Source organism: Amphiura filiformis, chromosome 3 (assembly GCF_039555335.1).
Source record: "Amphiura filiformis chromosome 3, Afil_fr2py, whole genome shotgun sequence".
Taxonomy (NCBI): Eukaryota; Metazoa; Echinodermata; class Ophiuroidea; order Amphilepidida; family Amphiuridae; genus Amphiura; species Amphiura filiformis.
In genome coordinates, this window is record NC_092630.1 from 68,683,055 (window position 1) to 68,971,412 (window position 288,358).

Below are 288,358 nucleotides of genomic sequence, written 5' to 3' on the forward strand. Positions count from 1 at the left end.
TTAACAATTTGTTTTCGCTTATTTCAATTTTTTTGTCTTTTCAACGTCTCTACTGATATCCAGATGTAATATTTCAAAACAGTTCCCAAGCTAATAAAATGCACTTTGGAAATACTTCCTGTTATGTTTATTTATAGAATACAAATAATTTGTAACCATCTGAAAGAAACGAGCGTGATGGAACTCCGATCAGAACACTCACATAAATATAGGTCACAATTTAAGAGTATATAATTGTAATGCATTGATATCTAAAATCGATGTGAAAATTGATTAGAAATCTAACAACTCGCCGCTACCATGCTACCATTGAAGTAATTCATCTTGTAAGTCTTCACGCACAATTTCCCCGCGTTTATTTTGCGTCAATAACTCACAATTATTGTTTCTTGGGTCATTTTTATCGTCAAAGTCACGTTCACGTTTATTTCTTGGCCTTTCTTCTAATTTCAAATACGGACCACGTCATTCTTGACGTTGTTAAAAATAGTTTTGGAATCAGTTTTATGATAATGTTGTCATACGTTTGCAAACACCGATAAAATTAGACCCAGGAGCGCTATTATATGATCTGATGAATGTCTAGGTAATGTTAACTTCGTAGACGAAGAATCACGATGTTAGCGATTAATTCAAAACTGATGATAATACTACAAGTCTTGGCTATCACACGTAAGTAGTTTATAATTTAAATAAAACTGACGTAGGAAGATGTGCTGGTCTGTAAAATGTTGAATCAATGTGATGCATCTGTGCATCTGATAAAGATGAAGCATAATTTGTTCCCATCTACAAAAGGTAATTTGTGTGTTGATGGGCCGGGGGTAGGTGGGGGTGTGTGTATGGGGGTGTGGGTGTGGGTGGTGACAATGGGGTGGTTTGGTGGGATATGTATGTGTAAGGAAGGGTGATGGTGTGTTTGTAATATTTCGAGTATGTGTATGTGTTTTCAAGAATATAAAATTGTAGTTTTGCGGTAAAAATCATGGTACTCCGGGATGTGGTAAAACTATATCGTTTTGGTTCTTGTCATAAGTGAACTACATTACACATGTGCACACCACCAATATAAATATTTCTTGCTTGTGATGGTGTCATAACGAGTTGCTTGAAAGTCGGGGTTTTTTTACCCAAATACCGTGCAAATGAATGGGCAAGTGGAAGCGTACATTTGAATTTAAATGACGTCATACATCAAACCGAACTGAATCTTGGGGCTTCCTTAAATCATCCTCGGGTGGGTGGGTGTCTGTATGTGGGTATTGATGAAAGTGTATGTATGTGAGCGCTATTCTAGGGGTGCGTAGGTGTGTGTTTTCAAAGATGCAACGGTATTCTTGCAGAATCGTTGCGACCTAAAATGGATTTGGACAATAGCATTAGCTTGTTGAAAGGTGTTTTCGAGTGGGGTGTGGAGTGGAGGGGTGTATGGTGACGTTTTACCACAAATGGGGACAACCCCCCTCCCCCCAAGTCGTTTACGGTGCAATTCACTGTTTAAGCCGATGTCCACGTTTGTTAGGGTAGGGAAGTAACTCCTTGGTATCGTGGTAAGTGTGTACTGTGGGTGCCCTCGGTTGAGAGGTCAATTTCGGTCCGTGGTGGTCCACGGTTGGTTGGGAATTTACTGGTTCAAAAAGAGGTAAACTGTTGCAGGTCATCACAGATAGTAGGGAGTGTACGTATGCGATGCATTAAATAATGAGTCTTCTCTGTTTCGCTATCACATTTTTCACAGCGTCAAGCAACGTTTTTGTTCTTGCACAACCAAAGTGTAGTTCAAATCATCAGGACCGTTATCTTTTTAACCAAACTGCCGCGACATGGACTGATGCTCGAGCATTTTGCCAAAGTTTACATCGTACAGATTTGGCTGTTGTTAACAGTGACGATGAGCTGATTTATTTGAAGACAATAACCACTGGTGCGTACTGGATTGGTTTGAATGACGAAGTGAAAGAAGGTAAGGCTCGGATAGCGACGTTTGCACAGTAATTTTGTGGGATCTGAGAGCACATCAGACACACCAAATTACATTCTGAATACGAGGAATATCCTTCTGATATCAAATAATTTGGATTTTTTAAAATTCGCGATATAATATCAATTTTATGCCAAATTATGATAAAATTATATTTTGACATTTAACAGTCTTCGAAGTCAACTTAACAAATCTAATGATATGTACTTAAAGTATATGTAGCTGGGATGTAAAGCCGTCCATCATATGCAAATTTTGACTTTGCGTATTGAAGATATGTATTTTGTTTCCAAAAAGACCTAATATTTCTAGGACAAGACTGAAACTTAAAAAGAATAAGAGGATAATAATAATACAAAAAGATAATAATGATTAAATATTATAATTCTCATCATTCTTTCAGGTTCATATATTTGGACAAACTCCCTCCATAGCGAGGAATATTCCCCGCAGTGGTTGTGGCACCGTGATGAACCTGATAATGCTAATTTATTTGGCGAGCATTGCGTCCGATTGGACAAGAAAACAACACATGTACATGGGTTATCCGATGCCAACTGTGATGTTAACTTTCATTACTTCATATGCGAAGAACATAATCATGCTTGTAAGGGCATATGGTAGTCTGTCTACTAATATTATGTATTATGTAACGGCTTCATCATATTAACTGAAATACAGGGTGTCCCATTAAAAATTACCGGGCGAATGAATTTGGACGTAAGTCGAGAAATAGACATCAGAATCCAAAAATCTAAACATCAGCGTGTAGCTCATTTTATTCTACATCTTATACGCCAATTTTATTGGAATCGGTTGACTAATCGCGAAGAAATGAGCGATTGCACAAGGCATGCGTCAATCCACTTCATTCCAAGTTTGAAAGAAAGATCATTCACAACACAATGCACACTAGTGTTTTAAACTGTCAATGTGCTTCATATTTTGTTCTGTGAAACCCTTTTTGTTCTTTTTAAACAATCTGTTTCTTGCAAAACATTTAATTAGGTTTTGTTCAAATTTGAAAACCGCACGATATTGAAAATGAAAGCTTGCATGTAAGATAATGGTCTGTACTTGTAAATATATTTTTTGGTTAATGTTGATATAATTGTTGCATAAAGAATTATTGCATAAAGAATTCCAGCTGGCTTAAAAAAATTTCTCACATACATTAATGTTTTTGGAATATTTCCATGAAATTGTAATGCAAAGTTTAAATCTTTTAAAACTAGATAAAATAGATAATATGGACTAAATTTAATGATATACACAAACTTTAGGAAGCGGTGAGTGATATGAAAAAAGTGCCTGTTGATCAAACTTGGAATGAACTGAATTGATGCATGCCTTATGTAATCGTTCATTTCTTCAGTCAACCGAATCAAATAAAATTTTCGTATGTAGTGGACAACAAACTAAGCTATGCCCTACATTTTAAATTTTGTAATTCTGATGTCTGTATCTCGAGTTACGTTCAATTATATTCGCTCGGTAATTTTTTCTGGGACACCCTGTAGAGCAAAGTGTATAAGCATATTGTACACCAGTATTCCATTTAATGTAAACATTGACACTGATTTAATGTAAAAAACAAGAAACATAATTATCAACATCTATGTCACGGGTGGTAGAACAATAGAAACAATATCTTCAGTTGCACTTGCAACAGAACAATAATTAAAAGCAATACCAATTAGGAACAAAATAACAAGACCAGGTAACACTGAGAAAGATTTCTTTGATACCAACAACAATGCCAATAGAATGCAAAAAACCCGCAACATTAACAAGAACAACGACAACTATGAGCATAAAGATGAAGTTTACAAAACAAACTAATGTTTGGATTATTTCAAAGGTACCCCAGAGATGTATTTTTCATCTACTCCCTGTGATATAAGTGGCCGATTCACACTCCATTTCACATCAAAAACCTGGTGGTCTGCCAGAGATTACTGCCAGCAACAATCGGGACGTCAGTTGGTCAGTCTTGAGACGGAATATGATGTGAGATATGTGCGACAAAAACTTATGGAACGGACGGACGGCTCACAGAATTATGTCTACTGGGTGGGACTCAATGATAACTCAGATACTGGTAAGACAAACACATTATACATTATAAGCAAATATCTTGCAGCAATGTTATTGACTTGTTGATTTTACAACTCAAGCTCTTTGAGCAGAATCCTACGAACACTAAATGTTAGCAAAGTTCTTGGGCGTATACAGTATATACAGTATCCACGCAAAGTATTGAACGTCCAATTTGTCGAGGATCACGCAAAGAAAAACAAATTTAGCAATCCCAATTTAAACCTAAGACCTCTACATCTATACTTATAGGTTTTATTTATTGTTCTGATTTGAGCTCCATTTTAAGAACAAGGGCAAAAATTTACGATAAGCCACCAAACCAGCTCAAACGACCAAGAATTTAGAGCTAAGGATTATAGAGACTCACTTTGGAAATACTTGAGATCCATTTGAGTAGATACCCGTGATAACACCTTGGTTTCCTTCATCGAGAGAATGTACAAGCAAACCAAATAATCCATAATGGTGAATGGCACACTCACTGAATAGTTTGACGTTGTAGTCGATGTAAGACAGGGATGCTTTCAATCTCCATGCATGTTCAACATGTTCCTGCAATTTTTATGAAAGATGTCCAGAATCAAAATGATGGGTGACAAATGCTTCAAAAGTACACGGTATGCTGATACAAACCTCATGGAGCGTCTGCTAAAAAACAACAACTCTCCACAAATGATCTAGAGAAAGCTTACGGTAGATGGGAAATGACAATCAACCAAGTAAAATGTAAGATCATGTCAGAGGACCCGCTTGACATCACACTCAATCAATAGATTGGAAGATTTTGTTTTCCTTGGTAACAGTAGAGATGTTTAGTAGCGCGCCAGATGGGCTCTTTAGTCTAAAAGAGCGCCATCTGGTCCAATCTTATCAAGGCCACTAAAAAATCTACAAAGCAATCATTCTTCCTATTGCCACCTATGGAACAGAATCATGGACACTACGAAAATCAGACTATCGAAAGCTTAATGTGGTTGAAATGAGATGCCTCCGGTCAATCTTTGGGGTAAGCCTAACAGATAAGGTAAGAAGTGAAGATATAAGACAAAGGCTGAACATAGCAAAGACAATCACTGAAGAAGTTTCCCAACAGAGAATGAAATAGTTTAGGCATGCCTTCAGAATACTACAGCATACTCCCACTCCAGCCTACCAGAATGACTTTAATGTCCCAAGACAACATCCAACAAGAAGGAAAGACCAAGTGAGGCAAGACGCCAGAATGCCCCTACAGGACACAGGAAGTCTACTACAACTTGTGCAATGCAGACAAGATTTGGATGGAGAAAAGTGAACAAATCGTCCTGTGCAGCTAAGTCAAGTATGTCTCCATTACTAGGATTAAGATTAAGAGATTAAGGGTAGGGTCAGGTATATGAGTGGGGTTCTAAAATTGCGGAAACGGCAACTGGTCAATGCTTCTATAACTTTGCAGGGTTGTGAATAGATGAAACTTTGTCAATGATTTTATCATGCCCTAATTGATGTTACAGTCAAAATGATCTGTGTCCTTTTCCCATCAGGAGTTTGGCGTTGGGTTGGTCATGATGAATATGGGGATGTCCCAACAGTTATGGATGGCGGGCGTTGGAATCGCGCTGAACCAAATGGTGGATTCAATGAAAATTGCATTCAAATAGAGAATGATCTATTCGGAAACCGTGGATTCAATGACATGGATTGCAACGGATTGTTTCCTTTCATATGCGAGGTCGTTAATTGTAAGTTTGTTTGTTTAAGATCTAACACCTCTTATATACATTATATGTCTAAAGTACATGTACATCAAATTGTACTTAAAGTACAACAATATAATAATTCAGCTATATTCCTGCAAGGACTATTTTCACGGCTGTTAATGGTGGACCTGTATCAGAGTTTCATTCTCCAACCATTGAAAGTTGTGTGTTCTATAGTGCCTTAGCGACTTTATGATCATTTTGTGGGAGCAGGTGATTGTGAGTTGAGGCTTTCTCCTCAACCCTATGTATTTAATGGTATCTTTCCATCAGACTAGAGGCATCTTTCAATACCAATGAATCGATAGCCTGACAGGGAGAAGATAGTAGAGAAATAAATAAATAAATGTGAGCAAGATTGTATCTGAAACTAATTGGTTTGTATGATCATCAATTGTTTGGAACTGATTGAATGCTTTTCATTTTTGTTACTATTACTAGGTCGTTCCAGACAGTTTATAATGAACCGTGGATACAGGTTGTTAAACTACGTACTGTATAGTGTACAAGTATCGCGCTTGTCAAAGTGCATCGCTGTGTGTTTGGATGACCATGCCTGTATGTCAACAAATTTCATTCAAAATAGCAATGGATATGGACTGTGTGAAATCAATCAGATAGCAGGATACAATCAAAGTGTGAATTATGTAGAAATGGCTGAATCCATTCATGCTCTGCCACAGGAATAATATGATGCAAGGATACAAGTTTGAACTTTATTAGATAATAGGTTATGCTGAAGAATTCCGATGACCAAACAAAATGCATAATTTACTCGGGTAGTGTTTGTTGGACATTGCATTGACAATGTAATTAGCAGGTTTTTTGAAAGGCTCTGAAGATAACCAAACAAAACGCATAATTTACTCGGGTAGTGTTTGTTGGTCATTGCACTGACAATGTATTCATTAGCAGGTTTTGTGAAGGGCTCTGAATATAACCGAACAATGCATAATTTACTTGGGTAGGGTTTGTTGGTCATTGCACTGATAACGTATTCATTAGCAGGTTTACAAGGTAGCAAATGTAGTTTGAACTTGATTAAATAATAGGGTTTGCTGAAGAATTCTGAAGATAACCAAACAGAATGTATAATTTACTCGGGTAATGTTTGTTGGTCATTGCACTGACAATGTATACATTAGCAGGTTTGGTGAAGGGCTCGGAAGATAACTAAACAAAATGCACAATTTTCTTAGGTAGCGTTTGTTGGACATTGCACTGGCAATGTATCCATTAGCAGGTTTGCTGAAAGACTCTGAATATAATCAAACAAATTGCATAATTTGCTCCATACTGCAGTTACTGTCCGTTTTCCTATACACAATACACAGTGCTCTCACCATTGACGCGTGACCTCCACAAATGATGTACGTTGGAAGAATGGGCACTTGCCTAGTTAACATCACTGTGTGAAAAATAACCAGCAAATATTTTAGTTATTCTCCAAACTTCTAGCAAATATATTTCTCTAACATGACCTAAAATTACAGCTAGGTTAGATGTTCAGAAATAGTCGCACTTTTGTAAAATATGAGTGAGAGCAAGGCATAGCTAGCTAGTGTTAATTGAATGGAGATTTGACCGAAAATATTGGTATCGGACCGCTCACTTCTGAAGGATGCCACAAAAAACGGTACAAGCTACATTTTAACTATTCTAAATAGGTTCTAGAAAATATAGTTTTGTAACATGTCCTAAATTTTTAGCTAATTTAGATGTTTGGAGAGGGTCGCACTTTTGTGTTTTAGGAAGGATATGTAAACGACAGATAACACCAAAAATATGAAGAAATTATTTCCAAACCGTGTTAAGTCAACAATCATTATGTTGCTCAATTTGAAGAATGCTGGTTAACAAAAAGCAGGTCTTTGTCTCATTTCGTTAACAAAGGTACACATACCATTGTTTCCTTTCGTTTCCTTTATAATCGGTTATCCAACTGAAGCTATAATACCAGCTTTATTGCGATGTCGCATATTGAAAACAGACACTTGTGCACAACCAGAGAAGATCTGATTTAATCAGTTGAGCTGCTTCAATGAGTGTTATCTTGGTAATAATAGCTTTTAATGGGGTTTAAGTCCTGCAAAGGTCGAGATGAATTCTACTGTAGACATGAATGCATCATGCGGCTATCGTTTGTTGGACAATGTATTCATGGGCAGGTTTGCTGAAAGGCTCTGAAAATAACCAAACAATGCATAATTTACTTGGGTAGGGTTTGTTGGTCATTACACTGATAACGTATTCATTAGCAGGTTTCCTGAAGGGCTAAAATTGACATCACTACTAGGCTAGTCAGTATAAAATAAGGTGATCCCGGTCTCCCCTATTAGGCAGTTTTGCTGAAGGGCTCTGAATATAACCAAACAAATTGCACATACAGCGTGTGTTGGTCATTGCACTGAAAATATATTCATAGTCAGTTCTGCTGAAGAGCTCTGAAGATGACCAAACATAATGCATAATTTATACTTAAGTAGCGTTTGTTGGTGATTGAACTGACAATGTATTCATAAGCAGATTCAATGACATGGATTGCAACGGATTGTTTCCTTTCATATGCGAGGTCGTTAATTGTAAGTTTGTTTGTTTAAGATCTAACACCTCTTATATACATTATATGTCTAAAGTACCTGTACATCAAATTGTACTTAAAGTACAACAATATAATAATTCAGCTATATTCCTGCAAGGACTATTTTCATGGCTGTTAATGGTGGACCTGTATCAGAGTTTCATTCTCCAACCATTGAAAGTTGTGTGTTCTATAGTGCCTTAGCGACTTTATGATCATTTTGTGGGAGCAGGTGATTGTGAGTTGAGGCTTTCTCCTCAACCCTATGTATTTTATCTTATGCAAAACTATTCTTAATTGTATACAGTCTTTCAATCATGTGTACCTCACCATTATTTTGTTCACTAATTTCATTAATTTACTTTCAATAATTAGCTTTTGATATGTGCATTTTGTTTTTTCTTTGTTTTTCCTTAAATGTTAACATAGGATATGTCATTGATAGACATGACAGCTGGTTGGTTCGACTCAGCATTTTTGTTGTCTACCAACCTGCTGCCATGTCAAATAAATGCCATATACCTGTATCAAGGGGTTACAGAGCTACAGGCCTTTGGGTCTCTACTGTAATTCCTTCACTCATCGTTGTATAATGCCTTTCCATAGTTATTATATATGTATTATTATTTATATCTTTATAATGTAATATTATTGTAATATTCTTGTATCATGTATTGAGTGAAAAGATAATAATAAATCTAATAATCTAATAATAATATTTAATGGTACCTTTCCATCAGACTAGATGCATCATTCAATACCAATGAATCGATAGCCTGACAGGGAGAAGATAGTAGAGAAATAAATAAATAAATGTGAGCAAGATTGTATCTGAAACTAATTGGTTTGTATGATCATCAATTGTTTGGAACTGATTGAATGCTTTTCATTTTTGTTACTATTACTAGGTCGTTCCAGACAGTTTATAATGAACCGTGGATACAGGTTGTTAAACTACGTACTGTATAGTGTACAAGTATCGCGCTTGTCAAAGTGCATCGCTGTGTGTTTGGATGACCATGCCTGTATGTCAACAAATTTCATTCAAAATAGCAATGGATATGGACTGTGTGAAATCAATCAGATAGCAGGATACAATCAAAGTGTGAATTATGTAGAAATGGCTGAATCCATTCATGCCCTGCCACAGGAATAATATGATGCAAGGATACAAGGCAGCAAATGTAGTTTGAACTTTATTAGATAATAGGTTATGCTGAAGAATTCCGATGACCAAACAAAATGCATAATTTACTCGGGTAGTGTTTGTTGGTCATTGCACAGACAATGTATTCATTAGCAAATTGTCTTAAGGGCTATGAAGATAAACCAACAAAATACATAATTTTCTTGGGTAGCGTTTGTCGGTCATTGCACTGACAATGTATTCATTAGCAGGTTTGGTGAAGGGCTCTGAATATAACCAAAATGCATATAAAATGCATAATTTAATTTGTTGATCATTGCATTGACAATGTATTTAGCAGCTTTGAAGATAACCAAACATAATGCATAGTTTATCCTTAGGTAGCGATTGTTGGTGATTGAACTGACAATGTATTCATTAGCAGATTTTGTGAAGGGCACAGATTTTGTGCACAGAAGCGAGATCATGCCACACCTTACCTTCAAGCTACCGATTCGTGAACGCATCACCTTCAAGATCATGGTTTACATCGTTAAGTGTTACACATACTCGTTCCTGGCTATTTGCATTTGTACCATCCTGCATAAGCAAGTCTCCGTTCAGCATCAGATGCAACTCAACTTAGTGTACCAAATACTAGACTATGCCATAGTCGAATTTTATTAAAAATGTATTATTATTAGTCATGATGAACCCATTTTGTTGAACTCAAAATTATACTGATGTTTATTAAAATTAAAGTATTCAATAGTAAAATAGTTAAAAATATCAGATAATTAGTGACAATAAAAGTAACTGAATGCAACATTATCTTGCATAATTATAATGGCTCACTTTAATACTGAATAATTCTGATTTTGGAATCTACCAGTTTATTGATAGCGAACCCCGAAAATCCGACTATGGACTTTGAATTTTAAGCAGAACTTAACCCCGGGACTTTGCTCTCTAAAAACACACAGTCAAGCATACTTGTTTATCAGTCCATTAACCACAAGTACTAAGCATGGTATGGTACAAGACGCGCTAGATGTTTGATGAGAGATTAACTTTCGCGTCAACACAAAAGCGCCGCAAATACCACAGATAGTTGTGTACGGTGTAGTTAATGGTAATGGCGCGGGCCCGGAAGATTTAAACAATAGCGAGACATGGGCGACCAATCACAAGGCAGATCCATTTAAAGATGCATTACATCATGCCAATTTTAGTTAGGCCAGAAATTGGCCTAACTCTCCATAGAGTCCCGTGTTAAAAATCTTAACCGCAAGGCAAAGTCAGTAGTCCACTTGGAAAGCTAACAAACAGAGGGAGTGTGGTGACTGAATAGATACAGATACAGATGTGAAAATCTATCAGTTGCACACAAATCAATATAAATCAGAGTTTTATGCTTAAATGTAATGGCCAGAGTATGCAAAATGGGCAAGCGGACTACGGAGAAGTCTAACCAAATACCAGACGCCACCTTCATACCTCTTCAAAACGCACGTTCTCATATACTGCTCCAAAAACATGGAATGCTCTCCCAAATCTCTGATTCCATATCCACTTTTAAGATTTTCAGAAGTCTCTCAAGACTCAGTTATTTATGCATGGATTGTCTTTTTATTACATTGTTGATGCGCTATATAAATGCTTGTAATGTATGTATGTATGAAAAGGCTATGAAGATAACCCAACAAAATGCCTAACTTATTTGGGTAGCGTTTGTTGGTCATTGCACTGACAATGTATATTCATTACCAAATTTTCTGAAGGGCTCTGAAGATGACTAAACAAAATGCATAATTTACTTGGGTAGTGTTTGTTGGTGATTGCACTGACAATGTATTCATTGGCAGGTTTGCTGAAGAGCTCTAAAGATAACCAAACATAATGCACAATTTATTCCGGTAATGTTTGTTGGTCATTGCACTGACAATGTATTCATTAGCAGGTTTGCTGAAGGGCTCTGAATATAACCAAACAAAATACATAATTTACTCGGGTAATATTTGTTGGTCGTTGCACTGACAATGTATTTATTAGCAATTTTTCTTAGGGGCTATGAAGATAACCAAACAAACTGCATAAGTTACTTGGGTAGCGTTTGTTGGTCATTGCACTGAAAATGTATTCATTAGCAGGTTTGCTGAAGGGCTCTGAAGATGACCAAACAAAAAGCATAATTTACTTGGGTCATTTCACTGACAATGTATTCATTAGCAGGTTTGCTGAAGGTCTCTAAAGAAAACCAAACAAAATGCATAATTTACTCGGGTAGCGTTTGTTGGTCATTGTACTGAAAACGTTTTCATTAGCAGGTTTCCTGAAGGGCTAAAATTGACATCACTAGGCTAGTCAGTATAAACTTTGGGAACTAAGAACTGATTTTCGGGCAAAATAGGGGCTTGAAGAACTGAAATTAGGGCCAAATGATAGGCTGTTGAGCTAAAAATTTCTAAATTATTTCCAAATTTGAGCTTAAAGAGCTACAATTGTCAGAGTTTGAGGCTCAAAGAACTGGAGCAGATCCAAATGTGGGGCTGCCGGAAAGCCTGAAAAAGGGACCCTTGAGCGCCGCACATACCCGTACCACTTTAACATGTGAGTGCCCCCCCCCCGGGACAGTCCCCAGTCTCCCCTATCAGGCAATTCTGCTGAAGGGCTCTGAATATAACCAAACAAATTTCACAAATAGCGTGTGTTGGAAATATGTTCATAGTCAATTTTGCTGAAGGGCTCTGATGCATAATTTACTTGGGTAGTGTTTGTTGGTCATTGCACCGACAATGTACTCATTAGCAGGTTTGCTGAAGGTCTCTAAAGACAACCGAACATAATGCATAATTTATTTGGGTAGCGTTTGTTGGTCATTGCAATGACAATGTATTCATTATTTGCAAGTTTGATGAAGGGCTCTAAATGATAACCAATCAAAATGCATAATTTATTTGGGTAGCGTTTGTTGTTCGTTGTACAAACAATGTATTTACAGGCAGTTTTGATGAAGGGCTATGAAGATAACCCAACAAAATGCATAACTTATTTGGGTAGCGTTTGTTGGTCATTGCATTGAAAATGTATTCATTAGCAGGTTTGCTGAAGGGCTCTGAAGATGACCAAACAAAAAGCATTATTGAATTGCGTAGCGTTTGTTGGTCATTGCACTGAAAATGTATATTCATTAGCAAATTTTCTGAAGTGCTATGAAGATGACTAAATAAAATGCATAATTTACTTGGGTAGCGTTTGTTAGTGATTGCACTGACAATGTATTCATTACTTAGGTAGCGTTTATTGGTCATTGCACTGACAATGTATGACAGCGTTCAAGCTTTGACTATATTAAGGGGCGAAAACAGTCAAAATTCTTGATTACTTAAACGTTTTTAGGGGTAAAATGTCAATATACTTTCAGATTTTGGCACTTAAAACCCCTTTTAATAAGTAAGCTATATTTACAGAAAAGAAAATAACTTGCAATATGCTACCCCCACCCCTAAGAATTTTGAGGGCGTGAAAAAGTAATGGATTTTGTTTAAAAAAGTAAGTCCTTCAAAACTGGGAGGTGTAAGGCTAAACAAAGAACATGTTACTCTTACCAATACCTTTCTCTAGAGCAACATGTTTTTTGTTTAGCTCTAAGTATCTCCATTTTGAAGGACTTATTTTTAACAGCAAATTTTGGCTCAAATTTGAGGATTTTGGGCAGAAATATGCCTGTACAGTGCTATGGGGAAAATTTTCAAGTTGATAATAATGCATTTTTATAATGTCAGATTCAGTTTCTACACAAAATTTCACCCTAGACATCTTTCACCATTTTGTCCGCCAAACGTAAGTCAAAGCTTGAACGGTGTCGTATATTCATTAGCAAATTTTTTGAAGAGCTATGATGATAAACAAACATAATGCATAATTTACTCGGGTAATGTGTGTTGGTTATTGCACTAACAATGTATTCATTAGCAGGTTTGATGAAGGTCTCTAAAGATCACAGCTGATAACCAAACGTAAAGCATAATTTACTCGGGTAAAGTTTGTTGGTCATTGCACTGACAATGCATTCATTATTAGCAGGTTTGATGAAGGGCTCTAATGATAACCAATCAAAATGCATAATTTATTTGGGTAGCGTTTTTTGGTCATTAAACAAACAATGTATTTAAAGGCAGTTTTGACGAAGGGCTCTGAATATAGCCAAACAAAATGCATAAATTACTCTGGTAGATTTGTTGGTCATTGCACTGACAATGTATTTCATTGGCAGTTTTGCTGAAGAGCTCTAATAAAGATAACCAAACATAATGCATAATTTACCAGGTAGCATTTGTTGGTCATTGCACTGACCATGCTGACAATGTATTAATTTGGTTTGTTAAAGGGCTCTGAATATAACCAAACAAAATACATAATTTAATCAGGTAATGCTTGTTAGTCATTGCACTGACAAAGTAAACTCATGTTGGGAGTGCATCGTCACTAGTTACAGGAAACACAACACAAACAAACTAAGCCAAATACATGAATGTTGCCCAATATTACTGATATGTAATAAAGATAAAAACAAAACAAAACAAAATATATCTTAAAAGGCTTTGTCATTTATTATTGTCATCAAATATAATTGGAACATACAAATACATATCCCATGGATATGATCAATAGGTACTCATTATGTTACAAATAGTATTATAATTAAAGAAACGGAGCTCAGACAAATTATATTACAATTATATACAAATACATAGATACATAATAGCATACAACTAAATAAATAATGAAACGAGGGCGTGTATAATGTAATTATGTACTAAGTGTATATATATTAGTAAATATGAGAGGACATTTTATAGTATGGTACCAAAATTGAGGGCAAAATTTGTATAAAAGTTTTGTGTTTTCATAAACTTTGTAGAACATTGCTAATACTTACATTGAGGGGTATTGGGGGTATAGGTCTTAGCTATAAAGTGGGGACACAGAATTTGTCCTAATATATATATTAACAAATACTCTCTAAAATTGACTTATTGAAGTATATCAATTTTTTAACGGTTATGTATCAATCTAAATCGAAACATATATTGAAATGGATTTTGGATAACTGTTGCTCTTTTTGTAGACTGACTTCACCATCAATCAAGTGTTACTCTTAATGTACTGCCAAGTGGTATACATTGATACATTGCACATGGTTGGAATGGCATTTGAAACTTTTTAAGTTTCAATCTTTTTTCAATTAGGATAGATCTGTCCCTAACTTAAGTCGCAAAAGATTATAAATCAATGAAAATCAATCCATTTGAATGAATATTCAATTGGGAAAGAGTTGTCGCTAACTTCAATTGCTAAAGATTGAGAATTACTCCTTTTGATTGAGTGAAAAGATTGTAAATTTATATAATTTGACTTAAAATTCTGTGCAAAACAATTTGTCCACAACTGCAAATGGAAAAATTCTATTTTTTTATTGAATATTCCTCATTTGGAAAATTGAACAAAGTTGTTGACATCTGTGTCTTCATTTTGATGAGTATTTATGTACCGCCTACATATGCCCATACTTACATTTCCAGAGTGAATAAATAGACACTGCTTGGAAGTGGACAAAATGGAGACATTGCAATATGATATTCTACTTAAATCATGAAACCTTTTTATTACAATTTGCTGTAGAAGTGATGATGTAACAGGATTAACTACCATAGCAATAGATGAATACAATTTTTGAATACTGTAAAAGTAGAAATTTTCGCGAGGTTTTTATTTTCGCGAATTGACATAAAATCGCGAAAATAAAAACTCGCGAAAATAACCTTTTGTATTAGGTTTCTATTGTATCAATATCAAAACCGCGAAAATTAATTCTCGCACAATTGACAAAATCGCAAAAATATCTTCTCGCGAAAATATTGACGTTTACAGTATATCGCCCTGGTCTCTGTGGTGCATATTTGATAAATATACAAAATATAAAGCTTGAAAGACCAAATATTTTTTTCGTTCTTTGTGCATATAATACATTTGAAGAATCAAATATAATTTTTAAAAATACAGTATGTCTTGCATATCTTACAGTTTGTGGATTGCAGACAAACAATTTCAGGGTACCTGCTAAGTCATCAGTTTAGTCAAATCATTTGCATGTGGTTTGTGTGAAAATAGCATACTCTAATGGCCAGGATGTGTTGTGTTGATATAATTATTTAGAACAACACAGAAACAAAGCATCCTTATTTAAACAAGGTTTACACTTCCCAAGTTTTGAATCAAATTATAATTGAGGTGCTTCAGGCCCAGTACTTAGAATATGCAAAACAAAGAAGTCTATATAAGACAAAGTGTATAAAAAAATTGCATTCTTTTTAGATTCCTTTAACCATTATCAACTAAATAATTCAGTTTTTATTTCAGTTCTTAGATCAAATTATGTTCAAAAGTAGACATTTAAAACAATAGTTTGCATCTTACATCCCTGTCAATCAAACCCTACATGGTCAGTGATTGGTTAAGCCTAGTGTAATTAAGGAAGGCGTCACCCTATTTACGCTAACCTGACTAATCACAAGCCACAGGGCCTAGGGAGTTAGTTTTCACAATGACGTCAGATAAGTTTAGAGAAAATATTACTTCAGACCAAAGGCTAAGTTCTACATTGGCAGAAATATTGTTATACTAAGACCATCTAGGGAGGGATATTGAATTATCATGGATACAATTTTACAATGATTTTATGTAGACAAATGTCATCAATAATAGACAGAATTTTGTGTGCTTACAAGTTTCATCAGAATCAATGAAGGGAGATATTTGGGATCTTCACACATAGTTTTACACAGATCTCAACCATCTTTGAGAATTTTGGAAATAATGTTCAATCTACTTTAATCTACTACAAATACATGTCTATGACATAAAAAAGCTTCATTAAAGATTGAATATTTGAGTGTATAAACTTAAGTTGTTTAGTTATGTACAGCAATCACATGGGATAGTAATAAAAGCACACACAATTTCGCTTGTATGACACCCAGAAATTTGACACACTTTTGATACGTATCAAAAATGTATCAAATGAAAGGATAAGAAATGGAATGCTCATTTGACACACTATCAAAAGTGTACCATATGGCATGTATCAAAAATGTGTGGGGGTGAACTGGGAGGACGATGTGTTTAAGGAGTATTGCAACAAACAATACAGAGAAATAAGTTCCTCAGATGTGTGGTAGTGAATTGGGAGGACAATGCGTTTAATGAGTATTGCAACAAACAATACAGAGAAATAAGTTCCTCAGATATGTGGTGGTAAATTGGGAGGACAATGCGTTTAATGAGTATTGCAACAAACAATACAGAGAAATAAGTTCCTCAGATATGTGGTGGTAAATTGGGAGGACAATGCGTTTAATGAGTATTGCAACAAACAATACAGAGAAATAAGTTCCTCAGATATGTGGTGGTAAATTGGGAGGACAATGCGTTTAATGAGTATTGCAACAAACAATACAGAGAAATAAGTTCCTCAGATATGTGGTGGTAAATTGGGAGGACAATGCGTTTAATGAGTATTGCAACAAACAATACAGAGAAATAAGTTCCTCAGATATGTGGTGGTAAATTGGGAGGACAATGCGTTTAATGAGTATTGCAACAAACAATACAGAGAAATAAGTTCCTCAGATATGTGGTGGTAAATTGGGAGGACAATGCGTTTAATGAGTATTGCAACAAACAATACAGAGAAATAAGTTCCTCAGATATGTGGTGGTAAATTGGGAGGACAATGCGTTTAATGAGTATTGCAACAAACAATACAGAGAAATAAGTTCCTCAGATATGTGGTGGTAAATTGGGAGGACAATGCGTTTAATGAGTATTGCAACAAACAATACAGAGAAATAAGTTCCTCAGATGTGTGGTAGTGAATTGGGAGGACAATGCGTTTAATGAGTATTGCAACAAACAATACAGAGAAATAGGTTTCTCAGATGTGTGGTGGTGAATTGGTAGGACAATGCGTTTAATGAGTATTGCAACAAACAATACAGAGAAATAAGTTCCTCCAAATCCATATTGTGTAAAGAATGAGCATTTGGAAAGAAATGGAAGGAAAGCTAGTACTGTGACCAGAATATGAGCAAGTTTTGAAAGAGTTTCATGATGATCAATGCCATCAAAGTGTTCATAAAGTTAGACCAATGGTGAGTAGTATACAGTTACATTCACATGTTCTTTACATTTTTGTTTATGTTATCTCCATCTTTGTTACTGTTGCCTGTAAGAGACCAAAGTTTGACAGGAAGAAGCTACAAGACACTAAGATAAGAGAATAGTTCCAAATTGATCCCCATGTTGATCAAAGACAATTTGGTAACCAGAAGGGATTGTCTACCATCCTGTGCCTTACTGATGTCAATCACCATTTGAAGTCAGGGGCCAAGAAATCAAGAAATGGTGGTGAATTGGGAGGACAATGTGTTTAAAGAGTATTACAATAAACAATACGAAGAATTCTGTTTCTCTGATGTTCCTATCAAAAACAAGGTTTTTTATAAGAGAAGGTGAAACTTTAATGTATTTCTCAATATGTTTCTCAGATGTGTGGGGGTGAACTGGGAGGACGATGTGTTTAAAAAGTATTCCAACAAACAATACAGAGAATTCTGTTTCTCTGATGTTCTTTATCAAAAGCAACAAGGTTTTTTTTTTTTTTAATTTGAAACTTGTATAATCATTTGGAAAAAATGGAAAGCAGGTTCTGAGGCCATCTGAATACGAAGAGGTTTTGAAAGCGTTTCATGATGATCAATGCCATCAGGGCGTACATAAAGTGAGGCCAATGGTGAGAATACAGTTACATTTACATGTTTTTTACATTTTTGTTAATGTTGTCTCCATTTTTGTTACTGTTGCCTGCAAGAGACCAAAGTTTGATGGAAGAAGCTACATCACACTTATATAAGAGAATAGTTCCAAATTGACTTGGCAAACAAATTTGAAACCCGCCAGTGTAACAATACAATAATAAAATACAACAATAGTTTGAACACACTATCACAGGTAGCTGAGAGGAGCTAGACCAGCTGGATGACTGGCAAAACTATCCAGCTAAAGACAGAAAGGGATGATGCTAAAAGAAGATACCTGTTCTTCAAATAAAAGTAAAAAAATAGCGGAAGGCTGAATTCCAATCTGAATGAGTCAGATGAAGCTGCTATGCTAAATAAGCAAATGGAGGAACTCGGACTAGCTGACTCAAAGGATGACTATTATACCACCACATGGAAAATTATCCATGATCTTTCTGACAAGGACAAGAAATCCAGTCAAGAAATAAGATGGTATACCACCACAAGTGACATGGACCTACTTGCAGAATGGAGAGAGTACTTCAGCACCTTTTTTAACAAAAGCAATGGTCAACCACCAACTGAACTATCCTCACTGGCTGCTCAGGACCTGCTATTCAAGGTCAACCCACACTGCCGCCATATAAAAAAACATTCGAGGGGTTCTATAGTCACTGCAAAGGAGAAGCAGATAATTATGAATGTTTACAGCTTTTTTCAGCGATACAATGAAGTCAGCACTGTGGAGAAAATTGTGCAAGTGACGGCGAATGCCTGTGGCGTAACGAAATTCTTGGTGTATCAGAGCAAGAAAGAGACGAAAGCGGTAAAAGACGGAAAATTTTGCAGATCTTGTAGTAATTATACTTGTTCACATATGTTTAACAAAGTTTATAAGAAATACTTTCTTAGGGACCATCTTCAGAACATAATAAACAATATTCGGAATGGGTAAAATTGTGCAGATAGTTTAATCTTGTAGTAATTATACTGGTTCCCATATGTTTAACAAAATTGATAAGAAATACTTTCTTGGGGACCATCTTCAGACACCTATTACTTATAGAAGTATTTATAATGTAGATTATAAAAAGATAATCATAGCAATTAAAAAAACCAAAAACAAAGCAAAATAGGTTCAAATTCTGCACCATTTTGATACATAAAAATGCGTATGCCTTTCAGAAGACCACACAAAATACTAAGTGCAAATGACATCTTTACATAGATAGTGATAATAGGTCTGTCACACTACACCGAATAGGTCTTCCGTACAAGAAACGGATGGCATTTTAGTAAATCCGTCGTTGTTCGTCAATGATCGCTTGATGTTCTTTTTTATGTCCTGCTATCATCCGCCAAATGCGTTTCGTGTTAGGTGATGTTCGTTAAGTCCGTCGGCAAGTTTGTGCATGCACAAAACTTGAAACGGAGTGTACCGAATACACATGTTCGGTATTTATCCGATGTGTGTTCGTATGGTGCTGCATATTGCCAGAGTTTGTTCGCTCTCCTTTCGTTCATGTTCGCTGCACTCGCCCGTGTTCGTTTGTAAATACGTTCCTGTGAGGCCTTCACCACCGGATAGCATATTTTTGCACGGTGATGTACGTTGACCCAGACCGGGTTAGTGTCACACTACACCGGATCGGTCTTCCGTATAAGAAACGGATGGTATTTTAGCAAATCCGTTAGTGTTCGTCAATGTTTGTTTTATGTTCTTCATATGTCCTGTTATTATCCGCCAAATGCGTTTCGTGTTAGGTGATGTTTGTTTAGTCCGTCGACAATACGTTTCAAGTTTTGTGCATGCACAAAACTTGAAACGGAGTGTGCCGAATACACATGTTCGGAAGTTGTCCAATGTGTGTTCGTACTGTTCTGAATATATACCCTGGGTTTGTTCGTTATTCTTTCGTTTATATACCGCTGGTGTTTGCAAGGTTTCGCAGGCGCTTGTGCCGGATGTAGGCCTATGGCGGACATGTGCATCGATCATGGGGGGGGGACTTTCTGAAGGGTGTGTGACGCAATATCATATTTCCCCCAGTACTTTAGTGACTGACAAGTAGAAAAAAGGAGGAAAGGAGAGAAAAAAAGAAAAGAAAGTGAGACAAATTGAAGAGAGAAGAGAAGAGAAAAAGTTAAATTGCACGTAATTTAGTAGTAGGCCTATGCATGTAAGTAGTATTGAGGGAGGGGCACTTTCTGAAGGGTAGAGGACGCAATATCAAATTCTTACCAGTTTTAGTGATTGACAAGAAAAAAAAAAGAGAAAACATGTAAAAGGTTAAATTGTATACGTTAGTGAGTAGGCCCAGGATAGTAGTACTAGTAAGCCTAAGTATAGGCCTGTGATTATTAATATTATAGACAGTGCTTAAATGTGGTTCCTTGGCCCAAAAGCCTGTGAAAATTACTGCCGGCCAGTCCATATGCAGGCAGGGGCGTAGCAAAAGCCTCGGGGGCCCATGGACAAGAAACAGAGCGGGCCCTTTTATCTTAGCAGTGCCGGATTTAGGCCTACCATTGGACCAGAGGGCCCCAAAATTGCCCTGTGCGAGTTCCTTTTAGCCCAACAACACCATGTTTTGGACCAAAATATGGAAAAATCGCACAATATTGCGCACTTCGTGCATATCATACATAGCAAAATTCACCTTCATTTTGGGCTAAAATTGTCTGAAATTGAAAATTATTTCGCGCGCAAATTAATATTCTTGTATAAGATCGGAACAAAATATGCTTATCTCGCTCTAAGCCTGCTCTAATTTGCCATGCTTCTGCCACCAGTGTCGATCTTATAGTAGGCTCCACATGCCTTCCTCACGTTGAGTTTGGGGCCTCCAAATTTTGGCCTTGCCCAGGTAAATTCGGCCCTGCCTTTTAGCATCTCTTTAATCAATGCTTATTTCATTTTCTCTTTTGCTTGGGGCCCCTGAACCCTCGGGGCCCATGGACTTCGTCCACCCCGTCCCCCCGCTTGCTACGCGCCTGTATGCAGGGCCCGTGATATTTTGTCACCAAAGTCAGTATTTAAGATGGACTTATAGGTCTATTCCTGACTTTAACATATCAATCCATGCATGCTTTACCTGAAATTACGAGTCTGAAGTCTTATATCTAAGTGTCAATGGATCAGTGTAACATCGGGCCTTCTTTGTTTTTTGTTTAAGGCAATAATAGTGTAAAAATGATGCACTAAAAACAATTTTCCAAATTTTCCATTTTTAAAACTAAATGTATACACAATAGGCATAGGCCTAATAATGTAAATAGGCCCTACAGTCCTCATGCAAATGGCTTCAATTGGACCTTCATTTTCAAAAAAATGGACAAGTCTTCCTTTTTGCTTCTGCTATGGACATCCACGTGTTATTTTTAAAACAATTGTTTATATTATACAATAATGGTGAAAACTTTTAATGGCTTCAATTAGGCTTTCGCTTCACCAATTTGTGGCTGTTTCAAACTAAAATAGTACCCAATAATAGTGCTAAAATTGATCCAAAAATGACAAATGGCTTCAATATGGCCTTCATTGTCCAAAGGTTTTCTAACCTCTATTGCCCCCGGACGCCCGATTTGTAGATTTGTAGCCCTTTTGTTCTTATTAGCCAATATTTGACCATTTTCGTCAAAATTTACCCCCTTAAAAGTTGTCTTTCCCCACTTTGTTCACCCTCTGAAAAAGTGCTTGCTACGTCTCTGCCTCTAAGTGGGCAAAAACCCTCTCAAACACCCTCTCCTCTCCCACTTTTCTGATAGGGTGGACGCCCCTGTTGGTGCCACATGCGCCGGAATCGCCGGTCATTTGTCGGACGTTGAACGATTGAATATAAAACGCCTGCAGGATTATTAGCGCCACAACGCATAGAGAGACGAACGGAATCGGACCCCAAATCCAGACATTTGTCGGACGTTGACCCCAAACTCCGGTAATTTGTCGGACGTTGAACGATCGAAAATAAGACGCCTGCAGGATTATTAGCGCCACAACGCATAGAGAAACGAACGGAATCGGACCCCAAATCCGGTCATTTGTCGGACGTTGAACGATCGGATATAAGACGCCTGCAGGATTATTAGCGCCACAACGCATAGAGCGACGAACGGGAATCGGACCCAAAATCCCACCCAATCTTCTGCCGGACTGGTGATTTTTCCACCGAATAAAATATTGTTGTATTCGGTGATGTACGTTGATCCAGTCCGTCGTAGTGTGACAGACCTATAAGCCTGTGTATTAATTCTGTCAAGTTCTTCTGGCAACTGGCAAATGATCCAGCATTGACATATACTTTAGTCAATTTTATAGCCGCCTTCTACCACACTTCTGGCAGAACTCATTTTGCTTGCCAATGGCATACAGAGTTTGAAATAAACAAATTCTCTAGTTATATTTGTATTGTTATTTAGCTCTAAGACCTTCTGCCTTAGGTTTGCTTATGCACACAGTGCAAAGAATGAGAAAAGGAACAGACAACAGAATGGCTACATGCCAACCAAGAAGCCACCTACGAGAAACACACCAAATAAGGAACAAGTTACACAATGTAATTTTGTTGGAGAATGAGCATGTTCTTTTCCCGGCAGCAGAAATTGGGTACGGGTATGTGAAGGCACAAAGGGATTGTCTTTGGTACATAGATGGACACCACAAAACGCAGTGTTTCATCTGCCAACTGCAAGATCCCAGAAGTCTTTGAAAAATTAAAAAGTTAAAACATGTCTGCTGCACCTTCCCAATAGCCTTTTTATTTTGATGTTAATCTTGAACTATTTATTTATACATTTTTTTTATACATTTAATTACATTTCAGTTGGATAAACATTTTCATATTGTGATAATTTTAGAGAGAGATATTACTTGACAGATTACAGAATAAGTTGGTATAATATCTGAATTATTATCATAATGGATAACCTGTTTTTGTACATGTGCAAACTCTGCCAAAAATCCTACGAGAAGCGTAAGAGTTTGCAAAGACACATCGCAGATAAGCACAAACCAAAGAAGAGGCTAAGGTGCTCTATGTGTAATTATACTACACCCAGGTACAGTGACCTCAATAGGCACAAAAAAAGCTGCCAGGCAAAGCATGCCACTTGTACGCCCAAATCATCTGCTGTCGTTTGTCAGCAGGGCCCTTTTCAGGGCCAGGGCAAGGCCTGGACTCAAGGCTATGTGACACCAAAGGTCCAGCAGTACAATACTGTCAAGCCATGCAAGCTGGAGTACGAAAACATTTCAGAGGATGACAAACAGACCAGTGGCAGTACCTGAGAAAAGAGCTCTGAGAATTATCCTTGGGTCCAATTATGTATCTTATGACAATGCTCTGGTTGTGTGTAATCTTGATAAGCTGTCTGATAGGAGGGAGCAACATTGCCTTAAACTTGCTCGTACATTGTCCAAGTGTGGTCGGACCACCAAGTTGCTTCCTCCCCGCATAGGTCAGGCTCATGGTAGACAATTAAGAAACAATGCCAATCTCTCCCAACTCTGTGCCCATACTGACAGGTTTGCTAGGAGTCCAGTTCCTTACTTTGTTAGGCTGCTAAACAGCAACCCATCCTAATCCTGGTTCATCCCTTGCATTGCTTTGCTGTGGATCCTGTTTCTTTTTGGCTGCCCTCATTTGTTGTTTATATTTATTTATTATGTTGTTATATATATATTGCTTTTCTCATTGTTGTTTTTTGCTTTTACTTTGTGTACAATGTAATTCGGCCTCCGGGCCACGATTTTGTGCTAATAAAATCATATCATATCATATCATATAAAGCGCTTTGTATATGAAAAGGCGCTTAATAAATGATGCTTATTATGATTATTTATTATTATTATTAATTTACGAAACAATGAAAATATAACTTGCTTGAAATTGAACAAATTTTTTATTTTTTTATTTTTATATATTGAAGATCATAATGTATTTTTTAAATGACAATATTATTTTCGGTCCACAGAAATGAGGGCAGCTATGGAAAGGAAGGATGAAATGTTGAAACAAATCATAACAAACCAACGCCAAATCATGGGTGCATTGGTCTCAATTCAAACGGAAATGCGCACCCAAGGACGGAAGATCGATGACATGTGTCACCAGAAGTTTGAGTTGAAAAAATCAAACATTTATGTAAGCATTATATGGTACTCTCTACAGAATTAAACCATCTAATTTAACTGCCCAATTATTAAGGTAGCTGCCTCGGATAAAACAACCTTGCTGGAAATAGATCCTGTGTCAACATGGTCAAATCAATCAGGTCTATTCATTTAAATCTTTAATCGTAACATATTTTCTCCACCTTTTTAAGAGTCTTAATTCTTATAATAACGGTAACAATTCTTTTTTTTTTAAATTCCTAACTATAAATAACTCTGGTTTTTTAATAATTTGTTCTTTGATAGGACGAGATCAAGCCCATTGCAGAACAGTGCACAGACAATATTGATAAAGGGGCACTGGAGACAATAATAATGAAGCACATTGAACAATGCTGATTTTTTTTTTCAGGATCACTCTTTTTTAGGATCCATCATGTTTCATGACAGTCCACCAAACCATCAATGATGAGAACATGCACACAGAAACAGCAAACCAAACATTTTAAACCTCCTATAACTTCCTGTCAAATCTTTAATTCATTACTTCAAATTGTTCTGTATTTTTGTCTTTTCTGCCTTTTAGGCTACCCTTAGCTCATTGTTAATATTAAGAAATACACTGCAGTTTCAGTTTGAGTCCATGGAATAGATTTTTGGAATATTATAGAGTGTACAATTTCCCCAGTGATGCCAAAGTCACACATCATTATATTCCTCAAGTTGCTGTCTACAAGTACATGAGATACATGAGACAAATTGTGATAACAGTAAGCCTTTGTTGGTGTTTCATATTGAAACAGGTGCAGATTTTTACAAGCATAATACATTTTAGGCTAATTCTTTACTGTGTATCAACCTTGCAGATTTGGTTTGATAATGTTATGATGGAATTTTAAATCCTTCAGGTTATTGCTGTCTAATTATGTTTATTTATAAATTAAGAAAGTTACATTATATTAATACAAAGTAAAACTCATCAATGTTTTTGTGATAATATATTCCCTTTGCTTAAACATGATACGTGCAGAATTAAGTAACTTAATTAACATCCACAAGTCAAGATGTCCCCAGTACATTCTCGACAATATTGCGAGTGATCATGGACATAATTAATGTAGTCAGATTACCACCATACCACTGTGAATTCAACCCCAAGGAATTAATCTGGACTCAAGTGAAAGGCAGTGTGGCGAAGAAAAACAACACATTTAGAATCAGTGACATTAAATCTCTCCTAAAGCAGGAACTAGAAGGAGTAACTGAAAATAACTGGAGAACTCAAAATAGACGGAACATTAAGAGAAGAAGAGCTGTCGTCTTTCTGTTTTTGCCCATATGACACTGATGATGATGATGATGAATCATGCACAAGTGACACTTGGCCATTTGATGTCAGCGATGAGGAACTCTTTTGGATACCTAGAAGTTTGCAAATCAGCATGGTCACAACCTCCACCGTAATTCCCTCAGTTCGCTTTTAATGTGGAGCAGTAAACATTTTCCATGCAAAGCTTGTGATATGAAGAACTTAACAGTTGAACATGTTGAATGGTAAGTAGCTTCATTTACATTATATTTTCTTGCTCTTAATTGTGTTGTGTTGAATTACATACAGCCCCGTATATGATGCATAATATTTCTTAAAAAGCAGATGTAAAAATACGGAGAAAATCAAGCCAAAGTAGCACCGAATCTGATATTGTTTTACTTCATACCACAAAATTCATGTGTTTGCTTGACTGATTGTATATGCATTGCATTGTGTATGTGTGATGTACACTTGACATGTACGGCTGCCAGAGGTCACTGACTCTTGTTGCCATGGCAGGAAATCGGCCAATCAGACACCGATCAAGTTCTGATCAGTCGTAGCCAATTATAATTAACCAATCAGAACCTCACTTCCGTGTTTACGCTCGAAGCGATGTTAGAAAGAGCCACCGCTGAAGTTCTCTGCTGAAAACTATTAGTATAAAGTGAAATTATAGATTAAGTTGTTGCAAAGCTGTCTGAAAGTGAACCATTTTCTACACTATAACAACTATGATATCACAAGTACTGGATACCAGGCTTCAAGAAGCTAAATTATAATTGGACAAGAAAATTGCCACTCTAAACACAGACTATGAGAAGATAAGAGGAGAAATACATGACATTGAGGTAAAGAATCAGGATTGAGTGGTATACAAGTTTGCCAAGGGAATCTTGGGATTTGATGAACTTATTTCTAAGAGGATTCATGATTGTTGTAGAAAATCACTGATGGCAAAATGTAAACTGACAGCGAAAGGGGGTATGTATCTGTGAGGTATGCAGCTGTATAAGTCACATCTGCACATTTTGGAAAGTAGAGCTGAAAAGGAGAAACAGGGCTCCTTTTTGTGCTCAGCCCATGTAAGAAATGACTATTTAAGTGATGAACTGATATTAGAAAAGATCGCAGAAGCCTGCAGAGAGGAGACAGAGTCTCCTGGCCAAAACTGAAGCCCTAAGGAATAAAGTATTGGCCATGATGAATTAAGAGGCAATCAAGCTACGCCCTAAGAGATTGATGAGGACTTGTTCAAAAGAACCTCTGAAGATATGATGAAGAGGATTCTTGGGGCAGAAGAGACACCATATAACTTTTGTTGGACAAGGAGTTTTGATTTTGTTTTCTTTGCATCAGAATACAACGTATCCCTTTATCATTTAAATGCCTACACAGACACACCAAAATGCCCACACACCCCTATTTACAACACACACACCCCCCACATTGGGTGGGTTGGGTAGTAGTATCGATAGTAGCGTCGGGGAGATGAGCATAGGTTTTACCTGGATATTTGTGCATGAAGCGTGAGAAAAATATTAAATTCAGACTAGTTTAGCCCTAAATGAAGGTGAATTTTGGTACGCAATGGGCCAGCAAAGGGTCAAAAACAAGGTGTTTTGGGGCTAAAAAGGAATATGCACAGGGTCATTTTGAGGTCCCTAAAATTTGAGGACCCTGGGCCTGGGCCCATCTGGCCCAATTGTAAATCCGGCCCTGCTGACTGACCTCATTCACTATCGCCGTAAAGATAGTCCAGTTCTTATTCTGTGCACTGCAGTTATCTAAGTACATTATAAATGTGTCTTTGTCCTTATTACGTGGATGCTGAATACAAAGGCACTAGCAACATCTTCAGCATTCCTGCCAGATTGACTCTCATTCATTGACTCTTCAGATAGAATTCCTGTGGGAGTGTGCACTTGGAGAAGGCCCATGTTGCTAGAGAGAATTATCGGATTAACTTAGTCACAAGCAGTATTGGGTAGCTGGCTACAAAAGTTATCGGTTGTTTAACGTCAGAGGTCATCCAGGGGTCACAGGGGTCAAAAAAGGGCATTTTTACCGAAAATGCTCCAATTGAGCTGATATTCAAATGCAATGATCCTTATGACATTCTAAACATGTTAAAAATATTTTAAAATTCACGTAAGGTCATTAAGGGGTCATAAAGGGGTCAAAGGTCAAGTTTTTGAAAATGCTCCAATTGACCTGAAATTGAAATGCAATGATCCTTATGACATTCTAAACATGTTTAAAATATTTTGAAATTCATTTAAGGTCATTAAGGGGTCATAAAGGGCCAAAGGTCAAGGTTTTAAAATGATCCAATTGAGCTGAAATTTAAATGCAATGATCCTTATCACATTCTAAACATGTTTAAAAGATTTTAAAATTTATTCAAGGTCATTAAGAGGTCATAAAGGGGTCAAGGTCAATTTTATCAAAATGCTCCAATTGAGCTGAAATTTAAACGCAAGTCGCAATTGATCCTTATGACATTCTAAACATGTTTAAACTATTTTAAAATTCATTTAAGGTCATTAAGGGGTCATATTGGGGCCAAAGGTCAATTTTATCAAAATGCTCCAATTGAGCTGAAATGATGATTTAAACGCAATGATCTATTTCATTATTTTGAATAAAATGTTGATTTCTAACAAACTTTAACATAGGCCTACCAATAAATAATTGTGTTTTAAATATATCATAAATCTCTTTCTGTTGATTTTCAGGGATTTTCTTTGAGCAGTAGGAGCATGGTAAATTCTTTTGAAATCAAATTATTTAATGTAGGCCTATTGGTAGTATTTCTAATGCATATATAATGTACAATATTGTAATAGTCCTATTGTCCGCACAAAGATTTGTATGCTCAGAGTAGAGCCATTACTTTAGTAACATGCATGGTCTTCAAAAAGACCATGCATGATATTTTAAGATTTTGTAATGGTCGTAACGTAGGCATACAAATCTTGATGCTTGAGAAGGACTTGTATGCCCAGGCTAGGACAATTTTGATGTCTTAAACTATACTGCCTTCTCTAAAGAAGGCAAATGTTTAAGACTTTCCTCAAAATTGTCCTAGTCAGAAACAAGTCTAACTCTTTACTGAGGCCGAGTATTTTTTATGGTCCTGGGCACTGATGACGAACTCGCAAATAGTTCAAACTGCTAGCTTTTCACGATCAAGGTATGTTACAACGGCAATCAATCCAGCACAGTATTGCTGGGTGACCAGGTCATCAAAGTCATCCGCCTAACTTACCTCGTGCCCTTTGCAAGGGCACAATTGTCCTAGTTATTATTATTATCATGGGAAGACCTTCATTGGCAACCAAGTTAAAAAATGTCTAAATGTTATCTAAAAGAACAAGATTCAACCAATGAGATGTAGTTTATAATGGCCCCATCAAGTTTCATGCCTTTACGACAGGTTTTACTAAATTAACATCAGATGACCCATGGTGACCCTGAAATGACCTTTCCAAATCTTAAATTTCAATGGCGAATCTTACTATTCAGTGTCCCCCTTCCAAGGAAGCTGAACAATACTACACTAAATTTATGCCCCTATATCAGAAATATATTTATTCCAATAAACGATTATTATCAAATACATGCATGACAGGTCCAATTAGACAGATGTGGGAGGCATGGTAATGGTCCCAAAATCCTATCTTCAAGACTTCTATGGTGACTGTAAATGGAAACAACATATACCTACATGACATCATCAAAATATGGCTTCCCATGCGCTAATTCATGGATTTCTTTATGAAGTGTAAGGACAAACAGTTTTCATTTCTCTTTTCATGCTCTTTGGTCCTAGACATATTCACTGAAAGTCACAACGTCTAAGTGAGAAATGTGATGTGTAAATATATATGTTTAATAACTATGTATATTGTACCTTTTGTTTCTGTTTTATAGGAAAACAAACTCTTCCAGGGTGAAAATGTCAGCTGCCTGAAGACATGGAGCTGTTCTTCAAGACTCCTCTAGAATGCACCATCAAAGAGCATGCCCAGCTACAAACTGAAAGAGAACTTCATAAAGACCAACCTTGAGGCTATATAGTATAATTTTATTCTTTATTTAATTATTAAACATATTTATTTTTCCTGTGTTTACTTCTACATTAACTACTTGTAATTATTTGAATACATTTTGATTTTAATTTTGTTTTGTTTAATTTTCAAAATGAAATTAATTAGCTTGTAACTTTCTGTTTATAGTAAAATCTTAAAAATCCAGAAGTCTGTAAAAGACCGACAAGCTTCTACATGCTCCCCTGGAAGTATTAGAGAAGGAGGCAGACGAAATATCTCTCATAGAGAGGAGTCAGGTGCTCGAGGAGGGGCAAGTGGATAAGCGAGTATACACAAAGTTAATGAACCAATATTGTGTCATTAACGACATTGTAAATACTTCGAAACCAATCAAGAAAGAAGTTGCGTCCAGATAGAGCTGGCAAGTATTTTGTCTCTTGTGCAGTACAAGGATATCATATGGTAAAATAATTGCAAGGTTAGGATCCGTTGGTCACAAGGAGGCTGATGAAATATAGGCCTAAAATCAACTAAAATATTAATAGAGAAGCAGATGTGATTGTAATTCTACAAAATCATTTTCATCAAGATTGCTTTGGAGAATTATTATTGGATGCATTAAGACCAGTGAAATTAGCTAATATGGATCAAATTGAATTGATGAAACATTTCAAACAATCAGTAGAGCTTGAAATCACAAGTCACAGTCAAGAGAATCAGATGTGATTGTAATTCTACAAAATCATTTTCATCAAGATTGCTTTGGAGAATTATTATTGGATGCATTAAGACCAGTGAAATTAGCTAATATGGATCAAATTGAATTGATGAAACATTTCAAACAATCAGTAGAGCTTGAAATCACAAGTCACAGTCAAGAGAATCAGATGTGATTGTAATTCTACATAATCATTTTCATCAAGATTGCTTTGGAGAATTATTATTGGATGCATTAAGACCAGTGAAATTAGCTAATATGGATCAAATTGAATTGATGAAACATTTCAAACAATCAGTAGAGCTTGAAATCACAAGTCACAGTCAAGAGAAGCAGATGTGATTGTAATTCTATAAAATCATTTTCATGCATCCAATAATAATTCTACAAAATCAGTTTCATCAAGATTGCTTTGGAGAATTATTATTGGATGCATTAAGACCAGTGAAATTAGCCAATATGGATCAAATTGAATTGATGAAACATTTCAAACAATCAGTAGAGCTTGAAATCACAAGTCACAGTCAAGAGAAGCAGATGTGGTTGTAATTCTATAAAATCATTTTCATCAAGATTGCTTTGGAGAATTATTATTGGATGCATTAAGACCAGTGAAATTAGCCAATATGGATCAAATTGAATTGATGAAACATTTCAAACAATCAGTAGAGCTTGAAATCACAAGTCACAGTCAAGAGAAGCAGATGTGATTGTAATTCTACAAAATCATTTTCATCAAGATTGCTTTGGAGAATTATTATTGGATGCATTAAGACCAGTGAAATTAGCCATTATGGATCAAATTGAATTGATGAAACATTTCAAACAATCAGTAGAGCTTGAAATCACAAAAGTCAGTCAAGAGAAGCAGATGTGATTGTAATTCTACAAAATCATTTTCATCAAGATTGCTTTGGAGAATTATTATTGGATGCATTAAGACCAGTGAAATTAGCCAATATGGATCAAATTGAATTGATGAAACATTTCAAACAATCAGTAGAGCTTGAAATCACAAGTCACAGTCAAGAGAAGCAGATGTGATTGTAATTCTACAAAATCATTTTCATCAAGATTGCTTTGGAGAATTATTATTGGATGCATTAAGACCAGTGAAATTAGCCAATATGGATCCAATTGAATTGATGAAACATTTCAAACAATCAGTCGAGCTTGAAATCACAAAAGTCACAGTCAAGAGAAGCAGATGTGATTGTAATTCTACAAAATCATTTTCATCAAGATTGCTTTGGAGAATTATTATTGGATGCATTAAGACCAGTGAAATTAGCCAATATGGATCAAATTGAATTGATGAAACATTTCAAACAATCAGTAGAGCTTGAAATCACAAGTCACAGTCAAGAGAAGCAGATGTGATTGTAATTCTACAAAATCATTTTCATCAAGATTGCTTTGGAGAATTATTATTGGATGCATTACGACCAGTGAAATTAGCCAATATGGATCAAATTGAATTGATGAAACATTTCAAACAATCAGTAGAGCTTGAAATCACAAAAGTCAGTCAAGAGAAGCAGATGTGATTGTAATTCTACAAAATCATTTTCATCAAGATTGCTTTGGAGAATTATTATTGGATGCATTAAGACCAGAGAAATTAGCCAATATGGATCAAATTTAATTGATGAAACATTTCAAACAATCAGTAGAGCTTGAAATCACAAAAGTCAGTCAAGAGAAGCAGATGTGATTGTAATTCTACAAAATCATTTTCATCAAGATTGCTTTGGAGAATTATTATTGGATGCATTAAGACCAGTGACATTAGCCAATATGGATCAAATTGAATTGATGAAGCATTTCAAACAATCAGTAGAGCTTGAAATCACAAGTCACAGTCAAGAGAAGCAGATGTGATTGTAATTCTACAAAATCATTTTCATCAAGATTGCTTTGGAGAATTATTATTGGATGCATTAAGACCAGTGAAATTAGCCAATATGGATCAAATTGAATTGATGAAACATTTCAAACAATCAGTAGAGCTTGAAATCACAAGTCACAGTCAAAGGAAGCAGATGTGATTGTAATTCTACAAAATCATTTTCATTAAGATTGCTTTGGAGAATTATTATTGGATGCATTAAGACCAGTGAAATTAGCCAATATGGATCAAATTGAATTGATGAAACATTTCAAACAATCAGTAGAGCTTGAAATCACAAGTCACAGTCAAGAGAATCAGATGTGATTGTAATTCTACAAAATCATTTTCATCAAGATTGCTTTGGAGAATTATTATTGGATGCATTAAGACCAGTGAAATTAGCTAATATGGATCAAATTGAATTGATGAAACATTTCAAACAATCAGTAGAGCTTGAAATCACAAGTCACAGTCAAGAGAATCAGATGTGATTGTAATTCTACAAAATCATTTTCATCAAGATTGCTTTGGAGAATTATTATTGGATGCATTAAGACCAGTGAAATTAGCTAATATGGATCAAATTGAATTGATGAAACATTTCAAACAATCAGTAGAGCTTGAAATCACAAGTCACAGTCAAGAGAAGCAGATGTGATTGTAATTCTATAAAATCATTTTATTTTATTTTTATTTTATTTTACAAATTCGGCTAAAATACATCAAAAAGCAAAGTAAAATTACGCAATACATACAAAAGGAAACAAAAGTAAAATAGACCCAATGGGCTAGCCAGGAAGAGTCAGAAGCATCAAGACACTGTCACCAAAAGGTGTGACTCCTCCAACCCATTGGGCCAGTTACATAAAAAGATATACTATTGCACTGTTTAAACACATTGTGTGTACATCCACATCACAAGGATGCACCCGCCAGCCATCACACGTGCCTCCCCCACCTACCAGCCAGGAACAAAAACCAGACCCATGCCACGTGGAGGCCACTCCAAATCATCCCCAAGCCACAATGCCTACATGAAGGAATACAGAAAACATTCCCAAACCAGGCAACCCGGGGACGACCCCAAGCGACCGGGACCCGGGACGAGTCCGGCATCCACCCAAGGCCAACAAATGAAAAGAGACACATGCAGCAGCCGACAAGCCCACCCTCCCGATATGGATGTACACATTATTACATTATTACAAGATGTAAATCTGCTCAGTGACCCCTACCTATCAGACACATGGATTTCCCCCCCCCCCCCCCTCCTCCCTGGCCACCTGAACCCAACCAACCCACCCAGCAACACCCCACTCCCACCCACCAGACCAACACAGGCCATGAAGACGGATAAAGTAGGTCACTGAGCAGAAAACCGAGACAACAAAATTTAAGAGTCCTGCTCTTCAGTACTATTATTTACTAAATAAGTTTTCAAATGTTTTTTAAAAGACTTTGTGCCCATGTACAAGATAAAATGATCCTTTACAGAATTTGGCAAACCAGCCCACAGGCGAGGGAAATTTACAGCAATGGTAAATTTGAAACTGTCAGTTTTGGGTGTGATATTATGATTAAAAACTAAGTTTTCTGAGTGACGTGTGTTTACAGACCAATTGCTGAAACCAAAAGAGTTACAATTTAATATACAAGTACAGGCAAAACAGATAGACAAATATTTCCTTCTGTTGTTAAGATCCATGATGTTGAGTTGTTTGAGACGTTCCCCATATGATTGATCCCCCCGCCGTTGGCCCAATATGAACCTGGTGGCACGACGTTGAATAGTTTCCAGGGTGCTAATGTGATTTTTGCGATAAACAAACCAAACTGGGGAACAGAAATCAATAATAGGTAAAACAAGGGAACGATACAGCGTAAGGAGGATATTTTGATTTTGATTTCCAACCACAGTTCTAAGAAAACCTAACAATCTATTGCACTTTTTGGTTACATAAGATACATGTACATTCCATGTGAGGTCAGAAGAAATCTGAACCCCAAGAAGACGAAGACTGTTAGCTTGAGAAAGCTTAGTATTTGACACAAGATAAATTGGAGAAGGCTTATTTTTACGACGGGTAATACACATAACCTGACACTTTTGGGGATTTAGTTGGAGAGCATTATTCTCTGACCACCAGTGAAGTGTAGTAAGATCATTCTGAAGAATTTTAATATCAGAATCATTGGTAATTGTGCGAAATAAAAAGGTATCATCAGCATATTGAAAAATCTTGGAGCAGAGGTGAAGATGGAGGTCATTGACATAAATATTAAAAGCAGTGGCCCCAACACCGACCCTTGGGGCACACCTGAGAGGACAGAAACAAAATTGGACATTTGACCACGGAAAACAACCCTCTGCTTGCGGTTGGTAATGAAGGAGGAGATCCAGCTTAGGAGTGGACCCCTAAAACCATAAGTGCGATGCAGCTTTGCCAAAAGAACTGTATGCGAAATAGAGTCAAAAGCGCGACTGTAATCAACTGAAACTAAGTCAATACGCGGTGTCGGGGATGTACGACGATCCAAAATTTTTCATCAAGATTGCTTTGGAGAATTATTATTGGATGCATTAAGACCAGTGAAATTAGCCAATATGGATCAAATTGAATTGATGAAACATTTCAAACAATCAGTAGAGCTTGAAATCACAAGTCACAGTCAAGAGAAGCAGATGTGGTTGTAATTCTATAAAATCATTTTCATCAAGATTGCTTTGGAGAATTATTATTGGATGCATTAAGACCAGTGAAATTAGCCAATATGGATCAAATTGAATTGATGAAACATTTCAAACAATCAGTAGAGCTTGAAATCACAAGTCACAGTCAAGAGAAGCAGATGTGATTGTAATTCTACAAAATCATTTTCATCAAGATTGCTTTGGAGAATTATTATTGGATGCATTAAGACCAGTGAAATTAGCCATTATGGATCAAATTGAATTGATGAAACATTTCAAACAATCAGTAGAGCTTGAAATCACAAAAGTCAGTCAAGAGAAGCAGATGTGATTGTAATTCTACAAAATCATTTTCATCAAGATTGCTTTGGAGAATTATTATTGGATGCATTAAGACCAGTGAAATTAGCCAATATGGATCAAATTGAATTGATGAAACATTTCAAACAATCAGTAGAGCTTGAAATCACAAGTCACAGTCAAGAGAAGCAGATGTGATTGTAATTCTACAAAATCATTTTCATCAAGATTGCTTTGGAGAATTATTATTGGATGCATTAAGACCAGTGAAATTTAGCCAATATGGATCCAATTGAATTGATGAAACATTTCAAACAATCAGTAGCCAATATGGCTTGAAATCACTTGAAAAAAGTCACAGTCAAGAGAAGCAGATGTGATTGTAATTCTACAAAATCATTTTCATCAAGATTGCTTTGGAGAATTATTATTGGATGCATTAAGACCAGTGAAATTAGCCAATATGGATCAAATTGAATTGATGAAACATTTCAAACAATCAGTAGAGCTTGAAATCACAAAAGTCAGTCAAGAGAAGCAGATGTGATTGTAATTCTACAAAATCATTTTCATCAAGATTGCTTTGGAGAATTATTATTGGATGCATTAAGACCAGAGAAATTAGCCAATATGGATCAAATTTAATTGATGAAACATTTCAAACAATCAGTAGAGCTTGAAATCACAAAAGTCAGTCAAGAGAAGCAGATGTGATTGTAATTCTACAAAATCATTTTCATCAAGATTGCTTTGGAGAATTATTATTGGATGCATTAAGACCAGTGACATTAGCCAATATGGATCAAATTGAATAGACGAAAGCATTTCAAACAATCAGTAGAGCTTGAAATCACAAGTCACAGTCAAGAGAAGCAGATGTGATTGTAATTCTACAAAATCATTTTCATCAAGATTGCTTTGGAGAATTATTATTGGATGCATTAAGACCAGTGAAATTAGCCAATATGGATCAAATTGAATTGATGAAACATTTCAAACAATCAGTAGAGCTTGAAATCACAAGTCACAGTCAAAGGAAGCAGATGTGATTGTAATTCTACAAAATCATTTTCATTAAGATTGCTTTGGAGAATTATTATTGGATGCATTAAGACCAGTGAAATTAGCCAATATGGATCAAATTGAATTGATGAAACATTTCAAACAATCAGTAGAGCTTGAAATCACAAGTCACAGTCAAGAGAAGCAGATGTGATTGTAATTCTACAAAATCATTTTCATTAAGATTGCTTTGGAGAATTATTATTGGATGCATTAAGACCAGTGAAATTAGCCAATATGGATCAAATTGAATTGATGAAACATTTCAAACAATCAGTAGAGCTTGAAATCACAAGTCACAGTCAAGAGAAGCAGATGTGATTGTAATTCTACAAAATCATTTTCATCAAGATTGCTTTGGAGAATTATTATTGGATGCATTAAGACCAGTGAAATTAGCCATTATGGATCAAATTGAATTGATGAAACATTTCAAACAATCAGTAGAGCTTGAAATCACAAAAGTCAGTCAAGAGAAGCAGATGTGATTGTAATTCTACAAAATCATTTTCATCAAGATTGCTTTGGAGAATTATTATTGGATGCATTAAGACCAGTGAAATTAGCCAATATGGATCAAATTGAATTGATGAAACATTTCAAACAATCAGTAGAGCTTGAAATCACAAGTCACAGTCAAGAGAAGCAGATGTGATTGTAATTCTACAAAATCATTTTCATCAAGATTGCTTTGGAGAATTATTATTGGATGCATTAAGACCAGTGAAATTAGCCAATATGGATCCAATTGAATTGATGAAACATTTCAAACAATCAGTCGAGCTTGAAATCACAAAAGTCACAGTCAAGAGAAGCAGATGTGATTGTAATTCTACAAAATCATTTTCATCAAGATTGCTTTGGAGAATTATTATTGGATGCATTAAGACCAGTGAAATTAGCCAATATGGATCAAATTGAATTGATGAAACATTTCAAACAATCAGTAGAGCTTGAAATCACAAGTCACAGTCAAGAGAAGCAGATGTGATTGTAATTCTACAAAATCATTTTCATCAAGATTGCTTTGGAGAATTATTATTGGATGCATTACGACCAGTGAAATTAGCCAATATGGATCAAATTGAATTGATGAAACATTTCAAACAATCAGTAGAGCTTGAAATCACAAAAGTCAGTCAAGAGAAGCAGATGTGATTGTAATTCTACAAAATCATTTTCATCAAGATTGCTTTGGAGAATTATTATTGGATGCATTAAGACCAGAGAAATTAGCCAATATGGATCAAATTTAATTGATGAAACATTTCAAACAATCAGTAGAGCTTGAAATCACAAAAGTCAGTCAAGAGAAGCAGATGTGATTGTAATTCTACAAAATCATTTTCATCAAGATTGCTTTGGAGAATTATTATTGGATGCATTAAGACCAGTGACATTAGCCAATATGGATCAAATTGAATTGATGAAACATTTCAAACAATCAGTAGAGCTTGAAATCACAAGTCACAGTCAAGAGAAGCAGATGTGATTGTAATTCTACAAAATCATTTTCATCAAGATTGCTTTGGAGAATTATTATTGGATGCATTAAGACCAGTGAAATTAGCCAATATGGATCAAATTGAATTGATGAAACATTTCAAACAATCAGTAGAGCTTGAAATCACAAGTCACAGTCAAAGGAAGCAGATGTGATTGTAATTCTACAAAATCATTTTCATTAAGATTGCTTTGGAGAATTATTATTGGATGCATTAAGACCAGTGAAATTAGCCAATATGGATCAAATTGAATTGATGAAACATTTCAAACAATCAGTAGAGCTTGAAATCACAAGTCACAGTCAAGAGAAGCAGATGTGATTGTAATTCTACAAAATCATTTTCATTAAGATTGCTTTGGAGAATTATTATTGGATGCATTAAGACCAGTGAAATTAGCCAATATGGATCAAATTGAATTGATGAAACATTTCAAACAATCAGTAGAGCTTGAAATCACAAGTCACAGTCAAGAGAAGCAGATGTGATTGTAATTCTACAAAATCATTTTCATCAAGATTGCTTTGGAGAATTATTATTGGATGCATTAAGACCAGTGAAATTAGCCATTATGGATCAAATTGAATTGATGAAACATTTCAAACAATCAGTAGAGCTTGAAATCACAAAAGTCAGTCAAGAGAAGCAGATGTGATTGTAATTCTACAAAATCATTTTCATCAAGATTGCTTTGGAGAATTATTATTGGATGCATTAAGACCAGTGAAATTAGCCAATATGGATCAAATTGAATTGATGAAACATTTCAAACAATCAGTAGAGCTTGAAATCACAAGTCACAGTCAAGAGAAGCAGATGTGATTGTAATTCTACAAAATCATTTTCATCAAGATTGCTTTGGAGAATTATTATTGGATGCATTAAGACCAGTGAAATTAGCCAATATGGATCCAATTGAATTGATGAAACATTTCAAACAATCAGTCGAGCTTGAAATCACAAAAGTCACAGTCAAGAGAAGCAGATGTGATTGTAATTCTACAAAATCATTTTCATCAAGATTGCTTTGGAGAATTATTATTGGATGCATTAAGACCAGTGAAATTAGCCAATATGGATCAAATTGAATTGATGAAACATTTCAAACAATCAGTAGAGCTTGAAATCACAAGTCACAGTCAAAGGAAGCAGATGTGATTGTAATTCTACAAAATCATTTTCATTAAGATTGCTTTGGAGAATTATTATTGGATGCATTAAGACCAGTGAAATTAGCCAATATGGATCAAATTGAATTGATGAAACATTTCAAACAATCAGTAGAGCTTGAAATCACAAGTCACAGTCAAGAGAAGCAGATGTGATTGTAATTCTACAAAATCATTTTCATTAAGATTGCTTTGGAGAATTATTATTGGATGCATTAAGACCAGTGAAATTAGCCAATATGGATCAAATTGAATTGATGAAACATTTCAAACAATCAGTAGAGCTTGAAATCACAAGTCACAGTCAAGAGAAGCAGATGTGATTGTAATTCTACAAAATCATTTTCATCAAGATTGCTTTGGAGAATTATTATTGGATGCATTAAGACCAGTGAAATTAGCCATTATGGATCAAATTGAATTGATGAAACATTTCAAACAATCAGTAGAGCTTGAAATCACAAAAGTCAGTCAAGAGAAGCAGATGTGATTGTAATTCTACAAAATCATTTTCATCAAGATTGCTTTGGAGAATTATTATTGGATGCATTAAGACCAGTGAAATTAGCCAATATGGATCAAATTGAATTGATGAAACATTTCAAACAATCAGTAGAGCTTGAAATCACAAGTCACAGTCAAGAGAAGCAGATGTGATTGTAATTCTACAAAATCATTTTCATCAAGATTGCTTTGGAGAATTATTATTGGATGCATTAAGACCAGTGAAATTAGCCAATATGGATCCAATTGAATTGATGAAACATTTCAAACAATCAGTCGAGCTTGAAATCACAAAAGTCACAGTCAAGAGAAGCAGATGTGATTGTAATTCTACAAAATCATTTTCATCAAGATTGCTTTGGAGAATTATTATTGGATGCATTAAGACCAGTGAAATTAGCCAATATGGATCAAATTGAATTGATGAAACATTTCAAACAATCAGTAGAGCTTGAAATCACAAGTCACAGTCAAGAGAAGCAGATGTGATTGTAATTCTACAAAATCATTTTCATCAAGATTGCTTTGGAGAATTATTATTGGATGCATTAAGACCAGTGAAATTAGCCAATATGGATCCAATTGAATTGATGAAACATTTCAAACAATCAGTCGAGCTTGAAATCACAAAAGTCACAGTCAAGAGAAGCAGATGTGATTGTAATTCTACAAAATCATTTTCATCAAGATTGCTTTGGAGAATTATTATTGGATGCATTAAGACCAGTGAAATTAGCCAATATGGATCAAATTGAATTGATGAAACATTTCAAACAATCAGTAGAGCTTGAAATCACAAGTCACAGTCAAGAGAAGCAGATGTGATTGTAATTCTACAAAATCATTTTCATCAAGATTGCTTTGGACAATTATTATTGGATGCATTACGACCAGTGAAATTAGCCAATATGTATCAAATTGAATTGATGAAACATTTCAAACAATCAGTAGAGCTTGAAATCACAAAAGTCAGTCAAGAGAAGCAGATGTGATTGTAATTCTACAAAATCATTTTCATCAAGATTGCTTTGGAGAATTATTATTGGATGCATTAAGACCAGAGAAATTAGCCAATATGGATCAAATTGAATTGATGAAACATTTCAAACAATCAGTAGAGCTTGAAATCACAAAAGTCAGTCAAGAGAAGCAGATGTGATTGTAATTCTACAAAATCATTTTCATCAAGATTGCTTTGGAGAATTATTATTGGATGCATTAAGACCAGTGAAATTAGCCAATATGGATCAAATTGAATTGATGAAACATTTCAAACAATCAGTAGAGCTTGAAATCACAAGTCACAGTCAAGAGAAGCAGATGTGATTGTAATTCTACAAAATCATTTTCATCAAGATTGCTTTGGACAATTATTATTGGATGCATTAGACCAGTGAAATTAGCCAATATGGATCAAATTGAATTGATGAAACATTTCAAACAGTCAGTCGAGCTTGAAATCACAAGTCACAGTCAAGAGAAGCAGATGTGATTGTAATTCTACAAAATCATTTTCATCAAGATTGCTTTGGAGAATTATTATTGGATGCATTAAGACCAGTGAAATTAGCCAATATGGATCAAATTAATGAGTTTTTTCCGATTGATATTTTTCAGACTCGCACTGTATAAAGATGCCTCGTGGACAGAGCCTTCTTTGACGTTGACCCATCGGACATCTGCAAAGCAGTTTGCAAAATGTGCCGAACAAAGGTGTCGCGAGGAGGAACACAGAAAAAGAACTTTTCTCCAAGCAATATGAAGAGTCACTTGGAACGTGCCCATAAAGCGACATATGCAGAGTTTATGGAAAAGCAGAAAGAATCTGAGGAGGAAAGAAAGAGGAAAGCTGAACAGAACCCATTCTCATCAAGTGCAGCTAAACGTGCGTATCAGCAAACGCCCCAAGAAACTGTTGAGAAAACACGGAAGTGGGAAAACAACGACCCACGCAAACTGGAGTATATGATCAGCTTCTTGGTGAGATGATCGCCTTAGATATGCAACCATTAAGTATCACTGACAAAGTTGGTTTGAAATGCTTTGTGACTCAGTTACAACCCCGGTACGAATTGCCCTCAGGTCAGCATATCAGCCGTCGTACTGTGATACTGTGTGCGACTACTCTAACATAAGACTATCAAAACTATTTAAACACATGAGGGATATGCATCCAGCACCGGATGCGTCACTATACCAAGCCCCTGCTGTAGACGCGGCCATCCATTGGGGGAGTATAAGGAGGGCTTTGTACCGGCAGCGGGGGCTGACCCAATGTGGGTCCCCGCTGGTGCAGAAGCGGAGTCTGAGGAGAGATTTGCGCTCTATCCGGAGCTATCAGGGGAGACGCCGTCCTGCCCGTCCATGCCGCAGAATTCATATTGTAGCCCAGCCGACCCCTTTGGGTTGGAAGCCTTCGGTCTGACACCGGTACTGCCCCCTACAGGTAGAGTTACAGAAATCGCAAAGTCGGTGGCTTCTACTCGTAATTCTGTCACGCTTTCTTCTTCTGTCGCACCAACCACAGAGTTGACTCCAGCTAGTAAGCGGCCAATGCCACCTGCGAGTACACCCTCTGGACAGCTTGTAGAAAGTGTTCGCCAGAGGGTGTACCTCAGTGAAAAGCAGATGGAGAGAGTGTGGTCGGAGCCGTCGAGTCTGATTCGGGGTATCGTATACACTAAAGTCACAGAAAAAGTGACCCTGCCAAGTGGTGAAGTGTATGAATCGGTGGTGGAGGTCTGGAGGAGATCATCAAGCTGGAGAAGACATCTGGAAGAGGAAGCAGGAAATCAAAAAAAAAAAAAAAATTCAAATTCTAGACCAATTTAAATTTAAAAAATAAAAAGGCTAGGAACAAAATAGAGTACAAAATGAGGAAAATCATTAGCTGGCAAAATAGGAAATAAACATGTTTTATTCACGACAACTATTTAAACCACATTATGTTCAATGCATGCCTCCGGCATGTAAGAAACCTGTATGACACATGAAAAGATACAATATAATATATAATGAACCAACGGTGCAGAATCTACAAAAATGTTTGCTGTGTGTTTCTTATTTAGGTCGTTTTAATACCAGGAAAGAACCAGTGGACAATGGACTAATAAGTCATCAGCAATTAAAAGAAAGGTAAACAAGCTAAATGCAATGAAAATAATTTACTCGTAACTTTCTGCCTTGGGCGCATCCTCACAGACAGGTATTTCAATAGGTATGATATATACAGACCATATAGAAAGACTAAGATAACAATGTTAATGGTTTTCAACCATATTGATGTAACCCTAACATCACCAGAGGAAACCTTCATTTGCAAGGCATGCAGTAGCCTCTTAGAAGCAGTGGACAGTCGACTAATAAGTCATCGGCAATTAAAAGAAAGGTAAGCTAAATGCAATGAAAATAATTTACTCGTAACTTTCTGCTTTGGGCGCATTCATATACAGACCATATAGAAAGATGGGGTATTCAACCATATTGACTTCCATACTCACATCCCCAGAGCTGCTTCATATATATTATTGCATAATCCTGTTTATTAACCATAATTACTTGTTTTTTAAAGTCTGAACTTTAGTTTGTGTAATTTTAGTTCAACATAACATAATGTGCTTATTTTTTCTTTATTTTATTTGTTTATACTGTGTTTGCTAAAGCCTGCAATTAGCAGCCAGCAAAGCAATTAGACTTTTTTTTTAGAGAGGCTGATTTGCTGCACCTAGAGGTACAAGTGGAGCATTATGATAATGCTATTCAACCTATATTTGAATCCAAACCAAAGGTTCACTATTTGCTGCACTTGGCTACTAATATCCTGCAGTAGGATCTGCTACTGAGAATGGACTCCGAATGGGTGAAAAAGTTGTGAATTAGAACACGATTTGTGTCCATCTACATTATTTTAATCATATTATGCATGGCAGTTATGAATATTTTCATAGGCCTAAAGTCATCTACAACATTAATAGAGAAGCAGATGTGATTGTAATTCTGCAAAATCATTTTCATCAAGATTGCTTAGGAGAATTGTTATTGGATGCATTAAGACCAGTGAAATTAAAAAATACAGACATAACACTCAAATCCCCAGAGGAAACATTGTAAGCCATGCAATGGGCTCTTAGAAACAGTGGACAATGGACTAAGAAGTCAACAGCATGCACGGCAGTTATAATTAGGCAAGACAATGGCAGTCATGTCACAATGTTGGGGATTTTAAACCCACTTGTTCGATGTTGAATTAATTTTTCCAACCGTCTTTAACATTATTTGATGCCATATTTTGCATAACATTTTATGAAGACATTTTGCATGCAGGATTTTAATTCTTTTAAGGGATCTAGAATGAGCGTTTATGGCGTTTCGACAGTATTTTTGTGGGACATGAGAGCACCTCAGACGTATCGAATTGCACTCTGAATACGAAGCATGTCTTTCTGATATCAAATAATTTTCATTTTTTGAAAATCACGATATAATACAAATTTTATGACAAATTATAAAAATTTTATATTTTTTAAATTTCTGATATATAACAGTCCTCGAGTAAATTATATAAATCTAATGTATTCTTAAAGTGTATGTAGCTTGAAAAGCCGACGATCAATTGAAAATTTTGACCTTTCATATTGAAGATATGGATTTTTTCCCCAAAAAGACCTAATTTTTTTTGGTGTTTTGGAAAAAAAAATCCACATCTTCAATACGAAAGGTCAAAATTTTCAATTGATCGTCGGCATTTCATCCCACCTACATACACGGTAAGTATAAATCATCAGATTTATAAAGTTTACTTCGAGTACTGTTAAATATCAAAAATATCAATTTTTAATGATTTGCCATAAAATGTGTATTACATTGCAAATTTCAAAAAATCAAAATTATTTGATATCAGAAGCACATTCTTCGTATTCAGAATGCAATTCGATATGTCTGATGTGCTCTAATGTCCCACAATAAATACTGTCCAAACGTTCATACCCCTTCCCTTAAGAATTAAAATATTATTAAATATGATTCTAAAAAATCATATTTGATGAACTAGGCCTACTTGGCCCCAGAGGAAAAGGAGAGCTTATACTAGCCCTGGCTTTAATGAACCCCACCCACAAGCTCCCCAGCAGAACCAGCATGAGCCCACCCAGCGCGTTGATGAAGTTGACTCCGATGAAGATGATGGAGCTGCAAGTCATAGTCACCCTCCCGGGGGTCGTCATACTCCTAGTCCAAGTCCGAGAAAGAGAGTGAGTCCAGGAGATGATGGGTCTGCGCCATCAACATCGGGAGAAAACAACCAAAGGAATGCATCTGGAAAATACAGTAAAAATAACTGTGGCATATGCGGAATTCAATACCAATCAGCAGCAGATTTAAAGTTGCCTGACCAAACCTACAACCATGGCCAAAATGTGTTGGGACACTTATGGAAAACGTACACTATAGTATGACCTTATTTCCGTTATTATTAACGTGATAAAGTGGAGGTTTCTTTGGTGTCAAGCCTAAACACTTTCCTAACACCCCAACCTCCCCTTCCCCACCAATCAATGTTGGGTGCCACAAGGCTCGTGTGACCAAAAAGTCGAATTCAACATTGATCGGGGAGTGGGGGCTTATTTACATTACCCTATCAAACCGTCCCAACACTTATGGCCAGCATTGTCTCTAAGGTACAAAAATCTAATTTTAAAATGTGTGTTTTGGCCCATATCTCCTCAACCATAGCTTGGATTTTCATCAAATTTTACATGAAAACGGAGAAACTATTTATCTTTTCACTTATATAAAAATTATTGCATTTTCCTCATGTGATTTAGGGATACGGTCACGCTTTTATACGCAATATCATGTATTTTACAGTGCGTTCTGAACATTATTAGCCTATGCCAACTACGTATTTTATGTAAAATGACGTTTTATTTTGAAAGAGTAGTGATTTAATCACCAGAAATACATGATATTTGTTGACAGGAATTGATTGAAGTCTTTTAAAAGAGTGATTTTGGGAAAAAAATACTTAAAATTAAAAAAAAGCTAATTTTTAGAAAAAAAACAAAACTTTAATCATTTTCATCGCTTGCATCAAAAACATATGTGGTATTTGCAACGAGTATATCGTGTAAATATAATCATAGTCGGCAGGAGTAGGCTTAAATTACATTTTATGACTGAAATTTATTAAAGCGCTTTCAAAGAAACTTATAGTAAGTATAGAAAGTAAAATAGAGGTAGACATAAAAAAAAAAAGAAGGACGGACATTGGCAAAAATTAATAGAGACGACGAATATAATATGATGAAGGATATTGTAAAATAATAACAAAAGAAAAGAAAAAGAAATCTAAATAAATTCAGGGCTCGAACCCGTGTCCACTCGCCTGTGGCAGATACGTATCCATTAGCGCGCCACAGAGCTGTGTAACTTCAACAGGCTTAAACTATAATAATGCTATTCAACATGCATGTATATAAATATCGCTCTACACACGATATACAGTCAAAAAAAATACATTTTTACGGCATTTGTTTCATTAACTGAATATTTATCATATAGCAGGTGTTGGCTGACATTGTGCTCCACATTTAGTTCAGTTTTTGTCCGGGATAATGACTACGGACAAAATCGACGGTATACACGCCTTTAAAGAGTAAAGAATTTTAATATAATATTACTTTCTTTTCTTTTTACAAACGTATATCGCTCGCTTTTTGTCCCAAAATCATTTTACCCCGCCCAAAACTGAAATATATGTGGAGCACAAATGTCAGCCAACACCTGCTATATGATAAATATTCAGTTAATGAAACAAATGCCGTAAAAGTGTGATTTGTTTGACTGTTTATCGTCCGTAGAGCGTATATTTATATACATGCATCTTGAATAGCATTATATTACAGTTTAAGCCTGTTAATGTAATACAGCTCTGTGGTGCAATGGATACTGCATCTGCCACAGGCACAGTGGACACGGGTTCGAGCCCTGAATTTATTTATATATCTTTTCTTTTCTTTTTTGTTATTATTTTACAATATCCTTCATCATATCATATTCGCTGCTCTATTAATTTTTGCCAATGTCCGTCCTTCTTTTTTTCTGTATTTTGTTGCTTCATTTGTGGTAGACTGCGGTAAATTGGGAAAACAAGTGTGCATGGGTTTGATTCCTTTATTTGTTTTTTGATCACGAGATGTTGTGATAACTTTTATTTTCTTCTATAGCTGTAATGTAACATTTTAATTGGTGGAAACAATAATTTTCCATTTTAAAACCCAAGTTTTTGACAGTTAAAGTGACGAATAGTGAACTTAGACAGGGCCAAAATATCGTTTTAAGACATTTTAAGTGACCAGTCCCTAAATTTCAAATGTAGCCATCCAAAATTTTTGGTAAAGCCACATGATAAGATCTCTAACTGCTCCAAATTTGGTGTCAATATCATATTTACTTTTTGAGTTATAAGCAAAAACTGAAATTAGATGATTTTTTTTCAACTTTTCAAATACAACCATGGCCAAAATGTGTTGGGACACTTATGGAAAACGTACACTATAGTATGACCTTATTTCGTTATTATTAACGTGATAAAGTGGAGGTTTCTTTGGTGTCAAGCCTAAACACTTTCCTAACACCCCAACCCTCCCCCTTCCCCCCCAATCAATGTTGGGTGCCACAAGGCTCGTGTGACCAAAAAAGTCAAATTCAACATTGATCGGGGAGCTTATTTACATTACCCTATCAAACCGTCCCAACACTTATGGCCAGCATTGTAGATTAAGTGTACAAAGACATGCAGCTTCTGGATACATTCGCGGTGCGCAGGGATTTACTACCCGTGCAACCAATCAGGAAACACCGCTCTGGTGAAGCAAGGATGAAGGGTGAAAAAGTTGTGAATTAGAACAGATTTGTGTCCATTTCATCTACATTATTTTAATCATGTTATGCATGGCAATTATGAATACTTTTCATAGGCCTGAAGTCATCTATCTATAACATACAGAGAAGCAGATGTGATTGTAATTCTGCAAAATCATTTCCATCACAAGATTGCTTAGAAAAATTGTTATTGGATGCATTAAGATCAGTGAAATTAGCCAATATGGATCAAATTGAATTGATGAAACATTTCAAACAATCAGTAGAGCTTGAAATCACTAAAGTCACAGTTAAGTCAACAAAGTCAACCATAGCAGAGTTCATAATTCAAAGTGATTTACATAAAACAATGTTTGAGTTATTGCTCAATCAAATGGGCATGGACGTGGGCGTAGATGAGGAGGGCGCCGACCCAGTGCAGGTACATGTATGCCCATAGTAGGAAAGAGGCGAGTGCACAAGGATTATTGGGGCATGGCCGGGGCTGGCCCAAACATTAGAACTCCTGATAGTGTCCAGCAACGTGAGTAGGGTGGAAAGCACGTGAATGGAGAGGGAGATGCAGGTGACAGTGAGGGCAGTGGCGGAGGTGAGGGAGGAAGTAAAGATGAAGATGGATCGGTGGACGGAGAAGGAGATGAGATTTGAGCAAGAAGCAGAAAGTGTGTGGGAGGAAGTATCAAGATGGCAGTTAAGCAAGGTAAGAGAGGAGATGCGCAATAGAGAGAAGGTTTGGTTGGCAGACCATTGTTGGATGCCACTGAAAAGGTTGGAACTGAAGTAGTTGAAGGGAGTAGATGGGAATAGATGAGACTCTCAGATGAGAGTTGTAACAAAAAAAATATTTTGTGTCATTCATGTATTATATTTTGTTTATCTATTTGGTTATCCAATTCTAGGATGTTTTTATTTTTTGAGATGGTGCATGTCCTGAAGAGTTGCCCATCCCTGGGGCGTTGGAGTGAGCTAGACAGAATGAAAGCAGTAATTAGAGAAAGAGATTAGGAACTAGAAAAAACAGTAAAGGGTGAGTCAGATAAGGGCGAGTTTGGAATGGCAGATGGCAGAGGGACATGGAGGGCACTGAAGGTGAAGGTTTGTTAAAACTTCTCACTTGTTAGTGTAGCAGCCATTATCAAGAATTTGTCACATCACACATCTGACAATATTGTAATCCATCATGGCTATTGTTACATAATATTTTAACTTTCAAACATGTTTGTTAATCTTTTATTAAATCATCCATATTTACTGAATCACTGAAGAGTATACATGGCTGCTTCACTAACAAATTGTTGATAATCAGTGAAGAGTACATGGCTGCTACACTAACAAGTTGCTGAGCTGTATGCTTTTTAGCAACGGTTTTTAGCTTATCCTAAATTGGAAAGAATTAATCAAGCTAATTATCGATACGATTGGGAATTTTGCAACAGCTCTAGAGGCGAGAGATTGCATTAGGGCTTAAACGCTGTAAAGCGTTTTACCGATCTTTCTAATAAAATAAACTCACTTGGAGTGTTTAGTCATCGTATGGGAGTCGCCGGCGTCGGGCCTGGCGGCCCTGCGGCCTTGTTGTTTTTAGTGTTAATGTATACCTTTTAGTCTGCTGACGCAGACATCTTTAAAAAGAGAAGTGTTCAATTGGTTGAGTAGAAGATATATTTGGAAATTTGGAAAGTTTTGAAAGATTTCGAAACAAAATCATGGTTTTGAACCTGAAATATTCGATGGTTTATTTAAATAAAGACAATGATGTTTTGATGGGTCTCCACAACTTGACCAGAGAAAGGAAATTTAAAAAGACAATCAACAAAGGTAAAAATAAAGGATGCTGGAAGCACTTACTATAACTACAAAAAAACTCACTCAATTGTACTTATGGTTTTCTGTGATGCTAACTATTGCTTCACATTTGTAGGCAAGTCGTAAAGGCCTAGCTAGTAAGACATTTGCTCATCAGGAGGATCGTAAAAATCAAAATTTTGGCACATTTGTTAATACATAGGCCTCTAGATGTGTCAACATAACTGGGGGGAGGTCAACATGGCATCACACATGAAAGTCATGATGCTATCAACAGTGCTCATAAATTTGTGTGAAAATTAGCAAATTCAATACATTATTCTACATATTTTGGTGAATAAGTCACCAAGAAAAGAAAGAAACCCACCTTTGTATGGTGTACCATCTCTGCCAATTCCCTTTTTAATTCCCCTTTTTTAATCCCCTTTTTTTTTTTATCTAATTCCCGATTTTTTTTTTAATTCTCCATTTTTTATTTGATTCCCGATTTTTTTATAGAATTCTCCTTTTTAATTCCCCTGATTTTTTTTAATTCCCTTATTATTTTTTTTAATTCCCCCATTTTTTTTAACTCCCTTATTTTTTTTTAATTTCCCATTTTTTTTTGATCCCCATTTTTCCCCCAATAGTATAGTACTTGGTAACATGCTAAAAGAAAACACGGAACCAACGTTCATAGCCTTTATTGCAGTCCAATATGGTGTGCGTACACAGGGAAAATATGCCACATAGTGCCAGGTTGGCACTTGCCAACTGATGCCAATGTGGCATTTGCCAGGTTCGGCCAAGAAGAATGTGCAAGGGGTACGCACAACCAGGCATTTGCAGCCACGGGCCAAATTGGCATTTGCCATCAATATCCAGAGTGTCAGAAATCATTGGCATCTGCCAATTGTACCAGGTTGGCAAGTGTCCATCTGGCAGGGGTTGGCATTATCATTTTTTGGTGATTTATAGATTTGTATTATTTTTGAACAAAAATGAGATTTTTAGATGGTTTCCAGCGGTGGTTCCCAGTGTTTTAGGCTCCATATTGTTTTGAACATACAAAACATTGCATGATCTTTGTTTTCATTGGTTTTTGTAATTTGAATAAATCAAAACAATGATTTTGTATAAAAATGAGCTATTTCTGATGATTGAATTTCTTTTTCATTTAATTTTATTATCCTAATTTATTTTGGAACAAAAATGCAATTTTGGATGGTTTCCTGTGGTGGTTCCCGGGTTAGGCTCCAGGTCGCTTTTGATAATAATTATGAATTTGCAGGTTTGTACTTTGATGTGTTTTTGTTATTTTTCAAGATTTAAATTATAATGGAACAAAAACAAAAATGCATTTTTGGATGGTTTCCTATGGTGGTTCCCGATGTTTTCGGTTCCGTGTTGTTTTGATAGTAATTGTGCATTGGTTGATTTGTGCTTTCATATGTTTTTGTTACTTTGCAAGATTTAAATTATTTTGGAACATTGAATGCATTTTTGGAGGGTTTCCTGTGGTTGTTCCCGGTTTTTCGGCTCCGTGTTGTTTTGATAGTAGGCCTACTGGTGCATTGGTAGTTTGGGCTCTCTCATTTGCAAGAATTAGGCCTAAATTATTTTGGAACAACAATGTATTGTTAGATGATTTCCTGTCCTGGTTCACGTGTTTTCGGCTCCATTTATGCATATGTGTTCAGTCGTGAGCTCCCTCAAATGCTGTTGTATGTGAAAGAGCTCTAATGACAAATTATCATACCAAACCAGTAAATGTGCACGCCGCAAAAAAAAGTAGATTTAAGATTATTCAGATGAAAATTAATTGTGTGTGTTTCAGTCAAAAGTAAGAAGAAACGCCATTATTAAACTTAATTTTGTGTGTGCAATTTAAATAAGACAATCTTAAAAATCACAATGAAAGATAAAACGGTTTTGTACACAATACCACGAGGTGTACATATTGGCGTAAATCAACCGGGAGGTTGACAAGTATTGGCGAAGATTAAATTAAATGAGTCTTTTTTAAATTTTGTTTACTTTTTATGGCTTGAAGAACTGAATCGCGTACACGCAGCCACCACTCGCATGGCGCAGAGCGCCACGCATAAAGTTCATTGCGCGTGCATAGCGTAATTTTATCGCAATCGCGGATAAGCCAAGTTGATTGATCGGTGACGCAAAATCACGCACGAGAAATGCATTATTTACGATCTCCATCATTTTCTAGCTCGGAAGTCGCGCGCGCAAATGGCTATCTTCTGAAGATAGCATTGCGGGCCTAATAAAGCAACAGAAAACATTTCACACATTTGAAAAGCATCTGTTGTTAGGAAAGTTTGTTTTTGATGTGTTTTGTTTGTTTGTTTTTCCACTATCTACTCAAGATAGCGGTTTTTTTTATAATAAAATAGGCCTAAGAAAGTAAGAAAGGTTGACAATATTTTGTTATCTACCATTTGAAACCGTATGAACTAATTTTTAATAAAAATCAAAGAAGTCGGAAATTTCATTTGGTATATTTTTTGTACTACATGTTTGTTGTTTGTTTGCTTGTTTGTTTGTTATCTACTCAAGGTAGAATTTACGGTGTGATTTGCAAATCATTATAGGCACTTTGCGACATCACGAATCATGCATATGCTGTCAAAAAAACGCGCTCAAATCCTACTTACGGCCTGCATCATTTTGTCGGCACTCGCAAAGCGGCTTTACGGGCTTAATAAAACAACGCAGAAAATATTTCACAAATTTAGAAAACGTCTGTTAGGAAAGTTTGTTTTGATGTTTTTGTTTGTTTATTATTATTTGCCTGCTTGTTAGTTTTTCCGCTATCTACTCAAGTAAAATACAAAGAAATTGAGAAAGGTTGAATATATTTTGTCAGGCCTATCTACTGATGATAGCATTATAAAACCTAATGAAATAATACAAAAAGAAGGAAATTATAAGACTTAGCATGAGACGAGTCAAAAAGATAAGTTGATATGTTTTTGTATATTTCATGTTTGTTTGTCTGTTTGTTTGTGTTTTTGTTTGTTTTTTATCTACTCAAGATACCATTTACAGTGCGATTTGCAAATCACCCGTTGCGACATGCATCTGTGAACACGCACGAGCCCACTTACGGCCTGCATCATTTACGATCTGCATCATTTTCTCGAACGCAGCAAACGGCTATCTTCTGAAGATAACATTGCGGGCCTAATAAAGCAACAGAAAATATTTCACACATTTAGAAAACATCTGTTAGGAAAGGTTGTTTTTGAGGGTTTTTGTTTGTTTGTTTGTTTGTTTGTTTGTTTATTCCGCTATCTACAAAGATATATATTTTTTTGATAAATTACAAAGAAAGTAAGTAAGAAAGGTTGACAATATTTTGCTATCTACTGATGATACCATTTTGAACCGTATGAACCAATTTCTTGTTTGTTTGGAGTCTACTCAATGTTGAAGGTAGAATTTACGGTGTGATTTGCAAATCATTATAGGCCCTTTGCGACACCAAGCATCATCTGCTGTCCAAAAAGCGCGCTCAAAGCCTATTTACGGCCAGAAAATATTTCACAAATTTGAAAAACATCTGTTGTTAGGAAAGTTTGTTTTTGATGTGTTTTGTTTGTTTGTTTTTCCGCTATCTACTCAAGATAGTAGTTTTTTTAATAAAATAGGCCTAAGGTCTAAGAAAGTAAGAAAGGTTGACAATATTTTGTTATCTACTGATGATACCATTTGAAACCGTATGAACTAATATATTAAAAAAATCATAGAAGAAAATATTTCACAAATTTAGAAAACGATATAGCCCCAGACAAGCAACGTGTATAAGTAGGCGTAAAACTAATTTTGGTGGGTTTAATTAAATACTTTCCAGAAAAATCATGAAACGTTTCATAATATTTTAAAAGGCCTACTAACGGTGCCTTAAATTAAATATTGTTGTATACGTTTTTCTAACATTTTCACAAATCATATCGGCTTACTGTCAATATCAATACGGCGTATTTTTATTCATAAACAAAACATTGATTATAATAAAAGTATTTTGTCAAAATCGGTAATAAATTAATTTAGGTTTTCTATTAAATATGTAAAACAAATGTTAAAAAAATGTTTTTTAATAATTTGTGTTTGCTGGGTTCGTGCAAGATCACGATAGAAAAAATACGTTGTATTTTATTAAGTGGCATTATTTATTATAAGGGCATTATTTATTATAAGGGCATTAAGGGTGTGTATAGGCTATAATCTTAAAATACAGGGTGATATAAAATGAACTGTACCCAACATCAAAAATTAAAATAAAATACTTACCGACATTTAAATAATTTGTGTTTGTAGGCTGTAACAGGATAGTATGTTTTCTATTATTGGTGAAAAAATCATGTCTTTACCTCTAATGGTTTGGACGAAAAATACATTCTTAGAAAACACACTAAAAACGATGTTGCACACATGAGTATTTTAATCAAATATTCTGTTCTACAACGGTTTGATCACTCAACTGCCCTCAGACGCTTTTAGTTCAAAATAAATAGCGCATGTTTATTTAAAAATGAAAATAAGATGAATTGATAAATGAATAAAATTAAAATTAAATACTTACCGACATTTAAATAATTTTATGTAGCAAGCTGTAATAGGGTAGTAGTAGGCATATCACCTCAAAAATAATCGCAGCAGAAACACGTTATTTAATGTTCCTACATTATTGAGCTTTATTAAAGCATCAAAAAAAAAAAACAGAATTGAAATCGGTCAATGCATTGTGATGTAGCGTCAATTTAAAGATGCTCGTAGATGGAATGAAATCCTGCCACAAATGGCTGTAATGACAAAATTGGCACATTTCGAGATTTTGAAGGTATATTTAGACGCTTGCTTGAAAAAGCAGCATTAATTTAAATATCACATGTTAAATTCCTATCTTTCCTGACTTCGTTACAGAAAACAAAATTAAAAAATCTATCATTGAATAATCATAATAAATTAACCAAATATACTATTTTAGCAATTTCGCCCAATCTGCAAACAAAATAAAAATATGCAAAATTGATGCCAATAGAAAACCGTACATGATATAAAGGTGCGGTTTTTTTTGCACACATATGTATACAACGTTCTTTCAATTGATAACAAAAAATACACAAAAAGTAATTAATTATGCAAATTAGGTAATTACAGCTAATTAAGTATTTATGCTATTATTATGCAAATTAGGCATGAGTAATTTTAGGTTTTTTTCAATATTTAATGAACGTCTGTTCATTCATCATAATTTTTTAAAGTATGATCCTGTTATGAGGTTGAATAAATGAACTGCAGTTAATTATTTAAAAACAATACAAAAAAAATAAAAAGTTTGACATTTTGACGGTGTCTAGAATATAATTTGAATTTTTACTGTAAACATGGTATGTGTCACCATTACTCAAAGCCAAGTCCGAAAAGTAAAAATTAAAATTCAGTTGCAATGAGACTTTAAATTAACATTTTGTCATCTGGATTAACATGGGAGGACAATCGGAAAAGTGAACAGCAATTTTACAGTACGCGTATACAAAAATAGTATGGCCTTGGACACACACAATGGCTTAGAGCTATTGCGGTTTGGAAAATTACTCCCTAAAAAACATTGATTAATGTTTTGCTTCAACTGGTTTTAGGAAGTGTTTCATTTGTTGTCGACGGAATTAATTTACATGCTAAGAAAGATTAGTATTTCAGCTAAATGGTGGTAGTTCCTTTACTTCAATAGGCCTATATTTACTGATTTATGAGCGATTTTCAAAAATCCATAAAAACAGGCAGTAGCTCTTAAACAAAACAATTTTAATTTTGGAGGACCCGATGTTAGCCTCGGAAAGGCTTCACACATCATATATTAAAAATTTAAACAATTTGGATAAATGAAGCATATGAAGAAATTCATTTATCGACATGGATGTTTTCTAAAATTGGCCAAATTTGAAGCGCGCCCTTTTCAATTCACTGTTATGCTTGCATGCACAGTGTAGCAGAATAACGATTCGGAATGTGCCCATCATGAAGAATCCGATTTATCCCTGCAGAGAAATGCTAGCGTCCAAAGTTGACCTCGTGTTAAAGGTCACGGCTCGTAGAGGTCATCAATTTTGTTTTGATGGCTGGCCTGTAGCAACCTTTGTTTGGATCGCGTTTTTTCGGCCAATCAGAGCGGGCCATTTTGTTTGTTTCGTTGCTCAGGTCGCAAAAGGGGAATCACATCACTATCAGCCTTCATTGGCTTCGGTCAGAAGATTTTTAATACGTTCACGATTTAATTTTCGCGGGGTTTTTTCCCCGAGAAAAAGCAGCTATCTTTGATTGATATACATGCAGATTTCATCTTTTGATTTCATCATTTGATTTCATCGCTAATTTCCAAGTCGTCGTGATAAATAGACGAGTTATTCTAGACCTGAAAAATTGTGGTCGTGAATTTTATTATCAACAATTGGAAATTGATAATTCGCGGGGTTTTTCTCTGCGATTCATGTGAGTAGAAAGTAACTTTTCTTTCATCCGAACTACAACAGGATTAAAATCTTTGACTGATATATATGCAGATTTCTTCAATTGACTTCATCCTGACATTTCGGGGTCTTTCTGCGATTCGTGTGTGAGTAGGAAGTAACTTTCTTTCATCCGATCTACAACGGGACTAAAATATTCAAATATTTATTGTCAGCGGCCTGCGGAAAATTGGACTTTACAATTATAATATTTCGTCGTGATTTTGCTAGAACAGAGCAAGATGGGGAAACGTAGTAATAATAAAAAGAACCAGAAACAAACTCCAAAGTCAGTGCAAGTTGGACGAGCGTCAGACAATTTATCTGCGGATCGACAGACTAGAGCTCAATCAAGAGCGATTAATCAGTTGCTGAATGTCAATAATAACAGTGCGCTGAATGTCAATAATGGAGCTAGTACCAGTAGTGGCAGTGCAGAGGTCACACATGCACAGAGCAGTGTACGGCAAGTGAGCCAACTTGACCAAGGACAGCTTCAGGTACATGTACCACAACAAAGTGATCAGCGTGATCGTGTGATTCATGAGAGACAGGATAATGTTCAACAGTTACAACCGCCAGTGGCGCAAGCGGATGCACAAGAACAGTTACCAGTATTGCATCAACAACAACAACATGATGACGGAGTGCTTTGGGTACAACAAGACCATGTACAACCACAACGGGTACAAGTTTACGAGCAGCAAGGCCAAGGTCAACAGATACCGTGATACAGCCCGCTAGACAACAACAGGGTGTAGCAGATCAATTGCTTACAGGTAATTTTCGGGGTACCCGTGTTGTAAATCAATTAAATGGGTCAATGATTGAGATTAGTCGTGCAAATCCTATTGATTCGATCAATAGTTCTCATGCTCATCAAGGCCCTCGTGGAAGTGATGGTAGTGCTAATCAGGCAATGGCAGTAGCCTCTAATCCTAGCAATACGTTCGCCAATAATTTGGTTACTGCTAGTGCTAGTACATGTAGTAATGGAAATGCAAATAATTTTGTTTATGATGCAAATGTCATTAGACCTATTGTAGCAAATAGTACTTTGGCTAGTAATATTTCAACTGGAGCTAGCAGTGCTAATGGTATTTCAAATAGTAATAGTAGTAATAATATCATTCAAAATTTAAGTTCTAGTAATGTAGATATGAACATGACATTAAATGATCAGATGCAATACGGGTTCAACCCATTGGTGTCAGTTTGCAGTCCCTTAGGCACCGGCATTCCCCAATCAATGCGGTCAAAAATAATTAATGGGGAATATGTGAATTTGGCACTGCTTTTGGAAAAAAGCGACCCCAACAGACAAGTTGAAGAAGATCACGCACTATCCTTGTCTATTAAGGACGGGGGGAAAATAGTTTGGAAGAATGATAAACCAAAGAAATTTATCACGTCAATTCATGGATGGACAAACGCCTTCCTCATTTTTAGTGCTATTTATTTGGAGGCCCATCCGAACGTGTGCAAGAAATTCTGAAATATACACACTTAATTAGGACAGCTGCTTCTCGGTTTGGGGGTGGGGTGGCGAAGCTATGACCAGCAATTCAGAATGAGACAACAAGGTCAGCCTCAAAGGTCATGGGCGGCCATAGACGCAGAGTTATGGGCAATCTATGTCGCTGTACCTGCAGGTAATACCTATGATAGCTTTCATTCTGGCTCTTATTCTGGGTCATACACCAGCCCCAGAGGCTTCAATAATCGTCCTTTTCGTGGGAGGGGGACATTTCGAGGTATTACCCGACAACAATTTCAAGGCAGAAATTTATCCGGTACAAGTCCAACACAAAGTTCAGGTCAAAGGGGCGGGAGAGGAACAAATCGGGCAGTGTGTTTTGACTTCAATGGGCGAGGATGTTTTCGACAGTTCTGCTCCTATCCCCACAAATGCTCAAGAATGTGGAAACCAAGGCCATATACGGCACTCAGTTGTAGAAAGGGGGGAAAACAAAGTGTTGAACACAAATAAAGTCAGTAACAGAGTTTCAAAATGTGTAGCAGGTGCTGCTAGTTGCATTTGTTGTAAATACCCATCCCCAATTAAAGTGGAAAATCTTATTCCGCTGCTAAGCGTTTAATATCCAGATTCAGGGTCAGCAAAAATCCTTAAAGAAGGGTTTTTAGTTGGGTTTAAATTGCATTATGTAGGCAAACGGGTAGCAAGGGAAGCGCAAAACTTACCGTCAGTTAGACAGTTTCAAGTAGGGCGGTTGAAAAATTAAATAAAGAAATTAGCGCTAGCCGAATTGCAGGCCCATTTGCTGTTAAACCCATTAAAGATTTGATAGTTTCACCGATTGGGCTAGTGCCCAAGTCAGAACCCGGAAGTTTTAGACTTATCCAGCATTTATCATTTCCAGAAGGTGGGTCTATTAACGATGGAATTGAACCTGAATTCTGTAAAGTGAAATACGCATCTTGCGATGATGCAGTCCGGTTAGTTGTTAGTGTAGGGAAAGGCGCTCTCATGGCAAAAGCAGATATCAAGTCAGCCTTCAGGCTTTTGCCAATACACCCAGATGATTTCCAATTATTAGGCATGAAGGTTTTAGGCAAATATTACGTAGATAAAGCTTTGCCAATGGGGGCGTCGTGTTCACCGTCCCTCTTTGAAAGATTTTCAACCTTCATCGAATGGGTTGTAAAAAGGGCGGCCGGGACAGACAGAGTAACGCACTACATGGACGATTTCTTTTTTTACGGGGGTCAAGGTCAAAGGTCATATGTCATGTAGTCGCCTCGTTAAGTGTTTTGAGGATATTTGTGAAAATCTGGGTGTGCCTTTGGCCCCAGAAAAATCTGTAGGCCCGGAAACAAGAATGACTTATTTGGGTCTAGAAATTAATTCAGTGAAGCAAGTCATTTCAATTCCTCAGGACAAATTAGAGAGTATCTTAGTTAAAGTGCGCAAGACATTGAATTCATCAACAGTTTCCTTGAAAGATTTGCAATCCGTAATCGGATCACTTTCATTTGTGTGTAAGGCGGTAGCCCCGGGAAGGGCCTTTTTGCGCAGATTAATAGACCTTACTTGTGGGAAGAAAAAGTCTCAAAAAATTCTGTTATCTGAAGGAGCGAAAAAAGACCTACAAATGTGGATTCTATTTTAGAACACTTCAATGGAACCACTATAATCCCTGATCAGATGTGGTCAAGTGAAGAAGCATTGCAGCTTTTTACAGATGCAAGCGCACAATTAGGATTTGGAGGATTTTTAAAGGCCAGTGGTTTCAAGGCAAGTGGCCTGTGCAAGTTCAGAATCATTCTATTGCTTGGTTTGAGTTCTTCCCGATTGTGGTAGCGATAGTTTTATGGGGTGACCAGTTAATAGGGAGAGAATTTTGCTCAGGTGTGATAATCAATCAGTCGTTGCAATTATCAACAAACAAACTTCGAAAAGCTCGAAAATAATGAATCTAATGCGTTTTTTCATTCTGCAGTGTCTTAAGTTGAATATTGCATTTTCAGCTAATCATATACCAGGTAGTGAAAATGAAATTGCTGATGCCCTTCCCCGATTCCAGGTCGATCGGGTCCGGAAATTGGCACCGGAAGCAGAAACAGAAGGCAGAGTAGTGCCCCAATTTCTCTGGAAGATCTAGCTAACGAAAGCCAGAGATTGTTGAAAGCTTCATTGGCAGCAGCAACGTGGTCATCATATAGCGCAAGTGTAGAGATGTTTTTAAAATTTAGGGATCAGTATGGGTTGTGTCAAAATTGGCCAGCTCCCCAAAATCACATAGTCAAATTCATTGCATTTTTATCTTTAGAAGGAAAAGCTCCGTCATCAATTAATGCACAAATTTCGGCCTTGGCTTTTGTCCACAAAATTAATGGTTGGCCAGACCCAACAAATAGCTTCATTATAAAAAAGTTGAAAGAGGGGTGTAGGAGATTGGATCCTCGGTGCGATTCAAGGCTTCCAATTACTCCAGTTTTACTGGAAGATTTGATCAGAAAGTTACCGTGCATTTGCAATTCGCAATATGAAGTTCTTTTGTTCAGGTCGGCATTTCTTGTAGCCTTCTTTGGGCTCTTAAGAATTGGGGAATTTACAGCCATAAAGAAAACTGGCGACACATCAAGAATTTTAGCTGCAGAGGATGTTTCTATTTCAAAGTCACAGGAAATTCTAGAATTAAGAATTAGAGTGTCAAAGACAGACCAAAGGGAGTGTCATCAAGAGTGAAAATTGAAAGTTCATCCTTAAGTCAAATGTGCCCAGTAAAAGCGGTGAAAGAATTTTTAAGGATAAGGCCTAACCGCCAAGGCCCCCTTTTTATGCATTGGGCAGGTGATCCCTTGACGTCATATCAGTTTGTGAGTATACTAAAAAAGGCCATTAAACTCGTAGGACTGTCACCTAGTCATTTTACTGCCCATAGCTTTAGAATTGGGGCAGCTACGGCAGCATCATTGGGCGGGGCTTCAGATGAACAGATAAAAGAAATGGGTAGATGGAAATCAGGAGCTTTTCAATCATATATTAGACCACAAGCCTTAGTGAATGCAACTAGGATCTTCCTTTGAAAATCAATAACAATTGCAAATTAAGTACTTCACCTGATCGTGATGAGAAAAATTTCTCAAGCTTTTGTTTTAATTTTATCAATTTCATTTCAGGTATATACATGTATCACTTGTTTTGAACGAGAAAATCTCTCAATAGAAAGGAGCAGCATATGTCGTCAATCATCTAAGATTCAATTGAAATTATACATGTAGAGTAAATGTATTAAGGACCTAATTTTGAAACAAAATTGTTTATTTCAGGTAATTCACTTGCGGATAATGGAAGAGAAGCTCTCTCAACAATTGGAAGCAGTAATAATGTATTTTAACTTTAAGGAGTAGGGGCGCTAGCCTCATTGCCAGTTCAATTTACTAAAAATTTTTGTTCTCTCCCATTACAGACCGACATGCATGTACTTGGATAGTCGGGGATAGCATTGTGAACAGGGCGGGAGAACAAAAGCTCAGTTGCATGGTGGAGGCTTGTGTATTTGGCGTGGTAAACCTGGTTGAAAGTTTTTTGATCTCAAAGACAGAATTTGTGTTCTTATTAACAAGCTAGCCTTTCCATCTACAATCATTATACACATAGGAACTAATGATATTTTTTTCGCTTCCATTGGGGAAATCAGGGCCATGATTGAAGAAAATTTGGTGGCCATTAGGGAGCTCCTTCCTTACACTAGGATTATATGGTCCGATATTTTGTTTCGTTTGGGATACTCAATGGAAAGATCGAAAGGGGCAGGGGTTCGTTACTCGAAAAACTTGAATAAATGGGCACACAAGATGTGCAAGGAGAAGTTAGGCGGCAATGCAAATATCATTCGTTACAACAACGTTCTCCACCCAGGTTTGAACATGGCCGACGAGCACGGGCCCATTTTCGAGTTTGACTGCACCCACCCCAACCCGAGGGGACTGTTGATCATGCGACAGCAGATGGCTAATGCCTTAGGTTATTTCAACAGTCACCCACAGAAGTTTGCATATCCACCAGGTTCAGATGAATGGGAATAATTAAAAAGAATAATGTGGAAAAAAAAGGGGGGGGGGGGTTAGCATGTTCCCGGTATGTTCATACCAAGAACATGTTGGGAGTGCTAATTTTGTCTTATATATTAAGTTATGTCAAAATAATTATATATGTACATGTAATATTATGTTATTTACAGTACGAAAATGAAAGAATAATATAATAATTAAAATATCCTTTCAATTTTAAACTATTTTTCTAGGAACTTCTCCTGCAAGCTCGGGAATCTCTCACGGGCTCCAGCCAATTGCATCAAATATTAAATCTTATAATTAATAATGCTGAAGGCTTCAGCTAATAAATTTTGCTTTGCTTCCAAAGTATCTCACTTTCAGCTATTTGAGGTAATTTCACAATCAGCTTTTTGCTTATGCTTATATAGTTTCCGCTTTCAGCGATTGGCGTAATTCACACCAGCTTGTTTACATTGGCTACAAAGTACTTCACTTCCAGCTTTTTGGGGTAATTCACAATCCAGCTTTTCTGCTTTTGCTTTTAAAGTTTCTTGCTTTCAGTATTGGGCGTAAATCACACCAGCTTTTTGGGGTAATTCACAATCCAGCTTTTCTGCTTTTGCATAAATATTATGATTGCTTTGCTGAAGCCTTTAGTTTCCTATAATTGATAATACATTACATTTTATAAAAATCAATTGTGTATTTCATCATAGATGATCAAAATTATGATTATCTATGATTTCATTAATGCTTGCAAATAAATCTCGACCGTATCCAATGGCTGAGAGTGTGGCAAAAAATTGGTTGGTTGATGTGCTTCCTTGTGTTTCTCTGTCTTGGGGTAATAACGATTCGGAATGTGCCCATCATGAAGAATCCGATTTATCCCTGCAGAGAAATGCTAGCGTCCAAAGTTGACCTCGTGTTAAAGGTCACGGCTCGTAGAGGTCATCAATTTTGTTTTGATGGCTGGCCTGTAGCAACCTTTGTTTGGATCGCGTTTTTCGCCAATCAGAGCGGGCCATTTTGTTTGTTTGCGTTGCTCAGGTCGCAAAGGGGAATCACATCACTATCAGCCTTCATTGGCTTCGGTCAGAAGATTTTAACCCACCCACCATCCCCAATAAATGGGTGCATGTTAGCATGTTTGCTCAATACTCATCGTTGCACATGCATTGAAAATCTGTGGTTCAGATGGTGGAGTGCTAATTTTGTCTTATATATTAAGTTATGTCAAAATAATTATATATGTACATGTAATATTATGTTATTTACAGTACGAAAATGAAAGAATAATATAATAATTAAAATATCCTTTCAATTTTAAACTATTTTTCTAGGAACTTCTCCTGCAAGCTCGGGAATCTCTCACGGGCTCCAGCCAATTGCATCAAATATTAAATCTTATAATTAATAATGCTGAAGGCTTCAGCTAATAAATTTTGCTTTGCTTCCAAAGTATCTCACTTTCAGCTATTTGAGGTAATTTCACAATCAGCTTTTTGCTTATGCTTATATAGTTTCCGCTTTCAGCGATTGGCGTAATTCACACCAGCTTGTTTACATTGGCTACAAAGTACTTCACTTCCAGCTTTTTGGGGTAATTCACAATCCAGCTTTTCTGCTTTTGCTTTTAAAGTTTCTTGCTTTCAGTATTGGGCGTAAATCACACCAGCTTTTTGGGGTAATTCACAATCCAGCTTTTCTGCTTTTGCATAAATATTATGATTGCTTTGCTGAAGCCTTTAGTTTCCTATAATTGATAATACATTACATTTTATAAAAATCAATTGTGTATTTCATCATAGATGATCAAAATTATGATTATCTATGATTTCATTAATGCTTGCAAATAAATCTCGACCGTATCCAATGGCTGAGAGTGTGGCAAAAAATTGGTTGGTTGATGTGCTTCCTTGTGTTTCTCTGTCTTGGGGTAATTATTGTGCAGCCACTGTGACATACCTAGTAGTAGGTTATGTTTCCTATTATTTGTGAAAAATTCTGTTCTCAATTACGAGTGATATTGCACCAGCACCATTTCTATTTGCATTTAAATTTCCCTCTACAATTTCAAGTCAACGAGTCCTTTGTTCTACATGTATTATTTACATGTAATCTTTGGAAACCTGACATTGTCATAACCGTCATAATATATTCAATTTAGTGATACAAAAGTTCAACAGTTTAAAAATTGTAAAATGTATACGACATCTTTTTGTGTCAATTTTTATTTATTTCGTTTGTACATAAATTAACACGGAATAAAGCTAAATTAACTTTGAAATCTGATTTTCTCAAAATCAACTGATTTTACAAAAATAATGTACGACAAACGAAAAAATGATTATGTCGAATAACACCAATAATGAAACTGCTGTTGAAATATTAACCATCAAACGGTAGGTCTACTCGACTCATCTTACTCATGGTTGTAAAAGAAATAGGCCTATGTAGCCCCCCCCTCAACACAAAGGTTGACAACCGGTTAACTTAACCATGCACGAGAGTAACCAAATCTTTCAAAGATCCCCTTTGCAATGATTTTTCATCAAATTTACCCCCCTTTTTCATGCAAATTCGAGGTCAACAAATTAAATAGACCCGACACCATTTTTTGCCAATTTCACGAGCCTTGCTTAGACTGGATCCTTCAGTCTTTCAACAACTACATACGGTCATCAGGTTAAGGCAATGTGAAAGATTGTGGGTAAATAAAAGGCGCCGCCATTAGAGGCCAGAAGGATTCAGGCTAGTCCTTGCTGCTGGTAAAAAAATAACCCCTTTTCCGCGCAATTTCAATTTGGTAACTCTCATGGTTGTCAACTTTTGTGTTGACTAGGGTGCGGGTAGGCCTAAGGCCTATATAGTCATTTTCAAATAACCGCAATCTACAGCTGCTAGTATAAGTTCTGAAGAAAGTTTTATATTTTTTGCTGACATTTACCCGAACATTTATTTTAACCTACGTCATGTATATTCCTGAAAACAGTCACCAGCATGTACTTTTCAAATAATTTAGCTATTCTATTTTGATAATTTCATAATAGTTGAAATTGTAACAAACTGACATAAGAACACCCCAATTATGTTTTACCTTTTCATTCCTATCGTGCTTTTAAGGTTATACAGGATTTTGAACTCTTGTGTAGGCAAATTGGCTGCACGTAGCCACCTAAAATATTTTGTTTTTCAAAAAATAAACATGGCAGGCCTAAAAATCATACTTCATCTTAAAGTTGACACTCTAATGATTATTATTGTAATACTTTTAACGTCATAGCTCATACACAAATGTACTTTGTAAGTGTTTCAATTTGTGTTCAATTTCAGGAGCATGAGGTTTTTGGGAAAGAGGCCAGGAAAATATGGGGAGAGGGTCCGATTTCATTGCGATTTCAAGATATGTGTTACAAACAAACCAATGAAATAATGTACCTATTTATTCTTTCGATAGGTCCTCCTGATTTAAAACAGTAAGCTTACATGTTCACAGAATGTCAATGAAAATGATGGGGTAAATGTCGTCTTTTTGCAACAACAATATTAATTTAGTGTGCCAATATATTGACACAATTATTCCCTACATTATTTCTTTGAAGTATCAGCTAACACATGCATATCAAAATTTTATGAATCAGCTACGGAAACATTAAAAATAATTTATTTCATCTCAGCATATCAGGCCAAATGGTCCAAAATGGAGTTCTGAGATATCCACACATTTAGTTTCAAGTACTCACATTTTCTGCTATTTCACAGTATCAATTCACAATCCCATAATATTCCAGGTGCAGTGCTCCTGTATTACTACTGATAATCCTTACTGCATGGGAAGTATCAATTGATTTTCACAAAACTTGCAGAAATTGACAAATTTCTGCCAAAACTTCCACACTATCTATTATCATGTTCAAACCATGTGCTAACTTGTTTACAATGCTAGTTAGTGTTGCCAGGGCCAAGGTGATAGTACTTATTTTATTGATTTTGTCTAGTATAGTGCTGGTTGAATACTCATGCTCCACTGTGCATATGCTTCAGTGATTTTAGCAATCAAATGAAAATGATAGGGTTGCCAGTTCATGCACTGGAATAATAATCACTATAAGGGGGCACATCACTAAATAAATGTCCCATTGAAATACATGTGAAAATACAATAAAGTAACTAGGTGCATAATAATTATGAGTCCTGGGGGAGGGTAGAATGGGGGAGGGGGGAGCAGTTTTTGGCAAACATTTACAGTGCATCTTTATAAGGCTTAGGAAACACTACAGAAACATTCAAATCTGCATCATAATATCTTGGCCATTTAAAGTTTCCACATTGGCAAAGTTAGGCTGGCCGAGAGCAGGGCCAGGGGAGGATGACAGGAAATGTTGGCATACCTTTTAAAATCTAACCCACGGGCCCCCCATGTATATTTGGGATTCCCCTTCCAAAGAAAATGATAGCCCCTCACACCTTCTCTTTCTTCCATGAGTTACACCAAATGCGGAAGGATTTAGTGTAGTGTCCCCTTAAAACAAGAACTGTCTTTAAAAAAGAATTAGTGCTGTGGGATATCTAGAGCAAATATTGATACACAAAAATAATTTAAAAAATACTTTGTTGATACAATTTTTCAATCTACATCTCTGAGATGTTTAATATATACATATACTTCATAAATAAAAATTAAAAAACAAAAGACAAGTTGAGTGGAATTTTCACCCTCCGTAACCTTAAACCTTTAGATCATTGAGCTGCTGAAATATGCTTATCATACGAGTACGAGTTTAACGTGGCTGTGTACTCTACTCCCCATTCCAGAAAAATACAGAACTAATTTTTTTGAATAAAAGTCAAATTTTGATATCTAGCCACTTTTTGAAAATAAGGGCCAAAAACATGCGTTTTAGGGTGTTTTCCGTATGTTGTGATAATCAAGCCCAAAGACTTGGACTAAGAATAATAACATTTTATGCCTTCTAATTTTTGGAAAAGACATGTTTCATTCTTATATAAAGCAACCATTTATTAAAGTAACACAAAAAAAGTGAAAATTAGATCAAAATTTCGGCATATACTGAAGATTTTAAATGCTTAGATTTGTTCCAAGTTTGTGATTTTCGTGACTCGGTTGTCAGAAAACATGCCGAAAATGCATGGTTTTTGGCTCTTTTTCAAGATATTAGTGAAATAGTGAACTTTTTCTTTTATCTCCAGTTAGGACTAACTAAAGGATTAGGATTTAGCTATGTTTCATTTGCCAAAACAGGATAATATTTTTTAATCGCAAAAAATTAGTTCTGTATTTTTCTGGAATGGGGCGTAGACACTGTTTCTTTCATGAAATTGAGTTTTTTGAAATGTATTTACTTTGTTATGTTTTTCATAAATACAAGAAAAATAATCCAGATTTGTTAACTCTAACTGTTCTATTTTATGGATTTTATTTCACTATTTCACTTGTTTCCGCAATTTAGAAGGAAAGGAAATCTTTGTTGTACCATCGGGTACACGCGAGGAACAAAACATCGCGTTTTGTAGTCGCGCAATTTGTTAACGCACGGATACGCTACGCATACGCAACGATTATCTGCATGCGCGGCGCATCTTATGGAAGCACCACGGAAGCACTGATTTCAAAAAAACCTTGCCGTCAAAGGGCTCCGTTTTAGCTACTGTGATTTTTTTTCACGTTCTCTCCCCCGATTTTAACATCAAGATATGAAAAGATTTCGCCCAAACTTCTCAAGGGGCTGTGGATTTACTCGATGTTCACGTAATGTAAGGAAGAAAGGAGAAATGCCGATTCTCCTGTGATCTTTGATCAAAGTGCAAAATGTGACCACTTTAAACTTCAACTGCCTTTATTTCAATGTTCATTTTCTCGGTAAAATGACGATTTAGGTACACGATAACTCAATGAATACAGCATTTATTAAGCAATTGTGCTCATCATAAAACGCATGATCGACTTAAGAAACGTTTTTCTCATTTTCTTATATTTTAGTCTATTTCCAATTTTAGGCATCATTTTGTGCAAATAGGCGTTTGTGAATTTTAAAAACTACATTTTGATGCTTTATAGGCCTATGGTCAATATCTCAAAAAATAAGGCTAATATCAAAAAACTAAAAAAATTTTGGAAAGAGTGGTTTTTTTGTTATGATGTACAGAACAAAAATTGTCAAAAAATCATTTTTGTAGGTAAAAATCAAACAAATAAAAAACAGACAAACAAACATGGAAAATACAATAATATACCAAATTATCTTTCCGACTTGTCTCATGCTAAGTCTTATGATACCCTTCTTTTTTGTATTATTTCATTAGGTTTAAAAATGCTATCACCAGTAGATAGGCCTAACTAACAACCTTTCTCAATTTTTTTGTATTTTACTTAAGGAAAAACTAACAAGCAAACAAAAAAATAAATAAACAAACAAAAAACATCAAAACAAACTTTCCTGATAGACGTTTTCTAAATTTGTGAAATATTTTCTGGCAGTAAATAGACTTTGAGCGTTTTTTTTTGAGCAGATGATGCTTGGTGCCGCAAATCACACCGTAAATTCTACCTTGAGTAGATAACAAACAAACAAGAAATTGTTGGTTCATACAATTCCAAATGGTATCATCAGTAGATAACAAAATATTGTCAACCTTTCTTACTTAGGCCTACTTTCTTTGTAATTTATCAAAAAAAAAAATCTTTAGTAGATAGCGGAATAAACAAACAAACAAACAAACAAAAACTCTCAAAAACAACCTTTCCTAACAGATGTTTTCTAACTGTGTGAAATATTTTCTGTTGCTTTATTAGGCCCGCAATGTTATCTTCAGAAGATAGCCGTTTATGCTGGCGCCTTCCGAGAAAAAATGATGCAGATCGTAAATGATGCAGGCCGTAAGAGTGGGCTCATGGCGTGTTCACAGATGCATGTCATAACGGGTGATTTGCAAATCGCACTGTAAATGGTATCTTGAGTAGATAAAAACAAAAAACAGACAAACAAACATGAAATATACAAAAACATATCAAATTATCTTTCTGACTCGTCTCATGCTAAGTCTTATAATTTCCTTCTTTTTGTATTATTTCATTAGGTTTTATAATGCTATCATCAGTAGATAGGCCTGACAAAATATATTCAACCTTTCTCAATTTCTTTGTATTTTACTTGAGTAGATAGCGGAAAAACTAACAAGCAGACAAATAATAATAAAAAAACAAAAACATCAAACAAACTTTCCTAACAGACGTTTTCTAAATTTGTGAAATATTTTCTGCGTTGTTTTATTAAGCCCGTAAAGCCGCTTTGCAGTGCCGACAAAATGATGCAGGCCGTAAGTAGGATTTGAGCGCGTTTTTTTTGACAGCATATGCATGATTCGTGATGTCGCAAAGGGCCTATAATGATTTGCAAATCACACCGTAAATTCTATATTTTTTTTAAAAATTAGTTCATACGGTTTCAAATGGTAGATAACAAAATATTGTCAACCTTTCTTACTTTCTTAGGCCTATTTTATTATTAAAAAAACCGCTATCTTGAGTAGATAGTGGAAAAACAAACAAACAAAACACATCAAAAACAAACTTTCCTAACAAGAGATGTTTTTCAAATGCGTGAAATGTTTTCTGTTGCTTTATTAGGCCCGCAATGCTATCTTCAGAAGATAGCCGTTTGCTGCGCCTTCCGAGCTAGAAAATGATGCAGATCGTAAATACAGGGCCTTGACACTCGTATTCAATTAGCCTGAATCCTTCTGGCCTCTAATGGCGGCGCCTTTTTTACCCACAATCCTTCACGTTGCCTTAATACAGCACAGTGGAGCGGCCGTGCGTGAGTATTAGAGGACTGGAGGATCGAGTCTAGTATTCAATCCCTGTATAAAAAGTGAAGTCACTTCGCCGGCAGTTTGATTGACATTGATTGACGGTTGCTATGCCGGTTGCTATGCAATCCAGTGCGCAGCCTAAAACTTACGCACTTGTGTACGTATTCAATTTGCGTATGGCCAAAGGAACTTATCCTGTATTGCATTGACAGCTTTCGTCAATGATTGACAGTTCTTGAACATTTCAGCGCGCAAATTAGTCTTAGTTCCAGACGTGCAAGTACACATACGATTGTAACGCAATTTGAAAGTACGTTTATTTGTTTTAGGAAAGAAATATCCTTTTCATTACATTTTGTGTTAGTAGAGAGAAAATTAGACGCATTCGTTACTTGTTTTATTGATTTTAGAGCTTATTTTATGTACGAAATATGCACATTTAGACCGCTACAGTACAAACGACAGTCCGTCTTGATCAAGTCTAACATCGTCAGGTTAAAATCTCCTCAATCTTGAACGACTGTCGAGGAAGTCTATTTCGAGCTATTTTTTCAAGATGGCGCCCATCGACTGCCAATTATTCGGACCCTTTCCAGCAAAAATACAGCTTATTTAGCCAGTCTCGTCATGGGGTCCTCGGTTATAATATTTTCTTACCATATTGAGCTAACTCCACAGCTATTTGGTTTTTCACGATATGATAGTAATGGAAAGATTCGACCAAATGTTCGCCGTTTTTCGCCATTTATTTTTTTTTGAAACGATGACGTAAACATGCAGCAACTCTTCCACAGATAATACACTCCTACACAGCCATGGACCATGCCATCACATGCATGAAGGCGCATCGGCTGAATGACTGACTTCGTTTGCGCAAACGAGTGGCTTATCCTATAGTATATTAGTACTCGAGAATCCTTGGTAAATAATGCATTTCTCGTGCGTGATTTTGCGTCACCGATCAATCAACTTGGCTTATCCGCGATTGCGATAAAATTACGCTACCGTACGCCGCAATGAACTTTTTGCGTGGCGCTCTGCGCCATGCGAGTGGTGGGCTGCGAATACGCGATTCAGTTCTTCAAGCCATAAAAAAGTAAACAAAATTTAAAAAAGACTGAAAATTTCAAAACTCATTTAATTTAATCTTCGCTAATACTTGTCAACCTCCCGGTTGATTTACGCCAATATGTACACCATTTCCGTGGTATTGTGTACAAAACCGTTTTATCTTTCATTGTGATTTTTAAGATTGTCTTATTTAAATTGCACACAAAAAATTAAGTTTAATAATGGCGTTTCTTCTTACTTTTGACTGAAACACACACTAATTTTTTATCTGAATAATCTTAAATCTACTTTTTTTGCGACGTGCACATTTACTGGTTTGGTATGATAATTTGTCATTAGAGCTCTTTCACATACAACAGCATTTGAGGGAGCTCACGACTGAACACAAATGCATAAATGGAGCCGAAAACACCGTGAACCCGGACAGGAAATCATCTAACAATACATTGTTGTTCCAAAATAATTTAGGCCTAATTCTTGCAAATGAGAGAGCCCAAACTACCAATGCACCAGTAGGCCTACTATCAAAACAACACGAACCCGACACACCGGCAACCACCACAGGAAACCATCCAAAAATGCATTCAATGTTCCAAAATAATTTAAATCTTGCAAAGTAACAAAAACATATGAAAGCACAAATCAACCAATGCACAATTACTATCAAAACAACACGGAACCGAAAACATCGGGAACCACCATAGGAAACCATCCAAAAATGCATTTTTGTTTTTGTTCCATTATAATTTAAATCTTGAAAAATAACAAAAACACATCAAAGTACAAACCTGCAAATTCATAATTATTATAAAAACGACCTGGAGCCTAACCCGGGAACCACCACAGGAAACCATCCAAAATTGCATTTTGTTCCAAAATAAATTAGGATAATAAAATTAAAAACACATGAAAAAGAAATTCAATCATCAGAAATAGCTCATTTTTATACAAAATCATTGTTTTGATTTATTCAATTTACAAAAACCAATGAAAACAAAGATCATGCAATGTTTTGTATGTTCAAAACAATATGGAGCCTAAAACACTGGGAACCACCGCTGGAAACCATCTAAAAATCTCATTTTTGTTCAAAAATAATACAAATCTATAAATCACCAAAAATGATAATGTTAACCCCTGCCAGATTGACACTTGCCAACCTGGTACAATTGGCAGATGCCAATGATTTCTGACACTCTGGATATTGATGGCAAATGCCAATTTGGCCCGTGACTGCAAATGCCTGGTTGTGCGTACCTTGCACATTCTTCTTGGCGAACCTGGCAAATGCCACATTGGCATGCAGTTGGCAAGTGCCAACCTGGCACTATGTGGCATATTTTCCCTGTGTAATCTGTACATTGTATATCGGATATGTATCGACTGTAATAGAATCAGAATCAGAATCAGGTAATAAGACCAGCGTGGCAAATATTGACCCATTACCCCACATGCATGACATGTAAATATTATGAATGCTGCATGCGCTGGCTGTGACTGACAAGATGAACACATGGATGACAATGGCGACCAACATTGAGTTCGAGAGTATTGCACGCGGAATTTGCTTGAAACACCCCAAATGTACGGCAGGATACTGCCCCTGCTTTCGCAAATGCGATGCGAACAATGCATGCTACAATTGTATGTATTGCAAGTTTTCCGGTTTCTGTGTGTTCTTGGGAATTATGATATTGCTCTTTCGAGTGAAAAGGGACTCAACAATAGCGAATTCGATCTGTAAAATTCAAATGTTCTTGATTTTAAATATAAGCTTACTAAAGCCTACCATGCTACACGGCGCCACGCACACAGCTCGAACGCTCCAGCTCCAGCTGATCAGCTTTCAAGCCGCTGCCAGGACTGACCGCTGCGGTAAGCAGTACGAAGTATCAGCCAATCATTAGCCTAAATTATATCCATTTGGCTGCAATGCGCATGCGTTATGGCGGTCAGCAGCAAGCGGCATGATAGTATGAAGCCAACATAAAGGCGTCTTAGTCGTAGTCTACACGGCCTGTTTCTAGACGCAGTGCAGGTACATGTATGCCCATAGTAGGAAAAGAGCGAGTTCGCCAATACTCCCGTAATTCCAGTGATTAATGTAGGTTTTATCACCTTTAGCCACATATAGATCAAACTTGCCTCAGTCCTCATTCAAAGTGTATAGAAGGCGTGGACCTGAATATGTCAATAGGTATCAAATTTGTACATTAAGATTCTGGGACCCCATCTAGAAGACACCCTGGAATACCCAATGTAAATGGATTAATGTTGAAAACACATTCAACAGAGTTATCATATTTTGTGGCTATCTCATCTTTCTTTTTTGGCTCTTTATCCATTATCAATGCCACTATACCAGCACGTATATCGTTAGTGGTGCCGTCAGCAAGTCTTTTGGACCTTGGATGATCTTCAAGGATGCTCATTCCATTCTTGAACTCTAAGAACCATTTCGTTGCTGTTGAGAATCAAGGACTTCATTACCATTTACAGCAACTGTACATTGTTAAATTTCATTTGAGTTTTCACCGCCATTCGGAGAAATTTCCATAATGACCCTGTATTCACTTCTGGTAGTACCTTTGAAGTCATGGAGGTAGGCTTCCTCTGAAGAGTGTCCTGTCCACATACAGTGATGCAAAAATCTAATATCTTTGCAGTAATGTTTTGAAGGAACAAGCTTTCAAATGAGACCAAATTCAATACCGTGCGACAAAGTAGCATACCGAGTTCTACGAACTTTTTGACCGCCCCTCGTAGCACTAGTTCAAGAAGTGAGTGCATGGATATTTTTTTGCACCCACACATAACCCTGTAATTAATCAAGATGGAGGCGACTACCCGGACGCTCAGCAGTGAATCAAAGATTTCAATTTCGAGCCACACCAGAATGCTCGCTTTGCCGCAGTTATGACAGAATGCTGCAAGGTACATGAGGGATTGCATTTGAAAATGCAAAAAATGAAGGACTTTATTGACAAGCTTATAAAGGAACTTGATAAATCTAACTAGAAGATGAACGATCTAGAAGACAGGAACAGACATAATAACTTTTAATTTACCAGAGGGGCTTGAGGGCCCAAACTGCGCAGCATATATGCAACAACTCCTGCATGGATGCGCGTGTCAAAGGGGTTTCAAATTACATACCACAGAGCCTCCGCTGATCAGTCTCTCCCAACTATGTTGGGTTTTCATTCTGCCCAGGTGGAATGAAGCTCTATGACTTCTCATAAAAACTCAACGTGATAAACTACCTGAACTCTGCAGACTGAAAGAGCAAGATTTGCAGACTTTCACAGTGTACCCAGCAGCTATCAAGATATGTGACAGTACTACTAGACAAGTTTGGGATGTGTACTCATTTTGCCAGAATTGAACTTGATGACTTTCAAGGATGCCTAAAAACAGAACTGAACTTAAATGGTGTCTCAACTGAGTACTTTCAAAGATGCATAAGCCGAGTACTCTTCGTTAGAGTGATTGAACTTTATGTTCTTCATCAGAGTGAACAAAATCTAAATTCAACCTGGTTCAACATTCTTCTATTTGGATTTTTGATTTTTCTTAGAATAGACCATTTCATATGTTTTCAAATTAGGCTTTGCATGTAATCTTTTGTTATGTGTGGTTTTTTTTCCTAGCTTCTTGAGATTCTTAATTAATCATCCAATGCTCTTTTTCCCCTTTTTACCATGTTAATTTTGAGGCCATAGAAGGCCTATAGTGCCTTGCACAGGGTCATGTGTACTGCAGCCTCTTGCATCCCCTAACCCTACCCATGCCCATATTTGGATTGCATTGTAATTTAAATAGCTCTTTGTCTCAAAAGACTTCTCACAAAAACTCCAGGAGCTTTGACAATTAATTTCATACATGATTGAGAGCACTTTGTCGGATCATTGGTTGGAACTGCTTTTTATCTTAAAAAATTAACCCTACCAATTGGTTTTCAAGATAATTTTAAGCGTAAGAAAATATTTCATTATTTCTATAAACATAACAATGGTATTATTTGCCAGAGGTAGATATATTACAAGATAAATTAAAGAAATAATCAATTTTGTTATGAGAATTTTCCAAACATGTGGAGCACCAGCTGTCCAGCTGAAAAACCCTATCCCCATGAGTAGTATTCAGATTTGTGTTTGCAGAACAAAATGTGTTACTGGAATGAATTAGGCAAGGTGTATGTAACTTGCATTATAGAGGAGCAAGATTATATTGTCTCTTTAAAACCATCAACAGTAATGTACATACAAAATATTTGACTAAACTGAAACTCTTGAGTCAGACCCTTGGCATATACTTTATCTGGTTTCAATAAAAAACAACCATAGAAATGTAAACAAGAACAATAATTTACATTATATGTGAAATTATCTTGTCAAAACCAAACAATGATTGTATTAGCCTGTCATATGCCTTTGGTGATAAACAAAACTGCATGTACTCTACTATTTGACTGGGCAGCAACAGAAGGTGCAATAACATGGATCTAGCAACCCGAACATACAAATGACAATCACCATCATTTCTATAATAAGGCAGTGAAATTCCTTGCTTGGTTTTATGAAGATAATTTCCCAAATTCATTTAAAAATGCATAAATTCTTTTAGAAAAAGAACATTATTTCAATATAAAAATATATATTTACATGTATATCTTATTCCTTAACAAAGTTCTACTTTTAAACAAACATTAGAAATAGTTGAAGTTGCTTCAAGTTGATCGTGGCCCCTGAGCCCAGGCCCACTGGGCCCTGTGGTAAATCCGGCCCACAGAGTATACATCTGAAGAGTTTAGATGGAAAACCTGATATATCTATTTTGTCAAATATAGTGAAAATAAGAATTATGAGCTATTTTTGATCATAGTTTACCTTGGAATGTTTACCTTGGACATCAATTTAAAGCCAAGGCTAAGGCAGATGTTGACAGCCTTAACTGAGAAGTTTGAATTTAGCATTGATCAGGTCTCGCATCTGAACTCTTCATATATTTTAAAATGTACCTATTCATATTTCATTGCATTCACAGTGCATTCACAGTGCATTGTAATAAATTTGGAGGTCAAACCATTCCAAAGAGTAAGTTGAAGAAACTTGTGGTAAACTATTGTAAAATCAATGCACTGCGCTTCAACACAACCTGTTACAACACCAGTTAAATTTGATTTAACTGTGAGCCTGCATTACTGCAATGTATATTGTGCATAAAGACAGTTTTTCATGCACAATGCCATCAAAGAAGTACACGACAAAATGCAGTGGCTATTTTTCCATCTACATTGCAGCACACCACTGCAGTTGTAGGAAAGTATGAATAAGACTTTAACCTTTATATTTCAGCAATGAGGATCTGACCATCCACGACAAACCCAGTGTTAAGTCGCCCGTGCTTATTCCGAGATATGGACCATAAGAATTACAAAAATCAATAGAAAACACAGAAATTTCAAGAGCAAAATTGATTTTTGAGCACCTATTTCCCAAGTAGTTATGACAGTGATATATCATTTTAAAGCTTGTTTAATGGAGATTTCAACAGTTTAGTAACCTAAGATGACTCAAAAAGTGCAACTTTACAATGGATTCATCGTGGATGGTCACATATGTTGGGTCATGTGCTTGATTTCATACACATCTGGATACTTGCTGGAGACATCACTTGCTATTCTATAGTGTAGCAGAGCAATATTAGAATATGAAACACCACCATTCCCAAACATTATACCAAAATATACATAATCCTAATATATAAACCCAATTCTTCTACTAATCCCAACCCTAACCACCTACTTGTATTACACCTGCATTCTATATAGAGTTTTAACTGTTTAGAGTGGCATCCCTTATTCCAATTATGTCTGCACATTACTCACAGCAAGTTCAATACAGATGCATATCAATGCTACTGATACATGTAGAAAGACCTCTATAGCATTTACCAACACCCATAATGGTTTAGGATACATAGGAATGTCTTTGCAGGTGGGTAGATCATTGAGATGTTGTGTGTCTGAGAGATACTTGAAGGCCAAGATGATCTGATGGTGCTGTATGCTGTCTTCCACCATTGTCTAAGGTGGATACATCAGTCAATTTGATGTCATCAGGAAGCCTCACAAAGATGAAGTCAATCTGATGAAACAAATAGAATTAGAGGGGAAATGAATCAGCGACTATGTGTACTGTTGGATAAAAAATTTGGCTCATCTCAAGTTTGGCAATGATGTAGGTGCATACTTTTCTGGTTGCAGTATCATGTCGTGTGCGCAAAGTTAATCGAGCAGAACTTACACACACAAGTACAACAACGTTTTGTCGGCACCCATGCGGCGCAACCGCGAAAAGGCATTGATGTCACTACCGAACTGGAGGAGATATATAAGTATAAGCAATTCATGTTTGTTCATTACACTTGTTATCATCATCTTTGTTCTCATCAATTATCATCCAACACAAAAATGCATGAGTATCCTCATCAAATTCTTTACATTGCACATCATAATGCATAATAAAGACAACTTAAACAATCTAAAATAACTTCAAAATAAAATTATAACAGTGAGCCTAACATGATCTCATAATAAAAATGCAATAAACATTGAAAGACATTGTGTAGTTCTTCTTTTTTGCTCACACATGGTATATAACTTTTCCTTTCTAAAAAATCCCAACAATTTCTTTTGTTGAAAGTTCAATTCAATTTACTGATCTTGATTCCTTGCATGATAAGTGACATATTGATAACAAGACATACATACCCTACTCCTCAGGTGTTCTTCTAAAGTGCTAAATGTCAGACCATAATCACGCTCATCATCTCCCTCATAGGTACCTGGAGCATCAGGTCTGAAACAACAACATACATGTAAACATCCACAAGTCATTATCAAAATGTGATGTCGTGTTATATGCCAAGTTGAGAATGCAAATGTTTGTTTAGTGAGTTGAGACATTTAAAGTTGGAGCATAGTCAATATTAAGCCAAAGCAAGGCTGAGAAGCACAACTAAAGAGCAAAACAGTTATCACTACTAGTAGCAATCCGCAAGTTGTATTTTTCCTATGCTTGATTAATATATAATATGATTTAATATATAATATTTCTTCTCAATGGCTTAACTAGAGAGGGAGGCAGGGATAGACTGCCCAGTTGTATAAATATTTTTAGGAAAAATCAGGACAGAAAAAAAAAATGAAAATTACTTTAAATCAGCACCTGTTGGATCCTCTTTCAGATCTGGACCAAATCTCAGTCACCAGGCTTTTACCCCCTCTGATCACTTTAGCTGGTACACACCTGTTTCTACTCACAGTTAAACCATATACACAAGCCTTGTCTATAAGTAGTAGGTATATATATCAGGTAACTAAATTAAATTGTAGTTTAGAACAGTTGAATGACTGTAATTGCTCCTCAATGGATGTCGAAGTCTCAATTATACACTGACAGGTAGCAGTTTTTAATACTTCCCAGCCTGTGTGGTAGCTGATGATTACATGTGTTTTATCTTGTGCATCTTAATGTTAAATACACATATTAGATGATTGTACCTTGGTTCAGGGTGATATACCATCCAAGCATCCATCAAGCCACTTGTTTTCATACCTTGTAACTCTTCAGCACCTTGTAAAAACCTGAAGAAATATACAGAGTAATAGAAAATATTCATATTAAACAATGACTAAATCTGCCTACATATGCATTCGTTTTGATGGTATTATATACTGTCTTTCTGTAAATAGGTACAATTAGTGCTGCCACTGCTATCACACAATGACTAAGCTCTACTGAACTTTGTGCTGATGTAATTAGTAGCATTTTGTGTCATCAGAAAGACTTGGGTTCAAATACCTTTTCTCCATTTTTGTACATTAGAACCCATTTCATGTGATCCATTCAAAAACAATATTAATATGTTCATCGCCATCCAAATAATTTCTACACTGGCAAGTGTGAAGGGAAAATTTTGGTTTGATTCAAGAAAGATTGATTCAAGAAATTATGCAGCAAGTGACCTAAATAAAATGTTTGTAAGCTTGCTTTAATCTTTCCAACAATGAGAACTTTTAATGTTAAAACTTATGCACTATAACCAAAACTATTTTACATGTGAACTGTTTAGTCACCTACTTGTATTCTAGGCTATCTGGCTGTGCATTCAAATCTCCCATGAGAACAGCAGGACCAGGATGTTGACTCATATACTTCCAGATTTCTACCACACTCTTCTTTCTTGCTTCCTCACTTAGGGACAGGTGGGTTACATACACATGGAGCTGGAAACGACAACAATGTACAAAACATATGGGAACCAATTATTAATTCAAAATTTCACCCTAGTCATGAAATATTTTCAGGTAAAATCAAAAGAATTCTAAAAACTAGTCATTTTAGCAGAGTGATTATAATGGAGTGCATCTTGAAGAGAGAAATGAGGCTCTGCAGATGATTGATTATCTATAGTCTGTCTCGTATCAAGTTGAGAGTAACGCCATATTGGATTTTGCAGAGGCAGGTTTGAATCGTGTGCGATAACCTAATCCCGTGGGACGTATACACACGCGTCAAAGGGTGATTTGTCGGTACGTTGGTGACACAATTGCGTAAACGCACTGATCCGAATCTGCCATTGCAAAATCCAAAATGGCATTACTCTCACCTTGAGATGACACAAACTAACCAAACTCTGCATAGGGGTAAAAACACAATGCATTTGTAGACTTACTATTCCAAGCTGTGGTGTTTCTATTTCAGCATGTAAACAGACTCTCTGATGATTGTCTTCTTTATCACTTTCATTTCTGTTCAAGAAAAATGTGTGAAATCAAAACTCAAATACTGAATAATATTAAACTATCAACTATATCAATCACAAAACTATAGCAAAATGTAAATTGGAGTCGATTTGAAAATGGATGTATATATATGTCAAAGTAATTTGAAACGCTGTGTTTAGAGCGCTTAATAAATGTTTGTATAGATAGATTTAGATGAAGACATCAGATTCCCTCAGAAAAACCTATTATTCACTAAGAAACGACAGAATCCCATGCTATACAGGCGCAAGTGGTTACATTTGGATCCTGTCTAGATCTTGTAAAGAAGTATTTGTTCCATCATGTGATATTTGGCTGGTGGTGACTTCTTTACCATCTCTGGTAGCAGATGATGTTGGGTGGTATCTGACGAAAAATCTCTCACATTTGGGAGCTTAGTAGTTATTTATTTTTATGTGATCTTGAAGTTTCTTCCATTTTCCACCTTATTTCAACTTTGACATACATGTGTCATGAGCATATGTGCACAAATTTAAATTACTTTACATATTGCAAATTGTTGGCAAATTACCTTGAGAGTAAGATGAAATCATGTGAGATAATGGGATATTTAGAAAAGAGAGCCAATCCTTCTTGTCCCATACTTCTGAATGTCATGGCTGGTTGATAGACAAACTAAAGTAACAAATCAAAAAAAAAAAAAAGAAAAAAGAGAATCAATTAAAGTGGAAGTATAAAGGGTTATTAAATTGAATCAGTTTCCAATAATCAGTTCTCAACATATTAGTTACTTTCAACTATTGTAATGAATATAGGTGATAAATACCTGACAGCCAATTCAAAATTCTAAATATTTATTATCTTAGCTTGCGCCACAAAAGTGTCAACTTGTTCTTTATTTGCCTTATTTTGGTACCACTTTCTTTCAACAATATTGATCTTTCAACAAAATTCACTTCACCATCAGTTTGAAGAAACAAACTGATGTCAGATGCATAAGAAAGCCAACCTCTGTGGGTAAACCCCCAAAACGAAACAAAATAGTCTTGTATGGCACTTTTTGGTTGTGTCAAAATCATCATGTTCGTTGGTCCACTCCATCTGACCCACTTTTCTAAAGTGCACCACAAGGAAACTTAACAAGCGGCCATCTGGAGCACTTACTTGATATTTTGGCAGGTGCTTTGCTAAATGTGTCACCTGACTTGGTCCAAATTCTGTGTTTTCTGCTGCGTCAAAGCGAACTTCTTGGTACCCAATAATATCGGCTTCAGCTGAGCTTGACACCTGTCCTAAACGATCAATTCTTTTCTCATAGAATTTCTTTGTTGAATGTTTCAGCACCGAGTTGAAATTCCAAATATTGTAAGTTACTAACTTAACAGATGCATTCAGTGGTAGATCCTCTTTCCCAGTCAATGTTGCAGAGTGCTCTCCATGTTGTGCACTTTCCTTCCAAATATTTTCCTGAGCTCCTTTGCACTCTTCTAAGTTCATGCCACCTTCTTGAGCACAAGATGCTTGGCTGCCAAGTTGCATAGGTAATACAGGCACAAATACAGGCATTGCATGGCTGATTCCACTAAGTTTATCAGTCTGTGATGATGATGATACAGTTTTGAATACATTTTTAGTTGGTCTATAAAAAGTATGTCCGTGTAAGTGAAGCTGATGCTTACGGTCCTTCCTGATGATAAAATTGTGTTGGTAAGCTGCTGGAATCTCATTCCATGTTAATGTAAGAAAGTAACTGATACCAACAATAGCTCTTTTGCGCTGTATCTTTCTCTGTCCACTGGCAAAGCTTTCTTCATGAATAACAAGAGGTGTTGTGCCGTCCTGTGTGTACTGCAATTTCTGTGTTCATGATAAACAAGACCAACAGGTTACTTTTAATGAAACTTAAAATTTAACACAAATCTTCAAGAACCTTTGAGCTGAAGCTAAGAAGCTATTTTCATTTGATTAAGGTGGCCCCCTGCACTTTGTTAAAAAATCATGTAAAATCAGACATTTTTTGGTGATTTTAGCCATGAAGCCCCCCGCATACTCTGAAAGATGAGCCCCCGCAGGAAAAGATCCTGGACACGGTGGTGTATGTAGTGGGTATAAAGGAGAGAAAATCACATTTAAACAAATCATCTATTTTCATAAATTAAGCTGATTTGATGGAACTTTGTCTATGGGGGTTTCCATAAAATTATGTAAGATAGCATCATGCAGCCATGCTCTTGCTCTTTTGGAAAAAAATGGCAAGTGAGTTTTTCTCACCCATCTACACATCCTGTATCATTTTCAAGCAAATCTGTGCCAGAAAACATAGCTGTTAAATCCCTGAAAATTCTGTTTGTATCTAATTGAACACATGCAAGAATATTTTAAATCAATATTTCAGCGGGGTAAAACTACTGCTCTTACCAGTTTTCTTGGATGAAATACGTCTGGATGCATAGGGACATCCTTCTCATCTCTTGGAACTGTTTTGGGATGACGTTCAGCAGCATAATTCAAGGCAAACTATGAGACATAAAAAGGCAGAAAATTTCATTCTTATTTATGGGCGCAAAAACATGCAAGAGGCCAGAAACTGTGATAATTCATATTGTAATGTTAAATGTTTGCCTTTTTTAAAAAGAGAAAACTTTCTACATAGACAATGACATGATTGACATCAACTGTGAATATAATGTTCTATCAACCTTTCCGTCCATTAATGGTAAAAATTTCAACAAATTACTATCATAAAGACAATTTAAATAGACAACTACTTTTTTAGTAGGTCATCTTTGTATATCTTACCTGTACTACACTTTGTAAATCTGTGTCATTTGATTTCACATCAGGACTAAAGTCACTTAGTATTCCACCATAAATTATATTTTGTTCTACTCCACGCTTTTGGGAACCAGTCTCTAGATAAGATAGAAAAATGCTGGATTAATTTACATTCCAATATGCAGGTTAGAAATTAATATGACTGTATAAAATTAATTGTTTGGTTCTTGTCCCTCAGGTGTCAATTTCTGGGATTAGTCTGATCCGCAGCCAACTGATGATGATGTTGTCAAAAGTGAACTCTGAGAAATTGATGTTTTAGGAAAAAAATGTCAAAATTGTATTTTAAAATGATAAGAAGACTTTCCCGCTTGGTACATGGTCTTAATTTGCATCCTTTCGCAACAATGAATCCAAAATGCCTGCCTTTAGTGTGCCAAAATTCAAAATAATTAAAAATCTGAGTGGCATTGTGACTGCAAATTTTTGTTTTGTTGACTTACGTTTGTTGGGATAACAACATACCCAATGTGACTTTACTGCGTTGGACATACATGTAGGTTTGCCCCGCATCACATACAGCATCACGCAATCTGAATTGCACGTGTAATCACAATATATTGCATTTCTGACTGATATTTCCCACCAATTTACTTATGTCATGAGCCATGTGACTTTTTTGAGTTGGAACAAGTGAAATAATGATTTTTAAATCAAGAGCAAATTTGAGAAAATATTAAAAAGTTGTATTATCAGTGTCAAGTCAAAGAATACGTATATCTTAGTGTTCATAAATATTAAGAAATCTCAAATTCAGGTGTGTGGACGAATATGTCTTCCCTTATGCTGCCCTTTTTCATGTGCCAGAAAACAATCGCCCCTAGTAGTGACATGTCATGGTGAACCCTCATTACATATAAACCATGATGGCTTTTGGATGGAATTGGTGCTTCACAGATTATTGAAGGAATTATTCTTCCAAAATAAATTGACACTGCACATGGAAAACAATTCGCATCAATGTACATATTTAATACTAATTTCAAATAACTGAATGAAAAACTTAATTTTTTGAACATCATCACAAAAAATCATCAATTTTTCTACATAAAAGTAAAGTCACCTTTCACCACTATACCTTTAGAGCTGGATGCTGCCGACTTTTCTTCTAATTCTGGTTCAGTGCTTGAGCTTGTCATTCCCCAATTACAACAGAATATTGCACAGGTGATGAAAATTAATGTTAAGAACTTGCAAACCATATTACTATCTTCCAACACCTATGGACAAAGACATAAGAAGTTTAAACAGTTTAATCACAATCAAGTTCAAGATTTCTATTACCATACATGTATATACATGTAGCCAGGGTCTTAGCTACAGTGGCGTAGCCAGGATTTTGGAACCGAGGGGGCACAACTTGTAAATGTACCGACGGAAATATTTTTTACCGACGGAAGTTGTGATTTGGCGCTACTAACATAAAAACACATACTTTTTATGTGCAATTGTCAATTTTTCATCATTTTCGTTACAATTCTCCAAATTTTTCTGTCCCCCTGGATGGAAAATAGTATATTGTTAACCCAATTTTTTTTTCAACAACGCCTTCCGCCTACCGACGGCCTTACATGAACCGACGCCCATGACGAGCGGGGGGCACCGGCCCTCCTGGCCCCCCCACTACGCCACTGCTTAGCTAGCCACCCGTCTGGCCGTCATCCTGGGACGGGCAAAATTAATGCCTTTGACAGATGCTATATTATAAATTGTTTGTTTTGAGAAGCTAATTGACTTTTTTAGTAGACCCAATTTGTAGAACAAGGCCATATCAGCACATATTTGAACTCTTTGAACCCCCAATGGGCTATAGATGTCTGGTCAAATTAGGACAGGCAATTTTATTCAAATGATGGGCAAACCCTCAATTTCTAGCTAAGACCCTGCATGTAGCAGGCCTGTGTCCATGAGGCTCGAGGGATGCTGGTGTCCATGAGTAAGTTTAATTATGGTGCTGCCTACTTGAAAATTGATCTGGATATATTAACATTTGTTTCAACTTTTACATGTGCCCTGTGACTCAATTAAAAACATCTAAAAGATTGAGATGCAAAGAATTAGGCCCTGCCTAATTACCATATCTTAATGTTGCTATCTTCAGTAGATAGCATGTGGTTAGCAATGCACATGCTGTATGATTTGAGTCAGCATCATACTTAACTTGAATGGTCAAGATATGTTGAGATAGGCTGAAGATGATGTAAAATAATCCTTTTGAAAAATATTTGCTCCTTTCAGATTTCACACCACCAAATAGTATTATACGGTCATGCATTTCTCCGAAAAAGCCATGGATGGCCTAAAGTAAGCATTAAAATGAGCAGAAATTTGCATAACTTTGGCTAAATTTGAATTGGTCATGATTAGTAATATCAAATCCTGCAACTGTACCACAGATGGCAGAGATCAAGTATTTTTTAATGATTTTAAGCAGTCTTCTGTGCAGAAACATTGGAATGATTTTGCAGGTAAATTAGGTAATTCCCAGACATCATAGACTTTGAGGGGCAGTCGTAAAAAATAATGACGGTCAACCAGGGATACAAAGGGATAAGCATCCTAGGTTACATAACCAAACCGGAAGATGTAGCCTAGGTCTAGACAATAGGCGAATTAGCGGCCATTTTGTCTTCAACATGATTTTATTTACGTGTCAATATACTTTAGTACACAAATTATATAAGTTAACAGGTTTACAATTTTAAAATTATATTTTGAGTATACAATATATTTTGTAGTAAATCGATGAAATGACGGCGATTGTTCAGGTATTATATGCTTGATAGAATTAAACTCTCTGACCAGCTAGTATTCTCCTCCGCCGTCATTATGATTCCAGTCACTCCACGTACCGTGTTGCGAAGGTGGAGGAGACTAAAGCTGTATTGAAGAACACGCATGCGTTCTTATTTTGAATTTTGACCCAATTTGTAGAACAAGGCCATATCAGCACATATTTGAACTCTTTGAACCCCCAATGGGCTATAGATGTCTGGTCAAATTAGGACAGGCAATTTTATTCAAATGATGGGCAACCCTCAATTTCTGGCTAAGACCCTGCATGTAGCAGGCCTGTGTCCATGAGGCTCGAGGGATGCTGGTGTCCATGAGTAAGTTTAATTATGGTGCTGCCTACTTGAAAATTGATCTGGATATATTAACATTTGTTTCAACTTTTACATGTGCCCTGTGACTCAATTAAAAACATCTAAAAGATTGAGATGCAAAGAATTAGGCCCTGCCTAATTACCATATCTTAATGTTGCTATCTTCAGTAGATAGCATGTGGTTAGCAATGCACATGCTGTATTGATTTGAGTCAGCATCATACTTAACTTGAATTATTTAACTTTTAATGGTCAGGATATGTTGAGATAGGCTGAAGATGATGTAAAATAATCCTTTTGAAAAATCTTTGCTCCTTTCAGATTTCACACCACCAAATAGTATTATACGGTCATGCATTTCTCCGAAAAAGCCATGGATGGCCTAAAGTAAGTATTAAATGAGCAGAAATTTGCATAACTTTGGCTAAATTTGAATTGGTCATGATTAGTAATATCAAATCCTGCAACTGTACCACAGATGGCAGAGATCAAGTATTTTTTAATGATTTTAAGCAGTCTTCTGTGCAGAAACATTGGTATGATTTTGCAGGTAAATTAGGTAATTCCCAGACATCATAGACTTCGAGGGGCAGTCGTAAAAAATAATGACGGTCAACCAGGGATACAAAGGGATAAGCACCCTAGGTTACATAACCAAACCGGAAGATGTAGCCTAGGTCTAGACAATAGGCGAATTAGCGGCCATTTTGTCTTCAACATGATTTTATTTACGTGTCAATATACTTTAGTACACAAATTAGGCCTATATAAGTTAACAGGTTTACAATTTTAAAATTATATTTTGAGTATACAATATATTTTGTAGTAAATCGTTATGATTCCAGTCACTCCACGTACCGTGTTGCGAAGGTGAAGGAGACTAAAGCTGTATTGAAGAACACGCATGCGTTAAAAATGATGTACATGTAGCCAAGGTCGAACAATAGCGTGACGTAGTTTCCGGCATTGTTCCTATGCACTTTCACCCTCCTGGGTCAACCTATATTTTTTCCCAGTCAGAGGGATCAGACTTGGGCTAAATTTCAACCATCATAGCCGTCGCTAAGAACTGAGTCGCTCTTGTGAAGAAAAAATGATGTTTTCTTGAGGCGAATTTTCAATTTAGTACATAATCTCTATGGGGATTTATTTGGTGGTGCATATGAATTATGATATCTGCACTGCAGTCAACATGTCAAAATATTGAAGAAATGTGCTCCCCAAACAGGTGGAAAGTAGGCAAAATAACATGCCTGAAAAAAGTGGGGAACTTGGGAACCATGTTCCCAGGAAATTTTGCTATTTGGAGGGAAATTTTTGTCTTCTAAACAAAGAAATACAAAAGAAATATTGGGAACATTTTCAATAGGCCTACTGGAGGGAAATTTTGCAAACTTGGAGGAAATTTTGATGATGTTCCCGGGAAATATTGCATTTTTTCCAGCCCTGCAAAATAATTCCCATTCAAACCTGTGGGAAATTGAAATTGCATAATCCCGGCTATAACATGCCCCGATTTGTTGGAGAAGCATGCATACATGGGGGATTATTTTAATATGACAGCCAATGTGTGACATGCACATTTTAGGCCTTACATTTCATAAATCATATTTTCTGTTTTAAAGGTTATAGCACAGGTGAATATTTAGTAAGTTCCTAGAATGTGGTGATGTGAAGGGGTTTTTTTCAAAGGAGTAATAACCATTTATACTTAATTCACATATGCAATCATTGAAAATGACTGGTTTCAGGCATAAAATGAACACCAAATAAAGTTTTAATACTTTTTTAACCTTTAGGCTTTAAACCTGTCATGTGTTAAAGCTTTAACTTCAGATAAGTTGGTCATTGATTAATTTAACTAAAAACTGAAACATTATTCAAACAATTGTTTCTTTCTCATTTTTTCAGCTGGAAATAGATTTTCACACTGTAACAGTGTTACAATGACACCAAACCATAATTTACCTCATATTCATATTCTAAGAGGAAACTAAAGTACAAACTCAATTTGATCTGTTTTTCTAACCAACACCCAAGCTTAATTTTTAGTTAAATTTATTGGCAAATAAAGTTGGACAAATATTCAGAATGCAGCTGTAAAATGTCACACTGTAACAGTTTTGTGCAACACCAAATTGATCTGCCAAATTTTAGAATGGTCACATTTCATGCACTTCTTTAAATTTAACTCTTATTACCCGGTACCGGTACTCTTACATATGTTCACATAATGAAAATGCTTAAACAATCACTTACCGGTACATTTAAAAGAAGGTGGCAATTACTATGGTTGCTACATTCATTTCAAAAGTTCACACTGCAACACGTTTTTGAGATACCGGTACCAAATGTTACAGTGTGATTGTTGTTTTTTTTAATGCACGGCATTAAAGATAGTGTCAGTTACTAATTAGTTCATGAATGTTTTCCATCATATTCAATTAAAAATACCTAGTAAGTTTATTTTAACAAAGAATGCCAAGTATGCAATAAGCAAGTTCGATAATTCAGAACAGAGTGCATTGTGGGTGAAAGTCTGTTGGGATATCACAGCCAGGCCTCACACAGTATTTCAATGGTGACGAACTTTGCACTTTTCAAAAAACCTTTTTGATTTTTTTTGGCAAGTTGTTGGGTCTGATTGTCCCCATAGAACTTTTATATACCGGTAACATACAAAGATAGTTTGAACCTACCTTGGAAGTACCAACATTGTAAATGACAAATAAAATCACAAGAATTCCCGACCCGGGGGGGTCACTCCCATTGTGGCGGGAATGTGGCCTGTACACCATCCGCGATAATCAACTTTTGAAAAGCACACTAAACAAGGATTTAACCCTGGGCTAAAACGACACCTTAAACAGGGATTTCATTCCTAACATCAAATTTCATACCCTAAATTTCATTTCCGCGTATTTAGCAATTGCAATTTTGCTACCCTTTTTCCCATTTTTTACATGTTTTTGACACCCTAAACGCGGTACGCGCGTATCGTGCCTTCCCACGAAAAAACGACCCTTTTTACGCGTTTTCATTATCGTGGATGGTGTACAGGCCACAATGGGAGTGACCCCCCCCGGATTCCCGATCAGTCAAAGTCCATTCCCACAGCCGTCTATGGGAGGATTGTGTTATTATATCCCCAATACTGGCCAAGAATATTACCCACAATGCACTCTGTTCTGAATGATCGAATTAGCTTATTGTATAACATGTTGTATAAATGTCGCAACATTTTACCCAAATCAGCTCTTATTTGTGCTATTTTTTGATAAAAAAATAGCGACAATGCATTTAATATCAAGATTCATACAACATTGTACGGTAAGGTATAATTATTTGGGCTTCAGTCAGTACATAGTAACATGATGTGGGTATGGAGATTGAGAATAAATTAAAAATGCTAAAATGTAGGTATCCCAGTTAACACTAGTCAGCGAAATTCGCCGAGACCGGGGCCCAAACACAATGCATATTTACATAGAAATTTGAATTTTTTTCGAGAACAGGTCAGTGAAGGAAACCTACATAAATATGTTTTCTATACCGTACTTCACTTGACCCAAATATATGATTTTTTATGGTGATAATCAAGTTGCACATGGAATTTTAGAGGGATTTTGATAGCAGTTCCATTAAAAAAAGCTGCTATCGCCATGAGACTAAGATCTAGAAACACCCCTAAATGCCGTTGGGGAATTTTGCTAGCAGAATCTTTTTGATGAAAGTCAATCTTTGACAAGATGTAACTTTGTTACAGAAAGTGCTATGACAAAAATGTTTTCAGTTTTGGCTTTCTTTACTCAAGGGCTTTAATTTGATATGTAAAATAAAAATGATGCAGTTTGAATTTTGATGGCAAATTTGAATTTCGCATACCCGGTACCTAGACTGCCTAACTTGCCTGTATCTCGTTTCGGCCAAAGAACGTCTGTAATACATACCTGTTTTTAATGACTTTGCAACAATGTTTCTATTGTCAGCAATAACAGCTTGCATTCATACTTTTGAGTTTATATGGTGAATTTTCGTACACATCATAAATAAGTGAAATCAGAATATCCTGAAAGGAAATTAGGTAACTAATTCAACGACACTGACCTCGCAGCAGCTAATGTTTTCATGTAAACATGGCGTCATTAGACATTTTTAGCCTTTTTTCGTATCCTACTATCGGATCGTTGAAACAACAAAACCTCAATCCCCGGCCTCATTCACGAATTCACTCACCTTCCTACACCACCAGTTGAAATAAAACTCGAAACATCCCGTGTTATTCCTCAAAACTACATGCACCTTCATTAATAAAAAATTGAAATCCTAGTAGAAATCCGTTATCGAAAATTGTTTGATATAAAACGTCAACAAAAGTAATTTTTCTGAAGAGTAGATACCACGTGTCAAAATGGCGGCCGCAGTCGCATCCCCCAGCTTTGTACGTGTACCCAGGTCACGGTATGTCTACGTGACGAACAGTCAAGGTCAGAGGACAGCGCAACCTGTCTGCTGTCATGCCGAATATAATGGCTCCGCCCAATGAAGCGGCGCTGTCAATCATCCTTATTCACAATCGCCTTTGTCGAACAGACTTTTACGCAGGTAAGAGCTCACGCTGTCCTCACTTTAGCGATTAGGATCGACGAGCGCCAGGCCGACACAATCTGGTTGTGTAGGAGACTATCATGCCACGTTGGAACCATTGGATTACGGAAGAAATATTCATACCAGGACTGAAGCAAATGTGGCCATTTCTATGTTTGTACCGGGCAAGTACCGGACATTTTTCAACACGGAGCTAGCGGAAATTACTACAAATTCGTCCAAGGTAAGCAAAGGGTTGGGGATCATTTTGAAGACCCAAATGATAATGATACTGCACGGCTGAAAGAACTATTGGATATTTGTAACTTTGATCAATATGTTAATTCTCCGACTCATATCAAAGGACATATTTTGGATTTAGTAATTGGCCGCGCCTCGGATAATTTAATTAATTCTGTCAATGTCGACTGTTTTATGACTGATCATGTCTCGATTCTTTGTAAGCTGAACCTCAAGAAACCTCCACTTTTGAAACAGCACATTTCTTATCGAAAATATAAAGAACTTGACCATGAACAATTTGCTTTGGATATTGAGAAATCTTTCGCAAGCACTGATTCATCAGTAGATCTAAATGAAATTGTACATAAATATAACTCAACTCTCTGTAACATTTTGGATAAGCATGTACCTTTGAAATCCCGTACTATTACAATTCGCCCTTCCCATCCCTGGTACTCTCCTGAGATTGATGAAGCGAAGAAATTGAGGAAAATACTTGAACGTAAGTGGAGGAAAACCAAATTGGAAGTGGATCGTCAGCTTTTTATAACTCAACGCCAACATGTTTATAACATGATTTATGATGCCAAGGCAGCATACTATAGAGACAAAATTTGAAATTGTTCTGACCAGAAGGAACTTTTTAAGATTGTTGAAAGTCTGCTGCACCAAAAAGGAAAAGCAAAACTTCCTTCTCACAACTCTAAGGAACAACTGGCACAAAAATTTAATAGTTTCTTCACTTCAAAAATTACTAAAATACGTGATGATTTGGACTCTGAACTTACTGCTATTGACAAGCAAAACACATCCACTACTTCGGACATTGAACATGATGTGAAATCTTATTTAGATGCTTTCTCGCCTGCGTCGGAAGAGGAAATTTGTAAAATCATCAGTGCTTCACCACCAAAATCATGTGACTCTGACCCTATTCCTACTTGGCTTTTAAAGAATCATCTTCAGCTGCTTGCTCTGCTTATTACATGCATTGTTAATCTGTCATTGGAATCGGCAGTTTTTCCATCTTGTTTCAAAACTGCCCTCGTCACACCTCTTCTTAAAAAGCCATCGCTTGACTCTGAAATCTTGAAAAATTACCGACCGGTCTCAAACTTGGCTTTCATCTCAAAAATAATTGAAAAGGTTGTTTCATCTCGTATAGCTGATCATCTTACTGCCAACAACCTATATGAGCGCTTCCAATCAGCGTATAGAAAACATCATGGAACTGAAACAGCATAACTTCGTGTTCAAAATGACGTACTGTGCAATTTGGATAGAAAACGTGGTGTATTTTTGGTATTACTTGATCTATCTGCTGCCTTCGACACCATAGACCATGGTGTCCTTCTGTCGCGTCTCTCCTCTTTTGGTATTAGAGGTAGTGCACTTGAATGGACCCGTTCTTATTTGACCGACAGATTGCAGGCTGTCAACATCAATGGTTGTTTGTCATCATTCATTCCACTCCTTTTCGGTGTCCCCCAAGGATCTGCATTAAGACCTCAATTCTTCACCATTTACTCGTCTCCAATAGCTAACATCGCCCGCAAGCATGGATTACAAGTTCACATGTACGCCGACGACACACAGCTTTATTTATCTTTTGATTTAGATAGTGCATCAGATGAATTTTCTTCACGTTCAGCAAATTGAATTATGTATCAAGGACATTAAATCATGGATGACTGTAAATAAATTGAAATTAAATGATGACAAAACTGAACTTCTTATTATCACCTCCAAATATAATCAATCAAAACTTCGCTCCAACTCTCTTCAAATTAATTCTGCCAACATTCAAGCTTCTACTAATAGTCGCAATCTAGGAATTATATTTGACAACATTCGCTCGATGGAAGACCACGTAAAGGGTGTGTGCAAATCAACTTATTTTCAGATTAGAAACATTAATGAAATTCGCAAAGTGCTCGATTATGATACTGCTGCAACACTTGTCCACGCTTAAGTCACATCACGTCTTGACAATGGAAATGCTTTATTATATGGAATCACTGAACGACAACTCAATAAACGTCAACAGGCTCAAAATGCTGCTGCACGCATGCTCACAAGGACTAGAAAATTTGACCATATTTCACCCGTCTTACAACGCCTGGATTGGTTACCAATTCGATATCGCATTCATTTCAAACTCCTTCTTCTCACCTGGAAAGCGCTCCATGACATGGCACCTTCTTATATCAGTGAACTTATCAATTTATATATTCCATCACGTAACCTTAGATCATCGGATAAGTATCTTCTTTCAGTTCCACGGACTTCTTCATCATTTGGCGACGGGGCCTTCTATGCTTGTGCACCTGCACTTTGGAACTTGCTTCCTTTAAATCTGCGTGATTTGTGATTCACTTGATATTTTCAAAAAGACTTTAAAACTCATCTGTTTAAGATTGCTTATGACAATTGACTTCTATATGTGACTGTTTTTATAATTGTGTGTTAATTTTTAATTGTTCAATGTTTGCGCCTCGGAATAGGTTGTCTAGATAGATGGCGCATTATAAATGCATTATTATTATTATTATTATTATTATCGCATTTTTAACTTTGACTAAACTGTTTCGGAGTTAAGGCACGCTAAAAGTAGACCATTTCGGGGGCTGTATTTGGTGTACATGTGACGTTTTGAACAGAGTAAAAAACGACCACTTATTCGCTATTGCTGAAGTATACTCGCCGAATCATGTACCAATACACAAGGTATTGGTACATGAGATCAGGTATACACGGTACCTAAAAAATGAACAAGTTGTTTAGCATGATGGCAATGCCCCATAAATGAACAGAAAGTGTTGAATTTACCATTGGTCCCATATTTAGGGAGTCCAGTAGTTTCCCGATTTCCGAATTTGTATCTGGAAGCACGTAAAACAAGCAAGAATTGTCGTATGTTTTAAACATGATTTTTATGTTCAAATGGAAAAATAAATTATGATTTGAAGAGATTAAAGATTAATCTTTCTAACTGTATGATGTTTTTTCCAAAAAAAGTCTGTATAATCCTAGATCAATGCGATAAATACTGTGTACCATCAGAGCAACAGATTAGCAGAAGATGCACTCGTTGCCATCTTGTCACATGAGCTTCCGGATGTGACGGAGTTTTCGGATCACATCTCATTAGGCTAATGAAAGTTGATCCCCAGTTTCCCGTTACATAGTTTTTCATGACTGGGTAGGTGACTGTTTCATTATTCATTATTTTCAAACTTTCATTATCGGTGCAAAGTTAATTACGGAATGCTATGTTTTGAGGCCCAAATAAAATAATAAAGTATAGTTAGTAATGACCATGCTTCACTTCAAAACAAATTTTAATTAAGCACATCTTCTTTGGAATCTTCAAATTAACCTATAGGTTGTGCAACATATGAAAGCACCAGAAGTCCATGATAGTCTTTGGAGAACCACTTTTCCATATAAATACACTGTGTCTGTGTGTTATATTGCACACTACTTTTTACAAACCAAACTTACTCTCCACTAGCACATCTTTGGAAGCAATATTTATACGGAAATTAGTTTGTCTACTTGCACAAACTGGAAGTTGCTGGTAAAAAGCATCACAGGGTGCACGTGTTAATAATAAAACAACCATGCAAGAAATTGACAAATAAATCATTTTATTTATAAGTTTAATTTATTAAATACATATATTTGTAAGAAAAGCAGAATAAATTTGACTTCAAATTTTATTTATTTTATTTATTTTCATGTTGTCTATATATAGCACGCTACATAGTGCACGGTAGAAATGCTTTCATATTTGTTCATACGCTGGTTCCCGCGAACTTGGCTGCCTCTCTTTGTGTTCGGTCTATCCATTTAGTGGTAGGAGAAACTTAGATGCAGGGAATTGCTAGTCTCCAGTAAATGCGCCCTACGATATCGCCATTTTACCACGTAGTTTAACCCAGCGTTTGCAAAGACTATTCGGGCCAGTCAGGGTCGGCGTAAAAGTGCTTAAAATACGTGTCGGACGTGAAAGATGACATTAAAACTATCCTTTTCTTAAAAACTTGAAAAATGTGAAATAATGAAATAATGGAAAATAATGAAATATTTGATCGGCATTTTTTTCTGACCGGAGTCGGGTAACGGGAAACTGGGAGTCAACTTTCATTAGCCTTAACCCCTGACCTAGTCCAAAATCTGAGATTATTATGGGATAGACAAAAGAATTCCCCATCCGGCAATAATAAACAAATGCCCGTTGATAAAGCATGAACGGTAGTCAAAAGCAATTTCTGAGGCACCAAAATCAAGGTAATTTTCCCCGATTTTTCTTGTCAAAAGCCTTATAATTCGGTTATAAAGAGTCCATGAAACCTATATGAAACTGATATTAGATTAAATTATAGATTTTCAAGAAGAAGTTGGCCAAGTTGCAGAGCAATCGGAGGTTGCGGTAAAATGCGAACCATGATTTTGTACAGGGAGGTACTGTGGCAACATGCGAAGTACGGGGAGTGTAGCGGTGTGTTAGCGGTGCATGCCATGTGCCTTGTCGGGTTGACGCCGGGTGGTAGATGTAGCGCATTATCGGGTCTTGAGGGCAAGGATAAAAATGAAGAAGGCACACTTAAAACAAGTGATATTATTTTTGTTACTACTTTTAATCATTTCTATGATACTTAAAGAATCTGTGTAATATTTTTAAATTTTTTTTTTCACTTCCTTTGTATTTTTTTTTCAATTCTGAAGTTGAGTAGTACTACAGTGTCAGATGAGCTTCATAAACTAAAGACAAGAACATTTTGCATGAGGGCTTCAGAGAAATATGAGAAGAAAAAAAACACTTCAATGAATTGATATTATTTATGTTACTACTTTTAATCAACTCCAGTATTTTAAGAATCTCTATTCTAAACTTGTTATAAAAATGTTTGCTTTTTTTTTCCAAGATAGGCCCAAGTTTGGGGTGACTTGAGAAAAAATAAAACACACACAACTGCACTTCATACTATGTAATCATATGTTGTTACTTCTTTATTCAATAATTGTCAATATGATATTACAATACTTTGTCTTTTTTAACTCCCTTTCCAAATTTTATTAGATTTCAAATAAATTTTGAGACAGTAATCGACATAATAGGGACTTCGTTGCACACATTCCAGTTGGTCCCGGCGACAGACACAAAACCTGTACGCACACAACTTTAATTGAGCATAACTTCACTATAATTCAAGCTACTGAGCTGATTTAAAGACTCTTGGTTTTCTCTTTAAATTCTCTTTCCAGTGATACCAAACTTGATAAGGTTCGCTTAAAAAAGGCAAAAAGTGCCGGACTCCCTACCATATTAAAATAATCACCCACATATGCTGTTATACATGCATGGCCAATGGCCATGGCATGGGGACATACATGCATACATTGTCATTTTTAGCATCCATGGCATTGACAGTTGTATTTTGTAACACCATGGAATAAGTATTATAGAGCACGTAGTGCGATGGAATTGAAACTCCGTTCGTCGACGTGAGGCCAGGCGATCGTCACGTCACACTTGCAACATGTGGACGTAGATGGCAGCAGCATTTTTCTTTAATTAGCATATTCGTGACGTCATGTTAAAGTAAGTCTCCACAGCACTACGGCTACGCATATTTTTTTACGTAGCTTTTAGTACTATCGTGGTGGCAGCAGCATTTTTCTTTACTTTTCCAAAATGGCCCCGCCCGGGAGACGCCATGTTAGTGCAGGGTAATACACAGGGAAAGCCGACGCTGTCGCCACCTTTTAGCATATGAGTTGCAACGGCCTGGTAACACCTGATGAACATGCCCATTCATGCATTTGTCCCGCAGACGTCGGGGCCCAATCTAGTTTTTGTAGCGAAATAAAACACCTTCAAATGCAATCAATAAATGCTTAACAGTAGTCATTCTCATTCTTACCTAAAAATTATACTCACTTCATATATAAACCTCGAAATCTGTGAAATTTTGAGGTATTTTCCGCCCAGTTCACAAATTGGCCACCAATCAATTAAATGAGCTGCAAATAGCAGTAAACGCTAAAAACAGCTCCGTATCCAAAAATAAATCACAAAGCTCACATCCTCTTTAAGTGCAATATCAGATATTTATTTAGTAGGGTTGGCCACAGTCAAAAAAAATTTTCTTGCTGAGGTGAAAGGACTTTGGTTGGAGGTTACAAAAATACATTTCGAAAATTCAGCTGAAGTCCGTTGCCATGGCAACGGCCCGATTTGTGTTTTTTACAATTTTCGCCTATTTTGGAGCTAAAAAAGTGAAAATTGCCCTTAAAAGGACGCCTTGTTGTCTTAATATACAAGTTGGTATTTAAAAATAAATTGTATCATAAAAAGGCCCCATCTTTGTTCTATTTACAAACGAAGTTGTGTTTAGAGATTCGTTTTTTAAATATCGATTTCGGGCCTGGCAACACTGCAAGTTTTTCAAATTTGAAAAATGCCATTTTTTACCGATTTTGGCGATACGAAAAATTAACTTTTGCGCTCACCTATGATTTTGTCGTTATGGTTATTGGTAGAACATACCTTGCCCCAAACATATATAATAAGAATAGCTTGGGGAAATTTATTTCTCTAAGGAAGGTGTTGCCAGAAAAACATACATTTTGTAAAAATACAAAATTCTCATAAAAAGAAAATGTGCTGAATTTTGCCCTAGATTTAGCACATGTGATGTAATGAGTTGTATGTAGAGTCAGTTTATCATCATGGTCAACTATTCTGAATGTTTCGAAACAATAAATGAAGTTTAATTTTAATGCGGTGTTGCCAGATGCCCAAAATTATGAAAGCTACATTATGCAAAATAGCCCAAATAGGTCCAAGTTTTCATGTATGAATCTAGTCAATCCAGTCAAATCACAGTCTATTATTATAAATCATTTTATCATAATTTTCACCTGTTTTGAATGTTTGGAAACAAAAACGTTCATCATACAGTGTTGCCAGATGCCAAAAAGTAGAAAAGGTACAATTCTGGTTTACCCTGTGCACCCTGTGTTTTTAATACCATTTTTGGTTTACCGTGCACACTCTATTTTCATAAACAGATAAAAGGACATTTTTTCCAATTTGCCCCGAATTTAGTACATGTGATGTAATATATAGTCACATTATCACCATGGACAACTATTCTCTATGTTTCGAAACTTTAACTTGCAGTGTTGCCAGATGCCTAAACTATGAAAAATAGGACCAGTTTTTATGTATGATAAACAATTTCTTTGATGATGCATCTAAAATACAAGTAAATTATAATAAATTATGATATGACCCCTTAAACTATTTGTTTAAACTGAAATCCTGGGGACCGTTCACAAACGCTTGTTAGGGGGCTGAACTGAGATTTTTGACCCTCCTAAGGGGGGGGGGGGCCTGAAAAAAATGACAAGAAATGTTCCTGGGAAAATTGAGTTTATATGCTTTTCTATGGAGTTGACCCATAATTTTCATGTCAAAAAAGGGGGGCCTGAATTTTTTGAGGTCTGTAAAGGGGGGCCCCGAAAAATTTTCGCGATGAAATTTTTTGCATCATGCCCCCCCTACAAGTGTTTGTGAACGGTCCCCTGTTTTCAGACGAAAATTTGTATGTTGTTACAAGGAATTCAAAATAATTTTATCATCAAGGGACCCACATAGTGGAATACGACATCGATCGTGAGCCAATCTGCATTCTGTTGCCTGCAAAAGCCGAAGATCAGAATGAAATTCTGAAACGACCATGACCAGATATTTTTCTTAATTTCTTGGTAAACTTAAAACGTATTAAAAACGCCAAATTGCAGTCACAAAATTGATAATATTAGTAAATCACCAAAGCGAATGGTAACAAAGGTATGCGGAAACGAACTGCATTATCAATAGCAAAGTATGTGCCCAACGATTTGTCTTTGGCATGTCGCTTTTTTGAAATATCACCAAAAAATGTTAAATTTTGGGGAAAACACCCCAAAATTGAGAACAAACACGAACCTTCCAAAATAAATACATAATTATTCACACTCGGTGGCCCAGCCACTATCTGCTGCTGTGATTTGGGGTAACTCGTTGCTTCCCCTCTTCAGATACCTGTACTTCAAGTATACCCCACGCCTGTACATCAAGAATGTCTTATTAAACTCAAACTTATGTTCTGGGAACACTTTTTGATCAAATACCTGGTCATATAATTATGAAATTGGAACGCTGGTAAAGAGTGTATGTGTATTGAAAAGATTTGATTGGCCAATTTCTTTTCCAACTTTTCAGCAATATCTGAAATGAAAATGAAAATTGGCGATACTGAGGACTTATATTAAAGTAATGAAATTACAATTTTGTTTGTAAACATGTTTACTGGAAAGTTTATGTCAATGTTAAAGTGGTTAAGGGAAGTGGAATGAGCGTTTTGAGCGTTTCGACAGCATTTTTTGTGGGACATAAGAGCACATCAGACATATCGAATTGCATTCTGAATACGAAGAATGTCTTTCTGATATCAAATAATTTTCATTTTTTGAAATTCACGATATAATACAAATTTTATAACAAATTATTAAAATTTGATATTTTTCACATTTTGGAGATATAACAGCCTTCGAAGTAAATTTTATAAATTTAATGATATAGTCTTAAAGTGTATGTAGCTGGGAGGAAAAGCCGACGATCAATTGAAAATTTTGACCTTTCATATTGAAGATATGGATTTTTCCCCAAAAGACCTAATTTTGTTTGTGTTTTGGGAAAAAAATCCATATCTTCAATACGAAAGGTCAAAATTTAATTGATCGTCGGCTTTTCATCCCACCTACATACACTTTAGGTAGAAATCATCAGATTTATAAAGTTTACTTCGAGTACTGTTAAATATCAAAAATATCAATTTTAATGATTTGCCATAAAATGTGTATTACATTGCGAATTTCAAAAATGAAAATTATTTGATATCAGAAGGCCATTCTTCGTATTCAGGATGCAATTCAATATGTCTGATGTGCTCTAATGTCCCACAATAAATACTGTCCAAATGTTCATATCCCTTCCCTTAAGGGCTGGGGTATGAACGTTTGGACAGTATTTATTTTGAAAATTATTTGATATCAGAAGGCCATTCTTCGTATTCAGGATGCAATTCAATATGTCTGATGTGCTCTAATGTCCCACAATAAATACTGTCCAAATGTTCATATCCCTTCCCTTAAGGGCTGGGGTATGAACGTTTGGACAGTATTTATTTTAGGACATTAGAGCACATCAGACATATCGAATTGTATTCTGAATACGAAGAATGTCATTCTGATATCAAATAATTTTGATTTTTTGAAATTCGCAATTTAATACACATTTCATGGCAAATCATTAAAATTGATATTTTGATATTTAACAGTACTTGAAGTAAACTTTATAAATCTGATGATTTATACTTAAAGTGTATGTAGGTGGGATGAAAAGCCGACGATCAATTGAAAATTTTGACCTTTCGTATTGAAGATATGGATTTTTTTCCCAAAACACCAAAAAAATTAGGTCTTTTGGGGAAAAAATCCATATCTTCAATATGAAAGGTCAAAATTTTCAATTGACCGTCGGCTTTTTCCTCCCTGCTACATACACTTTAAGAATATATCATTAGATTTATATAATTTACTTCGAGGACTGTTATATATCAAAATTTGAAAAATATCAATTTTTATAATTTGTCATAAAATTTGTATTATATTGTGATTTTCAAAAATGAAAATTATTTGATATCAGAAAGACATGCTTCGTATTCAGAATGCAATTCGATAGGTCTGAGGTGCTCTCATGTCCCACAAAAATACTGTCGAAACGCAATAAACGCTCATTTTAGATCCCTTAAGTAAAGTACAAGGTTTAAACAGCTCTGAGATTGTATGGCATGTATGGTGTATTTTTAACAAAATCCTCCTATGTCTGCTAGTATTTGGCATCTGGCAACACTATGTTAAACATTCACAACTGACAAACAGATAGGTTAACATGGTTAAAGGGGTCATATCGTAATTTATTATAAATTAATTGTATTTTAGATGCATCATCAAAGAAATTGTTTATCATACATAAAAACTTGTCATATATTTTTTATAGTTTAGGCATCTGGCAACACTGCATTAAAATTAAAGTTTCGAAACATATAGAATAGTTGTCCATGATGATAATGTGACTCTACATACAATTCATTACATCACATGTACTAAATTCGGGGCAAATTTAAAAAAAATTCCTTTTATGAAAATATGGTGCCCAGGGGTTAACCAGAATGGTACATATTGAAAACACAGCCCTTACGAAAATGGCACGCAGTTTTTGAACGCATGCAGCATGCAAGCAGCACGCGTGCCGCACCGCATGCAGCACGCGTGCAGTTGGTAGCGTGCGGATGCGTATATTTGGAACGAGGCACGCATGCAGGGAAGCGTGCAGATGCTTGCTGCATGCGTGCAGGTCATGAGCGTGTGCAGTTTGCATGCAGCATGCAAATCCATTAGCGTGCACTGCATGCGTGCAGCACGTAATGGCCATATATATGCGAGACAAAATCATGAAAAAAAAAATCAAAAATAATGGTTAACAGTGTATACTGTCCTTACAATTAGTCTTACATAACCTGGCTAGCCATTTCACAATGAACCAAAATTGCCTAGCTTAATTTTATACAAGTCACTTATCTAACTTAACCTACCTGATTTTGAACCTGGGACCTTCTGCATGGGAGTCTGATGCTTTACCATTTGAGCTATTGGGGTGTACACATTTGATTAAGTGTTTTAAGTTAATATAAGCAATATTTTGATGACTAAACCGGCCAAAGTGCATCATTTTATGAATATTGATCAAATTTACTGTGAATATTGATAACATTCATTATAAAAATGTTGAATTTTGTTTTGATTTTTTGCAGTGCCAATTAACTGTTGATTCATGAATGGCATACCAACATTGGCCCAATATTGCAATGCCAACTATCGAAAAAGAAATGGCATTCCAACATTGGGCCAATGATGCAATGCCTACTATTGAAACAGGAATGGAATCCCAACATTGGCCCAATGTTGCAATATCAACTTTCGAAACAGGAATGACATTCCAACATCGGCCTAATGTTGCAATGCCAACTATCGAAACAGGAATGGCATTCCAACATTGGCCCAGTGTTTCAATGCCAACTATCAAAACAGGAATGGCATTCCAACATTGGCCCAAAGTTGAAATGCCAACTATCGAAACAAGAATTTGCTTGCCCTCCCTCTAGACCTGCCAAAAATGCTTGCCCCCTCCCTGTTGGCCTGCCAAAAATTGCTTGCCCCCCCTCCCCTCTTGGTCTGCCAAAAAATCTTGGTCTGAAGGTTAAATACTTGAAAATTTTGGTCCGAAGGCTATCTTATTTATTCATTGTAAACATTTAAATATTTTCACTTCTAGATCATTGCCAAATTGTGACTTGATGTCAGTTGTGTAAAGGTGAATTAGTCATTGAAAATCCTGCATGCATGCAGCATTTTACCTTTACTGCTTCTGGAAACCCTGTATGCGTGCAGCATTCTAACTTTGTGATCTGGAAATCCTGCATGCATGCAGCAATATGCGTGCTGCATGCAAGATGCGTGCAATTTGCATGCAGTCCTACTGTCCGCACACAAGTGTAGTCTGCACGTAATTTGCGTACAGATTGGTAGTCTGCACGCAGGTTCTGCAAGCAAATTGTGTGCGCGGTGGATATTTGTGTGCGGTGCCTGCATGCACACAGCTGGTTCGCACACATGAACACGCTACCAGCAGGCCTTGCTTGCATGCTGCACACATCTGCACGTGTGCTGCACACTGCCGCACGCGTGCTGCATGCTTCCGCACACATTTTTCATTGCTTGCATTTTCGTAAGGGAGGGTACACAGGGTAAACCAGAATTTTACATATCTTTTCTACTTTTTGGCATCTGGCAACACTGTATGATGAACTTTTTTGTTTCCAAACATTCAGAACAGGTGAAATTATGATAAAATGATTTATAATAATAGACCGTGATTTAACTGGATTGACTAGATTCATACATGAAAACTTAGACCTATTTGGGCTATTTGGCGTAATATAGGTTTCATAATTTTCGGTATCTAGCAACACCGCATTAAAATTAAACTTCATTTATTGTTTCGAAACATTCAGAATAGTTGACCATGATGATAAACTGACTCTACATACAACTCATTACATCACATGTGCTAAATCTAGGGTAAAATGCAGCAAATTATCTTTTTATGAGAATTTTGAATTTTTACAAAATGTATGTTTTTCTGGCAACACCTTCCTTAGAGAAATAAATTTCCCCAAGCTGTTCTTATTAGATATGTTGGGGGCAAGGTATGTTCTACCAATAACCATAACGACAAAATCCTAGGTGAGCGCAAAAGTTATTTTTTCGTATCGCCCAAATCGGTAAAAAATGGCATTTTTCAAATTTGAAAAACTTGCAGTGTTGCCAGATCCGAAATCGATATTTAAAAAACGAATCTCTAAACACAACTTCGTTTGTAGATAGAAAAAGGATAGGGCTTTTTTATGATACAATTTATTTTTAAATACCAACTTGTATATTAAGGCAACGAGGCGCCCTTTTTAGGGCAATGTTCACTTTTTTAGCTCCAAAATAGGCGAAAATTGTAAAAAACACAAATCGGGCCGTTGCCATGGCAACGGACTTCAGCTGAATTTTCGAAATGCATTTTTGTAACCTCCAACAAAAGTCCTTTCACCTCAGCAAGAAAATTTTTTTTGACCGTGGCCAACCCTACTAAATAAATATCTGATATTGCACTTAAATCGCAATAGTTTTTACCATTGACTAGAAAATATTGTGGGGAGCTCTGTGTATTTCAGTCTCCTACAAAATAGGGAAAAATCATTATATTTATATACACTAAATTTTCTTATAATATTATTTGATAATTATAATAAAATTTATTTCGTGTAATTTTATTTTTATTCTATTTACAAACATATTTATATTTAATTTTGATCTAAATTTTAAAGACATTTTATTCTCCATAACAGATCATTGAAAGGTCAAAGTGTGTTTTAAAAAACCACAATACCGCGAAAACAGCTGTTGCTCCATTCTGGACCAGACACTCCCAATTCTTGGCACCTCGGAGAAGATTCGAAGAGACTCCGCTCAGGGACGTGGCAACAAAGGCATAGACATCACCACGTGTGCATTTGTCCAGAAAAGATTTACCTCTATTTGCAACAAATACCTAACAGCATCTACAATGTTTGGACATATTGGAGCACCAATTCAAAAGGAATACACATGGGGTAAGCTTAAAATGAGAAAATCTTCATTTTGTCTTGTTTCTTGAGTGTAAAATTAAATAATCTTACACACAGATAGCCTATAGTCAAATATTTTATCATATTGGGATAAAACTACACCACCAAACGTAGACTGCGGAACTCAGTCCTCAATGATACTGATAGTCAGTCACTTATCTTTTGGTCGTTATGACTATCATTTGAGGACTGAGTTGTTACCATACATCTTCCGAGGTGCAGTTTCAGACAATAGCTTGGGATTATTGGGGCAGAGGTTATCTTTTGAATTCTTTCATGACCACTGAAGCATAGTCAAGCCTGTCAAGGACACTCGGCGTGAATTGAAAGACCATGTCACTCGCCACAAAAGAATGTCAAAGGTCACCCGACACCAATTTGGTGTACTTCCGCGCCTCCGAAAATGATGTTCAAGGTTAGTGTCTGCACCAAACGTACATATAGACTGTGAAACTCAAGTCTTCAGTGTTTAGTAAAGTCATTTTCTTTTTAGGGCCATTTTTAAACAGCATGATGAAGTGATGAATAGTAATATTTGACATGACTACCATTCTCTGTGGAGCAGTTTCAGACAATAGCTTGGGATTATTGGGGCAGAGGTTATCTTAAATTGAAGCCTTTCATGACCACTGAAGCATAGTCAAGACTCAAGGACAATATGGAAAGACCCAGGAATTCAAATGAGATTAATATTAACCCTGACACCCTAGCTGCTTTTTGGTGAGGGGAAGGAAAGAAGGAAGGAAAAAAGAAAGAAGAAAAAAACCTTTTTCTCTGGTGCGGTTTCAAACCACCGACCCTCCAGGCGCCAGACATTCGTCCGAGTATAGTCCCACGTTCGAGTATAGTCCCACCCCCATTTTTCGAAAAATTCCAGAAAAAAAAAAAAAAGTTCTTTTTTTGGTTTTGGAGTGTTCCTGGACCTAGACCTAGATGCTAGGATCATTCATGGTTGACCTAAAAAAAAAAGAAAAAAAAATTCAAGATGTTTTGTATTTTTAATATGAAAATTGATAATTTGTATTCATGTCATACTCTATTTTCAAAATGCATTCAAAATTCAATGCATTTTGAAATCATTAATTAGAGTATGACATGAATACAAATTATCAATTTCCATATTAAAAATACAATAATTTTTTTTTTTTTTTGAAATTGAGTAATCCCACCCCCAATTGTGAAAATTTTTCACCTAAAAAACGGGTGGGACTATACTCGGACCAATACGGTATTATGTTATTAGTAGCATATCCTTCAAATGTGTTTTTCTCGTAAACATATTTTGCATTTTTCCTGCACGTACGCCCATTGATGAGTTGTGACGGACGATTCAGGCAATTGATTCGACAGCCTTTATTCTTATTTTCTTAAACAATATGACTTTCTTTTGGAAAGCTGCATCTGGTGGTGCATGATCTAAAGTGGCATTTCTTTGCACTATTAATTTAATGTAGGCCTATGGTTTTGAAGCACCAAAGTGCAAACGAATTTTAAAACAACTTAATTGGTGTTTTGTTTAAGTTTTCATCATGTTTTCAGGCATTACTTGTATGACATAGGGAATGTACCTACTGCCTCATGAAACCTGGAGTCATGATGTGGTTATAAATAATTATTAAAGGTTGCTATTTTTTCAACATTAGGTGGGAAACTATCCAAAGATGCTGAGGAGATCACATGGAACCCCATGGACGAGGACGATCAGGAAGATGAAGATTTTATCTATAACCACTGTTTATTTCTTAAGCAGGTTTGTAGAAACTGTTTCAAAGTTTTATATTATATTGATGAACATGGTGAATATGAGGAAATTGAATGAGAGGGCCGGTTTTCATGGAAGTTTGTAATAGTTTGGTATTTTGAATAAAAACATATGGTGCATACATGCGACGGACACCTGAACACTGACAGTAAATGTAATATTGAGTGAATGAAAATAAAAATACACTTTCAAACATTGAAGCTCTGCACAGTGTACCAGGGCATAAGCAGCAGTGGGACAGGGGTACCAAGTGCCCCTTCAGAAAGTTTTATTGGTTGAAATTGAGACAAAAAGCGGAGCTGCATTGGGTGCGATTCTCGCGCATTCGGGCACTTTCTCACAGTCTCATGCCAAGGTAGTCAATCTCACGCCAAGAGCTGCCAAATTAGTAAAATCTCACACATCCTAAAAATAAATAGTTGTCCCTACCCCCACCCACTTTTTAGATTCTCGAGCACAGTGACTTGCATGTGTAACTAATCATGGGTCAAAATGAATTTAGTCGGCAAACAATTATTCTGTCCTGGTACGCCAAGCAATTCCAAAAAGTTGACAGCCCTGAAAAAGAATGAAATTTCATTTCAAATCGGCCTCTTTTGGACCCTGTTCTCCCCCCCCAACTGGGACAAATTTCTTGCCCCTTGAAGAATCCCAAGAATCCCATACTATTTTGTATGTGTCTGCTTTGTACAAGTGTATCTGCTGCTCAAAAATATATCTGCACAGAGAAGATGCAAAATAGTAAAAGTGGACAATCCAAAAGATTATTGGAAAATGTCTTATTATTTGAAAGGTTTTTTTATGAGATATGCTAAAATTACATTGTTGATTTGATTGCTTGTAGGTAGTACTAGGTGATGATGCCAAGGAAGGTGAAAGGAACATTGTTGAAGTAGAAACTACAAATTGGAATAGCAAGAAACTAACAACTCCAATATGCTCATTAAAATTAGACCTCCAAGAAAATGTAAGTATCTCACAATGAGGTGAAGCCATATTGTCAGTTTCTTTCAATGTACAGGGTGTCCCTGAAAGAACTTTATCATCGGAAACTGAATGTTTTGGATATTTTAAGGCATAAACCAAACATAACTAAGTGGTTGAGGAAAATATCAGCTATCACACACTTTTTGATATTTGCATTTTGATGATTTACTACCCTGTTTTTGAAATAAAAGAATTTTACGAAACTACCTCATTTTCAGCCCGTTCCACAGAGTAAAATATCGGTCAATGACTATAGATGCCTCATGCACTGATGATGCGCAGTGATTAGCACTCAGAATACAGATCATGATATTTGAATCCAGGGAAAGGTCTGAAAATGAGTGAGTTTGGTAATTATTATATATTTCAGTTGTCAAAATTCAAAAAATATATGATAGCTGAATTATTCCTCATCCACACCAGATATTTGGTTGTGGCATTAAAATAACCAAACAACTAAATTTCCAACGATACAGTTTTTTCAGGGACACCTTGTATTTACAGGATACATTTTGATACATCTGAGGTGTATTTCACAGAAATTTCCAATATACCATTCCTAAAACCCATTATAAGTCCCAATCCATTGTAGGATTATATGTTGGAAAAATAGTGAATATTCTCAGTCATGCAGTCATTAGAATCACAAGATTTTGAATTAAATCAAATACTGGAACTTACATTTTTTGCAACTTGCTATGTTGCGTCTGAAACCATCAGACTTCATCAGGCAACTGACTCGCTGGGCTGGTCATGTGACTTGAAAGCTAGACTCAATCAACATAGGAGGCCCAGCACAAACGAGGCCCACAACTCCGACGTGTACCTTCACCTTAAAGACACTGGTCATAATAAGAAAGGGGGACTGAGACACAACCTATCTCACGCATGGGACCGGGCCATCAAGACAATCCCTAGCCGTCTCAAAGTGTCACATGACCAGCCCAGCGGTCAGTTGCCTGATGAAGTCTGATGGTTTCAGACGCAACATAGCAAGTTGCAAAAAATGTAAGTTCCGGTATTTGATTTAATTCAAAACCTTGTGATTATATGTTGGAGTTGCAATGGGTTTGGACTTGGATGGTTTCAAGGACTTACTACATGTATGCATCGTAAATATTAGTGAGATGCACCCCTGGTTTGTGGGTGATAATTACAACAAGTAGGTTATTAATGGAATTGCATACCCACATTGACCTACTAAAATATTAAGTTTCAATAGAATCTCAAGTCATACAGATTACATGCCCTAAATTGTGAAAGCTTTAAGGCAAAACGCACGTCTTTGTTGATATAAACTGTCTGGACATATTACATAGACTTGACATTGTAATTTGACATAATTTGACTGACCACAACTATTTTTGTGATCAAGTATGTCTGACCACCACAAATTTCCAGTCTTTTGAGAGGGATTGTGCCATTAATTGCCTATAAGTGGACCACTACACTACAGTAAAACCTGTCACCATTGGCAATATTTTCTGACCAGTGTTATAGCTATAGTATGCCGATTACTGGCGAGACGGAGTTATGGTATATGTTGTCAAATGCAAAGTTCATTAGATACTGCTTGACCAACAGGATATAAAGGTGATACTAAGGGTCTTTTAATATTTTCAGTTTTCGTAGGTTTTTTGTTCAGAAACAAAAACGCAAGGGATTAAGTGAGTTGATCTGTTGCATATTATCATACACGCAAGTTTTAAGGTGTATTTTGGGACAAAAAGAATTCCCTGTTTCATCTATACATAATCGTATGACCAATTTTTGTGCGATTGCACGAACAAGGATTCCTATATACATGTACATGCCTAAAGCCACCAAATACTTCCTGGCAAACCTGATTAGTATATATTTTGATGCTAGACTATTTTCGCGAGCAAGTCACGCCTAGGCGTAAGTACACACAAGTAAATGAAGCCATGCAATTTCTCATGAATTTTGGACCGTAAAATTTAAATGAGCACATACCCTCTTACCTGGAGTTTTGAAGTCAGAAATTTACATAACTTACGGAAACAAATACGAATATTCTCTTGCTTCAAGTTATTAGTTAGTGATAAAAGGCTAGAATTAAAGATTGGTCACTCCTAGGAGGCCAACACTTCAGAATAACAATGACATACAAAAACGGAAACAAATACGGAAACAGAAACTGAAAAGATCATAAAAAGATCCCAAGTATTGGTCAGTACTTATTTTTAAAAGAATATCTATTGGTGATTTGTGGATAGAAAAATCCAATTTTACCACTTTCATGGGGTTTTTTTTGGTGTGAATTATTGTTTTTACACATCAAATCTGTTTATATTTAGATTCTTCAACTAATTTACTTTCCAAAAATGTATACTTTTATATCTTGTATGGGTATTACAATTACAGTACTTTTAATTAATGCATTTCTACACAGTCCCCATGCATGACGAATACAGAAATCAACCAAAGTGTTTCTTTTTGACCCTGTTGTTTGATGAAGCATATCCTTGTTTTTATCCAACAATTGAAGTGAATTAAAATTTAGGCATATTAAAGCTTGATTATTCCTCTTAACAACGCAGTTCTAATACAATGTACCCCATATGTTTCACTGTTTTACTAAATTGGCCATCTGAGTCTAAAGATCTTTTTTGGGCAACCCTATATCCAATTTCGAACTGAAACATGTATTTTTGTGAGCAAAGAAAGTTTAGTAACACAGTCAGTGGCTGCTAGTGTCTTTGTAGGAAGTAGTGTACACGTGAATGATGAAGTGTGTTGTTAATGTACGAAGAGAGGAAACAAGTGAAATTGATAGGTCTGTTACATAAATTGAACCCAACCAAAATGTTGTCAGAAATTAGGGGAAATCCCTTGGCCCCAAAATATTTTGCAAAATCGTGTATCTTTTCATAAACATTGATGTTTGAAAAATAAACAATTGCTATTACACACTGTCCTGATTTATGGCTCATTTGAAGTGGCGAAGTCCTATATACATTGGTTCGTTTCCAATTTGATAGCGATTTCAATGCATTTTTGTGGTTGTGCCGCAAGTGTGACGACAAACCACCCTTGTTCGTTTGCGTGTACATGGTGTAATTTTGATACTGCAACCAGCGAAATATGCACGTACGTCACTACCAACCTTGAGGTTGCTGTAAATCTTTGACTTTACCACGTATGTCACATATTCATTGTATTAAACGCACTCGTCTCTGATTGGCTGCTGATGGGATCTGCTGTTGTCGAGTCGCTGAACTACGCGTCATACATGTTGTTTGTTCCGCCTCATCAATATCACAGTAGTAAGCTCCCGTCAAAAGTATAAAGCAATTTCTTATGGTGCTGTCAACCTACTTTTGGTCAAGTTTGAGCTGGGGTGTTTTCTAAGCTTTGAAACTCACATTGGATCAATCTGATCCAATTATGTGATAATTTTGTCCAATAATGATTATGGACAGTTTGTTTTGTGCGCTTTAATGAGTAATTGTACAACATAGGCCAATGATTGCCAGGATTCGCCAAGAAGAATGAACCAAAGTTGACCCCACATATCAAAGTCATACATATGACAGACGTCCTGCTGAATAATATTTTGAAAAATATAACATTGTACTACATAATTTTTGTATTTTCAGCAAGGTACTTGCCAAGAAAATGATTAATGGTATTTAAACATTAAGCAATCCTGAAATATTTATAAATCTATAGACAACACATAAAGCATCAAATGAAAACATCCTTTAACCAGAGTCTACCAAATCAAGGGGACTGTTGGGACCCATGGCTTTTCTATATCAATTATCCTCTAATACTGTATGGTACCTATGTTTAGCTTTGAATCTGTTGAAATCAAAAGTATCAACAGTCCCAGTCACCATATAATTGTACTATTACATAATCTGAGCATGTCATAGCATAAATGGATGAAAATCCTGGTTTTCTAAAATATACACACAAGTTCAAAATCACATTTAAACATAAATTTATTAAATCTATTTTAAAAAAAGACCCAACTTTTATGTTTGAAGCCTAGGTCATTTTGTGTTTGAACAATTAAAATATTAATGTAATACGATTTACTCCAAATTATAATTTGGATTTGTGACTGACCAAAGGTTAACCTATTATAATGGGTTATCAAATTCTAAGAATATGTTTGATGTTTTTAGGGCATGTAATTTTTTGCCCTTTTGCAAATTTTGAACTTTTTCATTTGTTCTTGAATTCATGATTTTGAGTTGTACATAGATCTATGCATTCATTATTATAATAATATATTTGTGCATTGTTTATTTTTGCGATAGCTGCGTTAATCACGAAAAGTGCAACATTAATGTTCCATGAAAATGTCCACTTTTACAGTACTTAGAACAAATAAAATTGTACACCAAATGTTGTTAAAAACAAACATAAACCTACATTGCTTTCAATTGCTTAACCTAAGTAATTAATGATTTCCCAAATTGTGCTAAAATTACATGTACTTTTGCCAAGGAGTTAATTCACCCCTCGATCCCTTTACTACATGTATAGCTGCAACCTATCATATGCCTCATACCAAGCCAGCTACAGCTACTATTGCAGTTAATAGTGGAGTGATTTGCTCTAAACTCGATGAAAGAATCGGATAGTAAACATCAATGGGCTAGCTCATCTTGGGTATTATATTTCTATTAATGGTCCCTCATTCCTTCCTTCCTGCAAAAGAGATCAAATAATTAAAGCACTACCCACGACTTTGTCTTAGAGATGGCCTGTAATTAAGGCCAGATCTGTTGGTCGCTGTACTATATTGATTCTCAGTGATAAAGTGACTCACTCCATAGACTTTCATTCAAGCATCTATCTTTGGACAATTAGCTCATCCTCCAAGCGTTGTTACCGCAAGGTCATATTCATGGGCACCGGCTAATCATGTATTGATGTAGTAAAGTGTTTGTTTTTACTGGTGCTGTATGGAAATGAAGTGACCAAGCTCTCTCAAACACGCAAGCATGCCCACAAGCAACAAATTGGTGCAAATATGAAGCGCTTGTTTTTACACTTGGCAAGCGGGCTAACAGGCTTTTAGTTTTATTTTGTTTTATATCTTTTTCATAGTGAAGTCATTTTATCATAAATATCCGAATTTCATTCACAAATATTGTATATTCTATTAATCATGCATTCCATTGGGTTTTATAAGAAAATGAAGACTTTAATGGTGAAAGCTTAAGGCGGTGGGATGACAAGAGACATATTTTTTAGTTTTTGCCATGAAACTAACAAATCAGTTTACAGGAAGTGAGTCAATGAAGCCAATAATTGCATTTATAATCCATAGGTCTTGCGGTTCTTAAGTTTAGGCCAATAATTTATTAAAACACAAGTTTTGGGTATTTTTCCCCTCCCGACAACAATCATGCCTTGCACATGGGACAGAAGTGATACCCCTTGTATCAAGCCTTGGGATTTCCTTTATAGAATCCATACCATTCCTCTTGTGGGTCAGCTTTATTTGTCTCATTGTTTGAGTGCAAACACCACTAGGTCATGCTCCCCTTTGACCTGCCTTTAACAAATGAAGACTACTTTCAGAAATTACGGCCTTCTGATCACCAACTCACATGTTAGAAAAGTAATTTTCCAAGCACAAATCACATGGTTTTATTTTAAAGAAATAAACTCTATTGACCATAACAAATGAATCAAAACAAACGCCCATTTTTTTCAAAATTCCCGGGCACAAAAATTGTTCAGGGCAATGACGTCCCAGTAATACAATGAAGGCTGACGACAATTGATCACAAATAATCATGACGTCATTGCCCAAGACTGACAGCGCCCGCTGTTTTTATGGTCAATATGAGTTTGTTGTTAATAAAACTATTTGATTTGTAGGGATGCACAATTGTAGGCTTTCCTACTTTTTGTCAATTCAAATTTCTGCATTTTTATTTATTTATTTTTAGCCCGTTTTGAGACTTTCTTATAGCCCAAATTTACGCAGTTTTTCAGACTTGCAAAGTCACTTCAGGTCGCTATTATCGGGGCACTCGAATATGAAAGTGACATACCTGTGCCCACCAGCGTACGAAACTAGGGGTCTATCAAAGTCGAAATTTTCAGAAAAAAGGGATCATTTGGTGTTGGCAATGTCAAAAATTGGGTGATTTTGTATGGGAGTGCCTAAAATTTCACATCATTGACAATAAAAAATAGCTTTTTACCCAATTTTACAGTACAAAATAGACAAAACTCATTTATTTTATTTATTGAGGACTAATTGTTCAAGAAAGGGGGTCATTCAATGTTGTTACTGAAAATTGTTACGAGGTCATTGGGTGTAGGATTTGCCAAAAATACAGGGTTTTTCATGAGCTTTCATGGGCACATAACATATGTCAATATATGGGAGTGCCCCCCAGTATCATCCCTATTCAGCTCAAATAGATGTTCCCTGTTTTTATATGAAAATGATAGAATCATTGTGTATGCAGGGGATGCAACCCCCAAATTTGCAAAAGTAATAAAAAAGTCCTCAAAAATCCCAATTTGCAAGTGTAGTGAGCAAAAACATCATGTTTCTTATGCTTTTTTGGTCACGAGTTCCAAAGTTTGGTAAGAAGGTACACTTTTCACAACCTTCAAAATCCGCACCACCCCAAAGCACCTGCTTATGGACCTTAAAGGCACTCTTCAACCTCAATCATTTACTAGTATTTGTACATTTAAACTTGGGAAGAGGGCTGTTTGGTGTGATGAATCACCTTAAAAGTATCTTTGAAGGTATCACAGTTATCTTCACTTATTTGATAGAATATGATCTAATTTTGACACCTATTTCACAATGACTCATTCAATTTGAAATAGTAATCATTTATTAGTCAAAATAGAATTATTAATCAAACACTTTGGCGCCAATCTAGTATTTATAAATGCAATCAATGTGGTTTTGAAGTGCCTGCAATTCTATATTGAACATGGCAATAATCAATTAATTCACTTGTAAGTTATGTTTTCATTTGTATTAATTCAGTGAGTCACAAATGTTTTTTTCATATTTTGAGGTGTTGAATGTTATCGATTGAAGCACCTAATTCTTAGTAGATTATTAATTATACAAACAACTTAAGGACAGAAGTAGCCAAAAGGTTACTCTGTACAAAAGTGAGATTGAGTCATTTTAGTGTCAAACTGAAAGTGTCCAAAACTTAGCAAATTCAGGGATTTTGAAATACATATTTGAATACCTGAGAGGAAGAGTGCTCAATCCCATTACAGGAGAGCGTAAACATTTTCAAAAAATTAATATCATTTTTAATTTGCATCCTGTACATTTTACAGGAATTTATATGGATGCTTTTATTTGGCAGGATTTTGTGGCTGATGTAGGAAATGTTGTTTAAATCAAGTTACATTGTCCTTAACCTGAAAAGCCTCAAAACCTGTACTCAATTAATGGGAGTTGATGTACATCCAGTTTTCAAATGTATTTTAAGTAAAGCCCTGTCAAAATGCAAGTAGATGGATGTATAGTTGCATGGTCATGAACAAGTGGTGATTGAGAAACGGGTTACATGTACCTCTAGAAATGGCTGTGATTATTTAAAAAATGTGTTATGATGTATAGTTTGCTATGCACAGGCACAATGCCTAGACGTTGATCCACAAGCCACAGCATGCTTTATGTCACTGACCACTACGGCCCCACATCATTCCATAAACGATTTAAGAACAACTTAGGGACTTTGCTGCTTAGAAGCGCACACCCTAGACATGCCGCAATTGACCTTCGCAACCAGGATCACTGGATCAGCTCCCCGAGTTTTGTACATGTTACAACAAGACAGTTAGCAGTAAGTTCCTTGTCCAGCAGAATTTCAAGTTAACTTTTCCTTGAGAACGTACTAACCACTGTCAGGGTTCGAACCCAACCTCTCACACCATGGTTAATGCCTTATTGATTGAGCTAACTTGACTGCATATGTATGGTATCGAGTCACATTAATGTCAAAACTTAACTAATAATGATATTTTTATGTTTATTTGTTTTCATATCTAGTGTCCTTTAGACATTACATTGCTCCCTCCATGCAAGCTGAGACTGAAATCAGGTTCAGGACCAATATACCTCACAGGCACACATGCAATGGGTAAGTACATTACATTGCTCCCTCCATGCAAGCTGAGACTGAAATCAGGTTCAGGACCAATATACCTCACAGGCACACATGCAATGGGTAAGTACAAGAAATTATCACTTATATTTTTGTGTGGTTATGAAGTCGGGATCTTCCTAAGAAAAGATCCCCTTAATGACAACAAATGTTATATTTGGATAAATAAACAGTATTGCCTTGATAATAATGATCCAATAAAGTGACTAACATGGAGGTGGTGCAGTTGGGCAGAACTTGAAATCAGGCCTGGCAAGGAATTACAATGAGGCATATAAACCAACCAACACTGAATCTTATGGTGGTTTTGTCATTGCAAATGAAACTGGCTAAGCTAATGTGATTTTCGTATAATATGTTTCTTCAAATGTACTTGCAGAAATTGAAGAAGATGAAGAATACACAATGAATGAGTCTACAGATGTTGAAGAAATTAGCATGTCAGAACTAAAGGGCAAGAAGAGACCAGCATCTGCACAGAAGAATGGTGCCAAGAAGGTGAGTAAGGTGAGTCCTGAATACATACCTACAGTATGAATTTCATTTGAATGAAAATGGCATGATGAACGCCCCGCATACACTGTGTGATGCGGAAGTGAATCTTCCCAGATTGGTCGGTATTTCCGATGTTGCGTGATTGGTTTGATCAGTATTTTCACCCCGTAGAATTTCACCCTGCAGTATTTTCACCCGCAGTATTTTTACTGCCCACATTTTGTCCTGTGAAAGAGATTGCATACTGCCATGTTCATTCAAATGAAACTTGTACTTTTAGAGAAAGAGACAAATATATATGAAGAAAATTAATGATATATGCAGGGTATTTTCATCCCATGTACTGTGCTGCAATTTTGGTGGATCCCATATGTTAAGGAATCAGATAGCAAACCTGAGAGCACATCATACACACCAAATTGCATTCTGAATATGAGGAGTGTCCTTCTCTGATATCGAATAATTTTTATTTTTTGGAATTTGCGATGTAATGCAAATTTTAGACAAATTATTTAAAAAAATATTTTTTGATATTTAACAGTCCTTAAAGTAAATATAAATCTAATGATGCAGGGCTTTTTGGGAAAAATGTATTTCTTCAATGTTAAAATTTTCAAATGACAACTTTTCCTCCTAGCTACATACACTTTTAAGTACATATCATTAGATTTATGAAGTTTATTTCAAGGAGTGTTAAGTATTTGATCCCTTAACAAGAACAGACTTAGTCTTAATGCAAATACTAGCTCACTGAGGAAGCATGCAGCTTGCAGACCAAATGAAAAGCTTCTCTCATGATCCTGGCTCATGCTACTTGACACAAACTATAAATCAAAGCTTGGAACAATCCAAAATATTGCTATGTTTATTACAATTTCTTGTTGAAGGGTTAAACTAATTCCTATTAAAAAAACCTATTAAAATGACTTGCAAAAATCGCCAAGGTTTGAGAAAGGTATCTTGGAACTGGCAAATGTTGTTAATAGCTCCAAAACATAACTTCAGCTCCCCATGGCTCATTAAGAATTAGGTGAATGCACTATGCACTATGAGTTGGGAGTTGTACCTATTATCATCCACCCTATAAGTTTGGTTCAGTTATATCTTTGAAAACTTGAAAAACCAGATGACAAGTACTTCCTATGCTTTTTGTATACACAAAGTCTTGATGTCTGAAGATCCACCACAAAGGAAGTATACACAATGTAGTACACGATAAGGTGCCCGACTACTGTGTGGGAGGTTGCGGGTTTGAACCCCGGCAGTGGTTAATATGCTCTTGTGTAAAAATTTGAGTTGGCTTGAAATTCCTTTGGAACTTACTGCTAATTGTCTCGTTATAACTATTGTGGAATGTCCAGGGTGCGCACGTCTTAGCTGCAAGTCCCTGGTTGTTTAATGGTTTATGGAATGATGTGGGGTCGTAGTGGTCAACGACAACCTGTAAAGTGTGCTGAGGCTTGTGGATCCAGGGCTAGGCGTGGTGCCTGCGTATTGCACTATAAATCGCTGCGCTCTTTTTTTTCTAGTTTCATTTTGCTCATGTGAAAATCTTACAAATACATGTTTTGCTTCATATTTCAGCAAGTCAAAATTGTCCCTTCCTTTGTCATGGTAGGGCAGTATACATTTATATTGTAATCAGTTCCCAAAAGGTAGGGTGTCAGGGTATCAACTCCTTAATGTCCTATACTGTCCTGTTCATATTGAGGGATAACTTATACATTGATTTGCCTTAAGTTCAGTAGTGACATGGGTGTGTTTTACGCTGGTCACTGCATCAAATTGCACGGTAAAGTTTAATAGCATACAAGGATGGTTTGTTGGCATGCTGCAATACAACCGCGAAAAAGCATCGATGTCAATACTGAACTTGAGGTTAACCAAAGAGTGGTTAATCACTGTTGTAGGGGTTACTCTTCAGGCATTTTTTTTCAAAATAAACAAAACTCCTGACCTTGCCTTCTGGTGTATTTTATTTATGCATTACTTACAGCGGAAGGTGGAAAATGGAGAAAATGGAACTGATGAGGATGAGGAAGAGGAAGAAGAGGAAGAGGTAAGGATTTGAAATCAATGAGAACTTGTCATGTATATATAGATGAATCCAATTTCATGCATTCCTACACCTCAATGGCAGCCATAGCTGGGTCCCGTTTAAAAGTATATCTCACTTGAAATATGAAATGATGCGTCCTTGGCGGGAATTTTAATCTGCATTCCATCACCCATGTTACACGTAGACAAAAGAATGATGAAAGTTTACAATACAATATAACATCGATTTTTGAAGCGGCTTTAATCCACCCAATTGGGCAGTCACAACACCAGATTGGTGCGCCGGGGACCCAGTAATGGCCAAATAAATTCTGACCATCACTTGGCTTGTTGGATTTGTCTATAGGTGCTGCTTGGTTTGGGAACAAGTGTCATTATTGAAGCAGCCATTCAGCATCAGATTTCTTTTATTCACATATTTTCCCCCATGACAATGGTATAAATGAGAAGGTAGCTCATCCATCAGGTAATAAGGAAGATTCTTTTAGTTTTAGATTGTTTCTTGTGAAATGCAGGATGACATGTAATTTTTGGTATGCAATGCAACATGAAAGATGAGCAAAACTTGGTATCTGAACCTCATATATAACGCATTTTAGAAAGCATTTCATATTGGTTACCTTAAAAAAAAACATGCATTGCTCTGGTAATTTAGGCTAAAATTTTTAGTAAATCATTCCATAAGACTGATTAGTCTTCTGTCGAAGGTGGATGCTTTTGTGACAATTTAGCAATAAAATTGCCAAAAATTGTGTTTTTTCTCAGTTGTGTATTAATTAGGTTATAAAACTGTATTAGGCAAATCAATGGACAAAATATTGATGCATGTCCGGTGCATTTGCCCCTGCGGTGTTTAGGCAGTAGACATCAACATCTTGGCATGCTTGCATTGATTCATCCTGTCTCTAGCAACAAAGTTTTAAATCTATAATCATTCAGCATCTTTTGGCTGGGCATGGATGGCCAAAGTTTAATTTATTGAAACTGTTTTACAGGGAAGTTTTCCAAACTCTTAATAAATATGAATGGGAATCGGTGAAAGAATCATCATAAACCATTGATATTTTACATGTGAACTATGGCTCTTCAGTTTGCGGGTTCAATTATGATTTTTGTCACTCATTTGCTAATATACCACTCCATTTATGTTGTGTCTTCAATTTGTCTACTGGTGGACAATTAAGACCCTGGGGGATAAGGTTTTAGCCAGGATTTTACTAAAACAATGGAATATTATGTAATTTCTTGGTAAAAAGTCATATTAATCATCACATTGACATACTGACGTGTGCCATAGTTATGGGAAAGCGGTAATATGTTTTATAGTTATGTCTAATACGAGTTTGAAAAGTAGGCTTAATGTATTGTTTGTGCGGCGTGGGGATGTATGCATTAAAGTTGCACTTCCTTGTCGAAAGAATTGCATTTCATAGGCCTAGGCAGGGCTCAAAATAGACAGGAACCAGGGACAATGTGCTTTTTCTGAGACTGAGGATACCTCTAGTTCCCATGTTGACTTTCGTTATTCAAGGACAACTTCTTGTCAAAATTTGCCCTCTATTGGTATAATTATCTGGCAGTCTTATCAAGAAAAGAATATTTTTATTCTTCATTGACCCCTGGTTAATCAATCTTAAAAATTAGTGTTCAGTTCAAGATGAAGCCCAATGAACCAGTACCATAAACAAGTACCTTGCTGTTTGTTTCATCTTAGTTTAACTCCTAGACCTGGCCTAGACCTGTATTTCACATCAACTGGAGTTATTTGATGTTTTCTTCTATACCTACCTCATTGATTAAAAAAAATCTTTGTACAATAACAGGAAACTTGTGTTGCTTGGAATGATATTTGTAGAAACTTTATACTTCCACCCCCTCCCTCCCTCCCCCCACACCCACATAAAACATTAAGCCATGCTCAGAAATACAGGTTATGTAATCGCCAATGTGAGTTACACAATCAATATAATATGGTTATTTCATCTGGACAACCGCAAGGGTTTTCCCAATCTATATTTGAACATCGTGGCTTTGATCTATTTTGCTGCAAGCCAGGTATTCTGCTACGCTACTACAACACGGTGTCGAGACTTGAAGGGAACATGACATCATTGCTGTCAATAGTATAGTCTGACATCATCAGTGAATTCATCTCTGTGATTAGACCTTACAAAGTCTTAGTATTATACCATCATTTTTTCTGTATGATTCCAGTAGCTGTATGTTAAAGATGTATATAGGTTTCAAACTATTACACTATGCAGCACACTTGAATCTAGTGGGTATTCACTATCTTAGAATATTGGTTCAGCAAGCACAATTATACTTAGGAATCAAGTAAAATGAGTAATTTTGTCAAAATATCTCAAATCTATCAATCATCTTTCAGCAATGAACGGAAAATATATTGAAAATAATATAAATATAATAAAAAATGATATTAAAATATAAAAAATAATGTAAAAAATAATGTGCCTTTCCTCTTTGAAAGGAAAACTAAAAAATCTTAATGTGTTGCCTAAAAACAATCAAAAAAGAAAAATCAGAAGTGGTGAATCCAAAAAGTCATTTTGCCCTGTCCCAAATATGAGACCTGCTCCCACAAAACCTGGACAAAGTTGTTACGGCTTTATTTACGATACATTCCAATAAGCATACCAAAATTCAATAGGAAACAAGTGACAAGAAATGTAGCAATCATAATATGTGATATAATCCAAGTAGAGAATAAAACCAAGCAAGTGGTACAGTGCTCATTAAGAGAGACCATAAGATTAAAAATAAGATTTTAAAATTGGCTGATGCTATGTGATATATCATTTTAAAGCTTACAATCTGAGCATTTTAAATTGGGACATATATCTCCAATTCATAATTTACTGACTTCATCAGAGTTTTGTGGGAGCAGGTCTCGTACATGGCTATCAGATCCATCAGTATGGAAGAAAAGTAAATTATATATAGATTTACACACAGACTGATTTTGCTGCATAATATTACATTGGCACATTACAAGAGAAAAAAAAATAATTTGGAAGAAATTTGTTGATAAATTTGCCTATTGCATCCACAAACCCATTTATTGTAGTGTATTTTTGGGTTAAGAAATGAAAAAGAAATGAAAAGGTGCCTGTGCAAACCGCTAGATCATATGATATTATATACTGAAAGACTGCATTACGTTCATGGGTTTCTGAAAATATGACCAGTGAGACTTGAATAAAGGCCAAATCCTGTACGTCTCCCTCTGGCCCAAAGCCGGAATAAACATGAATATGCATGAAGTAGTTAAGTCACTCAATTTGATTGACAAGATGATTGATAGACATAGTCACTGCTTGTGTAGCATGCACTCAACGAAGCATATCCTACGTTTCATTAATATTTTTCTTTGCTTTCAGGGCCATACCGGCAATTACTACTGCACAGCGTCCTCTTTTCTTTGATAAGATTATTTGGGAACTTTAATAGTGTATAGTGTGTGGTGGTTAGTTTTCATAAAATAATGTCCTTAGAAAATTTATTGTAAACTTTTTGTATGTTGGTGAATGTTCAGGGTCCTCTTTGAGGGCTACTTCCCTGCCATCTAATAGCTTTAATGACCTCCTTGGCTAATATGGCTTATCAACTTATCAATACACTAGTGTTCTCATAACTCATTTTGGGTTTAAAAAGTTGTAATTTGTAGAAATCTCATTAAACTTATTCCATAATTTATCATCTTAATGTTTGACACTGTAATTTCTTGAATGACTGGGTGATTTTTTTTTTCACACAGAAATTCATCAAACTATGGAATTTTTTAAACAAGATATACATAATTAACCCTATGGTACAATACAAATTACAAACATTTTAAATATAAATTACAAACATTTCAAAAGCAACATTGTCACCTTCTTTGTGATATTTTTTGTACCAAGCACATTTGTTTTACATTCTGTAGGATTGTTTCAAAGTTGTTCCAGTAAATAGTAACAATTTTTGTGTGTGGCAGAGTTCACCGATTGAGACTGAAGCTATCAAAAAGTAAGCTAGATTTTAGCTTAAACTAAAAATTCAAGTGAGAGGAAACTCATGAATTGTATTTGTATGCCCTTCAACAATGCTACTTTTCTGGCAATATCATCCTAAGTAACATGAGGATATTTAAGATCAAAGTTTCATTGTATTTATCTTTCTCAGAAAATATATGGGTCAAAGTCAATTTCAGCTAGTCCCCAGATAGCGGGGACAACTGTTTATGTTTATGATTTGATTGAAAACAAAAGAAAGGAATGTAGTCGCAGGCAAGATCAGGAATTATTCATCATGTTATGTGCTACGGTGTGCCAATAATTTCATCAAAAAATATGGTATAATTATTTCTATTGATTTTTAGTAACAATTTGATTTTCTACGATTTTTGTCATATTAAAATTGGAGATCCTGCTTACGATTTTTGTGAAACTGGGGGGGGGGGGTAACTGATGCTGAGGTAACAAAGGCCTTGGGAACATTACTGTTGTGTTGGAGATAATAGTGGGACTGAGAAACTGACAAACAAAGGTCATAAGGAAGTAGAAAGTGAAGGCTCAAAGATCTGGTAGAATGTTTGCAAGAAGTGGCAGACTGGCAGAGAGGTGGAAGTGTGGGGTATTGACTCTTGCATTGGTTTAACTGGCTGCACATGCATAACATGTCCACTCTAGTATTGGAGAGTAATTTCTCACCCTGTATGTAACTCCATGTATGAAACTGGCAAAAAAGCTATGTGCTATGCTTTTGTGTGTGTGTGCGTGCTTTGGTGTGGGTTGGGTGTGTGTGTGCATAAGCCCACTTTCTATTTTTTTTGCTGATGCAACCACATTTTTGGTTAATAACTACAAAAACCTGTAAAAAAGGCCCAACGCATAGCTACGCGCTAGGATGGCTTTCACATGTTTATGCACATAGGTTAGATAACAAACCTTTTTTTTTTGCCTTATTAGCAGCATTCATGTAGGATTCAATGTTGTAGCTTGGACCCGATGATAAACATGGAAATGAAACAAATCACACATTATGGCTCTAGAGGTAGAGTGATATTTTTTAATAATTGAATTTGAAAATTGAATGACCAGGATGGACTGACATCCAATTGGTCCTAAAAACCTGTAAAAAAGCCAAACGCATAGCTTTGCGCTAGGATGGCTTTCACATGTTTATGCACACAGGTTTGATAGACACACCTTTTTTTGGCCTTCATGGAGGATCTAATATTGTAGCTAGGACTAAATAGCAGAGTGATATTTTTTAACAATTGAATTTTCAAATGTAATGACACAGGATGGACTGACATCCAATTGGTCCTAATACATGAAGTAATTGCTTCCATGCCAATTATGACCTATGTTTGACAGAAGGCACCACCTTGGGTAATTATGAAATTAGCCCAGAGGGGAAATATGCATTAAAGCTTTTATGTTTGGTCAGTTTTCCTACACCTGGTTAAGGTTTGATAACTTCCTGATTCCGTTCAAAATTGTGGCGTTACTATACCCATAAAAAGTCCTTGATTTTGTTCATTTACCCAAGTGCGAGGTTTGTGTTGTTTTTCAATGGTCATAATGATTTGTTTCTTTTGGTTCTTTTATGCTTAACCACTACCAATATTAATCTTCAAAAATTTCAGTGGGATTGACAATGTTTTTATTGCAGATTTGTATTATTAATGTAATTAATTATTTACATTTTGGCTATTACATTATACTGTCATTGTTTTTTAATTGAGTTGTAGTGAAAAAAAAAATACTGTAGCTTGAAACACAAGGTTTTATCTTTGATATTTGATAATTACAAAAATAAAATGGAAATTACCGCAACATATTTTTAAATGACCAAGAACATTAATATATTAAATATATTGCTTCAAAAAAGTGCTAATCATTACATTAAACCAGGGTAAACCAGTGCCTCGATATCATGGGGATAGTACAAGAAGGCTGTATCTGCAATAGCTGCCCTGTAGACATTTGACCATTTCTGCAACTATTCTGTATTGTACACATCTAAAGATATGACACGTGGCAGCTATTGCAGATAGGGTCTCCCAGCACCAACTTCTTGATGTGTTCTGATTAAACTAAACAAATTGATCAGTAAAGACTTCATTGACATATATGTACATCATCAGTAGATGCTCTTGGATGGAACCAGGGTTGCGGTAATGTTAAACACAGTCTGCATGCTGCTAGAAATGATTTCTGGTGCCCGTTTTTAAGAACTACACGGGTTTGCCCTGGGGCAAGTACATGGTAAAATCAGGGAAATTATGATGTTGCATCTCAACTTGTGTAATGTTTGGAGTTTAATTTATATGTATATTTATTTTTCTGTAGATTTTTTTCCTGAGGGAGGCACATTATAATTTTTGGGTGGGTATGCTCTCCGAAGATCTTAAAATGGTGTGCCTTTGGAAGCCGACAAAAGTATTGGTAAAAGGGGTCTTTAGGAGCTGCGAACAGTCAAAATCAAGGGTCTTTCTAGGCTGGTTTGAAAATTTCCTTGGGAGGGGGGGGGGACAGAAATGGAAGGAGTTAGCAATTTGGGTTTTTCAGAGCTGAAATGGTCAAACTCAGTTGTGTAAAATTCAAGGGACACCCATATGGTCATTTAAAGCCCCTCCCCCCCTCTTTTAAAGGTATAGGCCTATTGAACAAATCAAAAAGATTGGAGCCTGTAAAAGTAAACAATTTAGTTATAAATGTTACCCTTCCCTAATCTGTAATAAAAGGGAAAGTTGGCTTCAGATATTAAATATTGAGGTATACAAATTAAATATTTACATTTGAAAGAGATACAAAACATGATCAACACCTAACACCATCATCCCTAGTGAAACTAGTTTTCTTCATAGGGCTCCGTAAATTAGTTTGTCCCTTTATATATATAAAAACTGTTACTTCCAACAAATTGTATGCTTTGTTGTGGAACAATTATCATGTAAGGCCTGAAAAAGGTTTGTATTGCATATTTGAAATTTCTTATCTTTGGTACATAAAATTTGCAAAATGTATTGCCATCTTGTAATTCCTACCACATAACTCTTGATATATTTAAAAGAGCAAGCCTGAAAAACCTTATGAATCATTATTTATCATAGTATTTTATGTTTTTAGTATTGTACATTTAAAATTAATTTTAATTTAATTTAAAATGACCACTGACTTGACTTTGGAACAATACAAACTAAGTAGAATATCATACATGTAAGTAAATCATAAAGATGAAATTGTAAATGTATCAAGTAATCAAAAGTTTGTAAGAGTATCATGTTGGTTTTTTTGTTCTGTTCTACTACGTTGTAGAATGTAGATGTAGGCCTAATTGTTCAAGGTAGTGCCTAAACTAAAAATGAAGGTGCAGCAGCCCCAGGGTACTGTACCATTGTTTTAGTCATAATACTACAATTTTGTCAGTCACAACAGATTTATGGATAAGAATGCAAGTCTGGAATTATTTTTATATCAAATTCAAACCATCGTAGAATATAGTAAGTGTAATCATAGGCCTATATTTAGAAATTTGTTGACTTCAAGCATTCCTTTTATCTATTCTAACATTGATGACACCTCTATCACATAAAAAAGGTATGAAAAAGATTGAATACTTGTTGAAAGTATTTGACATCAAATAAATAAAACAGTTTGAGCCCAAACTGATGTTGTGAGATGATTTTTATATAACCTATTCATTCAGACCCAGAGGCAACAAATTTATATTTTATAAAATGTTTTGCCATCAACTTTTACAAAATAAAAACTTTGAATGACAAAATACACAAATTTGAAGTTGAACGCTCCCAACAAGAGCTTCGTTCAGGTGTGTTGGGTCACACTACATGTTCATAATATAATATTTGTGATTGTGGATCATTACAAAATTTACAGCGCCAATAACTTATTCAAATATTGCACTTGTAACCCAACAAGTCTTGTGATTCTTGAGATATACCAAAATATAAGATCTTTTTTTACTTCCCTCCTATGACTCGGACTCGCTTAGTGTTGTATTGCATAATGCACTCCTGTAAGCCTGCTGCGCATAAGCTTTCCTCCTTGAAAATGTTAGGTTTTTGCATGAAACAGTAATAGACACTTAGTTGCATCTTGATACTATTGACATGTATTAACTACTCCTTTCTGCATTTATTTCAGTCTCCCTCACTTGTCCTATCTTTTTGAAGTCAGCCTCTCTGTCCCATCTTGTTTTGCCAGCAGTGGAGTCGCCCTTCCACAATGTCTTTCTATCTGCCTCTGCTTCATCAAGATCACAAGACTGATGGCCCTTGCCTGAACTGGAGTGAGCTTTTTCAAGACTTGGTCCCACATGACTATATAACAAGGCTTTAGTTGTCACTATGAACTTTCTGAAAGAGAAAATATCTAAATTAAACACTCTTCCTTGGAATATTTTCACTCAGTGTATGACAATGGAAATGAGCATTTGGTCATAAGACTAGAGCTTTCCTGTATTCCAAAGCCTTCGTAGAAGCCCTCCTTAATCCAGGCCAATCTAACCCGCCACCCTACCGCCATTTAAACCAACAACATGCAACAATTGGGCTAGTTGTAGGCTAATTGTGTAAATAACAAACGAGGGGATACAGGAAGTCTATGGAAAAGTGGAGCATTTGACAAGCAGGGTGCACAGTTATTGAGTCAATCTGTTCTTCAGGACAATATAAGATTGTATCAATGTGTTACTGAGAAGCAAGGAAAAATTAATTACCTTTTCAGCAGACTTTGTTGACAAACTTGCTTCATTTTTGTCATACATGAATATAGCTGGGTGCTTTTGTTGTTTTCCTAGGTGGATTGGAAGAGGTTAAGAATGACCACAAAATAATTTGTTTTATGGAAATGATTTTCAAACACTGACTACAGCCAGGTAATGTCATTTTGTTGAGGATGTTTATCTTAATCATTCATGTACTTTCAAATACAGGGCTTCTAGCAGATCTTTATTTCCTATTTTTACTTTATTGTTGAAATGTTGAACTCAAACCATTTTCCTATATTGGTACAAAATGCCATATAATTATATTTTTGCCAAATTAAAAAAATTAACGGGGTTTTTTTTCACTTGCACTAGTGAATTTTATGTAAAGTTGAATGTATGCTTCATATGCAGACCTTTCATAATTTTTCCGCAGGTGATTTTACTGGTCACTATTTTTTTCATTTCATGCAAAAGTAATGTAACTTTGGAACTTTCCCCCTTCAAAATACACTCAGAACGTCATTGACCACCCTCTATAGTTATGCATAGTCGTGCTGGAAGTCGATCAATACATGTTGAAATCAACACAATTCTGAGATGCAGATTTTTGCTTAAATCATTTTCTTGGTAAAATTAAAAACAAAAGAACTTGGCCCATGAGCATTATTTTGGGTCAACTCATATAGTTCGCTAATAAATGATTTTCCCAACTCAACATTTCCGTTGTGATTTCAACATTTTTCACTTACGATTGCCAAAATGTCAAACTCGGTACTTAATTTCGAATGCAACCAGCAGAAATAATTGATATTTCCATTGTGGCATGCAGAATTATCAATCCATGGGTATATTTCACGTGTTGATTTTGAAAAATTGGCAGTCTAAAGTGAAAAATGGTGAAATCAAAATGGGAATTCTGACAAAACTATGATATATATAGCCCGTATGATGTGCCTAATAGAAAGTTGGGAAAAACCTTTAATTGCTGAACTATATTAATGCAAAATGCTGAAAAATTGACCACAAAAATGCTCATGGGCCAAGTTCAGGCCTGTCAAAATATTACACTGGAGATGACCAAATTTCAAGCCTAAGTTTACGCCAGATTTTTGTTTTAAATATCAAGCATTGTTTTTTTTATTAATGACTTTATCTTAATAAAAAGAGCAAAAAATATATTTTTTTAGGGGGGTGATACCCTTGGAGCTTATTACCCGATCACTCGTGTTCACTTTAAAGATTGTGTTTCGAGCCATTAATGGACTTTAGCAATTTGGAGCCCACCACTAAAATCAGGCTAGCTACAACCATGGTTGGAATGAAATATTCGTGAGGGTTCCTGAAAGAGTTAATAGCGAAAAAAATTATTCCCTCTGGCTAGAGTAGATGAAATTACGTCACATTGGGTTTTTGTGTCCAGTATATATCAATAATCTGCTTGTCATGCCTATGCAGGATTGCAATACAAAATGTGTTCATTTGATTCCTGAACAGTCTGCTACTCTGTAAACTTGCTGCAAGTACAGTTAAATGTGACACTATATAAATGGATTCAAATGTCAACTAGATGCAATTAAGATTTTAAACACATTGTACAAAAATACATTGGGCCATAAAAAAAAACCCAGCGTTTTACAGGCCGGCCGACCCAGATTTTATGCGTTTTGGGGAGATTTTTTTCACTTTTAGCAAAAATCATCAATCGGCCATTTTGGGGCCAAAATTTATTGATTTAGACTAAAAATTTTGAACAGCTCCAGAAAAATAAATAATCCTCACCGACCAACCCTACTTGAAAAGTCCATTCGCTTGTAAAATGGAGGTTTTTTTGTCGCCTAGGCTACAATTTGCTGAAACTGCCGTCAAATTTGAATTATTTGTTTCTGAGATGTGAACATTTTTAGTGTTCTTGACTTAAACAATGTAAAAACAAAAGAAATTGCATGTTATGACCCCACTCTAAAACAATTCCAAATCATAGTCGTACAAATCTACAAGCTTGCTCAACATAAAGATTTTGAAGATTGATTAAGAGAAAGTTTTTTTTTACAAGGAAATTTACAAGGAAGTTTATTTGTTTTACATCTTATTTTTTTAAATTTTTTGTGTGTATGTGTATTACAATTTTGCTAAAATTGGAATGGCTCATTTTCTCTGTTTAATGATTTGAAACATGATCCTAAAGTTTACTTCAAAGTTCTCAATACATTCGTTGTGCGTCTCTTAATTTTACTTTCTGGCCTAAATCTCCAAGTGTGTTATTTCCTGAAGTTTCAGAAGCGAACAAAATAACATTGCGATCAATAATGCAACAGTTATTTGCCAGCACTTTGATCGTCAAGGCATGCACAGATGGATAGAGCAAGAAAGCATCCCCGCTGTCAGATTGCGTAGTTAACCACAAGTGTCCCAGGGTCTCGGCTTTAGCAAACAACTTCAAAATCAGCTGGAGGGTTCCCCCATCAAACGCTTCATCACGTACGATACGCAAGGTTGGAATATGCATTGCAGTAAGCCTACGTACAAAGTGCTAGCTCGTAAAACGAGATCTGGGGCACAAGCTTGTACCATGGAAATTTTGTTGCTGTATGTGTGTCAAATCTAAATTTGAGTAGCTCTTTTATATGTCAAGCAGGACTCTGTTAAGAAGCACTTGACCCCCTTTTTGCGGTTTGCCGCATAGCTATCGATTTCAATAGCAAGCAGAACATGTTTTGCAGTACATTTTTAGCTTGTGAAGAACCCTTGTACATTTCATCTACAAATCGGATAGGAAGATGAAGTAACAGCTGACCTGGCCTTGATGGCTTGCTTGCGGTAAGCGAGGGAAACCCTCCAAGTATAAAGTGCTTATTCAAAAGGAAAACAAACTTGGAAACCGCACAGTTACACAGCACTTCCAAAAGTCATCCAGGTTCCTCCCTACTCCCACTGCTGCCTGTTACCCCTAACAAGTTTTCATCTGAAAGTTTAGTCTGTAAGAGTTAAGTTATGTTGTTGTTTTTTGTATGAAAGTTAAATAGATTATGACTTGATATTGCCACAGTTCCTTCTCTTCCTCCTCCTCTTCTTCCTCCTTCTCATCATTCTCATTTCCCTGCTCCTCCTCCTTCTCCTCTTCCTTCTCCTCCTCCTTATTCTCCTCCTCATTCTCATCCTCATTCTCATCCTCATCCTCCTCATTCTCATGCTCCTCCTCCTCCTCCTTCTCCTTCTCATCCACATTGTTATTTTCATCCTCATCCTCATCCTCATCACATTCTTATTTTCATCCTCATCCACATTATTATTTTCATCCTCATCCACATTCTTATTCTCATCATCATTCTCATCCTCATCATTCTCATGCTCCTCCTCCTCCTCCTCCTCATTTTCATTCTCCTCCTTAGCTCCCTCCTCCACCTCCTCCCTCCTCCACCACCTCATCCACGTTCTCATTCTCATTCTCATGCTCCTCCTCCTCCTCATTCTCATGCACATCCTTATGCTCATCCTCATCATTACGTTGGCGATCCTGACCACCCGAGCTATATAAGGTTAAAACTGCTAATCTATCAAATTAAACTCAAATTCAAAGTGTTTGGCAACTTTTTAACCATGATGCAAAATTAAACCTGGATGCAAAAGTAAAAATTTGGTCCTTATTTAGCGAGGGTGGTCTAAAAATCAGGATCGCCATTACGTTCATCTTTATCATCGTCATGATCAGTGTCATTATCATCATCATCCTTATGTTCATATCATCATTATCATTGTCATCTTCATCAACATAAACATCATCATTGCATTGTCATCATCATTGGTATGTCAAAATACATGATAGAAGCACTATACGTCGTATGATGGTAAAGGACTGAAGTTGTGATCTTGGTCAGTGGGTTGGTTTACTCACAAACAACAGATTGAGACACAGAGTCTACTGAGATGGTATGATATGAGTCCTGTCTGGTAATTGAATGCAGAGTAGAACAGAAAACAGAAGCTGCCAAGTAGAATATAGACAGGATAATTCTGTAAAAAGATGTAAGAAAACCAAACATTATTTAAATTTTTGAAACATTGTGAGGACCTGGCAAAAAAATGCACCAATTTGAGATTTCTTGCCAAAAATGCAACAGATTTTGTAGTCCCTGGACGCCAAACGCTATATACACTTGTGGTTGAATTTTTTTAACTTCACTTTATTGCAAAAAACCTTTTTTAAATAGATTTTTAGATATGCCCCAATATGCACTTTAAAATCCAGATGTGTGATTTTGTGCCATAAATAGTACCATTGCAGTTTTTGCATAGCCTAGATATTGTGGACTTTACATTTTACATACAACTTATCATCTGCTTTTTTTGGGGGGGTTCATTTAGGCATAATGTACAGATTATGTTGTAGTATGTCACAATTGGAGTATATTGCTACCAAGTGGATACAGGCACTAGCTGGCACTTACATCTGGTAAAATATAAGTGGAGATCAACTATTTTACTGCATCATTTACCTTCTCTCATTAGATGAGACTGGCTGGGATGAAAATAGAAAAAGTGTAATGATGGAACCAGATGATTGTATTATGGGCTTAAATGTCTTGTGTATTAATTGTAAACCAATATCAAAATATTAGTGGTTTAAATATTTTGCTGCCATGTGAGATAATGGACATGATGGAAGTGTACACCAAGATGAATTCTTCTAACCAAGATCAGCAAGTTAATATCAGCATAAATAATGGCACAAAGCTTGATGAGGTGAAAGACTTCAAATATCTCATAGCATGGATGGCTAGCACAGAGCATGGTGTCAAAACATGCAAGGCAGCAGCTGCTTGGAGAGCATGCAACAGCCTAAGCAAGATCTGGAAGTCTGCTCTACTAAAGAAATTCAAACTTCAGGTTTTTCAGTGCAACAGTCTGTTAATATTGATGTGAAGCCTGGACCATGACCATGACTCCCAAACAATCAAAAGAGCTGATTGGCTGTTATACCTGAATGCTTAAAGCAGTGGACAGCATCCACTGGAAACGGCACATAAGTAGCTGTACAGAGAACTTCCAAGACTCTCAGAAAAGGTCAGAGAAAGAAGGACACTTCGCTAGAGTAGACACTGCTTCAGAAGTAATAGCGAACCCATTGCCAATCTGATCAATTGGGCATGGAGCAAGAAACATAGACCATCCCTTACATTTGTGGATGTGCTCAAGCAGGACACTGGACTGGAAACATCTGACCTGGGAACTGCATTAATGCAGAACAGGTGGATATGGAAAGTTGTCTTGGTTTGGGAAAACCACCAGAAATAAGCAAGTAACAAAGCACACCAGGGGTAGGACACTTTTTGGCGAGCGACACAATTTCAAACCCATCTCATGAGTAACAATTTTTAGGTTATTGGAAGTAATCCAAAATGTCCAAATATTGTGTCAGGAATTTAATTTATGTGCCTCTTTTAAAGTTACTAGCGGGAATAGCTTGTGTCAAAGGTAGTTACGGTACAGCATAGGGGCCGGGCACAGGAGCACCACCTGGTTGATATGTTCCTACAGTTTGTCCAATTTGAAGTACAAAGTAAGGTACCCATATTTTGCGTAAACATATCATGCGTCATGCTAAATAAATTATATCTATTGCACAAATGTAGAACCTAAAAGAGAAAAGTGAGGTTTGAACAAAAAGCAAAACTAAACATACAAATCCCTAACATGTCTAATTAATGTGCATAGCTTGTTCCACACTCTGAAACCTGAGCAATTCACATCTATGATAAACCTGCATCCATATTCCAACAGTATTATAATTTCATCAAGATAATTGACTTTAGTTTTGAAGCCCAGGGCCGCTATGTATAAGAGTAAGAAACCTGTTCTTATGTTCTCTAATAACAAGTTACTGCATCATTACAGTTCAATCATGGGTGACAGACTGAGATGATTTAAAAATAGAAATAGTCCAATTACGTACACATATGTTTTTGTTTTTCTGTTGTTTCTGCACATTCTGGTGTAGACATTAGAAAAATGAGCAGTCAGTGACATTGAATGAGTGAAACATTGTGCCAAAACAAAAATGCGCTATTTTGGGCAAATAGGGATTTAGATTGCCTAATTGCCGTTAGGGAGTGGTGTTATTTTACTCGTGGGTGGATTCACAAAGTTGTGTTGAATGTGTCATAACTACTAATGTCAATCGAAACAAAAATTAAATAGCTTTCTATTTGCTCAGCACTTGGGTGATGAAAAAGAAATGTGCTATAGACCCAATTAACCAAATTTTTAAAAAGTGTAAAATTTTGAAGATTTCAGAAAACATTTTTGTTTTTATATATACAGTTATTTGATGTAGTAATATGTCAACTTGTAGGCGCACCTCATAATACTTGAGAATACAGTAAAAAAACAACAATACAACAACAAAACATCCTGACTGACCAACCTGACTTCATCAAAAACCTGTCCGCCAGTAGACACAGGATTCTTTTTTTGGTACCTTAGGAACAAATTATTAATTATGTCTTCAGATCTCGGGAATTTATATCTGGTTCTAAATTAGCCCAATAATAAGATAATGCATATCTTGCATTTTCGTTCATCAGAAAACAGGTGCACACCACAAAGGATCTTTCCTATCTGCACATCAGAAACACGTACAGTACGACCTTAACCCTAACACGGGTAAAGAGCACAAAATACCACAAGGATAACTACTGCGCATGCATGAATCGCATGTGATGCCACAACATAATCAACCTAAGTGCTACAATGTATATGCTCACAGAATCACTGGCTGGGCCAGCGAAACCCCTGTGGCTACCGGTCGGTGATTGTGTGCTTGGCACACGAGTGGTCTAAGGTTCAAATCCTGGGGGGTACCAAGTGACTTCTTTGTTCACCTTCTCTATTTTTTGTTTCTTTAACTTCTGATAGCAAAAAGCAGTGTTCAGTGTTAGGGTTAATGACAAATGTTTTCTGTTTTTTGTTATTTTACAGGAGGAAGAGGAAGAAGACACAGAGGAAGATGAGGAAGAAGAAATGGATGAAGATGCCAAAGTGGAAGAGGAAGATGAGGAGGAGGAGGAGGAAGAAGATGAAGAAGAGGACAAGGAGGAAGAAACCAAACAGAAGAAAAAGGACAAAAAGAAGTAAGATGCTCATTGTAATTTTAAAACTTATTTCATTTAGCATTAACCATATGAATGGCATAATGACCTGTAATAGCAGTTTAGCCATTAGAAAATCGACAGGAAGAAAGTAATTTGTATAGAAGAGTTTCGTAGAAATTCCACCTATAGTGCTGGGTCCTGTTTAGCATCAATCATGATTGCAGTCCGTCTCAATGTTTAACTCATTTCACCTCATCAAGAACCTGTGCATCAGTTAGATCAGCTCCATGAATTCCATTCTGGGATGGAATAACTAATGGTTAAGTTCTTGACCAATTCAAGGGAGTTTGTTGAATCCAAATATATTCCAGATACAGGTGCTAATTGGAACTCCTAAAATAGTGAGTTATTACAATTCTGTTAATTTGACAAGGAGGAGAACAAAATACAGCTTGCATACATATCTTTAATAGCAGTATAAGCTATCTCGGCTAGTATTCACTGTAGAAGTGATGATGTAACGGGATTAATTACCATAGCAATAGGTTAAAACAATTTTTGAATATATTGCACTAGTAGGCTCACTGGTACCTGTGCATTGAACAGGGATAAAGACCTATATAATATTCATATAATGCTGATCACTCGCACCTGTATGAGTAGTATCTTTGAAAAAAGTGTTATTGTATTCAATCTATGATTTCAGACATACACATGTGATGAGTGCAACCTGCTTGTAGTGCATGCAGTGCAACATATTCGAAAATTGTTTTATCCTATACACTGGTGAAGTTATGTAATAATCGGATTAATCAGATTGAACCATATCATGTTGATCACTCGCACCTGTAAGATTAGTATCTTTGAAAAGACCAGCATTGTATTAAATATGATTGTAGACATACACTGGTGATGAGTACAGTCTGCCTGTAGTGCACCGCGATATATTCAAAATTGTTTTCACCTATTGTTATGGTAGCTAATCCGATTTATAATAAATCGTAATTTACGTCATTTCGCCATCATATTGCTATGGTAGTTAATCCTGTTACATCATCATTTCTATGATGAATCCATAGTATGCCACTTAACATGAACAAAGGTACAAGGGATTCAACTTAAATTAATCATTTTTAACTGGAAATTATATACATGTTGATAATTCTGTACATTTAAATCACACAGCATTGTAACTTGGTAAGTCATTGTTCGTTTTATTTTTCATAGGTTTATTTTCATTCATTCCCACTGACCCTGTTTTGAAATACGGCAAAAGAGTAAACAGTGGACCAGGACATACAGTAGTTAAGGATAAAGTATAAAAAAATTACAAAACATCCAAAGTGGTTCGATTGTGATGGGAAGTGGGTAGCAAGTGATGATATGTTGGGATCCGATCATAATTATTCAGACGTTCTATTAATAACTTGTGGTTGCATCTGTTTATAGTCACGCCTACACATGTCATTATTTTCTTGGTTTTCTTTGAGAATTTAGTTTTGTTCAAGCTAAACAATTATTATTTATTTGATTTTGATTTTCTTAGGCTTCTTAGAATTCTAAAGTGGTAGCATAATATTTGAACCAACCTAGATTAGCCAAGTCATATTTAACAAAATCTTTCCACTAGTTGATGCAGGTGGTTAGATCACATATAATGCAATCTTTCCACGAGTTTTCAACAAATTTACAGCAACTGCTTGCTAAGGAAGGTGAACAAGTTACCCCTGTAGCATGTTGTCCTCTGCTGACTTAGTACTCCAGGTTTAGAGTTCTACAAGAGATACACTGACAGACAGAACCCCAGCTGCACACACGCACACATGTATTTTAAATGGGAAAACCCTTGGGACACTGACATGTAAAGGCGCTACAGGTATATGCTGGAGTCAAGGGTCCCATTTTTCATGCTCTCCCGCAATTCCAAAGACTCCAGTTATAGATCATGTGCTAGTTCTTCAGCTACACTTTGAGTAGGCACCCAAAACTGTAGTTCTTTAGCCAAATTTTAGGAAATGAATTTTCATAGCTCTAAAACCCATAATTTGGCCCAATTTTTGTTCACTGAGCCCAAAAATATGTAGACATTCCAGTTCAGAAGCCTGTGTTTTCCTTGAAAATCAGTTTGCAGTTCCTAAAGTTCGGTGCCCTGAACCAAAAGAGAAGTTGACTGTTCCCCCCTCATTAATATGCATCAAAACAACCTTTCCATATTGACAAATGTGATGACATTTACAATGACCAATAAGGAAACCATGTGCTTAATTAGGATCTGTTAATTTTAAATGAAGATCCAAAGAGGAGATATTTCATAGTCCTTATTCAGAATGGAAAGTATTTATCTTATCAATTTTCCAGTACATGTTAAAAAACAAGGGGTTAAATAGATAATTCAGTTGGTGTTGGGATATGGGCAGTAAGTTATAGCCCTTGACAATGTGCAGTAATTGTACATGTACCTGTCATGACAAAGGTTGAATACTTACCCATGATTTCCAGATATGTAAAATGGTCTTCAATGCTGTAATGGGCCTGTCAAATAGAAGGAAATGCTTATAAATTTGCTTTCCTGTTTCAACTAGTCTGTTAATACCCTGGGTTAATACCCTTACCATATATCATTTCAAGAACCAATTTTTGAATCAAATTGCATTGCAATGACCATGCACATTACTTTAAATCAAATTGGTCTCCACAAATGTTGGCAAGTAAGCTTTGTCAAATTTGACATAGTTATTAACAAGCCACCATCTCTTCCATGGATCATTGCCTCCCTGCTCCCGGTGTACTTAATTGCAGTGCAAAACTTTCATTAATAAATTTTAGCCCACCTGCCATCTGTTCTACCCGGCTGTTTTGTAGTTGCAAATTATGCTGGATATTCCATGTTTATTCTGTAAAAAATGAAAAAGTGAACCTTGCATACACCATGTCAATGATACATCAGAGGTAATCCAGCCGTCGTTTTATCTTTTCAGTTTCTGTTTCCGTATCCGTATCTGTTTTTGTAAGTCATTGTTATTCTGAAGTGGTAGTCTCCCAGGTGTGACCAATCTTTTATTCTAGCCTTTTGTTAGTTACTGAAAATTTGAAGATCGTGAATTTCAGTTTTCGTTTTGGTAAGTTATATTGATTTTTTACATAAAACCTTGAGATGTGCGGTTGGGTGCTAATCTAGACAAAAGAAGAGTCTAAATTTTACGGTCCTAAATTCGCGGTAAATTGTACGGCTTCAATTGACTTGTGTTTGGTGTATATGCACTTGCGCCTAGGCGTAAGTCGCTCTTCAAAATAGTCTTGCATTGAAATATATACTAACCATGTTGCCAGGTTATAAGCAAAAGCCTATCATATTGGCCATGAAACAGCGTCTGAAATAGTCAAATATCTCCCAATGAGGCGCATACAAGTGGTGATTTGGTAATCATGTTTTATATTGAAATGCAATACAAAAGAATTGCATTGGAGCAAAGATAATTTATTCTATTCATTCGCGTACCAATGGCAAGCTAATCTGATAATTGGTTGGGCCTATATGCAAGACTCGGGTTTATATATTGTAAATGTTTATTTTTGCAGAGCTTATTTTCAGTCTCATCTTCTCTGGTCATACTGATAAATTTCGCAAGGGAGGGGGAGGGAGAAAGGGAGGGAGGGGATACTTGAGACTGAACAAGTGAGAGTTGGAGGGGGTGAGGAAGAAAGAGAGGAGAGGAGAAACGGAAAGACTAGAAAGAGAAGAACTTCGAGAGGAAAGAGAAGGGACCGGGAGAGAGTGGGGAGACTGATCATTCGGAGGGGGGGAGGAGGAAGCAAAATAGGGTGATAGACGAGGGAAGGGCAACACTGCGGCCCTGCACATGTGTATTGGGGTGCGACATGCTCATAAGCGGACCTTTTATGATTTAAGGGCTTATTTTCAATGTTTTTACAGAAAAAAGTGGACCTTTTCATTCGGATTGGCATTTTGTAATAATGTGAATCAATAACAGTGTCAAAGACTAGAGGGCGCTAGACCACAAAAATACCGGTGTTAACACCCATGACACCGTGATCCATAACCTTGTCTCTCCAGCCTTTATTGACACAGGCATCCACGCCTATTGAAATAAGCTGATTGGTACTTCAAAGTTAACAATGAAGTCAGATTACAGTAAACTTACTGAATCCCTTGCGTTTTCGTATCTGAACAATATACTTACGGAAACTGAAAAGATAAAAAGACCCCAGGAGTACATTGAGGGTACTCCAGAGGTACATTGAGGGTAACACAGGACCCACATGTACTATGAAGGATTTACACCCCACCTAAAGGTAAGCTGAATTTGTATTAGTAACCTTGCTGTTTCAATAAGATAATTTAACTGCTGAGCTTATCATCAGTAGATAGCAGGATTAAATGTCACCCACTCCTATAAATGTCATAATTACTGGACCATTTTAACAAAAAACCTGTTAGGCCTTGAATTGTATTCATTTTTGATCAGTACATTTATGCTTGGGTGAAGATTTGAAGATGCCTTTCATATGAAAATGTTATTATTTTATTTTAAATGTCATAGAATTACAACCTGTCATCAAGAATTGTGACTTTGTATGTTTGATAAGATTGGAGTCTTCTCTTAGACCAAATATGTCACTCCCATATTTTGATTTTGTTTCTGATAATAACATAAAAGTCCACACTATTTAATGTTTATTATCACAATATATTCGGATTTATAAGCCTCTGTATTTATATATACCAAAACCATGATAAGAAAATATGAATAATAATTATTTATAAGGTAGTTTACATCTAATTAGTAATTTTGAAGCCTCTAATGCAGTTGATATAATAGAGTGAAGTAAGTGCCATGTCCAAGTTGATTTTCTTTGGTCATCTTTTGAGAAGATCACAAGTTGGAAAGTAATAAGTTAGGTGGTTGATGACATAGAGAGACCAAACCAGACAAATTTGTCATGAAATAATGATTCCAATTTTGACTTGCATTGCTTGATTTTATTACAAGCCTTTATGAAAGAAAACTAAAAATAGTAGAATATTATTATTCTTAGTAAAAGTCCAAAAAATATTTCAGTCTATAAGCCCTTTCGTAATTTCAGATCATGGTGCATCATGGGTAATATTTGCCGATAAAATTGGAGATAAACACGATGAGGCTACTGTACATTTCCAATGCAGTGAACTGTGCCGTTTGCATAAAAACATCTTGTCCTGGAATTTTGCCAATTATTTTGTCTTTATTTCTTCATGATATCAATATGTGACCCCTCGGCACAACTGAGCCCTGAAGTCGCCAATCATCATTTTTGAGATATTCAACCAAAATATTCTGCTTGAAATTAGCTTTAAAATGATGTATATCATGTCTATAGTACTTGACATTTAAGTAGTGAAAAATCAATAAAACAGTCAATAAATCCTTTGTTTCCTATTGTTTATTGTTAAGTTCGATGGAGCATATCTCAATAGTGGCACTGGCGACATCCGGGCTCAGTTGTGCCGAGGGGTCACATATATTAAATCAAATACAATGTATCATGAAGAAATAAAGACAAAATAATCTGCATAATTCCAGTACAAGATGTTTTTATGCAAACGGCACAGTTCACCGCATTGGAAACGCACTGCAGCCTCCTCGTGTTTATCTCTTGTTGAAGAACTGTGTGACGATGTCTGAGCATGCGCAGTTGCAATTTTCCGAAATTGCGAAAGGGCTTATTGATGACCTTCGCACGAGAACAGTCAAAGGTGTCCCTTTAGATAGCCATGTATTAATCAACATTGCCCAGAATTGTTACAACACTTAATACAGAAGAAAAAAGCAGTTTGTGAAAAAATCATTATAACAACAAGGCATTGCCAGTTCTTAATAGAAAGTCCGAGCATTGTGGAGTCTTTGCAGCTGAGTAAAATGGCAGAATTCCGAACTCAGATGGGACTTTATTGATCAGGAAGCAAACCTGGGTGAGTGTGAATATGTTACTTATCTCTGATTTACTTAGTACTAATATTAGTATTGGATTTGTATATATTATGTTGTCCATGTTGCCTGATCGCCATTGTGTAAACGTGCATGAAACTCCTGAGTTGTAAACTCAGTGTCAGTAAACTGGAAACATATTTTATGTTGTCAATTATATATCAAATATTGAGGAGAGTAGTATGTCTGTTTGTGGTGTCTTCTAGCATGCTTATTTAAAAAGGTCATCCTGTGTATAGTTTGTATTGTGCTCGGGTCCGTATGTACAGGGGTACGCAACCCTCCCCCCAATCCTGTGTACGGTTGTGCTTCACTTATTCATTGCATTTACTTCTCAATTGCTTCTGTAGGGATACCAATGATGATGATGATGATGAGAATCCTGGATGAGAATGGTGTGCAGAAAGATGAAAGTGGAGTCTATTTCCTGAAACTTTAAGAAAAATACCACATTAAATCAACAGGTGAGTAGGAATATAAATATCATCAAACAAAATGAGTCAGTTTTTGAGTATAATCAATGTTCATCACAATTATTTATATTTATGAAACAGGCAACAATATGCTCAAAATCACATCAAAATTGAACTCTTGATACAAATGGAAGCAAATACTGCTCTTATTTTTTTGCTTGATTTTGTCACACCTCATTGTCATTATAGGTCCAAAATGATGTCAAAGTGTCATCTGTCACTCGCAATGAAGGTTGTCATCATGCAAGACACTGCTTCCTATCTTTTTTGGACCTGACAATTGATCATATGATGTTGAATTAAAATTGGTTAATATTGACAACCATTCAAACTTTTTACATTTTGTACAAATTATAACCCCATATTGAGAAATAATTTTAGGTGTCATATCAAAGGGTACAAATCTGTTTTGTAGAGAGAGAAAGGTCATGTTATGATATCGGTCAAATACACTACGGACTACAAAGGAAAACACATTTTCTCAATTTGTGATTTCCATTCTTACAAATGTTAAAAAGTAAGGTTTGTCAATAAATGCCAATAACTAAAATGCAAGCAACTGCAATCCAGAATATGTTGGAAGTTTTTGAAGGCACTAATGTTAAATAAGTTTCACCTCATCTTCATTAAATGTTTTATTTTCAGTTCTGTAGTCTGTGTAGTCAGTTCTGTGTAGTATAGATGTAATAATAATCCTGTACAGTTTGAGCTTTTGTAGAGAGAGAAAGTTGTACATGACATCACATCTTTTGTCGTTTTGACGTCAGATGATGTTTACATTCTGGTGCACCATTCATGATGAGAGTGCTGGCTGGCTTGATGGCAGGCCCAAGGCATAGTACATACAAAAACGTGTATCATTTTAGTTCTGAAAAAATCTTAATTGAAACTGAGTATTGAAATAAAACCAGAGTTCTATTACTGCTTTGTCAAATTGCTTAGCTAGTGATTTTATTGAAAAGGGCCCGTTTGTTTCTAAATGACGTTGGTAGCTAAAATTATCACAATTCTGAGAAAATTTTTTATTCCAATATGTTTTTGTCTTAGGCATTGGAGGTAATGGTTTACTTTAATAGGAAGCATAGTTTTATGAGTCTCAAGTATCTCTGAATAGCATGGTGTATTTATAGCAATTCATGGTCAAAAATAACCTTTTTTACCGAGAATAGTTGATGGCTTAGAGGTTCTTCCAAGAAATAAGGGAGGTGCTAAGTCTAATATCATCTGTACAAGGCATCTTGATCAATGGCAAATACCCTACTTGTATTTACGTCTACCAAAGCACACATAATGGACTTGCCTAGTCAAGTGAATTCCTTTTTCTAACAGATTGCCATAAGGTTGAGTCGACCAGGGCAAAGTGATCCATTAGGTGAAAAAGACTGGTGCATGCACACAATGTTGTCACAATGTTGCAAACATTTGTAAGTGAAATGACTTGAAATGTTATTGTCAAATGTGTGGGAGTTATCAAACTACACATATTTATGATGAAAATGGGTTCTACTGAAGGCTGAAAAAGGGTTATACTGACGATATCATCTCTACATTGTCAAAATTTGCTTAAACTTTGCTAATAATATTTTAGTGCATTTTGTGTAGGCCTGAACCATGGATTTAACATGGACCCAAGTGTGTGTCCCTTAATACGGACCAACCTAAGTAAACAAACAATAATTATTTCAAGAAGTTTTAATTAAACTGCAGCACATATCAATTATATTTTTTTCATTATAATAAAAAACTGACCAGTCAAACAAGTATGGACTTTGAATCTGTATAGGTTTTTTGTTTAAGTTTTTGCTGTAATAAAGACCTCACAAAACATAACAAATCCATTAATTAGTAGTAGGTGACAATTATGTCTATGTCAAATAATTTTATGTACTTGGATTTCACAACAAAAAAAAACCAACACATTTAATGAGCCAAGAGAATATCATGAAATATTCTTAGAAAATGGTTCAAAAGGATTTGCTCAAACAAGTTGTGAGGCAAGTATAATAAACATAAAATATCACCATAAGATGATTATTAAATGTGATTATGGATCGATTAGCTGTCCTTGTCTATCAGAAGACAAAAGATAAAAATGTTGAAGAGCTTAACATGGCCGAGGTTAATTTGTTTATCACCGGACTGTCAACTATTTAAATTTGTCATTTTTTATATTCAATTGTTTCTCTCAAACCAAATGGAATGCTAGATATTCTTCTGGGGTAGGTGATTTTTGTACATTGGTTCATTTACTAATCCTACAGAATTTGTTACTTTTATCAATAACAAGTATTAGTAGTCATGAATAATTACGTGCTAATCGTAAAAAATAAGGTCACAGAAATGATTGATATCAAACTTCCAAATCACCACCCACGATGTTTTCTTTCTTGTATTATACATTTATTTTTAGTATTCTATTTTATATTTTATTTAACTAGCCAATTTTGCTCTAGTTTAAATAGAAAATGAAACATGAAGTGAACTGCTAAATTCAGATAAGACGAATAATGCCGAATGCTCCCCTATACATTTCAGGATGGGTTGGAGCTATTGATTAGTTGAATATATTTTGATAGTCATGCATGATCTGGGTTTTTTTTTTGTAAAGGTCTTTCCTGAAAAGGTTATTTTAAGAGGTCTATTAAAGTTGGGAGTAAAGTTGACAACTCAAGTGACCGATTTCACTACATTTTATGCTTTTTAGAGGGAAAATTAAACATGGCATATGTTTTTTAACATGAAAAGCATTAGAACTTTAAAAAGCATATTGTCAGTCATGTGTGCATGTAAGCACTTCAAAAACTTTCTCTTAGGGCTGTATTATTGGCATACAACATTCGGAGTAACCCTTTTCCTTTTTGGGGATTACTGCTTGGACGATTTATGAATGGCCACAGTAGAAGTATAAATACCTGAGTGCAACTGAGCATTTTGTAATTCAAATAGAAAATATCACCAAGAACCATATTTGTGTCAGATTTGGTACTGATGGGGTAAAAGCAAAACTTCTCACATAAGCCCTGGAGAAGTGTTTGGGAAAACAGGTAGTTAGTAAAAGGAGTTACTTGAATGGTAACGCATCCGACTCTTATGTGTGAAAGAACAACAAACAAGTTCAAGTTTGGTGCATTGAAGTGTGTGTAATGATGGAGTAAAGAAGGACAGATTGCCGGTGTTGATGAGTTGTCCTATTGTAATCCATTTGATTGATGTGCTTTTGTTTCGCACAGATACTATTGATTCTGTGACTTGTTTACTGGTAGTTAGTGTGATAGTGTTTTTCTCATGGCGTAGGTGTGCTTTGATGCACCGGCATTATGTTTGTTAGCTACTCAGCTGGACTATGCAAGCAACAACAAGTGCAAGTGACAAATCCAAACAATGAGACATAGCTGCTCTAGATTCATTAAACAATATGTCATTCATTTATATTATTCAATACGCTAGTGCAAAGGATACGGAGAAAACATATAGGTTTAGTCATTTTTAGTAATTTTGATGCCATTTTTGGATTTGGACTGTAATTTAGCAAATGGGTATTACTTGTATGTGCGACTCTTGGATTTTATAAGCTTGATAGCAACTTGTTTTGTTGCATTGTGTAAATGATTTATAGAACTGAGTGGAATACACCACATTCCTATTTCTGATCAATTGTTATTCACACAAATACTCTGGGCATTCAAATGGGTGATGTTTTCTTTATTTTTTGTAATGTAGTCATGCTAAATATGAATGCAAAATATTAAATCACTATTAGAGCATGTGGCATAAAATATACCTACATCCTTTAAGGAACCTGTAAATCACAGCTTATATGATTAAATTCAATTTAGTTTGGTGCCCATATGTACACACATGTAGGAGTTTAACTGGTTAATTGGAAGAGCTAAGTTCCACATTTGATATTAAGAAATGCAAAATCATTGCAAATTCAGCGTGATCAAGCCGCGCTCTAGGTAGTAGCTATAGGTGTAAAAGCAATACAAATAGAAGATAATAAAGAAATAAAACTATTCAAATAATTTGCCACTAAATAAGTACATTTGAATGCAAAGATAAATGAAGCAAAGCCAGGTGTGTACTTAGGTTGATTGTCAAAATACCCTCACCTTTTTTCCCTTCCTGTTTAATATAAACACTTGACTGGATCGTAATTTAAAATATCCAGTTTGAAGAGCCCTTGATAGCCCCAATGTACATCCCTATAGGCAAACAAATGCCTGAGAGTTAACCTAGGAGAGCCAGATTTGAGGGACACATTTGAGGAGTGGGTTGCGAGGCGTGCGGTTTTGCTGAGATTGAGCTTAAGTCAAGAGTTGTTGGTTAGTAAATCACAGGTAGCTAGCTCCAAGCTGTTTACATGTATTGGTGTGGATTAACTGACAGTATAGTGGCTCAAATATGAAGTGTGGATTTATCTATTTAACCACAACCTTGTTGGATTGTGATTGACAATTTCACAATGATTTCTAGCCGATAAAAATGTTTGATTTACAGCTAGGTATGTTTCAAATGCTGACAAAAATCAAATGCCTTGCAGAAATTTTTCATTTTTGCTGACAACCTGTTGAATAGTGTATACAGGGTTAGACTATAATAATAGCCTGTCAGGTACATGCATATTCCTAGAACTAGCCTATAAGAATTATGGATAAAGTCAAAAATAATGGCACCAATGTGCTCAAAAGTAGTTGTCTTCATTTATGTAAGAATAGAACATAAGTCTGTTGTACTTGAATTCATGGATACCAAATTAATAAGCACTAGACTGAATCTGAAAAATTATGTAACATTCCTGACATATAAGGGTTGCACTTTTCATCCTGAGGTGAGATTATATGATATATCACACACATTTGATTTACACTCATCTGTGAGATAAGTCCAAAAGACTAAGTACTATATAAAGAATGAGATAAATTATTGTAACCCATCATGAACTAGTGTGATAAAAATATTTTGAAAATATTGATTTGTTTTTTAAACATTAAATGTGCATGCACCATATGTGATGTGATCAAGCAAAATCAGTCCAAGTCTGTCATATTCAGTTTCATATAGGAGTGTAAAAAGCATTTATATTACATTTAGCCAAAACCCTAATGAAATCGGACAATCAGTTCAAAAGATATGAGCAGTTAAAGACTTTACAAAACATTAGGAAACAAATGGAAATATTTCCTCAAAATCAATATTTCCAACTTTCGACTGATTTTTTTAAAATCACATCATATATAGTCTTCCTGTTTAAGAAGTAACAAGACTATTATACTATCAAATTACAGATTTGAAAGAATTTAGGACTTAATATTAATAATAAAATGTTACAAAAATGCATACAGTATCTTATAACTAAAATGGGCATTTGTCGTAACCTGTATGTTTACCAGAACTGGGAAACTTAATGATTGGAGCAGGTTGTTTCCAGTGTTGTACATAGAGATGCAACATCGATCATATTGATACTAGATTGTGATTACAATTAGGCATCTCCAGATCTTTAATTCAGTTGTAGGCTATAGCTTTCACTTCCAGACTATCGTATGTCAAAGTAAGAAAAAAAATGAATGGAATATTTTGCCACTCTTATACCTCATATTGATAGAGGTATGTAGAGAAAATAGAAAGTATTTGTTAATTGAAATGATCAGATGTCAGAATCGGACCGTAATTTAAAGCAATTTTCTCTTAAAACAAACTTTTGACAGATTATTGGACAGTGAACTTTGAGAAAAAAATTGGAATTTGTTATGTCCTCACTTATTGTTTTGACTGCACCTCACGCACTCGCTGAGATAAGAGAAATGAGTGATGCAATGAGAATCTCAATCACACCAACCAAAATAGACATGTCACCTGTGTCAATCCATTTTGGTGTAAAATTTTGTTAATTTCCACGCACTTGACATGCATTTAGCTCTGTAAAATCATGTTGGGAGAGTGTGAACTTCTAATTGTGCCCCCTTGGAAAAGTACATGGTATGCCACTGGTAATCTCAAGTTCCTTCAGTTCATGATCTATTTCTATGGGTTGATCTGCAAATTGCTCATAGGGTTGCACAAGGCATAATAATGGAATGCGTTGCAGAAAGGGATCTTTTTTCTTCTGCATTCATTCATTGTTTTATCATTCCTATATTTTAAGTGATTTAAAGGTGATGCTAATCAAGTTTGTAATGTTAGGTATGCCTGTATAATTCGCTGTCGTAGTGCACGTTACAATATGACCGTTGCTAGGCCAACTGGATCACACTTTCTTTGTTACGAACCACTGATCGAAATGATCACAACACAAAGCCTATGGCATATCAAAATTCGGAACAGGTGTATGAGCCCAGGCTTGGAGCAGTAACCAATGGTTACTAACGTGCACTACGACAGCGAATACCGGCTTTCCACATACGTATGATTGACATGTTTGGCTAATTTAGAAACAAATTAACTGATTTTGACAGGGCTTTGAAAACATGAATTCAAGAAATTTGTTTCTGGAGGAAATTTTGGTATATTTGCAGGAAATGTGGTTTGTCCATCTAGGAAATTAGCATTTTGTTCCATTCTAGGGTTTTGACTAAGGTTAGCTTAGATATGTGATTTCATTTTTTAAATTTTACTTTCTGCGAGTCTTTGACATCATCCCATGTAGTGGCAGCTTATCTATATGGCATCTTTAAAATATGGTTGCGTATGTCCCGGGGCGTATGTAAAACTATGTATACCTGCACTTTGAGCGAAAACTTGCTGTAAGTTGAAGCTATGCCCATTGAAACGTGCACTAATGTCATCGAAACTTCAAAAAATTCAATTCTACTACTGATGAATTCATATACAGATGATGGGGTGGCAATCAACAATCTCTACCTGCTAACTACCATATATGGCAATAAATTATGGCAATGGTGTATCAAAATTTGTCACATTTGAAAACAAAAGGTAGCCATCTGAGAAATAATAGAGGGTTTACTTGTGCAATTTTACCTGACCACAGGGGATTTTGACATGTTTTGAGAAAAATGTTTTGTATTTAAAAATGAGCTGTGTAATGACCATATATTTGTTTTAAGAAAAGGAACCCTCCAAAATTTAACATTCTTGTGCATTCTTGTCGATAACAATAGGCGACCATGACCTGACAAGCTAGGCACTGTTCTGGGCCCACCCAGTACTCGAAAAATACAATGATTTAAACTAAATCTTTTTAAACGCTCTTGTCCGCTCAACAAGGTGGGAATATTTAGGGATTAAGACTGCATACCATCAGCAATTACTGAAATAGTAGTACAAGTATGAGAGAGAAAAAACATATTGCAATGCAGAGTGTGACCCAAGGTATTAGCGCTGTAAATGATTCCTTTTTTTTAAAGTGAAAAGTTCATGCTCAGTGAGTTGTGACTAACCGTTGGTGAAATGACCGCAGATTGCTCCCATGGTACAATGAATGCAAGGCAGTACGATATTTTGTCTTCTTCAAAATTTGATCGGTTATAGTGACTCTGTGCCGCACAACCGATGGCGTTATACGAGGACAGCATTTATACACTCCCAAAGTTTGTATTGTTTTCATATTTTCTTGTGTGAAACCACTTCAAATTGAAAGTGAGTGCCCAGGTGAACATCAAACGATATGTTTGACAGATAAGTTTGGATACCCCAGTGACACCTGCATGTGTCGGCATACACACACACACGCAGGCATGCAACCTCGACTGAACCTTGCGGGCATACCTCGCCTACAGGAACTAGACACGGTGATTCACTGTGTGTGTGTAGGAAAATGTCAAATATTTCAAAATGTAAAAAAGGGTTTCTTACATTGAATAAACGAAATGGGCCTTTTCATAAAACACACAAAAGTGGAGTGAGCTTTATCGGTGCAGTTTGATTTCTTTGCTATAGGGGTGCGTTATTGACTATACTCGTCACAAATAGGTCACAGTTGGCTAATAGAACCTAATAAAAAAGTCAATGACCAGCTTTATTAAGAGAAAAAGCGAGACTGATTTTAGGTCACACAAAGGTTATTCTCTAAATAACCCTGCTGTATAGCGTGATTTTTAACTAATGATCTATTATCCGAAATAAAGAATGAACATGTCGGAATATTACAAAACTGGTGTTTGATTGAGTAACTGTGTGGGATTGGTTGAACTAACAGAAATTAATCAACCCTGTATTTGGGTTCTGTCCGATCGGTCATACCCCTTGTGAAGATGGTTATCATAAAATTATCTTACACATTCGATATAAATCGGCAAAATATTACAAAGTCCTAGTCACATTCTCACCAAATTTCAATTTGAAGTAATTGTATTGACTATTTAACTTGCCAATGGTAATGTTGCATCATGAGTCAATTCCAGTGGGTAAAATACTGAGGCTAGTTGGGGGTATTTATTCAACATGGGGAAATGTTATAACTTATTAAGTTGTAGTTCTGTTTCATAAAGAAACTGCTTTTGTACATAATTTTATATAAAATGCAATTATTAATGCAAAAAAGAAATGAAAGTGTATTAGAATGTAAGTTTACATTGTGCCCTGGCATCATGCATGGCATTAATTTTATTTTCACAAAAATCTTTTAAAGACAGCACTTGGAAGATTTTCACTCTGTTCAGTTTTATAATGGTAATTAATAATCAACATTAAAAAGTGAGCTGTTGTAAACTGGAGACAAAAATTATAATCTGAGACAAAAATAGAAACGCTATTTCGCATCAGTCTTCCTTGTTAATCAAACTCTTCATGGCCTGTGATTGGGCAGCATAGCAGAGTGGTGCCTTACCTAGTGACGCTACGCTTACCAATCCCCGGCTATGTAGAGTCTTTATGCATGAGCTTGGGAAATACAGTTGTATACCACCCCCTGGTAGAAGTTTAAGAATGACTTGACTGGGGGAATTGTGCATAAAAATTAATTGATTATTAATATTAATACTTAAATGGGCAATAAATGATTTATCACAAGCACAGGGAATCCTGCCCAGGATTTAGCATGTCAGTGCATCCCATATAGAAGAAATAGATAAGTATATGCAAGTTTTTGTCAAAGTCCCACTAAAATGAACTCATGTAACACAGTGTGGTAAAGTTAGGCAGAATATTGTGAAGCTGATAGCTCATTGCAAATAGGCACCTTATTTTGCATAATGGTTCCTGGGCATTCCAGGCCGGGCCATATTACTAGGGTAAAATGACATCATGTATCATGATCAGTTCAAAGAATAGAACAGTTTGACAAAGAACATGCAACATTCTGACTCTCTAAACTGCAATTCTTTGTCTCCCCGTAACCTCCAAATTGGAATGGTTTTGCGGTTCTTTCTTGTTGGTTCATTCTGTGGATAAATCGTTTGACTCTTGGAGAATCAATCTGCAAGCTGTCAACAGGTTATTATGTACATTGAATTGGATTAGGGTCTCTGTACGTCCACATGGTGCCAATTCCTGTTGCCCCTTGCTTTCAATATTAACAGGCAGCACTTATAAATTGAGTTTGTCTTCAGCGGTTCCAATGTGTGCACAACTTGCCAGGGTCATGTTCCTTGTGGCAAAGTAATTGCGGTCCTGAAAGGATATTGGTTTTGGCAACATTTAAGTATCATCCAATCTGAAGGAATCAAATTGGGGATTTATCTTGTAGAAATATAAACTGTTGATGGTCATTATAGATCTTCTAAAACTACTTCACAAAGAGTAGGGATTATTCACTTACTTTAAGGCTTCCTTGAATAGCTTAATACACTTTATATATTGTATGTTTGCACCAGAGATGTCAAAAGTTGTCAGATCGGATGTATCAGCAACGTGTTGTTTTGGTTACACCCAAATTTCTGACACCAAATTGTTAGTAGAAAGATTAAGTTTAAAGCGATGTTATTTATTTTACAACTTTATTCAGATAAAAACACAACAACAAAAATACACATTTAGAAATTGAATTTTCAAACTTTCTTGAGCTTGTGTCAGAAGGTGTAGTAGTTTTTGAATAAGTCAATAATATGCAAAAGTTACCTTTTTCACATTTGCTTGCTTGTATTTCGATTATTTTAATTATAAAGGGAGTGAGCGACCTATCTGCTGTGTCCTAGCATAAGGACATCTGTGAATATGAGACATTAAATGATAAATGCAAGTATCACTAAGAATGCATGATTGAGAAATATATGATAAATGAAAAAGTGAAGCTATAATAAAGGAGAGAAAATCAGAACCGTTTGGATTCGAACCTGAGCAACAAACCAATATGGCAGATTTACCACCACATCAGTGTTACCTGCAGTCGGTACTCTTTGGATCTAATATCTTTAAAGAGGATAGACTATCCGAATCCTGACTCTGTATAGTCCTATGCATTTAAGCTTGGGAAATCCTCCATATTGGATTGTTATGGGTGTGAACAAAAAAAATATTACATCGCCGGCCTTGATCGGCAAAGGTGAAATAAAATGCAAATTGGTAGAGCATGAGCATTACAATGGTTTGTATAACATATTATTATCATAAACATGCACACATTTAGAATCAAATTTTGCATTCAAATTGACTTTAAATAGCTGTACATGACATCTTGATGACCTAAAGATTGTCAGTATTTTTCCTGAAATGTTGATGGCTTTTTGGTATGTGTTGGTTTTGAATGCAGCCCACAAACACATCATACCATTTTATGATGTATTGAGATGAATAGACGTTGAACTTGCTGAACCTACGAATAATGGATCATGAAAAATGCCATCCATGTTATATACGTAATAAGTATGTGATGGTTTGTTGGTTTTCTATCGTATCGCTCCATGTGTCAATGAACCGTGACAAATATACTTACTATTAATAATTTGTCGCACGATGTCACACTTCAACAGCTATGCAACCAAAACCTGTTTATTCGTTACATTTTGATAGTTTACTGAAAAGAAAAAGTGGTTCACCTGTGACTAAATGAAGCTTTACAAAGGATTAGTCTTGTAAGCAACAACTAGTTTGTTTTTGACTTCCGTAACTATCTGTTAGTGTCAATGATATCCTGTGGATTTCTGGAAACTTGATTTTTTGGGTAGTGTGAAATATTTCTGTTGTCTCCCACAAAATGGTATTCTTGAGGTCAATAACTTTTGAAGTTAAGAAGAGAGACAGATAAGCAAAAAAACTAAGGGATTTTTTTATATATTTCCACGCATGTCATTGACATTGACTATAGTAGACAAAACTTGTGATTTGATTTGATATTTTTGTCAATTTTACAATACATGTTCATGATAACATTCAAAGAAATATCCCTCTGTGATGGAATTTCTAGCCATTGTTTTAGTTCCTTATAATTCTCTAGTATAATGCCCTGTCTATATATAGTTATTACCATCAAAATCAAATGATGGGTTTTGACTACCAGTGTCATTGACATAATGTTAAAGCAATATTGTAATAAATTTTTTTATTTTTTTTTGCTATTTCATTCCAAAGATGCGTCAGTCATTCTTGAGGTTGATATTATGAACATTTCGTAGATTCATGCATGGACGTATTATGTTTACCATAAAGAATGCACCTCCATTTATATGTCCATGATTACAAGACATTACAGCGATACACAAGTTTGACTAATCTGCAGTACAAATTAAACAATGTATTTTACAAATTAGGGCCTTAATAATTGTAGATTACATGTATGTTAGGTTATTAAATTACATTACAATAAAGTTTGTCCACTCTGAAGTACAAAGTAACAACGCACGAGTATACAGCGTGCAAACAGTGCACAGTGTTGCGTCTTGGCTGTAGGTATGCGTGCCTTCAAAGTCTGCACAATGTGTAAGCGTCCGCATCGGTACTTTGTACTTCAGAGTAGACCGACTATAGTGTAAAAATCTTAATTCTGAACCTCAGCAAATGTTACATAATATTGCTTTAATCAAAATGATCAATTCCTGTGTTGGCAAATTTTTGATGTTTTTATTTGAAGTTTGCGCCATCATTTGTAACTTGTTGAAAGTTTTTATTGTGACACATTGGACAAGTTAAACTTCTTTTCTCATTAATATTTTGTTAAGTTCGTTCAGATTAATTTCTAGGAAAAATTACAGTAAAACATGGCACAGTCTTAAGGAAGTAGAATATATTTGTAAGTGATTGCTGCATGCCCTTCAAATGATGGTCATTTGTGAGCAACACACTATAATCTGTTTGAAATACAGGAGGGAACTGTAGGAGGATTTTGTAAATTCAGAAGTTATCAAAAAGAGAAGAAAGTTCCCAAGACTTAAATTTCAATTGAGCAAAGCTGTTCTGTAATAATTTCAATTGAGCAAAGCTGTTCTGTAATAAGTGATGATGACATGGTTGTAAAGTATGATATTCTTACTTTGTAGTCAAGCATTACAAAGTTCTAATGGCTCATGCTGATTAGATTGAAACATTGACCCCATCGCTTCATCGGGAAGAAGGAAGCAGTTATCCCGTCAAGAAATTCCTAATAAGTGACTGTTTTGCCAATTGAAATTTCACTAAATAGAACCACAAATGCATGATTAGGCTCAATTATTTGTATGTTTGTTGATACAGCAAGATAAGTTTTCTTTCTTATTGAGTGGGTTGAATGCAGGGCTGTGCCACAATCTATTGGACAGTTACTTAACTTGAACGGATGTCATTATTTAAATTGAAATTCTTTCATTTGTGTCCGTTAAGTTAAATTGACACATGAATATATCCAGTATAGGTGTGATTCATGGTAATTACTGCACGTTCTGTCAACTTGACACTTACTCTTTGGAATATGTTATGATATTTACTGGACAATCAGTTCATTAACCGGATGATGAAAGTTTGACAGAAAGCAAAAGTTTTTTGCATGCCTATCACCTTTCCATCCCAATAAATACCCTAATTAGTAATGGTTTTGGGTGAAACACACCTTGAGGTCAACTTGACCATCCAATTTCAAATGAAGTCTTTAAGGGTTGCCATTGTCTTGCTCAGCTTTTGTAGATTCTGACCCCTTAACATGCTCCTGGACCATAACTCGGTGAAATGACTCATAGAGCAGCTATTCAGGGTTGAAATGAAAATAATACATGTCCCAAATTTGTAAATTGATACTTCATGTCGGTTTCATCTCTCTATAAACCTAACCCTATCTATCTTGCATGTAGAAAATAAATAAGATAAGAATCAGAAAATTTCACAGAGAATTGAACCACTCACCTATGAATTACAAGACCAACCGCTACTAAGGACTGCCTAGTGTAGCGGTATATAAGTTGATTATGCAGTCCTAAGTAGCCAGAAGTTGTGTTATTTTTTATAATTATAATACTTGAATGTAACAGAATAAAGCCTGATATTAATAATGAATGGTGCTGCTATACAGCGATTCAATTTTCTTATGGTCCAGGGCCATTAGTGGTGGTCAAAAACTAATAAAAGCCACCCAACTAATGAACAGTTGGTTACTAACCAATAGGAAATGCCTTTCATTTGAGAAGGCTTTAGTGTGAGAATGAAGACCATATGAAGAGTGAAGTCATAGATTATAGGGATGGCACCAGAGATATATCCGTTGCTGAAAAGATAATGCAAGTGATCCTATCTGCTCTGAATGACCATGATGTACTGTCAATTGGTCTTGTCACTCACACGGTGTCATCATACACAACATAACAGAGATGTTCACACTTTAGCACAAGTAATTGATAATGCTAGTTAAAACACTACATTGCAATTAATACCACTATTAATAGAGGATGTCTTCATCCTTTCCATTTGAGTCACTAGAGATTGAAGCACAAATTCTGTGGCAAAAAATGGTTAGAATACTAACATGATTTCTGAATACTGCAGATGACATTGTGCAATGTTGATTGATGCCATTTCATTGTCATAGGTTTAAATCCCTCCCTCCTTCAATGGGGATGGGGAGAAGAAAGTTGCAGAGTAAGATCAAAGAATCGTGGTATATTTTCCCAAACATCCAAAAAATTCAATAGATTATTTGCATTTGTTTTTGAAGACTACTATATGTATAGAAGCAAAGCAAAAAACTAATAGGTCATATGATATATAGTGACAAATCCAAGATTGTGTTTCGTCTGTACATCTTTCAAAGATATAAATTGAAAAGTTTAAGGAAAATCCACACTGATATAATGTCACTTGCTCTGTCAATTTGAGTGTCATGTCACCAGGGATAGTAGCTGAAATTGTGATTTGATGGCGAGTTGATAGTGTGTTCTACTTAAAGGTATTGTGTCATAAATAGTGTGGTAACAGGTAAAGGTGTCAGGTAGAAATGCTTTGTAATTGTCTTAAGGGAAAATATAGGAAGTATTGTGACAAGCAATAAGGGAAACCTGACCGGCAGCAAAACACTTTACAGGGCCTGTAAAATTACCAAGGACTAGTGATCACGCATGTCATGGTCAACATCAGGTTTTAGGGTAGAGTTAGGGAACTATATTGACAAGTGTGTGTTAAAATTTGGTATCAGACTAATTGGATTTTGTGTTTTGAATTAGAACATTTCCGCAATCCATGCTTTCTGCATTTTGTAGTTCTGTTATGGAAAGGAGAGTCATTTTTATATGGACATGATTTGTTGCAGTGATTTAAGTGTGAAAAGTAGGCCATTTGCATGTGCGTGTAACCATGACACATTTTTTAAAACCCAGGTGAGATGCATCAGAAAATCTGAAATAGCTCTGGTTTCCAAAATTTAGATTTGCTTGAATTCTCAGCTCAGTCAAGACCAACAATTGTAGTTGTAGATGATCAAGGGGATGCCCTAAAGTTAAACCATGAAATGTGCCTACAAATTTCACTAGGAAATACTGACACAAGTCATCGTTTACTATCAAAATGTTCAGAAAATCCTTCTGAAGTAGTTTTTGTGGTAGGAGTCCAGTTTATTTAATCACCCCCCCCCAAAAAAAAAGAATATAAAGATAAATATAAAAATAACAAGAATGGAGTGCAAATCAGTTCATCATTTTATGGTGAATCACTAAACCTTGTTTCAATTCTTCTATTTTTATTTAGCAGGGTCAAAAGTGGGTTACTATTTATACAGCATGTTAACAGGCAATACCAACTTCAATTTACCTTTTTTTATTTACAAAGAATACAATTTGTCAGAAAAATGATTGAATTTGACCCAGAATTGTACTGTTTGAATCAAAATGTATAAATGCCTTACTGTCTGCTACTTGACAGTATTGAGAGTGGTCTAGCATCCTGGGTAGGCCTACATTTCAGCAGTGTATTGCATTGCATCATTCAATTCCATTAAAACTTGTCTGAACATATAAATGTGATGTGATCAAGCCACATGACTCATTTGTTGTCTCATATCAGTTTTCATTTATTGCATTTAGTATTCTTGTGTGGATGGCTAAGAGGCTCAAAACATGCATATGATTATTATGTCTAATCTTTGACATCTAAGATGCAATCTTGATTGCTCAAAATGCAATCTTGGATGTCCAGGAGTAGGAGTATAATTTTAGGTGTGTTATAAGCATCTTGAACATCATGGTCAAGAGGCTCAAAAACAATTGATGTGCTTGAAACAATTGATAATTGATACCGACTACTGAAAGAGTGGCACTTCTCAAATTTAGTTTTTGTGCCCTTTTAAGAATGTGCAAAGTTTAAAAAAAAAAAAAACATGCACAAGTATTTATTAAGTGTGTAAATCATGTTGCATGATGCGAGAAGTGTAATTCCATTTTGTGTACATAATTTGCTTACATATTTTGGCATTTGCAAATATCAAAGCAATTTGCTTGCACTTAAATCGTATCAATGTCAGAAGGATGTTGCGTAACTGCAAGCAAGTTTATTTTAAGTACAAAATAAGATCAGATTAATGCAGTTAAAGGAACAAATAAGGATAACATTTCAAGGGCAACTGATGGCATTTTATAAATGTCATTTTAGGTTAATAATATAGTTTGTACCCACAGTATACCGTAAAACCTTGTCTACAAGCATATATAGTGTTTTTGATGAAAGCTAAGTTCATACGAAACTAGCGTAAATATGCCAATACAAAATATTGGTCTTACAATAATACTTGTTCGTATATGCTTGGATCTGTCATTTATTTGCTCAAACTCCATAATGTCACCGGGATTAATTTAGCTTTCATCAGAAGCACTCTATATGCTTGTAGACAAGGTTTTACGGTAGTTGATTCAGTAGGGTGAGTGCAGTTTTATCAATCTTGAAAACTTTTCGCAATTGCAAAGAACGAACAAACAAAATGGTGGCCATCTACATATCTAACAGGTTTTATTGCAGACTGATATGGATCTGATGAACGTTGCGTCATCTTTAAGATGTTCACACGGGAAAAGTTGAACTGATTAGATTAGGCTGCACAACGAAGACACACTAAACATTTGTCACTGAATGTGCATATTGCATGTCTACGTCATTACATACTTTATGCCCCATTGTGTTCTGTGTATAGGACTGTTCAGTTTCAAATTGGCTTAATGCAACAGATAGGTTTCCTGAAAACTTTGTCAGGGTGAAGGGTATGGGGGAAATGGCTAATGTTATGATAAAAAATCTCTATAAGCTTACCTCCTATGCAAATGTCAGGGTGCTTTTTAAAAAGAGAAGCGGAAGTTTAACTTAGGCTACATATCCTATACTGTACAGTACTGTGAACCCTCGGATTGGTAAGGGCAAAGCTGTATCGGTTGCTTCAGTAATGGGGATTTGCAGGAATATATGCTTTAAAATCTATATTCTGAAAGTTTGCCATATACCGTATTACCCTATCACACTTGAAATGAAAATTGTTGGAGCAGAGAACAGATAATAGACGCTAGAAGGAAATTTACCAAGGTCAAATTAATTAAAAGCAGATCAAAACTTATTCAGCAACAACCTATATTATAATCGAGGACCATGCACACCCAAAGCGAAGTGCCAAACTGTGGACAAACCAATTGAGACCTTATCCTACACAGTAAATGAGATGTGGTCTTACATGCATTTAACTGTGCATTCTTGTTTGTGGTCATTACAAACACATCCACCCCACATCCACACACAACCTCAAATGTACCACCATACACTTCTTTAGTACAAAAACCTACCACTTTACACTTAATTAAAGAAAAAAACTTTTACTTATAATGTTGTTATTACAAACTGAACAAGTTACAGAATGCAGATACATCCCAATTTTGGATAGGTTCCTATTAAGCTATTTGCTTGCGGTTCGCCATTATGCACTATGTGGGGAGAGCCTCGAACTGGCAGCATACATGAAAGGAAGAATTATGTAACCTTACACAGAACGTTATGACTAGTTCAATTCCCATTCATGTATGCTGCCAGTTCGAGGCTCTCCCGCACATAGTGCATAATGGCGGAACTGCAAGTAGCTTAATGGAGTTGATTGTGCTAGTTTAATATCACAGCAACTTCAAAGTACAGTTAAAATAGTGCATCAACTATTCTTGTAGTGAAATTTATATGTAGCAAGTATAGAGAACATCGATGACCAAGCCCTTTAAGTGCGCTTCTTTAATGAGTAGGATATGTTAGGTTATGTGAAACAAACTGTAAGTAATGTCTTATTGGAGATAATTGGATATGGAAGGGTCTGCCTTCATGCATGTCATATTCACTTACAAAGATCCATCAATGAAGACACCCTCTAGGGTAGTCTCACAACTAGACTGGGGTTCTCCTAGTAACAAACTTTGTACCCTCACCCTGTGACTTTACTTGAGTACCTGATGTAATGAGAATGTGAAGATTAAGGATTGCAGAAACAAAATCATTTTTTTAAATGAGTTGATCATCATGAATGACCCATTTTCACTATAGACATCCTGAGGGCAGTGTAGCTGCCTTTGAGTGCAAATGGAGGATGAAAGGGGTGGAAAATATAATTTTGAAATTGCTCAGATTAAAAATGATATTTGTCTATTAAAATGTCAATAGGTTTTGGTACTTGTTCTTTTAAAACCTAATCATTTATACCTATACACATCAATATAAAAAAAATAATAATTGCTGAACATACCGGACGATAACCATTTGCAAAACTTGGGGTATGGGGTTATGGTAGAACTTTTTGAATGATCTTTGTATTTCATGATAATATGATACCAGGGGTGGATTTTACAAAACATTTCACAATTGCCTGAAACCCCATTGTAAGTCCCAAACCAATCAGAGAATTTTTAGAGAGTTATGATGGGTTTGGGCTTGCATAGGTTTAGTCTTAGTCTTAGGAAAAGTCTTAGTAAAATCCACCCCAGTGATAGTAGGACTATCTATAGATCTGAGTCAAGTACACTCAACTCTTACCCTTCTCCCCTTGTGTTCCGTTCCACTTTTACCCCCTTCCTCTCTAAGTTTCCTGTGTTGACTTGGATGCTAGTGCCGGACAACATATCCAAAAGACAGGATGGATACAATTTCACTTGTTATTTTTGTTGTAAATTATTGCTCTTTTACAACTTAATCAAAGAGTGTTTTGATAATGTCCTCCTGTACTTTCAATGTTTTTGTTGTTGAAATGATAAACAGTTTTATATTGTATGTTTGTATGGGTTAAGGAAGTGGTCAGTATCATACTTGGTTCAGGTCACAATTCACAAGAGAATAGAGATCATGTGCATGATAATATAAACTTGAGAATTATTTGCGCTTTTAGGTGGACCATCCCTTGATATGATATATCGAGGTCTCAGTGCAACAAAGTCTTATCTCCATTAGCTCCCCTGGGTAATGTTATTTGTATTCATAAGCACAATTGTATTATTACACAACATTACCCGGGGAGCTAATAATAGAAATGAGGCTTATGCAGCTCATACGAGATCAATTTGATTGATCAATATTAGGGACCCTAGATGCAGAAGTGGATACAAAATCTTCCATTAATGTTCTTGTGTACAGTGCATATGGTGGATTTTGTATCCACTCTTGTTTCTAACGTCTTTGATATTGATCAATCAAATTGATCATGTATGGGCCACGTTAGATGTACTGAGCCCTCAATATTTTTAGGTTTACTTTATATGCTTATTTATTTATTTTTACCACATAACACTGTAAAGTGTGCTGAGGCTTGTGGATCAACGTCTAGGCATTGTGCCTGTGCATGGCGCACTAATGTTTTTTAAATCCATATTTGGGGCAGATAATACTGCTTACTAGTATTTTGTGAGGTTTGATTTTCATTATTTAACTTATTCCAAAGCTACTTAACATTTCTGTTTTGTTTCCCCAGTTTTCTTTCAAGGCAGATGAGACAAGCTAACACAGAAGATGAATGACAAAGATCAATCCGGAGAGATGATAATGCCCGGGTGATAATGATGATGAAGAAAATAACACCAACAAGATGGAAAGTTGGACAGTATTGCAAATAGAAGATGAAGCTACTGAAATACTTGAAACTCTGTATCTTAAAGAAGGCGAGGGTTTTCTAACAGGCAAAGCTTTTATGTATGAGTTAATGAAAGATCTAATGTCCTGTGTGATGCAATAAGTAAACAAAGGGTAGATTTGGGACAGTCCCAAATTCTGGTCTGGTTCACTACCTATATATTTGTATGATTATGATCCAGTCACAGAATCACGCATGCAGCAAAGAAGGAAACTTTTCAGCACATATTAATGCAGAGGAATAGAGTCCAGACTTGGCAAGACATACTGCACCAAACTTGATGATGTTTAATTGGTGCGTGTTACAAAATGATTCGCCTTTTTGATAATGAGTAGGCGCTCGCAACCAAGCATGTCCGATCGGGTACAGGAAACACCGAGTTGATATCAGTATCCTCAAACATCCCATAATAATAATCTGTCAAGATTAAGGTTCGTAGTCAATACTGACCTTTTGCCAGCCTCTTAGTGGAGTTTGGTAATGGAATTTCCTAAAAATGTCACAATTTTCAGACTTTGAAGCATCATCTGTACATTTTCATATAAATGAGTTGAAAATATGAGCATGACAGTTTCAAGGAGATGTTTTGGGGATGTAATGTGGAAGTGTTTAATTACAATGAGATTAACACACCTTTTTGTTTGTGCATGGTATTAGCCAATATTTTGTTCAAGTAATATTATAAAAAGTAGTACCATCAATTTGTGAGTGAAAAAGCTACTTACCACTAGGCAGTCATTGCATGTACACAGTCTTGACTAGGATTTGACAATTACCCGTCATTTTTACTAAATTTACCAGTCCAAAATTTGACCCTGAAAACATAAACAGACCTCTACCCCTCTGCTATTATAGCCTTCACTTCTGCTTTGAGCAGAACTTATTCAGGTATTTTATAGATTTTACCATAAGTCACAGCCATTCAATTTTGCCGGTCCCAGAAGGAAACTGCCTGTCCAAAATTAGGGGCGGACAGGTGGCTAGCTAACACCTTGAATGAATGTACACATCTTTTGATCTCTTGTTTACAAATCTGAAATGAAAATAGGGTTGTTACAGAATCTTTACGCAAATTAATGCCAAATATTGTGTTTTTCCAAAATTGTAGTACATGCTACTCATAAAAAATTCAAATATGTCACTAAAACTCTTCATTACTAAAAATATTGCTTGCACAATTTTTAATTTTCACATTGTGGTATAGGCCTATTTTGAAATTGTTAAGTAGAAACAAAAGTCTGGAATTCTTTTTTGAAAAAAAAATCAAATCTAGGCAGAATCTTTATTTTTATGAAGTTCCAAGCTGTAGTAAAACATGCATTCAAACAAAATATTTGAAATTTAATGGGAAATACTACACTGTTAACAAAGAAGTTTTTAGAGAGTGACTTTTTCACAATAGGATCAACTGAATGCCTGGAAATTAAATAATCATGACAATTTGATCACTAGATTTGTTATAACAATCTTTGAACTAGAAATGGCTTATACACAGACTGATGGCCTAATATGTTGAAAATCTAGGTTTAGCACCCAGAATGTCTAAAATATAGGTTTTGGTATTACAATGAGATTTGAGCCCAGGATATGGAGTGATTTTATGATCACAAGCAAAAGTGCAATACTACTATTGGATTTTCAAGTCAAAGTACTGCATCCTCAGTTGATTTGGAAGATATTATCCTTGTCGTATAAAACCTATGAATAGATACAGTTTTGAATAAGTAGTTCTTATTCAGATATAGAGCCTACAAATTTATCCATTTATGAAATGAGCATAGCCTAGGATTAAAGTACAAATATAAATGATTAGTCTTCATTTAAAGACACACTCAGTGATTTGGCAGATTAGAACAGTCCTAAATTGATTGAAATGCAGATTCTTGGAACAAGCAATACCCATAAAATGGCACAGTAAAAGCAGTCAGACCTAGGTGGATTGAAATACTTGCCTGCCTTTCTTAACAATCAAAACCTGCTCAAGAGGTGTTTAATTTATTCCAGAATGTGTATGTTCTACCGGTAGTTTAGGGAAAGGAGAGTAGTGCTACAAACTCATGTTCTTGGAAAGCAGTGCCAGACACTGAATGTTGTAACACTGTATAAAGAAAGCTTAAATAAATTAATACTAAATACATAAAGGAATTGTGCTTTTAGAAGCTAATACCATTTTGTCAGAAGGCCAAGGATGTGAACATTCTACCGAGAGAATCAGCTGAATGCCTGATCCTTCAGTTAGGACCAGGGACACAGAATTGAAGCATGAGCCATCCACCTATTCTTAGCTGTACAGTTGTCTTCAAGTGACTATACTTACTGAGAAACACATGTGTCTTTGTAAAAGAGCCATGCTGTGAAGAGTTTGTAGCTTGTCCCTTGGGTTGCTCTTTACCTATCTATTATTTACTGGTGGATCTCATCTGTGAGCTTTCTTATGCACAGAAAAACACTAGTACTTTCAGTTTTAAGCTGTCCTTGAAAATATCACTGAATGCACCTTTAAAGATGTTATCTAGTCATAAGACTGTAGATATCTTTGAAGTGCTCATAAGCCAAGAATGAATTGAGAACAGAAATGCTAGGAAGTAGCCTAACACCCACAAGTAATGTTAAAGTGCAAGTGATTTCATGTCGCTTGCGTCTAGTGCCGGGGTATATTGGGATTGGGTGTATTTGTGAAAGTGTTAATGTTGGGGATTTCAGTCAAAGTCCCATAATACCTTCAGAGTGCAGCATGTGATGTCTCTGTTAAGGGAATCTCAAATTATTTTGGAATAAAAAAAATCCTGTTCAGTTATTTTTAATGAAATTTAATGCCATTATGATATTTACTGATCCTTATAACTGGGTACTATTGCCCAACGGAGGCAAGTTTTAAATCTTGTAGTTCTTAGGACCGCAGATGAAAATTCAGGATAGTAGCATAGAAATACCAATAAAATGTAGGCAGGTTCTGCTTTTTGGCAGGAATAAATGACACCATAATAGTCCTCTGGTGTATCAACTTTGGTCTCTGTGCTTGGGGCCCCTCGGATAGGCATGGGTCTGGAATGAGGTATGGGCTGCTGAATACTTTCTACCTTCAAAAATACACAACCACCTAACTAGGGAGTATAAATCCTAAGACTGAGTAAGGTTAACAATAAACAATTAAAAATATATTATTTTCTGAGGTCTTTGCAGAATTTTCAGCACAGCAAGAAAGTAATCATATTTTCAACAACTCTTCCTATACCTTTGTAAAATAAAATCGTCATGCCTGGAAAGTAAACACTTTCTAATGTTGGAGGTAGCAGCCAAACATTACCACTTTCTTGAGTTTTATGCTGATATCAACAAAGAAATCACTGATTGTCTTGTAAGGCTGAGTGGCAATGACAAACGGACATTCGGAATGAAAGAATCATGTGAATTAGCTTGTTGTCGTTGTTGAAAGGGATTTAATCATGTTTCACCGTTATTCATCACCAGTTAACAACTCGCGTCCGGCGCGTCTGCGTGGTTTACTTCACTCGGGCAGCTAAAGCTACTCTCGCGTGGTTTACTACACGAGAGTAGCTTTGTTGTTAATCGGGGATGAACAACGGTGAAACATGATTGAATCCCTAAATATTAGGGAGAGCTTCAAAGTCCAACCACCTGTCCACCAATGGTGCCCTGGCAGAATCAGCAGTTTAACCATGTTCTATTGTACTAAACAATAAAAACCAGGTACAACCACCATTTATGCCAGGGCACCAGCAGTCAACCAGTGGTTGGGTTTAGTAGCCATCCCTTGGGTCCGTTTCATTTGTATTTTTATCTTATTGTAATGTAATGTAATATATAAGTGCCATCTATCTATTAACTGTAACTTATTACTTGTGTAAGAATAGTATATAAAAAAGTGAAGTTTACATTGCTTTATTGTGCCATTATCTTGCAATGTTATAACATGTTTAAAAGTTTATCTCCTTTTAGAAATACACCATATTTGTGTAAGTTGATTTTTTTTAAATTTTGAATGAGATAAATTGACATATTAAAGACATTTTGACAGAAGAAAGACCAGGTATGGTGTGGTCTTTTTTGATGGTGTGATCTTTTCTTATGTTGTGCTTTCTGTGTCTACCTGGTATATCAACTACATTAATAATTGCCAAGTAATGCTACTATGAGTTCTTAAGATATTGTAGGATGTCAAATCTGCCATTTATTAGGAGGTGGTGTTATTTGTTGAAATTGAAACTTGCTTATCAGTTTTGTGGTTTCTTGCCAAATTACAAAACTGAAAAAATTGTATATATATCGTAATTCGCAAATGCATCGGACGACATCTTATTGCACTGTCAAATTTAAACTACGACTACAGAGATAAAAGCAAAACATAAATACCATATTGCCATCTATTTTTCCCCCTTGAAAACATCCTTTTATTTCCATTGAATGTTTAATTCCCTTTAATCAAATCATTAAGTTGTATGTTTATTATAAAGATCTTTATGTGTCTGGGATATTCTCATAAACTTATTAATAGTAATGAATTTCTAAGTAGAATGGACATTATTTAGACCATAATATCATAACAAGGTGTGCAGGTTAGTGATTCAGCTCTTTATGCAAGGGATGCTTCATTTAAGCTGTACTACACTTAACCCAATTTTAAGCATATGTGGCAGCGAAGTATGGTGGTCTTTATAAATCCACATCCCGGACAAATTGGCCTAGTTATGGTTTGAGGGGTATTTATTGGGTGTGTACCAGGGAAGTAGCTTGTCTAACCCGAGGATAAAACCAATATGATCAACTCATTTTTGTAACAAAAAGTATCTGTGTGACAAACAAGCAGTTTTAAGACCAGTAAAATTTGAAACAATACAGAGATTTAGGGTTGATACTTGCTAATTAACTGCCAAGTACAATGGAATCAAGTTATTGTGCTTTTACTTTGATTAGATCTGGCAGAGGGAGGCAACACAATTGACATGAAGAGCTTACATTCATTGTTTCTTTACCTGCATGATTGGTTTTTATTATATGACACACACGCGCCCCAGTTGATGAAAAATCTACACATATGCAGCCATAATGCCTAATAGACCATGACGTGAAATCAGGAAATTTCCTAGTTTAAATTTCCCAAAAGGTTTAATTATATTTCCTTTTAGGAAAGCAAACTTATAAATACATTCCAAATGTAATTAATAGTCATGGGCATGAGTAAACCTCTTGAATTAGCATACAGGCATGGAGTTGGGTATTGGTAAGCAATAGGCTTACTGTTAGAAGATAGTAGATATACCACCAGCATACGTTCTGTACTGGGGGTCCTAGACACCCGAATACTGGTTCGCAACCCTGGTGTTGGAATGCAAAGTTGCATTTGTGTGTCTGATGTGGCAGGGCCATCAGAAATGCTTATCTGAAAATTGTTGTGACTATCCACCATCATATCATCATGATCATAAAAATCGAATATTTTGAGTATATATTCTAGGTGCCGTGAATAGTCAATATAAGACACCTGTCATGCATTTTTGCATTCTTCATCATTACCTGTGATGTGATCAAGCAATTGAGTGGTTTGTTGCAACAATTGATTACAAGGTATGACCATAAGTATTCAAATGTGTTTATATTTATACTGTGTGCACTATAAATATATATTCCCAATCATAACCAGTATCTTCTGGTCGATCAATGGATTTTTTGGCTACAACAAAATTGACAAGTTGAAACTTTCAAAATTGCTGGTATTAACCGGTGTAACATCATGGCGTCTTGCATTTGATGGACATTCTTACCAATCTTGTAAAAAATGTAGACAATTCAAAAGGTTGGATTTGTGTTTGTTTTCACTCTATATGCTAGGGAACGAGGTGGCATGGACCCTAAATATATAGCATTTACAAGCAAAAACACACCCAATTCAAATTGCAGAGTAATTGAAGAAACTTACCCTACCACAAATTATTCCCAAGTTGTGTTTGCATCTATTACATATTTTGTTAGGTTTGGTTTTAAAATAAGCATATACAAACTTTATTGCTAGGATTTCTGTGCGGAGTGGAACAGGAAAGGTCTGTGGACAATATCAGCTTTATGTGATTCAAAAATATGTTTGCTGTATAATGTAAAATTTCAATACTGTAAGTGAAATTTATCAAACTTAACAATCATCTTTCTAACTTGACAATGTCATAATGCCAAAAACAGAAGAAAAAGCCTAGAAAACCATAAATAACATATATTAAAGTTCCTTTAAAAAGTAATTGGACATGTTTCCTGCATTTGTTTTGCCAGCGTAGTATGGATCAAACTATAGTAGGGTCAAGTTACTTTGGTCAGGAAATTGGAAGGTTTTTAAATATCAATTCATGGAATCAGAAAAATGATTTTCTATAATACTTTAAGTCTGTAAATGTTGCTTTAAATTGACGAGGCACCTAATATGTTATTACACGCATTTGGGTTGTATAGTGGTCACATAATTGACAAAACTAGAACATTGATCGGGTCAGGGCCTGGATACAAACATATTTTCTGTCACATTTCCCATTTTGTTTCTTTTTTGAGAATGAAATGTCCTTCCCCGAGTCTATAAATATGTAGAAATGGTAATGAAAGCAACATTTTATTTACCCACGCCTGAAAAGGTGTAGGACTCCTAAAGCAATCATTGATTGTAATAAACCGATGTCTCCTTTCCTTAGTTAAATAGAGTGAGGCTATGAAATGTTACAAATATGACGGTGTTATTTGAGGTCAGACCAGATTGGGACTGGACATCACAGTATGATAAAAAGGGATCAAGTTCTCAACATCAAAAGTGTTGTGCAATTTGGCAACATAGGTTTTAGAAAGTTATTTGAGACATGATTGTAACAAATTTTCCATATTTATTGTGACTCCCCCTCCAATCAAGTTTATGCTGTAAGATTGGTTTAGATAATCTCAAAGTTGTAGGCTATTGCTACATGTATATATTAGAAAAGAAAACAAATACAAAATGTATACAAATTCCCCAGGGTTCATGTCCAAAGTTGAAACTAAAAGCCAATTTCCCCTTAGAAATCCGGGGTTATTTGAGCTAGGCGATGACTGCACTAGCCACAGACCTTCACTGAACATCAGATTACTTGGTCCGATGTCCAGTCTGATTACCCACTCATTAACGAATGGTTGGGGTGAGTTTGTGTGACAGTATAAAATATAAGTTGGTGTGTATATTATGCTTGTACATGTGATCTCAATTTGCCTTGCCTTTGCTTACCTCAAAGTTGCCAAGGAGTATGCTTGAAAGAGACACAGCATATGCAGGAAAATCTAATCCTTCCTAATATTAAACTGATTTGGTACATTTGCTCACTTGCTAAAGCAGAAAAAAATTTAATCAATGAATAAAGTATGTAGTTATTTAGATCAATAGGCAACAAAAAATACTGTGTCATTCATGCAGGTGACCAAAATGTGCACCAGTAAGCATAAGTGAACAAGATTTATTTTAGGGTTTGTTTAAATGATCGCTCTGTGTGGAGTCATGTTTGGGTCCTGATGGGACCAGGTTCAAACACAATGATCAAGCCAAACTAAAAACCCTGTAAGCATATCTATGTTTATGGAGATAAAATCAAAGAAAAGAAGACCACTCCTAGCTATAATCATATGAACAATTTGTTCCAATATCTTTTGATGCAGCCTTTAATTTGGGTCAAGAAGAAAGGTAATTTGTAGGCCTTAGTTCTATATTAACAGACACTGAGCATTGCTTTATTTGGGTTCACTTGTTTGTCATCTTCTAATCTTTTGCATTTTTTTAAGTTGGCAACTCTGTCGCATGTCAAAGCAGTTGATTATCTTTGTCACTAAATTTGCAGCAGCATTTGTCAGGAAGGTTTAAACTGTTATCCAATGGCTTTCAACTTGAGCCCTAAAAAGTCCTTTCCTGCCACTTAGTGTTCAGATATTAACAAATCAACAAGCCATGCAGCTGACCTCGTGTTTTTAGCTAAGGTGCAACATGTGATGGTGACAAGACCAACGATGTTTCTCGGGACAGAGCCCAGGTTTTAGGAAGGGGGGACCGTTCATGAAACAAATTTCCGACTCGCTTTGCTCCCACCACTTTTTACAGCAAATGCAACTCAATTGACCATTCTGGGAAATTGCCAAATGTATTTTAACCTTTTTTTGAGAGGAGAGGCCAGGGCCACCCTGGATCTGCCCTTGATATACAAGTTACATGTAGAGGATAGATTTTTTTAAAGTAATGTTTAGTTTTCATCTCTTGAATCAGTATTGCTGGCTTGTGGATGTGTATCGGGCACATTAAAGGAAAGAGAAAGCATATGATTCTTGTATCATCAGGTTGTACTACACTTTGGTAGTAGCAGTACCTTAGCTTTTGGGCAGGTAAACTTTCAAACATACCCTGTTGGTGGTTTACATTTTTAGATCAATGAGTGTAATGAAGATGTTAAGCCAATAACTTTTGTGGAATTACTGTCCCAACTGACTTGCTTGTGTTTATAAAAGCCAAGGTAAAACTCTGTAATTGTTTGTGGGGTGGAAATCTGTGTTTTCTATCTTTTGAGGTTTTAATTCAACTACTTATTCTGTGTATCAGACACTTTTTTAAACTATTGGTCTCTCATGGGACTTGTATCCTCCTGTAAAATCTTCAAGATTAGCTTAGTAACTTCCCTCTTATCCTTCCTTAATTGCAGAGCTGAAAGGTGAATGAAAGGCTGTAACTCTTTGAAAAATTATAGTAAAGATGACAGTAAATGATACTTGTGGAAATTATAGGTATATATAGGTAACAAGTTTCAATGCAACCAAGGCCCATTTTGTAAAGATTCAAGACTGATCTCAAGTTTATTAACTCTCTCCGCACGAGTGTCGACTGAAGACGACAAGTTTCAAATTTTATTTACAAATTTGATAATTCCAGAATTGTTCATGACCATATTTGGTATCAGCGTGAAAAATTAAAATGACTACAAATAAGCCTGGAATTGGTTCTGAGGTTCTTTAGATAGCTCTTGATATTTTGAGAAAATATCTCAAAATTTTTTTATGTTGAAGCCTATGACTAGCATGCAGAGCATTAATAAGCCCAACGTTTATATTCCATACAAAAGGTATATGGAACTAAATATAGATGCTCTTGGCACCACAAATTCAGAGCATGTAATATATAATGCTATAGCAAAAGTTACAGAACCTTTAGCAGATAATCAAGTGTCCATACTTGGGTTCATCAAGGTCGATGCACGTATCACCCTACCATGTCATTAGTATCAAACCCTTGCCTATTAACAACCATTCAGTTTAATGAACTGGTTGCATTGGATGACACACAGAAATCAAATGTAATTTGCTTAGCAACTTTGTTGAAACACAGCCACTGCTTTATGTCTGTTAACAAATTTGGAAGCTGAGTCTGGGGCCCTTCCATGGGGCAGGTAAACTACATATATTTGGTAAAACCAACCAAATTTCAAACAGACTGTTCCCTTCCTCCTGGATGCTGAATAATACAACAATTTGTAATGCAGAAAGTTTTTGGGTGGTAGTTAAATCAATGCTATTCTAGTAACATAAAGCAGACATACCCACTGGGAACCTGCTTCTGGTGGAAGTGTGCACTGCTGCTGATGTCAGATTTTTGTTGCCCTACTCAATGAAAGATGCCCATAACCAAAGTTTTCAGCATGAGATAAGCACTCAACAAATAAAAGTACATGAGGCTTGTCGGGATTTAGCACCAGATAGACACGCAACCAGTAAAGTACAAGCACCTTCTCTCTGCGGCGGCGGACTTGAGTAGCGTGTATGTGTGTACGTAAGTAGATGGGTTCTATGTTTCCTGACTGTGATTGTGGTTAACAAACCCACAGGGATAGTTAGGTTAGATGCTGTATGCAGTTTGTACACATGTATGCTTCTGATGTCCTGTGTAAGTGTAAATTTCTTTGGTGTTCCCCAACTGTTTGTAGAGAAATATCTTAAGAAAGATACCATTTTTAACAGCTACTGTAATACAGTTATCACAATTCAAGGTGCTCAACTCTGGTGAATGCTGGTAAGAGTTTGAGACCATGCAGTATCTATTTCTGTTCACATGGAAATTGAGCTAACTTGAAATTCCCCTGGGCATTGAACTTATTAGTAATTGCCGTAAACTACAGCTACAGAACTCAGAGCTGATCCTGGCTGCAATGGTTATTATATATGTAGGCTGGTTAGGGTTGTGCTCCAATATAGAGCTACATCCCTGAATTATGCTAAAGAATTTCATAAGGGGTGTCTTGGGCCAAAGTGATCTATCTATCTATAAAGTGCGATGATTTTATGTAATTACCCTTTATAAATCAGGGTGTTTTTTGTCAAAGCTTAACATAAGCAAGATGTAGGGTATGGAGATGCTGCAGGAATGATCTCTCCTTTGCATTGACCCTATTCCACTCATCATCTTGCTCTATAATTGATACATGCTTCAAACAAGTATAGTGTTAGAGAACAAAGAATTGCCTGAAAATGAGATTGTGGAAATTTACAGATAAAACAACTGTTGAAACTTGATTCTTAAAAACTCTGAGCACTAACAATATGCGACATATCTTGGCCACTATCTTTGCACAATCAATGTCAAATTGATGCAGAAATCATTGTCAGCAATGACTTCCGAGAGGCTGCCATACGATGACAGTAGTAGAACAATTGACAGATGAAATGACTGTTAACGTCAAGTCAACAGGCAATCCAAGGCGTGATGAACTGTGCCTTCCGCCGTCAAGTAAACTGTCAACAAAACATCTTCACAGATCTATTTGGTCATGTAACTCCATGTTCTTGATGTTGATAAGAAATGCAGTTTCATTCACATGTTAGGTTTGTGACACTACCCATATTGGGTATTCAGAGAGAAGCGAGCAGAGCAGTGTAGAGGAAGAGTTGCCTGCTTGGCTATCAATTTGCTGCTTTCCTATAGAGAATACCCAACATCCTGGTTAATGCTGATGTCATTAAAGATACTTCTGCAAGGAAACAGGTGATGGCTTTGAGAGTAAGCTAGCAAGAGATATCGCCATGGCGTTGGAACCATAAGAGAAGATAAATCAGGATGGGTAATACTTGAGTGTCATAGAGGCTTTGGTGTAAAGCTCTCTTATTATGTGTTAATGGTTTATGTAGTGTCATGTAATATTAGACAGAAATGTGCTGGAGTTGCTTCAACAGTTGTGCTGATTAACAGTTTGGTTTGTATAGTTAATGAAGGAAACTGAAATCAACACTAACTGGAACAAAGAGAGTGGAAATGAGTGGGCGCAGTTCAAATAAGTTAAAAGGGCATTTCGTGATCCACAGCCTCTTTCCCCCCCCCCTCATTTTTCTCAAAAAGTTGAGATTTTTATACCACTGGATACCTCTGGCTACATAATGTTTATGTACAAAGAATTTCTTGCAGATTAATTTGTTTACAAAAATATCGTCAAATTTGAATTACATTCTGGTGTACTGGAACAATATTACAACAGTGGCATATAGAGCAGTGTAATACACACAGTCATGCATAACTCTCAAATGCAAAAGCTTTTTTCGTGGATATCTACTGAAAAATGAAATACTCCTTTAAAACAATTCAAGTGACTGATTAGATGAAATACATAACATGGATGCTGTTATAATCAAATAGGTGGTGCAGAATTTTTAATTTCTAACAGTAATTTCTTTTATCAAGTGTGTGCCTGAACTTGCACGGTCAAACATGCGATCGGTGGCGTGTCCAGAGGGTAGTCGGGTTCTGGACACGCCTATGGCAATGTAGTAAAAAAGTTTTACTTTGAACGGGAAAAATTATTTTATATTAGTCATTTTGTTTATGTTGTATGACTAACCAGTGAAATGTTGAAAACTCTCTCTTTAGATGAAGAGAATCAGAGATGCAGACAAAAGTCTGATGTTTCAGTTCATTAACCTGTATCGGATATATTATAAAAACATGTAAACACTTTTAGTGTAATACAATGTTTTGTCCCATATCAGCCATATGTACATAGCCTTCAAATGATTTGAGGATTTAACACATTTTGATTCGATATTAGCAATACAAATAATTACATGATATGTATAGTGCAAGCTATTAGTCGGGAGTAAATACAAGGAATAACCATGACTAACTAACCTATTCAACATTGTAGTATGTACTAACACCTCTATGTTAACTTGATATTGTTGTAACCTCTAAGTGAGACAAGGAGGATGTCAATCGAGATGCAAGATGCTCAGCTAGAGAGGATTTATTACCCTTCCCAGAATCCTTTGCAACATGATGCATCACCTCATTGCAGCAAATGACACATCTCCTATAGACCCTATTGAATACTATGTCACTTGTCTTCATTTAAATAAAATTCTGTCCACCATAAGGTACCACAGGGCAATTAACATGATAATACAATAAAACAGGTGATAGGTGTGAATGGTTGTGGAATCGAACTAGAGACCTGTCATTTGGAACTTAGAACCAACATATCTGCTATTTCAATTGTTATACCGTTCCGGTTGAGTTTATTGGATAGGGTCTATTTGTACACCAAGGTTCCCTTTGTTTCCATGTTGAGAGTAGACTGGCTAAATATGGGTCCATAGTCAAGAAATAAACAATTTTTGTAAGATCTTGATGTACTCTGTTCATTGAGGTGGTACTTGTCACTGTCGATAGATATCAAATCAGTTCAGAAAATTGAAATGGAAGAAATGCATTGTGGGAAGTGTTCGATATCTTATCTGATGTTCAGCATTTCTTCAATTCCTTCCCTTTGCTCATATCTCTCATTGTTAACTCTACATTATTTCACACTTTTATGCTCTCCTGTTGTTCCTCTTTGTGATAGTTTATCCTTGCCTTATTTTCCATCTTCCATCTTTTCATCCCGCTTTTCATCTCAAACTCTCATTTTGTGTCCATCTATTTTGTACTCTTTGGGTCTTATCTTACACGTTCTCTCCCTGTTGTCTTTCATTCAGTTCCTTCCTTTCTTGCCTTGTGCAATTTTCTCAAAATATGGACTCTTAAAAATAGATGAATTGGAAGTAATGCATTGGATTGTTATAGATTTTTAATTTTATGTTTGTTTTTCTCTTTAATTTGCATTTTTTATTGTAAAGTTTTAACAAATGTGACCTTGTTCTACAGAGACATAATTTGTATAGAGACATTTATGATAAAGGAATATTTAGAAATTGCATTGAAATGGTAAAAAGTCCTTATTCATGCAGTAAAATGTAATAAGTTCAACGTATGGGATTAATTGCAAATCTAATTGAATCAAAGACAGGAAGGAAACAAGAACAAAAGAAACCATACAGATTTCTTTCTTGCTTTTCTAGATGTAATTAGGATTACAAAACTTAAAATTCTTTGCATGAAGTTTGCAGATTGTCTGAGATGCTAGTTATCTTGTTAGTCTGCATGTGGTTGTTTTTAAATGCCATCACATGATTTGTATTTGCAGTCGTAGTGTGACGTCAAAATCTATCGTTGCCAGGTCAACTGGTTCACTATCTGTGTTCGGAACCATGATCAAAATGATCATGACACAAAGTCAATGGATTGCTAACAGGTGTGCAAACCAAGCGTGAACCAGTAACTTAAGGTATGACATATTCACTATGACTGCAAATAGAATTTGGGCAAAATTTGATGCCAATGTTCAAATACAAATGATAGGATCTGATTGGCTGTTTCAATCAGCAAATGATGTCGAATTTAAAAGGAGGGGCATGTAGCTTTTTCTCTCTTTATCAGCCAATAAATATCAGGATGGGGATTTAAGTCATCAGTATAATGCTTTCGGGTTTATTCTTCAAACCGTTCAGGAATAGACGTATAAATCTGTAATGTCATCTGGAAAGACTGACTTAACTCTGATCTTAAACATGGTTTATGTAACAGATCATTCAGGTTTAACTCTTTGCCTTTAATTTGTTAAATATTTGGTCTTGCATTTTGTAACATTTTTATAATATCCCATTGGAGCAAATCAAGCAGGATTATTAAAGAAATTATGAACTTGTTTTTGAATAATATTTTAGGGAAATTATTGTAACAGCCATTTTCTTGACAGTTTGTGTTGCAAGCTTTATGTTAATTTTATATCAAGGAAACAAGTTAATTTCACAACTTATAAGTGGAAGTCCAATTGTAATAATAGGGCCTAAGGAAATTAATATAATGCAAATAATTTATTGGCATAGTTCTTGCTCACTGCAGTACTTCATTGTTGAATGGCTAATAGAAAACGGTAAACTACTAGAATTCTTATTTGAATACTCGTTGTTGCATGCAAATTGCCATTGAGTTTCAACTTGAGTTTATTTCATTGATCCGGTTCTGTCAGTGCTTTTGTCACTTGTCGGGCACATATTCAAGGCCGTGTCAGTGACTGCGGTGGAATTTCAACAAGTGTAAAAAATAAATTTAGTGGAATTTATAAAAGGGACAAATTCAAACTTTTTTATCAGTTCTTGCAATCTGAGTGTAGCAGTTGCAGAAAAACAACCCAATTTTTTAATGACTACCAAGTTAATGTGTTTGTGAATTATTACCTGAATACCGTGAAGGACTTTAAGGAGCAAGTTTGCAAGTTCACAACTGCGCAGTGTAAAAAGGCGTTACAGTTTTTCGTGTTTGTGTCATGCTGGTTGATTTTACACAACTGTGCATTTGTTTTGTGTTACTGATACCGTACTGACCACTCCTGACCTCGCCAAACACCATTGACGGCAGTTCACTGACCCCCGAGTCTAGTCGGACGACGGCAATGTCACCAAAATTATCATTTGGATTATTTTACTGTGGGCGGTTAATAAATAAAACATTGCATGGGTGATAACAAAGCATTTTTCTGCATTATTCTAGATTTCTAATTTGATAGCTTTTGTTGCCGGGTTATATTGTATTGTTTTCCTGTGCTGATGCATGATTTGAATTACTTTTGTTTGGGCTAACTGTTATAAGTATAATAAGAAATGGATGTCGTTGTCAATATCATTAACGGAGTCGACACATTCGTTGTCATGCAGGCAGGTTGGGGTCACCTCATGACCCTAACCCAATCAGGTCATGACCCCGCTCTCAAACAACCTTTCAGTTAGTTTCATTTGGTCCACCATGTATATAAAAATATTCCTACCGTAAGGCGCATCTAGGATTTTTTTTTTTCTTCCAAAATTAGGAAAAACTGATATCTACATAAAAGAATGTTAGAATACTACAGGTTTAATTGGGTTGCCCTATCGGCTGCACAGCGACATGATTTTATATTTTAATAACGCAGAACATATTTTCACACACATACTATGGACTTAAGATTGAAAATGTTATTTCTGTACCATTTTAAGAGTTTCAAATATTTTTCAGATATCTGTTTTGTAACTTTTCATAAGTAAACCATCTCCACACAGTGAAATTATGCAAGAAAAAAATTCAAAATGAAAGCAGATGGTGGATAACCCAGAAAATTTGTCCAAGAAACTGATAAATGGCATTTACATGCAAGTCTATTGTAAAAGCATTTCAATGAGGTACTAATTGACTCACTTACAAAGTACATGTGACCTGTACAGTAAGATTAAAACACAAAAGCTGAATTGGCCCTTCCTATCAGACCCTATGCTGGAATTCTTAAAAGAGCGGAACATATTCTTCAGCCATTTTATGAAACACAATCCCTTTGATTGGAACTTAAATGGCAAAGGCCACGCCTAAAAAAGAAACTTGCTGTTTTACAAAGAAATGACTTAACTACTGCTAATTGTAGTTGTACAGCAAGAACAATAGGAGATTTGTAGGGTCATTTAGATATTGTCAGATTAATTTCAATACTTATGCTAATTTGTAATCTTGATAATTAACTTTTGGAGGAGGAAAGAACATGTATTGTGATTTTAAAGTAGTTAAGGCCAGTGTGTTAAACCCATGGCTTATAAGGCTTTACCTAGATTTCTTAGTTATCTATAACTTCCCAGAATGGATGGAGAATTGTCTTGGTTGGTAGTCAGCCTGTAAATATCTGCTCCCAATTAATGACATGGTGTCTCAATTAATTATGGTGGTGAAGTTCAGTGTTTTGATTTATCCAGAATTCTTGTTTAAAAAAAATTACACTTGGATTTACCTGTGTAAATTGAAGGTGGTTGGCAATAATTTCTAAAAAGTTTGTCCTGAATAAAAACATTCATTTGCATTTTTAATTGATGAAGAAAATTCATAATACTATATGTCCTGGTAGTTAGCATGGATAGACATAGTTAGTGATGGAACTTGCATAGCATCAGCTGATGTGAGACTAGCGGCCGGCCTACGCACACACATAAAAGTTTGAATGGATCACTGTAAATACAACCCAATTGTAAAGCATACAAAAGATGCAAGAAACAGCCTCAAGGGCGTACCCTGGGCACCCAGCAACCTTCGCACGCACATGGCAAGAAATGAAGCCTTCACCGAATACGCGCCAGCAGTTCAAGAAAAGGTGCTCAACATTTTGCTATTGTGTGTTATAGGCAATTTTTTGCCAAAAGTATATATCTGATGAGATCAAAATCATAATACTGTTGATAGATGGTAAATATGAGCGTGCAGGCCACCAGAAGTAAATCTGCACAAAAGCTTGCATGTTTTTGTAGCCAAATAAGCTTGTTATGTATTCAAGCAAAAGAGGAGAAAGTCACGCACATTTCTGCTACAAGGGGTAAAAGTACACATTTGAGATTTATCAATATTATGTTTCTTGGAAGGTATAAGAAGTCCGATACCGGTCTTCATTTATGGTACAAGCTGAAGTCTGGAAGAATTTCAAAAATCTTGTTTCAATTTAATTGCATATGGTTCATTGGTCTACGCAATGTAATGCAGAAGTTTGTGTCCTGCAAGAATTTTATTTTTATTTTTAATGAATTTTGTCAAACAATGATAATGGAAATGATTTTTGATTAAAATCTTTGCCAGCTGCTCAGTAGCTAGAGGACACCATCAAACTTGACCTTTCAAGTGAAAATCATCTGCATTTTACAACATGTTCGATTACCAAAGAGGCTATGGAAGTAGATCCCGGTTTCAAATCTTTGCTGGTCAGTTAAAAGCACTATCAGTGATTTCCCATGAAATTTCTCAAAATGAGAAATATCGCGGGGAAGTAGGCGGATCATTACTGAAGAAGTCACCCAACCTGGGTGACAAAACTGTCTAAACAGCGAACTAAGCTAAGGTTAGTTATAACATACCACGTAATTATTATGGAAAGTGACCTAAGGAATTGTCACATAGTCAATGTTGGAGTTGTCTGTCCACATAAATGAACACTTGAATCTCCTTCTGCTTTTGTGTGTTTTCTCATCAATAGCGTGGATAGGAGCTTCATATTTATATGAAGAAAATTCTTACTGACAATTTTATAGACCTATCCTTCTGTAAACCATATTGTTACCCTTTTGAGGGATCAATGATAGAGCCTACTGTATAAGTTTTCAATGTGCCCTTTATGGATTGTGATAAAACAAAACAAAATAGGAGCCTCAGCAAGTATTTGTTCACTTATTAATTTTTAAGTATCAAACTATAATGTGATATATACCACATTGTTTCATCAAATCAGGTTAAAGGTTACAGGTAGGACAAAGGCTGATCTTTCTGCACTTCAGAATTTTTGCATTATATCCGCCTCAAGTGAGAGTAGCTCAATTAGCTGTTTAATTAACCTTTTAAAGGGTATGACGTACATCCCAATTAAAAGCACTCAAGGGTACTGTTCTTACATAATCCATCTGAAATTTCCAAGTTTTCACCAAAGGTTGTGCTTTGTCTTTGACCGTTGTGAAATCTTTCATCAAAGGTCAGACATTGTCTTGCTTGTATCATTTTGTAGGTCATCCTTTGCTCTTAGCAATATTAATAACTACAAATATGGCCCTAACACCACTGGCTTAACAGCCGATCACAAGTGCCTTGTGCTTCAAATTAAGACTATTTTTAGATCATTCATAATTTTGCGCTTACGTAGATGCAATGTTATCGTTCTCACACCTACATCTTTCAAAGTTGACCGAACATTACCACTGATGTAATATGTTTCATTCACAAGAAATTTTCAAAACCAAGCCTCCCTACACTTACAGTGTACTAAAATTGGGTTTATTTTTACATTACATTGGTTTTGAAAGCCTTCTGTTGTTACAAATTTTTCCATCATGGTTAGCAAGTAGATTTTCTTTTATAATTGTTACAACATTCTATGCAAACAAATGTGACAATAAAATAATGAATTTTCCAGTCGCATAATTGATTGACTGCAAAATGTCAAGTGAGTGCAGCCAATGCTATTTTGATATTAAACGTCAGTGGCCTGTATCGAAATCCATAAACCAAGCCCAGAGATATTTATAACCGTTCAAGAACGTGTGAGGCACGTATTGATCAGTCTGATAGTGCAGCGCCATTGACGCATCTGCATTGTCATATACGTTACTGAAGACGGTAACAAGACCAAAGTTCCTTTTACTTAATGTTCATGACATGGAATCCATAACTATGTATTAATATTTCAATAAATCAAATAAAATCAAAATTGGTTTTGACTGCTGATGGAAGTAGGGTGTGAAGTCAGGGGTGAACAGTACTTTCATCTCTAGCTGTTTATTTTAGCTTTTAAAGTTTCTGATATTACATTTACATATCAGAAACAAGCATGGCGCAAAATATGCACCACATAAACACACCCCACAGTGACACATCCAACACACAGGCAACACACAACCCATCCATTCATATATATATTATGATAATATTATGAAAACTGTACGTTCAATTTGCTTTTTAAAAAAAAGCATACTGATCAGTATACTTTCCCCTACTCTAATCAAAACATGCTCAGTTTTTACTATACACTCATTTGAAGTTTATTAACTTAACTATATATTCTTTGATGAGTTGACTATCCAAGTGTAGACCTAACCGGACACCCATCAAATTTGGTCAATGACTATAATGTGCTCTAATTCAGGGGCAACTGGCCACCCTCCGCCAACATCACCAAATGCCAAAAAATTCATTTTGCGAGTATATTGAGCGAACAAAAACCAGGTTTAAACAGTTCATATCCTATCACAACCAAACTTTGATCATAGCTGCATTATGGGTGCCTTCATGTACTGGTGATATCCAAGGTCACATACTGAGGTCAAATGTCATTTGAGGTCAACTTATAAATAGGCTGAAAATGAAAATTAGGTTCAAAATATTTTGGAAAAGGTCCATATAAAGTTCACTTTTTCAAAATCGGCCCTCTCCTCCAATAAATCCTGGCTATGCCCCTGGCACTTATGCATACCCATACACACCCACCCACCCCCTACACATACCACACCCTAGGATTACACCAGTGATGACAAAGTGATATATCTCACACCCTCGACAATGACGCAATTGCACCTAATGAGGTAGAGAAGATATGTCCAACCAATCGGGCTAATACCATAATTGCTTTATTCGTATGCTCCTATTTTCTTTGGAGTGCCCACGACTTACTTCAAATATTGTGATATCAAGCAGATATTTGCTGATTAATAATAAAAAAATCATCTCCTGCAAAACAAAGTGACCTTTAGAAGCCAATATTGTTAGTGGGCAGTGAAGGTGAACTTGATAGGATCCAGCATGATACCAAAATGTCACAGAAGACAACTTGCTTTGTTTCTCTTTAACTTCTCTTAAACTTGATTAACATATTAAGCAGATCAACATGGCATCTTGCCTTTTGCATATTTCAAATATTATTTTTATGTTCATTAGGCCAAAAAAAAAGTTTGTTTCCATTACGTTTTTGACGGCTTATTTTGCGCATTCGAAATTTTTTTTTCACTTTTCAAAGGAAAACAAAACAAAACAGAAAATCACAAAAAAAATAATATAAAACACTACTGGAGTAAACATTTACACATTACACAACAAACAAGCGCAGTGAAAAACTACTGGAGAAAACATCACACATCTTTTTAAATACCTTTCTTTAATCTGCAGGTAGAAAGGGGATCATAAATATTCTTGAATATGTTTTTGTGTGTGTTGGAGAGACCCACTGCAGCAAATAAAAAGGTATTTTTTACATTTGAAGACATGGATTAAAAAAACAAACAAAAACAAAAACAACATTTCGTATTTGACCTGCTACAGGAAACAAACATGGTTTTTTTTTGCCTTATAATAATAAATGTAGGTATTTAAATAGCACCCTAGATTAAATGGATATCAAAGCACTTTACATTTATTTTGCTGCCACTAGGATATATCAAACCATTTTGGCAGCCAACAATACTGGTGCAGGTACGACTCCTAACAGCTCCCCATTTTACACCTGGGTGGATTGGGACAAGTGAGTGTCTTGTGACACAAAACATTGGCCCTGATGGGGATTAAACCCATAATCATTGATGGATTAGTGATTACAATGTATGTTTTTGTCAACAGATATGTGACCATTGTATTTGGTAGTATGTGTAATTATTAGAAAATGCAGCAAGATGAAAAAGAATGGTGTTGGCCGATGATGTGGGGGTGGCAGCAGGTGCATTACAGGTGGCTACAAATGTAATACTAGAATGACTTTGAATTACTAAATAACTATAAAGAAAATAACCAGAAGTAATGATACAATATATTGCCAGGGCAAGAGAGATACTTGTGTACAACTCTTACAGGTAGCCATTTGGACAGTCTCACAGAGGTCTTTATGAACTGTCAGTTTGGTTTGGGTTATTAGAGGAACAAGGATTTGGATAGGAGAGGAGCAAGATATTGGGGGATATAGCTTATGAGAGAGGAACAACAAGAGGAGAAAAGTAAGAAGACAGAAACAAAGAAACACAAAGGAGCTATTTTGTTGTTGAATACATTGAAAGCCTTGACAACCAGTTTGTATTTCATCTATGCCGTCTTATTGATGTAATTGTCATGACAGTGGATATGTAATATTATGACACCCACCATAGTACCACCACCCACACATAATATTCATGGATTTACCATGTGTGTTTATCAGCCGCATCTACTATTTGTTATTAATTATCAATATGAGCCATTATGAGATTAATAAGATGAGGGGAGAATAAAGTGGGCCGAATGAATGCGTAAAGGATGCATGCAAGCAGACACCTGCCGTTAATATTGTCACAATATTCGGACCATCAAAATGTCAAAATGATTTCGCCATAGAGGCTTACAAACCTTGTTAACATCATGGAAAGTTATCGATGGAAGATTATTGATGATGTAACATTTCATGGTGTGGAAATTGTAAATTATGTATAAGGTGGTGGGATGAATTTGCATCAGATATCTTCAATGCTAACATGCACAGTTACAACATTGTACTACCAATGGCCCAATCCAGAGCAGATGGTTTCATTCTTGGAATGCAATTTTTTTAAATCATTTTATCAGAAACCGCTGCATAAAATATCAAAAACAAGCAATCATTCAATTCAAATGAATGTTTCATTTTTGAAATCATAAGCATTTTTAGTTTTAAAAAGTTAAAACTATTAAAATAATCCAATGAACATGTCCCATACAGGACGATAACCAATAGCTTTCTAAAATGTTTTACAGCATCAACATTTAAAAAAAGCGCAGTGATTTATAGTGTGCTACACACAGGCACAATGCCTAGATGTTGATCCACAAGTTTCGGCACACTTTACATGTTGTCGCTGACCACTACGGGCCCACAAATAACCTTCGCAAGCAGGATCAGCTCCCCGAATTTCGTATGGGGTACAACAAGACAAATTAGCAGTAAGTTCCTTGTCCATGGGAATTTCAAGCTAACTCAATTTTTCCATGAAAGCATACTAGGCACCGCCAAGGATCGAACCCGCAACCTCTCGCACCATAGTCGAAAGCCTTATCGATTGAGCTAACTTGCTACATTAGCCACGTCTACATGCAGGGCTTTTTGCTTAAACACTTAAAAAATTGCTGTGTGAACTGTCTTGAGGATTCCAATCCCTAAGTTTGCCAAAAAATTTATCCCCAAGAAATTGCGATTCTGGAGTGCTAAGCTTAACCTAAGACCTTAGTTTAATTATATTTAAAGGCCCATTTAGTGATCCCAGCAAAGGGAAGTCTTTATTTTGTCTTTAATATACATATTTTGGCTTAACCTCTAGCAGGCTATGAATGTGTTTCTACTGAGCAAACAGTTGCGGGTGATACAAGGAATACACGGTGACAGCCCCAGCAGAAACATATTGGGTGAAGGTAAATGCACGGTAATGCAAGTGAATCCGTCAACCACCTATTGAGGTGGTTAAAAGTGGTGAATATGTGGTTACGTTCACAGTAGAAACAGTTCGGATGAAGATTTTACGGGTGACACCGGAAGTTACATTCAAAATCTGACCTTGACGGTCACAAAAACTATTTTCTGGACTAACACCCTCCCCACTAAATATGTGGGTAGTGAATTGTTGCCCTGTATTTACAGTGCAGTAGAAACGACCCGATGAAGTTGAGAGGATTAAGATGACAGTGAAGGTGAAAGCCCTGTAATGCGAGATGCTCAGTATAAACACACAGTATGTTAGCATAAAGGTACCAAAATTTGAATTTTGGTTTTTATGATACTCTGAATTAGCAAATCACTGAATAGGCCATTAATCAATTCAGCGCACCACTAGATGAATCTAAGGCTCCGGCACTCCGTGTACACGGGTTCTCATGTTTTTAGTAGATCCATTAAATAAGAGTTTTGGAACAAACGGTTTTAATTTCTCATGTTGGTCTGCAAACATTGTAAACACACCCCTTTTGTTTCTCATTTTGCTGAATTTTCAGGATAAATACACCCTATTTTTTAACAATTCCACAAATTGTATTAGTATGCCAATTTTTTTGGCAAAAACGCATAAACAGTATTTCTAATATTTTCCTTTCTGACGGAAACGCATAGGATACATGATGATGCAGGATAATGATGATGGAGGACACCCACTGTTGTATGCATTGTTTAATTGATGTGATGTATTGTAATGTGCGCCGAATGGAATAACAAAACTGAGATCGTTTGTGCATGGGATTCGAAAATGAAGAATTATAATGAAACTGCAATGATTTATACGTGTGATTCGTAAATGAAGAGCACCTTTGTTTCAATTTGGCAAACAAGTGGTATGAAAAATTTTGTTTTGTGAATCAGGTTTCTTTATCTAAAAATTCCCTTATTTTGTAAAATTTACGACAAGCATGAGTACCTGCGGATACACAGAGTGGCAGAACCAGGGATCATCCCCTTGGGTCTCAGTATTAAAGCTTCCAGAGCTGACATCATCAGGCATTGAGAAACTTGAGGATTCCAGGCTTCAATGGAGTCGTGTGGACACACACTTGGGGGTTGACTTAAGAATCGCAATTCTCAAACACACTGATCCTCAAGAATTCGATGATCGTCTGAGGGTAGTGCAGTGGGGAGGGAATAACTTCAATGGAGTCGTGTGGACACACACTTGGGGGTTGACTTAAGAATCGCAATTCTCGAACACACTGATCCTCAAGGATTCGATGATCATCTGAGGGTAGTGCAGTGGGGAGGGAATAACTTCAATGGAGTCGTGTGGACACACACTTGGGGGTTGACTTAAGAATCGCAATTCTCGAACACACTGATCCTCAAGGATTCGATGATCATCTGAGGGTAGTGCAGTGGGGAGGAATAACTTCAATGGAGTCGTGTGGACACACACTTGGGGGTTGACTTAAGAATCGCAATTCTCGAACACACTGATCCTCAAGGATTCGATGATCATCTGAGGTAGTGCAGTGGGGAGGAATAACTTCAATGGAGTCGTGTGAACACACACTTGAGGGTTGACTTAAGAATCGCAATTCTCGAACACACTGAACCTCAAGGATTCGATGATCATCTGAGGGTAGTGCAGTGGGGAGGGAATAACTTCAATGGAGTCGTGTGGACACACACTTGGGGGTTGACTTAAGAATCGCAATTCTCGAACACACTGAACCTCAAGGATTCGATGATCATCTGAGGGTAGTGCAGTGGGGAGGAGGGAATAACTTCAATGGAGTCGTGTGAACACACACTTGAGGGTTGACTTAAGAATCGCAATTCTCAAACACACTGATCCTCAAGGATTCGATGATCATCTGAGGGTAGTGCAGTGGGGAGGAATAACTTCAATGAACACACACTTGGGGGTTGACTTAAGAATCGCAATTCTCGAACACTGATCCTCAAGGATTCTATGATCATCTGAGGGTAATGCAGTGGGGATACAGTTTTGCACTGGGAGGGAATATGTTTCCCCTCATGTAATATGCATTGAAGCTCTTGGCCCTGCCTTGGATTTCCCCTTAAATTTACTAGTGAGTTAGCTGGCCACCTGCTAATCACCTAGCTGTTAATGGGTGGTGACTTGGACTCCCTAGCTAGTTTGAGGAGAGGAAAGGGGTGCAAGACTGTATCTAGCATCAACAAGGGGAAATTGGTGGAAAGTACAGTGCCCTATAATCAAAATAGGTTATCAGTATGGTCAAAATAACTTCCTTTCTAATCTAGATGAGCAGTGACAATCAGATTGGTTTTAGCAAGCATTAAAGTGAAATCTCAAACCATTTTGTGGTCCTATGCATGCTTTGTCATTCTGAATTGCTGCATTTGTAACTAAATAAATTAATGGCTACAAATCCTACTTGTCATAACAAGTCATAATTTTGATTGCTTTCTTAGTACTGTTAAGGTTAAAGGAGTATTTCGTGATCCTAGCATCCTCTTTTTATGACATTTTTCAGTACATATCCACAAAAAAAAGCCTATTCCCAAAATTTCAGTTGATTCCGATTTTGCTTTTGCGAGTTATGCATGATTATGTGTATTACACTGCTTCATAGACAATGCGTTGTAATTTCGTTCTGGTGCACCAGAACGAAATTCAAATTTCACGATATCTTTGCAAAACGAATTAATCTGCAAGAAATATTTTGTACATAAACATTATGTAGCAAGAGGTTTCCAGTGATATAAAAATCTCAACTTTTTTTTGAGAAAAGTGGGGGATGAGGCTGTGGATCACGAAATGCCCCTTTAAGTCACTGTGCCAAGAGAAGGTTGTTCACTGCTTCTAATTTGTACTTATACAGGGGCGGATTTTAGGGGAGATACACCCGGCACATGCCCCCCCCCCCTAATTTTTGCAGAGCGGCACCTGATTTTGTGTATTTTTGAAGAGCGGCGCCTGACTTTGTATGGGCAGCGGTGGCTTGGCACCCCCCCCCCTGAAAATTCCTGGATCCACCCCTGTTATGTTTTAATTGTGGACCCTTACAGGATCAGCAGCAATCCAGAATCCTATTCCAGAACATGTCTAGCCGTAAGAATCTTTAGAAGGCAAAACTTTTGAACATTGAAGCAAATTGTTCAATAGCAACCTTTGGACAATACATGTTGAAAGTGGCAGGCTGGATCCACTGCAATAGAAAATAGTCCATTTGACATCCTTGAGAGAGTGGCATCATTACTTACTGATGTCACTTTCTCAAGGAAGCCAAATGGACTATTGGATCAATTCCCAGAGCTATTCATGGTGTCAGGCCAATTGTCAACCCTTCTAACCAAATAATTAACCCAGCAATAGATTCAAACTTTCTTTGAGGGTCTCCTCGACTAATGCTGCCCTTACAGATAAGTCATTCTGAGGGCAACATTTTGTGTGAATTCTGAATCTGCTCCTGCAACAGTGACAGAATGTGGTCGGCCATCTAATTAGACTTTGTCAACATGCAACTATGTTTCCAATGTTTCTGAACATTTTGCAATACCTTCACAAGTATGAAATCCATTTTGTGTTTTTTTTTTTTTTTTTGGCCTCAAATCCTCATATTTAACTCGAGTCATGTATGCAAAACAGCAGTGATCTGCACTTTGTCTCAGCAGACATTCACTCTAGCACACGGATGACAAATTATTTGGTTTGCTTGCCGCTTACTATTCTTTCTAATGATGAAGTGGGTTTCTGTGGTAAATCCAATAATTTTTACCTTTTTCTGTGTCTTAGAGGGGTGACTACCATGCCATTAATTGGGATTAATTGCTGGAAATGCACCCCAAGATACAAAACATTCAGTTTTATTTCCTGCAGTATCCAGTGTTGTGTGCCCTTAAGTCTCACATCAAGCGCACGGTATGTATGGTGATGCATCATTGATCTAACTCTACATGTTTTAAGTGTGTAAGCTTACATTGGGGTAGACATGCTAGCCAACGTTAATAAGACTTGATTTAAATTTTGCATTTAGTCTGCGAAAAAAGAAACATTAGTTTATTACTGAGCACTTTTTCGCTGATGTGTACATTAAAAAGGTGTGAATTAATTTATCAGTGCAAGCAGTTGGGTGGATCATTTGAAGGGCACAGTTTCCTTTTGGACTTACCACTATCTTTCAACTGCTGCCAAGATTACCTAATGTTTAGATGATTCTACATTTTTCAACATAATGAAATTGAAAAAATGCAGAGAATGTGTTGTTTTAATGTTGTGTGACTAGCCAGGCAAATGCACTTTTTCCTGTGGATCCGAACTGGGGTGGTACAGGGTGTGCCAGTAATAAACTCTAATTATTGCCAAAATAACCAAAATAGGTTATAGGATGGAGATCTAGTATTCAAGCAATATGTCTAGCAAACTTTCCTATAAAGTAATATATAAAGGGGGGAAATAGAACAAGAAATGCAAATGGTATGGTGGAAGTGAATTTGCTATAGAAAAATGAAATATACAGACCTTCACATGTGTAGTCTTTCTTCCTCCTTGTACTCTCTTACTATTATCTACTTCCAATGTTCTAACACAGATTGAGCTACATTATACTCAAGTCACTGTGAATGTGTAAATTTTAAGTCTGACCAAAGAATTGGGCATTGTTGTCACTTTGGACTCTTAGCTATACAAAAAGGTAAAATTTAATGCATTTAGTGGCAAATTTTAAACAATTCAACATTTAGTCAGGAGATGCATGGTTTGACAGTATCTGACATTGTAGATAATAAATATTGGAGTCAACTTCCATCCAACTTCTTCAGTATGGTACAGTGCACACAGCATTGTCCCAGTGCCATCTGATACCTTATCAGATAGTCCAATACAGCTACTGACTGGAAGGCATCCATGCATGCTTGCAATTCAAGGACATATGATCTGAGGGACTGGGCCAGCTCTAGATCAGCAAATCTTGCTGCTGTAATGGCTATGCCAATCATTGTGAGTAAATTACAGCAGATAAAATGGCCAAAAAATGCAAAGGTGTACCAAGCCAACCACATGCTAAAGGATGTGTCCAAAGTTACACATTTGGGGGGGCACAAGATAAAGGCATCGGCCCTCGCATTGGACATCCAAGGCAATTGCCTTTTTGCATCAGGTTATTTTTCTCTTGATTTTGAAATACCTGTAGCCAGTTTATCACAATGACCAATCAGGACCTTGCGTTCAAATTTATGGACCTCGCTATCAACATTGAAAATCTACTTTAGACAGATAGTGAGGAACAAAAAATGGCTCATTTATTGTTGAATTTCACAAAAAGTCACAGCTTGCTCTTTAAAAGATGAATCAGCCCCGTCATAGAAAGGAAAGAGCCAGAAAGGGGACCATTTCAAGTTACTGCAAACATAGGGTGCTTAGAAACATAAGGAAATGCATTATTGAGGCATCGTCTTTCTCTTTTGTTTGAATTCAAGGCATAGTACAAATCTCAACTTCCAGGCTTCATCTTATCGTTTTATGCTTTTTGTATCAAGTAGGTGCTAGGTGATTGGACCCTGGTAAAACAGTGAGTCAAAAGTTAAAGGGAACTATTTGTCTGCTTTGGGCTCCCTGGACAACTTGGCAAGTGCTTTTAAGTTTGTGGTATTAAAATACCACAAAGTTACACAATCTCTACTGCATGCCTTTCCTTAAACATATTCAAAATTGGCTTTAATTAGTACCCAATGTCCAATATAATGTTCAGTAGTTCTTAAGAAAGTAACTCTTTAGGGAGATACTTCCCAACTCTTTGGGTGACCTGTCTGCAAATTCCTGATTTGTTCTTTGATGAAAGCCGTCTGCTATGTCCTAATTTGGACAGCTGTTGATCATTGGAGGTGAGAGAGAAGAAAGATTCCATTATTTTGTAGTGGCAGGTTGGTGCCAGTGTTTTATTTTCATAGAGGGAGGAGATTGATCTGCTAGACACCAGAATGCCGCGCCTCATCCAAGGACTTGTCACTTTAAATTTTGGAGGAATTTGGTACAGAGGAATGAGAGATGAAGGGAAGACAATGATGGTGGAAACATAGCGGATGTCTTAGGCTCAATTTTGTTCCTCACTATAACACAGAATTGACCACAAATGGTTAAATTGATTGTGGTATTGTTGGAAGTAGGTACACATAACACTACTTTGCGGTTATTGAAGTGTTATTTGCGGTAAATTTGTTAAACTATAAGCAGCAAACTGTTCCAGTGTACACACATATAAATATATAAGAACTGTTGTACGGTGATGTGACTTGGTGAGGAGTAACACAGCCAGAGGTTCTTGACATGATTAGATTTTCAGTGCAAAATATGCTAAATCGCAAGGTACTTGGGGGTATCCTCAAATCGCCTAGATTTTTGCAGGTTCATGAAATTTGGTAGGAACGACCACCCTGGCAAGACAAAAATTTCAAGGTCATTTGAGGGACATCCAGAATCAAATCGCCATCGATTGTTGCAGGTTCAAGCATGTCAAGGTCATTTTGGGGTCATCCAAGGTCAAATCACCATAGACTGCTGCAATTTTTTTTTTTAATTTCAGCTCCAAGTGAAATGGCATTGCAGCTGACGCTTTGCGTTGAGAACTGCGCAAGTCGAGAACTGCAAAATTCTAGTTTCTCATCTAAACTGAGATTTTGGTATTTTTCTCATCACCCCAGTAAAATGTTATGCTCGATATGTTTTGTTTAGAAGGTATGAACTAAACCCAAGGTAAAAAGTGGTAACCACTACCACCAGAAGTAAGCTATGCACTATCCTATGGGGTATTGTTATACACATTTTTGCCTCATATCAAAACTGTTAAAGCAATACAACTCAAAATTTGGAAACATTGTTTTAATGGTTGGCCTCTACATGTATGTAAGATAAAAAAATACAATATTAAAAAATCTGACTACCCACCTTAAAGTTATAAGATAAACATAATTGCAGTAAATGAACAACTCTGTTCCTCACTGAATCACAATTTTCAAAATGTGAGGAAAATGTTTATATTCTGAGGACATGAGAGTGAATGGTGATTTTATATCCAACAATGGATCAATTATTAATAGCCCTCCCATGTTTGAAAAGGGATGATGACCCATTCTTACTCAGAAAAGCTCCAAAATAAGATAACTTTGTGTAAACTCTGATGTTGTGTTTAATTATTCCAATGAGTAGATAACTCACCCATCAGAACTAATAATCCATAAAGACATTGTCACTGTTATCGAAGGGGTTTCAATTAAGACCTTATATCATTGAGCCATCCTGTGGTGCCATAATAGATTGTCCCAGCCAACTTCAAGCGGACTTAAGGAAAGCCTTGTTTCCTCCAACATTGCTTGTAAAGGCGCCAACTCTGTTCATCATGATCTCTCTAGAGCATCTTCTTGTTCTCTTTACTTGTTGGTAGAAACATTAGGCATGCTTTCACTCACCACTAAAATAAATTAATTACAGTAATCTTAAAACTTTAAGGACTAATACTAGGCATATTTGTGCTTATTTTATGTATATTTTATCTTGATTTCAAATTTAGTCATGAAAATTGGTTTTTTTAAGCATTTCTATGAAATGTTTGAAGTGGACTTGTGAGTGGACATTTGCGTGTTTAGAGGGTTAAAAAGAGCTTGTGATACATATAAGGAAACGGATTACATGCGTTCCCTATTGTATTGCTGCATTAACAAGCTTTGCCCGGGTCATGATCTGGATAAAAGTCATTAATTATAGCATTATAAATTGAGTGTTAGTTGCACGATAAATAGTTTCATCCTATTGAGACTTTCTGTTGGGATTTGTAGCTTTACATAGTAATAATGCCTTAGATTGAATAAGGATTTTAACATTCTTGCAAAATTTAATATTTTAAAGATTACTTAATATCACAGGAATTATATTTCCATAGATCAAAAAAAGTTCAATATTTGGTAATGTGTCAATATTTCTGCAATGAAAAACAAATTCAAGGCAAGTTTGATAGACTGAAATCTTTTACAAAATAATGTGCATACAAATGTTTTAAGGAGGAATATGTAGTGTTAATTTAAAAAAACTGACAGTGTATGGTACCTTTTTTACTAATATGTTATTAGTTAAATAATAACTTGCATTTTCAAATCTTCACTTTCAGTGCATAATTTCATAGTGTTATTATGCCCTTTTAAATTAATACCAATAAATATTTTTATTATCTTGTACATAATATTTTTCAAGGTATCATGACTTTTCAGATCTTAAATTAACTAATCTGATTAACAGATGATCTGTATAGTCATTTTGAGATATCATCTTTGGATTCCAAGCTTTTGAAATTGACAATTCTTCTGTCCTACAGATCAATTAAAGTGTCCATTTCAGTTTTCACTAGATTTCTCAAATGACCTCATGAATTTTGGTTTGAATTTCTTTACAGTATCCAGAACTATTTGCCCTAGTGCCTTAGTACTCTTATTCAAGCATGTCATTGAACTGTGGCAGGAAGTTGAGGCTAAAGTAGCCACTAATGATAGGTAATTGTGCCATAATTGAAGGGTTGCTACAAAATTGACATAAAAGGGGAAATTACAATTTATTCAGCATGTAATTGCCAGTGAGTCAAAATAAGACAAGTTAAATGTTTGAGTCATTTTCATGGTACCATCCCCTTGTTGAAGGTAGCGAAGGGCTAGTGGAACTGAAAGTTGATCCACTTTGATTGGCTTAATGCACCGCCTGAGTGATGTGATTTTCGGAGCTGTACGGCCGAAAGCCCCGGGAAATAACAGTGGCACCACGGTAATAATGGTACACACCACTAGCGTTATTGTGTTAACTGCAACCAATTAGGATGAGTAAAGAGGACATAATATGAAACATGTAACTTGTCGGTATAGTAGTGGTATTAACAAAGTTATATAATGTAGGCTTGTAAATTGAGAAGATGTGTGTTAAGTAGTGTGCACTTTCCCTGGCATAGAACAGAAGTGCAGTTCGCTTAAGTGATCTTGAAGTTGAGAAGCAAATTATATAGCACTCCTCATTCTCTTAGGTTAGAAGGCTTTTAGAAGTGCTTTATAATATGAAGGTACTGTGTAGTTGCATCATGGAAAAGAGAGGAAAATAAAAGTTTGTAGAACTCTGGGAAAATGATTTTTAAATCATTTCCATGAGTTCAACAAACTTTTATTTAAAAAGTTTATCCTTAAAAGGATCTCAAAAACAGAAGCAAGATAATCTAAAAAATCAAGCAGCAAGTGTGTATCTCAATAGATACTTAGATACAACAAGATAAAATTCGCTGATTTTTATTTATTGATTGATTAGTTTTGGGGGATCAGGACATTTCCTAATGTCACACTGAGATTCAGGTAACAGGTTTATATCAAGTGACAAGTCGCCAGAAGGTCTAACATGGGAAACAATGTATTAGATGACCAATAGAAATTTGTGGGGAAGTCTGCTAAGCATTAATAGTGAACTTTTGTATTGCATTTTTATCCAGGGTAGCTAATTAATGTCAAACCATATTTGCCTTTCCATAATGGGGCTGTTGGAATACATCCAGACCAGATTGGGACAGTCAGTATTAGGGTACCCCCTACTCTTTCTGAAACTGACTGCAACTTAAATGTAATAAAAATTCCCTTTAAAAGGGAAGGCCAGCCTCAATGCAGAAGAGGTCTTGTAAATAGTTTTGGTCACCGTGAAAGGCATTTTTAGGATCACGCTTACATCCATGTTACATGATGACAGTCCACCAAACCATCAATGATGAGAACATGCACACTGAAACAGCAAAAAACATTAACTCCCATAACTCCTGTCAACTCTTTAATTCATTACTCCAAATTGTTTTGTATTTTTGTCTTTTCTGCTTTTTACCCATGCTTATTATTAAAATCAAGAAATACACTGCAGTTGTTATTTAATTCGCTATGTAAACTCAACTTACATGCACATTTTATTTTAAAATGATTTTATATTAATTCGCAATGTATAGTTTACTATAAAGTAGATAGTGGCAAGCACATGATAAAGGACTGATCACTCACTACAATCTTCACTTTTAAACTTAATTTTTCTGAATGTGTTGATTGTTAGTCCGAAACTCCTGCAAAGCTATAGACATGGCATATAACCTACTCCATTCTGTAATAGTCTGCATTGTGTGTTTTCTCAGTCTTCAATCATTTTGTTGAATGTAATTTTATGAATCAAATAAACAAGATAGAAAGTGGCCTCACTTTAGTTATGTGTCATTTTACAGTATTTATAATTTATAAAGTAAGGCAATAATTTTAAAAGTGCATGTCAAAATATGGGATATATTGTTCAATACTATAGGCTTGTGCCCATATTATTGCTAGCCCTAAAAACTTTATTTTCCATCGGATTTTTCCGTTGAAAAGACAAAACTGATGTTTAAGATAGCAATAATATCATCAATAACATTTTGAGTCATTTTTATCCATAAAACGATACAGGATAGGATAGATAATTACTTTGACTTCAATGTGGTCCATATAATGAAGATTTTGATTCTACAACATTATTAGATCTGTTATCAACATATCAATTATGCACTCACATGCAACCAAACATCATGCTATGCTCAGTAGTCCACTGATATGAGTAACCTTCGCTGGTGATATACCCCGCTAATTACCTTTTTTGATATGCTGATTGCTGAACAAGTTTATATTTATATGTGTAGGCCTAACCTATATGATAACTTTTTAAGTCGTAATGAATTCAAACATAACTCTGGCAATACTCAATCGTTTTGTTCGTTGAAACGGCAAAACATACTTCCTTTTCCATACAAATCGAATTAGCAGACATCAAAAACATTTCCACCACAAGAAGTAAAAAAAATAATTCATACCAATAGAAGAAGGCTATAATCTTAGCTAATCTTTAGTGTACACAAATCCCATCTCAGAATTAGATACCAGCCCTGTATGGGCTGGCGAAAAGTACAGTAATTATAGCACGCTACACACAGGCATAAACCCACAAGCCTTGGCACACTTAAGGTGTTCACTGACCACTGTGGCTTGAGATGCACAATATTAACTTACAGCTAAGAAGCGCACATGTCATAATATACTTTCACAGCTAGGATCAGCTCCCCGAGTTCTCGTACGGAAAACCAAGACAATAAGCAGTTAGTTCCTTGACCAGGGGAATCTCAAGTTAGACCAATTATTTCATAAGAACAATCATGGACAGCTCAAACTTGCATACCCACACACCAATGCGCAGTCTTAATGATTGAGTTAACTTAGGGCTGGTAAGAATACGCAATTGCATTATTTGCAGCACAATTTTGGCTGTAAATGCATTTTTTGACATTTGGGGGAAAAAAATTTCTTTGGCAATGTTTTTTTGCGGATTATGGGAGTCCCCTCCAAATATTTTTTAAATCAACCATAAATGATTTCAGCACATAGCTTTAGGTCCAGGGACTCTCCAAATCTGTTAAAAGAAATGAAAAAAATGGCGGCAACAACAAAAATCATGTATTTTGAAAAATCAAGGTGCATATTTTGGCCACAAAAAATCACATATTCTTAGCAGGCCTAAGCTTAACTAACAGAAAGAGAGAACATAATTGAATCTCAAGATGAAAACACATGCCATCAAAGTAGCAAGCAAGTGGGTAGTGGCTCCCCCTGGATTGAACTTGACAATGCACTACACTCATACATTCTGGTGGCTCTGTTCTAGGACCATACAGTTGAAAGACTCAATCAAGAATTGTGGAAGGCTAATTCAAATGAAAGCAAAGACCCAATAGAACCATGTGCAGAATCTTTGAAGGAAAAACATTTCTGGATTTGTGAGATAGGTAGATAGTCTCAATGGCTCCATTATTTCTGACTGCGTTTCCTTTTCTCATCAAAATCCATACTTCTATGAACAGGACCTTTGTAAAAATATATATGCCGAAGTTTATCATACATTAAACAGTATTTGTGATAAATGCTGGACATCCAGTATAAATAATAGTAATTCTAAGGAATTTCCTTCTTAGTTTAAAATCTTTCAGGGTTTTTGAATATACAATGGGTTGACCTACTTCCAATGATTCTCATAAATTGATTCTTAATCTATCTGCCTATATGATACACTGCAGAACATTCCTAGACATCAGGTCAAAGAGCTACAAAGTCATGTTGCAGGATGGCTCTGCAGACAATTTAAGTCACACTATTTTCTTGTATCATATCATGCTACACTTTAATTTCCAATCCGCAAATGTACCAAAGAGACAATTTGTTATATAGGCCACTTAAAGACTGTTACGATGATTGAGGCTGACATTTGTAATAATTGTTGCCTTGTCCATGCCATGAATTCTTCCAAACTCATCCCTTGGTTTTGTTAGTGATAAGCTTCTGAATGTTTGTTATCCCCTAAAATTCAGATAAAAAAATGTTTTCATTAATATCCCTTGGTATTTTGTAAGGTATCTAATAATTATACCCATTCTTATAAGGCATCTAAATGTAGCTTTTGGTATCTAATATACTCTACCCTAAAATGTACCCCATGTTCTTTTCAGGTACATCTGGGTGTAGTTTTAATGCCTTCAGAATGTTATTAGGCTAACTATAATGAAAGCCAATGTCTTTTATAAGTGACAGTACTGTTTAACTGTAATTGCAGAAGATCTGTGGCAAGATATTATGATCAACCCAGTTCTTAAGTGATGTTAACATTGAAGTCTATATCGCAGACTACTGAATAGAAATGACTTTAGTCCAACTAGTAGGACCTTCATTCTACCCATGCAGACTGTGCCATAAAAAATTGAATCACTAGACAGCAATATGCTGTTTGTGTCTAGCAATTCCACTTTCATATACAAAGCAGTATGTTAGTGAGGGGAGAGGTAAAAATGAGGCACTACTAGTTGGACTAAGAGATGAACAGATGACAAAAGATGCGCGGATGATTTGGGCTTCCTGTGCTTAATGCCTTGCATGTCAACGCAGCGCCAACCGCAGTAAGAAATCATTGTAAAATAATAAGAGAATCAGAGATGGAGAGAGGTTTAGTTTATGTATAGTGGTGTATTTAAACATGTCTACATGATATACGGGTAATGAAGATTGCCCAAGATTGAATATAGTCCTTGTTAACCACTGTGTTTTGACATACCTAAAAATACATTATAAAAGGTACTATTTTAAATGTCACATGCATTCCACTTGCATGTTTCTGACAGATGGTATACTTGATATAAAAAATATTCCAACAAAATAATTTATTACTCCAAATCATGAGCAGGTTGAACAAAATTATAAAATCTCAAGTCATGTTGGATTTTGGAGTGGCAGATTTGAATCGGTCTGTTTAAGAGTGGTCTTTAACCCTGCAATTATGGAAACTTTCGAGCTCGTAACTGCTAAATTATTGGTCTAAAGTATATAATAGTATACATATTTAGAATGGCAAAGACTTGATAGATTCATTTGAAGTCAAATTTGGGCCAAAAAGCTCATTTTTGAAGAAAATCCCAAACAAAAACGTTGTGGGTTTTTTTTGGCCCAAATTTTTTCGGTCAACGTAACAAATTGTTTTTTCTTATTTTTAAAAACTAGATAATATCTAGGAACCAAGAATATTTGAAATTTGGGTGAAAATCAGGCTTTTTTATGGGTTTTTTTTTAATTGGGGCATTTTAATTTTTGGTGCAAATTTTTCAAAGTTAGTCAAAATAAAAAAAAATAAAAAAATGGTTCCTAGATATTTTTATCTAGTTTTTTTAAAAATTGAAAAAAAAAAACATTTGCCCCAAGAATTTTGGGCCAAAAAACAAAAAAAATTGTTTTGCACAGACATGCTCATCTACATATCCCATACAATTTCATACAGTGGGGACACTTGCCTAAAATTGCCAAAAGGGGACACAGAATTATGGCTAAAACCCACCACATTTGTGTGTCAATTGGGAACATTTTTGTGTGGGGAGCAGTAGCATAGCCAGGATTTAGTGTGAGGGGACAAAGCCACATTTTTGTCCCCATTTGTCAATAATTTTGGTCACATTATTAGTTATTTTAAGGACACTTTACTCTTTGCCATCTCCATTTTATCTCTGAAAATTTTCTGGGGGCACTTTCCCCCAGCTCCCCCTGGCTTTGCCCCTGCGTCAGTCCAAGCACTGGGCCAGTTTTATAAACAAAATAGTGAAAGAGTACAATAGCAATGCTCTATTTAACCTACCAAGTGCTGCTAGGCATAGCTACATCCCAACTACAGTGGAGTCAATTCGCCTTGATATCTCTGTGCAATCTGTCCCAATACCGAGTTAAATTTGACCAAAACTCACTTAAATCTGGTATTAAAATGTTTGGTACAATTTGACTTGAAAAGGGTGGGCAGTCTTATTGTACTAAGCCAAATCAACTAGATAATTTTAAGTATAGAGTATTTACAAGATTACAAGTATTATATAATTTCATCAGAGCAGTTCCCTTGGAAACAATATGTTGCTGTTGTTGTTGCTTGAAATAAGTATAAAACAAATATCATACTTGATTAAACTGATATATTATGAAAGTATGAAATATTCTTGACCGATAGTTTCACTTGAGTAATTGGACAAACTGTAATCTGGTAATCATGGTAATGACAAACACATTAATTACGGTTGATCCATATCCTATTTAGATTGATTGGCAGCGTGAGATGGGATTGATGATATTGGAAATGACTAAGCAAATTTGTTTGCCCTGCATCACCTTGGTTACCAGACCAGAGAGGGAACAATGTATATTTGGACAACATCTCTCACTCCATTCACAAAAATATTTCATCTGTAAAAGGTCATGACATTTCCATTGAGAAAATTTGCGAGTCCGTTATTGGATCAAACAACGCATCAATGGGTTTGAATCTGAGTAAATCCTCCCAAGTCAGGAATTTATTTGCAGCCATCACCTACATAATACCTTACAGCTTATCTTTCCGTGGGTGGGTGTTTCAACACTGAGCTTGAATTTCTGCAAATAAAGACGTAGCGCTTGACGTTCCATATAGCACGCTGATCTCAACAGCCACAAAACGTCTTTTTTTGTTTTGATGTCATCGGAAATAGGTGGATGGGCAAACAGTGTAATTTCATCAGTAACATCCTCCGATATGCATTGCGGTAATCCTGCTGCGGGATTGGCTTTCACGGTCGGGTCCACAGGCTCTTCTTGTTTACGTTAATGCGTGGCAATTTACACCACTGTTTTGCCGCTGTGTAATTGAGCCTCCATGCACAATAGCTCTTATGACAAAATTCAACTGTTAACATCTATCTTAGGCTATACTACACAAATCCAATACGTCATGCATACATATATACTTAGCCAGAACGGAAGTACCTTCTTCAATCCACTTGCCATTGATTAATTTATGTTCCCTATTTTCAACTTTCTTTTCTTTACCCAGATGTGTTAGATATGCAGGCTGTGTCTGCATTTAACTTGTTAATAGAAGGGAACTCTATATAATTGATTGTAGGAATAAGGATTTTAAAGTTTGTACAATTAATTAAGATGTATGTTGCATTAGTAAGTCACAACATGTGGATGTATTGTTCAAAGGAAATGTTGCAGGGAAGTTTCAGGTATTTGATTACAGTGATGTGAGCATCTAGTACTAGTAGCAAGGAAGCGTTCCAATTGATTGTAGGGACATGTTTGTAAAGTGCTTAGTGAAACATTACATTACATTGCATCAACTTGTATGTGTTTAAATAGCAACTTACTGCCGAACTGGTTGTAAAAATAGAGAATTATTTTAGGATACAATACTGCCAAAGTTGTGATATAGAGCCAAAATAATGCTTGGCTTTAAAACCAATAATCCTTTATGCCAAGCCAAAATGTAATAATTATAATGATAATAATAGTAACAATAATGATGATAATAATATCTAACCTTAACACTAAAATCTAGCCTTTATGGCCTCAGTGTTGTGGCTCGTATTCTTAAGTTTTACCAGAAGAGAAACAAAATATTCTTCCATTTTGTTATAGGTATAGCAAAATAAGTTGTTTTCAGACCCATAAGACGTGCTGTACAATTGCAATTTCTTGAGTCTCATGGCTAAATTTCCTGTACAATTTGAATGTGACAGATTTTATTTTTAGATGAGCAAATAAATACCTCTAGAAAACTGGTCACATTCAATATTAATGTATGTGCGTAGGATATAGGTTTATGTTTAATGCTGCCATTAATAGACAGAAAGGGCTTTAGTCATCTTATTTTATTGTGACATTGAATTATGATGAGCTTTGATAGACCTATTGATTACGGAACTAAAATAGTCAAAATGAATAGATGAAAGGTTAAAATTACCTATTTGTATCATTAAGTGGATCACACTTAACCTTATCAAGACGTTTTATCCCCCAAGCAATATTTATGTTATTTATTTAAGAATTTATTACAAGTGAAAATCTGTATCTTCTCATGTGCCCTCTTCACCTGTTTACTGGCCCTACAGGCAGTGTTTTTGAGTTCCAGAAACCCAATTTGTTAGGATTTTGTTTATTTGTATGTTTTTGCCAATGTTAAGTTCCAGTGTGTCTCACACTACCAAAAAGTCCCAGAGATATAAATTTGCATTAAGAAAACATCATTTTTTTCTTCACAGGAGCGACTCGGTTCTTAAATAGTGACAGCTATGATGGTTGAAATCAGCCCTTGCCCGGTCCCCCCGACTAGGAAAAATAATAGGTTGACCATCATTATTTTTTACGGCTGGCCCACAAAGTCCATGTCTTGAAATGATCTTATCTACTACTGCAAAATCATGCTAGTGTTTTTATACAGAAAACAGAAGAAAAGGGTGCATAAAATCAAAAAAAATTACTCTTATCTCTCCTATTTGTGGTACAATTGCAGGATTTAACATTACTAACATTATGCAAATTGCTGCTCATTTTAATTGAAACGTGCAGTAATTTGTGTAAACACCCAATATTGCACAGCCTGGGTTCGATCCTAAGTGAAGGCAAAACTCATTGACAATAGTATCCTTTATAATGGATGCATGCATCAATGTGAACATTGTCACTGAGCACGTTGGTCATAAATGATGTTCGCATTGGCATGACTTACTTACAGTTTACTTGTGCAAAGATATTGGGGAATTGACAAAATGATCTGTTATTCACTTACTACTCTGTTACTGCATTTTAATCATGGGGTAGATGAAGTGGATGACAAAGACCTTGCTGTCAGTTCCGATGAGAGTAACACTGTCTGCACTCCCTGTACACGCTGCCATGTGTATCATGGAAGAAAAGTGTCATGAGTGATTCACCAAGTATTTAAAAAAGTATTAAATAAGAAATCGCACCCACAAAAAGAATTTTCAGGTGGCTCATTTTAGCCGCATAAAGTTTGTACTTGAGACACTTAGTAGTAGGAGAACAAGAAATCTGCCCACTTCTTCAAATGATCTATTTGATATAATCGCTGTAGCACATCTATTTGAAGGCCCTCTTTGCCACACGCCTAAGTTGACACAAGTCGGCAGCATTGTGATAATTATTGTGTTAAGTTACTGACAGCATTGGATATCTTACACCCTAAATCCGGATCTGTACACCAACACTCCATATTCTATTTCAAGTGATACATGCATAGAAGCTTTGGATATATACAAATATAAGAAAGGCTTTCTTGGAACTAGCCAGGATCAATCCTACAGGGAGTACACGCACATCAATCCAATGAAGACTGCCTTTAGAGAATTTACTCTATCCACCATTGTCATGTTCCTTATTTAATTATTGATTGGTCTTCATTAAAATCAACATTTCAAAGGAGAGAATTTAAGTCTTTTTTTTTTCATTTGTGTCTTTCAGTCAAGAGTTTTTAAGTTTTTAAAACTCTTGTCAATCATCAGGGTTGCAACTTCTGTTTTTCACTTCACTACATTAGAATGTGTCTAAAGTTTTCATGAATTACCATAATTTTGAATTTTATTTGCCCTTCATCATCACAAGAAATGAGGTATGGTTCATTTGGGTGTTAATTTGTTTTCCTATATGCTAGTAAATGTGCTTCTACTTGCCTAGACCAGCACTGTAAATCCAAGTATTTAGGGTCTATGTAACACTTTTTAAACACTCCTAGACATTTAGTTTTTCATTTACACATTAAAGGTAAAGGACACCTAAACACAAAAGTAAACACATAATATTCAACATGTTTACTTTCAAATTGTTTGGAAAGTAAATGCTTTTTGTAAACATTTGGTGTGTTTACTTTCTAAAAATTTTTGAAAGTAAACAAGTTAAATGTTTAGAATCTAAATACTCTTTGTGTTTACTTTGGTGTTTAGGTGTCCTATACCTTTACTGTCTAAATTGAAAAATCGAACACCTAGCAGTGTTTAAAAAGTGTTACAGAAACCCTAAACATTATGGATTTACAGTGTGGCAATCACCATAAATATGCCGATATATTTATGCTATACATCTTGTTAGTTGGATACTTTCTCTACAATCAAATAATGATGGCATTTGCAAATGGCTTTGGTATAGGCAATGACGTAAATAAACTACAAATCAGTGGGTTGAACAATCTTGTTTACTTTTCATTTGTTAAGTGTGATATCTATTTCCTTAAAAAGATCAATTCATCTACTACGCAGATGCCACTGACTGGGGGTGTGTGGGACACAGTTATTAGCAAACACTAAAGTCACTGAAAAGGCAACCATTGCATTTAGTATCTTGCACTTGCGATGTCAGTTATTGGAAGGCATGCTTTTAACAGTTCACTGTTGCACTGTAAAACAATATTTACAATTAGAAGTTTATTAAAAATTAATATAGAAGTCTTCTTATTGACTTTCCATTTTGAGAAATAAAGGTCAAAATATATGGGCAATTTTAGATTTGAATTCAGAACTACAAGACAATTTAAAATGTGATCGGAAAGTTTGAATTACATGTGGAAATACCAGTTCTATTGGAAAAAAACCCTTTTTTTAAACAAATAATTCTAGCAATTTTCTGGGTCTTACGTGTGTACATTCAGGTTTCTTATGCACAATTGCTCCCATATTCTGTTCATGATTTCTGTCCTCTTTACCATTTCGTTTTTAGACTCGCGTCCGTTTGTTATTGCTTTTAAGCATCAGTCAGCTGTTTGGTGGTAGGGAGCTCTTGTTCATCCATATTCACAGCACTTATTCAGTTCCACTAGTGCACTTACAAAATCAATGTGCAATCTCTCTTGACATTTGCAGTACTTGATCTGTTCACCTGTGTAGGCCGACCAGGCAACTTACCACTATATTGGCAATCAGGATAATGTCACTAAGTATGCTGCCCAGGTGGCTTAAAGCTATTCACTATCGGTTTTCCAGCTCTAAGTAAAAGATTTCTTGCAATTTAACAAAATTAAGATTTTTTGCATAATGAAGCAGATTTATATTTCTTATTTAAGATGGTGTTGTTTTCCCATCTTTTTGATATCATTTCTTTATCCCCAAGGACTTATTATCATCTCAGGAATTGATAAGAACAATCTTGAATCCTACAGAATTGATATATTTTTTTTTCTCCAAACTAATCACATTTTACCAAAACCATAACCAACTTAAGCTTTATTATATAGAACAAAAACAATGCACACAAGTAGTTATCAAAGTTCCAAGTGAAACATATACTGTTACCATAATATTAGTCTTGGTTCAAGTCTGTTTTTCTCTCTCATTCTCTTTAAACAAATTGGTTAGTTGCACCATGGTCTATACACCTATCCGACTTCGCCATTACTGCGGTGTCCCCGATGTAAAACTGCGGTGTCCCGAGGTCGGGGGTTCCATCCATTATTTATTTTGTGCTATATAGTATTGTACCCGGAATTGTACTCAACAGTGATATTCAATACACAATCATGAGTATTGAATTACTAATTAAATCTCCGCTCTGGTACATCTGTGTTGCCGTCAATAGAGGGCCAAATACAGTAAACGCTTCTCGGATTGGTGTATAAATGACTCCATTGCATATTGTTTTTTTTTGCTTTTCTACGATGTAGCTTTTCTATAAACCATGGCAGAGCTAGAGCTAGAAACTATTTTCAATTGTGAGAGATACTAGTACTTGCCCTGCACTATTGTATATAATTAAAGGCAATCTGCTCTGCAAATGTGCAGACTCCGCATACAGATCCCTCACCTCAATCCCGACCTCAATCCAATACACCTACACAGTACAAAATATGTATATGACTGCAGACAGGGTATTCTCACTACATTATTACTAGTTTGCTCTTGGATGGAGCAAACTCTTGGTTGGAACAAACTATGGTATAGGACCACGGTGTTTAGACTTATGTATGTTGTCTGCACACATAACATGGTGTATGTTTATTGCCATGATGATTATAAATCATTCATAACCTCATTAATAAACGCGATGCGTGCGATCCAATCATATTTTATTATTTGCGAAAACGCGAACGCAAATCGAGGTCATTAATATCTTACAATTGACCGCAAAATGCGTAATTGTTCCAATGTCGCACACAATTGACTTCTGCATGCTGCGGTATTGTGCGTCCAACAAACTCTTGCAGCGCTGGCTGTCAGATTTGGATTATGCGCTACCATATTTGCACAGATTATGATCGCACTTTTTGTTATTGGTCGTTCTGTTTTAGCCTGATCGATTTTTGTTTTGGGATGATGTAAAAATCATCTATTTTTATAAACTTTTGAGCAAAATTTTGTGTTATTTTGTAAGGTGAAGAGATTAAAGTGCGGTTATGAATGAGGTTAATAACTTTGCATCGGTAATATATGGGCATTGTGAAAAATCTAAACATTTTGCTTTGGACCTCGGAATATCGCCCCTCGGGATATTCCTCGGTTCCAAAGGCAAAATGTTTAGATTTTTCACAATGCCCTCCAAATAACCGATGCGCAGTTATTAACCTCTAAATGTTCATAATGATAGAAAATGGATCAATTTAGTACTATTATTACAGAAAAGCCAGAGTACTTGTAGCAAGTCTACCATAATGTAAGCATTCGTTAAACTATTTTGCAGTTCAACTACAGCCCCTTAGGCACAAAATCTTTTTTTGGCCCTATAGCGCTATTGGTACCCGAAGAGGTACCGATGGCACTTTTTTTTTTGTACCCTGAACATTTGTGCAGTGCATTCGTTTTTTATTTGAATAAAAAACAATTACACTGCAATTGTTAATTATTATACTTGATACAATTTATTACATCTCCAGGGAGTGATGTTAAAGAGTCATCGGTACCCAACAGGGCACCGATAGTTCTATAGGACCAAATTGGATGTGGTGCCTTACTATACCCTTAAACATAACTCTTTACTTCATTTTTAACCATAACCCTAAAACTAAGCTTAAAGCACAATTCTGGTACAAGAGGGTAGTGGCTACATATACAATGGTGCCAATTTACAAGGAATTGCTTATTCATGCAAGGAACATGATCATATTGTTGCATTTCCTGCACAAGAAGTAATAAAAATCTTGAAAATTGACCAATTTATATGATATTGATCCTACAAAGACCCTTGCCAAGAAAACAACTATACTTTGATACATATTTTGTGTTCTTAACTTTTGACAATATTGACAAATATATCCATAAATCTTTCACATATCCTGTTATGATTTTCGTGGAAAACTGTAACAAGATGAACATTTTGTGTGAATTATGCAAAATAGAAGATGGGTTACATGCCAAGTACAAAGAATTTGTCTTGAGGGTAAAAAATAACTGTCATTCTTAAGTGAGAAAATTGCTTGCCAGGTTTTCCTTTGATGTCTGGTTGAGATCAAGCTTAAGTTATATTGAACTTACCTGATCTCAAAATGGCCTAGTTTGCCTGGATTCAAATGTATATATAAACATCTTTAAAAAAGTAATTAGCCCCCTTAAATAATGGCTATTATTAAAAAATGGCATATTGTATTACAAATCTGTAAAATGCAGAATTTATTTCTGCACATTTTGACATCTCATTTGTTACGAAAGCCCAGAAAACAATAAAACACCGATCAATTTAATGTTGTGAGGTCCAAATTTGAAAGTTGCACTTACAACAACACAAAAACAGTAGAATAACATCACAGATTTCCTTCCATTATACTGAATACAAATCAATAGATTTTACTGCAACTTTCAAATCTTGGGTTACATTGATTTAAATGTATGCTGCGACTTCAGTATTTAGATGCGCAGAAATAAATTCTGCTTACAACGCATTTTACAGATTTGTATTACATTAGCCCGTTTTTGAATAATGGCCATTATTTAAGGGGGGTGTAATTACTTTTGTGAGATGCTTATATTGGTAATAACATCATTATTGATATGTACTTCAATTTTTGATAGTCTGGGTACTTTTTAAATCTGTTTTTACAAATATCGGGATTGTCTTTAAATCATAAACAAAATTTGATTATTCGTCTGTTTTGCCCACATACAATACATGAGATTAACTTGTAGCAATAATTTGCCCTAGTTTTATAATTAACTTATGAGGATGTTTGGGTGAATGTATAACAGGATCATAATCCCGTCGAATTGCCAGTATGAATCAGTTTCATTCAGTTCAATTCCAGGCATTGTTAGTCAGCTAGAGCCAGCTAAAGTCCAAATGACGCAAATTTTTAGTACCAGTATGAGTGAATCAGTGGAAATTTAACGAGAGGCTAGAGTGATCAGTTTTCCTGCCCATGAGAATTGATCCTCATCAATGGAAGGAACACTAAAATATGAAATGAGGATCATGTTATACATCCAACATAGTTTGAGTTAAGTTTATGATCAAGTAAATGGTCATCACTGTAAATTGGATAAAAGAATAATTAGAAATTCATGGATTTTACACTGGAGCCATGTCCTCCCAGTGGAGTGATTTAGCAACACAGAAGGTGCTTGCTAGACATAGTGCTGCCAACTTGTTTTGGCTTCATAATCATCCTTTGTATCATCCCATTCAGTGTGTTTATTACCGAGTACCTTGCATTCCTACACTTTCATTATCACCATTTTCTAGGGTCTTTGGTATCGCCCACATTTTTAATCCCCTCACCATCATCAGATTGTTTTATTGCACTGTAAACGCAGGGTAACAATTCGCTTCCCATTTATTTAGCGAGGAGGGCGGAAATCCAGAAGATAGTTTTTATGAACTTCAAGGTCAGATTTGAATGCTCGTGCTGTATTGTAGTAGGCTAATTTCCAGTGTCACCCGCAAAATCGTCACCAGAACTGCGAACATTATCGCTTATTCACCACTATTAACCACCTCAAAAGGTGTTTGATGGATAACAATGTGGTTCACTTGCATCACCACGCAATCACCTTCACCCGATCTGTGTCTACCTTGGGCCGTTACACATATTCCTCACATCACCTGGGCCCTATTCACTCAAATCCATTGTAAAGTTTTATTTAAAAGAGATTCCTGTTCCTTTTCCTTTTGGCTTTAATGAAGGTGGGCAACTGTCTGTATAGGGGGTTCTTATGTGGCTGTTTAATTAATTCTTCCTTTGCCCAGGTAGTGATTCTGTAAGATAGTCACCATCCTTATTTTTTTTCTTTTTACTTCCCTATTGGTTAGGTATTTTAGAGCCTAAGGCCTGAGGGGGACAGTAAACACACAAAGGTCAACAATTAGCACATTTCAAACAAACTGTCTTTGGTGTAAAATATCATGATGTCAAGAAAGTAGAATAGAAAGAATAGCAAATGGTTCAAAATAACCAAATAACATGCCCCCGGAACCTGCCAAAAGGAGGCGGAATTAAGCCCGACTGTGATACAAGCAAAGATAGGTATGGCAAGCCTTCAACAAGAAGATACCCCAGGGAGAAAGTACTGCTTGACAAGTGTTGGATAGTTTTAAGAGTTCTAATAACCCCGGGGTTCTACCAAGAAAAATTAACAACAAGACACAGAAGTTGGTGGTTTGGAGTTTGTCCTTCTATGGAGAAGAAACATAGACACTATAAAAAAGGATATAAGAAATTGAATGGTTGGGGTTTAGGAAATGGACAATGTGAGTTGGAAAGAGAAGAAAACAGTGCAGTAGCTGCTGTTAGAGAAGAGGTATCAATAAATAAATAAATAAATGTTGGTATTTATACAGCGCCTTTCACATTTGCACATGTACTAAAGCGCTTTACATTTATTCCGCTGTCGTTAGAATATGTCAGCTGCCATACAATGCCCAAGGCATGCTCATACCTTTGGGCGGCGCTCAATGGACAATATTCATAACAGCTCCCCATTTCACCCCTGGGTAGAGAGAGGCAAGTAAGGTAAAGCGCCTTGCCCAAGAGCACAACACGATGGCACCGCCGGGGCTCGAACTCGCAATCCACTGATTACAAGGCAGAGCCCGTACCGCTGCGCCAACATGCCTTCAATGCCTTGTTACCTGGGTAACATCACAGTAGGTCAAGGTTAACATGATTCAATGGGCTTTGACTTTTTTGCCCCGTTACCCAGGTAAAGAAACACCTGAGATATGGCAAACTATTCTGTGCTTAAAATGTTTTTCCAAGCAGAACAATTTGAGACCACTTTGATCAAAATCGGAGCATTTTTATTTTGATTTAACCCCTGTGGACAATATAGAGACCATAATTTGTCATTTGACCTTTATGCCTATAACACAAGGACTTTACATCGAAGATAGGTCAAACTACACTTTTTCTGGATTCTAATAATGAGGTTTTTTTTTCCATATTCACCAAATTTTGACATTTGTACCCTGCATTAGCAGGCATTTTGGAAATATGCAAATTGCCATGTTTTCCTTGTCCTTTTTTTGTTCTTTTTAGATATGTTGTTCAGGAGGGTGTTTTGAGTCACTAGCTAGCAAGCAAAACCTTTGTTCCCATTATTTTACTTAAATTGACTCCATCTATTAACTGATATTTGGCATATGCAACTTCCACTTTCAAATAATTTCATTTGGCTCTTGTAATAACATTGATCAACTTAAAAGATCACAATATGATTTAAGTGTACATTGGGTGTTGCCAGTTGGGAAATTAATGTTTAAGTGATATTTGAATTTGATAAGACCCTATAGAGTATGCTCAGTTAATGTGACTGCACGCTTGTAGAACATTGATCCATTGGTCGCCTCGCTGATACCCAAGTTTCCTGACAGTGTCCTCTCCCGTTTTCCTGATAATCCTGCAGCGAGACAATTTATAGGTTTCCTGCATAAGTTTTATTGAAACAAAATGCAATGCTAATTTCTTGTCTCCTCTGGGAGTTGTGGCTTTTATCATGTAAATGTGGCATTTGCAATGTAGCTGTTTCCTGCAGTTTGCACGGCACAGTTTAGTTTTAATACTTTTGCGATTTGAATGTTATATGTAAATGTTAAATTGTTTTGTTTCTGTTTTTGTAGAGTTACAGGGTGAAACAGCGGTCAAGTCAAATCAATTCTTGACTTTGTTTTGATCTCTATTCTTTCTGCTCCTGTAGGTATGTCATAGATTTCTTTGAGCTAGGATTGTGAAGTTACCATAAGATAAAAATCTTTGTCATTATGCCCAGGCATAACAAATTTGCATAGGAACCCCGGGATAGGAACTCTTTTCTTGGGGCCCAACTAGAGTGATATTCCAAATACAGAGGTTTCAGAATATGAAATGACAAATTTCAAATTGCTTTAAAGTCCGATTCAGACTCCACCTCGCAGCACAATGAAATGTGATGAAATTAAAATGTTTTGGTGTCTGCATCTCCTATTATGGTTATTCTGCCAACCCAGATTTTCCAGCAGCCAATTACAAGCGTGCAAGACCGCAGTATCACAACACGATACGAAGAAACATGAACAAAGTTCAACTCACAAAATTTCCACCGCTTGTTGAAAATTTTCTCCACCGACCTCGTAAAAACCTGACTCAGATTTAAAAGCATTGTATCGCGCTGCGATGTGCATGTGTGTCAACTATGCACGTATACTTGGTTTATATCATAGTCCTTCAATGTCTATGTTCATATGTGGCCCTCTCATCAGCAGAGAAATAGCAGTGGGGCCAGCTGAGTTTGCGTGTTTAGTTGTTTAAATAGTTTCATCAACAGGAATATAAATGTACAATTTAGCATGCGCACCATACCCTATCCGGTTGACTTATTTTAAAGGGATGTTGGACAGTATCCAAAAGAAGAATTTCACAAATAAAGGTTGAATTCCTTGAATTATTCATGTGCACTTAACCAATCGGTACCAGTACACTTCAATTATCTATTTTACTGCCACTGTCATACATCAGAATCCTTCAGCTTCAACAAGGAAAATAAAATGCTTAAAAGTAGACAAATCAGCAGTGGTCTAATTATTTGCAAATTACACTTTTCCGGTTCCTGATACATTTCATTGTATAAATCAAAACTTTTGCTGCTTACTTTGTATGCATCAGTAAAACAAAACAAGTTTTGAATAGTGCAGGCATGTACTGTAGATTGTTAGATTTCAAAGTCACAGTAATAACTGTACTTTTAACATTATTTTTTCATTGGGAACATTTCCTTCTTTGAGGGAACCCAGAGAACCATGTAGTACCTCTCTCCTACCCTATCCATGTAAACAAGACTATAAAACACATTTGCCAGGGTTGGCTTCAGTAAAATATCTCATTCAAAATTAACAATACATAAGTTGAATTTTAAGCACTGTCAGATATTATTGGTGTTTAATAATATGCAATTAATCTTTTGAAATCTTGCAAACATGCCCTTGTACAGGTAAACACAAACACTAAATAAGTTATAGCAAATATAATCATTCAAATGAATGATCATGCATATTTATTTAATCATTCCAGTCCATGGTCATTAATATTCATAAAATTGGTAATGAGGTAGCTAAAAGTGAATATTTCAAAAACTGGACCATAACACTCACATTTTGATCAGAATATTTCAGAGAAACCATTTTTCATGTCTAACAAATATTATCAATCCAAGTGTTTGTTATTTAGCAGTTTTTTGATGTCTACTGCATCTACTTCCGACATGTATAAATCTCATCATTTGTGCAACCGAAAGGTATCTTTGCTGCTAAATTCATTACACAACAGTCACATAATAATCCCCGGGTAATAATCCTTTATCTCTACTTTATTCAAATCTATTTTTCTCTCACTGATCTGTTTTAGCTCTCTTTATGTAAACATGAATAGGTCTGTTTGTTTGCGCAGGTAATACAGGAAATTGCTGAAAGTGCTCATATCAAGTCACTTGTCCTCATTTGATCACAATTGAGCTCTCCAAACCAACCCTGGCTTGCATCATGCCACAAATCATAGGAAAGGCACATCTCCTGAATTCAAATGCCAGGGTAACAGTAATATCCACAATGTTATATGCAAGTGACAAGAGAACAGCCACGCCTACTCCTAATCCATCATCATCACAAAATGGGATGTGTATGCGTGAAGGCTCCGTAATATGAATGAAAGGAGGCGTTCAATACAATAGCGGGTTAACTTATCCTACTCATGACAAGTAACGAACAAATATTGGACATTTTCAGCCTTTTGATTAGGTGGAGGCTTTCCGTTCAGATTTCCAGGGTATTCAAAAGTTGCCTATTGGATTTGTTGCAAAAAGAATATTGACCCCAAGATGTGTAGTTAAGTTGTGTGATTGTCTTTTGACTTGTGTATGGGCGACTAAATGAAGAAATCCATTATTTGAAATGGAACTTGTTGTCGTCATGTTAAGCATCAAAATCAGATACGGATATCAGTTGACTATAATAAGTTCACTTTGCCATATCCTAGTGTTATTTGTGGACGCAGTAGATAGGGTGCAGAGGGGAATGGTACTTTTTTATCAATGTTGCAATATCGACATTGAATGTGAAATCAAGAAAAGATTATCAAAATTAGGGGTTTGGGTGAGGTTGACCAACTCTTTTTGCAAGCTTCTACTTTGTTGTTTATTTTGTGATAGAATAAAGGAGTTGAAACTTGAGTCTAAAAGGAAATTAAATTACTGCATACACAATATCCAAGTAGACTTACATAGCATAGCTAGGAAACAACACGCTAATGAGATGGGTGTACAACAACAAGGAATAGCCTGATAAAAGGAAGTAGGGGAAACTGATTTTAGCTGCATTTTGTTTACATTTCAGTCTTGTTATCTTTTACACTTGCAAATTCTGGGCATGGGGAAAAAAGGTATAGCATTTGCCAATATTTGACCCAAATCAAGGACACCACGTGAATTCCTTGTCACTTCTATGAAGACACAGACAAATCGTGAGGAAGATCCACACAGGAGCAAATGTGGTGCATACCCCCACTCCATCCCACCTGTCCTAAAATTTCCTAAAATGTTTTATATAATTTTTAAAAAGGATGAAAAGGTGAAGAGAAAGAAAAACAGAAATAAAGAATTTAAAACTGAAAAGACAAGAATTCCAGAGGCCCACCCCACCCCACCCACCACCATGCACTACCCCACCAACACCACCCACTGGACACTGCTGGATCACATGGTACACCACCACTAACTTCAAATCCTGTATCTGCCCCTGCAAATAACATTGTTATCACTATTTTGACTTTATGGCCAAGAGAAAATGAAACCAAAGATGACATTCACTGGCATCATACTCAGCTGATGTGTTGGTATACATAGCTGAAGGCATGATTAACTGAAGTGGCAATCTACAAAGTAACATTGATAATCGGATACCTACTACATACAGATTATGAAGTAGTGGTAGACAGCTCAAGTGAAGATGGCATATCCAGTGTGCACATCTAAAAATAATAAAAATTCCAAGAAATGTAATAACATCTTGACTCTTGAATTACACTGCTCAAGATTGACCTTGTTCCTTCTACATTATTAACTTTTTTTTTCTTTTTGTTTTATGTTATTATTAGGGAGACAGCCAGAGGAGGCAAGAGATCAACCAGAAAGAAGTAAAGAGTGTGTCCTAGAAGAGCCTTGATTTATGTCAAAGGTAAGCCACAACAGTAGGAATTTAGATTCAGCACCCCACCCACACACACCCCCACATACACAAGCATACTCAGAATCACACAAATCAAAAAGAAATTCCAGGTTCATTTAAGGGATCTAAAATGAGGCGTTTATTGCTTTCGACAGTATTTTTTGTGGGACATGAGAGCACCTCAGACCTGTCGAATTGCATTCTGAATCTGAAGCATGTCTTTCTGATATCAAATAATTTTCATTTTTGAAAATCGCAATATAATACAAATTTTATGACAAATTATAAAAATTTGATATTTTTCAAATTTTTGATATATAACAGTCCTCGAAGTAAATTATATAAATTTTTTGTGTTTTGGGGGAAAAAATCCATATCTTCAATACCAAAGGTCAAAATTTTCAATTGATCGTCGGCTTTTCATCCCACCTACATACACTTTAAGTATAAATCATCAGATTTATAAAGTTTAATTCAAGTACTGTTAAATATCAAAAATATCAATTTTTAATGATTTGCCATAAAATGTGTATTAAATTGTGAATTTCAAAAAATCAAAATTATTTGATATCAGAATGACATTCTTCGCATTCAGAATGCAATTCGATATGTCTGATGTGCTCTAATGTCCCAAAATAAATACTGTCCAAACGTTCATACCCCAGCCCTTAAGTTTAAGTTTTGAATTTGAATTTTGAAGACTGCATTGAAGTACAGGACATGTTGTGACATCTTTTGTTAAAAGTATGTAGACCCTATATATACCAGTAATACCGTAGAATTCCGTCTACAAGCATAAATATTCTTTTTGAAGAAACGGATGAAAGGCAGACACTCTCCACATTACAATAGATTGGTCTTAGAGAGTACAGCCACCTGTATCAGTTATAAGGTTGCTCAAACTCCAAATAATATTTGTGTGGAGAGTGTCTGCCTTTGTCTCTTTCATCAAAAACAATTGAATTCTACAGTATGTATGTATCAATGGTGTCCAGTTGCAGCTATTTTAGCTAGACTACACCAGACTTTTGACATTCAGCTAAATGGATCAAGTAGGTTGATATTTATTAAACAAGCAGTGATGTGCTAGTTGTTATATACATCCAAGGATATGAGGAGCACTTGAAAATGGCTACTATACATTGAGTCTTGTTTACCTACTGCAACTGTTACAAGTATTGGAGAAAATATACCCAAGAAATTTTACTCCCGATGCAAGTGATAAGTGGGTCCTATATTTAGCATGCTTGGGTATGGCTGAACCCTTTCTTCATTCTTGCTTTTAAATCCACAAAAAGTTGTTGTGCTTCCAGTATAGGGTGCAATGAAAGTCCCCTATTTTCAGCACTATTCTCAATAACGCCTCTTTTGGTAGTATTCAATCTTAGTGTTTTAAAGTAATACCCTTCAAATAGCCTCTTTGAATTCATTATCTTTGTTAAGTCTTGTGAATGTATCTGGTTTATATGGGATATGATACACGACTTCTCCCAAATGGTGTTTGATTTGACACACCTGTGAGTTGACACCCATCAAATATTTGCTGCTAATACCTTGTCGTGTGTGAACTAAATAAATCTGCCATTTCCTCAGCAAGTCAAACTGTGGAATATGTTGCAGCAGCATCAGAATTGAGTCGTGACAGGTAAAACTAATGTGCTGGCAGCTCTATGGGAAGTGACAGCATTGCTTGCCTAATGGCATCAATATTGCATGCTTGAGCACAGTTGACACACCCATACAACTAGAAAAGGGCCTTTCACTGATTTATTTAAGAGACAAGTGTTGCATTCAGTGCACCACAGATAATTTCACTGAACCATGTAGCAAGGAACATCTGGTCAACCATTTAGCATCATTAAGGAGCCCTGCTTGTAGGCATGTGCTATCCAAACCATCTCAGGGTATTTCATAACAATAATTGTCCAAGAAAAAATATAAATCCTGTGACCTTCAACATGTAGCCACCCCAAATGAATGCCTAACATTCAAGCTTATTGCATGCTCCATGGTAAGAGGTGGCATCAAAGTAACAATACTTGTTCCCTGCAACTCCTGACCTTGAAAGTCTGTTCTGAATTTTGAAAGCAGTTGCAGCTTGGATCTCAAGGTCAAGTGTTCCAATCTTTAAGGACCATATTGAATCAGAAACCCTAATGACAACCTGTTACAGTATAGGGGAAATAAATAATGTTTTGATGACCAAGCATACAGGGAATACGTTTCCGAGGTTGACACTTATCCTGACTATAAATCACCTGCTAAAACAGATTAAAAGCATCAGCAGTAATGGGATAATCTGAGGGGATCATTTCCTTGGTTTTATTGTTTTGAGACAGCTCAAATTATCCGAAGTTTCTTGGAAAAGTTAAGAATAACTTGTAGATAAATGTAAGAAACAACAATGGATTGTGCCATTTCATTGTAATTAACAATGATTCACTCAATTTGGAGATTCCTAAAATAGTCTGAAAATGACAAAACAAAGTCACAACATTTTCCTGTCTCTTTTAGATGAAAAATTTCCGTCTGTAGTAATTGACGATCAAAATAGCTGATTGGCATAGATCATACGATGCTGCGTGCAGAGCCATGGGTACAGGCTGAGTCAAAAAGAAGTAAACTCATGTTTGAGGGCCTGTAACTCGAGATCTGCAAGGAATCTGCTAAAAATAAAAATACCACTGGAAAGAGCAAATTCTACACGTCTAAATAATAAAAAGAATTGTTGCAATTGCTCACGGCAAACAAAAGTTATACTCATTTGAATACAACCACCCATTTTTGTAGCTGCACACGGCTGATTGATTTTCATCCATTTCAATTTCGACGAATCAGCAAAGTGCTAACAAGATTTATTGTTGAAAAGACAACTTTTGCTTTTAATTAATATTCAACAAAGTCCATGACGGTACCATTGTTTGTAGGGATACCAATTCAAGTCTTTACGAACGATCCGGAAGAAGCTTGATTGGGGAATGTTGAGCTGATCTTTGGTCTTGCTGTATATAACGCATGTCTAACTCTAGCAATATTCACTTGTGATCTAGCAGTTCGTGGTCTGCCTGAAGCTTCCGGCTGTCTGTTCCTTATTGTCCCATGCACATTGAGCTTGTTCATATTCTTATATACTGCCCCTTACATGAAACCCGGTTAGCTGTAGGAAATTGGAGACGAAAAAGATGCTGAACTTCAGTGGGACTCTTAGTTTCATGATACTTCGTCGACAGAAACGTGCGCCCCCGTACGGTAAATTGTGGTGCCATGTTGCCATTTGGCCCGTGTTACTATAATGTAGTGCAATGAGGTAAATTTCATATTGAAAAGAGCCCTTTAACATGTAGGAGTTATTGATCGAAACTACACCTGCCACAGAACTTTATTTGCATTTGAACATCGCGCCTTACCAATCAATATAATAGGTAGGCGCCTGCTTGGGAAGTGAAACCGTGTGCAGCTACAGTAATGGGTGGCTGTATTCAAATGAGTATAACTTGAGTTTGCTGTGAGCAATTGCAACAATTCTTTTTTTATTTAGACGTGTAGCATTTTCTCTTTCCAGTGGTATTTTCATTTTTAGCAGATTCCTTACAGATCTCGAGTTACAGCCCCTCAAACATGAGTTTACTTATTTTTGACTCAGCCTGTATATCTACTAAACATGGTTGTAAAATGTGACATTGCAAATAATTTGACGGAATAGCAATTGTGCAAGTTCTTCAAAACTAATTAGCATTAAAAGGGGGGATTTCCCCTGTATTGTGAAACCATTTGAAGGATGCAAGCTGACTTTTGAAACCTTAACTTTGCAAACATTTTCATTTTGTGGTAAAATGCAACCATTTCTATAGATTACAAATAGATACTTATGCAACATTTGTTATAATTTAATAACCTTTTCCAAGCTTTGAGGTTACCAGAGGGAAACTTTTCAATCACAATCAGAGTCAGTACTTTTTAATTATTAACTGACAACTTCCAGAATTCTTTGTACTTGTGCCTTTGTATACTGTCCCAAAGTTACTAGAGAAACACTTTTCAATCTCAATCAGAGCCAATACTTTGTAGCCATTTACTGACAACGTCCAGACTTCTTTCTACTTTTGCCTTTGTATTTTGTCCCAAAGTTAGCAGAGAAACTTGTTTCAATCACAATTAGCCAATACTTTGGACATTTTAATACTAATAACTTCCAGAATTCTTTGAACTTGTGCCTTTGTATACTGTCCCAAAGTTACTAGAGAAACACTTTTCAATCTCAATCAGAGCCAATACTTTGTAGCCATTTATTGACAACGTCCAGACTTCTTTCTACTTGTGCCTTTGTATTTTGTCCCAAAGTTAGCAGAGAAACTTGTTTCAATCACAATTAGCCAATACTTTGTTGTCATTTTAATACTGATAACTTTCAGATTTCTTTGTACTTGGACTTTGTGATACTGTCCCAAAGTTACTAGATAAATACTTTTCAATTAATCTCAATCTGAGCCAATACTTTGTAGCCATTTACTAACAATGTCCAGACTTCTTTCTGCTTGTACTTTTGATTTGTGTTTTGTCCCTAAGTTAGTATAGAAACACCTTCTATCACAATCAGCCAACACTATATAAATACTTTTCAATCGCAATGAGAGGCAAGACTTAGTAGCCATTTGCTGAAAACTTCAAGATTTCTTTGTATATTAGTCTAAAGTTCGTCATCTTTAAAAGTTTTATTCTGCTATCATTCTGACATTCTGTAACAGACAGGTGTTGAAAAGTCTTATTTGAGCACTGCTCTATGCCTTTGTGGTTGAGCAATGCCCGTTCCCTTTGGGACTAAAGTCAAACATGTTTCTACAAGGAAAAATTGTTCAAACATCGGGTTATTTTCATAACACAAATGAAATAAGACTATTAAACAGTGCGTAAAACCTGCAGGAAATATTAATGTCTGAAGTGTTTCTTTTCAAATGATCTCATTTTGAACTAGTAAGTGTTTGAAGCCAAGGCTTAATATGTTGGGTTGAACACAAGAAGTTCACCTGTAAAGCAATGGCTCCCTATAACCCAGTACATGGTAACCTATGGCTCAGATCCCAAACCACAATCATCTAGCTGATTTCAAGATGAAAATTCTTTCAAATTTTAAGAGACGGAAACAATTAGCAATAAAAACAATTATTTGATTAAATAAGAAAAATGTTTTATGTAATTTGGACATAGACTCTATGGACCCTACTAAAGTAGTGGTCTGCCACAAACACACCATATACAACTCTGAACAAGGAAGTTTTAAACAATCTGTGTTGTACCACACAAGTACACTGGTAATTGAAAAAAGGGGAAACCTTCCTGTGCAAAGTGTGAATGGACATTACCCAAGTAAACGTAACAAGAGTGATAACAGCCCCTTAAAGATGGTGATTCTGTCAAATACCCTTCCGCCTCTAACAGGCAGGTCAGGCGATGTCATGCAACTGTACAGCATTAGCAGATAGGCAACTGATAAAAACTGTAAGTTGACTGCAGTGTGGTGATCAACAGGAAGACCCCCCTTCCCCCACCTTAAAGCTATGAAAGCAGGCTAATCATTGCCCTTCCCTCTCACCAGACTTACAACTCAAGAAAATGACATAGATTATCCCCTTGAGATTTGAATCGCATCTCAATTCACCCCAAGTTTGTGTAGATTTAACTCCCTTGTTGGAAGTCACAAGACTGGGCACACTCTTACGTACAGGTAGAATGGGGCTTAAGCTTAAAGGTCCACTGTCATGTGGTCAGCCGTAAGGTTTGCTTGCAGCCTTGTATTCTCCTTCATTTCTAATATTGAATATTGTATAATTTTGTTTCAAATGTTTCAAAGGCCAGTTTTAATGTCTGGAATGTAGGTCTATTTGATGTGAATGAAATGAATGTCATTAGTTGTTTTGTGGTCAGCCACAGCAATTTACCATACAGAACTCATTGGCACCTGCTACAGTACAGCAAAATTGTTGGCAGGGATCCATTTGTGATTTTCTTTCAACAAGTGATGCAATTGGGCGATACACCTTTAATACTGAACAATAAGACATATGAATGACATTAATGACAAAGCAAAGTTGAAAGTTTAGTAGATATGATCTACTATTGTGACTGTAAGTTCGAAAGTTTACAAGATATGATCTGTTGTGGCTGAAGCATGTCTCTCCTGTAGTCCAACTTGAAACAGTTCAGAACAGAGGTTGCCAACCTCTTTTTCTTTCCTCTAAATGAGGTCACTTGACAACCTCTGGTTAAGATACAGTATAGGAAAGCAGGATGGAGTGTCCGTACTTTCGTTTATCCAACCAAATGATATATTCCATAGTTTTACCCAAAGAGCTTTTAAATAGAAATAGAGTCGCAATAGATTATATAATCTTTTGTTCGTTTGATGCCGATTAGAAGTTGCGACAGGCTATTCATAAAAGTGGTACCATTGTTTGAATAAAGGGGTTCCGCCATTAAATTGGTCACTGATCCGGCATCATATTAACGCTCTACACAACAGGCGAGTATCAATAAGTGACCACACTACAGTCATGTGTAAGGGCAGTCATGTGTAAAGTGGTACCATTGTACTCAATGTATCCCAAATGTGTGCTTGTGTGGGTCTGAAGACTATAAGGAGGCTTTAGCTGTCGATGCAATCATCTTTACCACCCACCTGACGATAGGTGTTTCATTTAAATAAATTGAATGCTCTTGGTGATCGATTACACATTAGAATGTATGAAGGCTGCCATTTCCAGTCCATATATCTATATATTACACTATAATGGTAATCGCTATACGTATACTTGTAAGTATAAGTATAGGCCTATAAAGGTTGTTTTAAGAAATTTCCATTTAATTTTATTTTAAGAAGGAGATTGGTATAGAAATAGTGGCGTACCCCATGAGGGGGGGGGGTTGGGGAGGGACAGATTCACCTCTGTGAGAAGTCTTGGGAGGGGGAGGGAGGAAGAGGGGAGGAGGGGATATGGAGAATGAGAGAGGGCTGGAGGAAGGGATAATAAAGACAAGTATAGATAAATAGAAATATAAGGAAAATGATGGGAATGAGAGAGGGAGGGTGAGAGGGGACAATGAGATCGAGGGAGTGATAAAATGTAGGCCTAGGAAAGAATAAGTACAGAGAAGGGAAAAGAAAGGAATGATGAATACATTTAAAAATAATTATTAGGCCTATATAATAACTAAACACATAACAGCACTGGGCAGCCATTCGACGATGTCAATGCCTTTATTCGTTACGTAATTAAAACGCCCAGTCATATGTATTTCACACCTACCAAACACAACTCACACAATTTATAAACTGGACGTTGAATGTACACTCTCATGAATATTGATTGGCAACATTTTCCAATATGTCAGCGCTCTAATTGGAAACAATAGAACAATAGACCCTGCAGAGCGTTGGTTTTACCTGTCAATATCAGTAAGATAACACTTTATCCAAGAAAGTCTCCATTCAGGTAATAGAACATGCTTTGCTTGGTTCTTTGTTAAGTTCCATATCGAAGTTGGAGATGGATATTGTTTTCAGCTCCAGGATGAGGTTTACAAGAACTACCTTGTTTTGTTTCTGTATTTCTTAACTCATTGAGTAGGAAAAACAGTTGGTATGGCTCTGATCTTCCATGAAGCTTAATCATTTGTTCTTCATCAGCTTGGTTGGGCTATAACTTGGCCTTACTTTGTGTATGTTGTCAATATACTGTTGTCCAGAAAGTCCTGTCAGAATAATTTATCCTGGTTAAGGTTTTGTATGAAATCAATTTCCCAAGGTCAACCTGTCAACCCAGTCCTTGCCTTCCTCATATAGTTTCCTTATTGTATGTTTCCAACAATCTGATCATGCTGTTTATATTTATACACACAAACCTGCATCCCACACATACATATTATGCACTTGACATCTTTTATGAATAAGCGCATGAATCTGGATCAAACCAGCAGGTCTCAGAACACTTAGGTCTGAATTTCAGTGAATGCTGGTGAGGTCTCTCTCCTTTGCTATTATTATAGAAGCAGGCAAATGGCTCTTTCTTATACATTGTCTTCATATATCCAATGATTTATCCTACTTGCTCTTGATAAATTCACAATTTGCTTTTCTACATGATTATGCAAGCATACCATTAATAGTTGTTGATGCTATCTGCTTTCTTACATCTGTCCCACTCCTCCATAGTTAGATGCTATCTTCCAGTGCCTTCCACTCAATGTCATTGTTAATTTCAATAGTCCCATCCTAACGATGACCTTGTATCCTAAGATTAGGAAAATATCAAGGTTTGCACTTGCTGTGTGAGATATAGATGCACTCATAAGACACTAAGCTGGCATTAAATACACACATACACACACAGCAGTGAAGGTGCATTGTAATATCTGGTGACATGGTAACTCTACAGATATGTTCTCAAGGTCTTCCTTTTTCTACCAAATCACACCTGAATACATTCAATGAATCCAGTAGTGAAGTTACCACACCAGGTGGCTGTCTCCCCTTATGACAAAATATTACCATCCAGACTTTGCTTCTCTCTCCCTCCTGGTGTTCCCTTTGTTTGATTCCTCTTCTTGTAACCCAGGTACAGTGTTATAGAGCAGTAGATAATAACTTTGTATCTCGGTGTTCTGTTACTTTAAATCAGGAGGGTGAGAGTTCGTAAGGGCAATGTTGGGTCGACCAGTCACAACAATGCTGGACCTAAGATACATGTAAATTATAGCTTTTGCAGCATGCCAGTTTGTTTTCTTTCACTATGTGGAGTGAGTGGATGATTACACTGACGGCAGAGGAGAATACTATCCGGTGAGACAGTCTAATTCTGTCAGGCATATAATAACTTGACAATCGCCGTCATATTCCATCAATTACTACAGGATATTTTTTTTTGCTCAATTTATAAACTAAAAATGTTAACTAATGTATTTTTGAACCAAAGTATTATGACACGTGAATAACATCATGTAGGAACCAAAATGGCTGCTGATGGCACCTATTATCTAGACCTAGGATACATGTTTTTAAATTGTGACGTAATTCCAGTTACCCTGCCCATTATTCAAAGTCCTCTGTTTAAATGTGTTGTAAATTGATCTCCAGACACCAGGCCCATAACTTTTTGCAAAAGCCATTCTAGCTATGCCACTGTTGTGATTTCTAATTTGAACACAACTCTGTGATTTGATACACCAAGTGGTAATAATCTGTTTACTTGTTGTGCCCTATGTGCACTTGAAATATAAATTGGATAGGCACTTTGATAGCTGTTGCTTGCGTTCATCAATCACTCATCTTTTTCCTGTTCAAATATTGATGTAGATGACAAGATAAAATCCTTCATCAATTATATTTTGTCACCTAATGTGGCAGTGATTAACCTCATGGGACATTGATGCTAATTATCTAAGTTATGTTTCTTCCTTGTTTGGAGAGACTCTAAACTCGCCCTTTTTTGTGATGGGATTTCTAAATTGATGTGGAAAGATCAAAATGGCACCCCTCCAACTATGTATGATGCTAGTAAAACAATGGTTCTGCGCAGGGTTTGATCAGAGGCTGTCTTCATCGATTGTTAACAGAAAGAAAAGTGAAAGCATGCTTTTGTACCACCACTGACTAAGAGGCTGGTCGAGTGCAGATCCGTTGACCGTTGGAACACACTTTTCAATGCAGAATAAATGCTACCCTCATTGTGACATCATCCAACCAGCAAAGTTCATTTCCCATTGAAAAAGCGTTATCCGACGGATCTGCAGTCGACCATTCTGCTAACTAAGAATTATCATCACTAATCATGGCATATTACATCATTCTAAAAATAGCTCATTACCTCAACACAAACCAATCGGAATCATTCACCTGTGTATATGATTACTGTAATAGCACCACCACTTCATCCTGTGGCTATCATGATCATTCTAGTGGTTGTGATTATTTACTCGGATTTTCCATTGAATTTCTAGAACATTCCATGTACAAACAAATGGTGATAAATATCGGAACAAGTGAAAACTAATGTCTGATGACAAACTATAAATACGAAAGTAAATTGATGTTTTAAATTAGAATTGTATGGAAAACCGCCTACACCTTGCACTGAAAATGAACTGATATATTTCCTTGCTTAGGCTTATGTATATTTTCTTGAGATAAACCAGAACTTCCAATTTCATTACTCACGGATGAATTAAAGGTACAAGTCTACCTTATTAAGATGTATTTTTCAAGAATTTTGGGGTGTACGTCCACGGGTGTATTGTTGAACTAGTGTTTAAAAGGATGAACTTCAAAACAGTGAATTGTATTGTACCAAGTTGTTCTATTCATTTCTGAGAACCCCTATTTGGTTAGTTGAGAAATTATGCTGCTTGGCGCCAAATTTACGTAACATCTGACAAAAAACCACTGGTTGAGTAAAAACAATTGTTTGGGCAAGTATACAAAGATGACTAGTGACGTATCCAGTATTTACAGGGGAGGGGCCAAGACAACTCAAGTGAGGACAAAATTTGACAAATGGGCAAAAGAGACCTAAATGTAAAAGATTGGTAGCCAGCATCCTATTGGGGGAGGGGGCAAGAGGGGGTTTTAACTACGCCACTGAAGGCGACACTAGCGATGAATGTAGCATAGTTGTCTGTTGCTCTAATTTGTTAGACAGGAAAATGACATATCAATATTCCATTTATTATATTTCAGTGCCTGATCAAATTAAAAGTAATTTCTAAGAGATGTGACCCATTTTGAAAAAATGACACACAATCCAGGGGAACTTTTTATTACCCTGATACGACAATTGGGTAATACTGTGAATAACCAAAACGTGGCTAGTGTCATTTTAAGCACCCCCGGGTCATCTAAGTGGGTTACAAATTTCAAGTAAAATGGGGGTGAATAAGAGGGAAAAGTTAAGTTGTCAATCAGTTTTATTATTATCTGTGGTGTCTGTTGCATCATGTCTGTGATCGACCCCCTCTGTAAGGTTCCAATTTGCAGGAAGGGGGTAAGGGTTCAAACCACACTGGGAAGGGGCAAATCATGAGAGTTAAACCTACAACCTATATCATATTAGCAGTGTACAGATGGTTTGAGCACTCATCATCTTTATATGGAGTGATATGTTGTAATAAAATGCTATATAGGATTTTCCTATTGAAATTGGTTTCTTATGTGTGGTAACCTAATGTTTATACAATGTTAATATGAAAGAATCAAAACATATCCGTGTATGGACATCATTCGACCCAGTTGCAACATTTTGGGGTCATACTTCAGTTATGTTTTTTAGAACCAGGGCTAATACTAAGGAGGGTGTAACACATACCCGCACCCCATCCACAGAGACAAATAATACTTAAGTACAAGCACAGTGTGCCAAAAGGAAACAAAGTTGATAGAAATAATTTTCAAAAAGTCAATCTTCATAAATGTTATGTGTAATCAACAAATTGATATTCTGAACTTTAGTACAATGGTTGCAATACAACTTTAAGTGGGTAGCCTACACATATTACTACCTGGCATTATATTGCAATGCAGTGTAATACTACTTTTATACAAAATTATGTGATTTTAGGCACATTCTTTGGCAACAAAATTCAGTGATTATTTTGACATCACATTTGCAGCAAATTTGCAACATTGCACTTGACATTCAACAGAAATCATGTGTGTGTATGTATGTACAGTCTATTACTCTAAATATAACTTCAACTAACTCCTTCAGGGTATAATTACCCTTAAAAAATAAGTCACTCAACAACCAAGGCAATAATGAAATATTGGTGTGAATCTGCAAGCCAGCTAATTGTAGGAGTGCACCCCAAGACAAGATTCACAGATAGGGAAGTATTGGTTAGGTTAGAAGTTCACTCACCAGAAACGAAGGACGTCCGCTGTCACCACAAATATCTCCCAGTTTAACGTCTTACTTTGACAGTCAACTTGGAAAGAGAAGTTAGCCTGCATGGTCTACTGACACAGCTGACATTTTTACTACATTTTCCTGTGAATTAATGTTATTATTATGTTATTTTTGAGGCTGTGTTGATTACAAGAAGGATCTATCATTTTTACCAGACTAATTGAAATAATCATGATAGTGTGCAGGTGAAGAAAATATTTGGTATGTTGAAAATAAAACCGTTGTGGAAGTTACTGTTTATATAACTTAAAAACATGTTTAGGCCTTTACATTATTGTATTTGATTATTACAAGAATGAATCAACTTTTTGGAAAATATTTAATCATGCATTTACCAAATATATGTACCTTTACACAACAGATTCCCGAGTCCTCTGGGTCTACAAAATGTTGATGCTGCCGTTCTTTTGTTGTTGTTTTCCTTTTGCAGAACTAAAAAAGAAAATAAATTTAAATATTGTTTGCACAAGTTTTCTTAAAACTAAGCTATCTGTTAATGGGAAAACAAACTTTACAAAAACCAAGATTTCTGCTTATGTCAGTATTTTAATTAAACCAGATAAATTATGCACTACATTATGGATATATACATTCTGGTAGCCTAATGGATAAGGCCATGGGTTTGATTCCCATGCCGGCACATTCCCTTGCTTTTTTTCAAGTTGGGTTGTGTCCCGGTCGAGATTTGTTTATTTGTTGTTTTGTTTAATTGTAACACTTTGGGTTGGTAAACTGTTCTTTCTTCTGGATAGTTCATTATAGATCATTTTGTAATCATTGTCCGATATGATGCTTCGTGCAGTCGGTGACATCAATGCATTGAGGATGCTTGTCACCCACATCTAATCAATGTCTTTAACCAGAATAGTCGACTGCAGATCCGTAGGATAATGCTTTTTCAATGGGAAATGGCCTTTGCTGCTTGGATGATGTCACGATGAGGTTAGTATTTATTCCGTATTGAAAAGCGTGTTCCGACGGATCTGCACTCGACCGGCCTCTTTAACTGCATGCGCATTTTGAAGATGCATCCCGGTAAATGTGCACTGAGAAAAATCTTGGAAGTACTCATGTTGTGAGGATCTGTAATTGTTCCTTTGTCAAGCTGACACAGCTTTGCCATGGAATTATACCAGTTGCTATTTATTTCAACTTCTTGCAATCACAAGATTGTGTGTGTGTATGAAATGTGTCAAATGTTATCAGCAAGTTCTCAAGATCAAAGGAAGCTTGTTACAGAGACCAGTCATGCTACAGAAAGCACTCTATCGGCAGTGGTACGTGCAGAATTCATTCTGTATTACCTGTTCAATTACCGTACTTTATGTATTTTTGGTTTTACTTGTTCATAAATATCAGCATTGGAAGTTCTCTATCAACATCATTTTATACAGATCCTGTGGGGCTAGATGTTATAGACATCTTGCAGATTGGAGTTGATTCGACCTTGATCTACCTTACTGCCATGCCTTTTTTGTATTTCGTCCTACTTTTATACATTTTCCCATTAATTACATAAATTCTGCATTGATTTACTTTACTTTTTAAATTCTCTATTTTATTTTTATTTTGGAGTTCATCCCAGTCAATGCATGTTATTCTGTTCACAAGTTGAGTCGTGGATTGGATTTTTCATTTGAGTATCTGAGTGTGCTGCACCATTACCCATGATCCGAGGCTCTAAATGTAAAAAATGTTTGTTCACAGAATCAACCATTGATTCAATCCATGATCATGACAATAAGATATCCTGGAGAAAAATGTATAGAATGTTCTGAACCCCAAGTGGTACCCATGACTTATTACTAAGGCAAGAAGCATACATGGCTTGGATTGGGCACCTGGATATGCTTTGTTTCTCATTTTAATATTTTGTTCACATTAATCAAATTGTTGTCATGGGAGGAGCATTCCTGACTCCGAGTGACAACCTTCTTTCTTCATCTGTTGCTTTGATTTAAAATATCCTGATTATCATGAGATTTTTGGCTGTTGTGCATAAATGCAAAAGCAATTCAGCATCGAAGTGGTTACGTAATTCTCTTGGTTACCGGATCACGCCAGTTTGGTATGCCTTTGAGTGCCATATACTTTGTGTGGTGATTCTTTCGATCATGGTTCATTATTCAAGAGCGTGATCCTGTTGACATAGTAATATTACGTAACTTCGATACTGAATAGTGTACTCATATGGATTTGAACTTGTGACTTTTTATAGTATCTTAATCAATCATCGGCCTTGTTAAAATGTTTAAATATGGTCACTTATTTGTACTTTGTACTAGCCAGTTTGGTTTAATTCAGAGTATTGACCATCATGTTTTTTATGATTTTCTTTTCAGACATTTTAAGACTGGAAGGCCAGGAATGAAGACAGCTGATGACTAAAGCAAGGGATATGTGGATTATGTAATAGTTTAATAATAATAATAATAATAAAATGGTCTGTATTGTAATTCCTATAATTTATTTTTTGAAATAAGATTATACACAAATTTTGATTTCCATAAAATATAATCCCAATACCAGAATGAAAGGGAGGGTGTCTGATTTTGGTTTCAATATCCAATGTGTTATTGTACTCAAATGGGCATTATGCACTGGACACTTAATCCTCATTAATGTAGTTCTTTCATATCCAGATCAATGTGGGCTTTTGGTAGCATTCGTTGTGTAAGGGATGAAATCAAAACTCGACCGTCGGTACACCGCCAGTTCCATCCGGTTGCTATTGTTCTAAACAGTGGCAACCGGATGGAACTGCCGGTCACCCGCCGGTAGAGTTTTGATTTCATCCCTAAGCCAAGCAATCTGAATCAGAAGAAGGTCTTAACATTGCATTGAAAGACTGAAAGTATGCTGCAGTGTAGTATACACCTGTATACTGTATAGATGGAATGCGGGCCAAGGAAGTACCAAATTGATGCATTAATGCAGATTTGGTGTCCAGTCAAACTGGATCATTATGACATTTTATTCAAGATATCGTTGAAGTTTTAGAATTTTGTTCAAATATAATCTGTGAGTAATTTTGAAATTGATAATTAATGCAAAAGTTATCACTGAACAAATTATTGAACACAAAGTGAACATCTGCCCCTACTGCCAAATAACACCAGTTGTGTAACAAGATGCATGCCGGCCCAATCAGGTTTGAAAAATAAGTAAATCAAAGTAAAAAGAACAATAAGAAAATGTCTGCCCTGCATCATATCTTTAGAATTGAACGTTTAAAAGATACATCCACAGTGGGGTGTGTCTTCTCTTCTATTTGGGTAATATTCAAATTTACACTCTTAAAAAGGTCTAGTCAAATTTCACTAGATTTGAAATATTTTGACTCAATCTATGTAAAATTTGACTCATCTATGTAAAATTTGACTCATCTATGTAAAATTAGACTCATCTATGTCAAATTTGACTCAATCTATGTAAAATTTGACTCAATCTATGTAAAATTTGACACTTTGGGTCAAACAGGCCAATAACACTGGTCAAATTTGAAAGCTAGGGAGATTTTATTTTACTATGAATAGAGTCAAATTTGACTAAATGTAAGAAAGGTTAATTTTTAATTGATTGTCACTCAATTAATTAGCATAAGATCATTTGTAAACTCAAAATTTGTTTCACTTACCAAGTTGCACAGTATGCACACATATCTTGCCCATGTTCCAATCAGATGTTTGTATGGTTAAGTTGTTTATATATATATCTTGTGATGTACTAATTTTTGGACCTTAAATTATAATGGATAACTGCTTATCTTCCCTTATCCAAATCAAGAATGATCCAGTACTTGATGTTTCACGTAATACAACTTGTATTCAAATGATTGATACCCATAGGTTTTTGACACTTGCTGAAGCAGGAAATCATTCATTTCAAATACTACAATAACAAATTATTCTAGTGTCATCATATAGATCCAATTGGAAGAGCTCTCTTCTATAAACACCATAAACTTATGGGCACTGATCATTCTGGTACAGATTGTATTATACTAACTCCAATGAGTTATATTGAACTATGCAATCCACGGGCCTGAATCACTGATCCAAGATGGTTCAGCGATTGCATTACAGGAGGCGTCACTCCTACAATACCAAGTCCAACAAAGTCAGAATTGTAAAGACCCCTGGTGGCAAGCTGGTCTATCATACCCACAAGAAGAAGCCCAAGGCATCAAGATGTGGTGTGTGGGCCGCTAGACCCAAGAAACTCATGTCAATGTCCAAGCCTAAAAAGACGGTGTCAAGAGCATATGGTGGTACACTGTGTGCAAAGGCTGTCAGACAAAGGATTGTTCGTGCTTTTCTGATTGAAGAACAGAAGATCTTACAGAGAGTCCTCAGGGCACAACAACAGAGCAAGAAGTAGACTTTGGCCACAATCCATACAGAAATTTATATAGAGCAAAGACATTACAATAAATGACATCATGTATCCGATTCTGAAGTCAAACCAGGAACTCTAGGGACAAAGGGGGGAATTGAAGAGCATCATTTATTCAAATAAATGCCAGCAATGCTTGGACTTGGAGGATAAAAAAAAAAAACTAAAAAAAAAAACTATGCAATCACAAACAAAAACCAATAAATGTATATATAAACAGATTTTATTTTGTCAAATTGATATAATTTATAAAGTAATATATTTTGTTATATTTTATGATTGCCAAAGAACATATTAATTTATTATAATAAATAGGTTTAGTTACTAGTACTTCTGATGAAGGTATTGCTTGATTAGACATAATAGGACAAAATCATGTATAAGACTATTATAAGAAAAACCAAATATTGCCATGATTATATATTTTCTGTATTCCAAGTAATGCTCAAAATTTGGATTTCTGTTATATTGTTGTGTTATAAACCAAATGAAACCTTTGCAAAATCATTTTGCCACATAGTACCAAATCATGGATTATTGTTTTGAGCTGCAACTAAGAGGAAATTATAATTTTTGAGTTCCCTCCGAACATACCTACAATGTTCAAAATACATGAAAGTTGGGGTAAAAGAAGAAAACTTAAATAGCAAACATCTGTTAACCACCAATATAATTGTACTTATTTACTGAAGAGGCTGACATGGCTTCTACCAGACCCCAATTTCTCTTCTAGTAATGAGTCATATTTTGGGATGTTACAAACATTATGAAACATTACCAAGATAATATTGAACACTGTCATCGAAATAATCTTGTTTATAGCATTTTAAAGTTCTTGACAAATCAAGTTGCTGATCAATCAATCCTAAACACATTTCTTCAAAGTGGGGTTCAATGTAACCTTGAAAATTGTGTGACATCCTGGAGAATACATGTAGTCCTGCTGGACATACTGGATTATTTAGTTGAACATTCAGGTTGGTAATTTTTGCATTTTAACAGCCGGCAGCAAAGATCTCGGCCATATGCTGTTATGCTGGTGTTCCAAAGTGATAGCAAAGTTGCCATCATCCATTCACTGTTGAGTTATAGACAGCCCTCATTATAAGATGACATAGTTTGGAAAGTGTTGCAAGCTTTTTCAGATAAAACTTATCAGGGGTTTGTTGTTTTGTTAAAAAGTAATTTTGTATTTAAAGAAAAAAATTGTTTATATTTTTTGTACCGAAAATTTTGATGTGAAAAATAAGACTAAATGATAGCAGCAAAAATGCATATCTGTGTGTTATTTCAAGTTGTATGTCTTTTGATGTCACAATAGCACAATATAGGGGCATTTCATGATCCATTGTCTCCAGGCCTCGAAATAAGAAGAAAAATCCAAGGTTCCTCTGGACCCTTGCCTTTGAAATTTCAAGGGTCCTCGCTAATTTTCAAGGGTCCGACGCCTGACCCATGCCTTTGAAATTTCAAGAGAGAGAATTAGCTACGACGATCACGGTATATTGTAGAAAATTGAAAACCCGGGTTGAAAACTTGATTGGAAACTAAAATGAAAGTGTACTCGGGGAGCTGGGCCTATTGTGTGAACCAGCTGATTTTCCAGTGGAACAACAAAACTAACATTTTCTGCTCTTTGCTTGGTTCAATGTTTACGGGTCACACGCATACCGAAGAAATTTTGGTCCGCCTACTTTCACGGGTATTTGGCGAAGGGCGTGCCTTATTTCGGCGCTGATGGTCTCATTCTAACACTTGACCTCAAATCATCAGAAACTTATATAGATTATGTTACCAATGGGGTTTCTTTCTGTGTACCACAAAGATTTCCTTTTTCATGGATGAGATTCTTCCTTTGATTAGAGCAATTCATCCTTTCTGAGTTTTTCTTCCCTATACATTAATTCATTAATTTGTCTCCTTTTTTGGTACTTTTCCTTCTTTTTGATCGAAATCCTCCAATATCATGCCTGCTTTTTAAATGAGGATTTGTTTAAACACATTCAATCAGAATCAGCTATTCATTTTGACATGTGTATTTTGTTGACCATTTTAGAGCAGATTACTCATCACTTTTCAGAACAAACTGTATTTCTTCCCAACTCAATTTACTGGCATTTTTCTGCTGCAACAAAAATGCAGCAAAATTTTCCTGGGGAAGTAACAGATTGCGGCCAAATTCCTGATGCGCTTGTTGCAATTGGAAAAAGCAGAACACTGGACTTAACATTGGGACTCCTATACCATGGCATCATGAAATGCACCAGCAAATCATCTTGTATCAAATCTAAAGTAACACATGAGAGCCTAGATTGAGTCCAGCAACTTTTTGATTCCACAAAGTAGAACATGGATCTGTGTAGTTGTATTTGAATTAGCATCCATTTGTCTTGCTACATGAACTGAACCAATGTTTTTTGGCATCCTTACATGCCTGTATGCTTCCTATGAGGGGTTAAAGGTCATAATGGGGCAAAAATTAAAAATTTGTTTTATCATGTTGTAATATACCACAAATTGTTCATGACCTTTGACCCTGAAGCATAGAGGGCACATGGAAAAATGGAACCAATTCTAGTTTTATTGTGTAAAGATGCATAGATTCCAATAAACATTGGTTCCACTAATGTAGCAAAATAACACCCCAAATACACAGCACCATGTACTAAAAGAAAATCACATTAGTTCCCTTCTCTCTTGCGGGGAAACTGTTCACAATTATGTGATACGGTATTAACTAAGCTCGGATTCCCAATTGGTGTGCCATGTCGCTATGAGATATCAGAGTCATTAATTTCTAAGTGTATATGTAATATTTTCATACTAAGAAAGTAAGTTCCAAGTTCTTTTTCCAAAGCTCTTATCTGCCTGCCATTGTGTAATGTATTCCTTTGGCTTGCTCCATTGCAATGGTGTAAAACTAACAGGGAGTTTCTTATTTCTGTGCCGGCTAATTCAATCACTAAAGTTTATGAAGTGATTATCAAAGGTGTCCATTACTGTTTGGTTGTATACATACTTAACCAAATAAACCACTGCCCTGTCCATTGGAAAAGCGTGTGCAGGGTATCATACGCTTGGTACAATTAACCTATCCCACAATGCATTTCAAAACAGTTCCAATATTCTTACGTCTGCAGTATTTAATAGGTCTGAATAGACTGCCATAGTAAAAGAATGGAATGAGATTTTTTAATAGGGAAAATAGTGTTTGTGAAAGCCTGTAGATGTAGAGGCAATAACACAAGATTGTTCACATGAGGGATTGGGGCAAATCTTAACCATCTCTAAGGACACCTTGTTTACAACATCATTTTGGGAATGGGAGGAAGTATTATGCAGGAGATACACCTGGGAGATAGAGTGCTCATGTGATTATTTTCAGAGCAATACCAGGATGAAAATGGGGACAAATGAGCCATTTTTGGTTAGGAGCCTTGAGGCCGATTAATACCCAGTGTATCAAAATATTATGTTCAAATATACCGTATCAACATTTCAATCTTAAAATTTGGCAGTCCATTCCAAAGGAACGCCTTTGTAGACCTTGAAAATTTTAATTTTAGTTCCAAGATGTAGATCTGAGACAAAACATTGGTTTTAGTGGCATTTATTCAGCAGATCCCTAATCTGACATGTGCAAGTCCAGCATTACCTTTCTATAGTCTGTCCCGGTCTGTCTCATCTGAAGTTGAGAGAAAGCCATGTTGGATTTCAGAGGCAGAATCAAATAGCGCATGCTACCTTAAAATAGCGGGCATATATACAGTGTAGAGGGGCGATTTGTCCATATTATGCAAAATCCAACATGGCATTATTCTGAACTTGAGACGAGACATTACGCACTTTTGGTGGTGACACATGTGACACATGGGTGTGGTGCAACCATGGGCAGGTAGGGTGGACCTATGCATGCTTCCATGCCCCACCCAAATAGCTAACAGCCATGTGTGTTTGGGAAAGGCTACATTTTGCACATATACATTGTGTTGGCAACCTCTGCTACCCCATGGATTGCAACATATATTTATGCCGCCTGAGGTAATGGTCAAACACTACATAATTCACAAAGCATTCTGGGATGAAATCAAATCAATGTGGAGTATTAAAGTGAATAGAAAGAGCCAAAAGGTAATAGCTTTAATTAATCAACATTAACCTCAAGTTACCCAGACCTTTGCCACTTGTATTCAATACCTATTGTACAACAGTTTAAATAGGGCAACTTTACAAGTTACACCACTAATCATTGCAAACTGGGCAGTTGGGTTGGGCAAATGGAGAGTTGAAAGTTGTTGAGTAACAGGTTACCATTGCTGCAAGTGGTGGACAATTTCAAATGGCACTGATTATATCGCCTCAATTATGAATGTTTTACAGGGTGGTCATCAAAAAATAATTCAAAAACCAAAACTTTTATTTGCTCCTGTGCATCCATCTATGGCCAAATATTTAATTTCCCAAAATAAAAAGTTGTATTATTTTTTGTAAAAAGCAGTACTACATGCTATTACCAATTTCATGAGAAATTAAAACAATTGCTTTGGTAGTCTGCTTGGACTTGCATTTTTGGAGTTATGGTCAAATAAAATTGGATTTTTAAGAATTCCTTGAACCAAATGACAAATCCAAGTTGTAATGTCATTTTTTGATACTCTCATGGTTGGACGCTTAAAAAATGAGCCAAAAACTCTGGTTAAAAAAGCTTGACCACCTAAATAACCCTTTTTACACATGTATTGATCTTGTAGGCAATGTGCAAGAAATTTGAAGAAGAAAGTTTACTTTGTGAGAAAGGTTTTTAACACAAGTCTCCACATACATAAATGACAGCCAGTGAAAAAGTTTACTTTAGTTAATTTTTCCCATATCACATTCACTGATGTGCTTTTTGATTTTTGAATCTGATTAGCTTTGATCGCTGTCTTAACATTTTAGCACCAGAAAATGCTGTCAAAAATAGTGCAGCAAAATTACAGCTTGATGCACTTGTGGCAACAGCAAAATGCACACAAACCTTAAGGGCCAGGATAAACATGTCTCGGAAGTTTGATCGACCGCGTATATGTGCTTTTTACGGGTTTTTTTAAGTTGACAGAAATACATAAGTTTAAAAATCCCACATAGCACACATACATAGCTTGTTTCAAAAAATTTCAAAAATAATAGATTATCACATACCTTTTTGCCAACTTTTTCTGACACATACTTTTTTTAACTGAAACTAAAAAACCTCTGTTCATTAAACAGACACTGTGAACCTGCTCAGTCTTAAGATGTGTGCCAGTAAGGCTCTCGCTTCCCAGGTTAATGTGTGAGAATGCTGCTATAGTCACATTAGCTGCCCAGTGCCCACGTCACAACATACTGTACTTTCCATATTGCAATACTTCTTACATGCCTTGATGGATTCTTACTAATCTTTATTGCAATTACCCATCACATTTGGGCGACTTAGTGTATTCATAAGGCTACTTACCCTTTAACACGTGGATGAGCTGGGGTGTTAAACAGACTTACGGGCAAATGTCATCTTGTGACATTTTTATATCCATGTTAAAAACGGGAGTAAAATAATTTTAACCGTGAAGTGAATGACATAGCAGCAACGGCATCTAGATTAACAGCTAGGTCATACTGGGGTTTTTTCATGAAAGGGGATGCGCAAGGATTTAAGGTCAAAGGTCATTTGAATGTCTCTAGCATGGGACAAAGAACACACATCAGGAGAAACTCTACATACGAAACTGCATTTTGAGCAGATTTGAATACCTTTAAATTATTGGAACACCCATTTGGTATGTTAAGGTCGTGTATAGCAATTCAATAGTTTAATATATTTTGTATTGATATTTAATAATGTTTCCACCGAAATAAGACATTTAGAGGAGATTTAGCTTTGCATTATGATCAAGTGCCTTCATTCCAGATGGGGTGCCGAGCCACTGCCCGATTAGTACCCTTGTGCATGGAAATACATAATCATATTATGTGGTGTATATTTGGCTAAATTGGCCTTCTTGAGATGCACTGAACCAACCAAACAGCAAAGAAATCCTGTAAACAACCCAAATGGGATAATACTAGTATGTAATACAACAACAAAATGGTTATCGGTGATGAAAGTAACTCCATACCCGTGTACAATTATCTACCCTACTCACCAAAAGTGGCCTCTATTTTTCACCACCACCTCATTATCAAAATGGTCTGGAGGCTGTATAGGGTTGAACTGCCGCAATGTTGGTCAGTGTCCTGCATGGCGTGGTCTGTGCCTTTAAGATAAATATTTTATCAAAACGACCAAAAAATACTCCCTTAATTCTGCTCCAAATATTTTAAGCAGGTCAGTGATGCCAGACCGATATGGATAACAATAATTATAACGCTTGGACCCCATTTATTGGACCGACGCGTCGCAGGTTATAAATGGCTAGGCTGAATAGCCCTTTCCTTTCTCTTATATTAGGGGTTTGTGTGAATATTTGTGTGTCCTTCTGAAACTCGGTAAGATTCTATTAGGCTATGTAGTGCTTTATGATTGCTTCTCGCGCTCTTCCGCATGTTTGGGCCGGGTGTTTTGGGTACAACTAAAATTCTTACCTATTGACATTCTTCAGGCTTTCAACGGACATATGCATAATTAGAAATGTTAAACTAGCATGGTATCATTTGAATCATTTTTCCACAATGTTATGGAAATTTTGTGATCCATATGCCTATATTTCATACAAGTTCATATTATATACTATACTAGTGATCTGACAACTGAAAATTGACCCATGCTTTTGCCCTTAATTCTGTTTTGTTGGGGTTTTATGTTTGTTTGTTTGTTTGTTTGTTTCATTAGGCATATTATCCTCATATTCAACATGGGAGTAAGCATAACAGAGTAAAAAGTTTCTTGAACCTAATGTGTCATAAATGTCAGCATCCAGGTTACCTCTTAATTTTCAGTAAAATGGAATCATTGGTCCCATACCGAAGAAATTCAGAGGCGGACTTCTCATTGGCATAGAGCGCCACCTGTTTCGACAAGTAAATTTTGCAAGTAGTTAAATTTCCATTGAATCTGTGTCTATCACTTAGGATATTGCTCAAACTAGGGCCTCGGCCTAAGCTTGGTCGGGTCAATAAAATGCTACGGTGCTCTAAATGCCAAACGTAATTCTCTAGAATTTATGATTGAAAATTATATACCTTAATGGTATTTGAGTTTCATGTGTTGTGCATCGCCAGTCGGTGCTTCAGCCACGTTCACATTAATTTGCGTCAAGCTACAAAAAACAAAGAGTTGTGTGTTTATTTTGTTCATCTATAGTAACTTTATCCATTATCAAGATTACTTTAATTGCCTTTTAAGTTTTGGTCTTACCTTTACCAAAAATTATAGTAGATAATAGTTATGTGCTAATTCAGTAATTGGCACTTGCTGAAAGATTAAAACATCCGTGGCATTTGAGATAGTCCCATATGGATTTACCTGTGGTTAAAAAAGATCCTTTTATAATACCCCTCCCTTTCTCTGTCCCATAGTGTTCACCATTTCGTTCCTATTTTTACATCCCCACGCACCACAAATCTAAATATCAACCACCGCTTCGAGCAACGTATATGCCGCCAAAGTGTAAACTTATGGAACACTTAAATTTTATCCATTAACCTCTTATACATAAATCGGCTCAATTTTATAAATAGGACGGACGATGGTAATAAGTAAAAACCTTATTATGCCCTGGTACAATTATATATCTCATCAAAACGGCGTGATGTCATCGGGGGTTTAAAATATGACGTAATACCATACTTAGGACGTCATACTTAAAAGCACACCAACACCTCTCTCGTTTCCAGAAGCACGTGTCAGTGAGTAGAGTTGATTAATATAGTTAAGGAAGGTGAGAAACTTAGCCTGTGGGTATGAGATAGAAAATAAAGTGAATAAGTTAAGTACACAGGAGTTCTATCGTCAGAACCATCACGGCTCGACGCATGTGGAGGGGATTAAGGTAGATCATGTCGGTCCGATTTCCCGACTACGCGCCAAACATAATGTGGAATGTTCACGTTTTGATCAATAGGAACGGAATGTAGAAAGAAAAAGATAAGTAGCACACTTCTCCAGAAAATATGTCATCTTTAAAATGAAATAAATTAGACACTCGATTATTAAATTAGCTCTAACCATATTCACTCCGTTCCCGTAGTATAGTTCTTATAAGGAGCAAAGCTACGCAAAACATCTACGTATATCATATAACGCATGTTAATTTGAAAGCTTCCAAAAAAATTCAGTTTGTTATCACCTATTTACACAAGGAGTAATCAGCTAGCGCATATTTCGTTGTTAGTTCAAATTGTATGTTATCTTAGGTAGATAGCATGTAGCAACACTTGGCACTCGGCGTTATGTCACATTTATTTCCTATCTACCGTAGATATCAGTCATGCCATGTTTGTTATTTTTTAGTCTTATTTGCTGTTTTGTTGTGACAAGAATAATAAAAAGCGATGTTGTTATTCATGCCCCGAACAAAAAGCTAAATAATATATAATACTCGGACATTTCCGTTCAATTGTCGACAATAAGTCTAAATCTATATTTGACCTTGGATTGATTCCACTTGCTATCTACGGTAGATAGCAAGTGTTACGGTATCTACGGTAAATAACAGGTGTCTACGGTAAATCATAGCAGGTAGTAGTCGCACTGATCATTGTTTTGACAATTTGCTATCTATGGTAGGTAACAGGTATCTACGGTAGATAGCAGGTATAAAGCAGTCAGACTGGTCCTTGTTTTGGTACTATTTGCTATCTACGGTAGATAGCAGGTTGCAATCACACCCACGATTATTTTAATATTATTTGTATACGGTAGATAACAGGTAACAGTCACACCCGGGTTTTCCCCCTCAGTTTCATTTGCTATCTACGGTAGATAGCAGTTACAAATTACGCTCATATAGTAGGCAGCAATCGTACGTGATATTATTTTAATATTATTTGCTCTCTATACGGATATAACAGACATCGGTCACGGCCGTCTTTGTATCAGTTTGACGGTAGACAGCAAGTCAAAATAACATGCCTTCATCCTAATTCTTTAATTTGCACTATTTTAATGCCTATGTTAGATATAGCAGGCTGCAACCACGGGCGTGATAACAGTCACGCCCGTCTTTGTATCTGTTATATTTGCTATCTACGGTAAATAAATCACAACCAACGTTAATGTATAGTATTGTTTTCCCGTCTTTTGTGCATAGCAGGTCGGGTGGTAATCCGGGGTGGTAATATTTAGCTCGTCCTTATTTGGCCACTATTTGCTATCTGCGGTAGATAGCAAATAGTCGCACCCAATTTCAATAGTATTTGCAATCATATTTTGCTATCTGATGTGTAAAAAGCGGTACCATATAGGATAAAAGTCATCGACGACAGACTCTGTCCGTAAAAGATTATGACTCTTGGCGACTTAGGTTCCCTAATATAAAAACATTGCTCATATTTTACTCCCTTTATACTGCAATACTTGTATTTAGCCTTTACAGCTAACCTGGACACAAGGGGAAATTTGGGCTTAACCTTTACCTGAGGCTTATAGGTAAGTGACCATGAAATCTGTTAGGGCTTTGAATGCCAAGACTCGATCGGAGCACGTATATAATCCTTTGAATTGTTCAAGGTTGATCACTCCAATCCACCATGTACCAGTCAATGGTAAACAAGTGTAGTAAGGTATAGCGATTAATTGAATTATCATCAACATACAGTGCTCCAGGAGTGCTATAGATTTGTTGCTTGTTGGGGTTTTTAGGTGGGAATGACGGGAAGGGTAGTGCTAGGGGCATTATGTGTTGACGATAACTCAATTTTGCAGGGTATCGCCGCATGGATTGTCTCTTTAAGCCAAGACATCTTAAGAGACAAAATGTAAATCTAAAGCCCATTATTGTTTCTGCCGTTTAAAGCATTTAGTGCTGATGACGTGTAGCCCGCTGTTAATTAGTCGTAACCATGGAAACCTCTGGTAATATCAATTAAAGTTTCGCTGTCAGACCACTGTCTGGACAGATATTTTGGCGTAATTCCAATTTTGTGATACTTTATGATTATAGTAGTCACTTGACAGAATTAATGTGATGATGTAGACATGAAGCAGTCGCACAATAGAATAAGGCAATAACCCTGCTTTTTATAATAATGTATGATTTCGGTAAAATTTTAATTTTGTGATTATTTGCCAAATATGATTACATAATATAGAAACAACTGTCAAGGAGGTTTTCTGATCATTTTAAGTCGAAATAATGAGATAAAATTTTAAAAAAGCACTTAACCGTGGAGGTCTATGGGAGAACTAACAAATAATATAAAAAAGTATTAGTATAAAAACTTAAAATGTACTGTAATTCTCGCTATTCGCAATAAGGGCGCCGCCAGCGGTTTGCGATGTAATCGTGATGTATCATGGGAAAATCGTGATGTATCATGGGAAAAGGTCGACATCCAAGTCCGCGCAATACGAATATTACCATGCTATTACATAGGAACACGTGACAATATTTTTTAGTTTGTCAATATAACGGTATTACACGCAAATCGATATAGAAAAAATTAATTGTGCACATTTCAAATCACATTATTAAGTATTATTGAGTATCGATTCGCGTGTAACACCTTTATTTTGACAAACTAAAAAAAAATATTGTCACGTGTTAATGCAACGTTAATGTATATTGTTTTCCCGTCTTTTGTGCATAGCAGGTCGGGTAGCAATACACTCGTCTTTATTTGGCCACTATTTGCTATCTACGGTAGATAGCAAATAGTCGCACCCAATTTCAATAGTATTTGCAATCATATTTTGCTATCTAATGTGCAAAAAGCGGTACCATATCTGAAGTAGGATAAAAGTCATCGACGACAGACTCTGTCCGTAAAAGATTATGACTCTTGGCGACTTAGGTTCCCTGATATAAAAGCATTGCTCATATTTTACACCCTTTATACTGCAATACTTGTATTTAGCCTTTACAGCTAACCTGGACACAAGGGGAAATTTGGGCTTAACCTTTACCTGAGGCTTATAGGTAAGTGACCATGAAATCTGTTAGGGCTTTGAATGCCAAGACTCGATCGGAGCACGTATATAATCCTTTGAATTGTTCAAGGTTGATCACTCCAATCCGCCATGTACCAGTCAATGGTTGTAAGGTATAGCGACTAATTGAATTATCATCAACATACAGTGCTCCAGGACTAGTGCTATAGATTTGTTGCTTGTTGGGGTTTTTAGGTGGGAGTGACGGTACGGGTAGTGCTAGGGGCATTATGTGTTGACGATAACTCAATTTTGCAGGGTATCGCTGCATGAATTGTCTCTTTAAGCCAAGACATCTTAAGAGACAAAATGTAAATCTAAAGCCCATATTGTTTCTGCCGTTTAGTGCTGATGACTTGTAGCCCGCTGTTAATTAGTCGTTACCATGGAAACCTCTGGTAATATCAATTAAAGTTTCGCTGTCAGACCACTGTCTGGACATATTTTGGCTTAATTCCAATTTTGTGATACTTAATGATTATAGTAGTCACTTGACAGAATTAATGTGATGATGTAGATATGAAGCAGTCGCACAATAGAATAAGGCAATAACCCTGCTTTTTATAATAATATATGATTTCGGTAAAATTTTAATTTTGTAATTCTTTGCCAAATATGATTACATAATATAGTAACAACTGTCAAGGAGGTTTTCTGATCATTTTAATCCGAAATAATGAGATAAAATTTAAAAAAGCACTTAGCCGTGGAGGTCTATGGGAGAACTAACAAATAATATAAAAACGTATTGTATAAAAACTTAAAATGTACTGTAATTAAAGCACTTTGGACTTAACCTTTTACATGTTATTTCAGTACATAATTGGGCATTACAATCATACAAAAAGTAGAAATTCGAGAGAAATTGAGGGCGTTTTCCCCCTCAGTTTTATTTGCTATCTACGGTAGATAGCAGGTACAAATCACGCTCATATAGTAGGCAGCAATCGTACATAATATTATTTGAATATTATTTGCTCTCTATACGGATGTAACAGACATCGGTCACGCCCGTCTTTGTATCAGTTTGCTATCTACGGTAGACAGCAGGTCAAAATAACATGCCTTCATCCTAATTCTTTAATTTGGCACTATTTTAATGCCTATGTTAGATATAGCAGGCTGCAACCACGGGCGTGATAACAGTCACGCACGTCTTTGTATCTGTTATATTTGCTATCTACGGTAGATAAATCACAACCAACGTTAATGTATAGTATTGTTTTCCCGTCTTTTGTGCATAGCAGGTCGGGTAGCAATACACTCGTCATATTTGGCCACTATTTGCTATCTACGGTAGATAGCAAATAGTCGCACCCACTTTCAATAGTATTTGCAATCATATTTTGCTATCTAATGTGCAAAAAGCGGTAGCATATCTGAAGTAGGATAAAAGTCATCGACGACAGACTCTGTCCGTAAAAGATTATGACTCTTGGCGACTTAGGTTCCCTGATATAAAAGTATTGCTCAGATTTTACTCCCTTTATACTGCAATACTTGTATTTAGCCTTTACAGCTAACCTGGACACAAGGGGAAATTTGGGCTTAACCTTTACCTGAGGCTTGTAGGTAAGTGACCATGAAATCTGTTAGGGCTTTGAATGCCAAGACTCGATCGGAGCACGTATATAATCCTTTGAATTGTTCAAGGTTGATCACTCCAATCCGCCATGCACCAGTCAATGGTTATAAGGTATAGCGATTAATTGAATTATCATCAACATACAGTACTCCAGGAGTGCTATAAATTTGTTGCTTGTTGTGGTTTTAAGGTGGGAGTGACGGGAAGGGTATAGTGCTTGGGGCATTATGTGTTGACGATAACACAATTTTGCAGGGTATCGCTGCATGAATTGTCTCTTTAAGCCAAGACATCTTAAGAGACAAAATGTAAATCTAAAGCCCATATTGTTTCTGCCGTTTAAAGCATTTAGTGCTGATGACTTGTAGCCCGCTGTTAATTAGTCGTTACCATGGAAACCTCTGGTAATATCAATTAAAGTTTCGCTGTCTGACCACTGTCTGGACAGATATTTTGGCTTAATTCCAATTTTGTGATACTTTATGATTATAGTAGTCACTTGACAGAATTAATGTGATGATGTAGACATGAAGCAGTCGCACAATAGAATAAGGCAATAACCCTGCTTTTTATTATAATGTATGATTTCGGTAAAATTTTAATTTTGTAATTCTTTGCCAAATATGATTACATAATATAGTAACAACTGTCAAGGAGGTTTTCTGATCATTTTAAGTCGAAATAATGAGATAAAATTTAAAAAAGCACTTAACCGTGGAGGTCTATGGGAGAACTAACAAGAAGTATAAAAAAAAGTATTAGTATAAAAACTCGAAATTTATTGTAATTAAAGCACTTCGGACTTAGTCTTTTACATGTTATTTCAGTACATAATTGGGCATTATAATCATACAAAAAGTAGAAATTAGAGAGAAATTGAGGGCGTTTTCCCCCTCAGTTTTATTTGCTATCTACGGTAGATAGCAGGTACAAATCACGCTCATATATAGGCAGCAATCGTACGTGATATTATTTTAATATTATTTGCTCTCTGTACGGATATAACAGACATCGGTCACGCCCGTATCAGTTTGCTATCTACGGTAGACAGCAAGTCAAAATAACATGCCTTCATCCTAATTCTTTAATTTGGCACTATTTTAATGCCGATGTTAGATATAGCAGGCTGTAATCACGGGCGTGATAACAGTCACACCCATCTGTTATATTTGCTATCTACGGTAGATAAATCACAACCAACGTTAATGTATAGTATTGTTTTCCCGTCTTTTGTGCATAGCAGGTCGGGTAGCAATACACTCGTCCTTATTTGGCCACTATTTGCTATCTACGGTAGATAGCAAATAGTCGCACCCAATTTCAATAGTATTTGCAATCATATTTTGCTATCTAATGTGCAAAAAGCGGTAGCATATCTGAAGTAGGATAAAAGTCATCGACGACAGACTCTGTCCGTAAAAGATTATGACTCTTGGCGACTTAGGTTACCTAATATAAAAGCATTGCTCAGATTTTACTCCCTTTATACTGCAATACTTGTATTTAGCCTTTACAGCTAACCTGGACACAAGGGGAAATTTGGGCTTAACCTTTACCTGAGGCTTGTAGGTAAGTGACCATGAAATCTGTTAGGGCTTTGAATGCCAAGACTCGATCGGAGCACGTATATAATCCTTTGAATTGTTCAAGGTTGATCACTCCAATCCGCTATGCGCCAGTCAATGGTAAACAAATGTAGTAAGGTATAGCGATTAATTTAATTATCATCAACATACAGTGCTCCAGGAGTGCTATAAATGTGTTGCTGGTTAGGGTTTTTAGGTGGGAGTGACGGGAAGGGTAGTGCTAGGGGCATTATGTGTTGACGATAACTCAATTTTGCAGGATATCGCTGCATGGATTGTCTCTTTATAAGCCAAGACATCTTGGACAAAAGACAAAATGTAAATTTAAAGCCCATATTGTTTCTGCCGTTTAAAGCATTTAGTGCTGATGACTTGTAGCCCACTGTTAATTAGTCGTAACCATGGAAACCTCTGGTAATATCAATTAAAGTTTCGCTTTCAGACCACTGTCTGGACAGATATTTTGGCTTAATTCAAATTTTGTGATACTTTATGATTATAGTAGTCACTTGACAGAATTAATGTGATGATGTAGACATGAAGCAGTCGCACAATAGAATAAGGCAATAACCCTGCTTTTTTTTAAAGCCTTATAATAATGTATGATTTCGGTAAAATTTTAATTTTGTGATTATTTGCCAAATATGATTACATAATATAATAACAACTGTCAAGGAGGTTTTCTGATCCTTTTAAGCCAAAATAATGAGATAGAATTTTTTTAAAAAAAGCACTTAGCCATGGGGGTATATGGGAGAACTAACAAATAGTATAAAAAAGTATTAGTATAAAAAGAAAATGTACTGTAATTAAAGCATTTCGTACTTAGTTTTTTACATCTTATTTCAGTACATAATTGGGCATTACAATCATGCAAAAAGTAGACATTCGAGAGAAATTGAGGGCGTCGCTGTGGAACAAGTCACACATTATGGCTTTAAGATCTTGTGTGATTTGTGAACAATTTGCACTATTTGGTTCCTCGGCATTACTTACTATATTACAGTATAGTACAGGTTTTGAGGAAAAACACCTGATAACGTAATTTTATATACAAACTAAACTATATAAGATATATACCATCTTGGCAATGGATGTAATTCTTAAGCAATGCGAATGAGGCAGCGACAAATAAAACAAACGTGGCTATAACATCTAAACGCTCGTCACAAAAATGCATCATTAGAATCAGGTGTGGTAACTCAATATCGTGGCGAGAAAAACCACATACTACGCCTGATAGTCTACTAAAGAGTATCATTCAATATTTCATATTAATCTGACTTAACTTTTGTTTACGTATTTTGTTGCATGTCTCGAATGCAACACTTTAACGACTTTTAAAGGAAGTTAATTTATATATTAGTAGTATTATGCGGTATCTGGTTTCGTTTTATCGCTTAATAACTTCTTGAATATCGCACAACACGAACGGCATGCAAGAAAATATTAAGGTTGAGCCATATTTTTGTGTACATTTTAACCACAGCTTACACGGGCTTTACTGCACTATAGTCTATAATTATGGCATAATTTGTTTAAAACGGCCTTTCGTGACACTTTATACTATAACGTAAATCCTTCAATAATTCCAAATATATATCATTATTTTATTTTTATACCAAACATGACATGATGCGGTCTGCAGATTTATTGACGGAGTCTGACAGCCATTTGTTGTTTTGGCGCCAAAATGTGTCCATTCAATATCTACCGTGCAACTAAGAGACAGCGCGCGAGGTTTCTGCCTTTTGGATGGGAGTTTGTAGTGTTAAATGACCAGTCTCTAATTAAAGGATACTAATGCCCAAGAAATCCCACGTGTATTCACGAGTTCTTTTTACCCTGGACAAGAAGTGTTATTAAGCACTACCGTATCTTATCAATTTGTCATGCATTATCCCAAAGTGTATGAAATACTACGGTTACGCACAAAATGTCCAAGTGTTCACTCCAAATATGGTGAATACTTAGCTATCTATACGTGGTGGGAGATTTTACATTGTTTCCAGGAAAAAATGAAGGTATACTTAGTAATAAGCTTACACAGCATTATTCATGTGCTGTATCATTGACTTGTGAGGTTGATTTTCCGCTCTCCGGGGATACGCGAATGACGACTTCTGTTGGTGATTATATACAACTGAATGATACGACTCGAAAATAACAGTAGGGCCTAATCTCTTGATGACGATAAATTTGAGGGCAGATTAAAGGTTATACGATGTATTGTTGGTCGAAGCAGCAGAAATAAAAGTAGTTCACAGCATCTTGCGAATGGTAGTGAGCTTTAGCAAAAATTGCATTGCTCAATTCATAGTTAATTCATAGAAGAATTCAAATATCACAGATATATAATGATGTATATTCATACGTAGCGGTAAACGTAAATAGAAAGCAAATTTATACTTCTACGCTACTCAAATTTGGTACACTCACCGGACAAAGGGTTGGACATCGACCCCGTCTGGGACAACCTCCTGACCCCCGGAACCAGGGGGCGGCACAACATCTTCAAGTTTGACGTCATCAACATCTGTGACGTCATCGGAGGTGTCCTAGTACTACATCACTAGCAACAACAATCTTCAGAGCAATAACATCCGCTGAAGACGCCGGTTGACCCGGTGAAAGCGCTCCGGTGAGTGTACCAAATTTGAGTAGCGTAGAAGTATAAATTTGCTTTCTAATCACAGATATACTTTTGTAGGTCCTGTGGTTCCTGAGTTATGTTGTCAAGAGGGCTGAAACAACAACACTTTTGTAAAACGTACATAACTCATTAGCAACAATAAATTAAGCAAGTTTTCAAAGTATTTGATTTGTAGAATGAACTTTTGTAAAACACCAAAGTGTTATTTTTCGATAATATATTGATTCAGATAAACAATACCTCGTATACCCTTAAATGTTTCCAGAAGGTAAACTTACAGACTGTTGTAACTTACACGTTACATGTTGTTTGTAAGGTTGGTTTTCCGGTTGCCGGGGCTCCGCGAATACCGACTTTGTGGTGATATCAACTACAAAAAAAAATACAGGCCTACCTCATAATGGGCTATTCCAGAAATAAATGGCACCCTCCTAAAGAAGACATGTAAGTTTGTACCATAAATTTTATCCAAAAAAAAAATTCCCATTTTGACAATAAAATGATTAAAAAATTGTGAATTCCCAGCGTCCCTACACAGCAAAAAATGGGAGTAATTTGCTCCCGAGTAAAACATTTTGAGTAAAAAACGAGTAATATTTTACTAAAGAAAGAGCGAACCGCGAAATTTTGATTACTCCTCCCTAAAGTAAAATCTGATAAGTTTGAATCGAGTAAAGTTTACTCGACAGCGTAGTAATATATGCTACAAGTTCGGAGTTCGCTACCGATTTAGGTTGCATTGGAGTAAAGTTTAGTCGGTACAAGTTCGGTGTTCGACGACGCGCCGCCATTACAAGCCTATACGTGTACGTGTTGCGAAAGATGGAAGAAGTACCTCTGGAAAAATATGTGTGGTGTTGCGTGGCGACTGCCTGAGGTTTAGTGGAAATTGTCCCCATTCTTGAAGGTAAGAGCTGATTATTTTGACCCGCAGGTTATGCAATAATTGTGTCATTGTGTGATGCAATAAACATTTCATGTTTGGCATGAAGTTGGTAAACGTAATGCAAATGAATTTAAGCTTACTCGGTCCAGTATGCTTATGCTCTGAATGTAGTATCCTGCCCTGCATACGATCATCATCATGCTGATATATCACCTGTTTTATTGTGTTTATTTATTATGCAAATTGGTACATCAAGTTATGGAGGACAGAATTTTATTTAAATGATGATGACTCTGTTATGATGAGTGACGTCATACTGCATACCCTCTATAGGCCATGCACATGTGGCAAGGGGCTGTGTTGCCCCCCTCCCCCCATGCTTTGATTCTTTGGTTAATTATGCCCATGTAGTACCTACATGTGTTGGGTTGTGCAATAATTACAGGGGCGGAGAAATGGAGGGGGTTTAATTTTTTGGCAAACCAAAAAGGATGGGGGGCAAGCATTTTTTGACCAGTCAAAGGGGAGGGCAAGTAATTTCTCTCAAGAGCCATGTTCTCACAATGAGTTTTTTGTTTTATCCTTTTTGATACAGGAAGAGAGTTGCAACTATAGCTTGGATGAGAGATACTCAAGTTGGACTACATGGGATCAGAGGGTAAAAGGAACCAAGTGAACTGCCTGGTATCTGTGGTGTAAAGGACATGATGAACATTATCAATTGTATACTTAAATGAAAAGTAAATAACCAAATTGTACAAAGGTCAGAAAATAAAATTGCTCTAATTTGAATAGAAAATGATGCAAATCGTTCTCTTCCCAAGAGGAAAAAGAAAGGAAAAATTTGAACTATCGATGATGCCTGGTTCATATGTGTGCTTTATGATCTAAATGTCACATTAGAGCCAATGGCTAATTGATCTTTATCATTTCATATTCTGGAACTTAATATTGCAGATAATAGTGCTAACTACTTTCCTACCTTAATTCTGATATATGATGAAGAATTCGTAACCATTTGTAAGACCGTTTTGGAGCAATTTTATTTTTGTACCCTTGACAATAACCATATTGTGACACGTGACATCAGACTGTCAGAGGACTTCTGATTTTTGAAATATTGTGGCATCAGACAACAAACATGTATTAATGGAGAACATTGAGAAATAATGGACATAAAACTAACAGCAGTGGTTTATACAATCTGTAGTTTAATTTAAAACTCCAACTGAGAGGTATGCTGCATTTCTGACCATCCAATACAAACCTGGTGCAAAATTGCTATACATTTAACAAATTTTATGTATCTGTTTTTATAGTTTTCTTATAATATCCTTTAGGGAGGTTTTTAAACCTTTATGGGTCTTCACTCAACTTGTATTTATCATATTTTGAGGGTTTTTTTTGAGTTAGATTAGATAGGGCTTTATCACTTAAAAGGCCCTACTTTACACCAGGTTTGTTCTGGATGATTTTTGTTGGGTTTAGGAAGCAAAGGCAACTTTACATTTGCTTTGCTGATGTAACACTGTACTGATTTTGTGGATTGATTGTACTGTTATAGAGTTAATTGCTGTTAAAACCTTTTTTATTTTGAAGTTTGAATAATACTGTTTAAAAAATAATTTTCTTGCCAGTCATTGTTTGATTAATTGGTGTGATGTGTAAATAATTTCATGTTTTTATTAGAACAGAGAGTAAAATGGAATGACAACAGCTTCATTGATTCTGGATATTACAGATGTCACAGTTTCAATCTACTCATTAAACTGAGTAAGACGGTACTAGTTTTGCATCTAATTTGAGCAAAATATTTACTCACCTTTAGTAGTAACTTTTACTCAATCCATAATGAGTCAAAATATTATACTCCATGCAGAGTTAATATTGAGTAAAATAATTGCTCAATCTTGTGGTAAATCTTACTCAACCTTAGTTGAGTACAGTTTTACTCTCTTGTTGAGTCAAAAAGGGGAAAGCACTTTCCCAGAGTAATTATTGAGTAAAATAAGTTGAGTAAAAGTCTTACCCAATTCTGAGTAAATTTCTAATCAGCAAGTTGAGTAATTGGTTACTCAACCTTGATGGAGTACAATTACTCAAAAATGGCGCTTTCCCTTTTACTATCAGAAAGAGTAAGATTTTGATCAACTTTGAGCAATTATTTTTTGCTGTGTAAAGAAAACAGGCATTTTTTTTGCCAAAATTTTGGGAATTTCCAAGCCTAAAATAAAAAAGGTGTCTTTTCCCTTAGGAATTCCCATGTCTTTTTTAGGGTTGTGAAAATAATGACCTTTTTTTTGGGGGGGGGGAATTCCCAGAGCAAAAAATGGTGAACAATTTTGGGAATCCCATGTCTTCTTTGGGGGTCCTTAATTTCTGGAATAACCCAATACAAACAATTATTTTGACAATGACGACGATGATAATATCGATGACAATGGTGATGACGTCGATGTCAATTACGATTTCGGAGTCATCTGTAGTCATCTGAGGTCAAATTAGTAAAAACTGTCGAATGGGCATGAAACTTGGTGGGTGCAGTCAACATTTAAAACTAAAATTTGTACTGTACCCACCAAGTTTCATGCCCATACAAAATTGCATGTTTTTGTCCCATTTCCCCTGTAATTGCAAAACTATTAAAATTAGCCCTTTTTGCCTGTTAGAGCTAACTAAATTATAATAAAGGATTAAGATTTAGCTGTTTCATTTGGCAGAACAGTATAATATTTTTTTAATCCAACAAAATTAGTGCTGTACTTTTCTGGAATGGGGAGTACCTTTCTTGTCGATTCGGATCGGGCGTTTGCAGTCGTTAGCTCAATCGATAAGGCGTTCGACTATGTTGCGAGAGGTTGGGGTTTCGAACCCTGGCGATGGCTAGTACGCTCTCGTGGAAAAATTGATCCTGGTTGCGATGGTCATCTGTGGAATGTCTAGGGTGTGCGCTCTTGAAGCTGCAAAGTCCCTGTGTTGTTGTTAAATGGTTTATGGAATGATGTTGGGCCGTAGTGGTCAGCGACAACCTGTAAAGTGTGCTGAGGCTTGTGGATAAATGTCTAGGCGTTGTGCCTGTGCGTAGCGCACTATAAATCACTGCGCTTTTTTTTTTTCTTTTTTTTGACATTGTCCAATGTGTATTTTTGGCTTGAGAACCCGAAATTACACTGACAGTGATCAGCACTCCGAATCAACTGACATTTTTGAAATCAGCTTTTGTCACGGATATCTAAACCATACATAAAAATAGGATGCTAGAATTACACCTTTAAGTTATATAATATTCTATTCCATCGGTTTGTTTGTACGCTAAGATTGATTTTCCGCTTTCCGGAGCTCTCCAAATATCAACTTTTGCGGTCATTATAAACAAAAATAACTACGACAGATACAACAAAATATAAATAATAACGACGGTGAAGATAAAGATGATGACGACTGCGACGACGATGATGATGATATTGATGATGATATTGATGATGATGATGATGGTGATGATGATGATGATGATGATGATGATGATGATGATGATGATGATGATGATGATGATGATGATGATGATGATGATGATGACGGCTGCGCGCGCGGCGGTGACGGTGATGATGACGAAGACGGTCTAAGGTCATTATTAGGCCATGAAGGAAAATAGCTGGAAGTTTTTTATACTTTTTGTTCAGGACATACTTTTGTAGCAGACAGTAGCAAAGAGAGGAAATCTTTCTTGTCATCTCTGGTTGTAGCATTGTAAGTGTTAGTCATTTCATCTTGACCCAAATTGATCGTCCATTGACGACGCCAAGCGACATCATTTTTGATCGCACTACGCTGACCGCAAATACAGACAACTTGTTGATAATAATGGTTTCATAGTTTTCAAGAGGCGTTTATAATGAGATACTTGAGTTTAGTCATCTACTTATGTCTATACTTACTAGGAAAAAATTTAAAGCATAATTCCGCTCTTAGAAATCAATTACTTCAAATTGTGTTTCTCTTTTTAGATACATTTGGAAGCGCTTCTATTGACGTGTGTCATCTCCATAATACTACTTTGTTTTTAATCAGTCGTATGTGTATTAACACAAAATTGGGTTCTTTCACTGCGGTGAACATAACGTTATAAAGTGTCATTAAAGGGACGGATAGCAACGTTTGCACGGTATTTTGTGGGTTCTGAGAGCACAACAGGTACATCAAATTGCAATCTGTCCTTCTGATATCAAATAATTTTCTTCTTTTTTTTCTCTCCTTTTCTTTTTCTTTTGAAATTCGCGATATAATACAAACTTTTGGGCAAATGATTAAAAAATTTAAAATTGAAATTATTAACAATTTTGACATTTAACAGTCCTCGAAGTAATGATATGTATAAAGTGTAGCTGGAAGGAAAAGCCGATCGTCATTTGAAAATGTTGGCCTTTCGTATTGAAGATGTACATTTTCCCCAAAGGTCTTTTCACTCTAAATATGGTGAATACTTTCTCATGATGGTGGGAGATTCTACATTATTTCCAGAAAAAATGAATTTATACTTAGTAATAAGCTTACACAGCATTATTCATGTGCTGTATCAGTTAGTGAGGTTGATTTTCCGCTCTCCGGGGATACGCGAATGATGACTTCTGCAGTGTCAAATTGGTGATTATATACAACTGAGTGGTACGACGCGAAAATAACAGTAAGGCCTAATCTCTTCGTCATCGTCATTATTCATTGTGGTGTTTTACTCTTAAAGGGGTACTTCGTGATCCACAGCCTTATCCCCCTTATATCAGAAACCTAAAACTACACCCCCATACAGCACTCATATCTGTGTGATTAAGAATACATTATCCTGTTTTGCCAAATGAAACATAGCTATATCATTATCCTTTTGTTAGTTCTAAGACATGCGTTTCTAGGGTGTGTTTTTTTTGCACTAAGGCTAATTTCAGGTTTAATATGCATTCTAATTTTTCGAAACACATTTTCTTATATTCATAAGATGCAGTGGCGTAGCTGTTGGGGGCAGGGGGCAATTGCCCCCTGGCAATGCCTATTTGGGCTCCCGCCCCATTTGCCCCCCCCCCCCCAGCAGGGCAAAATAATAAAGGAGTGAGAGAGATTGAAAAAGGGGAAAAGAAAGAGAAAGAGAGAATCCATAGGCTAACGATATAAGGTGTGGATAGAATTTGAACAATTTTAAAATTTTGTTAAATTCTTTCTTTTTTTTTCCGACCCCGCCCCATACAGGCTTGCCCCCCCTGGAAAAAAAAAACCCAGCTACGCCACTGATAAGATGAGTGTAATATAATAAACATTTTGAATGCTAATGTTGACCTTTCGTATTGAAAATGTATATTTTCCCCCAAAAAAAATATACAAAATTTAGGTCTTTTGGGGGAAAAATGTATATCTTTAATACGAAAGGTCAAAACTTTCAAATGATGGTCAAATTATTTGATATCATCAGGACATTCCTCTGTACATGGGCTTGTCTCGAAAAGCGCGGGAACACACACTCTTAATGGGTCATCAGGCATGTCACGGGGTCATTCATACGATTTGGTTGGTTTTACACTTTGCCAATCAAAAATTGATAATATCTTAAACAAATAAACTTGTATTTAATTAAAATGAGATATCACTTGTGCAAGCAAGTATCTATGAAATCATAGCACCACGTGGTTATTTCATGTTTGTTTAGATGATTAAGTATAACAATACTGTTTCGACGGACCATGGCGTTATTTTAATATTGCTGCTATCTACAGTAGATAGTGAGTAAATATGTTAAATTAGTTAAAGTTTTTGCCGACAAACCAAATGAGTATTTTGTCTGGTAAAGAGTATTTTAATTGTACACATGTTATACAGGCTATATATAAGACCCGAGTTCTCATTTAAAGTGTAATTTACGGACAAAACTCCTTCACGTTACGCAACTGGTACCTAAGATATGGTAATTGCTATGATATAAAAACCATTCAAGTACCAAATATTATTTGATCCTATTTGAAAATCCACATCCGATTCACTTTGCTTGATCAAATCACGAGTGCTATCAATGTGTCTTTGACATGCACTATTCATTGATAAGTTTCACTTAGCATGACTTGGAATCCAACATCTCACAAGTTTTTTTCTACAAAACTCGTCTGATCCTCCTTAACCAATAAGAATTTTTAAAGATAAAGCACATCTATGACGTAACAAGTGGTGTGATTTTGTCTGCAGACACGCTAATAAGCAAGAATATTCCTAGAATTGATACTGCTTAGATTTTGATCTCTCTTAATTTAATCTGCGAGAAAACAAATGTCAAACAGTTTTAATACTCACTAATAGGCTAGTTACTAATATGGTGTTTAGTGTGTGTGTGAGAGAGGGGGGGCATTTGATTGTGGGTGTGTGTGAAGGGGGTGTTTGCGTGCGCTATATTTGTGCAGGGATGTGAGAGTAGGGTGTGTTGTTACGTGCGCGTTGTTATTTTAGCGAAACGACTTATCATGTATGTAGTGTTTAACCATATTAAAGATGTTGCAAAAAAGATACAAACCTTCATTTCACTCACCCCAACACTCACACCCCCTCTACCCCAAACACATCACGGTCGGGTGAACACCACGCACGCATACACCGCACTCACCGCATCCACCCCTGCGAACCCCACCACTACACATCCCCACAAACACCCCGCACCCCATACACTCACCTGCGTACCTGCGTGCGCACACATTACCCAACAAAGGCAAGCTTACGACAACACACCCCAACACGCCCATCGCAATCCCTTTATATTTACATTAACTTACCCTACCGCTATCATATATCTTAGAAAGTTGCACTACATTAACGTACATTTTTCATCCGTGCATCGCCTTTGAATACAAACGTATGAATATTATGCATTAAGTTCCCAAGTTCCCTATATTTACATTTGCTAACAAAGTTTGTATCATGGACTCGAATGATACAAATTCAACCAATGACAATAGAGGAATTTAAAACAAGTACATTACGTAACAGATGGTGTGATTTTGTCTGTTCATCGTAACCATGGTAACTGACGACTTAACAAGCGTGAAATTCACGGAAATCTACAATTCATTTTAGTTAACCATATTCACGGACAGTGGATAATCGTGGATAATTGAAGGGAATTTCGATTACAGTCATAACAACATATACACTATAGTGCCTATCAGATTGATACATTTCACGTTTCTTAATGTCAGTCTAAGGTTAGGCAAAGTCCGAACACAACAAATGGAATGAAGAATTAAAGCATAGTTTAACAAAGTGGCGAATGCAACATTGCTCTACAAATACGAGCGTATGTTATTTCCCCCTCCCTTTTTTAAAAATGTTTTTGTTGTGTGTAGCGACTTCAGCTTCACTTTACGAGTTTAATTATGGAATAATGTGTAAAGTGTATTTATGATCAACAGAACAATGGCTTGATCGTTGATATTTTCTATTAAAACTTTCGAACTTGTTCGGAAGTTTATTTTGTTTTTGTTCTTTATTTGTTTGTTTCCTTTTACACCCATCTCGTGATGCGCAAACATCTAGATATCAACTTTTAAGTACACTGGCTTCAATTATTCTAAATTAAGTATATTTTGAGCTAACTTGAGCTAATAATAAACTTTCGAACTTGTTCGGAAGTTTATTTTGTTTTTGTTCTTTATTTGTTTGCTTCCCTTTACACCCATCTCGTGATGCGCAAACATCTAGATATCAACTTTTAAGTACACTGGCTTCAATTATTCTAAATTAAGTATATTTTGAGCTAACTTGAGCTAATAATAAACTTTCGAACTTGTTCGGAAGTTTATTTTGTTTTTGTTCTTTATTTGTTTGCTTCCTTTTACACCCATCTCGTGATGCGCAAACATCTAGATATCAACTTTTAAGTACACTGGCTTCAATTATTCTAAATTAAGTATATTTTGAGCTAACTTGAGCTAATAATGATTTTTCCATGTAATAGCTGTGTCCCTTACAGTTTTCCGCGATGGTACGGACATTATAGACATCAGTTTCTCCAAATCCAAGCATAAAATCGCTGTCATGGAAACGCATCTTACTAGCTCTCCCGATATCAAATGACCAATCGCAGCTTTAGTAATTTGAAACACCACCTGATGTCAAAAATCGCGCGAGTCTCGTCCGACCATGGTCCGACACAGCTAATAACATTACAAGGTAAAAAATTCGTAGAAATTTCTTATTAAATGTTTCCACTTGTCTTAATCTTGATCGTCGTGCGTCTAGCGGCTATGATAAGTATTGATCGTTATTGCGTGGAAAACCTCTATGGTGTATTAAACATATCAGGTGACAACTGAGAATTCACTTTTAATCTTATAGCGTTAGTCGTCCTTTCCAGCCAGCCTGCGACTGATCATTATCATCTAGGTTATGTATCTATTTGTTGCAAAGATCTAAACAAAGAAATTAAATGGGTCAAGACGACATTGACAACAGTGACAACTCGACATTGACTGGTACAATAATTGATATTATTATGTAGGTTATGTAAATAATTTTGACATCAGTGTACTTCAATTTTAATATTATGCATGATCTATTTCTGTTTCGTTGCAGTTGCAGTGGCGTGGCTCGGGGGAGGGAGGGCACTTGCCTCAGACGCTTGACAGGACAGTGTGTCGGTTTTATCATTCAAAAATATGCCACAATGCACCAATTCGTGTATCTAGACTATAGCTAAGACCTGAGATAGGCCCCTGGACCCCATACCCTTGTGCTAGCACTTTGCGCATTACGGTGCCTCGACTTACATTTCACAATCCCTCACCAACGCAATAAAAAATAACGGCAGAGTTTTTCACCGCGTCTAGCATCATGATCTTCTGACCAAACTTTCTGCACTTGAACACTCCATGCCTGGTTAACCGACCATCTCACTATGATGGTCGGGTGTTAACTTAATCAATACTGGTGTGTCACAGGGTTCCATACTCGGGGCCCCTTTTGTTCGTCATATTCGTTGATGATATCTCTGCAAACTAAACTTGACAAACCAGTCCATTCTATGCCTATATGCTAATGATGCTACCATCATGTCCTTCATATCAAATATAGAAGCGGCCGGAGCCAAGCTGCTGCATCATTAGAACCTAGATTAACATTACATATTTTGTTCGAAGCTGCCAAATGCAAGTCCACTACAATCTCCAATCTCCAAGCGATAAGGGATGCGGAGGGTGACCATCCTGAGCTCAACGTCTTTGGTACAAGGCTGGAGAAAGTAGATAGTGTAGATCTCCTTAGACTTATCCTGATAGCAATCTATTGTGAATCATTCCAGTTGTCACTAAAATGGCCAAGGCAACAGGCTAGCTTCTGGGCTTCTTCTCTGCAATCATGTCAATGATCTGCCTTCAACATCGTACCTGCCCAGGGATCCACAATCTACAAGGCTCTGATACGCACTAAAATGCAGCATGCTGGCGTTCCTGCATTCCTGTCCCAACTTCTCGTTATATTCACGATATTGTGAAGAATTAGACAAAATCATATTTGAAATTGATATGAAAATTTAATACAAGACCAACAATTACCAAGCGAGATGTTCAAAAATAGCCTCTCTCGCCTCCGAGAAGGGGATTCATTCTCTATTCTTGCTACCGAGCGCCATCATGGCCACTGTGCAGAAGTACTGAGATATTTTGGAATTTGTAAAATCGACTTGAAGATTGCTGAAAACAATAATTCAAGCAAAGAAATTAAGTGGGTCAAGACGATGTTGACAACTTGTCATTGACTGGTCAGTAAGTGATAATTATCATGTAGGTTATGTCAATTCTTTTCAGACGATGTTGACCGTGCATTGACTGTTATAATATTAGAAACTGAAGTACCGTGCTTTCCATTTAATAGAACCTTAAAACGCAACTTTTGATCCTGGCTTTTGATGTCGTTCCTTCCTTATGTTTTTCGATCACCGTTTCTTTAATTCTCAACTGATTTCAACAATTGAAGTCTTTATTCATAGCTAAAGGGTATATGTATTTGCTGCTGGTTTTAATTTTGACAGGTTTGTTTTTGCTAAGGATAAACAGGGGTGAACATAACTGGTACCTCAATTCTTTTGCTGTTTGTAGTTGTGTCGTTTACAGTTTCTTGCTATGGTATGTGCATTATAGACACCAGTCTCGTCAAATCCAGCATGGTGGCTGTCATGGAAACGTATCTTACTAGCTCTCCCGATGTCAAATGACCAATCACAGCTGTAGTAATTTGAAACACCACCTGATGTCAGAAATCGCACGAGTCTCGTCCGACACAGCTAATAACATTACAAGGTAAAAAATTCGTAGAAATTTGTTATTAAGCGTTTCCACTTGTCTTAATCTTGATCGTCGTGCGTCTAGCGGCTATGATAAGTATTGATCGTTATTGCGTGGAAAACCTCTATGGTGTATTAAACATATCAGGTGACAACTGAGAGTTCACTTTTAATCTTATAGAGTTAGTCGTCCTTTCCAGCCAGCCTGCGACTGATCATTATCATCTAGGTTATGTATCTATTTGTTGCAAAGATCTAAGCAAAGAAATTAAATGGGTCAAGACGACGTTGACAACTCGACATTGACTGGTACAATAATTGATCATTATTATGTAGGTTATGTAAATAATTTTGACATCAGTGTACTTCAATTTTAATATTATGCATGATCTATTTCTGTTTCGTTGCAGTTGCAGTGGCGTGGCTCGGGGGAGGGAGAGCACTTGCCTCAGACGCTTGACAGGACAGTGTGTCGGTTTTTATCATTCAAAAATATGCCACAATGCACCAATTCGTGTATCTAGACTATAGCTAAGACCTGAGATAGGCCCCTGGACCCCATACCCTTGTGCTAGCACTTTGCGCATTACGGTGCCTCGACTTACATTTCACAATCCCTCACCAACGCAATAAAAAATAACGGCAGAGTTTTTCACCGCGTCTAGCATCATGATCTTCTGACCAAACTTTCTGCACTTGAACACTCCATGCCTGGTTAACCGACCATCTCACTATGATGGTCGGGTGTTAACTTAATCAATACTGGTGTGTCACAGGGTTCCATACTGGGGCCCCTTTTGTTCGTCATATTCGTTGATGATATCTCTGCAAACTAAACTTGACAAACCAGTCCATTCTATGCCTATATGCTAATGATGCTACCATCATGTCCTTCATATCAAATATAGAAGCGGCCGGAGCCAAGCTGCTGCATCATTAGAACCTAGATTAACATTACATATTTTGTTCGAAGCTGCCAAATGCAAGTCCACTACAATCTCCAATCTCCAAGCGATAAGGGATGCGGAAGGTGACCATCCTGAGCTCAACGTCTTTGGTACAAGGCTGGAGAAAGTAGATAGTGTAGATCTCCTTAGACTTATCCTGATAGCAATCTATTGTGAATCATTCCAGTTGTCACTAAAATGGCCAAGGCAACAGGCTAGCTTCTGGGCTTCTTCTCTGCAATCATGTCAATGATCTGCCTTCAACATCGTACCTGCCCAGGGATCCACAATCTACAAGGCTCTGATACGCACTAAAATGCAGCATGCTGGCGTTCCTGCATTCCTGTCCCAACTTCTCGTTATATTCACGATATTGTGAAGAATTAGACAAAATCATATTTGAAATTGATATGAAAATTTAATACAAGACCAACAATTACCAAGCGAGATGTTCAAAATAGCCTCTCTCGCCTCCGAGAAGGATTCATTCTCTATTCTTGCTACCGAGCGCCATCATGGCCACTGTGCAGAAGTACTGAGATATTTTGGAATTTGTAAAATCGACTTGAAGATTGCTGAAAACAATAATTCAAGCAAAGAAATTAAGTGGGTCAAGACGATGTTGACAACTTGTCATTGACTGGTTCAGTAAGTGATCATTATCATGTAGGTTATGTCAATTCTTTTCAGACGATGTTGACCGTGCATTGACTGTTATAATATTAGAAACTGAAGTACCGTGCTTTCCATTTAATAGAACCTTAAAACGCAACTTTTGATCCTGGCTTTTGATGTCGTTCCTTCCTTATGTTTTTCGATCACCGTTTCTTTAATTCTCAACTGATTTCAACAATTGAAGTCTTTATTCATAGCTAAAGGGTATATGTATTTGCTGCTGGTTTTAATTTTGACAGGTTTGTTTTTGCTAAGGATAAACAGGGGTGAACATAACTGGTACCTCAATTCTTTTGCTGTTTGTAGTTGTGTCGTTTACAGTTTCTTGCTATGGTATGTGCATTATAGACACCAGTCTCGTCAAATCCAGCATGGTGGCTGTCATGGAAACGTATCTTACTAGCTCTCCCGATGTCAAATGACCAATCACAGCTGTAGTAATTTGAAACACCACCTGATGTCAGAAATCGCACGAGTCTCGTCCGACACAGCTAATAACATTACAAGGTAAAAAATTCGTAGAAATTTGTTATTAAACGTTTCCACTTGTCTTAATCTTGATCGTCGTGCGTCTAGCGGCTATGATAAGTATTGATCGTTATTGCGTGGAAAACCTCTATGGTGTATTAAACATATCAGGTGACAACTGAGAGTTCACTTTTAATCTTATAGAGTTAGTCGTCCTTTCCAGCCAGCCTGCGACTGATCATTATCATCTAGGTTATGTATCTATTTGTTGCAAAGATCTAAGCAAAGAAATTAAATGGGTCAAGACGACGTTGACAACTCGACATTGACTGGTACAATAATTGATCATTATTATGTAGGTTATGTAAATAATTTTGACATCAGTGTACTTCAATTTTAATATTATGCATGATCTATTTCTGTTTCGTTGCAGTGGCGTGGCTCGGGGGAGGGAGAGCACTTGCCTCAGACGCCGCTTGACAGGACAGTGTGTCGGTTTTTATCATTCAAAAATATGCCACAATACGCCAATTCGTGTATCTAGACTAGCTAAGACCTGAGATAGGCCCCTGGACCCCACACCCTTCGCGCACCACGGTGCCTTGACTTACATTTCTCAATCCCTCACCGACGCAATAAACAATAACGGCAGAGTTTTTCACCGCGTCTAGCATCATGGTCTTCTGAACAAACTCTATGCACCTGAACCCTCTATGCCTGCATGGTTAACCGACCATTCAATATGATGGTCGGGTGTTAACTTAATCAATACTGATGTGTCACAGGGTTCCATAGTCGAGCCCCTTTTGTTCGTCATATTCGTTGATGATATCTCTGCAAACTTGACAAACCAGTCCATTCTATGCCTATATGCTAATGATGCTACCATCATGTCCTTCATCAAATATAGAAACGACAGGAGCCAAGCTGCTGCATCATTAGAACCTAGATCAACATTACATATTTTGTTCGAAGCTGCCAAATGCAAGTCCACTACAATCTCCAAGCGATAAGGGATACGGAGGGTGACCATCCTGAGCTCAACGTCTTTGGTACAAGGCTGGAGAAAGTAGATAGTGTAGATCTCCTTAGACTTATCCTGATAGCAATCTATTGTGAATCATTCCAGTTGTCACTAAAATGGCCAAGGCAACAGGCTAGCTTCCCGGGCTAGCTTCTGGGCTTCTTCTCTGCAATCATGTCAATGATCTGCCTCCAATATCGTACCTGCCCAGGGATCCACAATCTACAAGGCTCTGATACGCACTAAAATGCAGCATGCTGGCATTCCTGCATTCCTGTCCCAACTTCTCATTATATTCACGATATTGTGAAGAATTAGACAAAATTATATTTGAAATTGATATTAAACTTTAATACAAAACCAACAATTACCAAGCGAGGTGTTCAAAAATAGCCTCTCTCGACTCCGAGAAGAGAATTCATTCTCTATTCTTGCTACCGAGCGCCATCATGGCCACTGTGCAGAAGTACTGGGATATTTTGGAATTTGTAAAATCGACTTGAAAATTGCTGAAAACAATAATTGAAGCAAGGAAATTAAGTGGGTCAAGACAATGTTGACAACTTGTCATTGACTGGTTCAGTAAGTGATCATTATCATGTAGGTTATGTCAATTCTTTTGAGACGGTGTTGACTTTACATTGACTGTTATAATATTAGAAACTGAAGTACCGTGCTTTCCATTTAATAGAATAACTTTTGATCCTGGCTTTTGATTTCGTTACTTCCTTGTGTTTTCGATCACCGTTTCTTTAATTCTCAACCGATTTCAACAAATGAGGTCTTGATGATGAGGCAAATGATTTCAAATCAAATCAGCTCTTAAATCACAACTAAAGGGTACATGCATTGGCTGCTGGTTTTAATTTTGACAGATTTGTCTTTGTTAAGGAAAAACGGGGGTGAACGTAACTGGTACCTTAATATTCTTTTGCTGTTTGGTAGTTGTGTCTTTACAGTTTACTGCTATAGTATGTGCATTATAGACACCAGTTTCGTCAAATCCAAGCATAAAATGGCTGTCATGGAAACGTATCTTACTAGCTCTCCCGATGTCAAATGACCAATCACAGCTGTAGTAATTTGAAACACCACCTCATGTTAGAAATCGCGCGAGCCTCGTCCGACACAGCTAATAACATGATAAGGTAAAAAATTCGTAGAAATTTCTTATTAAATGTTTCCACTTGTCTTAATCTTGATCGTCGTGCGTCTAGCGGCTATGATAAGTATTGATCGTTATTGCGTGGAAAACCTCTATGGTGTATTAAACATATCAGGTGACAACTGAGAATTCACTTTTAATCTTAGAGTTATTCGTCCTTTCCAGCCAGCCTGCGACTAATCATTATCATCTAGGTTATGTATCTATTTGTTGCAAATAAATTAAATGGGTCAAGACGATGTTGACAACTCGACATTGACTGGTACAATAATTGATCATTAGTTGTGTAAATATTTTTGACACCAATGTACTTCAGTTCCACTATTTTGCACGATTTATTTCTGTTTCGTCGCAGAAATTGCAGTGGTGTTGTTACGAGTCGTTAATGACTCAAGACCAAAAACACCTTTTCCCGAATTTACTTCAGAATGCACAACAAAGCACACTGTTTAATTAAGTTAACAATATCAGAGTCTTTTAATCAAAAGTGAAATGTGATTTATGATCTGATTCACTAAACATAGATACGTACATGCAATCAAATACATCTATTATGCCAAAGTTTGATAATGTTACTTAGCCAACAGCCTTCTTGATGTTGTTGATTTGAGAGTTCTGATGTCAATGTTCTTGATGGTTATCCTGATTCACTTGTCCTGCGAAGATCACTGTTCAGCGAAGTCCACTGAAGACTTTTATATTCTTTGCATAAAATCCTCGCACAGTTGGATATCTTCAAAGTGGTATCTTTTCACCTTCCACACGATTTCTAATGGAAAACAGGACTGCATTGCAGTTGTCTCCCTGTTTAAAAGAAGTAAACTCATGTTTGAGGGGCTGTAACTAGAGATATGTAAGGAATCCGCTGAAAATGAAAATATCATTGGAAAGAGCAAATTCTACACGTCTAAATAAAAGAGAATTGTTGCAATTGCTTACAGCAAACTCAAGTTATACTCATTTGAATACAACCACCCATTTTTGTAGAAAGACGGTTTCCAGCTTTGAATCAGGTCTATCTGTCGGAATGCTTTGCTTTGACGGCATAACCATATCACATAGCTGGTTCTGACTGAGTGCAGTTTTAGAAGCCCCATGATATTATGAAGAATATAATATAAATTCCTTTCTTGGAAGAGGTACGCACTTTGACGTATTCTAGATCTTCTCCGATATCACTGGATATAGGAGTATATTGACTACATAAAATATTCTGGTTCGCAATTTCCTTTCTTTGAAGGAAATGGACTGGAAGCAGGGGCGGATTTAGGGGGGGGGGCGCAGCCGGCGCGCGCCCCCTCTATTTTTTGCCTAGCAAAGGGCGCCGGCCCAACTTAAAATTTAAAAAATGAAAGAAAGAAAAAAAATGAACAAATTCGGCCATGAGCAGCAAACAATGGGCCAAAACCGTTGAGTTTTCGAGGGGGTAACCCCCTTAACACCATTTTTTTGTCGTTGACCAAAAGGCGCCCCCTCTATCAAAAATTCCTGGATCCGCCCCTGACTGGAAGTACACTATTACCAGCCCATAACAAAATCCACTTGAAGATTGCTGAAAACGATAATTGAAGCAAATATAATTATTAGGAGCTATTAGGTGGGTCAAGACGATGTTGACAAGTTGTCATTGACTGGTTTAGTAAGTGATCATTATCATGTAGGTTATGTCAATTCTTTTGAGACGATGTTGACCGTGCATTGACTGTTATAATATTAGAATCTGAAGTACCGTGCTTTCCATTTAATAGAACCTTAAAATGCAACTTTTGATCCTGGCTTTTGATTTCGTTCCTTCCTTATGTTTTTCGATCACCGTTTCTTTAATTCTCAACCGATTTCAACAATATAACAAGTCTTTAATCATAGCTAAAGGGGTATATGTATTTGCTGCTGGTTTTAATTTTGACAGGTTTGTTTTTGTTAAGGTTAAACAGGGGTGAACATAACTGGTACCTCAATTCTTTTGCTGTTTGTAGTTGTGTCGTTTACATTAATGGTATGTGCATTATAGACACCAGTCTCGTCAAATCCAGCATGGTGGCTGTCATGGAAACGCATCTTACTAGCTCTCCCGATGTCAAATGACCAATCACAGCTGTAGTAATTTGAAACACCACCTGATGTCAGAAATCGCACGAGTTTCGTCCGACACAGCTAATAACATTACAAGGTAAAAAATTCGTAGAAATTTCTTATTAAATGTTTCCACTTGTCTTAATCTTGATCGTCGTCCGTCTAGCGGCTATGATAAGTATTGATCGTTATTGCGTGGAAAACCTCTATGGTGTAATAAACATATCAGGTGACAACTGAGCATTCACTTTTAATCTTATAGAGTTAGTCGTCCTTTCCAGCCAGCCTGCGACTAATCATTATCATCTAGGTTATGAATCTATTTGTTGCAAAGATCTAAGCAAAGAAATTAAATGGGTCAAGACGATTGACAACTCGACATAGACTGGTACAATAATTGATCAGTATTATGTAGGTTATGTAAATAATTTTGACATCAGTGTACTTCAATTTTAATATTATGCATGATCTATTTCTGTTTCGTTGCAGTGGCGTGGCTCGGGGGGAGGGAGAGCACTTGCCTCAGACGCCGCTTGACAGGACAGTGCGTCGGGTTTTATCATTTAAAAATATGCCACAATACGCCAATTCGTGTATCTAGACTAGCTAAGACCTGAGATAGGCCCCTGGACCCCACACCCTTCGCGCACCACGGTGCCTTGACTTACATTTCTCAATCCATCACCAACGCAATAAACAATAACGGCAGAGTTTTTCACCGCGTCTAGCATCATGGTCTTCTGAACAAACTCTATGCACCTGAACACTCTATGCCTGGCTGGTTAACCGACCATCTCAATATGATGGTCGGGTGTTAACTTAATCAAAACTGGTGTGTCATAGGGTTCCATACTCGAGCCCCTTTTGTTCGTCATATTCGTTGATGATATCTCTGCAAACTTGACAAACCAGTCCATTCTATGCCTATATGCTAATGATGCTACCATCATGTCCTTCATCAAATATAGAAACGACAGGAGCTAAGCTGCTGCATCATTAGAACCTAGATCAACATTACATATTTTGTTCGAAGCTGCCAAATGCAAGTCCACTACAATCTCCAAGCGATAAGGGATACGGAGGGTGACCATCCTGAGCTCAACGTCTTTGGTACAAGGCTGGAGAAAGTAGATAGTGTAGATCGCCTAGACTTACCCTGATAGCAATCTATTGTGAATCATCCCAGTTGTCACTAAAATGGCCAAGGCAACAGGCTAGCTTCTGGGCTTCTTCTCTGCAATCATGTCAATGATCTGCTTCCAATATCGTACCTGCCCAGGGATCCACGATCTACAAGGCTCTGATACGCACTAAAATGCAGCATGCTGGCATTCCTGCATTCCTGTCCCAACTTCTCATTATATTCACGATATTGTGAAGAATTAGACAAAATTATATTTGAAATTGATATTAAACTTTAATACAAAACCAACAATTACCAAGCGAGGTGTTCAAAAATAGCCTCTCTCGACTCCGAGAAGAGAATTAATTCTCTATTCTTGCTACCGAGCGCCATCATGGCCACCGTGCAGAAGTACTGGGATATTTTGGAATTTGTAAAATCGACTTGAAGATTGCTGAAAACAATAATTGAAGCAAGGAAATTAAGTGGGTCAAGACAATGTTGACAACTTGTCATTGACTGGTTCAGTAAGTGATCATTATCATGTAGGTTATGTCAATTCTTTTGAGACGATGTTGACTTTACATTGACTGTTATAATAAAAGAATCTGAATTACAGTGCTTTCCATTTAATAGAATAACTTTTGATCCTGGCTTTTGATTTCGTGACTTCCTTGTGTTTTCGATCACCATTTCTGTAATTCTCAACCGATTTCAACAAATGAGGTCTTGATGATGAGGCAAATGATTTCAAATCAAATCAGCTCTTAAATCACAACTAAAGGGTACATGCATTGGCTGCTGGTTTTAATTTTGACAGATTTGTCTTTGTTATGGAAAAACGGGGGTGAACGTAACTGGTACCTTAATATTCTTTTGCTGTTTGGTAGTTGTGTCGTTTACAGTTTCTTGCTATGGTATGTGCATTATAGACACCAGTTTCGTCAAATCCAGCATGGTGGCTGTCATGGAAACGTATCTTACTAGCTCTCCCGATGTCAAATGACCAATCACAGCTGTAGTAATTTGAAACACCACCTGATGTCAGAAATCGCGCGAGCCTCGTCCGACACAGCTAATAACATGATAAGGTAAAAAATTCGTAGAAATTTGTTATTAAATGTTTCCACTTGTCTTAATCTTGATCGTCGTCCGTCTAGCGGCTATGATAAGTATTGATCGTTATTGCGTGGAAAACCTCTATGGTGTAATAAACATATCAGGTGACAACTGAGAGTTCACTTTTAATCTTATAGAGTTAGTCGTCCTTTCCATCCAGCCTGCGACTGATCATTATCATCTAGGTTATGTATCTATTTGTTGCAAAGATCTAAGCAAAGAAATTAAATGGGTCAAGACGACGTTGACAACAGTGACAACTCGACATTGACTGGTGCAATAATTGATATTATTATGTAGGTTATGTAAATAATTTTGACATCAGTGTACTTCAATTTTAATATTATGCATGATCTATTTCTGTTTCGTTGCAGTTGCAGTGGCGTGGCGTGGCTCGGGGGAGGAGAGCACTTGCCTCAGACGCCGCTTGACAGGACAGTGTGTCGGTTTTATCATTCAAAAATATGCCACAATACGCCAATTCGTGTATCTAGACTAGCTAAGACCCGAGATAGGCCCCTGGACCCCGTGCCCTTGTGCTAGCGCTTCGCGCATCACGGTGCCTCGACTTACATTTCACAATCCCTCACCAACGCAATAAACAATAACAGCAGAGTTTTTCACCGCGCCTAGCATCATGATCTTCTGACCAAACTTTCTGCACTTGAACACCCCATGCCTGGTTAACCGACCATCTCAATATGATGGTCGGGTGTTAACTTAATCAATACTGGTGTGTCGGGCCCCTTTTGTTCGTCATATTCGTTGATGATATCTCTGCAAACTTGACAAACCAGTCCATTCTATGCCTATATGCTAATGATGCTACCATCATGTCCTTTATCAAATATAGAAACGACAGGAGCCAAGCTGCTGCATCAGTAGAACCTAGATCAACATTACATATTTTGTTCGAAGCTGCCAAATACAAGTCTACTCCAATCTCCAAGCGATAAGGGATACGGAGGGTAACCATCCTGAGCTCAACGTCTTTGGTACAAGGCTGGAGAAAGTAGATAGTGTAGATCGCCTAGACTTACCCTGATAGCAATCTATTGTGAATCATCCCAGTTGTCACTAAAATGGCCAAGGCAACAGGCTAGCTTCTGGGCTTCTTCTCTGCAATCATGTCAATGATCTGCTTCCAATATCGTACCTGCCCAGGGATCCACGATCTACAAGGCTCTGATACGCACTAAAATGCAGCATGCTGGCATTCCTGCATTCCTGTCCCAACTTCTCATTATATTCACGATATTGTGAAGAATTAGACAAAATTATATTTGAAATTGATATTAAACTTTAATACAAAACCAACAATTACCAAGCGAGGTGTTCAAAAATAGCCTCTCTCGACTCCGAGAAGAGAATTAATTCTCTATTCTTGCTACCGAGCGCCATCATGGCCACCGTGCAGAAGTACTGGGATATTTTGGAATTTGTAAAATCGACTTGAAGATTGCTGAAAACAATAATTGAAGCAAGGAAATTAAGTGGGTCAAGACAATGTTGACAACTTGTCATTGACTGGTTCAGTAAGTGATCATTATCATGTAGGTTATGTCAATTCTTTTGAGACGATGTTGACTTTACATTGACTGTTATAATAAAAGAATCTGAATTACAGTGCTTTCCATTTAATAGAATAACTTTTGATCCTGGCTTTTGATTTCGTGACTTCCTTGTGTTTTCGATCACCATTTCTGTAATTCTCAACCGATTTCAACAAATGAGGTCTTGATGATGAGGCAAATGATTTCAAATCAAATCAGCTCTTAAATCACAACTAAAGGGTACATGCATTGGCTGCTGGTTTTAATTTTGACAGATTTGTCTTTGTTATGGAAAAACGGGGGTGAACGTAACTGGTACCTTAATATTCTTTTGCTGTTTGGTAGTTGTGTCGTTTACAGTTTCTTGCTATGGTATGTGCATTATAGACACCAGTTTCGTCAAATCCAGCATGGTGGCTGTCATGGAAACGTATCTTACTAGCTCTCCCGATGTCAAATGACCAATCACAGCTGTAGTAATTTGAAACACCACCTGATGTCAGAAATCGCGCGAGCCTCGTCCGACACAGCTAATAACATGATAAGGTAAAAAATTCGTAGAAATTTGTTATTAAATGTTTCCACTTGTCTTAATCTTGATCGTCGTCCGTCTAGCGGCTATGATAAGTATTGATCGTTATTGCGTGGAAAACCTCTATGGTGTAATAAACATATCAGGTGACAACTGAGAGTTCACTTTTAATCTTATAGAGTTAGTCGTCCTTTCCATCCAGCCTGCGACTGATCATTATCATCTAGGTTATGTATCTATTTGTTGCAAAGATCTAAGCAAAGAAATTAAATGGGTCAAGACGACGTTGACAACAGTGACAACTCGACATTGACTGGTGCAATAATTGATATTATTATGTAGGTTATGTAAATAATTTTGACATCAGTGTACTTCAATTTTAATATTATGCATGATCTATTTCTGTTTCGTTGCAGTTGCAGTGGCGTGGCGTGGCTCGGGGGGAGGGAGAGCACTTGCCTCAGACGCCGCTTGACAGGACAGTGTGTCGGTTTTTATCATTCAAAAATATGCCACAATACGCCAATTCGTGTATCTAGACTAGCTAAGACCCGAGATAGGCCCCTGGACCCCGTGCCCTTGTGCTAGCGCTTCGCGCATCACGGTGCCTCGACTTACATTTCACAATCCCTCACCAACGCAATAAACAATAACAGCAGAGTTTTTCACCGCGCCTAGCATCATGATCTTCTGACCAAACTTTCTGCACTTGAACACCCCATGCCTGGTTAACCGACCATCTCAATATGATGGTCGGGTGTTAACTTAATCAATACTGGTGTGTCGGGCCCCTTTTGTTCGTCATATTCGTTGATGATATCTCTGCAAACTTGACAAACCAGTCCATTCTATGCCTATATGCTAATGATGCTACCATCATGTCCTTTATCAAATATAGAAACGACAGGAGCCAAGCTGCTGCATCAGTAGAACCTAGATCAACATTACATATTTTGTTCGAAGCTGCCAAATACAAGTCTACTCCAATCTCCAAGCGATAAGGGATACGGAGGGTAACCATCCTGAGCTCAACGTCTTTGGTACAAGGCTGGAGAAAGTAGATAGTGTAGATCTCCTTAGACTTACCCTGATAGCAATCTATTGTGAATCATCCCAGTTGTCACTAAAATGGCCAAGGCAACAGGCTAGCTTCTGGGCTTCTTCTCTGCAATCATGTCAATGATCTGCCTCCAACATCGCACCTGCCCAGGGATCCACAATCTACAAGGCTCTGATACGCACTAAAATGCAGCATGCTGGCGTTCCTGCATTCCTGTCCCAACTTCTCGTTATATTCACGATATTGTGAAGAATTAGACAAAATCATTCGTCCTTTCCAGCCATGCGACTGATCATTATCATCTAGGTTATGTATCTATTTGTTGCAAAGATCTAAGCAAAGAAATTAAATGGGTCAAGACGACGTTGACAACAGTGACAACTCGACATTGACTGGTATAATAATTGATCATTATTATGTAGGTTGTGTAAATACGTTTGACACCAATGTACTTCAATTCCACTATTTTGCACGATTTATTTCTGTTTCGTTGCAGAATTGGAAGTGGTGTTGTTACGAGTCGTTAATGATACAAGACCAAAAACACCTTTTCCCCATTTCACTTCAGAATTCACAACAAAACACACTGTTTAATTAAGTTAACAATATCAGAGTCTTTTAATCAAAAGTGAAATGTGATTTATGATCTGATTCACTAAACATAGATACGTACATGCAATCAAATACATCTATTATGCCAAAGTTTGATAATGTTACTTAGCCAACAGCCTTCTTGATGTTGTTGATTTGAGAGTTCTGATGTCAATGTTCTTGATGGTTATCCTGATTCACTTGTCCTGCGAAGATCACTGTTCAGCGATGTCCACTGAAGACTTTTATATTCTTTGCATAAAATCCTCGCACAGTTGGATATCTTCAAAGTGGTATATTTTCACCTTCCACACGATTTCTAATGGAAAACAGGACTGCATTGCAGTTGTCTCCCTGTTTAAAAGAAGTAAACTCATGTTTGAGGGGCTGTAACTAGAGATCTGTAAGGAATCTGCTGAAAATGAAAATATCATTGGAAAGAGCAAATTCTACACGTCTACATAAAAGAGAATTGTTACAATTGCTTACAGCAAACTCAAGTTATACTCATTTGAATACAACCACCCATTTTTGTAGAAAGACGGTTTCCAGCTTTGAATCAGGTCTATCTGTCGGAATGCTTTGCTTTGACGGCATAACCATATCACATAGCTGGTTCTGACTAAGTGCAGTTTTAGAAGCCCCATGATATTATGAAGAATATAATATAAATTCCTTTCTTGGAAGAGGTACGCACTTTGACGTATTCTAGATCTTCTCCGATATCACTGGATATAGCAGTATATTGACTACATAAAATATTCTGGTTAGCAATTTCCTTTCTTTGAAGGAAATGGACAGGAAGTACACTATTACCAGCCCATAACAAAATCCACTTGAAGATTGCTGAAAACGATAATTGAAGCAAATATATTAGGAGCTATTAGGTGGGTCAAGACGATGTTGACAAGTTGTCATTGACTGGTTCAGTAAGTGATCATTATCATGTAGGTTATGTCAATTCTTTTTAGACGATGTTGACCGTGCATTGACTGTTATAATATTAGAATCTGACGTACTGTGCTTTCCCTTTAATAGAACCTTAAAATGCAACTTTTGATCCTGGTTTTTGATTTCGTTCCTTCCTTGTGTTTTTCGATCACCGTTTCTTTAATTCTCAACTGATCACAATTGAAGTCTTTATTCATAGCTAAAGGGTATATGTATTTGCTGCTGGTTTTAATTTTGACAGGTATGTTTTTGCTAAGGATAAACAGGGGTGAACATAACTGGTACCTCAATTCTTTTGCTGTTTGTAGTTGTGTCGTTTACAGTTTCTTGCTATGGTATGTGCATTATAGACACCAGTCTCGTCAAATCCAGCATGGTGGCTGTCATGGAAACGTATCTTAAAGCTCTCCCGATGTCAAATGACCAATCACAGCTGTAGTAATTTGAAACACCACCTGATGTCAGAAATCGCGCGAGTCTCGTCCGACACAGCTAATAACATTATAAGGTAAACAATTCGTAGAAATTTCTTATTAAATGTTTCCACTTGTCTCAATCTTGATCGTCGTTCTATGGTGTATTAAACATATCAGGTGACAACTGAGAATTCACTTTTAATCTTATAGAGTTAGTCGTCCTTTCCATCCAGCCTGCGACTGATCATTATCATCTAGGTTATGTATCTATTTGTTGCAAAGATCTAAGCAAAGAAATTAAATGGGTCAAGACGATGTTGACAACTCGACATTGACTGGTACAATAATTGATCATTATCATGTAGGTTATGTAAATACTTTTGACACCAATGTACTTCAATTCTACTATTTGCACGATTTATTTCTATTTTGTTGCAGAGCTTGCAATGGCGTAGCTTGGGAAGGGAGGGCACTTGCCCCAGGCGCCGTTTGCCATAGCGTGTTTGTATCATAATATGTCACAACATTTTGTGTATCTAGGTTAGCTAAACCTAATACAGGCCCCTGGGCCCCACACCCTTGTGATAGCGCTTCGCGCATAACGGTGCCTTGATTTACGTACATTATCACAATCCCTCACTAACGCAATAAACAATAAGGAAGAAGCTTGTCTGCCTTAACAACGGCATAGTTTTTCCTGGTACCCTGGTCTTCTGATCAAACTCTCTGCACTTGGCTTCACTTGAACACTCCCTGCCTGGTTAACCGACTTCCTCAATAAATGACAAAGTATCAGATATTACCTTAATCAATACTGGTGTATCACAGGGTTCCATACTGGGCCCCTTTTGTTCATCATATTCGTTGATGATATCTTTACCAACCTGGCAAACCAGTCCATTCTAGGCATATATGCTAATGAAGCTATCATCCGCGTCCTTCATCAAATCCAGAAACCAGAGGAGCCAAGCTGCTGCATTATCAGAATCTAGATACGATTGAGACATGGGCTACAACATAGCATGCCAAATACAAGTCCACCACAATCTCCAAGTGGTTAGGGATACGGAAGGTAACCATCCTGAGCTCAATTTCTTTGGTACATGGCTGGAAGAAGTAGATATTGTATATCTTCTTAGTCTTACCCAGCAAACACAAAACGTTTTCGACATCATTCGCAAAAGGTTATAAAAGGTTGTCAGAAAACGTTTAAATGTCGGGTTATATAAAGGGTATATTAAGAGTAGAAAACGTTTGTATAAGCTTAAAAAAACATTTTTGATAATCTACTGCTCAGCAAACAAAAATGTTTTACAGAAAACTTTTCAATGTCGGGTTTTGTAAAGGGTATAAAAACGTTTTAATAACATTCCAAAAACATTCTTGAAAACTTGATACAAAACATTCTAAACAGAATGTTATTTTGGGGTTGAAAAATATTTTGCGAAAAAATGTTTGCCCAAAATATTTTCAATAACGTTTTAAAAACGTGTTCATGACCTTTATATAACTCGACACTTGAATGATATTAAAAGGTTTTGTAAAAAACATTTTAAGAACATTTCTGTGTTTGCTGGGTTCAAATATTTTAACATAATGTTATTTAAGTATTGACACAATATTTGGCAAAATGTTTGCAAAAATAGTTTACAATAACATTTTTTTGACATCATTTAAAAATATTGTTGTAGTGTGTTTTCATACAAAACGTTTTAAAACGTTATCATGACCTTTATATAACCCGACATTTTAATGTTATTAAAACGTATTTACCTAAACCAAAAGCCAAAATATAACTTATTTAAAACGTTTTTAAAACGTTTTTGTGTTTGCTGGGTACCCTGATAGCGATCTATCGTGAATTCCAGTTGTCCCTTAAAATGGTCAAGACAACAGATCAGCTTCTGGACTTCTTCGCAGAGCTGCCTCCTACATCGTACCTGCCCAGAGAGTTACTATCTATATACAAGGCTCTGATACGCTCTAACGCTCTATACATGGGGCAACACTCATCTGACTATCTTCAAAATCGAGATACGATTGAGTCATTGGTTGCAACATTACATGTCCTGATGGAAGCTGCCAAATGTAAGAAGTCCACCACAAATTCCAAGCGGTTAGGGATACGGAGGGGAACCATCCCGAGCTCAACTTTTTGTACATGACTGGAGGAAGTAGATAGTGTATATCTTCTTAGTCTTAGCCTGATAGCGATCTATCGTGGATCCCAGTTGTCACTAAAATGGCCAAGACATCAGGTCAGCTTTCTTCGAGGAGCTGCATCATGCCTCCTACATCGTACCTGCCCGGAGAGCCACCATTTACATGTGATACGCTTTAGGATGTAGTATGCTAACACTGCTTTGATTGGAACAACCCCCATCTCACTATCCCAACTTCTCATTATACATGTATTCACGATATTGTGATGTATTAGACAAAATCATATTTCAAATTGATAGTAAACCAAAAAACCAGGGAGGTGTTCAAAACTTATGCCCTCTCGCCTCCGAGAAGGCGCGTCATTCTCTATCCTTGTTACCGGGCGCCACCATGGCCACTGTGCAGAAATACTCAGATATTTTGGAATTTGTAAAATCGACTTAAAGATTGCTGAAAACGATAATTGAAGCAAAGATATTAAGTGGGTCAAGACGATGTTGACAACTTGTCATTGACTGGTTCAGTAACTGATCATTATCATGTAGGTTATGTCAATTCTTTTCAGACTATGTTGACCTTGCATTGACTGTTATAATATTAGAAACTGAAGTACGAAAGATAAAAAGAAGTCTCAAATTTAATCGTGAATCCCAGTTGTCCCTAAAATGGTCAAGACAACAGGCCGGCTTCTGGACTTCTTTGCAGAGCTGCTTCCTACATCGTACCTGCCCAGAGAGTTACTATCTATATACAAGGCTCTATCACTACATGGGGCAACACTCATCTGACTATCTTCAAAATCGAGATAAGATTGAGTCATTGGTTGCAACATTACATGTCCTGTTCGAAGCTGCCAAATGTAAGAAGTCCACCACAATCTCCAAGTGGTTAGGGATACGAAGGGTAATCATCCTGAGCTCAACTTTTTTGGTACAGGGCTGGAGAAAGTATAGATAGTGTATATCTTCTTAGACTTAGTCTGATAGCGATCTATCGTGGATCCCAGTTGTCCATGATGCAGTCATGTCTACAGTAGAATTCACCACGACCTTTGCAGGACTTAAACCCCATTAAAAGCTATTAAACCAAGATAACACTCATTGAAAACAGCTCAACTATGTTACATCAGATCTTCTCTGGTTAAATCCACACACACATGTTTCTGCTTTACCTGTGCAATGAGCAATGAGCTGGTATTATAGTTTCAGTTGGGTGAACGATTATAAAGCAAACGCAAGGTAACAATTACTGTGTGGCCTTTGTTCACGAAATGAGACAATACTGTGCATATTGTTAACCACATTCTTGAAAATGAGAAACATAATGGCTGTGGGCCGTAACACGGTTTGGAAATAATTTCTTCATATTTTTTGGTGTTATCTGTCGTTACATATCCTTCCTAAAACACCAAAGTGCGAATATTTCCAAACACCTAAATTAGCTAAAAATTTAGGACATGTTACAAAAGTATATTTTCTAGAATTTCAGAAGAGTACTTTTAATATTGGCCGGTTATTTTTCACACAGCGACGTTAACTAGGCAATGTACTATTACCTATACCATACACTAAAACACCAAAGTGCGAATATTTCCAAACATCTAAATTAGCTAAAAATTTAGGACATGTTACAAAACTATATTTTCTAGAATTTTAGAAGAGTACTTTTAATCATCATCAGTCGGCTGCGAGCTACAAGCTTTCTCCAACTAATGCGATCTGGGCAAGCGAAACAATTTTGTTTGGCTGCAGCATCCCTTCAGTATCTCCCAGGAGGTGCTGGACATACTGTAAGTACAGTGTGCGCGGCCGTCCCGGTTTCCTCTTCCCATGTGGTGGAATATAAAGCGCATATATTCTTTCACAGGCTCGCCATCTTCAAGACGCAGTATATGGCCGAGAATTTTGAGTTGATGAATCTTGACTCTGGCAACCAGTGGAGTGGTGTTGGTCAGGTTGTAGATGGTTTCATTTGGAATCCGATCCACACGCTTGATGTTTAACAATGACTCTGTAGCAAGATGTTGCAAATGCATTGATCTTGTTTTCCATGTCCTTGGTAATTACCCATGACTCGCACCCGTACAGAAAGACAGTAACACACGTTGTCTGAAACAGCTTGATTTTTGTCACACAGCGACGTTAACTAGGCAATTATCCATGCTTCTAACATACACTATTTGTAGAGGTTACGCATCAATGGTAAGAGCACTGTGTATTGTGTATAGGAAAACGGACAGTAACTGTAGTATGCACTAAAATGGCGAAGACAACAGGATTTCTTCGAAGGACAACTGGATTTCTTCGAAGAGCTGCATCATGCCTCCTACATCCTACCTGCCCAGAGAGCCACCATCTACATGACTCCGATACGCTCTAGGATGTAGTATGCTAACACTGCTTTGATTGGAGCAACGTCCATCTCACTATCCCAACTTCTCATTATACATGTATTCACGATATTGTGACGTATTAGACGAAATCATATTTCAAATTGATAGTAAACCAAAAAAACAGAGAGGTGTTCAAAACTTATGCCCTCTCGCCTCCGAGAAGGGGCTTCATTCTCTATCCTTGTTACCGGGCGCCACCATGGCCAATGTGCAGAAGTACTCAGATATTTTGGAATTTGTAAAATCCACTTGAAGATTGCTGAAAACAATAATTGAAGCAAAGAAATTAAGTGGGTCAAGACGATGTTGACAACTTGTCATTGACTGGTTCAGTAAGTGATCATTATCATGTAGGGTAAGTCAATTCTTTTCAGACGATGTTGACCTTACATTGACTGTTATAAAATTAGAAACTGAAGTACGAAAGAGAAAAAGAAGTCTCAATTTAAAGCAGGAGTGCTCAGCGAAATTACAACCAATTGGCTTTACAAACATATTAAACAACTTAACATCTTTCACTTGCTGAAAAACAGCAATTCGGTATGCTGTAATTGGCTGGTATAGCTTTTTCATTATTCCCCTTTTCTTTCCTTATCTTTTTTCCTTTACTCTCCTGTTCCTGTCCTTTCCTATTCGCTCCTCCCCTCTCCTATCCTTTCCTTTCCTTGTTTGTGTTATTTTCATCGGGATTTTCATTGCTCGTCTTATGATTTTCCTTGTAACATAATTTCTTTCCTGAATAATTCTTTTCTTTACTAATTTCCTTCTATTTCCACCCTTTTTGTTTATTTCGCTGTCTTTTTCTTTTTATCCATTTTTTTATTCCTCTTCTGCTTGTTTAGTTATTTTTCTTTGCCCTACAGACCCAGTCCAAATAACTAATTACGGACTTTAAGGAGGTACTACACCCCTTGATAAATTTGTGACTATTTTGCATTTTTCTCAAAAAATAATAACACACTGGTAACAAAAGTTATGTATATTATAGGGGCAAGGAACTGGAATTTCAGTGACTCAAGACAAGCGGTGCGTTATTTATGATAAGAAAAGAGGTACCACTAGAATGTACCTCATTTTTTAACATATAGGGGCCTATAATGAACCACTTGTCTTGAATCACTGAAATTTCTTAAATATTGAAGAAAGCATTATTATTCAAATCTATTATTTTACTAAATTGAAACCATTTTTTAATCATTTTTTAAAAGAATCACTGATGACAACGTTGTCAGTCTTGAGTACCTGTTGCAAGCATGACAATGCACAAAATACCGTAATACAGCCACTAATGATCATGTCATTATGAATCCATCCATTGATTTCTGCTGCAGGGAACGGAAACAAATTTGTCAACCAAATTACCCCCGTACTGGCAATCTGGTAGGGTTGCATAAGCAAGGAGGTAACAGCAATATAGAAGAGTTAGTATTCTGGGAAAAGGCATGGCAACCCTTCAGTAGTCACTGGTTGCGTTTTTAGAGAATGAAAGTAGGAATCTACTTGTTATCTATTTACATTGCTACCGGCGCCTTCATCGTATACATCGATTACTTGGTCTAAGAAGAAAACCAAGGTACTCCATATATACTCATTTTGAAATAAATTACACATACACGTTATATGTTTAGCTTGTTTTTTCTTTTAGATTTAACAATTTTTCAGATAATATCGGTATACACACTTCTACTGTCTACTATTTATATAACACGTTAATAGTCAAAGGCGAGGTACGAAAGGTAAACCTACTTGCTACCTACAGCGTATTAGAGTAGTCATGGTTGTTCAGCTAAAAAAATCATTGTCTAGATTTGGAGACTAATGAAAAGTTACACCTTGACGATTTGGATGGGTACGGAATGGAAAACATGCACTTTCAAAAATTGCTTGAGTGTGTTGTTTTATGCAGATGTTTCGTTTCGACACTCTTTACATCATAAACTCAAGAACCAAAAGACCTACGAAAGTGTATTCGGTGATATTTGAATTCTTCGTCAAGCCCGCTTCAAAATAACTGCAATAGTTTTCCAGAGGTTATTACTAATTACAGGATACTATGATTCGACCAATTCACAACAGTTAACTACTCTAACTAACATGAAAATCTCATTCTCTATACACCCCTCCTAGACCATCAGTCTCTCCCTCTCTCCTTATCTCTTACACAAGCTCATCCCCTCTCACATACACAAGTTCTATTCGCCTGTTTTAATCACATGGTCAGAATCAAATAGTCAAAATGATTCGGACAAATAGGCTACACTGTCCATACACTGTACAGTCTCATTGCAAGATCATAGTCCTTGTCATTTGAGACACGTAAAAACATACTCATTATGATCGATGCGAATTATAGAAACAGTTCAAACAATAAAATAACTACACCTTTATCTTGACACTTCCTCATTTGCTCGCCCTATTCCTTTTTAAAGGAATTTTTATTATTTCCTTATCTTGCTCTCTTCTTAATCGTTCGCTCTCTATTATCTCTCAACAAGATGTCATTTTTTTGCATTCAACTCTCCCAGGCCTATACTGCATGCAAACAATGGCATAGCCAGATGAGGAAGGCTGCAGTGGCCCTCTTGTTGTAGTTTTTATACCCGTATTCGACCATTTTGTCAAATTCCCCTTGCCCCTTTGAATGATGCCTTGCCCCCTTTACCCCTCTGTTGAAGTACGTTGGTGCATATAACAACGTAGACAGGTGGTACACTTTTTCTGTTTTTGAGTATACACAATCTTTCAGATGGAGGTCGGAAGTAAAATATTGGTTGCCATAACCCGTAGTACCCAGGGCTGACTCTACCATGCCGGCCGGCCTTTCCGTTTCTCTGGGCATCTTTGCTCCATCATGTCTATACCTTATGAAAATAATTATATCAATATCCGGTATTTTACCTGTTTTATTTTAAGATATTTAATGTAAACTAGACGATATGCAGGTGATGTGTAACTTTGCTCATGACGGTTCATTCTTATTCATTGATGCTTATAAGTTGCGCTACTTATTTTATCACTAATTTTATAATTCATTTAACTTTGCACCATACTGAAAACAGTTGTGATTTTATTATCCATATGAGCAGTTCCAAGCAAAGAAAAGAGGGACATGGATGAAAAACCAATGCATTTGAGCTTCTATATATAAAATATGTGTAATTTTACAAAGTTGGTAAGTTTTACTCTATGTACGGAAAACACATGTATACTAGCAATCTTGGTCATTTACGAATTGGCATAAATTAGCATAAAATTATTATGAATTAACATCATCCCGCGACGCAAAAATTATTTGGTTATACATCTTTTTTAAAGACTTAAATTAACCGTTTCTAGCCAAGTTAGAGCAGCGTAGCCCATCGGATAAGGCATTAGTATTTGACTCTGGTGCAAGAGGTCTCCGGTTCAGCATCCGGTGGAGGCAAATATCACAAATTATTATCCGTTGAACCACTCTCATCATTATTGCATTTGAATTGTGAAATATATGTAGTGAATGACAACGACCTTGCAGCCAAAAAGCAAAACAAAACAAACAAACTATAGTTTGTCAATATGCAAAGGTTTGCAATGAGACGTTTTAATCACTTGCATAATATTTTTCCTCAACCACAACCCTCGAAGCAAAATATATCCATATGCATAATGGGCAAAAACATGTACAGCATTTTTAAATTATTCCGCGACACACACTTTGAATATGCAAATTAGGAAGATTTAATCAGCGGATTTTGTAAATTTTTTGCTTTCTCAGATTGGTCATATCAGAAATCCAAAATATTTCAATATTTTTGTTCCCAATCATATCATAGCATTAATTTTCAGTGATGTATTTTGCTTTCGCTCGGGAAGAAATTCACATGGACGCCTTTTGCATCCTTCCGCGATGCTTGGAATGCCCCACATTTCAAATCGAAAGATGCATTCGTTTCATACCGTTTTTCTTCAAGTGGTGCTACGCAAATGATAAGAACCTTAAATTATTTATAGCATTTATTCGTATTATTTTTTGATATATTTTAGACAAAATAATTTATAAAAATCGATTTATAACAAATCTAATTATTCATGTTTACAAAATACATAGCTTCGTTTAATGCCAAAAAAACCCCACCGGTGCAGACAATTAATTTGAACAGACTTTCTAGTTCATTAATCGGGAGTAATGTGAATGTGAACCCAAGACAAGACGATACAGGACAATGCTCCCTTCTATAAGGCCAGATTTGAGGTCCTGTGTGGGGTAGAAGGGATCATCTAATATTTCATTTGAATGAAAATCGCGGTTTGATATAGGATACATACTCGATATGAAGGCCACTGGACTAGAGTTCAAGTTACACATATCAGTCTGATGATTTAGATGAGTTCGTGTCCGATAAGTTAAGTGTGTAGGGTAAGCAAAGCTCATCTTATTAAGCTTGTCTACCTTTGATACGTTTTCCTTTTTGGTATCGCTTCTACATAATTGTATGTAATTGGTATAGAATTAACAAATGATTAAAGAGGAGAGTTGTTGAGATTATCCTCTTGAATCTGGTTGTGCTGTCTACTGAAGATAGCACATCTGACCATGCGACAGTATTTACATACAGTTACGGTAGGACAGACACAAGCAGGAAGCAAAGTTTAAAAAAAAGGCAAATAAAGAGAAATTATAGGAAAAGGGGAAAAACGAAAGATAATTTTGAATGAATCTAGGAAGGATGACACAAAAAGGCTTGACCGGCTGAATATCAATAACTTTATAGTATGACACATACTGTGTCATTGGTTCGTTTAATGCCAAAAAAAAACCCACCGGTGCAGACAATTAATTTGAACAGACTTTCTAGTTCATTAATCGGGAGTAATGTGAATGTGAACCCAAGACAAGACGACACAGGACAATGATCCCTTCTATAAGGCCAGATTTGAGGTCCTGTGTGGGGTAGAAGGGATCATCTAATATTTCATTTGAATGAAAATCGCGGTTTGATATAGGATACATACTCGATATGAAGGCCACTGGACTAGAGTTCAAGTTACACATATCAGTCTGATGATTTAGATGAGTTCGTGTCCGATAAGTTAAGTGTGTAGGGTAAGCAAAGCTCATCTTATTAAGCTTGTCTACCTTTGATACGTTTTCCTTTTTGGTATCGCTTCTACATAATTGTATGTAATTGGTATAGAATTAACAAATGATTAAAGAGGAGAGTTGTTGAGATTATCCTCTTAAATCTGGTTGCTGTCTACTGAAGATAGCACATCTGACCATGCGACAGTATTTACATACAGTTACGGTAGGACAGACACAAGCAGGAAGCAAAGTTTAAAAAAAAGGCAAATAAAGAGAAATTATAGGAAAAGGGGAAAACCGAAAGATAATTTTGAATGAATCTAGGAAGGATGACACAAAAAGGCTTGACCGGCTGAATATCAATAACTTTATAGTATGACACATACTGTGTCATTGGTTCGTTTAATGCCAAAAAAAACAACCCACCGGTGCAGACAATTAATTTGAACAGACTTTCTAGTTCATTAATCGGGAGTAATGTGAATGTGAACCCAAGACAAGACGACACAGGACAATGCTCCCTTCTATAAGGCCAGATTTGGGGTCCAGTGTGAGGTAGAAGGGATCATCTAATATTTCATTTGAATGAAAATCGCGGTTTGATATAGGATACATACTCGATATGAAGGCCACTGGACTAGAGTTCAAGTTACACATATCAGTCTGATGATTTAGATGAGTTCGTGTCCGATAAGTTAAGTGTGTAGGGTAAGCAAAGCTCATCTTATTAAGCTTGTCTACCTTTGATACGTTTTCCTTTTTGGTATCGCTTCTACATAATTATATGTAATTGGTATAGAATTAACAAATGATTAAAGAGGAGAGTTGTTGAGATTATCCTCTTGAATCTGGTTGTGCTGTCTACTGAAGATAGCACATCTGACCATGCGACAGTATTTACATACAGTTACGGTATAACACCGGAAGGACAGACACAAGCAGGAAGCAAAGTTTAAAAAAAAAAGATAAATAAAGAGAAAGTATAGGAAAAAGGGAAAAACGAAAGATAATTTTGAATGAATCTAGGAAGGATGACAAGAAAAGGATTGAGCGGCTGAATATCAATATTTGTATAGTATGACACATGCTGTGTCATTGGTATCCATCAATTCCTATTGACTGTCAGAGTAAATGTAAAATAAGATTTATTTAATTTGTAGATTAATGTTATACATTCTGTAAATTCTGATAATTTCACTAGGATGTGAAGCAGGCTTTACTGTAAACATAAAAACTCACGGGCATCGTTCATATTGTTACAACTCATATAGGCGCCGGAAGCTTTTGAAATAGAAAAATTTTACATGGATTTTACCTTAACATGATTAATTTGAAGGTAAAAATATGAATTTGACCTTAACATTATGAATTTTACCTTAAAACTATGAATTTTACCCTAAAATCATGAATTTTACCTTAAAATACGAATTTACCTTACACTATGAATTGAACAATTGCATCTGAATTGCTATAATTATGAGTAAATCGGTCGTGTTTGGTTGCACTGTTTGTATTTGTTTTTGGGTGGTGGGTAGGTGGGATAGGCTATGTATAACAGTATAATTATTTATCACAGAATAGTAGTTATTCTTGTGATTTTTGGCATCAATTACATGCAAATGGTCATATATTAAAAATAATTAAAATTAGATACTAAAAAAAACTCATGCAACACCAAATGGATACGTAGGCAAACCAACGAAAACAACGGACAGAAACCCTTTGCCAGCTGAGATGCGATTGAATCCTACTACCATGACTACTATTTAAAAAAAATAGTAATAGTATTAAAATAACAAGAGCTAGAGATGTAAGATTTTTGTGGTAGAGTATAAATGATTACTCTTCACGTTAGCCTGTTTCAAGATAACAACATCAACAAAATAAGAACACAATTATATTTTCATGATCGGGTTCAAATTACCTATCGTGGTAGTAAGACTTAATTAATATAAATGTCTACTGATGCATGACGGTTAATCTGAAAAGTGTCTTCAGCTGCAATTTCCGAGTTGTTCGGTTAAGAAATACTAATATTGGCACTGACCACAAATAGAATTATTTAATTTTTGTAACTAACCTGTTCGTAAGAAAATTTGATTGTGCGCCCTCTAAAGTTGTCCAACGTTAGACATAGTTGTGATTTCTTGAATAGTTTTCAGTGCTTTGCTTTGTATTGTGCTTCAAACATATGCATTTTTGATGTATACACAGCAGACAAGTGTTCAAGAGGAAAATCTTCGGATGGCGATTTCATGATTAAGCCCAAGAATCATATCAAGTTCTTTGACTTTATCCACGCCTTTGAGGGTTAATGATTTTGTTTGTCATACTACAGATTCCTAGATAAAATGTTCCTAAAGAAGACGATAAAAAAAAAAAAAAAACCGCGTCCGATGTGTTCAAAATCTGTTAGATTTGAACACATCGGACGCGTTCTGAGACGTTCAGATTTGTTCAGATTAAAATTTGAACATCTCCAGATCTTGCGGCATAACATTGAGACCATCGATGAAGTAATCGAGAGTCCAACGGGTCAAGCTGAACTTCCTCTACTGATTTGGTCAAAAGTTTTCAGATTTCCAACTTCAGAATGAATCTATTTTGTGGTGCAAAATATTATGCTACCACTGCCATCCGGCTCCCTCGTCTTCTTAGTCCTCCTCCTCCTCCTTCTCTTCCTCTTTCCTAACCTTACCAGGGGCGTACGGGGACCATCGAGCCAGAAGGGCCAAAATGTCTAAATCGTCCCGCGGCCCGCTGACAACCCCTATTAAAAAATGGTTTTACCAATGCCCGCGAGTGCCACTGGGACAAAATACTTGCGCAAAATAAATTTTGATGCTAAAATGGACCAACATACACATAACAACTTTAGTTAATCATTCCCGGCATTTTATTTCCTCCTTGCACTCGGTCGGTACTCTTCTGCCTCTTATTCTTTTAAGGGGGTACTACACCCCTGTCCAATTTTGTGCCTATTTTTGCATTTTTCTCAAAAATTATAGCGCATTGCTGACAAGTAAGACATGTATATTATAGGGGCAAGGACTACAACTACTGCACTGGATATTTTCGGCACAGACAGCAGGTGTGGAGTTGCAGTCAAAAATGAGGGAAAACCAGTATTTGATCAATAAATCAATAACTACTTGCCTTGAGTTGCTGAATTTTCAGAGCAATATCTGTAGTCCTTGCCCCTACAACATGCATATCTTAATTGTCACCAATGCGCTATAATTTTTGAGAAAAATGCAAAAATAGGCACAAAATTGGCCAAGGGTGTAGTACCCCCTTAAGGAGAACCTTAAACGTTTCTCCTACTCATTCGCTCCTGTTACTGATACTGCTGTAAAAGACTTTGCTAGAACTGAAACTTTTATTTTGCTTTTGTTCATATTCACTCAACGGATTTGACCGTTGTGCATTATTGTCCTTAACAATTAAATTCATTATAAGATCTGCGGTATCTAACATTTCTGCACAATGAGTCGTGACAAGATATTTACACTTTCTATTTTTGAATGAAATGAAAGTTTGGATTATTGATGACAAATTTGTTGGTTCAAGTGGCATTTTCCCAGTTTGGGTAAATAGCATTGCAAATTTGGCAGCTAAAATAACAAAAAGTATTTGACACAAAAGACAATGCATATTTGATACCTTGACAAAACTAGTGTGCTGGAACTTACACGTATCATGCCCATATCACAAGTGACCATATCTTAATATGGTCACTTGTGTGCATGTGATATACCAAATATACCTATATACCTATATTATGTTTTGATGAATCGGAGCACTACCTCCATGATCCAAGTGTGTGAAAATATTGGATCCAAAACACAATAATGATAAAATTGGATGCTTTTTTTATCGGTATCGCTATATGAATTTAAAAATATTGGACTCGACTTCGCCTCGTCACTACGCTCGTCCAATATTTTAAAACTCATAGCTCGAGCAATTAATATGGGCTCAATCGATCTAATTTTATATCAAAAGTGTTTGATTGGTGTGTGAATTTCGGTTGTGGGGTGGGGGTGTGTATGTTTGTCTATTTTGTGTGCTATTTTGCTAGCTACCTGTTCGCTTGTATATTCCCGTGTATATTATGTAAACATCTAAAAAAAGTAACTAACCCCCTTAAATAATGGCCATTATTAAAAAACGGGCGATTGTATTACAAATTTGTCAAAATCGTTGGAAGCAGAATTTATTTCTGCACATTTTGACACCTCATTTGTAGCATACAGCGTACATTTAAATCAATGTAACCCAAGATTTGAAAGTTGCAGTAAATTCTATTGACTTGTATTCAGTATAATGGAAGGAAATCTGTGTAATGATATCTGAATGTTTTTGTATTGTTGTAAGTGCAACTTTCAAATCTGGACCTCACTACATTAAATTGACCGGTGTTTTATTGTTTTCTGGGCTATCGTATCAAATGAGGTGTCCAAATGCGCAAAAATATATTCTGCTTCCAACGCATTTTGCAAATTTGTAATACAATAGCCCGTTTTTGAATAATGGCTATTATTTAAGGAGGGTTAGTTACTTTTTTGAGATGTTTATGTATATGTATATGTGGGGGAGTGTGGATGTGTCTCTGTCTATGCCTCTCCACCTGAGTGCCTGTCAACCTTGTGATAATTAAACATGAACATCGAGTATCATTCAAATGTTAACATGGTTAATGAAGCTTCATTGTCCTGGATAAATAAAGCGATCAAAATATCATGGCCATGATACTGATGTAACCTCTGTAATAAACCACAAGACCCATGTCCATGATATCAGTTAAAAGTAATGGATACACCAAGGTTTTAGATTGGTGATATAGTTTTCTCTTTCGTCAACATATCTGCAGAATATCAATTAAGCATAAATTTATAATGAACGGAGGATACGAATTAATTATGCAAAAAGTTCATAGCCTTGACGTGATAATTAATTAGAAAGATGATACTATTTCAAACATAGCTGTGAATATTGGAAAATGCGCTGTGAAAAATCAAATTGATTTCATTTCGTCTATTCGTCATGATTTCCTTTAAACCTCTCATACCGTGCATGTTTTCTGTCAAATATAACCGTTAGTCATTTATGATTCTATTAAAGGCGGCCCGTATAGGAAAACAAATTATGAACATTCTCTCTAAGTAGGTTCCGATAATTATGATTTATTGTGTTGACTATATTTTTTCTTTGAATATTCTCACTACTGACTGTGACACCTTTGTGTTTTCTATTTGTTATTGTTGCTATGCTGAAGTATTGTTGTTTCCACTTTTGAGAATGATGCTAGTTGGGCCTATGACAGATACTACTTTGGTTTATTTACGGCATGTAATGCACTCCATCGCTCTCTGTTGTTTACCTTCATTTCGCTTCACAGAATATGCCACTCAGATTGCCCTGTTCTGAAACAGAGACGGTGTCTGAAAGTGAGTAGTACAATTGCGAGTAGTTGAATCGAGAACTGCTTGAAAAGTTTGGTCTGACAAATATCACGTTTATCGTCTCCTGCCTAATGTCCTTGATACAAAAATATTGCACTCGTCTTCGACTCGTGCAATATATAGGCTATTCTTGCAACGCACTACTCGAAGCCATTCAATAGGCCTATTATATGATTATGGTACAATTACAAACAAATCAGAGCCCTCTTCTTCATCAACCACTGAATGCTGCGGACAGTGGAATGCTGATCACCTAGTTCGGTTTAAACATCGATTATGTTCATGCATATAACCAGTAGGAACAGATTTTGCGACGGGAGTCCATAGCTTTCGACTCTTAATGCAGCTCTGACTTCTGCAATCCTGACATGCATGAAGTGAGAACCATATATGACGCTTGCAATCCAACGGCGCACCTGTTGCAACCTTGTTACTTGTAGAGACACATCATTGTGGAACAATAATTAATTCATCATCGCATTCCTAACTGATATTATTTATTTCTATATTAAATTAGTTGTATTTACTTAGTTTTAATCGTTATCATTAGACATATCCATGGTCACTGTCCCTGGGTCATTGTCATGTTAGCCATGTAACTGTCAAAATACAGTAATACTAGCAGAGATATCGATTCTCAAGCTGCATTGGCAAAACCAAGAATGAAATCAAGCCAAGACTTATTTGGTGCGGTTATATTTAATTTAAGTGATTTTGTGTAGTTGAACTCTAGTCCAAGCCCTTACTCTAATTAATCCTACCAACCAATTCACTGTAATCCTAACCATATAACACCAGACCCTGGTTGGATTTCATTATTAGTGTCACTAATATTATATATATGCAGGGCATATTACCAAACCGGTTTTTCAATCATGGGCAACATCAATGTATAAAATAATTAGTATTACCCTTATCAAAAATTTACCAAACAATGCAGCAACAACAACCAAATAATAAAGTTACTTTAATATCATTTCCATTTGGAGGAATGAAAATGACATTAATTAAGTCATACTCCCAATTTCAATCCTCACTTTTCAACCCGAGTTGCCCATTTTTATTTTAAACCGGTGCTCTTTCTTTGAGGGATACTATTAATTGCCGCATTCATATCTCTTTTGTTTCTAACAATAAACATACAACCGGCGAAATCACACAGAACAACGGGCGATTTTCTGCACAAAGGCTGTGTCATCTTAACCCCAACTCGAAAACACAAGCTCCAGTTTTGTAAAGTTTTCTTTTCTTACGCTGGACTTAGCAGCTAGCCAGGCTGAAACTGATTCCCGAAGAAAACAGGAAATACCTACCGTTCACCTTTTCACTCAGTGGATTGTACCAACATTTATACCTCTGTTTACGGAATGAAGTTACTAAACATTTTGTGGTGTATGCATTACAACATTTGCTCGACACCTTTGGAACGCGGCTAAAAACAATTTGATATCCGTCCTCACGCATACAGGTTAAACGTTTGTTATGGTTTGTTTTTATGTTTGCCTGTCTTCCCTTCCTGAAGTTTCTTAACATGTCGAATTACAATTTGGCTTCGGCAAAAGCACATTAAAAGATAACCGAAGTCACCATGTTGAGTACCTCCCTCCAACCAAATACACGTGTATATCCTATTTATCTAGCTGTGGTAAATTGGACAATCAAAACCACATAAGCTCAATGAAAGTTAATTATGAATGAATATTACAGATCAACTAGCTGAGATAACAAAGGATTTAATGGGCTAAAACTCTGATTAAACACAGCAATCAGCACCTTCTAGAGTGTTCTGACTGACATGCTGAGCACATGCTCAAATGTCTTACTCTCATTATTGAGATGTGAACATCTTTAAGATACATACCTACATGAAGTACATTATCCGGTTGCTTAATGCAATTAACTTCTTATCCTTCATTGTCATGAGCTTCTTCAAGGTAGAAAGTATGCTTACGCTTTCAGATTTTTTGTTTGTTTGTGTGTGAACTTCAGCATGGTGTGAACATCTTTAAGACGTGCATCACAAGTATGTGTTTTTGAGCTCATGATGTGTTTCAACATGGTCATCAGTGTCTTCAAGGTATTCAATAGGGTCATCAACTTCTTCAAGGTACTCATCATGGTCATCAGCTTCTTCAATACTCAACATGATTATCAGCTTCTTCGAAGTACTCAACATGGTCATCATCTTCTTCAAGGTACTCAACATGGCCACCAGCTTCTTCAAAGTACTCAACATGGCCATCAGCTTCTCAGTACTCATCTTCAAAGTACTCAGCAAAATCATGGTCACCAGCTTCTTCAAGACTCGACATGGTTACCAGCTTCTTCAAGGTACTCAACATGGTCATCAGCTTCTATAAGGTGCTCAATATGGTCCTCAGCTTCTTCAAGGTACTCAATATGGTAATCAGTTTCTTCAAGGTAATCAACATGGTCATCAGCCTATTCAAGGTACTCAACATTGTAATCAGCTTCTTCAAGACTCAACATGGTCATCAGCTTTTTCAAGGTACTCAACATGGTCACCAGCTTTTTCAAGGTACTCAACAAGGTAATCAGCATCCTCAAGGTACTCAACAAGGTCATCAGCTTCTTCAAGGTAAAGTCATCAGCCTATTCAAGGTACTCAACATGCAGGTCACCAGCTTCTTCAAAGTAATCATCAAGGTAATCAGCATCTTCAAGGTACTCAACAAGGTCATCAGCTTCTTCGAGGTACTCAACATGGTCATCGGCTTCTTTAAGGTACTCAACAAGAAAATCACCAGCTTCTTCAAGGTAATTAACATGGTCATCAGCTTCTTCAAGGTAGTCAACAAGGTCATCATCCTATTCAAGGTACTTAACATGGTCACCAGGTTCTGCAAGGTATTCAACATAGTCACCAGCTTCTTCCAGATATTCAACAGGGTCACCAGCTTCTTCAAGGTACTCAACATGGTCACCAGCTACTTCATGGTACGCAACATGGTCATCAGCTTCTTCAAGACTCAACATGGTCGGCTTCTTTGAGGTACTCAACACGGTCATCAGCTTTTTTAAGGTACTCAACATGGTCAACAGCTTTTTCAAGGTACTCAACATGGTCACCAGCTTTTTCAAGGTACTCAACAAAATTAGCAGCTTCTTCACGGTATAGTCATCAGCCTATTCAAGGTACTCAGCATGCAGGTCGCCAGCTTCTTGAAGGTACTCAACATGGTCATCAGCTTCGTCAAGGTACTTACACGGTTATACTCAACATGGTTCTAGTTTTTGGTTTCAGGGCCCAACTAGCTAAATTTAACCTTTCTACTGTGCAAATCACTGGTGTCAACATTCCTGTTCAGTCTAAGCCTGTCAGAAACCTTGAGGCCAAGCATGTTTGATCATGGTAACCACGAGTGCTCAAGTTGCTACCATTTCCAAAGCTGCCAACTACCAACTCATTAATATTGGACGTGCCCGCCAAATGCTTTCCACCGAGGCCACTAAACTCGCTGTCCATACCCTTGTTACATCTCGGCTTGACTACTGTAACAATTTACTAATTGGTATAAGTGGCACGCTCCTAAAGCATCTTCAGATCATTCAACGCACCACGGCTCGCCTTGTTACCAGAAAGCGTAAATATGATCCCATCACCTCCGACCTTATCGACTTGCATTGGCTTTTCGTCAGACTACGTATATTGACTTTCTCGTTCTGATCCGCCAGCAAACCACTGAATACATGCCTGTCATGCTTCAAGTGCGTTCCAGACGGCGCCGTTCTACATCTTCTTCCCACCTCAATTTGTTGAACTTCGCACTCAACACTCAACTCTTACCGACCGGTCATTTTCATGCCACGCTCCTCGCATTTGGAGCCAACTGCCAAATCACATCAAACTTGCTGGGTCTTTGGATATATTCAAAAAACTGTTGAAACATCACCTTTTCATAATTGCTTTAAAATTATATCCAAAACTGGACCGGCGTTTGACCGCCGGTTCCGTCCGATTCCGTCCGGTTTTCGTTGTTCAGAACATTACGGACAGCGCAGGCGGTCAACCGCCAGTCGAGTTTCATTTAACTTACAACCAATGACAGTTTTGATTTTCATTTGATGTCGTCTGTATTACAGGTATCACCTTCATCGTATAATCATTGTTTATTCTTTGCTTTTTGTGCCTCGTTCATATCATCTTAGTGCAATTTCTTTTAGGTTTTTGGCGCTCTATAAATGTCGGCGATTGATTGATTGATCAGCTTCTTCAAGACTCAACCTTGGTCACCCGCTTCGTCAAGGTACTCACCATGGTCACCAGCTTCTTCAAGGTACTCAACAGTGTCATTTGCAGCTTCTGCAAGGTATTGAGCATGGTCAACAGCTTCTTCAAGGTACTGAACAGGATCATCGGCTTCGTCAAGGTACTCAAGAAGGTCAGCAGCTTCTTCAAGATACTCACCAGCTTCGTCAAGGTACTATACATGATCATCAGCTTCATCAAGGTACTCAACATGGCCATCCGCTTCTTCAAGGTAGTCAATAGGATAATCAGCTTCTTCAAGGTAGTCAATATGGTCATCAGCTTATTCAGGGTACTCAACATGGTCATCAGCTTCTTCAAGATACTCAACATGGTCACCAGCTTCTTCTAGGTAGTCAATAGGGTCATCAGCTTCTTCAAGGTCAACAGTATCATTCACAGCTTCTACAAGGTACTGAACGATCATTGTCTTCATCAAGGTACTCAATAAGGTCACCAGCTTCTTCAAGATACTCACCATGGTCATCAGCTTCGTCAAGGTACTATTCATGATCATAAGCTTCGTCGAGGTACGTAGCACGGTCATCAGCTTCTTCAAGGTACATGTAGTCATTATGGTCATCAGCCTGTTCAGGGTACTCAACATGGTCATCAGCTTCTTCAAGATACTCAACATGGTCATCAGCTTCTTCAAGGTAGTCAATATAAGGTCATCAGCTTCAGTATTATTCGCAGCTTCTGCAAGGTATTGAAGATGGTCATCAGCTTCTTCAAGGTACTGAATAGGGTCGTCGGCTTCTTCAAGGTATTCAACATGGTCATTCTCAGCCTTACACAACTAAACATGGTCATCAGCTTTATCAGGTATTCAACAGTGTCATCAGCTTTTTGAAGGTACTCAACATTTATTTATTTATTTATTTTATTTTATTTATGCAAGGTATTGAACATGGCCATCAACAGTGTCATCAGCTACTCCAAGGTACTTAATAGGGTCATCAGCTTCTTCAAGGTGCTCAACCAGTGCAAGGTATTGAACATGGCCATTAGGGTGATTCACAAAAAATGAAATTGGTATTTTTCAACGGGACACCCCCTCATTTTGTTCATTTTGATAATAAAATCATACC

The 288,358-nt window shown here is 36.4% G+C and overlaps 4 protein-coding genes across 6 annotated transcripts; 3 read left to right on the top strand and 1 right to left on the bottom strand.

The window, feature by feature from the left end:
• The first annotated feature begins 617 nt into the window (after positions 1 to 617).
• On the top strand, positions 618 to 30,927 carry LOC140147454 (uncharacterized). Its single transcript, XM_072169232.1, has 6 exons — positions 618 to 672; positions 1,739 to 1,963; positions 2,385 to 2,588; positions 3,843 to 4,082; positions 5,605 to 5,802; positions 30,791 to 30,927. The coding sequence occupies exons 1-6, from the start codon at positions 618 to 620 to the stop codon at positions 30,925 to 30,927; spliced, it is 1,059 nt and encodes a 352-aa protein (XP_072025333.1).
• A 43,522-nt stretch (positions 30,928 to 74,449) lies between these two features.
• LOC140149028 (uncharacterized) lies at positions 74,450 to 95,942 on the bottom strand. 3 transcript variants are annotated; one of them, XM_072171176.1, is made up of 11 exons: positions 95,848 to 95,942; positions 83,042 to 83,183; positions 81,928 to 82,040; positions 81,547 to 81,645; positions 80,293 to 80,985; positions 79,700 to 79,803; positions 79,077 to 79,152; positions 78,482 to 78,627; positions 77,902 to 77,985; positions 77,110 to 77,197; positions 74,450 to 76,483 (listed from the first exon to the last, which is right to left on the bottom strand). In XM_072171176.1, the coding sequence occupies exons 2-11, from the start codon at positions 83,163 to 83,165 to the stop codon at positions 76,343 to 76,345; spliced, it is 1,668 nt and encodes a 555-aa protein (XP_072027277.1). In that variant the 5' UTR covers positions 83,166 to 83,183; positions 95,848 to 95,942; the 3' UTR covers positions 74,450 to 76,342. The 3 variants fall into 3 exon arrangements, with proteins under 3 accessions (XP_072027277.1, XP_072027275.1, XP_072027276.1); XM_072171174.1 differs by having other exon boundaries at positions 83,027 to 83,183; XM_072171175.1 differs by having other exon boundaries at positions 83,027 to 83,183; positions 95,831 to 95,934.
• A 7,042-nt stretch (positions 95,943 to 102,984) lies between these two features.
• LOC140147455 (uncharacterized) lies at positions 102,985 to 224,988 on the top strand. The gene is made up of 9 exons (XM_072169233.1): positions 102,985 to 103,240; positions 104,899 to 105,005; positions 105,862 to 105,984; positions 114,034 to 114,211; positions 114,528 to 114,646; positions 116,640 to 116,702; positions 132,419 to 132,570; positions 209,685 to 209,764; positions 224,049 to 224,988. The coding sequence occupies exons 1-8, from the start codon at positions 103,195 to 103,197 to the stop codon at positions 209,725 to 209,727; spliced, it is 831 nt and encodes a 276-aa protein (XP_072025334.1). The 5' UTR covers positions 102,985 to 103,194; the 3' UTR covers positions 209,728 to 209,764; positions 224,049 to 224,988.
• A 734-nt stretch (positions 224,989 to 225,722) lies between these two features.
• LOC140149030 (large ribosomal subunit protein eL34-like) lies at positions 225,723 to 227,280 on the top strand. Its single transcript, XM_072171177.1, has one exon. The coding sequence runs from the start codon at positions 225,769 to 225,771 to the stop codon at positions 226,084 to 226,086; it is 318 nt and encodes a 105-aa protein (XP_072027278.1). The 5' UTR covers positions 225,723 to 225,768; the 3' UTR covers positions 226,087 to 227,280.
• The last annotated feature ends 61,078 nt before the right edge of the window (positions 227,281 to 288,358 follow it).

Excerpts from the sequence above, each read along its gene's own strand:
- LOC140147454 (XM_072169232.1), top strand. The coding sequence starts at position 618 with ATGTTAGCGATTAATTCAAAACTGATGATAATACTACAAGTCTTGGCT. Across the intron at positions 2,589-3,842 it reads CGAAGAACATAATCATGCTT|GTACCCCAGAGATGTATTTT; the intron begins GTAAGGGCATAT and ends ATTATTTCAAAG. Across the intron at positions 4,083-5,604 it reads CAATGATAACTCAGATACTG|GAGTTTGGCGTTGGGTTGGT; the intron begins GTAAGACAAACA and ends TTTTCCCATCAG.
- LOC140149028 (XM_072171174.1), bottom strand. The coding sequence starts at position 83,165 with ATGGTTTGCAAGTTCTTAACATTAATTTTCATCACCTGTGCAATATTC. Across the intron at positions 82,041-83,026 it reads TAAAGGTATAGTGGTGAAAG|AGACTGGTTCCCAAAAGCGT; the intron begins GTGACTTTACTT and ends TATCTTATCTAG. Across the intron at positions 77,198-77,901 it reads GTATATCACCCTGAACCAAG|ACCTGATGCTCCAGGTACCT; the intron begins GTACAATCATCT and ends TTGTTGTTTCAG.
- LOC140147455 (XM_072169233.1), top strand. The coding sequence starts at position 103,195 with ATGTTTGGACATATTGGAGCACCAATTCAAAAGGAATACACATGGG. Across the intron at positions 103,241-104,898 it reads TCAAAAGGAATACACATGGG|GTGGGAAACTATCCAAAGAT; the intron begins GTAAGCTTAAAA and ends TTTCAACATTAG. Across the intron at positions 105,985-114,033 it reads AATTAGACCTCCAAGAAAAT|TGTCCTTTAGACATTACATT; the intron begins GTAAGTATCTCA and ends TTTCATATCTAG.
- LOC140149030 (XM_072171177.1), top strand. The coding sequence starts at position 225,769 with ATGGTTCAGCGATTGCATTACAGGAGGCGTCACTCCTACAATACCAAG.